At 44.0% G+C, this 288,358-nt stretch overlaps 6 protein-coding genes, 2 long non-coding RNA genes and 1 other non-coding gene across 12 annotated transcripts; 7 read left to right on the top strand and 2 right to left on the bottom strand.

Moving 5' to 3' along the window:
* The first annotated feature begins 14,624 nt into the window (after positions 1-14,624).
* Positions 14,625-28,641, top strand: RNF5 (ring finger protein 5). Of its 2 annotated transcripts, none has more exons than XM_032211183.1 (6): positions 14,625-14,821; positions 16,537-16,555; positions 20,630-20,742; positions 22,557-22,611; positions 22,735-22,846; positions 27,420-28,641. In XM_032211183.1, the coding sequence occupies exons 1-6, from the start codon at positions 14,673-14,675 to the stop codon at positions 27,506-27,508; spliced, it is 537 nt and encodes a 178-aa protein (XP_032067074.1). In that variant the 5' UTR covers positions 14,625-14,672; the 3' UTR covers positions 27,509-28,641. The 2 variants fall into 2 exon arrangements, with proteins under 2 accessions (XP_032067074.1, XP_032067073.1); XM_032211182.1 differs by having other exon boundaries at positions 14,626-14,821; positions 22,732-22,846.
* Positions 28,642-37,481: 8,840 nt separating this feature from the next.
* On the bottom strand, positions 37,482-75,352 carry PBX2 (PBX homeobox 2). Of its 3 annotated transcripts, none has more exons than XM_032211166.1 (9): positions 74,808-75,352; positions 72,113-72,198; positions 48,931-49,175; positions 46,598-46,788; positions 43,790-43,925; positions 43,399-43,543; positions 42,592-42,680; positions 39,285-39,371; positions 37,482-38,159 (listed from the first exon to the last, which is right to left on the bottom strand). In XM_032211166.1, exons 1-9 carry the CDS (start codon positions 75,011-75,013, stop codon positions 38,067-38,069), a joined length of 1,278 nt encoding a protein of 425 aa, XP_032067057.1. In that variant the 5' UTR covers positions 75,014-75,352; the 3' UTR covers positions 37,482-38,066. The 3 variants fall into 3 exon arrangements, with proteins under 3 accessions (XP_032067057.1, XP_032067059.1, XP_032067058.1); XM_032211168.1 differs by having other exon boundaries at positions 43,495-43,543; XM_032211167.1 differs by having other exon boundaries at positions 72,113-72,186.
* Positions 75,353-96,805: 21,453 nt separating this feature from the next.
* On the top strand, positions 96,806-186,919 carry LOC116504233 (complement C4-like). Its single transcript, XM_032211124.1, is given in 42 exon segments — positions 96,806-96,943; positions 106,517-106,715; positions 108,478-108,667; positions 110,685-110,708; positions 110,711-110,754; positions 110,930-111,018; positions 111,805-111,887; positions 113,696-113,792; positions 117,765-117,870; positions 120,251-120,374; positions 127,132-127,247; positions 129,076-129,246; positions 132,609-132,788; positions 135,000-135,182; positions 136,343-136,498; positions 137,724-137,850; positions 139,041-139,112; positions 142,493-142,684; positions 144,091-144,199; positions 145,479-145,549; positions 149,993-150,132; positions 150,478-150,687; positions 152,359-152,410; positions 153,902-153,991; positions 157,029-157,232; positions 158,293-158,368; positions 159,820-159,976; positions 160,120-160,260; positions 162,376-162,547; positions 163,651-163,838; positions 165,623-165,781; positions 166,126-166,185; positions 167,781-167,874; positions 170,569-170,740; positions 172,418-172,508; positions 174,718-174,792; positions 175,075-175,180; positions 176,843-176,932; positions 179,190-179,282; positions 181,908-181,991; positions 184,266-184,398; positions 186,608-186,919. Coding segments are annotated over 42 exon segments (5,103 nt in total). The 5' UTR covers positions 96,806-96,902; the 3' UTR covers positions 186,750-186,919.
* A 28,737-nt stretch (positions 186,920-215,656) lies between these two features.
* LOC116504239 lies at positions 215,657-237,201 on the top strand. Its single transcript, XM_032211143.1, has 5 exons — positions 215,657-215,868; positions 223,234-223,364; positions 226,995-227,120; positions 231,227-232,363; positions 236,098-237,201. Exons 3-5 carry the CDS (start codon positions 227,024-227,026, stop codon positions 236,811-236,813), a joined length of 1,950 nt encoding a protein of 649 aa, XP_032067034.1. The 5' UTR covers positions 215,657-215,868; positions 223,234-223,364; positions 226,995-227,023; the 3' UTR covers positions 236,814-237,201.
* LOC116505101 lies at positions 225,332-225,438 on the top strand. The gene has a single exon (XR_004254890.1). It is a non-coding gene; the product is annotated as a U6 spliceosomal RNA (small nuclear RNA).
* A 3,711-nt stretch (positions 237,202-240,912) lies between the features above and the next one.
* On the top strand, positions 240,913-272,600 carry LOC116502414 (zinc finger protein 585A-like). The gene is made up of 9 exons (XM_032208310.1): positions 240,913-241,325; positions 243,891-244,047; positions 246,031-246,135; positions 247,982-248,080; positions 249,121-249,222; positions 250,601-251,975; positions 263,798-264,032; positions 268,264-268,369; positions 269,442-272,600. The coding sequence occupies exons 2-9, from the start codon at positions 244,035-244,037 to the stop codon at positions 271,433-271,435; spliced, it is 4,029 nt and encodes a 1,342-aa protein (XP_032064201.1). The 5' UTR covers positions 240,913-241,325; positions 243,891-244,034; the 3' UTR covers positions 271,436-272,600.
* Positions 258,267-262,052, bottom strand: LOC116504267. Its single transcript, XR_004254790.1, has 3 exons — positions 261,934-262,052; positions 259,686-259,815; positions 258,267-258,821 (listed from the first exon to the last, which is right to left on the bottom strand). It is a non-coding gene; the product is annotated as an uncharacterized LOC116504267 (long non-coding RNA).
* Positions 272,601-275,847: 3,247 nt separating the features above from the next.
* On the top strand, positions 275,848-276,916 carry LOC116504265. Its single transcript, XR_004254788.1, has 2 exons — positions 275,848-275,913; positions 276,363-276,916. It is a non-coding gene; the product is annotated as an uncharacterized LOC116504265 (long non-coding RNA).
* Positions 276,917-277,982: 1,066 nt separating this feature from the next.
* On the top strand, positions 277,983-286,976 carry LOC116502413 (zinc finger protein 585A-like). The gene is made up of 3 exons (XM_032208309.1): positions 277,983-278,121; positions 278,908-280,460; positions 285,515-286,976. The coding sequence occupies exons 2-3, from the start codon at positions 279,171-279,173 to the stop codon at positions 286,700-286,702; spliced, it is 2,478 nt and encodes an 825-aa protein (XP_032064200.1). The 5' UTR covers positions 277,983-278,121; positions 278,908-279,170; the 3' UTR covers positions 286,703-286,976.
* Positions 286,977-288,358: the final 1,382 nt, after the last annotated feature.

The raw sequence follows: 288,358 nt of genomic DNA, 5'->3' as shown, positions 1-288,358 counted from the left end.
CAATACCGAGTGGCTTCTGATGTTCCCTCCCAAAGATTGGCCAATTATTCCATCTCTCAGGCTGGGGGGGGGGTGAAATTATACGCCCCTCAGAGAGGGTTCGCAATTTGGGAGTCCTCCTGGATCCCCAGCTGACTTTAGAACACCACCTGTCGGCTGTGACCAGGGGGACCTTTGCCCAGGTTCGCCTGGTGCACCAATTGCGACCCTACCTGGATCGGGAGGCCCCTTCAGACAGTCACTCACGCCCTTGTGACCTCAAGACTGGATTATTGTAATGCGCTGTACATGGGGCTGCCCTTGAAGAGTGTTCGAAGACTCCAGTTAGTCCAGAACGTAGCCGCGCGAGCGATTGTGGGTGCACCCAGGTACACCCACGTCACACCTATCCTCCGCGAGCTGCACTGGATACCCATTAGTCTCCAAATCCGCTTCAAGGTGCTGGTCGCTACCTATAAAGCCCTACATGGCATCGGACCTGGGTACCTGAGAGACCGCCTCCTGACGATTACCTCCCTCAGACCGATTAGATCTCACAGGTTAGGTCTCCTCCGGATTCCATCTGCCAGCCAATGTCAGCTCGCGACCCCCCGGGGGAGAGCCTTCTCTGTTGCAGCTCCAGCCCTCTGGAATGATCTCCCTGTCAAGATCCGGACCCTTACTACCCTCCCGGCCTTCCGCAAAGCCACCAAGTCCTGGCTGCTCCAGCTGGCCGGGGGAGCTGTGAAATATCCAGCCCCACGGAAATTGTGAATGTTGCAGTTTTGTTTTTAAAGTGTTGTCTTTGTCTAGTTTTCCCCCTTTCCCTTGTCTATTGTGAGCCGCCCGGAGTCCTTCGGGAGTGGGCGGCATACAAGACAAATAAAATCAAATCAAAATCAAATCAAACCTTGGAGATCTTCTAGTCCAACCCCCTGCTCAGGCAGGAAACCCTATACCATTTCAGACAAATGGGTATCCAATCTTTTCTTGAAAACATCCAGCGGATGGAACATTGCTATCATGTCTCACCTAGTCCTTCTTTTCATTAAATTAGACATACCCAATTCCAGCAACCATTCTTCATATGTTTTAGCCTCCAGTCCCCTAATCATCTTTGTTGCTCTTCTCTGCACTCTGTTCTAGAGTCTCCACACTTTTTTTACATCGTGGCGCCCAAAACTGAATGCAGTATTCCAAGTGTGGCCTTACCAAGGCATTATAAAGTGGTATTAACACTTCACAGGATCTTGATACTATCCCTTAGATTATGCTGCCTAGGACTGGGTTGGCTTTTTTGGCAGCTGCAGCACACCGCTGGCCAATTTTTAAGCAATTGTCCACTATTTCAAGATCCCTCTCACAGTTACTACTGCTGAGCCAAGGTGCCACCTACAATATACCTGTGGGCTTTTTCTTGCCTAAAAAGAGAAGTTTACTTTTTTCACCGTTGGATTTCATTTTGTTAGATAGGGTTTTTTGCTGGCTTGAGAATTCTGGGAGTTGAAGTCCAGATCTCTTCACGTTGTTGTGGTTGAGAAACACTAAATAATGTAAATTTCTTGCTTCTTCGTGTTTTATTTTCTTTCCCTGCTTTTATCTGCCTATTATCCTGTTTCTCCCAGACATCTATTTTGATGATTGCTTATTGCTTAATAAATACATCAAGTCTTATTATTCCTAGCTGAACTGAATGGGCTTGCTCAGATTGATTAAAAGTGTACTGGATGCAAAGTAAACTGAAAATTACCCGTAGTAATTTTCAACAGATGTTAGACCTGCCTTCTCTTTTCTATCCTTTTTTTTTTCATTTATAGCCATCGCCAGCTACTCTTTTGGTTTCCGTCCTGCGCTTGCATGCTGACCAGCTGATCTTCGTGCGCGCTGGAGTGCTGGAAACCCAAAGACCAGCTGGCCAGTGCGATGCGCATTGGAGCGCTGGAAATATGAAGGCCAGCTGGCCAGCATGCACATGGACACCGACCAGCTGGTGCTTGGGTTTCTTGTGCGCGTACATGTTCCATTTGGGGCATTTGGTGCTGAAAATGTTCGCCATCACTGGTATAGCCTTTATTGTAATTGTACATCTTGTATACAACGAAATTGGTTTTGGCCTCACTGGTGCAATCCATGACAAAAAATACAGACAAATAGTATAAAGAATAATCCCTATGCAAATAGTTAGGAAAAAAAGAAAAACAAAGAGAAACTAGTCATACGTTTCCACGTGTGCGTAGAGTGATTGTGGTTGTGTTTGAGAGTCTGACAGCCCAAGGATAGAAACTATTTTTAAACGTATTTGTTCGGCTGGCTATGCTTCAATGTCTTCTGCCCAATGGTAAATGTGCAAAGAGACACTGATCAGAAGTGAATTTTACTCCTGTTCCTACATTTTCACTGGGCGTTACTTAGAAATACACCTAACAAGAACTGCAAATAAAGATAACCATAAAACACTGCTGAATGGCTTAACCACAACCAGCTTCAGAGGACTTTGCCCACAGAACTCCTAACGCAAATAGTTAAAAAGGGAAACTTCCTATTTAAAAACAACAACGCACCACTAAATTAGGATTTTACCGGCAGCTACTATTTGTGTTGATAATAGAGTAGTGTAGGCTGGTTCCAGTTAATTGCATAACTATGGCTTTTCCTAGTAAGCTAGGGTTTAGCAATGTATGCATACCATGTTATCCCAAAAATAAGACTCTGTCTAAGCTTACTAGGAAAAGCCATAGTTATGCAACTATGGTTGTTGTGTGTTTTTAAATTTTGTATTGTTATGTCTCGTCTTTTTTATCCCCCTGTCTGTACCTCCTTCCCTGATTGAATTGTGAGCCGCCCTGAGTCCCCTTCGGGGGAAAAGGGCAGCATATAAATGTAATCAATCAATCAATCAATCAATCAATCAATGCAATTAACTGGAACAAGCCTACACTACTCTATTATCAACACAAATAGTAGACAGAGTCTTATTTTCTTTTGACCACTGAAATAAGCCCTTGGCCTTATTTTCGGGGAGGTCTTATTATTTTTAAGGTGCAGGAGATGGCAGACATAGTCACCTCAAGGCTGCTGTGTTGCAATATTTTCAGGGAGGGCTTATTTTCGGGGGAGGGCTTATTTCAGCACATGCGCTCAAAAGCCCAATTGGGCTTATTATCCAGGGAGGTCTTATTTTCAGAGAAACAGGGTAAGTAGTCCTTGACTTACAACCGTTTGTTTAGTGACCATCTGAAGTTATGATGGCACTGAAAAAAGCAACCTTGGGCTGTTTTTCACACTTACAATCATTGCAAAATCCTTGTGGTCATGTGGCCAAAATTCGGACACTTGGCAACTGGCCTGTATTTATGATGGTTTTACTGTCTTGGGGATCGTGTGATTCCCCCCCCCTTTTTTAACATTTTTTTTTATTTTTAAACAAACAAACGCAAGCAAATCGTGTGATCCCCTTTTGTGACCTTCCGACGAGCAAATTCCGTGGGAAGCCAGACCATGGCTTCCCATGGAATTCACTTAACGACCATGTTGCAAACATTAAACAACCACCATGATTCACTGAACAAATGCAGCGAGAAAAGTCATAAAAACGGGGCAAAACTCACTCGACAAAGGTCTCACTTAACAACAGAAATGTTTGGGCTCCGTTGCAGTCATAAAATGAGGATTCCCTGTGTTGCATTTTAACACATTGCTCCACCAGGGTTCTTTGTTGACCTGTGGTTTCCAGCAAGAAAAGCATTGCAGGCAACAGATTTGCTTAACAATCCTTGCAATAGGTTATAAAGCCAGGGACAGTCATATGCTGCTGGATGACTATTATAACTTATAGCTGTGATCCTCACCTCAGTTGCAGTTTTAAATGGAGGACTGATTGTACTTCCTCCTTCTTGAAATGCAGCCATGAGAGATGCATATCAGTTGAATATGTCAAGTGAGTCTTGTCATTTCTTTGGTTCTGGTACAGTGGTGGGTTCCGGATCCCGTCGCAACCAGTATGCTGCGAATGGGCCGAGTGTCCACCACGCCCCACTGCCCTGCGACGCTCCAGCTGCTCAGCGGAGCATCACACAGACGCTGTAGGCTGCATGTGCATGCGCAAATGGCCCGGTTAGGAGGTAAGGAGGGCAGGCGGTTAGGTCAAATACAGGTAAGGAGTGGGCCCTCTGCATATCAAAACAGTGCCTGCTGCACCGTCAGGCTCCCAGCAGGCACCGATATGCCCGTACCGGGGCGTACCAGCCTTAATCCACCACTGTTCTGGTATCTCACCACAGTCTTTCCCAGATCTGTTGAACCCAAATCTTATCAGCCAAATTATGAACTAGAGAATTGTACTTAAGCACATCTAGAAATAGAACAGAACAGAACAGAATAAAATGACAGATGATGATACACGCAGCCCATCTAGCACCAGTTCTTTATCTCTTCTATCTTCTTCATACAACCTCATGTTCAGGTCAGCTTTTGGTTTCTGAGTCCTTTTTTTTTTTAGCTTCCTTGGTTGTTTTCCCCCATAACACATTAAATTCCAAAAGAGTCAACCAGATTTTACCAAGGTGTTGGGTGAATTCTACCTTTATGGTTAATTTATGATTCAATGACTTAGACGAGTCCAAATAATTAAGTTAATGCATAAACATAACCAGGGTTAAGTTAGCTGTGGATAAGCAGGTAGATGGTACAAGCACTGCCATTATCTTATTTACCATTTTAAACAATTTGGGAGGAAAAAATTGAACAAACCATGACCCATTTCAGAAATATTTCCTTACCGAAATAGATAAACGGATTCATCACCAGCGAGCAATAGGACAATGGGAAAAGGAGAATGTCCAGCTTCCCAACGGTTTCCCCATCCATTTAGCTTTATAAAGAAGTTGGGTTGTGACTTTATTATGGTAATTCCTTGTGAAATGGATCCATTCAAATGTTGCCAAACCAGTTTAGTTGATTGGTGTCCAAGGTTTCATTTACTCTTGCAAAACAGAGGTTTTAAGCACAACCTTTTCCTGCATTGGATCGTTGCAGAGAATCATTTTCTACTGCCTAGTTTGCAAAAGTCAAATAGTTCACGTGAGAATAAATTTTACATTTAGTGGCCGCCTGAGTAATAATGCAGCCTTTTTTGGTCTAGAGCAGGGGTGTCAAACTCGATTTCATTGCGGGCCATGATAGGGCTGTGTTTGAGCTCTGGGAGTGGGAAGTATGTGGCCAGGTACGGCATGGCCAGCTTGACATCACTCATGTTGGAGGCGCCTATGGGGGCCCGAGCGCTTTGCTAGTGAGAACTGGCTCCCGAGTTCTGTTTTCTGCTGTGATAGCCTCCTGCAACCCCTCTACCAGCAAAAGTGGAATTCACACATCTCCCCCCTCCCCCCCCAGGTGAGGTCCAATTTCACTGACAGAGGCATGCGGGCCAGTCCTTCGCTGTTTCCAGGGCAGCACCACAGGCCAGATCTAAGCACCCCACAGGCCAGATCAGGCCCAAGGGCCTTGAGTTTGACACCCCTAGTCTAGAGTGTTAATATTTCTGTATATCTATTTAAAACAGGGGTAGTCAACCTTTTTATACCTACCGCCCACTTTTGTATCTCTGTTAGTAGTAAAATTTTCTAACTGCCCACCGGTTCCATAGTAATGGTGATTTATAAAGTAGGGAAGTAACTTTACTTTATAAAATTTATAAAGCAGAGTTACAGCAAACCTCTACCGCCCATCATGAAAGCTGGAATGCCCACTAGTGGGCGATTGGGACCAGGTTGACTACCACTGATTTAAAACATCTTTATACTTTCTATTGAAAAAGATCACAAAAGCGAATGCAATTGAAACAGTTGTTTAAAGCAGCATAAAATGTACATTTTCAATGTACATTGAAACACAGATGGTTAATCTTTTTGAGCCACGGACTGCCTTTGAAAGTTTGGTGAAATTTATAGACCTTTCCCAGAAAAATACAGTGAAATGTATCATACAAAATACATAAATGTAGACTGTGCTACACAGGAAAGCAACTATGCTCAAATATGGGCCGCTATATAAATGTTTTAAATAAAATAAACTAATAAATACAGTTACCGTATCACAATACTTTGTAATGAATAATATAAATACTTAGTAATCTATTAAATCAATTAAAAGACAATGTCCTTTTTAGGGAATAATGATTTTAAGCAGTGTGATTTCTTGAAGCCAACATTTTTGGATTCTGGTACTTGAATGAAAAACTGAACTTGAAGGATAATGAAATAATGAAAATAAAGTGGTATTATATTTATATTTAACGAACATAAAGTGGTATTTTATTTCTCTTCCATCTCTGTTATTCTACATTCTGTATTCATTAATTGTAATTGTAATTGTAATTGTAAGTTTATTTATAGGCCGCCCTTTTCCCTGAGGGGACTCAGGGCGGCTTCCAACTTGTGGGGAAGGGAATACAGACAGTGACATATAAAAACAGTACATAATTAAAAATAGAAACAACATTCATCATTCAGGTGGGGACGAATTACAATCTTTAACCCCAGGCCTGACGGGATAGCCAGATCTTGAGGGCTGTGCGGAAGGTCTGGAGGGTGGTGAGGGTACGAATCTCCACGGGGAGATCGTTCCAAAGGGTCGGAGCTACTACTGAAAAGGCTCTCCTCCGCGTGGTTGCCAGTCGACACTGACTGGAGGATGGAACTCGGAGGAGGCCTAATCTGTGTGATCTGATAGGTCGCGAGGAGGTAATTGGCAGGAGGCGGTCTCTCAAGTACCCAGATCCACTACCATTAAAGGCATGAACCCTCCTGAAATCTATGCACAGATGACTAAACGGGTTCATGATTTCTAGGTTAAAAACTACTGGATGAAAGCATTCTTCAAAATGAAAAAAAGTCTTTTGCAATCATGACATAAGCCTAAGATTGAAAATCAGGCTTGTCAGATGCTACATCTTTTCTATCCTGCTCTACGGAGCGGAGAGTTGGTTTCTGACAGACAACCATTTGAAAAGACTAGAAGCATTTAAAAGATTTACAGGTGGCTGTTACGTATAAGTTGGATTGACTAAATTGGAAATGAGGAGACGATAAGCTGCCTGGGAAGCTGAGGGAAATCATCGAAACCATAATAGTTAGAATATTTTGGACATGTGATCCGACAAAAAATACGGCATACTTCAATTAACAGCAATAGCAATAGGAGTTAGACTTATATACCGCTTCATAGGGCTTTCAGCCCTCTCTAAGCGGTTTACAGAGTCAGCATATTGCCCCCACAGTCTGGGTCCTCATTTCACCCACCTCGGAAGGATGGAAGGCTGAGTCAACCTTGAGCTGGTGAGATTTGAACAGCCGAACTGCAGAACTGTAGTCAGCTGAAGTAGCCTGCAGTGCTGCATTTAACCACCGCGCCACCTCTAAGGAAAGACTGAAGGCAAACGAGGTTCAGGAAGAAGAAGAACATCATGGCTTAAAAAAAAGGACTGGTTTGGACAGAACTCAACAGCACTTTTTCGTGGGGCTGTTGATAAAAATAGGGTCGCTGATGTGATGGCTAATGACGGATATGGCAGAAGAAGAAGAAGAAGAAGCTTTATTTGTCACATCTTACTTCCTATGACTTCCTATACTTTGATTAACTTCCAACAACATCTGCCTCTCCCAGATCCTTGGGAAAGGCTCAATGGGTGGATAAAAATGGTAAATCCAGTTTCAACATTTAGCTGCTGTGCAATGAAGCCTCATAACTTGCCTCAAAGTTGAGATTATAGGCATGCAAAGAATCCTAATACAGATTATTAGAAGACTAGAGATGAAAACATGAAGTACAGTTGCAGGGATTAGACAGGTTAAATTTAATTAAAAGGAGGATTAGGAATGTCACGATAGCAATAACCCAATATCTCAGAGGATGCTACAAAGAAGAGGGAGTCAACCTATTCTACAAAGCACCTGAGGACAGGTCAAGAAGCAATGGATGGAAACTAATCAAGGAAACTAGAAATAAGGATAAATTTCCTGAGAGTTAGAACAATTATTCAGTGGAACAATTTGCCTCCAGAAGTTGTGAACATTCTAACACTGGGAGTTTTAAAGAAGAGATTGGACAACCATTTGTGAACTGGTGGGACCACAAAATAGATAAAGTAATGGAATATGAAAAAGCTAAAGTGAGGTTTAGATATTGAGATGTTTATAACTTCCCCATTTTTTTCTGCAGTCTCAACTGCCTCTTATCTAACCATTGTCTAGACCAGGGGTGGGCAACTATGGTCCCTCTATGACCATGATGGCTCAGGAATTCTGGGCATTGAAGTCCACACGTCGCAAAGGGGCCATAGTTACCCACCCCTGATCCAGACTCTGACTCTTCCTCCTCTCTCTTAAACATCATTCCCACAAACCATTATAGTCGGGGTCATTGTTTGCCTGTGCAACTCAGCACCTGAGCAAGATCCTTTCATTCTTCAGGCCCATCAGCCAAATGGTGCTCATCCTGTACCCCAACTCCTAATTTCTGGGCTGCGGACGCAATGCAAGAGGAGAACTTGGGACATCAATCTGGGAGCTCGTCTGGGATTCCATGCCTGGATTCAATTGGAAGACACCAACAACGACCAGAGGAGGGCCCCTGGATGGGTAAGACTTAGTGGCTGAAAGATGTGTGATTGCTCTGAAATAAAACTCCTGGTCGGTGACCAAGACTGCATGTTTCTGCACTGCCAGCCGTACTAAGGGCTCAAGAGTCTTTTGACAGTGAATGAGTATTCCGAAACAGCCCCAAAATGGTCTGCTGGTGGCTATAACCATGTGATCAGAAGAAGAGTGAAGAGATGACTATCATTAAATGTTGTGCCTTATGATTTTTGATAAATGTATCCTATATTTTTATATACACTGAGAGCATATGCACCAAAGACAAATTCCTTGTGTGTCCAATCACACTTGGCCAATAAAGAATTCTATTCTATTCTATTCTATTTTGCTTTCTTTATACACAAATGGAAAGGCATTACAATGGAAGTTCTCACCCAGAAATTAGGCTCATGGCAAAGACCTGTGACATACTTCAGTAATCAGATAGATGGGGTGACATTGGGATGGTTTGTGAGCAGTGGCAGCAACAGCTAGTTGAAGAAGCTCCCAAGTTAACCTTAACACTTTTATTTCATAGTAAAATTCCCAAATGGGGGTTCAAGAGATTATGGAAGTAAAGAACGCTGTCAGGCTTGCCTCCATCAATAACCAAGAAAGAAAACTCCCAATTCCATTGTTCATGGAATTAAAATACTTTTACTGGTTATGAAAAGATAGCAACAGAAGTAAAGCAAGATCTGAGCCAAAAAGGCACGAACAAGTACATATCAAATGATAACCCAGCTCCCTCCCTCCAATGACCGCACCCAGAGTCCAATCTGCAACTCCCTTAGGTGTCATGTGGATTGCATCTCCAAAAGGCATCATCATGTTGGCCGGCGCGGCGCCGGGACTTTAAAGCCATGCCGCCGCGCCAGCCATAGAGGGCTTTCGGGACTGGGGCTTCAGGATTTCACCGGGACTTTCGGAACTTTAAAGCCATACCAGCGTGCCGCAACTTTAAAGCCATGCTGCCGTGCTGGCCATAGAGTGGGACGCGTCCCGTTCTATGGCCGGCATGGTGCCGGGACTTTAAAGGCATATTGCTGCGCCCGCCATAGGGGGCTTTCGGAGCCGGAGCTTCACTGGGGCTTTCGGAAAGCCCCGCCGGGCCTCCAAAGCCCTGGCATGGCTTTTGGAAAGCCCCGCCGAAGCCCTGCCGCTGGCAGACATAGAGCGGCTTTTGCCCACTTGCCTCACCAGCAATAAACCTCACCGCACGTCACTGATTAGTAGCTACCCACACTGGAATTAGGAGTGTTCCTCATTATCACTAGCAGATTGGGAGGTGAAGGTGATATTAAGATAAATTGATGTAGCAACAGTCAGGATTGTATAATTTGTTATGTAACTGTGCTCCTCCCACTTACCTATATTATATCCATTTTACCTGAAAGGAAGATTAGAAACCATAGGGACCTTGAACATTCCATAAAGTACCTGAAGAATTACCAACCTCTTACCTTGTTCGGTGGACTCCAGTCCCTCAATAATGTCATGTATTGTATACAGGCCGTGGTGGAAATCCTAGATAATGAGACTGGGAGTTTTTTTTAAAAATTGCAACAGAACATAAATCCATACAACAAATGACAGTTCAAAATAGTGTTGGAAATTAAAACCCACCCCTCTCCTAGAAAAATGAAATATTTTGGGATATACTAAAAAGGCAGCATATTTCCCCTAAAAGAGAAGTTGACACTCAGAGAAGCAGACACTCAGCCCCCACCTTTGTTAATGGGCCATTAAGGCCTGAGCCAGTTATTCCACATAGCAGAGGTGTACCCCATTCCATTGCCCTTCATTGCACTATCCACCAAGTTTCAACCAAACTTAGCACACAGACAACCTACAAAGCTAGCCATGACCTCTGACAGCAACCAATCAGGATACTCTTCCTGTGTCCCAGGAAGTTCAAAGCCCAGAGAGGGAATAAAACTCAGGGACTCTCAGCATCTTTTCCCTTTTCTGTTCAGGAACTCAAGCCATGTGATCCTGTCCACCATTAAACCAGTGTTTTTCAACCTTTTTTGTGCAAAGGCACACTTTTTTCATGAAAAAAATCACGAGGCACACCACCATTAGAAAATGTTAAAAAAATTTAACTCTGTGCCTATATTGACTATATATAAAGTAATTTTCCCACGGCACACCTTACACTATGTCACGGCACACTAGTGTGCCGCGGCACAGTGGTTGAAAAACACTGCATTAAACCATCTTTCCAAGCAGCCTCCATGTTTCCAGTGTCTTTTCCCCTACTTGGAACTGAACCCAGATGGACATTTCTTCCAACAATAGTATGGCTCTAGATATAGTATTGGCATCCCAAGGTGGTGTCTGTGCATTACTTGGATAACAGTGCTGTGGGAATATTCTGGACAAATCATAGGAATTCCACAGCCGAGCTACATAACATATATGGCAAAGATAACTGCAACCCCTCATAGGAGAAAATGGGAAGGCTGGTGGCATTGGCTGACAGGATGGTTACCTAATTTCAACTGGTTAAGAATCCTTAAAATGATCCTGGTATAGACATTGTTCTCTTAATCATCTGTTGTGGAACAGATGGCCTTCTGCTTTGCCTTTCTACCTGTAAGCAAATTACAGGGTCTCCCAGGACATGGATATTGATGTTGAATGAACCTTGGAAAATTAAATCATTTTCAGATACACAGAGTGGGGAATGATGGGCTGGCTGCTAAAACAAAGCAAGTTATGGCAAAAGGAGACTGTGAAGCCAGTAATTGTGGGATGTGTCTGGCAAGAACATCCTGCGTAAACATCCTGCATAGCTCAGCTAAAAGTTAGGCATAGAGATGGTCTGGAGCAAATAAAATGTGTATTCTGGAGCATTCATTAGTGAAGACATAGGAATAGGGATGGCTAGAGAGCAATGGAACAAATTGTTAGATTATTACTAAAATGTTTATCAGATGGTATTTCTTATTATCCCATCTTCTCCTTTAGGGAAAATGTATAAAACTTTCTTAATCCTTTGTTCCTGGTTCTTCGCATTTTGGCCAGGGCCCCCTTTTTCCTTGGAGCGTTCCAATAAAAAGGCAATCAAAACCTGCACCTCGTGTCTGGCATCCTTCATTGGCCTCAGCACCAGGCTCAGACCTGAACTGGGGACAACACAGTGAGGACAATTTTACCAGTGGAACAGTTTGACTTCAGAAGTTGTGGATGCTTCATCACTGGAGGTTTTTAAGAAAAGACTGGGCAACCACTTGTCTGAAATGGTATAGGGTCTCCTGCTTGAGCAGGGGGCTGGACTAGAAGACCACCCAGGTCCCTTCCAGCTCTATTCTGATTGATTGAAAGTTGGGGTAACAGGATAGGACTGGGCGGAAATGGAGAGGCTGTGTGAAAGAGTGATGTCTTGTCCAGGATGGTTTGCAGCAAAAAAGGCGATGGCTGCCCTCCTCAGGCTAGCTGGAGTAGATTAAAGGGATGCGTAATACCAAACAGCCTGAGATTAACAGAATTGGAAAGGACCTTGAAACTCAGTCCAGCACCCCCCCCCCCAGTTGAAGCAGGAAACCCTACACTAGTGATGGTGAACCTTTTCAACACCAAGTGCCCAAACTAGAACGCACATGCCTGTGCCAGAGTCCTGGAAATCAAAGGACCAGCTGGCCGGTAACGTGTCCAGACAAAGGTCTCTGTGTGCCACCTCTGGCATGCGTGCCATAGGTTCGCCATCATGGTCCTACACCATTTCTGACAGATGACAGTCCAGTCTCTTCTTGAAAGCTTCCTTTAATGACGCTCCCACAACTTCCAAAGGCAACTTCTATTCCACTGGTTGATTGCTCTGACTGTCAGAAAATTTCTCCTTATTTCCAGGTTAAATCTCTCCTTGATCAGTTTCCATCTATTATTCCTTATCTGCTGCCTTCAGGTGCTTTGGAAAATAGCTTGACCCCCTCTTCTCTATGGCAGCCCCCCAAATATTGGAAGGCTGCTATCATGTCTCCCCTGGTCCTTCTCTTCGCTAGACTAGCTGTGCCCAGTTCCTGTAAGCTTTTGTCGTATGTTTTAGTTTCCATTCCCCTAATCATCTTGGTTGCTCTTCTCTGCACTTTTTCTAGAGTCTCATCTCTTATGTAATGTAAGGACCAAAACTGGATGCAGTACTCTAGGTGTTGTCTTACTAAGGCTTTACAGAGTGGTATTAGTATCTCACTTGACCTTGTTAATGCGATTTAGCATTGCATTGGCTTTTTTGGCTGCTTTAATGTTGGTGGAGAAAAAGAGAAGGGAGCACAGAGATGCTGGGTCCCTGGTTTTAAGCCCTCTCTGGGCTTTGATCTTGAGCTTGTATTCTGATTGGTTGTCAGACTCCCATGGAGCCATGGAGGGCAACTCTCTAGGCTGCTTTTTGAATCCAGGTTTGGTTGAGTTCTCAGATGCCATGTGGGGAGTTGGATAAAGGGCCAATATTATCATGCCTTAATCCCATCTCCCTGAAGGGGAGAATTCTTTATTATGTAAAGGGACTGGCTTGGCCTTCTTAATGGCCCATTGACAAAGTGGGTGGAGGCAGGAAGCTAGAGGGAGCTATTCTGTCTTTTAAAACATGTTTCTTCCTTTTCACATCCAGGGAAATATAATATTCTGCCTTTTCAATATTTCCTAGGATATTTCATTTTTTGGGGAGAGGGCTGGGTGCTAACTTCCTACAAAAGAATGGGTCGCTCTCAGGAGCTCAGTGACTTCCAGCATGGAACTGTGATAGGATGCCACCTGTGCAACAAATCCAGTCGTGAAATTTCCTCCCTCCTAAATATGCCACAGTCGACTGTCAGCTGTGTTATAAGTACATGGAAGTGTTTGGGAACGACAGCAACTCAGCCACCAAGTGGTAGGACACGTAAACTCGTCCAACATCAGTGTGTGACCTCACAAATGGAAGAATGGTCAAAAATTCCCATAAACACACTCCTGAACCTTGTGGACAGCCTTCCCAGAAGAATTGAAGCTGTTATAGCTGCAAAGGGTGGACCGAAGTCATATTGAACCCTACGGATTAGGAATGGGGTGTCACTTACAGTAAATTCATATGCGAGTATAGGTAGGTGAGCAAATAAGTTTGGCAATATAGGCAATATAATTAATTGGGTTGTCCACTAAGACTCCAAGATCCCTCTCCCAGTTACTGCTATTAAGCCTGGTTTCGCCCAGTTTATAGGGGTACTTTTGGTTTTTCTTGCCTAAGTGTATGATTCATGGCTGTTTGGCCACTGTGGTAGCCACTTGCTTTGTGACCGAAGCCTGGATGAGGAGAATCTGAACCCAGAGGCCTATGGCGAGAAACCTAGATTGACCGCAGGTGGATAGGAATACAGTTGGACAGTTGCCATAGTAACAGAATAGCTGCATTCGATCTTGTTGCCTATTCTGCTTTCCGACCCGCGCTTACGAAGAAGCAAATTTGGTACAGCTCTGCACTTCATCAGGCTCCGCCCATTTGCCTCTCTTTTAAATCCAAGGTTTCTTGAATTGTTATTGGCTAATTTATGCGTCAATCAGGACTGATCCGACCTTAAGTCCAAAGCTATGTCCGGTCGCCACGCGCTAGGCGCTTTTTAGTGGGTGGGTTTCGAAGGAAAGCAAAGCCTCCCCCCCACCCTCCTCCCGTTCCACCACCTTTCGGTCATTTTGTTCTTTAAGAGGCTGGCGTTTCTGTCAATCATGACACGCCCCTTAATTCTCCCCTCCCCGGTCATATGATGTTATTTTGCTCGGGGAACGAAGGTGTATGTGTTTTTTTTTGTGGGGGGGGGGAAATCACGGTATGTCAACCAATAACATAGCCGCGTATTCGACCCCCAGGTATCACCAGCCAATCAAAAAAGTTTTAAGAGACTGCACAGAATTGAAGGCGGGACCAACTGGAACGTACATAATCAGCTTTGCCAGGTGCCCCGAATGATTATCGTGGCCACCAATGAAATGTCTACGGAGCGTGAAGGACGGCGAGAAAGACCAATGATTAAAGAGCGGGCGTTTACATCTCCTCCCCCCTCCCGTTAGTTTAAGTCAGGGCGGAAGATGGCGGCGGCGGCGGCGGCTGGGACAGGTCCAGGGGTCCCAGATGGGGAACCGGAGGGGTCAAACCGCGATCATAGTGCTTTTGAATGCAACATCTGCCTGGAGCCTGCCAGAGAAGCTGTCATCGGCCTGTGCGGCCACCTGTACTGGTGAGCGAGGGAAAAGATGCAGAGAGGTGTGGCACAGGAAAGGGGAGAACCAAGAGGCTGATTTAAAAGATAAATAAAAATAAAACTAAAAACTTGCAACAAAAGGAAGAAGGTGGGACTGGCCGAAATCCAACAGGTGAAGCGCTTCTTCTTTTTTGCTTTATTTCCACTCCAACGAAGCTCTGCCAGCTGCCTTTGGATTGCTTGGTTGGCCACGTTCGGTGTAAGCAAAGAGGGGCATATAGCAGTAGACTTATATACCGCTTCATAGGCCTTTCAGGCCTCTCTAAGCGGTTTACAGAGAGTCAGCATATTGCCCCCAACAATCTGGGTCCTCATTTTACCCACCTCGGAAGGATGGAAGGCTGAGTCAACCCTGAGCCGGTGAGATTTGAACCGCTGACCTGCTGATCTAGCAGTAGCCTGCAGTGATGCATTTAACCACTGCGCCACCTTGGCTCTTATGGCAGGCAGTGTGGCTTAGTGGTTAGAGCAGTTTAGGGGGGCTGCTAACCTCATCATCTCCGGCCACCAGCACCCTTTAGTTGTCCCATCAGTCTGGAAAGAGGGTCTAGAGAGGACCCAAAGGCCACCACCAACTCACAATATTGCTGGACTGGCTTCATGCAAGATATTACACTAAGCTAATTTGTGTAGTTGGTGGCCTTACAAGTGGGGTAACCCACCCCCCAATTGCCCCAGCCTATACTTTTTAAGGGACGTGGTGGCTCAGTGATTAAGACGCTAAGCTTGTCGTTCAGAAAGGTCGGCAGTTCAGCGGTTCGAATCTCCTAGCGCCACGTAACAGAGTGAGCTCCCATTACTTGTCCCAGCTTCTGCCAATGTAGCAGTTCGAAAACACGTAAAAAAGCAAGTAGAAAAAATAGGGACCACCTTTAGTGAGAAGGTAACAGCCTTCCGTGCGCCTTTGACGTTTAGTCAAGCCAGTCACATGACCACGGAGACTTCTTCAGACAGCACTGGCTCTTTGGCTTTGAAACAGAGATGAGCACTGTCCCCTAGAGTGAGGAACAACTAGCACATATGTGTGAGGGTTACCTTTATATTTTGATTTATATGCCGGTGTAAATACTCAAATGGAGAAACCCAGCAATTGTGTTTCATTCACTTAGATTTATGATTGACTTTACAGATAGTCCTCGACTTACAGTCATTTGTTTAGTGGTTGTTTGAAGCTACAACTGCACTGAAAAAAGTGACTTATGATCATTTTTCACACTTATGATCATTGCAACATCCCCATGGTTAGGGGCTCAAAATTTGGACGCTTGGCAACTGGTTCATATTGATGACGATTGCAGTGTCCTGAGGTCATGTGATTTCCCTTTTGAGACCTTCTAACAAGCAAAGTCAATGGGGAAGCCAGATTCACTTAACAACCATGTTGTTAACTTGACAACTGCAGTGATTCACTTAACAGTGGCAAGAAAAGATGTAAAATGGGGCAAAACTCTGTTAACAACTATTTCACCTAGCAACAGAAATTTTGGGCTCAGTTGTGATTGTAAGTTAGGACTATCTGTATTTATATCATTTATTGATTATTAAATTTGCATAGTCGCCTATCTCATAAGTGTCACTTGTTGATTTCTGTGTGCCCATCAAAATTCTGATTCAGTATGTAATTTCTCTTCATGTTGGCTTGATCCAGATTTCTTTTTAAAAGTCTCGTACTTTTTCTTCCCTTTTTCCAGCTGGCCTTGTCTTCACCAGGTGAGTCGCTCTGTTTATTTGGACACTGAACTGTAAGATTGGCTGGAGTTGAAATGTTTAATTAACTTTTCCTGTTGTATCTCTTCCAAATACACTAACATCTACAGTTTTCCAGAAATCTTAGACAGCATAGCGACTGGTTGGGACAGCATAGTTACTAGCTAAGGCAGCGATGGAGAACTTTTTTCTTATGGCGTGCCAAAATTGCATGCATGCATTCCCACATCAATTCAATCCTCCCTACCCAATTAAGCATGTGTGCGTGAACTACCCCGCCTCCGGTGCATGCGGGTGTGACCCCTCCCCAGGCTTCGGAGGCTTTCCTGAAGCCTGGAGCAGGCGAAAAACTCCTCCCTTGGCCCCCTGGAAGCTCTCCAGAAGCCAGAAATGGATCTTTCCAAACTTCCGCTTGGTCCATTGGAGCCATTTTTCGCCCTCCACAGCATCTGGAGGCTTTCCTGAAGCCTGGGGAGGGCGAAAAATGCCCTCCCGGCCCTCCAGAAAGGCGAAAAATCACCTAGCCTGCCTGTGCATGTGCACTGGGCCTGGCGGCTGGCATGCCAGCAAATGTGGTTCTGCGTGCCACCTGTGGCATGCATGCCATACATTCGCCATCATGGAGCTAGGGATTATGAATGTTAAGAGTCTGAAATTATTTTGATGACACCAAGTCAGTCAAGGCTGGCCTAATTTTGGACAAATATGGTAATCCTTGACAAAAGTAATCTGTGGAGGGAATACAAATAGTTGTCAATTTACAACCAGTATAAGATGCACCTTTTCCCCTCAAAATAGAGGCTGAACATCTGGGTGCGTCTTATACACTGAATACAGCAATTTTTTTCCCTCCTGAAATCCCATCCCCTTCACCAAAATGGCCGTGCAGAGCCTTTAGGAGGCTTCCAGAGTGCTCCTGGGGGCTGGGGAAGGCAGAAATGAGCGAAAAACGGCTAGTTTTTCGCTCAATTTTGTCCCCTGCCCCGGCCCCAGGAGTATTCTATAAGCCTCCTAAAGGCTATAAATGCAATTTGTTTGACAAAAAATGGACCATTTTTTGCTCGTTTTTTGGGGGGGGGGCACTCCCCCAGGAGCACTTTGCAAGCCCCCTAAAGGCTATTCATGCCTTTTGGGGAGGGGGGAGGGTCCATTTTCACAAAAAACGGGCCGTTTTTGGGCACCTTGGAGTGCACCCACGGTTATAAGTGTGAGTCAGTTTGCAAGCATCTGAATTTGGATCATATGATCTTGGGGGGGGGGTGTAAGTGTGAAAAACGGCCATCCGTCACTTTTTTCATTGCCTTGGTAACTTTGAACGGTTACTAAATGAACTGTTGGAAGTCGAGGACAGAGGTGGGTTGCTGCCGGTTCGGCCTGGTTAAGCCAAACTGGTAGAGGAATTCAGGCCTGGATCGCAGAACTGGCAGTGACCCAGGCCTGCCACGCCCCCGAACTGCTGCTGACCGCCTCCAGCCATTTTGTTTTTTTTTAGTGACTGCTCATGTGCCGTTCACTGTAAATTGTTCTGCGCAAAGAACAAAAAACAATTTACACTGAACAGTGTACGTGCGCAGGGGTTGCGAACCAGTAGTAAGACCGGCAGCAACCCACCCCTGGCCGAGGACCATTGGTTTAGTTGTTAGATTATAGGTTGCCTTCCATTTGGGAGGCTCAAGGTGTTTTCCTCCCACAATAAATCGGGCTAGAGATGCCTGGCCTGTAGAGCAGATTGTAACTGGCATTCGGCCGGTCCAGGGAAATATAATATTCTGCCTTTTTAATATTTCTCAAAATATTTCATTCTTCTAGGAGAGGGGTGGGTGCTAACTTTCTACAAAAGTAAGAGGGTTTGGGGGTAGAGCTATCTCAGAGGTATCTGGAGCTGGGATTGTGATTTTCATCTCCCGCACTCCTTTGCTGACTTGGGAATTCTGGGAGTTGAAGTCAGATCAGGGGTTTCCAACCTTGGATCAGCACCAGGTTGCGGCATGCCAAAAACCAGGCCACGCAAACAAGCGAAGCCCCATCCACGGGATGCAGGCAGCGCACGAAACCAGGCCCCTTCCAGTCCACGGAAAAACCTCTTTCCACGGAACTAGTCCCTGGTGCCCCAAAGCTTGGGGGCCCTTACAGTAAAACACTAGGGAGCTTCTGTGTCTGAACAGAGACCAGAATCTGAGTCTCTTCACTTCCAGTCTTAACACATTCATCTTTGTCCCATCCTGGCTCTTAAAGCTGAGAAGGAGAAGCTACCAGAAGTCTTCAATTTACTGCCATTTTTTTAATGACCGTTTGGTGTTACCACCCCTTTAAATAATTACTTAGCAACTGTTAAGGGTCCTGTGATTACTGTTTGTAACTTTCCCAGCTAGCTTCTGAAAAGCAAAATGTGTGTGTGTGTGTGTGTATGATTTGCTTAACAACCACCTGATCCCCTTAAGAACTGCTGTGATTCACTTCAATGTGGCACAATCGGCTGCGGCTCAATTTAACAACCATCTTAAATAGAAAGCCTTGTCCAAGTTGAGGATTACCTGTGCTACAGTCCGGACTGAACCAAGACTATAACCTTCACCTCCCTGCTATTAGTCCATTGTTTTAAAAAAGTATTTCTCGCATTCAATATTTTTACTTCGTTTATCTCAGACCTGGCATTGAAATGTGCCCAAGTTGTGAGCTGAGAGGGGATTATTTTGTGTGCGCACCCGGGTTGCGTATAAGCAATTCTTTTGGTCCATATGGCGTTTCAAAGCCTGTGGTGTATATAATTCTAAGAAACTATAGGTGCCGTTGCAAGTGTTAGTGTCAGACACCCACAACTCCTGGTAATCAGAAACAAAGTCCCCCTCCAAGATACTTTCTCCAATCTATGGAGATATTTGGAAAGCCCTCAAAAGTTGCTGCCACTTCGATCCCCACAATGGACAATTGGCTGCGAAAATGGATGGAGTTAAGCAGAGATTGACTGTTTTGATCAAAGAAAAAAAAACACGAAACACTTTCATTTCTACTTGGAAACCGCTTCTGGACTTTGTGCTCGAGGTGGAAAAGAAATGAAACTTTGATTTTGGCTTTTACTGACTAGATCAGGGGTGTCAAACTCGTGTTGTCATGGCAGCGTCAAGTGTCGTATCGTGACTTCCCCCCCCCTTTCACTAAACTGGGTGTGGGCGTGGCCAGCGTGTGACACATCCGGCCCATTGGCCGCGAGTTTGAAAACCCTGGATTAGATAGATTTGTTGTTATAGAAATGGCTAATTTATACTTTTATGGAAAAGCTGAAAGTTGAGGTTGGACATCAGTGCCTTATCCTACCGTGCCAAAGGGAGTGAGAAGTCAGTGCCTTTTTTTTTTTTTTTTCCCCTTTCCCCCCCCCTCACTTTTCCCTTCCCTTTCTCCTTCCTTATATTACCTAGTATATACTTTTGTATTTGCTAAGTCCTCGACTTGTGACCGGCCGCAAGTCTTCGACTTACGATTGACAGCATTTTCTTTGTATGCTGCATTATAAACTAATAAAAACTTTTTTTTTTAAAGTTGCTGCAAATAGATATATATCTCCAGTCGGTTGCTTTAGATCTCAGCTTGCCAGGTTCTCATTTCATCGACAGCAGTTTTTAAAATGAAAAGCCGGTTGGCCCAGGAAACATGGTAGATCCCAAAGATACCGAAATTGCCTTCTCACTAATGTAAATATGTACATATTTGGAAGTGGCCACAAAGCTTCTGACTGCAGGGGGTTGGACTAGAATAGGAGTCCCCAACCCCCGGGGCCACGGCCTACTACCAGGCCGCAGCCTGTTTGAAGCTAGGCCGTGTGAGTGAGGGTAACCGCACGTGTGAAGCTCCATGTGAATGGAAGGCTCTTGAGTGGAAGGCGCTTGTGCTTGCGTGCAAAACTCCCCTTGTGTGAGCAGAGGGCCATTCATAACCCTCCCTCCCACCCACACACATACTGGGCTGGGCCACCAATGTGGAAAGGTTGGAGACGGCTGGACTAGAGGACCTCTTGAGTTACCTTCCAGCTCTTATGATTCTGTGTTCTGTGTAACTTACAAATGCCCTTCTTCCCTTCAGTGGTTAGAAACTCGGCCGGAGCGTCAGGAATGTCCTGTGTGCAAGGCGGGCATCAGCCGGGACAAAGTCATTCCTCTCTATGGGCGTGGAAGCTCTGCTCAGCAGGATCCCAGGTAAAGGATTCTTTTCTTTCTCGGCGTTTGAGTTAAGTCAGGGGTCAGCAACCCGCACCTCTGGAGCCTCAAGTGGCTCTTTCATACCTCTGCTGCAGCTCCCTGTCGCCAGTCGGCTTTACAATTGATAGGGCTTTCGGTTAGGACAGGTAGAGGAAAAAGGACACTGCGCTAGGAGGAGACTCTATGGTGAGGGGCCGGACTTCCGGTTGGCTTCAGAATTGAATGGGGTGGCTTCCGGTTAGGACCTTTGTGGCTCTTTGAGTGTTTAAGGTTGCCGACCCCTGGAGTAGATAAATATAAAAAATCCCTTCTGATTTTACATCGCTAGCCAACAAGCGTCCGAATTGTGATAATGGAGATGTTGCGGTGGTCTTAAATACATCTTAAATACGTAAAATGTGACCATTTTTCAGTGGCGTCGTAACTTTGAACGGTTACTAAATGAATGGTTTTACGTCGTGGGCTACCTGTAATTGTTTTAATTCTTTTTATGGATTTTGTAACCCATCTGGGTGGGCAGCCTGGTTAAATTGAATAAATTAAACTAAAATTATGTTGCCAAAGAAGAAACGATCATTGGTGTCCCAAAGGTGCTTTTTATAAGAGGCAACTGGACTTTCTGGTTTTTCTTTGAAGATGTTTTGCTTCTTCCCCGAGAAGCTTCTTCAGCTCTGACTGGATAGTGGGGAATGGAAGGATTTATACTCCCTGCAGGTAGCTGGTCATTTGCATTCTTTTAGCGAGTCGTTGAGGCCACCTGGACGACACAGATAAACCTCCAGATTGAGTGTCCTGGAATCATGTGATTTCCTTTTGTGACCTTCTGACAAGCATAGCTAATGGGAAAGCCTAGATTCACTTAACAACCATGTTATTAATTTAAGAACTACAGAGATTCATTTCACAAATGTGCTGAGAAAAGTTGTAAAATGAAGCAAAATTCACTACAAATTTCTCACTTGGCAACATAAATTTCGGGCTCAATTGTGGTCCTAAGTTGAGGACTACCTGTACAAGTCTATGGAGATTTTCAGTCTCATGGTTGTCCCAAAGGTGCTTTTTCTTCCAGAGGCAACTGGGCTTTCTGATTTTTCTTTAAAGACATTTTGCTTCTCCTCCAAGAAGCTTCTTCAGCTCTCCATGTTGTGCCTTTATAAATTCTGTGACCGGCTCCGATACTTCTGCTGCTAGAAGTGATTTTCAGCTCTTGGAGTTTGTGTTCCACTCTCTTTTTCAAAAACCTCAATTGTGTCATTAATCTGTCTTATTCTTTCATTGAGAAGTTGGAACTGTGCTTTCTACAGGATGTTCAAGCTTCTTGGATGAGAAGTGAAACATCTTCAAAGAAAAAAACACAGTCACATTGCCTCTTGAAAAAGCACCTTTTGGGACTCCCTGTATACCATACAAACACAGCTGCCACTTAAAGAAACAAAAACAATCCTATTTCCTTTCTTCTTCTTCTGTGGTACATTTGCATCTGGTGGGATCCTTAGTGCTCTCTGAGTTTGGGGGTTGTTTTCTTGGAGACCAACGAAATAACATCCTCAGTGCTAGAAAGGACCAAGGGTGTGCTCTCTCTTTACGTGTGCAAGAAAACAAGCAAGCTCAGAGAGCGCCAAGAACCCCCGCGGCAGCCCTGAGCCTACAAAAAATTATCTTCTATTGGTTGCAATTTGTAAAACCCTTTGGGAGCAGGTACATATTCCTCTGCTGAATTGGACATACTGGACAGTGCAAAGACTGGAAGGTGTGAGAAGCAGCAGGACTGAGACCGGAGCGGATATAATCCTGCCTTTTTCTCCATGCAGATTGAAAACTCCCCCCCGACCTCGAGGGCAGCGCCCGGAGCCTGAGTCGCGAGGGGTGAGTGCAGCCCGTTTCTAACTTCCCTTCCCAAATCCATCCCGGACTAACTCTGCTCTTCCGCAACACACCTGTTACCCTACCCTCCTTTTTTTTTTCTTCTCTCCCTCCCCACTCCAGCAGGGCATTGGCAGTTTCCCTGAAGCGGCCACGGGCTTCCACATGGCATTTGGCATTGGCGCATTCCCTTTTGGCTTTTTTGCCACGGGCTACAGTGCTCCAGGAGAAAGAGCAGGTAAGGTCCTGCCGTAAAAGGGGGGTGGGGTGTCAGTGCTTACAGAATTTTGGGGTTCCTTATGACCGTATTTCCTCTTGTCTTTCTACTTGAGACCAAGACTAAACCGAGACTCAGAACCTGTCCCAACTTTGATATCCAGGAAAGAAAGACCCTCAACTCCATTTATAATGAAAAGTATTCTTTTACGGAAGGTCTATGGAGATTCTCAGTCATCCAGGCCATGGTTATCCCCAAGGTGCTTTTTCAAGAGGCAACTGGACTTTCTGGTTTTCCTTTGAAGACGTTTCAAAAGAATATCGGAAAAGCTCAGGAGGATCTTCAGCCAACGCAACATACGTGGACATTTCAAACCCAAGAATGCACAAAGACAGAAGCTTGTCCAGTCCAAGGATAAAACACCCGGACACAAACTGAGCAACGTGGTATATGCAGTACAGTGCAGTGAGCCATGTACAGATCTGTACATTGGGGAAACAAAACAACCACTTCATAAACGAATGACACAACATAAGAGAACAAACCCATCAGAACTAGATTCAGCAGTCCATCTGCATTTAAAAGACAAAGGCCACTCTTTTAAACATGGCAAAGTCTACATTTTGGACAGAAACGCCCGCTGGTTTGAAAGAAGGGTCAAAGAGGCCATCGATGTCAGAATTGAACATCTCTCTTTCAACAGAGGGGGAGGGATGCGACATAATCTACCAACAATTCCAAGAAGGTTCCACACCCATTTGCACCATTCAGGCAATCCTGATGACACAGATAAACCTCCAGATGGTCTTAACGACCTGCTAAAAGAATGCAAATGACCAGCTGTCTGCAAGGAGTATAAATCCTTGCATTCCCCACCCTCCAGTCAGAGCTGAAGAAGCTTCTTGGATGAGAAGTGAAACATTTTCAAAGACAAAACACAAAGTTCAGTTGTCTCTTGAAAAAGCACTTTTGGGACTTTTACTGAAGCCAGGTGGTTAAAGCCAGCTCTGAGGATCTCCCGTGTAACCCCAGTAATTTTATCTTCTCCCAACCCCCTCTTCCCTTTGGTCATCTTGGTGATGTCAAATAAGGTTCAAATTAGATGTTTTGGTAACAGTTCCACATTTTGGCTCCTCTTTGGATGGGCATTTCGCATTCCATTCCCAGGCTGCGTCCTTCGATCTTTCAATCGTTGTCTCTGGATAGCACCTCTGCTTCCTGTCATCCCCCCACCCCCCACTCCGTATCTTCCCATTCCTCCTCCCCATATTTTGTGGCAGGCTGCCATCCAAGCAAAGCGAAGCACGGTTGAAGTGGTTTGAGGGCAGATCTGATAGGCTTGTAATTGTTAGTTAGGGTGCTGATAGTTATTAACCTTAATTAACAACTAAAAGCTGCATAGAACCAGGCACCATATAAATACAATACATAGCCCAGGGCACCTATTCTGGAGAGAGACAAGTTCCCTAAGGATGGGCTCCAGCGCATGGACCGAAAGCTTGGAAGAATAAATGTTTTGTCTCAGTGACCGACTCAGATAGGATTCTGCAATAGTATACTGAGACACGTATATTTGTTTTCATTTGCAAGTGTCTTGTTGCCATGTGGTTAGATTCCCATGATGTTGGTTAGGTTACCAGATTTCTGAGCAGGCAAAGGAGGACAGATAACTGGGATGGGAGACACACAACCTCACATAGCATCCATGACGAAAATTAAAACGAAGTGCTGCCAAAATAAAGGTAGAGGTTCTTATGTATCAACCACTTGTTCAACGATCGTTGGAATTTACAACAGCACTGAAAAAGAGACTCGCCTCAAAGTTGCAGCCGTCGCAGCATCCCTATGGTCGCATGATCGTGATTTGGGTCCTTGCCAACCACCATTTACAGTGGGACAATTGTAGTCATGTTATTGCCATTGGCAACTTTCCCAGCCAACGTCCAACCAGCAAAGTCAATGGGGAAGTCAGCAGGAAATTGCAAGCTGCAGTCACGTTGACATCACATTTAACAACCTGTGACAATTTGCTGGACTATTTCAGCTAGAATAAGTTGGCGTGGTCACATGATACCACGAGGGCTTGGTTATCTCGGGGATTTAGGAGCCGTGGTGGCGTAGTGGTTAGAATGCAGTATTGCAGGTGAACTCACTGCTCAGTACTATGAGTTTGATTCTGAGTGGCTTGAGGTTGACTCAGCTTTCCATTCTTCTGAGGTCGGTAAAATAGGGACCCAGATTGTTGGGGGCAATAGACTGACTGTAAACCTCTTAGTGAGGGCTGGAAAGCACCGTGAAGCGGTATATGTGCTATTGTTATTACTATTTCCTATCTTATGTCATTTTCCCCCCAATCCCACATAGCCTGACAGACCTGGCTTACTCCAGGCCCAATTAATTAATCCTGTCACTTGGTGGAACCCAGGAAGCGGTCATTCCTTCTCAGTCTTGGCACCAGTTTTCGGGTAAAATTCATACAGCCCCCACCCTTCCCTTATTTAAGCAAACCCTTACGATTCAATCTAGCTCTGGAATAGCGTGGTGATAAATAGATTTAATACAATACAATAGCAGAGTTGGAAGGAATCTTGGAGGTCTTCTAGTCCAACCCCCTGCCTAGGCAGGAAACTTATACCGTTTCAGACAAATGGCTATCCAACATCTTAAAGATTTCCAGTGTTGGAGCATTCACAACTTCTGGAGGCAAGCTGTTCCACTGATTAATTGTTCTAACTGTCAGGAAATTTCTCCTCAGTTCTAAGTTGCTTCTCTCCTTGATTAGTTTCCACCCATTGCTTCTTGTTCTACATTCAGGTGCCTTGGAGAATAGTTTGACTCCCTCTTCTTTGTGGCAAACCCTGAGATATTGGAAGACTGCTATCATGTCTCCCCTAGTCCTTCTATTAAACGATTTAAACAATTGTGTTTTTTTTCCCTGGACTTTTGATGTTTTCTTTAAAGTTATTTATTTATTTATTTATTTATTTATTTATTTATTTATTTATTTATTTATTTATTTATTTATTTATTTATTTATAATGTTTATAGGCAGCACATATTACTTCAGGGTATTTTATTGTAACCGATTGAGGTAAGTCTATACATTTGATAAAACAAAGTGAGAAATCTGTTAATTTTATTGATGGATTGTCTAATTTATAGGGCCGCCCATCTCACTAAAAATTAACTCTCAACCATATAAAGTAACCTGTAAAAAAAATTGCAAGTAGTCCTCGACTTACAACAATTCTGGTGACTGGTCGAAGTTACAATGGCACTGACTTACGACCATTTTTCACACTTCTGACCATTGCAGCATCCCCATGGTCACGGGATTTACACTCAGATGCTTGACAACTGTCGTCATGATGGTTGCAGTGTCCCAGATTCACGTGATCCCGTTTTGTGACCTTCTGACAAGCAGCGTCATTGGGGAAACCAGATTCGCTTAACAGTCACGTGGCTACCATATGTTTCGGACTATAAGACGCACCGGAGTATGAGACGCACCAAGTTTTCGAAGGGGAAAACAAGAAAAAAAATAGGTTTTGGCCTCCACGTGTTTGGTTTTTGCCCTCCCCAGCCCCCAGGAGCACTCTGCAGGCCTCCCAAACCCTCTGCGCCCCCCCATTTTTGGCCTCCACACCATTTTTGGCAAAAACGGGATACGCAGGGAGGGGAGGCCAAAAATGGTCATATTTAGTATATAAGACACATTGATGTTTCAATCCGCTTTGGGAGGGGGAAGTGTGTCTTATACTCCGAAAAGTATGGCAATTTGACACTTGTGTTGATTCACTTAATAAATGCAAAGAGGAGAGGGAGCCAAACTCACTTAACACATTTCTCACTTAATGACCTAAATTTTGGGCTCAGTTGCAGTCGTAAGTCGAGGTCTCCCTGTATGAAATACAGGAAACATCAAAAATCTAGGGGGGAAAAATCCCTGAGCCAGGGGTGAAATGCTACTGGTTTGGATCGGTTCCCCCCGAACCAGTAGTAAAAAAAATGATGCTTGTTTGGGCGAACTGATATTTCTGACGATTAGCTGTGACGTGCGATTCAGATTAGCGAGATAAGAGACTGAGGAGGATTTCACCGCTGCCCTGAGCTACAAATATTCTCCTTTATTGGAGCCCTTGATGCAGCAAAACTTCATCAGTGGTGTTTGAAGTATCAACTCATGGAACCCCTGGCCGGAACAGAGGATTTGGGACACTCCAATGGACAGCCTTTGGTTATCAACTGACAGCAAAGAGCTACGACGGCGTTAGTGAGCAGTTCAGCATTTAAACCTGTTAGGTTAGGTTAAGGTTTATTGGATTTATATGCCGCCCTTCTCCCAAAGGACTCAGGGTGGCGTACAACGTAAAAACACATACTACAAAAGTTAAAAGAAAGATTAAATAGAATATCCAAAAAACCCAATAGACATTTACAATGGGATTTAGAAATTAGATTAGAATTTGCAATTAAAATTAATAATTAATTTTATTCAGGCCAGGCCGGCTTGCTGTTGTTCAAATGCGGCCAACTTGCTCTTAGATTTCATCTTGGCTAACTCTATTTTTTTTTCTCTCTTCCTTTTCTGTAGATACAGAGGCGGCCAGACCATCCAGCTGGCAAGATTCGTTATTTCTTTTCATTGCCATCTTCTTTTTCTTCTGGTTACTCAGTATATAACTGGCTGGACCCCGCTGAGCTTAACCTGTACTAAAAAAAAAATCTAAAGAACAGAACGAAAGGACTTTGATATTGGTGGGGATGACGGGGGGGTGGGGAGAGAGAGAAAGACTGATTTTGGGTGGGTGGCTTTGCTTGTTGAATGCGTAGGAGAGACGGAAAGGGGTTAAAATGCTATATGGTGGAGTGAAATTCTCTCTTTTTCATCCCCCCACCCCCATCCTGAGAATTAAAACCATAATAGGGCTGCTTGCTTCTTCAAGTGGTTTGCAAATGGTTGTCTGTATACAACCCCAAGATAATTACAGATTGAAATGGGGAGTATATATGCTAGAATGATTCCTTTCTATTCTTTAAGGAAAGATCTCAAATGTGAGGGCAATCTCGAATTACGGTAAAAGGTTGGAGAGAGCGCCAGAACAAGCCCACGCGGAAGACTCATTCTTGACACATTCTTTCCATCGGCTGTCAATTTGTCTTATTGAGCCAAAGTGGCTAGACCTGTCACTTTGCATAAAAGTGCACAGAGTTGAGGAAAGGGAATTTGGCAGGGCGAGCAGGGGTGGCACAGATTCTGCCTTTGATAGAGATTTGGTGGTGGGGAGCCTCCCTTGTTCAACCCGCAGCCCACAGGACGTGATTGTGGAAGGCGAAGATATTTGAAAGTGAGAGGCAGGGAAGGAGAAGACCTGTCGCTTCAGAATCCCACAGGAAGTAGCTGCACAATTCTTTTAATTTAATTTCCCCAAAGAGTTTCTCTTGGCTACCTTTTTGATAGGGCAAACTGCCTGAGTTTTGATAATGCATATGCTATGGTGGGTATCTTTCTCTCCCCCTCCTTTCTCTTTGAGGAAGGTTATTTAATCCCTTTTCTGTTGGAGTAACCTAACCCTTTGAGATGAGGGATGCTTGTTAATGCTTCATCCCTCCATCCGACTCTTCCAACAATGTGGGGGGGGGGGGGAAACGTTTGCGGGTTGGTGAGGGACGATAGATCATCAGACATTGTAGTCTTGACTAACAGTATTTTGTGGTCCAAAACTTCCTTGGATAATGATTTCCTTTGTGGGTGAGAAAGAAGGGATGCGATGTCGATTAACCAATGCTTTAATTAAATTCACTCATGATTCCTATCCAGTTGAAGGAACAGTCATTGAGAGCAAAATACGCCTGTTTAAAAGGAAAAAAGCACAGAATGCTGCAACATACAAGCAGTTGTCGGCTTACAGCGATCACTCAGTGGCCATTCTAAATTATGAGGACTTGAGGGAAAAAAGGGACTTAGGATCCAGACTTGAAGTTTTGAAGGTTGGTTCTCCTCTGGAAAAACTTAATTGTAATTCCGACAGCCGTATCACAGCTGCGTTTTTGGCCATTTGCAGCAAACAATGGTTTTGTCCAAAACTGCACTTTATTTTTTTGGCAAAATCACACCTCTAGCAAACCATTTGTCTGCTTAACAATGATGTTCACATAACGACCCTGGGTTCGCTTAATGACCGCAGTGGTTTGCTTAATGACTGCTACAAAAAGTTTATAAAATCAGGCTGGTCATTTGACCAACCTATTTTATGACCACTGCAACAAAAAACTAACAGGCAGGCTCCATTGCAGTTATAAGTTGAGGACTACCTATGGAATCAAAACTTATGTTGGCGTACCTGAAAAGAGTGGTACGTTATGGGGAGCATATTTAACTATTACAATATTTTTTTCCGGCTGCAGAAAGTATTGATCTCTTTGTTTTAAGATTATTTGCGATTGCACCCCAAAATCCAACATCTTAAGAAGTGTGGCACTTCAGCCCCAAGTAAATAGCTCACTTAAGATAAAATCCCGAATGGCATCTTTTCCTTCTGGCCAATTTTATTAAAAGGCAGAATCTTTCAAAAGCTACAGCTCAGGAAAATTTCGGCCTTGTGTTGAAATTAAGAGTTCGTGAAAGTTTCTGCCTTTTAACAAAATTTGTCACTCAAAAAAAAAGCACTACCATATTTTTTTCCCCCTAAAAAAGAGGGTGAAAATCTATACACTGAATACATCATTTTTGGCCTCCCGAAACCCCGCCCCCTTGACAAAAATGGAAGTGCATAGCCTTTAGGAGACTTGTAGAGTGCTCCTGGGGGTTGGGGAGGGCAAAAATGAGTGAAAAACGGACCATTTTTTGCTCATTTTTGCCCCCAATCCCCAGGAACACTTTGCAGGCCTCTCAAACTCTGCATGCCCCGTTTTTCACTTGTTTTTTAAATTTACCTCTTTAAAATCTTGGTGCATCTTATACTCCAAAAATACTGTATATATTAGATTCCTGGTATTTTGTTTATATATTTTGTCTGACATGGCTCTCTTCCTACAATACTTGATATAGAAACAGATTTGAACAGGATGTTGTTTTAAATTAATTTTTTTTTAACCTCTTCATGCCAGTCTTTTGGCTCAGACATCCCACCCTCTAATAACAAAATTGAACAAATCCACAAACGAGCCAAAGTGAACCAGGGGATAAAAACCTAGAATGAGCTGATGTTTTTCAGCTTGGCTTTGTGGCTGTTATTTACCAAGGCAGCCCTTTGTAGAGACGGTTATTTACCAAGGGAGTCCTATGCAGAAACATTTCCCCAGGCCACTTATTCACTCCTGTCTTATCCACTTTTAATTTTTTGTTTGTTTATGTTCTCTTGTGCACAAGTTGCTCAGCGCCCTGAGGAAATGCAAAACCAGGAAATGAAATTAGGAACACTACTCAGCTGCCTCTTCAATCCCGTCTTCCACAATATGCAGTCCCTTATGATGAGGAGAGGGAGATTATATCCCACCCCTAGATAAATGCTGTGTGAATTGGGTCATATCCCCTTTTGCGAACTTCTGACAAAGTCAACGAGGAAGTCAGATTCACTTAACTGTGCTACTAACTTAACAACTACAACTCACTTAAGTAACAAGAAAGGTTGTAAAATGGAGCAAAATTCACTTATCAAATGTCTCACTTAACAATATAAATGCTGGGTTCCAATGTCATAAGTCGAGGATTACCTGTACTGTGCAAATGTGGAATTTTAGTACTCTTGAGAACAAAATCCAAGAGGAATATATATATATATATATCGTCATAAATCAGATCATCCTTGTCACCAAACCTGATTTTATAATCATTTGTGTGGCAGTCGTTATGTGAATGCTGCAGTTGTTAAGTGAATTGTTCACTAGAGGCAGGTTTTCTCAGAAACTGGAAGTGAATACCTGTTTCCAATACAATGATTTATACCTTCCTAAATCACAGTCAAGTGACCAACAGGCCAGGTGAGGAGCACCCAAAGGGTGAAGAAGCTTCTTTGGATGAGAAGTGAAATGTCTTCCAGTGGGGAAAAAAAATCCAGTTGCCTTTTGAATAAGCATCTTTGGGACCGCTGTGGGTAAAGTGGCCGATTTGTGAAATTAGCCACCTCAGAGAAAGTAAACTCAGGATAGCAACTTGGTGCATGGTAATGTTTTCTGAATTAAAATACAAAGGACACATGGTTGTTGGTTTTTTTTTAATTTTAGAAAAACTGGGCATCACTGCACCTTAAAAAAACCCACAAACTTGGACATCTTAGTAACAGGCCTGTGCATTTAATTTACCCTAAAGCTGCTACTCTTATTATCTGTAACCATTTGAAGGCCCGTATGGCTAAGCGTGGGGCTTCCTCTTTTTCAACTGTTTCTTCCCCTCACAGTGACTCAGTGGCTAAGACGCTGAGGTTGTCGATCAGAAAGGTCGGCAGTTCGACAGTTTGAATCCCTAGTGTCACGTAACAGAGTGAGCTCCTGTTACTTCTCCCAGCTTCTGCCAACCTAGCAGTTCAAAAAAGCATGTAAAAATGCAAGTAGAAAAATAGGGACCACCTTTGGTGGGAAGGTAACAGATGCGCCTTTGGCATTTAGTCATGCCGACCACATGACCATGGAGATGTCCTTGGACAGTGCTGGCTTAGAAACGGAGATGAGCACTGCCCTCTAGAGTCAGGATCTTCCCCTCTGCTGTGTGGCATCAAACCAGCTTTGACCCTGGGATTACCATCATTCAAAATCAGAACCACCAATAGGCTATTAAAAATAAAAGCACAGCTGAGAAAGTATAAGTTAATATACCCCCACCCCCCTTTCCCAGTATAGAAAACAAAATAGATGTCATTAGGTCACAAACATTTAGATCGGGGTAGGTGGCATTTTCATGACTTGTGGACTTCAACTCCCAGATTTCCTGAGCTAGCCAGGCTGAACCATGCTGGCTCATGAATTCTGGGAGTTGATGTCCACCAGTAAGAAAAGGGCTGTGGTTTCCCACCCAATTTAGAGGAATTGTGTCTAAAGGAAACTGACACCAACCAGGTTTTCAATGCATCAAATATTTTCCCCTCTCAGTTGGCAGGAAGGCAGTGGAAAAATCAGAATTGCACAGTCACAGATAACTGGTAAATAGTCCTCTCTTGCCTGGATTCATTCATTTTTGGTCCCACCTCTTAATGGTCTATTTTAGATTTCAAATCACGTGACTCGGGCTTTGGGTAGACCAGTGTTTCTCAACCTAGGCAACTTTTAAAACGTGGAGTTCAACTCCCAGAATGCTCCAGCCAGCTACTTTCATCCTTGAAACCCCAATTCTTGAAACCATTGGTTAGGAGGGCCTGTGGGAATTGAAATCCGGAATTTCTGTCAGGCAACCTTAAAATCTTCAGTGCAGGTAATCCTCAACTTGTTTAGTGAGCATCCAAAGTTATGACACTGAAAAAAATGATTTATTATCCTTTTTCACACTTAACAACGACTGCAGTATCCCCATCGTCGCTGATTAAAATTTGGGTGCTTGGCAGCTGGCACGTATTTATGACAGTTGCACTGTCCAGGGTTCATGTGATCACCATTTGTTACTTTCCTTAACCAGCTTCTGACAAGCCAAGTCAATGGGGGAAGCCACAGTCACTTACCGACCACATGATTCACTTAACAACTGTGGCAAAAAGTCCATAAAATGACTGCCTTGCAGTGAAAATCCTGGGTTCAATTGTGGCTGTAACCTGAGGATTACCTGGATGCAGGCAGTCCTCAACTTACAGCAGTTCATTTAGTGACTGTTCGAAGTTATGATGACACTGAAAAAAGTGACTTGCAACCATTTTTCACACTTAAAGACTATTGCAGCATACCCGCGGTCACATAATCAAAATGGAGAGGTTTGGCAACTGACTCATATTTATGACGCTGAAGTGTCCTGGGGGTTATGTGATCTCCCTTTTGTGACCCCAATGTCGGTGGGGAAGCCAGATTCACTTAACAACCATCTTACTAACTTAACAACTGCAGCGATTCACTTTTAGCATGAACATTCATAAAATGGGGAAAATACTCAACTCTCTTGTTTAGCATGAGAAATTTGGGGCTCAATTGTGGTCGTATGTTAAGGACTACCTGTTCAAAGAGCAACACCCCACCCCTCGGTCTCTTCCCCTCCTCCCATTCACCCCCCATTCTCCCTCCAAATGAATCCCAGCACAAAACGTGTCTTCAATTTTATAGAAGAAAAAATAATAATGATCATAAAAGCAAAGGAAATCTAGAGCAAAACTCAGAACAAGTCACATGGCCAGTCGGGTAATGAGTCCCCCCACCCCCACATGGTCAAGGGGAAACAGGTCAGATGTGGGGGGGCATCTCCCAGCAGCCCCACCCCACCCCACAAGGTACACAGAGGTAGCAGGTTCAGAAGTTCTCTGTCCCAAGTCTCTATTGGTTTCTCTTGCCATGAGGTAATAAAGCTATTGGACTGACTAGCGTGGAAACACCCCCCCCCCCACCCCAGCCTGAGAGGGAGGGTGCAGGTTGGATGTCTCTGTGGATCGGAGGTGTCCCTTTGTTGTGTGGGTCGTCCTTGTGAAATAGTCGCAATCACCCTTCCTTGGTGTCCCTTTGGTGCTGGCACCGTTCAGGGGCAGATCTTTCTTCCGAGTGGTCCGTGCCTTTCTTTTGCCATCGATTGCCAATCGTCCGTGTCGTGTTTTGGCATCTTCTTCTCCTGCCCAACAATTTCTTCCTGTTGTGAAAAGCTGCCCTAGTACGTTTTTCCCCTCTTCCCTGCCCAACAATCTTTTCCTATGCTCTCTCAACCCATATTTCTCAACCTTGGCGGCTTTAAAGGATGTGGACTTCAACTCCCAGAATTCCACATCTCTTAAAGCCGCTAAAGTTTGAGAAACATTCTCTAAACATAGTTTTGGCCATTGGATTACTTGTTTCTCCCTTTCCAATATAACAATGTCAAGGTTTACTCGTCTAATCTGAATCTTCCTGCCCTCCGTTTCCTATTCAGTTTCCTTTCTGAGATTTTCAAAGGTTTACTTCCTTCCTTTTCCACTATTTTAACATCTAACCTCCTACGAGTCTGCCACTGTACACCTCTCCACACCTGCTCTTGCGTGTTTCGACACCAGCCGTGGTTTTCCGCCTCCTGCCTCACGGGATCATTCACGTTGAACACCAAACTATTTACACAATCACACTCCCCACCCCACCCCCAAATCCCGGTAAAGAAAACACTCCTCCCAACTAAGCCCTGTGCCGAGATGGAAATGTATTTTAACGTTTTCCAACTTGGCGTTCTTTAAATAGGAAGGACTATGGCTCCCATTGCTTACGGTCAGAAGGAGCCATGGGGCATGATGGGAGCTGTAGTCCTTCCTATTCAGACTTCAATGTTTCTCTGGAAGGTTTTACGTCCTGCCTTTGTGATGACACGCGTAAAAAGGGAAGAAGACCACAAAAAATGGTCGGAAGGTGGAATACAGGGTAGTCCTCGACTCACAACCATTCATTTTGTGACCGAAGTTACAGCAGTCAGGTGATCCTCTTTTGCGACCTTCTGGCAAGCAAAGTCAATAGGGCACTCAATTACCGACGTGTTGCTAACTTAATAACTGTAGCGATTCACTAACAACTGTGGCAAGAAAAGTCAGAAAATGGGGCAAAACTCAATTTAACTGTCTCACTTAACAACAAAAAGGTTGGGCTCTATTGTGGTCATAAGATGAGGATTACCAGAAAAGGATAACTTGTCTTCACTGGTTTTTTTTTTTAACCGGTAATCCTTACAAGGAACGCCAAGATTCCTAAAGTGAATTTGACATTGTAACTTACATAAATGTTAATGCAAGTTTGGTTAAAAACTAGCAGTGAGGGATGTGATCTTTCCTCCAGTTCCACTAGCTATCCCAAAACTTCTCCCTTTAAAATAAATTAATGGTTTTTTTTCCACCCAATGCAAGGTGATTTCTGTGATACTTTAAAGGGAAGAGATCTCCTCTTAGCCAATACAATCCTGCTTGGAGACTCCTTCCATTGTTTTTATTCCAATATTATTGAAAAAGTAATATTGCAAAAAATCTTGGCACTAGCACTTCCTCTACTGTCAGCTCTTAAGGATAAACAAATAAACAGCAATTGACATAACTAGGCCCAATCATTGACTGCACCATTTTGTACATTCTCATGTTCTTTCCTTTGGAAAGTCCTAGCTAGCTGCCACAAGTTATGATTTACACAATCACCAGAGTGAAAATGTATAATAGTTCAGGAATCTAGCTGATCGAGTTTTGTTTGTTCAAGCAGAAAAACTCTACTCTGGTAATATAGCAGGAATACTGAACTGAACCAAAGTTCAGACGTCAGAAAATAGTAAAAATGGAAAGCAAAAATAAATTGCAAAAGGAATATGGATATGTAAGAACCGATGGGACATTAGTTGAAGAAAAGAAAAAAGAAAAGTAGCAAAGATAATGAAAAGGAGGACCAGGGATGACATGATAGCAGTGTTGCAATATCTCAGGGGCTGCCACAAAGAAGAGGGAGTCAAGCTGTTCTCCAAAGCACTTGAGGACAAGATGCAATGGGTGGAAACTAATCAAGGAGAGAAGCAACCTAGAACTAAGAAGGAATTTCCTGACAGTGAAAACAAAGCAATGGAACGGCTTTGCCTGCAGAAGTTGTGAATACTCCAACAATGGAGGTTTTTAAGAAAAGATTTGATAACCATTTGTCTGAAATGGTACAGGGTTTCCTGCCTGGGGGTGGGGGTGTGTGGGTTGGACTAGAAGGCCTCCAAGATCCCTTCTAACACTGCTATTCTGTTAAGAACAGAAAATAAAATGCTTACAAAAGTTCAGTACTATATGCTAAAAAGGAGCACATTAGGCCTTCCTTTTTAAAGAATCACATCTTGGCATAGGGATGTATCTCAAATGTGCTTTTTCCCTGTTTTTTAACAGTCTAGTTGCCTTTTGAAAAAAACCACCATTGAGACAAATCATGACCTAATGACTGAGGATCTCCACAAATAACTAGGATTATATGGTACTCAGTCAATCGCAAGAAAACACAAGCTTTGAGTTAAAGCGACTCCGACAGGGTGTGACAAAGTGCTTCAGAGTGGGTGTGGGTTTGCGGTTGTCTCCTTAACTTAAATATCTCTTCTGATGCATGGGGCTAATGTGATTCCAGGAAAAGACACAGCTTCTTTAAGAGTGCTAACAGGTGTTGCATATGTGCCTGTATGCACTGGGGTACACTTTTCTACTCCAAAGTCCTGTACATCTCTATGGAATGCAAATTCCCACTACTAGCAGGGTGTAGCATTTATAGTAAGCTGAGACTCCAAGCTGATTTCCCCTAATTATTCCATTGCAGACTTTTTCCAGATACTTTCAGGCCACAAAATGGTGAGTTAAAAAAAATAATTCCTGGAAACCCTGATCAAAAGCCAAAGCTCCAGTGACAGCAAACTGTCAAACGTTTAACGGACAGCAGTGTTTCAATATCTGAGGGGATCAAGCTATTCTCCAAAGTGCCTGAAGGCAGGACAAGAAGGAATAGATGGGAATTAATCAAGGAGAGAACCAACATAAAGACAAGAAGAAATTTCTGGACAGAACAATTAATCAGTGGAACGGTTTGCCTTCAGAAGTTGTTGAGTGCTCCATCATTGGCCTTTTTAAAGAAGAGATTGGACAACCATTTGTCTGAAATGGTCTAGGATCTCCTGTTTGAGCCGGGGGTTGGACTAGAAGACCTCCAAGGTCTCTTCCAACTCTTGTCATTCTGTTATTCTCCCCCCCCACCTTTATGGAACCCCATCAAATTCTTGTGGTGTGTTAGGGTTCCACTCAAGTTTGAAAAACCCTGTTCTACAACATCCAGTCCCATCTAACGTTGTGCTTAATACAAGTTCTCCTTCCTAAAGACCTTTAATTGCTCTAATGCAGGGGTCCCCGACCTGCTGGTCGCGGCCTGCTAGGATAGCAGGCTGCGGCCTACTAGGGTAGCAGGCTGCAGCCTACTAGGGTAGCAGGCTGCAGCCTACTAGGGTAGCAGGCTGCGGCCTACTCCGGTATCAGGCTGCGCCCTACTCCGGTATCAGGCTGCGCCCTACTTCGGTACCAGACCACAGTCTGTTTGGAATCAGGCCACGTAAGTGGTTGGCTGGAGCACACGCATGTGTGCGCCATTTGACATGCACGAGCAGCGGGCTGGCTCTCCCCCACCCCCCCAGAGAGGGTGGGGACCGCTGCTCTAATGGAATCCTACCACTACCTTTGGATAAAGGTAAGTCCTGTCTCTAACTTCCTTACCAACATTACTCATCAACACCTTGGCTTCCCACATCTTTTCTTTAAGGAGATCTGCCAGAGAAACGCCTGCTGTCCGATACAGATGAACTTTAGGTCTTCAAACCATCGATACGGAAAGGCATGTTGGGTAGTTCGTTCCAAGAAGGGTGGCCTCCTGACTCCACACAACCCCGCTTGCAAGAACAGGAGCGAAAGAGCACTTCTTGTTTTTTTTTATAGAAATATCCCATAGGAGAAGCGACTATCCTTGATTACAACATATGAAGGAAGCGCCATCTTGGGTTTGGACAGGATCCGAATCGCCCATGGTTTCATCTGGTTAAACTGGACGGGAAGACACCAGTCTATCCCTTTGGAATCATCCCATCATGGAGAGATGCCAACACGAGCCCCAACCGGCAAGCTTCCTTTGCTCCTTCTCTTACAAGAGATCCGTCCACACGGCCATCGCAGATCTTTTGGAGGGCGGGTGTAACCTTATGAAACCGATCCATCAGACGATGATGATGTTGGTTGCAGGCACCACAGTAGCTTATCCCTTGACCCCTGCAAATTGATAAGCCGTTTGGGGCACCCCTCCCCACCTGTTCCCACCCACCCACCCCGATAATGCTGGGTCCCCTCCAGGATGCTAAGAGTCAGGTCTTGGTGATCAAAGATGTCACTCAGGATCACAGAAGGCTAACCGTCTTCTACCCAATAGGTGCGTCTCGAAGCGATCTGCCCCAAGGATCGCTGGGTCATCGGATCCCCTCCCCACCCTTCCCCGGCACGGTGATGCGGTGACCCCTAAGGCAATGAAAAGAGTCCTGTCTCTGCCCAGCCCATTCACAACTGGCATTTTTTCTCTTCCCTGGCATCAGGACGAACGTGAAAAGGGGGGGACGGCCAGCACAGCACGATCAGTTGGAGGTGTCAGAGTGGACGCTGCCGGGACCTTCTGTTGGGGAGGTGACAGAAGATGGGGTGGCTGCTTCCTGCCAGCCCCCATTGGCCTAGTGAAAGTGAAAACAAACAAGGATGGTAAATTTTCCTTCTCAAAAGAAGGGGTCTCTAACCTTGGCAACTTTAAGACTTGTGGTTTAGGTTTATTCGATTTATATGCCGCCCTTCTCCCAAGGACTCAGGGCGGCGTACAACATTAAAAGAAACACATAATACAAAAGTTAAAAAAAAAAATTAAATAGAATATCCCAAACCCAATTAAAATTGACAATAACATTTTTTTTAAAGAATTCAAATTAAATTAACAGTAATCAATAATTTGTTTTGTTTTGTTCTGGCCAGGCCTGAACTTTTTAGGGTGCGTCGGAAGGACTGGAGGTCGGGGATTATACAAAGCTCCGGGGGGCAGCTCATTCCAGAGGGAAGGCGCTCCCACAGAGAAGGCTCTCCCCCTGCGGGTCCCTAGCCGACACTGTCTGGCCAACGGCACCCTGAGCTTTGCTTTGCTGGCTGAGGAATTATGGGAGTTGAAGTCCACAAGTCTTAAAGTTGCCAAGGTTGGAGACCCCTGCTCTAAAGTGTGTACAGGTAAGTCCTCAATTTTCGTTTAGCGACCCAGGTTACAACAGTGCTGAAAAAAACCATTTATCACTCTTAGGACTGTTGCAGCCTCTCCATGGTCCTGTGATCAAAACTCAGGCAATTGGCAACTGGCTCACATTTATGACGGTTGCAGTGGCCCAGAATCATGTGATCCCCTTTTACGACCTCCTGATAAGCAAAGTCAATGGGGAAGACATTCGTTTTATAACCATGTTACTAACTTACAATAGCGTGCGAGTATAGCAGGCACTCTGGGCCTCACTCGCGCAAGCATCACAGGTGCCTTCAGCCCCACTCACGCAAGTGTTGCAGCGTAACTCTCATGAGCATCGTAGCCACTCTCGGCCCCACTCACACGAGTGTCGCTGGTGCTCTCAGCCTCACTCGTGCAAGTGATGGGTGCTCGTACACACCCACCCCTCCCAGAAAACCATCTTTCCCTCATCCATCCCCTCCGAGCCACCAACCTGGAAAGGTTAGAGAACTCTATATTACACAAGTACACCCAAGCAACCAGTATGAAATGGTGCTGCCTGAGGCCAGAAGTTATCCACCTCTTGACCTAAACTCACCCTCATTTCTCGCGGGCTGTACATCTGGTTGGCAGCCATACTGTCCCCATAGCCACCAGGCCCCATGGAGTGACGCATCGACTCCACCTAGGAGTTAAATAAAAATACCCAATAGGTAGAAAGAATACAAGCTTGGGAGGAAGATGCGAGACACTGATAAATATCCATTATGAATTCTGGGCACAATATATATTTTGCCATAGATTTTCCATTTTCTTTAACGCAACACAGTACTTCTGAAAGAAGAAAAAAAAGCGATGCGAGAGAAACAGTCGTTTAAACATCCTCCCCAGTTCCTTCAGTCCAGAAACCTAACATTAGACTCTTTTTTATCTTCTCAAAGAGCTGTAACTTGGCTTTTCTCCCATATGTTGGTGAGCTTGTTCTCTTGGGAGGATACGTCCTTTTGGCTTTGGACATTGTTATATTGTTTTATTTTTATATTGGCTTGGAACTGTGGCTACTTTTGGCTCAGTTGCTATTTGTTTATGCACAATATTCATTTGCTATCGAATTTATATCCTCCGGAATGCGAGGCCCCAGAGATCCAGATGCCACCCGCTCTGCTGTTGTTCAAAAATGCTGCGAAGGTCTGACATTTCACCAGGCCTTTGACAAGGGACAATGGGACCCCGGCTTCATTCCATCCAGTCTTGCCAACTGTTTATCAATTTTAATTCCTTTGTTTCATTGTTAACTGCCCAGACTGGTTAGGAATCGGACAGCCTACAAATTTAAAAAATTATTATGATTATGCAAGATCCAATCTGGGTCAGTTAGGATTATGCAGGATCCAATCAAGGTTGGTTAGGATAATTATGATAATTATGAATCAGCAGGATAACATATGTAAAAATGTGTGTGTGTGTGTCTGTGTGTATTGCAGCATAACTCTCCAGCAATTTCAACCACACTTGGTACACAGATGATTTACTCTCTGAAAACAAATTCTGTGGCAACACCTAACACCCCTCAGGGTGTGTGTTCTGTTACAATACAGCCCGTTGTGCATTCAAATGGCTTCTACTGTTCTGCCTTCAAATGGCTTCTACTGTACAACACAGTGGAGTTGCCATGGTAACGGCTTTACAGTACTCCACAAAGGGGCTCCCTCTGGTAAGGGGGAAAATCCAACATTAGAAATTACGTTTGGTCCGGACATGTTCCCCCTATAAATAAATACGTGGACAACACCCAGTTATCAGCTAGTTATGATATAAAAACCTCAGAGGCTCACAATAAAAAAGCAAACAAAAACAAAAACAAAACAATGAAAATACACAGAATAAAAGTGTATTATAAATACTGAAACACCCACAAACTGTGAGTGGGGTAGTCTTTGTTTGTTTGTTTCATGTAAATATAATCAATTTGAAAAGACAGGATATGTAAATGTTAAATTAACACGGTAAAGGACTTTTGTTAAACAGGATTTATTGGTGAAGAAGCTAACTTTTTTAATAGTTAATTTTTTTAAAGATTACAGCAATTAATTACATGGGTTTGCTGTGAGATAAGGGCATTGCATGGTATGAAATTTCCATTAGCAATCAGTCACCTAAAGCACTTTTTCTCAACTTTAACATTAAGATGTAAGGATTCTGGGAGTCAAAATTCACACATCTTACAGTTGCTGAATTTTTTAAAAAAAAAATTAAACACCCCCCCCCCTCCCAACCTAGAGGATAAAAAACAATCTGAAAGGCCTCATGTTCTCAAATGGCTTTGACTAAATGTCTCCTTGCACTGAATCAATGAAGCTATTTGCTCTGATAATGAGGAACAAAAGGATTTTGGTCCAAACTTTCTGAACAGCACCTCAGAAGGCCCTAATTAAATAAACAAATATAAATAAAGAAGGCTATTATTTTATTTATTTCCATTTTCACATTTCTTAATTGCCCATCTCCCTCAGCGATTATTATTGCTTGTCAGGGGAAAAAAATGCCACATTTGGTACCTTGCTCGTTTTTCCTGCAAACATCTCATTACCCTAACTAGGTAGCATCCTCAGTGCTAGTAAAGGAGTGCTGTTTGCTGTCAGTTTATATTCTGGTGATTTGCCTGTACTGTGTAGGTGGGTCTTAAGAGATTCTGTGGTTGGGCTGTTTACTGGTGGCTCTTTGGCAGTTTCTTGATTGGGGTATTGCTTACTTGAGTGTTGATCTGAAGTTAACGGAGTTGATTCTATGCTGATCTGGGTGCGGATTACTGATGGAGAGGTGCTTGGTTCTTTTCGTTCTCTTTTGGGCTGGTTGATTGTCTCTTTTGCACTGTTTGTAGATGTTGTTAGTGTCTATGTGTCTATTGATGGCTGATTCATCAGAGTGCCAGCCTTCTAGAAATTCCATGGCCTTTTTGGACTTGACCTGGTCTAGGATTTGGTACCTTCTTTTTCAGGTTCACCGACAAATGCACGCTCGACAAAACCGCAGCGACAAAAACCGCGAGTTTGAAATCATGCTGATGAATGAGCGCAGAAGCGCGCCGACAAAAGCGCGCCTTCAATGAACAAGTAATAACAACCGAATAACCCTAACCCTAACCCTAAACAGAACCTTGAGCCTAACCCTTACCTTAACTGAAATCGTGCTTTTGTGGGCGCAGTTTTGTCGGTGCGTTGTTGTGGGCGTGTGTATGACATCACGGTTTTTGTCGCCGCGGTTTCGTCGGCGCGCTTTTGACGTGCATGCATTTGTCGGGTCACGTCTTTTTCATCCCTTTTTCTACAATCGCATCCAGATTCTCAGAAAGAGTTTAAAACAACAACAACCCAGAAAGATAAAAGAGCCTATACTATAAATCAAGCCCTTCGAAACTTCGTGAACGCCTGAATGTAGTTTTCTCAAGTCATCAGAAACTGCGTTCCTGGAGGATATTTTTTCCTCTTCCTAGTCTAGTCTGAAGCCCTGATGAAATAGAATAGAATAACAAGAGTTGGGAGGGACCTTGGAGGTCTTCTAGTCCAACCCCCTGCTTAGGCAGGAAACCTTGCACCGCTTCAGACAAATGGTCTTCCAACATCTTCTTAAAAACTCCCAGTGTTGGAACATTCACAACTTTTGGAGGCAAGTTGTTTCACTGGTTAATTGTTCTAACTGCCAGGAAATTCCTCCTTAGTTCTAGGTTTGCTTCTCTTCATCATTATCAGGATCATAATCTTCCCAAACGGCCAAATGTCATCATGCCAAAGTAACAGTAACTTTTCTATCACTTCAGCAACGGCTGGGTTCGGTTGGGCAATGCTCTCTGCGGATGCAGCAAGTCCCAAGCGGGGGAAGGGAGGGGGTGGAAGAGGGGAACTAACCTGTGATGTAGAATAGGAGTCTCCATTTAGCCCTTGAAGGCCCATGAACATATCCCCCGAACTGGAGAGATTGAAGGAGCCCCCGGAGCCTGCGAGAAAATTGGGAGGAAAGACGGGAGAAAAAGAGCAACAGAGTGAACAGGTGGAAAACGCAGCTCTTTCGAGGAAAGAAAAGATTAAGGCTACTGAGAAGTTAACATAACTGGAGGTGCATGCCCAGAGCCCCAAGCGCACCTGGGAGTAACTAGCTCTATCTTTTGTGTAAGGTTATAGTAAAAGAAACCCTGTTACTATAGCGGAATCCCGAACTTACGCTGTGGTAAGATGGGTGGCCGATAAATTGAAAAATAAATAAATAAATAAATAAATCTTGCAAATCGAAACGTAGATCTCTCCCCCTTCATCTTTACCATCCAAGAAACCAGGAAGGGACCCCGCTGAGATGCTTTCCATGCCCACATTCCTGCTGTGGACTCAGCTGCCTCTTATCTGACTGGTGTCTACTCTGTGGCTTTTCTTCCTCCCGTCTCCCAAGGTCATTCCCGCAGACCGTTACATTGGCCTGGGGGCTGGGGAGAAGGAAGAAAGGAAGGAAGGAAAGAAAGAAAGAAACAAGCAAGCATCTAGGTCTGCACTCAGGAAGAATGACCGCTTGTCTGGAAGGGGACGGAAGAGCTGGGAATGGAGATTCTCCTCAGGAGCTCCACCGTTTGTTGGAGGGGGGCCAATTCCATGCTTCTCCAATCCCAGCAAGGACTCCTGCACCAACATGGGGTGTAGCGGAGTTTTGGGGAGGAGGGGAGTTACCCGCGGAGGAGGGGGTGTTGGGAGAGTCGCCCCCGCTCTGTGCGGCGCTGACCGCCGTTTTCACGGCGTAAATATTGGCTTCCTCTTGGAACTTGCCGATGTTCTTCTTATAACGGATGCGCTTGTTCCCGAACCAGTTTGAGACCTGGAAGGAGGGAGGGGAGGGAGAGGGCAGAGGTCAACACGGAGGGGCAGGAAGTGGGAGGGGAACAAAGGGGAGGGGGGGAAGAAGGGTGAGGAAGGAAGGGAATTATGGATCGATAGGTCAGCCAAATCTGGACCCTTTCCCCCGGCCGACTTTCTTTCCCGAAGTGACCCTACCGTCTCTTGCAGACATCTTGTAGCCTGCTTGGATCAGCTTCAGACCTGCCCCCCGCATAGGTCCTGGTACCTGCGAGACGGTGATGCCACATTTCTTGGCAAGCTCCTCCTTGGCCTCCTCGCTGGGATACGGGTTGCTCAGGTGCGAGTAGAAATATTCATTCAGGACCTCGGTGGCTTGCTTGCTGAAGTTACGTCGCTTCCGCCTATCCGTTGCATGGGACAAAGGGGGCGGGAGAGGTTGACAGTGAGAACCAAATGATTGCCATTTAGGTATCAATATCTGCCGAGGTTCGGCGGTTTGAATCCCTAGCGCCGCATAATGGAGTGAGCTCCCATTACTTGTCCCAGCTTCTGCCAGCCTAGCAGTTCGAAAGCATGTAAAAATGCAAGTAGCAAAATAGGAACCACCTTTGGTGGGAAGGTAACAGCATTCTGTGCGCCTTTGGCATTTAGTCATGCCGGCCACATGACCACGGAGACGTCTTCAGACAGCGCTGGCTCTTCGGCTTTGAAACAGAGATAAGCACCACCCCCTAGAGTCGGGAATGACTAGCACATATGTGCGAGGGGAACCTTTACCTTTATCCGCCGAAGAGGAAAATCCATACGGGATCAAAACAAGGAAGAGTAGGGATTTATTAGAAAAAAATACACAAGTAGTCCTCGACTTACGACCACAACTGAGCCCATAATTTATGTTGTTAAATGAGACACGGGTTAAGTGAGTTTTGCCCCATTTTACGATCTTTCCTGGCATAGTTGTTAAGTGAACTATTGCAGTTGTTAAGTTAGTAACTCGGTCGTTAAGTGTATCTGTCTCCCTTATTGTCTTTGCATGTCAGAAAGTCGCAAAAGGGGATCACATGCCCCTGGGACACGGCAACCGTAATAAATACAACTCATTTGCCCAGCATCCAAATTCTGATCACATGACTATGGGGATGCTGCAACGGTTGTTAACTATGAAAAACGGACTTAAGTGCCTTTTTTCAGTGCTGTTGTTAACTTTGAACAGTCACTAAACGAACAGTTGTTAAGTCAAGGACTACCTGCATAGGGCAACCCTCCTTGCAGTGTACTAGTTGACAGCAGACTGTAAAAATAATTGTTCAAATATAGGCAGTCCTATATTTGATTATAATGGCAATTGGGACTAGAATTAGAACTAGACTAGCAATGTCATGTGACTGCATTGCTAGGCAACGGCAACTCTTGTAGTCCCAGTCACTATCGTTAAGCAAGATATTGTGCAACTCATTAAATGAGGACCTCGTATGATGACAATTTCCTGCTGGCTTTCCCATTGATTTTGCTTCTGGGAATGCCAGAAATTGCAATCACATGATTACGGATTTCTGTGACATCCTAATTACAATCCAGATCCCAAGCACCCAGATTGCAATCATGTGACCAATGGCCAGAACTCCAAGACAAGTCCTAAGTCTAGTTCACCAGGTTGGAGTAGTCACTGAATGAGCGGTCATAATCTGAGAACCACGTATATTTTCACCACCAGCTCTATCTCTACCATCATCACAAAGTTGTTGTTTTTTAATAACTAACCCACAAAAAATTGCAGAATCCAATATGAGTCGGTCTCCAGCTGACTAGAGAAAAGTTCCCCGAGGACTTTAGCATGAGTCCAAAAGTTGGGGAGACCAAGGCTCTAGTCCTGGTGACGGAGCCAGATTGGATCTTGCAACATTATCCCAGGACACATATATTCACCTTCATTTGCCATACAAAATTACTTTTAAAAAACCAGCATGTTAGAAAAACAATTGGACTTGACATAAATTTCACAGGAGTGCTAAAATATTTGGAGATGCTTTTCAAAACTGCAGTTCTAACACTTTCTTTCAAGGTAGACTCCAGTGATTCTCCATGCCGGCCGTGTATACTGAGCCCCCAAATGAGATTTCCAAAAACATATTGCCACTATCTTCAGATCCATCCACTCTCCTTAGGGTAGATAAACACAGCAGACCTCATTTAGCAACTGTCTTGTACAACAACCATTCGCAGTTATGAGGAAAGTGATGAAAAACTTTGCAACCAATCCTCACATTTATGACCTTTGAGGATCTGTTAAACAAAGGAAAGCTAAAGATCATAAACAACATTCGTGGTTTCATCCAGTGACCCATTTGTTTAACAACTAAGTTGCTGGTTCCAATCATAGATGCTAAATGAGGAGTACTGCAAAGTAACACTTTCAATTGTTTGCTAGGTTTACATAACACAAATACTCTGCAGCTTTCAATTGTTCTTGACGCAGTTTTAAACAGCAGGAAGTATGCACAGTTCTACAGGAAGCCATGATATATTTGTATTTCCCACAGTTGGGGAATCTAAATCTATCTATCTATCTATCTATCTATCTATCTATCTATCTATCTATCTATCTATCTATCTATCTATCTATCTATCTATCTATCCATCCATCCATCCATCCATCCATCCATCCATCCATCCATACATACATACATACATACATACATACATACATACATATATTTACTTACTAATTTATTTCCCAATATTTACATGTTGCCAATACTTCCGAAGCTAGGTATTTCATACGGAAAGTACAGATACAACAATCAGCAGAATTGGTTCTTTTATGACTTGTGGGCTTCAACTCCCAGAATTGACTCAGGAATTCTGGGAGTTGAAGTCCACAAATCATAAAAGGGCCATAAGAGTTGGTCTACAAGTCATAAAGTTCAGGAATACTGGGAATTGAAGTCCACAAGTCATATGGCTCAAGAATTCCGGGAGTTGAAGTCCAAAAGTCATAAGGTTCAGGAATTCTGGGAGTTGAAGTCACAAGTCATAAAGGGGCCATATTTCACCTCTGAAATAAAATACCCACCTGGCATCCAGGAAGCGGGAACGCAGGATCATGACCGCTTCACACGTGCTCTGCTTCAGCTGCATCTGGATAGAGCTGAACTTCCGATGGATGATGCTGACCATGCGCTCAATCTCCTTAGGTGACACCGGGCGTGTGCGGCTTTGCTCTCGAAGCAAATTCATCACGTGGGTTGTGAACTCATTGCAGGCCTTGGTGGGTCAAGGAGTGGAAAGGAAGAAGGAAGAGGCAGGGCAGGTCAATCAGAAGTTATAACGGCAAGAGCTTGACATTTTCCCCATCCATTGCAATCTGTCCTCCATCCCAGAGATTCACTCTCTTTGGCCACTGAGTCTTAACTTGAATCTCCAACTAATCAACTTTGTCCAGGTAGACCTCGACATATAGCCATTTGTTTAGTGACCGTTCAAAGTTACGGCACTAAAAAAGTGACTTACAACCATTATTCACTCTTATGACTTTACAGTATAGTCATATGATCAAAATTCAGATGCTGAGCAACTGGTTCATATTTATAACGGTTGCAGAGTCCCGGGGTCATGTGATCCTCTTTTGCGACCTTCTGACAAGCAAACTCAATGGGGAAGTCGGATTCACTCAACAACCGTGTTATTAACTTAACAACTGCAGGGATTCACTTAACAACGGTGGCAAGAAAGGTCGTAAAATGGGGCAAAATTAACTTAACAGCTGTCTCACTTAGAAACATAAATTTGGGACTCAGTTGTGGTGGTCATAACTCAAGGAGTACCTGTTAACTTTTCTTCCCTCGAAAAGGTTGGTTTTTCAACCCATTCACCGTGTTGCCCACTGTAATCCTTCGAAAGCCCTAACAATGGCCACTAAAACACGGGCCTGGGTATTTCCCATTGTAAAATGGGAAGTATTTGCCACTTTAGAAGAAGGCCCCAAGCAGAATAAACCACTAAAAAGACATTTTTAAAGTAAAATCCCTAAAAAGACCCAAACACATATAAAAACAGTCCCCCAGACTCAACCCTCACCCAGGTAAGAGATAAGATAACCTTTATTGTCATTTTTTGTAACTGTGAGCACACATTAAAAATGAAACTGTTGCCTGCTTTCAAAAGAAAGTATTATCTATCCATACATAACCAAGGGTGGGATTCAGCCAGTTCGGACCAGTTCGGGCAAACCGGTAGCTCCGGCGATCAGCTGGGGAGAGAACCGGTTTGCTCCGACGATCAGGAGCCTGCCCACACGCTTTACTTACCTACACCCTCTCAGCTGAGTTGTGCGGCAGAGCGCATTGCCACACTCAGCTGTGTTATTCCCCAGAAGTAACGTGGAAGGGAAGTTTGGTTAAAACTGTGCGCGCGTGGGAAACAATCACCGAACCGATTGTTAAACCAGCAGGATCCCACCACTGTACACACACACATACACATACACACACACACAAACATATATATCTACATATAAATATTAATCACATAGTGGAAAAAGGAAACAAGAGTTCACAAGGTTGATACTATATGGAACAAAACTGTGACCGAATCTGGAAGCCCTTTCTCCCTGAAGTTCGGCCGGCATCCCACCCTCCTCCCAGCCTTCTGAAAAGATCTTAAGACCTCGCTTTTCCCTCAGTCCCTGGGACAGGAGGAGGTGGGCGAGGGGATTGAACGAGGAACTTGCACGCGTGGAAGATTAACTTGGGTGCCAGCTTTTAATATTCACTACTTAATGTGGCAAATAATATGTAGTTTATAGGATTATAAGTTAAACACTTAATACATTTAATGTTTGAATAGGTATATGCAACGATATGCATTAGGTCGCTTTATTATTGATGTTGTTTTAATTCTTGTTTGGAAGCTGCCCAGAGTCTGATATGGGTAGCCATATAAATGGAAAATAAAATAAAATGAAATAAAATAAAATATGTAGCATTTGATTTGTCTATGCGCCATTGAGCCAGTGTTGACTTATAAAAGCCATGGAAACTGATTTTCTCCATAATGATCGGATCCTGTTCTTTGTATGGGTTCTTAATCCCAGCACTGCCTCCTTCATCATTGTAATCAAATTCATCTCCTTTGCTGGCCTCTCCTTCCTTCCTTCCTGCTCCTATCTTTCCCAGCATTATAGATTTGCCCCACTTGTCCCCAAAATGTCACCATATGTGACTATTTCCATGTAATTTAAAAAGAAATATTTAAAAGAAATATGGGGAAAGCGCAGAATCAAAAGGTTTTACTGCCCCAAATATGTCCAAGCCAAACTGGTTGAGAGCGCCAAAATCAAGAACAAATCCCTTTAAATATATATATTGCACGCACACACACAAGGTGCCTGCTCTCAAGTCTTCTTACCTGCTCGTACTTCTCCAGCTCCGAGTGATAGATCTGGCGGATTTGCGAAAGCTTGTTGCGGTAATCCGAGTGTTCAATGGAGTTGTCGGGGGACACCCCTCCTGCTGCCGCTGCGGCCGCTGCTGCCGCTGCAGAACCACCCCCTTTTTCGGGTCCGGCCACCCCCTCAGCCAAGAGCATGTTATCCAGGCGCATCAGCTGTGGGTCTACTGGCTCTTCCTCTTGCGAACTCCGGATGCTCAGCCCTGCAAGCATCGGGAGAGGAAGGGTTAAACGGGCCCGCTTGTGCACACTTAGGCTTGTGTGCAAGCATTCAGCATTGTGTGTGTGTGTATGTGTGTGTAAATGTACACCCAATCCCCCCCCACACACACACTATATTTCGCTGGGCTCCCCCTCCCTCCCCTCCGGGTGCCTCTCTGTCACTTGGCAAGAGGCTGGGTTGCAGAGAGGTCGTTGCTATGGTAGCGGCAGGCCCGGAAAAGGGGTAGCAGTTTTTGGCAGGAGTCCTCCTGCAGAGTTGTGTGTGTGTGTGTGTGTGTGTGTGTTGGCCAGAAGGAGAGCAGGACAGAAAGCGGAGAAGGAGAAGGGGACAAGGAAAAGATCCTACAGAAGCAAGAATGAGGATCAGCCAGTTTGGGTCTCTAACCTTCACTGCCCCCCTCCCAAAAAAAAGGGTAGGGGGAGAAATTCGGCCCTCCCTCCCCCATGTCTTTTGCTTTTCGTAGCAGCCCAGGGGCCTCTCTGCACCCCACTCCAAGGGGGGGGCAACCTCCCCAAAAGATGGCATGCAGCCAAAAGAGAAGAAATAACTCACAAACCTGCTTGGCTTCATTCACTTCAACAAGATTTCTACCCGCCCCCCTCCACAAAATCACCCCACGTTCTCCCGCTACTTAAGGAATCCCGCTACTTAAGGAATCGTCTGGCAAGGCCGGGGGGTGCAACTCGATCTGTTGCTCATGTCTCCCGTTAGCAAATGCGCTGGGTGCGGAAGCCCCCCAAGCCGAGCTGGGGCAGCCCCACAACTGGCAAGGCAACTTGCTGGAAGTGAAAAGTGTGTGTGGGGTGGGGGATTGGGGAGAATAGAGAAATGAGACAAATGCATTAGATTTGTAACCAAGCAAGGTTGCACCAGCAGGGAGCAGCCGTGGGAGCAAATCTGTGCAACTCACTCTACCAGTTCTGGAAAAGTGATGTAAATGCAAAGAGGCTGGAGGCCCAAACAATGGCAGAGTTTCCTCCACTTTTGCTCACCTTGTGGGAGGAGAAATGCTGGTCTGTGGTGCAAAAAAACCCCACACCACAACCCAGAAACCTGGAAGTTTCTTTTCTGGTAAATGCAAATCACAAAAGCAAGCTGCCTTTTAATAAAATCAAAAGCTCCCAGGCTCTTAGTTTTTCCCTTGCCTAAAAGTCCCTTGCAATAGGCAGAAGCTGTGGGAAAAAGCCCTTTCCCATTAAGGCAATAGATATGCTGGTGGTTCAAACCAGAAATTCAACCGATGCAGGTTTTCTTTGTACATTGGGATTCCCTTAAGTCCGTGATGGTAAACCTATGGCACGTGTGCCACAGGGGGCACGCAAGAGCCCTTTCTGTGGGCACGACAGCCATCGACCCTGCTCAGCTCCAACAGGCATGCCCGTGTGCCTCCCACCGGACAGCTGGTTTTGGGGGTTCTGCCACGCATGTGCGGAGGGCAGGGCGCATGTGGAAAGGTCACATGTGCGTGTGCACAAGGGGATCAGTGCGCATGCGGGGGCACACAAATGTGTGAGGGGCACAAGGGGGTTGCACCGCATTCAAGGGGGCGGGGTGAATGCAGGAGGTGTATGTGCATGTGTGGGACGCATGTGGAAGGGTCCCGTGGGCATGCACATGAGGGGGGGTCAGTGTGCATGCAGGGGAACGCAAGAATGCACAAGGGGATCGCACCACATGGGTGGGGGGAGGGGTGCACATGGGGTCAAACATGCATGCACGGAGGGCGGGGTCCATTCACATTGCATTATGGGTATAAGTCCGCTTTCGGTACAGGCAACAAAAAGGTTAGCCATCACTTCTATAGCTAGAGAGAATTTAACCTCCCCCCCGTCTAATCTGAAATTGTAATCTTGAATATGATCCACCTGCTATTAATTTCAGCCAATAGGAAAATGAGAGATCCCTCAAGATGTGATAAATAAAAATTATACTTTGACTTCTTTATTGCTTATTGCACTGTCTTCAAATAATCGTAGGGCAAAACAGGATGAGATATTAGAACGTCTTCCATGATAGAACTAAAATTCTATGTATTGTTGGGCGAGCAAAATTAATAAAAAGAAAAAGACTGTAGACATGCAATTTACAGGCAAGTCCTAGACATGCAACCACAATGGGAGCCAGAATTTCTGTTGTTAAGCAAGGTGGTTGTTAAATGAGTCCTGCCCAATTTTACAATTGTTTTTGCCATGATTGTTAAGCGAATCAATGTAGCGAATCTTACAGGAATCAGGTTCAATTGCCAAAGAATTTCACTGTGATCTACATTTTGGGGGTGGGTGGGCGGGGTACAGAGAAAAAACAGAAAACACAATAGGCATTCAATGCTATTTTATCAAATAAGGTTTTGCGGGATGTATATTTTTTTCAGCGGGGGTGTGTGTTAACTTGGAAACCAGGAGCAAGACTATTTCTGGTTTTTCTGCTTCGGGATTAACTTCTAATTAATGTTTCAATTAAGCTCTCTAGAAATAACACGTACAACACTAAAAAAATGATAGCAATTTCAAATCTACTGTAGGTTTTTCTTCTGAGCATTTTTTGTTTTATAATTTAGTGTGTCTATAGGTTTGAGCAAGTAGATAGAATAAAACCTATGTATGGTTTGGTACACATCTGGAATTTCTCAAAGCTACTACTTTCATTGTTAAAAAAGAAAATTGGAAATGGATTATAATATTTCACGTTTATAAATTAAGACATTTCACATTTTTTTAATCTTATGCATTGCAATAAAGGTGCTGCTATTAACTTGGTCGGTATATTTTTCAGTTGCTGTTGCATGTGTAAAATACAAATTTAAATTAGTTCCAGTAGTGTTTTACTGCGATGTCTTTTATCAGAAGTCAAGGAAACCTATAACTCTCAGAATAAATCGTCTATCTGTAAAATAATCCAGAGAAGAGAACCCTGCAGTCTAGCAATCTAGACCCGTAACCAGAGGTGGTATTCAGCAGGTTCTGACCAGTTCTGGAGAACCAGTAGTCCCTATGTATTCTCTGCCTCCCAAGTCCCAACTGATCTGGAGGAAATGGGGATTTTGCAGAAACCTTCCCCAGGAGTGGGGAGGGAATGGAGATTTTACAGTATCCTTCTCCTGCCACGCCCACCAGGCCATGCCCACAGAACTGGTAGTAAAAAAAAAATTGAATTCCACTACTGCCTGTAACATAAAAGATATTTGCCAGGAATGAGTAGAGGAAGTGATTAAAAACTGTACAAATATTATCCAGGAAAAGTCATGTGGTTTAAATGTGGCAAGTTTTTATAAAATGGGTAAAAATATCAAGACCCGAGCCAAACTTTTCAGCTATCTAAACAAGCCAGTTTTGGTGCTACTGAGCATTCTGAATTCTACTCAATTGAATGGACACTTTAATTAGCAGCTTCCTAATCTTCTACCTCCATTCTGGCTGGGGAATTCTGGGATTTGAAGTCAACACACCTTTAGGTTGCTTAGCTTGAGAAACACTGCATTAAATGATGGAAAAAGCCTGGGAACAAGTCTCAAAACAGCACCCTCTACTGATCCAGATTGCACAATAAGTGTAATCAATAATAATGAACAATGAAACCTACAAATCTATAGTATCAGCTTCCATTTCAGCCATTTTTTCCCTTTATTTTAACTTGAGGGATGAGGGTGGCCCTCGCTTAACAGCTCCCCTATTCAGCAAATGTTAAAATTTGCAACAGCACTGAAAAAGTCATGTTACAATCAGTCCTCCACATTTACGACCGTTGCAGAGTCCTTCCAGTCGTGTGATTGCCACTTCACAGTCAGCTTCCAACAAGCAAAGTCAATGGAAAAGGCAGCATGAGCAGCTCAAGACATAATCACTTAACGACCATGGGCAATTCTGTTAGGAATATAATCTAACGGTTGGGCTGGCAATATATAAATCATGTAACAATGTTGTACCTGTTTCTTTAAATCATACTGTAAAATGTGATTGGTTGCTATTTTCCTCAATCGGCCATAAGAGGGAGCCAGAATGACTGTTAGCTCTCTGTTTGTTAGATGCTGGGCTGATATGATCTGAGTGTTTTGGAAGCTGGCTGCTAGAAAGTGCCGTGAGCTATTGTAAGTTTTGCAACTGCTAGCAAACCTTGAGCACTGGACTGATTATATGATACTGGACTATGTTATTTGGATTATCCCTTAACTGAAAGACATTGATGACTGACTGTCTTATCCGTGTATGACTTGGACTGTTTGATAGACTCTGATACCTCTATTTCCACGAAACTAAAAGCCTATTTAAACTGCAGTGTCTCTGTATGCTGGTTTGTGTGTTGTGTGGACGCAACTCTCACAACGCTTCGCTGAACGTACTCGCTCTCTCAACGGGGAGCTTACCTAACAAATTCGTTAAACAAGCAGAGTGGAAGTGACATCGTAAGTCCATTACAGTCGTGTGATATCTCACTTAATGACTATGTCACTTAATAATGGAGTTGCTGGTCACTAAGTAAGGACTACCTGTAATAGGCATTCGTGTCATTTATCGTATCTTTCCTCCCTTCTATTTTTCTAATTGTCATTTCTTCAAATGTTATTCCCGTCTTGCATATGGAAAGGAAGAGATGAAAGGTGGTGCCTTACTTAAAACTACTTCATGCACAATCGACTGGTTGCTTAGCAACTGTTTCGAATTACCCTCTACTTAGGGTGTACTTATGTCGTGGATTCGAAGTTCTAACAGTTCCCTTCTGTAGGAAAGACTGGATGAGCCAGGGGAGGAGTAAACAGGGACCTAGTCTAGAATTCCTACATGGGCACAAAAGGGCGAAGTCTGATCCTGCCCTTGAATGCTGTTGAACATCATCTAGATTCACCCAGGTGCAAACAGTTAGTCTGATAAGATTCCTTTGTGGAGCTTTGAGAAATAAAACAGCTAATTGAATTGTCCATGTGTGGGTCTGATTGTTTGTGCCTAATATACTCCCGAGGTCACATGATTGCACTTCACACACTCAACCAGGCTATATTTATGGTGGTTTGTAGAACCCCGTGGCCCATGACGAACCATAATGACTAGCGTAGTTGCTTAACAACTTCCACAGAAAAGTTTGTAACATTGGGTCAGTCATGTGGGTGACCCGATTTACAACTGTCATGGTTTAAAACTTTAATGGGCAGACTCCATTACGCCCATACTTTGAGGACTTCCTGCATTGTGGTTAGTGCCAAGTTCTAACTGCAACCCTCCTTGTTGTGTTACATCACAAGCTGTGGGCTTGTGTTGCAGAGCTCTTTTGCAGCCAACCAAGCAAATAAAAAGTTGTGATAGAGCAGGAGTGTCCAACTCAAAGCCCGGGGGCTGGATCTGGGCCGCAGGGAACTTAGATCTGGCCTGTGGGGCCACCTTGGAAACAGCAAGGGACTGGCTCACATTGCTTCTGCCAGTGAAAATGGAGCTCAGGATGGCTTGCCTGTGGCTGTCCAACCTTCATTTTCATTGACAGAGGATTGCAGGAAGTTGTTGCGGCTGAAAATGGAGTTCAGGAGCCCATTTTCGCTGGCAGAGCCCTCGGGCCTCCACAGGAACCTCCGACACGAATGATGTCAAACTGGCCACACCCACCTTGGCCCCCCCAAGGTCAAACACAACCCTGATGCGGCCCTTGATGAAATTGAGTTTGACACCCCTGTAATAGAGCGACTCCACATTTGCACTATTCTTTTTACATGCATACGCACACGGGTTTATACCTAAAGGGGCAAAGGAGCCGGTTTTTTTTTCAGATTTAGCTCCACAGATGTTTCCACTTAAGATCCGTGCCGCCAAATGCAATTCATTCCACGGTACTCTGACTTTGTCAAGTTCAATCCATCTAGTATTTCTGATTTTCATTGCATTGCGCACCTGGGATTTATTAAAACCCAGTCGCACTGAATGCCTCTTGTGTCCTTTGATAAAAGCTTTGCTAAACCGAACGTCAAACTAGAAGGAAACTCCCCCGCAGGTCCCTTTAGAAATTCTCAAAATGAAAGCATAGACGTTGTCGTGCCGTTTTATGTGCAGGAAAGGCACTCAGCACAGAAAACTGGGAATTGCTTCAAGTACTTAAAGTCATTTAGGGAGATGCAGATTTGCAAACTGCCAGTAAACATGGCTTAATCCCAACGAATTTAAGAGGCTGACTCCACTGCTTTCTCATGAACTCTGCTTTTAGTTGTTTAATCAAATGTCATCCAAAGTTGGGTCCCGAGAAACGAAAGAGGCAGAAATGTTTACAGTAACGCTCTTCTACAAACAGCTGGACAAAAGCTAGTGGAAAACATGATTCCTTTTTTTTTTTGCAGGGACGCTAAACCAGAATTCCTTGGTACACGGCTTATTGTTTGGAATATGCTGGTTCACAACACCAGGTCAATCACACTCCTTCTAAGCGGATAAGTCAAAAAGCCTTGCTTCTGAAATAAGTACAGGTCATCCTCAACTTATGACTGGTGTCCATTGGAAGTTATGACGACCCTGAAAAAAGTGACTCGAAAATGTTCCATGTCGCAGCATCGCAACTGTGACATGATCAAAATCTGAGCATTGAGCAACCAGCGTGAATTTTCGATGGTTTGCACATGATCACTATATGTAACTTCTTCCAACAAGCCATCAGTGAGGAAAGCCAGATTCGCTTAACAACTGGGGCAAAAAGACCATAAAATTGGACACGACTCACTTACCAACTTTGCTTAACAATAGAAATCCCGGTTCCAATTGTGCCAGTAAGTTGAGGGCTAGTGGTAAGCAATTTTTGCACCTTGGGAAATGCCTGCTTAATTAATCTGCTCCTGTTTCCAATTATATACAAGGCCTTGTGGGGGGGGAAAAGAGCCTGCCGCATTATTCCCACTTGCAGATCTTGTGCAAGAGATGTTGTAAATCGTTTTATGCAAATGAAAGCACACCTCTGCATCACAATCCTTATTTGAGGGCAAGAACGCTGAGAGCAAAATAATAGATATTTATCATCACAAGATGTCATGTTTCTTACTTTGAGTAGTTTTAAAATTATATTTACTGTATTTTTCCAAGTGTAAGACGCAGCTTTTTCCCTCAAAAAAGAGGCTGAAAATCTGGGTGCGTCTTATACACTGAATATAGCATTTTTTGCCTCCCGAAACCCCACCGCCTTCACCAAAATGGCCGTGTGTAGCCTTTAGGAGCCTTGCAGAGTGCTCCTGAGGGCTGGGAAGGGTAGAAATGAGCGGGAAATGGGCAGTTTTTTGCTCAATTTTGCCCCCCCCCCCCTCAGCCCCCAGGAGCACTCTATAAGACTCCTAAAGGCTATGCATGGCCTTTTTTGGACAAAAAATGGGCCTGTTTTGTGAAAAACGGGCCGTTTTTTGCTCCCCCCCCCCCCGCAGTACTCCGCAAGCCTCCTAATTGGCCATTTTTGGGAGGTCTGCAGAGTGCAAAAACTTTTTTAAAAAACTTGCTTCTTCAAAATCTTGGTGCGTCTTATACTACGGTGCACCTTATACTCTGAAAAATACGGTATTAGCCTTTAGAAATTGTTTTGCAAAAACATCTAGTCTACCAACAGGAGGGGCATTTGAAATAAAACAAGATGTGAAGGGTTGAGCCGGCAAAAGAATTTTGATCTCAGGCAGCAAAACAGCCACTACTGGCCTGTTTCACAACTTAAAATTATGGACGCAGTATTCCTGCCAGGAAAATGAGTGATTTAAGAATGTTTTTATAATAGATATGCATTACATAGGCATGCTGTGACTTTCCAGTTTCCATCTCCAATTCAAGGGATCAGATAATATGTGATAATGATAAATTTCTCCCGGTGTGCCTGCATTCTGGTCTACATCAAATTGAACATTCGAGGGGGGGGGGGTTTCCCCAATTTTGTGTGGTGTTTTAGGAGCTTTATTTAAGAAAGAAAATAGGGAAGAAAAGAAGAAAGAAAGAAAGAAAGAAAGAAAGAAGGAAGGAAGGAAGGAAGGAAGGAAGGAAAGAAAAAAAAAGAAAGGAGGGAAGGAGGGAAGGGGAGGAAGGAGTACTCCATAACTAGGTACTTCCATAAAAGTCCTAAAGACTGTATCAATAGTGCTTTTCAAAAGGAAAAAAAATGCAATTTAAAAGACCGGTGTCAAAATAGCACCAGAGTTAATCTTCACATAAAGTTCATCCATGCATTTTAATGATGCATGGCACCTTCTACCATTTTTCATTTGTCACCCTTTTAAAATTCTAGCCTTCGTGTGTTCAGGGCTTAGTGCAGAAATGGCTTTCACATAATTCTACCGCTGGTTCTCCATGCACCAAAAACGTGCGTGCGCGTGCACCTTCCATGCATGCGTGCAGCCTGCGCATGTGCTTTTCTCTCTCTCTCGTGGCTTGCATGCATGGTGTGCAGCTTAGAAAACGTGGCTAAATAGTATGGCATTGCGCCAGGGCGGCTGGTTGCCACTACCGGTTCGCCTGAACCGATCCAAACCGGCTGAATGCCATCACTGTGTTAGTGAATGCTTACTCTGGGTGGACATCAAAATCTAGCAGCATCCTGAGCTTCCATGCCAATGAGAAAGGAGTGGGATGTTTAGAATTTTTTTTTTAATAATAATGGAAAAATCTTGGCTGGCATTTAGAAAATCTGCACATTGGCAAAATTTCCGTCTGTCAATTGAAAAGGCATCAGTGCTTGGAGCCCCACATACATTACATTAGTTGGGGAGGACTCAATGTGTATGAAAGACAGCACTAGTTAAAGAATTGGCAGCTGTGACTCCATATAGTTGTGAATAGAGAACAACGTATCTAGACAAAGGCAGAGATGCAATTTGTTTAGATTTCAGATCTGCGTGCTGTGGTGTGTAAACCACCATGACTATTAGCTGGAGAGGCTACCTTGAACAAAGCCAACTCTGGTTGATTCATACAACCTGTTCAATGAAAGCAAAGAAGAGTTTTCGTTTAACAGGCTTAGTGGGTTGAGTCACTTGGGCTGAATTCTAAAGACAGATTAATTACCGAGTAAGTCAAGAGCAGTTTGAGCAACAACAATCCCCTTACTCCACCCTCCTGCTGAAGTTGTTTTTCAACTTTTTGTAAAGCAGGAGAGTTTGCTTGTCTCAAGTCGTATATTTTAAACGAGGGTTTAAGGTGGGGGGGGGGGGGGCGTCCAAGGCCGTAATAGAAATGCAGGCCATCCACCTTGTGCAAAGAGAAAGGTGGAAAAACGGATGACCGAGAACTGAAACACCAACCCCAGAAAAGAACATCTATCAAGTCCAGTGCCAAGTTGGGAGGAAGCCAAGCACATCCCACAGGAGAAAGGGGGAGGGGAGGGAAACAATACCACAGGAGTAAATTTTGTTTGCAATGCTGCTATTATTAAATACTAGACAACTCCTGACCGGTGGGGGTCGTCGTTTCAGAGATCATATTTCCTTTCCAGATCCCTCAATATTGGCCTTCAACAATGGCAGAGCTTAATGTATACTTGAAAATGTCTTAAAAATTCAGGGAGACATTCAGAACCTGCCTTGAAAATAGGCCACAATGAACTGCTAGCCCACTACCGAGCCATGGGCTAATCGCCACTGGGCCGTGAGGGGTGTGCGCCTCTGCACCTTGTTCCCCTCCTGGGAGTGCTGTCACAGGCGTTCGCAGCCCCACTCGCACAAGGATCGCCGTGAACATTGCAGGCACTTGTCCACACGTACTCACACGTGCTTGCCCCTCCCACAAAATCAACCCCTCTTGCCCCCTGTCCCCGCTCTGGGCCACCAAACCGGAAAAGGTTGGGGAGCTCTGGTATAGCACATGAAAACTTAGGAACCGACCACGGGAAATATTTTGCAACATTTTGTATTATGTTCAGAAACAGCTTCATGCAATTGGCCAAATTTCAAAGCCATGGGAGTCGCTGGTCCCATATTTTGGGCAAGTTTGGTAAGTTGGCCCACTCGAGATGTCCTAGCTCAAAAACTTTCGTCCTACGCTGCATTGTTTTGCCCAGTGAAAGGTTACACAATGAGAGTTTAAGTGCTTGGCTGGCTGAGGAATTCCGAAAACTGAAGTCCACAAGTTGCTAAGCTTGAAGTCTCCTAATCCAAGGGTCAGCAAACTGGGGCTCTGGAGCCCCACGTGGCTCTTTCCTCCCTCTGCTGCGGCTCCGTCACCAGTCGGCACCACAATTTTGAGAGGAGCTTCCGGTGGGGCGGGGGGAGGGGGAGAGAAGCACAGTGCGCCAGGAGAAGACTCTGTGGCAAGGGGAAGGTTTTCCAGTTGTCTCCACAATTGATAGGGCTTTCGGTTATGACAGGTAGAGGAAAAAGTACGCTGCGCTAGGAGGAGACTCTATGGTGGGGGAACTGAACTTCCGGTCAGCTCCAGAATTGAACAGGGGGCTTCCGGTTAGGACCTTTGTGGCTCCCGGTGTTTTCTTTTCTGTGGGAAACGGGCCCAAATGGCTCTTTGAGTGTTTAAGTTTGCCGACCCCTGTCCTAGTATATAGATACCTCAGTGTCACAAAATACTAAAACATAACTTGACAAGAATACCTACTGCTGTTTTCTTTACTTTTATACAGCAGTAGTATTCACTTACCTTCCCTCCCGGTTTGAAAATGTGAGCACAGGCACCATTTCCGCGCAGGCGCTCAACCTCCCGCACATGTGCTTTTGGTGAAAAAGGGGCCTAAATGAGATGCCATAGAGTTGGGGTGGGCGGGCATGGCCACCCGCAATTTCCACTACCAGTTTGGGCGAACCGGTCCAAATCGGTCAATTACCACCTCTGCTTTTATAGGAGAGTTCTGAAAACTCAAATTTGTTTAAGATACTTCAAATAAGAGAATACTAAAAATACCTTTAAGATTCTAGAAACTCCTGCCTGCTATTCAAATGTCCACAATCAAATTAATGTGGTATTTCTTGACACAATACAGGTCATCCTCGACTTACACAACACTTCATTTAGTGACCATTCTAAGTGACCAAAGCATTGGAAAAAGCGACCTATGACTGTTTTTGCCACTTTGTTCCGCATCCCCACAGTCACATCAAAACAAAATGGTTTGGTTGAGATCTGCATACGTAGGACTGATTGGGATAGATTGCAAGGGTGACACCGAAATAAAAGTTTGTCATTTTATTCTATTTTACATATTTATGTATTAAATTATATTGTATCTTATCCTATAACTATTGTATTGTATCACCCTACTCTTATTTTTAAATGGTTTATATAGGATTTTATTGGTGATATGTGTTTGAACCTTGTGCTTTGATATGGCCTATTGGCTAACCAATAAAGCTATAGTCTAATTAGGAAAAAGATCCCATGTGTCTTGGGGTTTTTAAAAGACCTTCTAGAAGCACATACTGAAATTTCAGGCTGCTAGACTAGTACTTCTTAGTGCTGTAGCAGGTAACAGAGAGAAGAAATTAAACAAAGCAGCACAAGGCATTGTCGTATGTTGAGTCAGCTTTTTTGTCTATCAAGTCTGGTTCCTCCACCTCAAAGAATCAGAGTTTCGGAATAGACGAAGGTACGGGTAGACCTCAACTTAGCAATCAATTTGTTTGGTGACAGTTCAAAGTTATGACGGCACTAAAAAAAAGGTCCGCTCCTCATACCGACTGCTTCCTTTAGAAGTACACCCACTTACTCAAAAAAAATGTTTTGAAACAGACACAGGCTTTAAGGTGTAGAGAATATTCTAGAGCAGTATTTTTTGGCAACTTGAAGTTGTTAGACTTCAACTCCCAGAATTCCTCAGCCAGCATGATGGTACCAAGTTGCCAAGGTTGAGCAACATTGTTCTAGAGCAGGGGTCTCCAACCTGGGCAACTTTAAGACTTGTGGACTTCAACTCCCAAAGCTGGCTGAGGATTCTGGGAGTTGAAGTCCACAAGTCTTAAAAGTTGCCACGGTTGGAGGTCCCTGTTCTAGAGGACATTAAGGTACATCCACACTTTTTGATGGCAGCCAGTTGATGAAAATCAAAAGCAGCTATTTCGTTAGAACATCCACCCACACTTTCCAAATTTAACACCCACAAAGTTCCTCAAGACTGCTTGCTCCTTGATCAAAATACAGCAACATTTCAATGACTACTCAACCAAGGGTCTTCCACTTGGGGACCTCTAAGTTTGAGAATGAGTCCTTTCCAGAACCCCAAGTGTCCCTCAGACAGATATTCCTAATATGATGGGTTACTAGTAGTCCTCAATCTACAACCATAATTCAGCCAGGAAATTATTGTCATACATCATGACGTTTGTAAAGCAGCCCATCACATGACCAAGCCAATATATGACCTATCTTTGTGGTGGCCGTTAAGCCAATGCTACGGTCATTAAACAAACCCATTGCGTGCTAAAGGTAAAGGTTCCCCTCACACATATGTGCTAGTCGTTCCTGACTCTTAGGGGGCGGTGCTCATCTCCGTTTCAAAGCCGAAGAGCCAGCACTGTCCAAAGGTGTCTCCGTGATCATGTGGCCGGCATGACTAAACGCTGAAGGCGCATGGAACGCTGTTACCTCCCAACCAAAGGTGGTTCCTATTTTTCTACTTGCATTTTTACATGCTTTCGAACTGCTAGGTTGGCAGAAGCTGGGACAAGTAATGGGAGCTCACTTTGTTATGGGGCGCTAGGGATTCCAACCGCTGAACTACCCACCTTTCTGATTGACAAGCTCAGTGCCTCAGCCACTGAGCCAGTGTGTCCCTCTCATTGCGTGATAAGAGCCAGTTTTTGGCAGAAACCAGAAATAAATGTTGGTTTCCCATAAAAATGTCAAAAATCACAATCATGTGCCACCAGGAGACTAGAAACCAGTGTAAACGTGGGCTGATTGCCAAGCACCCAAAATACAGTCACAGGTCTTTGGGGGTGGGCAAGGGTCGACCACTGTAAGTTTGAAACTGGGTCCTAGATAGCTTTTTGGGAGGTCCACTATAATTTTGAACCGTTGCTAAGCAACCGGTCATAAGTCAAGGATTTATCTGTATCTTCTCTTGGCAATCTCCCTTGTTTCTCTGCTGAAAAACAGAACAAAGACATACACCCTTCGCCAGCCAGCTCCCTTGCAATGTCAGATTGCCTATGGTTACCAGGCTACTGCTGCAACACAAGGCCACTCAGAGAATGCGGAGTAATAACTCAGAAAATACAGATACATGGAGAAAAAGATAGAATAGAGTAGTTGGAAGGGACCTTGGAGGTCTTCTAGTCCAACCCCCTGTGCAGGCAGGAAACCCTACACCACTTCAAACAAATGGTTATCCAACATCTTCTTAAAGACTTCCAGTGTTGGAGCATTTACAGCTTCTGGAGGCAAATTGTTCCACTGATTAATTGTTCTAATTTCCCTCTTAGTTCTAAGTTGCTTCCCTCCTTGATTAGTTTCCACCCATTGCTTCTTGTCCTGCCCTCAGGTGCTTTTGAGAATAGCTTGACTCCCTCTTCTTTGTGGCAGTTGAAACACTGCTATCGTGTCTCCCCTCGTTGTCTTGAGGAATCAAACCAGTGCAGTTATGCAAAACGACGAGCAATTTTTCCTACTTCTTGGCCCAGAAGGATAATTTCTGCCTGGGAGCCTTGGCGCAGAGTACACCCCGTCCCCTGGATTTGGCAAGGGTGGGGCCAGGCTCTAGTCTGCCTAGAGGGCACCCCAAGAGGGCAGGGCGGAAGATTCAAACCAATAAATAAAAGTATGTGCAATTAACGTCATAAAGCAAGAGGGGAGGAAATAATATACATCCTGACTTGGCACGTATGTGCTCAACAAGCCCAGATATATTATAGCTGATTTGTACACTTGATAATATGGTTTTAATTTGCATGCCATTACTTGACTTTGCGGTAGCCTACAGCAAAATAGAAATAGGCCCACATCTGCAACGACGCAGAGATCATGAAAACGTATAAAAGACAAGCAATAGAAGAGGACAATGTAATAAAACAGCAGCGGCCCCCAAAGCAGAAAAGACACAATTTAAAGATGACTTTTTTACTGCCCTTTCAGGGGCCAAACCAAACGTGACACCATTTCTCAAGGAAACCATCATTCTACTCCAGGTATCCCAAGTAGATACTATATCAGGATTTTAACAGAGAATCGGGGTGACTTTAAACCCTGTGTGCTTTTTGATCCAGAACAGGAATCACCCAAACTTGGCAACTTTTAAGTCTTGTGGACTTCAACTCCCAGAACTCCCTAGCCAGCAGAGGTGGGTTCCTACCAGTTCGCACCAGTTTGGTAGAACCGGTTCGTCAAATCTACCAAACCGGTTAGAAGAGGTTCCACCAGTGGACCCGAAAAGCAGGCCACACCTACAGAAGTTCCAAAAAATTTTGAAACCCACCACTCTCTCTCTCCCTCTCTCTCTCTCACACACACACAGAGAAAGAGAAAGAAAGAAAGGAAGAAAGAAAGGAAGAAAGAAAGAGATGAAAGAAAAAAAGGAAAAGGGACAGAGAGGCAAAAGGAAGGAAAGATAGATAGATAGATAGATAGATAGATAGATAGATAGATAGATAGATAGATAGATAGATAGATAGATAGATAGAACACATGGCTGGCAAGCCACTCCAACCAGGTCACATGGCCGGCAAGCCACTCCCACAAAGGAGGCCACACCCACAGAGTAGGTTCGAAAATTTTTTGAAACCCACCACTTCTAGCCAGCCACTGAAGTCCACAAGTTGAGTTGGAAGTCCACAAATTTTAACATTGCCAAGTTTGGAGACCCCATGATCTAGAACAGGGGTCGGCAACCTAAAAGACTCAAAAGAGCCATTTGGATCCGTTTCCCACAGAAAAGAAAACACCGGGACCCAAAAAACCTACTGGGGTTTGAAAAGCTCAATAAATTGTGCGCCAGCGGGTGTCACACATTGTGACAAATATTTTGAGTGGCAGGGAGCTACAGCAGAGACCACACGCAGTTCCAGAGTTGCGGGTTGCTGACCCGATCTAGAATGTCTTCCTTCTTCTCCCCTTTGACTTGGAAGAAAAAATGCTCTTCGATGCCAGGTTCCCAACCAAGCAATTTGACTTGAGGTCCAAGGACCTGGGTCAGAATCACCACATGTCATCTTCTCCCCCATTTTAAGGCCTCAACCCAGATTGAGAGGCAGAAGCGAAGAAGCAGGCCGTGTTCACAATCCCCCAATGGAGTTGTGAATGGGATACCTGACATTAAAATTAATCAATTCCATTCCATTTATTAAAGACCAGAGGCCAGGACAAACGAAAACACTCAGTAAATATGCCATTAAAAATTCTAAAATAAAACAATAAACAGATAAAATCTATGATGAAATCCCAGTCTGCCAATGTACACTTGGTCTACTACACAAAAATTACAATTCGTAAAACTGCGTAGTCAGTTTAATACTAAAAGGGAAAGGAATAAGCAGTGCAAAGGGTTTGCCACGCTTGTTGTATAAAATAGCTATGGTGAATTAGACAAGTGTTTCCGATGAATCCCCAGTGCTGCTGTGCAATTAATCTTAAAAATAAAAGGCGAACAAAAGGTCCAGGTGAGGAATGACCAGATAAGAAAACCATGATACTATTTACAGGTGAGATTAGGGGTGCTTGGTGCTCTCTGAACTTGCTTGTTTTCTTATAGACGTTTCTTTACACAAACTAGGGAACATCTAGTTAGTACAATAGCAGAGTTGGAAGGGACCTTGGAGGTCTTCTAGTCCAACCCCCTGCCTAGGCAGGAAACCCTATACCATTTCAGACAAACGGCTATCCAACATCTTCTTTAAAGCTTCCAGTGTTGGAGCATTCACAACTTCTGGAGGCAAGCTGTTCCACTGATTAATTGTTCTAACTGTCAGGAAATTTCTCCTCAGTTCTAAGTTGCTTCTCTCCTTGATTAGTTTCCACCCATTGCTTCTTGTTCTACCCTCAGGTGCCTTGGAGAATAGGGAGTCTGACTCCCTCTTCTTTGTGGCAACTCCTGAGATATTGGAACAACACTGCTATCATATCTCCCCTAGTCCTTCTTTCTATTAAACTCGACATACCCAGTTCCTGCAACCGTTCTTCATATGTTTTAGTCTCCAGTCCCCTAATCATTTTTTTTGGTCTTCTCTGCACTCTTTCTAGAGCCTCCACATCTTTTTTTACATTGTGGCGACCAAAACTGAATGCAGTATTCCAAGTGTGACCTTAGCAAAGCATTATATCTTGATTCTCAATCACTTTCAATACTTAATTTTCAAGACAGAACATTCCTACGTGAGACTCTCAAAGGCCCCAGCATCTCCAGAAATTTAAAAGTTAAGACATGTGCCATGACTTTGCCTAGAACTAGGAACCATAGGTAGTCCTCAACTTACAACAGTTCATTTAGCAACCGTTCAAAGTTATCAAAGCATTGAAAAAGTGACTTATGACCGTTTTTCACACTTGTGACCGTTTCAGCATCCCCATGGTCACGTCATCAAAACTTGGACATTGGCAAATATTTAGGAGAGTTGCCGTGTCCCGGGGTGACGTGATCCCATTTTGCGACCTTCTGACAAGCAAAGTCAATGAGGAAGCCAGATTCACTTAAGGATTAACTTAACAATTGCCATGATTCACTTAACCACTCTGGCAAGAAAAGTCGTAAAACGGGACAAAACTCACTTAATTAATGAGTCTCCCTTAGCAGCATAAATTTTGGGTTCAATTATGGTCATAAGTCGAGGACTACCTATAGTGGAACTCTTAAAAATATATAAATAATGCATTGTTTCTGCCATTGATGGTCTTCGAAAATGATAAAAAATGAACACATTCCAGCTGAGAGGAGACCTGGACTTTTTTCAAAGTTTTCCCCCAGCCAATACATCTTTTTTTTTTAACAACAAACATGTAAAATACACACACACAAAATTTAGACGTACACCACATTTACACAATACAATACGAACAGGAGCTTCCAGTTCTTTCTAATAGCAATTATCAATCAATACCACTCACCTTACGTTATTTCCCCTTCTATTGTATTTCGTTTGGATTTCACCATTCTTAACCCTCTTATTTTACTCATAACTATTATTTTTTGAGTTTTGTTATATTCCTTCATTGATTCTTGTTTCTTTCCTCCATCCACCTATACCATTTATCCCATATCTGGTAGAATTCTGATTCTTCTTTTCCCCCAGCCAACACATCTTTAAGAAACGCTATACAGGTAGACCTCAACTTATTCATTTAGTGACTGTTCAATTAGTGACCGTTCAAAGCTACAATGGCACTGAAAAAAGTGACATGATCATTTTTCACGCTTACGACCATTGCAGCTTCCCTTTCCAGCATCTCAAGTTATGACAGTGATGGAGTCGGTCCATCGCAATCATTAAGTCCTGATGTTTTTTAAGTGGGTTGGTCAAGTGATCGATAGATAGTCCTCGACTTAATGACAATTCAGCCCCAAGTTTTTGTTGCTAAGTGAGACATTGGTTGAGTGGATTTTGCCCCATTTTATGACCTTTCTTGCCAAAGGGAATCACTGCAGTTGTTGAATTAGTAACACGGGTGTTAAATGAATCTGGCTTCCCTATTGACTTTGCTTGTCAGGAGGTCGCAAAAGCGGATCACATGACCCTGGGATGTTGCAACTGTCACAAATATGAACCAGCTCGAGGTGCGTCTGAGATTTGATCACATGTTCATGGGGATGCTGCGATGGTCGTAAGTGTGAAAAGCCATCATAAATATTTTTTCACTCTTGTCTTGTCGTAACTTGAAACATCACCAAGTGGACGTTTGTAAGTTGAGGACTATCTGCATTTTGCAGATCATCATCATCATCATCTTGCAGCCTGACCCACTCACACTTCAACATGTCCTTGAGAAGTTCTCCTGTGGAGTCCTTCCAGACAAAGCAGGAGTCACTCTTTCCTTCAACTATGTCGTCTCCCACAAGCGGGGAAAAAACATCCAGAAAACATGGCAACAGCACTTCCTTGCTTGCTAATTGACAGTTCTGATTGTGGTTTGATTTCTGACAAACAGAACACATCTCTCTACAGAGCATTCCTCCAGAAGTCTTGAAGATTTTTTAGGGGAGAAACTTGACAAGCATCAATTTTCTTCTCAGTGAACGTGCCCTTCCCTTGAACTCATTCCTGCCATTTTTTTTCTTCAGGGTCTTTTTTTTTAATGGCAGTGTCATGAAACGTGACTTATTCGAGATAAAGAGAAACCAGCAGATCTCTGGATGTTGTTCTGGGTTTTCTGTACAGTTGTACATTGTGCTTGTGGAGTGGTTTTTAATAACTCATACAACTGGTCTTAGTTATCCAATTGAAATGAATCGGCTGAATTGGCGGAACTGGGGACAAGGTAATTAATGACTTTTTCACACTGGATCAATGCACCTAGAAAGATTTGGTTCATGAAATTTCATCAAAGGACTACAATTCAATGCTATTTGTTCAGGCGAACCAGAGCTTATTTTTTCAAAAGTTTGGAAAAATCCAAGAGGCAAAATACATGTTCCCCCAAATGTTATAATCCTTAGATCTTTTCCTTCTTGCAAATTTTGATCCAAACTAAACCGCTTAAAACCAGAGAGCTTATGTGCGGTTTTCGAAAGTCCTGATTACAGTGCCAAATTTCAATGTGTCATAAAGCCCAAAGTGAAAGCAATAAAATATACGGAGAATGATTACATTAAATTGCGCACATCCACATAACCACCCAGAGTTCAGCTTGATTTGAGAAAGGCACAACTTTTAAAATTAGTTTTTGACTTAAAAGTACTATTCATTTACATTTCTCTTAATTCCACTGTTTTTGGAGGCAATGCACACTGAAACAACAACCTGCCTGAAAGCACCCTTGTTCTAAATTTTATAGTTTATTTCTATAAAGCGGTCATCTCTAACTTAGCACTGTCCGGGATGAGTATTTCTCAAACTCTGTAACTTTAAGGTGTGCTGACTGGGGAATTCTGGGAGTTGAAGTCCATCCATCTTAAAGTTGCAGAGTTTGAGAGACTTGGCTGACAATGGAACAGCTTTTGCCTCCAGAAGTTGTGAATGTTCCAACACTGGAAGTTTTTAAGATGTTTGGATAACCATTTGTCTGAAATAAGGTAGGGCCATGATGGTGAGCCTGGGGCATGTATGTCAGAGTTGGCACACAGAGCCCTCTCTGTGGGCACATACGCCGTCGCCAGCTGATCTTTGAAAATAGACAAAAAATGGCCAAAAACGGCCCCCCAAAAAGCTTGTTTTGAGGCTATTTTCAGGTCATTTTAGGCCATTTGTGGCCCCAAAAATGGCTGAAAATGGCCCATGAACAGCTGGTAGAATGGCCAGAAAATGCCCAAAAAACAGGCACGCATGCACTGGCCAGTTGGTCTATGGGTTTCCGGTGCACACAAACATCAGCTGAGCGCTGTGCATGCACATGCTGGAAACTGTCCCAAAGGTGCTTTTTCAAAAGGCAGCTGGTCTTCGGGTTTCCAGCACTCCAGCATGCATGTGCACGCACACAAGTTGCGGTTTGGGCACTCGGTGCCGAAAAGGTTGGCCATTACTGGTGTAGGGTTTCCTGCCTAAGCAGGGGGTTGGACTAGAAGACCTCCAAGTCCCTTCCAACTCTTGTTATTCTATCCCCAATATGCTCAGGCAGACTTTTGCAGATGTGGGGAGAAAGGGGTGCCTTTAAATCAGTCATAACTCCTAGTGCCTGCAAATCCCTGCAGTTTTCTTGGCAACATTTTTAAAATGGCATTTCTTTGTCTTTTTCTTTGTAAGGCTGAGAAAGGGTGGGGAATAGAAGTGGGTGGGAGAAAGAGAGAGAGAGAGAGAGAAGAGAGAGAGGGGAGAGAGAGGGGAGAAAAAGAGAGAGAGAGAGAGGTGGGGAGAGATGGGGGAGAAAGAGAGAGAGAAAGACGGAGGGAGGGAGGGAGGGAGGGAGAGACTGACTGACTAGCCCAAAGCCACCCAGCTGGTTTTCTATCTAAGGCAAGAGTGGAATTTAAGAGTCACCCTAGCTTCTACTTCACTGACTTTAACCACTAAGTCAAACTGGCTTCTCCTTTAGAGGGTGGCCTGTTTTTAAGTGGTATGAGCTGTACTAGCAACTCAAGGTCACCTCGGTATTTTTATGCTGGATAAAAATACAACTGAAATACCACATGTACAATTGGGATATATAAGCAGCTACAGACACAGATAGAATGATATGCAGACATAAATGTAAAATTGCAATGCAAATGCAGTTTAGACAGCATAGTCCTTTTTCAACCCGAATCTTAATTTTAAGTTAATCTTCCATATTCCTGCCTTTATTATTTTTTACAAATAACTAAAGGCGGCAAACCTATCTAAGAACTTAAAACACCAATGTCACATGTGTGTTTACTGGAAAGAAAGTAAGGCCCCTTCAATTCAATGGCACCTTTTAGGTAATTGATTGATTATTCCCACGTAATTTTATCATCTGCATTAGAAGGGTATTTTAAGTAAATAGAGCTCTAGAAACATGTTAACAAGAAAAAATAGAAAGATGATAAAACTGTGCAGTACAAACTAAAAATCAAAGAACAACGGCAAGGAAATCAGATTTCAGTAGAAATATTGGTAATATATGGATCGAAATATTGGTAAAACCATCATAAGGGTAAAGGTAAAGGTTTCCCTCGCATATAAGTGCTAGTCATTCCCGATTCTAAGAGGTGATGCTCATCTCCATTTCAAAGCCAAAGAGCCAGCGCTGTCCAAAGACGTCTCCGTGATCATGTGGCTGGCATGACTAAATGCCGAAAGTGCACGGAATGCTGTTACCTTCCCACCAAAGGTGGTTCCTATTTTTCTACTTGCATTTTTGCATACTTTTGAACTGCTAGGTTGTCAGAAGCTGGGACAAGTAACAGGAGCTCACTCCGTTACGCGGCGCTAGGGATTCGGACCGCCGAACTGCCGACCTTTCTGATCGACAACCTCAGCGCCTTAGCCACTGAGCCCTTTCAAAACCACCACAGTATTTATTTATTTATAAAATTTATAGGCAGCCCATCTTACTTCAAGATAACTCTGGGCAGCTTACTATTATTAATAACAATACATATTTTTCCCCACTGGCTTCATATTTGGGCTGCAATAATCTGGATGAGTTGCCACTTTCTCTGGTCTGCCTTCCAGGGATCATCTAGAATTCTATAGCCCAGATACCTTGTCCCTTCTACTCTTTCTAACCAGGCTTAGTTTGCAAGAAGCTTCAGAGAGGGAATTATCACTTACACCAGTGATGGCCAACCTTTTAGACACTGAATGCCCAAACCGTGTGTGCGCGCACGCCCAAACTTAAAGGTGTACGCACATGTGAGTGAACATGCAGTCATGCACGAGTGCGTGGACATGCGCGCGTGCACAGCAGAGATCCGAAGACCAGCTGGCCAGCCCAATACCCGCAGCGCGGCAAGAGGTAAGATCTTTTTCTTTCGTGAGCTTGTGTTTCATCGTTTGCAGGGAAACTAAATACTGAAGGCGCACAGAACATTGTTACCTTCCCACCAAAGGTGGTCCCTATTTTTCTACTTGCATTTTTACATGCTTTTGAACTGCTAGGTTGGCAGAAGGTGGGACAAGTAACAGGAGCTCACTCCGTTACGTGGCGCTAGGGATTCGAACCGGCAAACTGCTAACCTTTCTGATCGACAAGCACAGCGTCTTAGTCACTGCATCACCTTTCGCAAAAGAAATGGCACGGAGACCTGACCTGGGGCAACGGTGCACGTTCCAGCAGAGAGGGCTCTGCGTGCCACTTCTGGCACCCGTGCCACAGGTTTGCCATCATGGGCTTACACAGAGCAATAACCCTAAAGTCTTTCGAACATTCTGACCCAGATCCCAGTTAAAAACAAGCTGCAGACTGAGATTCACTGCAACCTCTCTTTCTCTCCCACCTCCACTTACAAAACAACTTCCAGAAATAGCAATGTTTCCCCCACCTCCAAAAAAGTCAGGGCACTCAGCAATGAAGCCCTGGTGATATGAGCCTAATGAGAATGAGGTGAGAACCGCTTACAGATCCTGGATCACCCTCTGAAATAAAATCGTGTAGCAACACATATGTAATACCATTCATAGACTACACAGGACACATCTCAGAGACTTATTTTCCAATTTTGGCTGCCCGAGAGGCCCAGATCTCAGTGGCTTAGATGAACTTCTCGTGACAACTTGGAAAGATGATCCCTTCCCTTCCCTTAATCCCTTTCCCTAATCCCCCTGCTCCTTCGCTTTTTAATCTAGGGAAAGTGCAAACTCAAACAGCTGGAGAAAGACAGTTTTCCCTTCTCTCTCACTTGCACAATCCCTTGCACCACCCGGTATCCTTAAGCCAACTCACACCCGACTCTCCAACCAGTTGTGCAAATGTTCCCCAAATCAGGGTCAATGTTGACAATCGAGCAAGGGAGACAAACATTTCCAACCCACTCAGGAGAGAAGGAGGTTGGCAGTTCTTGCAGACAAAAGATCCAGGTGTTTTCAGAGGCCTCTCGCAGTTTTCCAAGCAAGAGTGACAAACACAAAGAGAGAGAGAGAGAGAGGCACCCCTTCCCCTCCAGAACGCAACCCCCCACCCTCAACGGGTTTAAGGAAGAAAGCAGAGGAGGAAGGCAGGAGGAGAAAGAAACGAGAAAGAAAACCAGGCAGACGGCGAAGAAATTCCAGGCACGCCAGCGTCAAGATGGCGTAGAAATAGCAGGCCTCTGGAGAGGAAAAACACCCACTCTTCTTTCTCTCTTGCGCACCCCATTCTCCGAACCCCAAACCGTTGAGTTCCCAAAGGACAAAAAAGAAGCAGCATTTTCCTAACAGGTCGAAAATACTGCTCTTGCGGGTGGCTTAGAAAAGCAGCCATCAACTCCCCCACCCCCTGATCAAGACCCCCCCCCCCCGACTCACAACAATACCTGTTTTTTCTTTGATTTCACAAAGGACGGTGAAGAGAGCCGGTTTCATGCGGTGACAATTCAGCGTGTGTTTCCTGCAGTTGAAACAGTGGAAGAAAGAGAGCAGATAAAGCCATTTGGTTCCTTTTCTGTCGGTTCAAGAAAAGGAGAGAATTTTTGTGTCCACCATCACTCGTAGGCCTCCCTCTCGGCTGAATTAATCCATTTCCACGTCTAGCAGAGTTTCTCCCCACCCCCCAAGCAATTCCCAATGTAATTCCAACATCCGGATTTCCCAGCAATGAAAAAAAAAAAAAACCACATGCATTTCCTTCCATTATGGAACGGTTTGTCTAAATGATGTGATACGTTCCATGGGCAGAGAAACCAGAAAAGTTTTTCTTCCAAGAACTTTTTCATAATAACCACAAAATAATAAACTCTATATTCATCGCCAGCACAGTCTATACAGAGGAGCAGTAAAATCCGAAGACTGTGTTGTAGCAGCTTTGATATTTTTATCCATTTTTCTTTCTGATTTAATTCAGAGTATGTATGTATGTATGTATGTGTGTGTGTGTGTGTGTGTGTATATATATATATATATATATATATATATATATATATATATATATATATATGTTTTCACACACACATATATACATATACATACATACATATATATATACATATATACATACATATATATACATACATACATACAAACCTCAGAAAACATACATACATATATATACATATATATACCTACATACATACACACACAAACATATACATACACACACACAGAGACACGTACTGAATTTAATTCAGTATACACACACACACTCCACAAAAGGGCCCTCCGGGTGAAATAAGATTCTCCATTTTGCACACACAATTCACCTTACTTCTGAAGAGTAACCCAATACACAAATTATTGTAATTGGGGTTTTCTTTTGTAAATTAAAACCATCTAGAAAGAGAATGAAGATCTGAATCTTAGATAACATTCATGCCCACAAATACATCCTTAAGCCAAACCACAAAGGACCAATTTCTTATTATCCCCAAAATGGAGTGCAACCACACTCGAAATTATGAACCTTCCACATTAAAAAAAACAACTTTTACAATCCAAACTAAAATCTTAAAACCGAAAGCCTCTTTTCTCTTTGGAGTCTTACAAGCTTCAGTGCCCAGCCATTCAACATTAAAAAAAACTCCTCGTGCAGAGCCTGCTATTCAATTTACTAGGACTCACATTCGATTTAATAGACACAAAGCCACAAGTCTTAGTAAAATACACCCTTGAGGAACCCTCCAAATAGACCATATTCCTTCTTTCTGGCTGCCACTTCACAAGGGTTAAGTAGCATAGCCAGAGCACCCTCCACTCACAGCAACAATCCTAATTGAAAAACAAATAACTTCCAGGAACTGAAATCCATCTTCTGAAGCAAACTAATGTACTACAAAGCTCTTCACACACAAAACAGAGCTTCAAAACACACCTCAGTAGTCATGCGTGGCAAAAAAAACAACAACGGCATCATTGCAAAACAATGGCTCTTTAAAGACTGCCAGGAAATAAACTAGTTTTTAAAGAAAACCGCAACTTGAATCCACCCAAAAGTTGCAACCTTAATACCAGGCCAGTGTTGCACTCCACATCAGAAGGTAACACATGCAAAAAAAATATATTACTGAGTCTAATCATCAATACTAAAATATAACGAGAGAAGCTCTCATTCTCCATCAGGAGAACAGGATAGGTAGAAGACACAAGATGTTTAGAAAGAAGATTGTGTGGAAAGTCAAGAAGCGTAAATGGTTAATTTGGGGACAGCATCCCATAATTTTTTTTTCTCATCAGCTCTTAGATCTTAAGCGCTAAGGGTTCAATCCCTATTTGTTTCTCTCGCTGTTTCAAACAGATCCACTGAATTTTTATATCTGTATCTAAATCCTACCTTACAGTTTCCTCAAGCCAACAGCTGTTTTTACTACTGCAAATATTTTCTCCTGAAAATCAGTTTGCCCATCTAGACTGCAGCTAAAGTATCTCAGGATTCAGTTCCCTCTTTGTATTTTAAAAGCCAGATCCAGAAGGCCCAATAACCCTGCATGCTTGCTTATCCGGTTATTTTTATGCCTCCTCCCACCAACCCCCTCACCTCTTCCCAACAATTAATAAAAATCAAAACTTGCTCTGTATTTCCAAGCCTCCGACGAAACTCCCCCCTCCTCAAGTTCCCCAAAAGCAAAGCCCACATTTCTCCCCCCCCCTTTTAAATATAAAGAATACCCCCTTCTTCTCCAGAACTTCCAGTTCTACTTTCATCCCCAAAGGCGGTAATTTGGTTTCCAGGAACCGATCCAAGGCCAGGTTGGTTCAGAGCACCCCCTAAAAGTCGGGAACCCCCGTCCCACTCCTGGATTTTCAAAGTCTGCACCCGGCGTTCTTTACTCAAGGCAAAACAAAACAAAACACCCCCCCCCCCCCAAAAAAAAACCTCGCGGGGAAGGCAAGCCGGCAAATCCACCGCAGGGCCTTCCAGATCCCCAGTTTCGACAACTCGGCGAGGCTTTGCCAAAAGTTTGCACCCCTCTCCCGCACGCACACACAAAGGGAGCCCTCCCGGGCCAACTTTCCAAGGCTGCCGCCCCCCTCTCTCTTTCGCCCCGGCCGTCCAAAGACTCGAGAAGGAGAACCAACTTTGCTTGCGCTTCGTCCAAGCTTTGATCGGTGATGGTCATGATCTGCTGGAGGATGTCGCCGATATCTTGCTTCCGGGGCTCTCCGTTATCCGACGGGGGCTCGTGGAGAGCGTGGGGGGTCATGGCTTGGACCCCCTGGACCGAGGGGTGCCCCGCGAGCCCCACCGCCCCCCGCGCTTGGATCAGCCTGCCTGGATCATCCATGCTCGGCGAAGGGATTCCCCCCCACACGCGCGCGCGCGCGTCCACGGCGAGCCGCGAGCGATCGAGGGAGCGATGGGGGCTGGCTGGCGGGCGAGCGAGCGAGCGAGCGAGCGGGTGAACGAGCCCCGGCGGCGGGAGGACGGGCGGTCGCTCGGGCTTTGGCCGCCCGAGACGGAAGGGCGACGCTGGAAGAAGAAAGGCTGGCGCGCTAGTCCATCTTGGCGGTGCGCTCCCACGGCCCCTTCCTTGGAGACTTTGGGACTGGAAAATGGAGTCCCGCACAAGGGCTGGAGGAGGAGGAGGAGGAGGAGAAGGGAGGGGGAGGGAGGAGGAGCTGAGAAGGGGGAGGGAAAAGAAGAGAAGGAAAAAGGAGGAGAGGAGCTCAGCTTCCCCCTTCCCCCCTTTCTCCTCCTCCTCCTCCTCCTCCTTCAGTGCCTCCTCCCCTTCTCTTGGTGCGCCCAGGCGGAGAGGCGCAAACTGTGCTATTTATCTATTTGCTGCCCTCCGCTGGCTTGGGAGAAGCAAAACGCCGGGAGCCGCCGAGCAGCCCCGCTCCTCCAGAGCAGCTCTTCCTCCAGAGCCGGCCGGAGGCGGATAAGCACCCAAACGAAAGGAAAGAAAACGGAGGAGCCGCGGGGCCCTTTGCGCCCTCGTGGAGCGCTTTGGACTGGAGGGCTTGAACGTGGACGCTTTTCCCCGCTTCCCGCCGGGACTGCGATCTAGGAAGGGAATCTCTAGGGATCGCCGGCTAGCCTTTCGCCTTCCCGCCGAAGATCCCCAACACACACAAGCACATACACAGGCGGCGGCGCCACCCCAAATTGAGATCTGCTGTTTGCTTAAAAGTGGCTTTGAGGGGACAGTTTTTCTTCATCAACCCAACCGGGGATTTGGTCCGCTATGGCTTCTTTATTTGCTTTTTTTGAAACCAAAGCCACCCTTGGCAGCGGGTAGGTGGAAGGGGAGCCTGCCCGATGCTTGTAGGGTACGCGGCAGAGGGATGCTCTTCCGCCACCGCTTCGCTTTTATTTATTTATTTTTAAGTCTTTTAATGTCATCACACTACTAAAAAAAAAGATGTGGAGCCTCTAGAAAGAGTGCAGAGAAGAGCAACAAAGATGATTAGGGGACTGGAGGCTAAAACCTATGAAGAATGGTTGCAGGAACTGGGCATGGCTGGTCTAGTGAAGAGAAGGACCAGGGGAGACATGATAGCGATCTTCCAATGTACTTGAGGGCAGAGGTAGGTTCCTACCGGTTGGGCCCAATTTGGCTGAACCAATAGTGGTATACCAGCCTGAGTTGCAGAACTGGCAGCGACTCAGGCTGGCCACGCCCCCGAACTGGTTCCCCATCTTTTTTTTTTAGTTCTGCCCATGCGCAGAACAATTTGCGTTGAACTGTGCATGCACGTGCAGTGTGCATCCAGCGTGCACATGCACAAGCAAACTGGCAGTAACGCCAGCTGAAACCCACCCCTGCTTGAGGGGCTGCCACAGAGAGGAGGGGGTCAAACTATTTTCCAAAGCACCTGAAGGCCAGACAAGGAATAATGGATGGAAACTGACCAAGGAGAGATTCAACCTAGAAACAAGGAGAAATTTTCTGACAGTGAGAACAATTAACCGATGGAACAGAAGTTGCCTTCAGAAGTTGTGCGAGCTTCATCACTGGAGGCTTTCAAGAAGAGACTGGACTCCCTTCTGTCAGAAATGGTGTAGGTAGGGTCTCCTGCTTGGGTGGGGTGTTGGACTAGATGGCCTAAAACAAGGGTGTTAAACTCTTATTTCATTGAGGGCCACATCACTTTTAAACTTTAAACTTTAATAGAATTTGTATGCCGCCCACTCCCTAGGGACTCTGGGCGGCTCACAACAAGTAAAAGCAATTTAAAACATTTAAAATTACAGAATTAAAATCAACACAACATCCATTCCATCAAATGGAGCTGGAATTTAATCAACAGCCCCAGGCCTGCCGGAACAGCCAGGTCTTGGTCGCTTTACGGAAGGCCCGGAGAGTGGTGAGGGTCCGGATCTCAGCAGGTAGCTCGTTCCACAAGGCCGGTGCAGCTACAGAGAAGGCCCTCCCTCGGGGAGCCGCCAACCGGCATTGTCCGGTCGACGGCACCCGGAGGAGGAGGCCCAACCTGTGTGATCTTATTGGTCGTTGGGAGGTAAATGGCAGGAGGCGGTCTCTCAGGTCGTGTTTGACCTCGGGGTTGTGGGAGGCATAGCCAGTTCAACATCACTTGTGTCTGCGGCGCCTGTGGTGACCCAAGTTCTCTGCCAGCGAAAACAGGCTCCCGAACTCCATTTTCAGCTTCAATGGCCTCCTGCAACCCTCTGCCAGTGAAAAGGGAGCTCGGGAGGGCCGCACTGTTTTGCTGGCAAATCCACCATGGGCCGATCAGTCCTGCGGTTCAGATCTAAGCACCTCATGGGCTGCATCCGGGCCCTAGGCCTTGAGTTTGACACCCCTGACCTGCAAGATAACTTCCAACTCTGATTTCTGTTAAATTTTCATTTAACCGCATTCAAAGCCGCATTCAGTGAGATGGGGGCCCGTATAGTCTTTTTTTAAAAAACTAAAATAAAATTAAAGTAAGCTGTAAACCATAGTTTACATCTATAGTCTCTGGGCTGAGAAACCTTTATCCCATCCATGCACACACTGAAATATGAACATTGTGGCTTCTTGGGATGTGTCAGTCCGGGGACTCTGAGGTTGTACATTGCACTGAACTGGAGTTGGCATAATCATAGTTTACTCAGTAAATTACAGTTTAGAGGGGCAAAATAGCACTAAGTGTGTTAATCATGGTTTACAGACCAGACGAAACCTAAGCAAACCAAAACTGCAAAGAATTCCACTGCTTAGCATCCTGATGCGATTATCTAGCTGGGTGATGGAAGGTTAGCTAGCAACCAACCTGGTTCAGAGAACACCAAAGACTCCACAGTTCAAGCCTCAGCTGCAAATATTATTTTCTATTCCCCCTTCCTCCCCCAAAAATCATATGCTTAGCATTTGCCCTAAATCCAGTTTGTAAGAGTGGTATAGCAGCTATAAAGATACATGTTTGCCAAAGCAATTTAAAAAAAAAAAAAAAACTCTCTGCATGAATGAAGTCCACTAAACTCATGTTTATAGTTTAAAACAAGTAATCACAATCCCATACAAGTATAAAAGAACCGCCACATTAAATACTGGATATTAAAGTTTAACAATTTTCTATATGATGGCTTTCATCGTCATAAAAAAAAAAATCAGGTTTCAAACCTTCATGTTTTTACAAGCAGATGTTAAATCCAAGTGGATAAATGCCAGCCTTCTGGAGGCCGAGAAACAAAACTGGTTGATGAGTCTAGGATAATTTTTGTATTAATGTATTTATTATGTATGCAAATCAGACCCTTTTTTTTTCTAGCACATTTAGCATTTGTACGATTCAAAAAACTTGTTAGGACAAAGGATTTGGATGTTAGGATTTGAAGTTTCCTGGCAGCTTACAACAGTAAAGCATACAAAATAATTGTCAGAACAATATGGGAGAGTTGTGTTGTGGCCCGCCAGTGGCCAGTGGAGCTGGTTGCAGATTCGGACAGTGGGGAGGTTGGGGAGGAACATGGGCCAGTCCTGGAGTCTGGGGAAGGCTCTGATGAGGGCTGTGTGTTGGGAGGGCAAAGATGGGGCCAGGGTTGTCTGACAGTTATTAGCTGCCTTCGGAATCAGATATCAGTGGGGCAGAAGAACAGCTGGAGCCTGTTCCCAATGTGCACATGTGCAGAGCTGCCAGGAGAAGGGAACAGCTAAGGAACAAGGGCCAACTCAGGAGTAAAACTACAGCTGGAGGGTGAATGGCCCCTCCCATAGGGAATAAAAGAGGAGCGAAAGGGGAGTGGAGTTTGCAGGAGACAATTAGTTCAATTCATGAGGGTGAAGGTCTGTTTCTGACGTCTTGCCAAGGAATAGCTGCTACAGCCTGGTGTTTGAAAGATATCGACCTGGCAGCTCTCCAAGCCTGATATAGGTCTGTGGGTGTGAAATCTCATGAAAGACTATTTGCCGGGACTTTGCTGGAGGGGAATTCCCTTTAACCTAAATAAAAGAGGCTTTATCGGGACAATGGGTCTGCTTCACGCTCTTGGGAAGCCTAGGTTAGAACAGGTTGATCAGAGCAGTAACGTTTATTGCTACTTGCCTATTTACAAGAAGTTGCGGGACTAACTCCATTCAATATAGAACAACTAGATAAGGACTGCAAGGGGTATTTTGGGGGGGTGTTTGTGTGTCTCTGTTTTGTGTAATTTCCTCCCTTTCACTTCAGCTGCAGATTGCACCACATCGTAAAAAAAATGCAGCTCAACCCAAGTAACTTAGTACAATTAAATAAGACGATGAACAATAATGTAAAAACAGTGTCGAAACAATATGTTGAAATAGTGGATACCAAAGATTTAATTTCTAAAATGTCTCCAGAAGAGAATATCTTTGGTTTAATTTTGGACAGCCATACCAAGGGAGCCAAATGCTCCTGCAAAGAACAGAACTGGACAGGATAGGACAGGACAGGACAGGACAGGAAAAGGATAAAAGATAGGACAGGACAGAAGATAGGGTAGGAATGGAATAGGATAGGATAAAATGGAATGAAATAGATTCATAGGAACAGAACAGAATAGAATAAAATAGAATAGAACAGAGCTAGAAGGGACCTTCGAGATCTTCTAGTCCAGCCCCCTGCTCAAGCAAGAGACCCTATACCATTTCCAGCACATGGCTGAAATATCTTAGTCCCAAGCCATGTTGGGCTTTATGAGTCAAACGTTGTGATGCCATATATAACTCAGAGATAGTAGGGGGGGAATATCGGCAACAGCACTGCAATTTCTCAGGGAGGTGGCAGTACATTCCAGAGAGGGGCCCAACACAAGAGGCTGCACTGTCCTGAACTGGCTGAAGGAGGGAGGAAAAGGTTCAGGGTAGAGATACAGCCTAAAATTTCCCAGGGTATATCTATTAGGCTGGAAGATTATAGGTTTAGTCAGGCTAGATTCTGTCTCTCGGACCTAAGCAGACTCGATTAGGCCTCACTGTGTCATCTTTGGGCTTAGGCCTGAAGTAGCCATTTCAATTTCCCCCAGAAACCTATTAGCAGCCAATGCACGATGGGCATATTGCAGCTTCCGGGTGGTCTTCAAAGGTAGCCCCTTGTAGAGTACATCGCAGACATCTAACCAAGCAGCAATAAGGGCACGAGTTTTTTTGTATCCAGACTCCTCCTGCTTTAAGAAGGACCACTCGGTGGCATCTAGCTTCTACCCTATGTGAATCCAAGAGAACCCCAATTCACAGACTTGCTACTTTACTGGAAGTGCATTGCGTTTGAGAGATGACGCTGGAACCAGCAGAGGACAGCAGAGCACAAAGAGCTTTTAGCATCTTTCATCCCATCCAGACCTCTACATCTGTTGAGCAAGAATTTGATGACCTCTGCAGCTGGTATCCAGAAGGCAATATAATGCTGCACTTCTAATGGCCTCTCCTGGAAGCTTCATATTAAACAGAAAGAGCCAACCCAGCGGTACCCCCACGACAAGAGCACCCCACAAGCTGGAACCATCTACTGAAGTAGGAAGTGTCTCTGAACCCCGACCCATAAAAGCAACTTCGAAGGATATTGTGGTACTGTGATAGCAAACATCAACAAGAGTTATCGTAGTGAGGTTCTCTATCCTATCCAGATCCCAAAACTGTAAAGCTCACCCAGCAGTGGTGAAATTCACTTTCTTTTTACTACTAGTTCTGTGGGCATAGCATGGTAGGGGAAGGATACTGCAAAATCTCCATTCCAACCCCACTCTGGGTCCAGCCAGAGGTGGCATTTGCTCATTCTCCAAACTACTCTAAATTTCCGCTACCGGTTCTCTGAACTACTCTAAATTTCCACTACTAGTTCTCCAGAACATGCTGGATTTCACCCCTGTGACCGAGTAGGCAGCCTTTCTGAATCTTAGCAACTCTAAGATGTGTGGACTTCAACACCCAGAATTCTCCTCTCCCCCCTCCCCGGCTGAGGAATTCTGGGAGTTGAAGTCCACGTATCTTAATAGTTGCCAAGGTTGAGAAACACTGCCTTACAGGAACCCAGACAGGTAGTCCTCAACTTACCACCACAATCAAGCCCAACATTTCTATCGCTAAGTGAGACATTTGTTAATTCTGCCCCCAAAATAAGACCTTTCTTGCCACAGTTGTTAAGTGAATCACTATAGTTGTTAATGACATGGTTGTTAAGTGAATCTGACTTCCCCATTCCAGAAACTGAGTTGGAGAAACCAATTTTTCATAGGTCATGTGATCCACTTTTGCGACCTTTCTTGTCAGAAGGTCGCAAAAGTGGATCACATGACCTGGGACACTGCAACCATTATAAATATGAGCCAGTTGCCAAGCACCTGGATTTGGATTGTGTGACCACGGGGATGCTGCAACGGTCATAAGTGTGAAAAACGCTCATGAGCAGTGGTGGGAATGCAAATAATTTAACAGCCGGTTCTCTGCCCTCATGATTTCTTCCAACAACCAGTTCACCAAACTGCTCAGAAAGTTAACAACCGGTTCTCCTGAAGTGGTGCGAACTGGCTGAATCTCACCACTGCTCATAAGTCACTTTTTTCAGTGCTGTTGTAACTTTGAGCAGTCGCCAAATGGACTGTTGTCAGTAATGGCTGCACTTGGCCATGAAAAATTGGTTTCTCCAACTCAGTTTCTGGAATTTCATGATGCAGCAATTATGTTCACGGAAGAGGCTACTTATTAAATTAATTCATTCTCTGGATTTGCACAGTCCTGTACATTAATTTAATTAATGTAATTAATTAAATTTTATAAATAAATAATAACTAAAAGGCTACTGGGTTTCCCTGAAAATAAAACAGGGTCTTATTTTCTTTTGACCCCTGAAATAAGCACTTGGCCTTATTTTCGAGGAGGTCTAAATATCTTTGAGGTTCAGGAGGCAGCATGTGTAGTCACCTAAGGGCTGCTGCTCAAAAGCCCAATTGGGCTTATTATCCAGGGAGGTCTTATTTTCAGGGAAACAGGGGATAGATAGGTAGGTAGGTAGGTAGGTAGGTGGGTGGGTGGGTGGGTGGATGGATGGATGGATGGACGGACGGACGGACAGACAGACAGACAGACAAGGTGGATGGATGGATGGAAGGAAGGATGGATGGATGGATGGATGGATGGATGGATGGACGGACCGACCGACAGACAGATTTGTTCTGCCTATGGATTTTTCAGCCTGCTAATATTGGAGAGCTTTTTCAGGAATAACAACAGAAACCTAATTAGACACCTTCTGGCTCTGCCCAGTTTTGGATCAGCTGAGTATCCGTCCCTTGTTTTAGAGGAAGTATGGTATTTGTATTCAGAGAAATAACAGATAAACAGGAAACTACCTTATACTAAGAAAAACCACTATATGAGTTCCGTATTGACTCTTCTGAATGTCAGTCGGGTTACAAAGCAGTTTGTTCAATTCTGGTTAAAGGGGTAGTGTGAATTCAGCTGTTGTGGTTTAAGTGGTTCGGCGGCTCATGCATTGTTCAGACGCAGCTGTTTATCATTGACTGTATGATTGTTAGTTTGACTAACAATGTATCATAGTTAGCCAAACCACAATTTGGCATGTTTGTTTTCTTTATTTACCAACATGTCTTTCGCTTATTCTTTTGATGTCTCGAGACAATGATGGTGTATTTAAATTCCTTCCCCCTGGGGCTCTTCAAATCTGTTGAATTTTTAAAATTCCCAGCTAACAGCACGGGAGAATGATCTTAATTCATCAACAAAAGAAGATTTCGTTTACTAGGCTCTTCTAAACATGTCCCAAAGGTGCTTTTTCAAAACTTCCTTTGTTTTTCCTTGAAGACGTTTTGTTTCTCCTCCAAGAAGCTTCTGCGGTTTGTTGAAGAACTGAAGATGTTTCTTGGTGAGAAGCAAAATGTCTTCAAGGAAAAACAAAGAAAGTTCAGTTGTGTTTTGAAAAAGCATCTTTGGGACAATCATGACCTGGATGACTGAGAATCTCCATAGATACTGTAGGAAGTTAGCACCCACCCCTCTCTTAGAAGAGTGAAATATTCTAGGAAATATTAAGAAGGCAGAATATTATATTTCCCTGGATGACAAATGGAGAAACGTGTCTTTTAGGCAGGAAGCAGACTCACTCTTAATAGCCCCCACCCTCCTCAATAGCCCATAGCAGATGTCAGCATTTAAGAGATAAAGAGATGGCTAGGTCTATTCATAGGCAAATGTCCTCACCCAAGACCCAACAAAGGTAGGATTAGCCCTCTACCCATCTAGCAACAGAACTCACCACGTGACATGACGTCTGGGGAGATTATATCACCCAGCAAGATTCAACCAAGCTTGGGACGCAAGACACTACAAAGTTACCCCTGCATAGCCCCATGGGAGTCTGACAACCAATCAGAATACATTTCTTACACAGGAACAGGAAGCTCCAAGGCAGGGCCCAAGCGAGGATATAAATCTCTCTCTCCCACCCACGTGCTTTTTTCTTTGCTCGGGACCAAAAAAACCCATGTGGTCCTGTCCACCATTAAACCATCTTTCCAAGCAGTCTCCAGGTTTCCAGAATCTTTCGTTCCACTTGGAACTGAACCCAGGTGGATATTTATTCCAACAAATCTCTTCAAAACATGTTTGACAAAAGATTGGTCCTTAGATATCTCATGCTGGTGTTTTAAGGTGTCATTTATGTGAGATGGGTGATGTACAAATGTGATAAACAAATGAACAAACAAAAGTAAACAAGACATTTGAGTGTTTTTTTGGATTCATATGATTCTGGCATGGCCAGAAACTTGCTTTCAAGTTACAACTGATGTTAATGCAGTCTTTTCTTTTTAATGTGTGTGCCTTCAAGTCAGTGTTGACCCTGGACAATTGCCTGGACAAGTTTTCTTGCAGTTTTCTTGACAAGATTTCAGAAGTGGCTTGTGTTGTCTGATTCCTAGGGCTGAGAGAGAGGGACTGGCCCAAGGTCACCCAGTTGGCTTTATGCTAAGGCAGGATTAGAACTCAGAGTATCACAGTTTCTAGCCTGGTGCCTTAATCACTACTCCAAACAAACTCTTTAATGACGTGGTGGGAAAAAATGTACTAGGCAAAGGTGCAACCAAGATCTTTAATTTTATTACCCTTATGTAGAATTGACATGTTACGAAACTTTGATCTCATCAGGTCCGAAGCTTGAAACAAAGAGAACTATTTTATATTGATGGAAAGAAAGTGACATGTTGATCTTAAGGAATGGGTGCAGACTACATGCTCTGTCAGGTTTTGAAATGTCTTCCTGTAGAAGTTAGCACCCACCCCTCTCCTAGAAAAGAATGAAATATCCTGGGAAATATTGAAAAGGCAGAATATTATATTTCCCTGGATAAGAAATTGAGGAACACGTATTTAGGTGGGAAACAGACTCACTCTTAATAGCCCCCATCTTTGTCAATGGGCCATTAAAATGCCCGAGTCAGTCTATTCTACATAACAAATACCTCCTCTTTCAGCTCCAGGGTGATGAGATTAAGGCATGATAGTATTACCCATCTCACCACACCTGGCACCTGGGAAGAAGCAATGCTCAACCAAGCTTGGGACTCAAAAGACACACAACCTACAAAATTAGCTAAGACAACCTACAGAGTTAGCTAAGCCCCTGGGAGTCAGACAACCAATCAGAATACATTTCTTACACAGGAACAGGAAACAGAGAGGTGGAGCCGAACAGAGAGTATAAAAAACCCAGGAACTCTCAGCAAGCCCCTTTTTCTCTTTTTTTCCTTCTTCACCCAACATCTGGAAGCATGTGATCCCCTTTTCTGTCCAGGAGCTCAAGCTATGTGATCCGCCCACCAGTAAAACATCTTTCCAAGCAGCCTCCATGTTTCCAGTGTCTTTTTCCCCACTTGGAACTGAACCCAGAGGGACATTTCTTTCAACATTTATATTTTAAACATGTGAAGAAGCATGTTTCTCCTCGTTTTTAGAATAACATGTTTCCACATTATTCCATGTTTCTGTATGCTCTGGATTTAAGAATTAAGTTTCAGGATTGATTGAATCAATTTTACATTAATATTGTGTGGATTTTTTTTCTTAGTGTCTCTCCCTCCTTTTACTTTAATTGCTGAAATGTTACTGTACTATCACTAACGTATCATTTTATTTTATCTTTGTTATACATCACTAATAATATTTTTGGTTCAAAATTTTAGCTTCCGAGCTGCTTTCAGTTTAATGTAGTCCTCCACACCCTGGCCCTTTTATTGGGTTTTTATTGTTGCTACTTTGCATAATTTTATTTTTTCCCCCATAAACCATAAACCATGTTTTAGTCTATATCCATATATCTTCTGTCAATCACCTTCCATTCAGGCAGCTGTCTTTGATAGCAACAAATGCAAGGTTTTAGTTTTTAAAAGCAGCAACAAAGAACAACCAGCATGAAATCATACCAGCAGGAGGAACTATGGCAGGAAAAAAACATAATACTGTGGTCGACAAAAATAATAATAAAAAAAAATCCCATCATTTCCTGGCAAAAAGAAGGGGAAGAAAATTTTAGAAGAAATAGAAGGGGAAGAAATACTGCTTTATAAAGCTTTAGTAAAACCACACTTGGAATAGTTCATCCAGTTTTGGACACCAAATTATAAAAATAAAAAAAAAATCTTGAGAATGCAGAGAAGAGCAACAAAGATGATTAAGGGACTGGAGATTAATAGCAATAGCAATAGCAGTTAGACTTATATACCGCTTCATGGGGCTTTCAGCCCTCTCTAAGCGGTTTACAGAGTCAGCATATTGCCCCCAACAACAATCCGGGTCCTCATTTTACCCACCTCGGAAGGATGGAAGGCTGAATCAACCTTGAGCCGGTGAGATTTGAACAGCCAAACTGCAGAACTGCAGTCAGCTGAAGTAGCTTGCAGTGCTGCATTTAACCACTGCGCCACCTCGGCTCTAAACATATAAAACATATAAAGAACAGTTGCAGGAAGAGGTGCCATGATAGCAGTGTTTCAATATTTGAGGGGCTGCCCCAAATAAGAAGGGACGGGGTGTCAACCTATTTTTCAAAGAACCAGAAGGCAAGGCAAGAAACAATGAATGGAAACTAAACAAGGAGAGAAGCAACCTAGAGCTAAGAAGAAATTTTACAACAGTGGAATGGCTTGTCTTCAGAGGTTATGGCTGCTTCATCACTGGAGGCTTTCAAGAAGAGGCTGGACAGCCATTTGTCTGAAATGATATACGTAGGCCCATGAATGGTGAACCTATGGCATGCAAGCTGTCAGCTCCAGCGCGCATACGCGCGCCAGCCAGCTGATTTTCAGCCTTTGGGAGGGCTGGGGGAGGCATTTTTGCCCTCCCCAACTCTAGGAAAGCCTCCGGAGTCTGGGGTGGGTGAAAAATGGGTCCAACAGCCAACTGGAAGTTCAGAAACTTTCCTGAAGCCTGGGGAGGGCAGAGCCGAGGTGGCGCAGTGGTTAGAGTGCAGTACTGCAGGCCACTTCAGCTGACTGCTATCTGCAGTTCGGCAGTTCAAATCTCACCGGCTCAAGGTTGACTCAGCCTTCCATCCTTCCAAGGTGGGTGAAATGAGGACCCAGACTGTGGGGGCAATATGCTGACTCTGTAAACCGCTTAGAGAGGGCTGAAAGCCCTATGAAGCGGTATATAAGTCTAACTGCTATTGCTATTGCTAAAAACAGCCTCCTCTGACACCTCCGGAAGCTGGAAACGGATTGCTTCCGAAGTTCTGATTGGCCCATTGGGCTCGTTTTTTGCCCTCCCCAAGCTTCCCGGGGAAGGAGGAGTCATGTGCGCATGCACAGGTGGGTGAGGTGTATTGCATTGTGGGTGTGGGGCACGCGTTTACAAAAAGGTTTGCCATCACTGATAAACACCTCCTGCTTGAGGGTTGGACTAGAAAACATTCAAGGTCCCTTCTAACTCTGTTATTCTATGCTCTATGTTCCAAATGGAATCAGGGACATATTTTATTTTCCTGGGCTCCAAGATCACCACAGAAGGTGACTGCAGCCATGAAATTAAAAGACGCTTGCCTCTTGCATTGTCCAAGCCCCAAATTCCAAGCTTGGTGGCATAAGGGATTCTATTGTGCGTAGAGGAGTGGAGTACTCTTCTCGTGAAATACTTCTGGACCCGCTCGATCGTATTAATGTCCGATGTAAAGCACGGATTCCAGGCAGACAAGCTATATTCGAGAATTGGTCTGGCAAAGGTTTTGTATGCCCCAGTTAGCAGTACAATGTTACCGGAGAAGAAGCTTTGCAAAGTTAGGTTTAACAACTCTTAATGTCTTTTTGGCAAGGCTGTTACAGTGAGCTCGGGGGCTTAGATCGTCTGAGAAGTGTACTCCTAGGTCCTTTACGCGGTCATTTATTCCCAACTTGTATTCGGTGCTCTGATTTTTATTGCCAATGTGTAGGACAGAGCATTCACAGGCAGGAGTCATTGGAGAAGACCCTGATGTCTGGAAAAATCAAAGGAATTTGAAAAAGAGGGAAACTGAGGCGAAGGTAGTGAGGTAGTGAGGACACCAGAAAGAGCACGCAAGAATTCAGGGATAGCAATAGCAATAGCAGTTAGACTTATATACTGCTTCATAGGGCTTTCAGCCCTCTCTAAGCGGTTTACAGAGTCAGCATATCGCCCCCACAGTCTGGGTCCTCATTTTACCCACCTCGGAAGGATGGAAGGCTGAGTCAACCCTGAGCCGGTGAGATTTGAACCGCTGAACTGCTGAACTAGCAGTCAGCTGAAGTGCCCTGCAGTACTGCACTCTAACCACTGCGCCACCTCGGCTCTTCCTAGCTAACAATCCTGGAAAAATGATACCCAACAGGTCACAAAGAGTTTCAAGAGACTGAGTGACAATCCATGTAAACCTACCCAATTAGGTTTTATTTCAGAAACCAGGGTTAACTCAACAAGGGCCTATCTGCAATGTGTGAACCCGTGGCAGCAATTCTAAGGGGATCGCTCGGTTGGATGGGAGCTGCTTCTGGTCGCTTCTTCCTTCACCAATGTTTAGATTCTCACTCCCTCATTCACGTCAGATTTACTAAGCATACTTAACCATCACTGAGAGGTTGAGGGCGCACCCTTCATTTTTTCTTTTTGAAAAAACGTACACAGCTGCTAACTGTGGGGCTTTCCCAGCTGGTTTAATATCTTCTTCCTGGTTACATGAGCCACAACACACTGAGAATTGAAATGGGTGATTTATATACAAAAAAAATATATCTATAGTCAGCCGCTATATCAAGGAAGTCAAGGAAGAATGCAGATTATAGAGAAGATTGAACACTTCCCCCCCCCCTTCCCCTCAATCCTGTTTGTTGAAATCTGGTGGCAAATTGCCAAGAATGGAGGTATGGGTGCTTATTTGAATGAATTGTGCTTCAGAACAGGCCTACCGTTTTAAAATTATGAACTGCTGATGGTTTTATAGCTTTCATGCAGTTTTCCAGGCAAAAGTAAAGAACTCGTTTGGAAGGAATAACAGAATAAGAGTTGGAAGGGACTCAAGAGGTCTTCTAGTCCAACCCCCTGCTCAAGCAGAAAATGCTATACTGTTTCAGACAAATTGTTGTCTGATCTCTTCCAAAAATCCTCCAGTGATGAAGCACCCACAACTTCTTGAGGCAAGACATTTCAATGATTAATTGTTCTCATTGTCAGGAAACTTCTTAATTCTAGAACTACCTGTTTTATATTTTGTTATATGATATGATGAATGCCAATATTGTTGTTTGTTTGGTGTTCTAGTCAACTGAGGTGATGAGCACATCTAGTAAATGTTATTGTTTTTAACAATTTAGTTGTGTCCAACTTTTGGTGACTTTATACTAAATGATCTAGTAAATAAGTGATATTAAATTTTTAAAAAGACAGAAGGTCCTAAATCTAGGAACTGTTGGGATCCATCCAAAGTTTGTTACAAGATGGACAGCTATATAAACATTTTCAATAAAATAAATAAAAATGTATCCACATGGGATGTACAGGTAGTCCTCGACTTACGACCACAATTGATCCAAAATTTCTGTTCTTAAATGAGACATTTGTTAAGTGAGTTTTGTTCCATTTTATGACCTTTCTGGCAGTTGTTAAGTGAATCCTTGCAGTTGATAAGTTATTAACCCAGCTGTTAAGTGAATCTAGCTTATTCATTGGTTTTACTTGTCAGAAGGTCATAGAGAATTATGTGACCCAGGACACTGCAACGTTCATAAGTATGAATCAATTGTCAAGTGTCTGAATTTTGATCCTATGATCACGTGGATGCTGCAAAGGTTGTAACTGTGAAAAAATGGTCATAAATCACTCTTTCAGTCCCATTGTAACTTTGGTCACTAGACAGTTGTAAGTCAAGGAGTCTTTTGGAAAAGCCACCCTTTGGGGTTCACCTCCCAGAATTCCCCCAGCCAGCAAAAATTGGAGGCTAAAACATACAAAGAACAGTTGCTGGAACTGTCTAGTTTAATGAAAAGAAAGACTAGGGGAGACATGATAGCAGTGTTCCAATATTTGAGGGGCTGCCACAAAGAAGAGGGAGCCAAGCTATTCTCCAAAGCACCTGAGGGCAAAACAAGAAGCAATGGGTGGAAACTAATCAAGGAGAGAAGCAACTTAGAACTAAGGAGAAATTTCCTGACAGTGAGAACAATTAATCAGTGGGACAGCTTCCCTCCAGAAGTTGTGAATGCTCCAACACTGGAAGTTTTAAAGAAGATGTTGGATAACCATTTGCCTGAAATGGTGTAGGGTTTCCTGCCTAAGCAGAGAGTTGGAGTAGAAGACCTCCAAGGTCCCTTCCAACTCTGTTATTCTGCTTGGACTGAGTCTAAGGAAGGTCTATTTGGCGCTTTCTCTCGATGTCTCTGCCAGGCTCAAAAGCTCCTTTTTTGTCTAAGTATCCCCAACTTTTTCAAAATAATGGATAACAACTTCCATCGCTCGCCATGCCTCTGAATTGTATTCTGATGTTTTCCTGGATGGCTCCAAAATTCCCAACTTCACAGACTGTTAAAAGTTGAAATTCGTATTCAAGTCCACCTTAGTTCTAGAATGTCACTAATTAATTAATTAATCACGATGCAGCCCATCTCTGATCCAAGTCCAACCTTACAGGGTTATTGTTGCAGGGACACCTGGAGGCAGTTTGACTGATTCTGCTTTAAACCCCTGGAGACAAAAAGAAGGGATATAAATTAAAAACCACCGGGAAAGTTTCTTGCATAACATCTATTTATACTCTTATTTCTTCCCTCTTATCTTGGCTCGGGTTTAAGTTCTTCATTTATTTTCCTTTTTTTGATTCTGCCTGTTTAGCTTTTTGTCCTGCTGTTTCCTTCACTCAGCCAAGCCAAGCCAAAAAAATAAAAATAAAAACACCATCCACAAATCAATCACACATTCAGATATATGCATCATTCTTAGCTGCTTTTTCTTGGCAATCTTACTCAGCACGGCTGGCCCTGACACAATTGATCAGGAAAATCTTCTTTTTAAAATTTTTTAATTTTAAACACTTAAACATAACTACAAAGGCAAACGCGTAACTTAAAAACACAGGAATTGAACGTTCCATCTTACAGCGGTTACATATCAGTTAATCTTTACAATTATTGTTTCCCCTCATGTATATTCCAATTTTACATTTATAGTCACCTTGTTTCTTAATCTTTTTTCGTGTACTAGTCCTTATTTGTTCATATTTGGTTGTTTGTCTCAGACAATCATATTACCTCTGTTATATTGTATAGACATTTCTTACATTAATCTATCCATTATATCTTAATTTTACATTTCCCAATTTCTCATTTCTTCTTTCTATCATCTAGCCCAGTGTTTCTCAACCTTGGCAACTTGAAGATATCCGGTCTTCAACTCCCAGAATTCCCCAGCCAGCATTCGCTGGCTGGGGAATTCTGGGAGTTGAAGTCCGGACATCTTCAAATTGCCAAGGTTGAGAAACACTGATTCTAGCCATTTGTACCATTTCCCCCAAATCTTTAATACAGGTAATCTTGATTTACAACCAGAGATGGGTTGCTACCAGTTCACACCGGTTTGGGCAAACGGGTAGTGGCAATTGCAACTGGATCGCCGAACCAGTAGGGACAGCAGGCTAGCCACGCCCGCGAACCTGTTCCCCGGTTGCCCATGCCATTGCCGGCATGTTTTTTTTGTTATTTTATAATGTTGTGCGGATGCAGAGAACAATTTGCATGCAACTGTGCATGTGCAAGGAACGTGCGGGGCGCACGCGTGAGCAAAGCATGCGCAAAGCGAACTGGCAGTCACGCCGGCAGCAACCCACTCCTATTTACGACCATTCATTTGATGACATTCAAAGTTATAAGGGTGGTCAAAAAAGTAACTTATGATCATTTTTCACACTTAAGACCATTGCAGCATCCCCGTGGTCACCTGATCAAAATTTGGCAATTTATGACAGTAACAGTGTCCTGAGGTCATGGGAGCATTTTTTATGACGTTCAGACAAGCAAAGTCAATGGGGCAACTGCAGCGATTCAATTAACAACCGTGGCAAGAAAGGTCATAAAGTCGGACAAAACTCATTTAATGAATGTCTCACTTAGCAACATAAATTTTGGGCTCAATTACGGTTGTAAGCTGAGGACTACTTGTATATTTTACTTTAAAGTTGCTGAAATTGAGAAATACTGGGTTAGGGGAACCATCTTCCTTTAGAAATGTTAGATCCAAATGAGTGGCCATGTTATTTGTGTATTTAATGCTGACTAGGGGATTTTGGGAGATGAAGTATTAAAATGGCCAAGTGTGAGGAACAGCAGTAAACATTTAAGAACAAGCAGAATGTTGATAATACCATTATTGCCACCATCTTGCCTTTCTGGACTGCAGCCTGTACAAATACCTACAAAAAGGAGAAACAGGAACAAACAAACAGTGTCTCTCACAATGCTTTAGAACAGCTATTCTTAACCAAGACAACTTTAAGATGTGTGGACTTCAACTCCCAGAACGCCCTAGCCAGCATGGCGAATATCGGCTGGGGAATTCTGGGAGTTGAAGTCCTCACATGGTATAAGGCCAAGAAACACTGCATTACAGTGTTTCAGGAGCCTATAAAGTCTTCACTTAGACCAGTGTTTCTCAACCTTGGCAACTTGAAGATGTCCGGACTTCAACTCCCAGAATTCCCCAGCCAGCATTCGCTGGCTGGGGAATTCTGGGAGTTGAAGTCCGGACATCTTCAAGTTGCCAAGGTTGAGAAACACTGACTTAGACACAAAGAATTACTAAATACATGCTGGCTGTCAGGTGTTCAAATTTTGATTGCATGACCATGCTGCATGGTTGGTAAATCAATGGTTGTAAGTCGAGGACTTCCTGTATAACAATATCTGGGGGGGGGGAAACACTCCCTCCTTATTGCACCTTGTTTTCTGCACCTTTTGAGTTTGTCTGAATCCTACAGTTCAGATCTGGGAGAGTAATAAATTATCCCGCCCACTTTATTCATGCTCAGAAACACCATTTGTTATATGAAACCAACTTTTAGGGCTAAAAGCCATAGAAAGCGTAAAATGACAGTGGGGGGGAAGGAGGGGGGGAATAGCTTGAATGACAGCGTGTCCAACAACAGCTTAGCAGTGAGAGTCTAAGACAAGCTGGCTCATTTTTCTTCCTCTAATTAGTCTCCTAATTACTAGGCTGTTTTGCTTAATTAAAACCAGAGAGAGGCAGGGAAGGGGGGGATTTATTAGGGGGTTCCACTCCTGTCTCCCAATCAGCGCTAATTAATATCATCTCCAACTGCAGGCTTAATGAGCTGCTAATTAACCATGGAAGGAGAAGGATTAATCCATCTTTTCCTCACCTGCTAGGCTATGCCACTGCGCCCCAAAGAGATGGGGGGGCTACCCATGTTCTCCTCCCTGCCCCCCCCCCGCCCATCCCTCCCGACTTCCCACACTCCACCCTACTAAATGCTTCCAGACCCTCTCCCTCCAGATCTATTTCCACACACCCTGCCAGACGCAAAACTTTCCCAACCAGGAGTAACTTTCGTTTTTTTTGCAAGGGAAGGGATTTCCGGATAATCATGTGGTCTGTTTCCCAGCAGAGGGAGGCTGTGTTGTGCAGACAGTCAATAAATTAGCAGGTCAATGTCCAATGCTGTGCTGGAGTGAGTGGGGAGAGGGGGGGGAGGCTTGGCTGGGGAGGGAGACCTTTTATCACAAGAGAGGAAGGGGAGGAAGGGTGGGTCTGCAGGTTTGCGGTGGTAAGACATATAAAGCACGGTTGCTGGAATTGGGTATGCCTGTTGTTGTTGTTGTTAGTTGTGAAGTCGTGTCCGACCCATCGCAACCCCATGGACAATGTTCCTCCAGGCCTTTCTGTCCTCTACCATCCTCTGGAGTCCATTTAAGCTGATACCTACTGCTTCAGTGACTCCATCCAGCCACCTCATTCTCTGTCGTCCCCTTCTTCTTTTGCCCTCAATCGTTCCCAGCATTAGGCTCTTCTCCAGTGAGTCCTTCCTTCTCATTAGGTGGCCAAGGTATTTGAGTTTCATCTTCAAGATCTGGCCTTCTAAAGAGCAGTCTCCTCTAGGACTGACCCGTTTGATTGCCTTGCAGCCCACGGGACTCACAGAAGTCTTCAAAGCAGAGGTGGGTTGCTGCCGATTCAGCCTGGATCGGCCGAACCGGTAGTAGCTGCGGCAGTAGGCTCTGCCCACCTCCCTGGATGCTGTGCGCGCGAGCACGCCTGAATCAGTAGCAAAAAAATTTAGCAACCCACCTCTGGTGCAAAGGCCTCAATTCTTTGGTGCTCAGCCTTTCTTATGGTCCAACTTTCTTATGGTCCAACTGGTTCTCAGAGGCCGTCTATTATTTCAGACAAATGATTATCTAATCTTAAAATCCTCCACTGTTGGAGCACCCACATCTTCTGGAAGCAAGCCGTTCCACTGATTTAATCGTTCTAATGCAGGAGTGTCAAACTCAATTTCATTGAGGGTTGCATCAGAGCTGTGGTTGACCTGGGGGGGGGGGAAGGGAGAGCAACTGGGTGGGCGTGGCCAGCTTGACATCACTTTCCAAATTGCTGGCATGTTTCCCCTTTGCATTGGGTAGACAGGGCCGAAGCGACGTGGACTGGTCCTTTACATTTTCCAGGACGGCCCTGTGCGCCAGATATGACTACATTGTGGGCCGGATTTGGCCCAAGGGCCTTAAGTTTGACACCTCTGTTCTAATGTCACCCAGGCGTATTTGCACTGTGCAGGGGTATCCATAGGGTATAATAAAAATAGTCAAGATAATGGCTGCAGCAATATGCTTAAAACTTTAATCTCATGGTTGCAACTGTCCTCTTGAGTTTTTGACCATCCCAGCAGACACGAAAACAAAGTATTTATAAGCAACTAAATGAAACCTTGTTTTGCTTATCAACTTGTATTTTACTCAACCATCAAGCTTAGTTTATTTTTCACAGCTGTCACAATAACAACCAGGCCTTGGCTGATCAGCTGGAATGACTCAAGTCTTCTTTTATTGCAGGGAATTTCCCTGTTCCTCTACCATCAATAAAGGTTATCTTGATTGTTGCTTGGATGTTATTGTCTCTCTACCCTGCGTACAGCTGAAGTCCTCATGACCCAGGCCGAACTCCTTGAAAGTTATAGTTCCAAGTTACTAATCCATATTGATACCAGGTGTAAATAAGAGAAAAGAGAGAAAGGGAAAGTAAAAGGTTTGGTTGATTTGATGGACTGGTCCTCACGTTTTTTTTTTCTTTTTCAAATTTGGCCACTTAAGATGTGTGAACTTCAATTCCCAGGATTTCTGTAGCCACTTTGCTGGCTGGGGGAATTCTGGGAGTTGAAGTCTACACATCTTAAAGCAGCCAAGTTTTAAAAAACACTGCTAAAAAAGGTTAAGAGTGCTTGAATTTACATAGCAACAGATCATTAACAAACCAAACTTTTGCTTCATCTGACCCACTGACTTGCAAACTAATGAACTTCATTGAAGGTAATTACTACCTGGTAGTACATTGTACCAAGCCAGCTTTTAAATAACTAAATAAATTTAAAGCCAGAACTGACTCTGTTCATATGTGACACTAAATCACAAGCCATCAACTGGAATAAGTCAAACTCTGGTTAGTTTGAATTAAACTTGAAGATAACTTGAAGAGCCAAGGTGGCGCAGTGGTTAAATGCAGCACTGCAGGCTACTGCTAGATCAGCAGGTCAGCGGTTCAAATCTCACCGGCTCAGGGTTGACTCAGCCTTCCATCCTTCCAAGGTGGGTAAAATGAGGACCCAGATTGTTGGGGGCAATATGCTGACTCTCTGTAAACCGCTTAGAGAGGCCTGAAAGGCCTATGAAGCGGTATATAAGTCTACTGCTATTGCTATTGCTATAACTCATTGGAAGGATTTTTGAAACTCTGGTTTATGGCTTCATGTGCTGAGCCAACCAATCCCATGATGGTTTGTTTGATGAATCACAATTAAACAAGCCATTGTTATTGTTGTTGTTGGTTGTGAAGTTGTGTCCAACCCATTGTGACCCCATGGACAACGTTCCTCCAGGCCTTCCTGTCCTCTACCATCTTCTGGAGTCCATTTAAGCTCACACCTACTGCTTCCGTGATTCCATCCAGCCACCTCATTCTCTGTTGTCTCCTTCTTCTTTTGCCCTCCATAGTTCCCAGAATTAGGCCATCCTTCTCCATCCTGCTCATTAAGTGGCCAAAGTACTAGAGTTTCCTCTTCAAACTCTGGCCTTCCAAAGAGCAGTCAGGGTTGATCTCCTCTAAGACTGGCCAGTTTGATCATCTTGTAGTCCAAAGAACTCGCCGGAGTCTTCTCCAGCACCATAGTTCAAAGGCCTCAATTCTTTGGCGCTCAGCCTTTCTTATTGTCCAACTTTCACAGCCATACATTGCAACTGGGGGAACCATAGCCTTGACTATACACACTTTTGTAGGCAGGGTGATGTCTCTGCTTTTTAGTATTCTGTCTAGATTTGCCATAGTTTTCCTCCCCAGGAGCAAGCGTCTTTAAATTTCTTGGCTGCAGTTTCCATCTATAGTGATCTTGGAGCCCAGGAAAATCTGTCACTACCTCCATTTCCCACCTTTGAGTTGAACTACAGCAGAGGTGGGTTGCTCCTGGGTTTAGCCGAACCGGTAGTAGTAATCTGGCCTGGGTCACAGAACCAGCAGTGACCCAAGCTGGCCACGGCCCCAAACGGGTTCCCCGGTCTGTTACCATTGCTGGCATCTTTTTTATTAGCTTTTAATGGTCTTTGCACATGTGCAGAACCATTTACAGCGAATTGTGCACGCATGAGCAAAGCACACACAAACGGGTACCGGTTAACGTAGGAATCTACCCCTGGACTACAGCTCCCATCGCCTGCAGCCAGCTGGGACAGAGGGAGCATTACTCAATTCCATCAAACCTGTGGTTCTTTGAGACAGCTCCACTGGAGAGCTCAGATAGAATGGAAAAAAAAACTCATTGGGTAACCAGGCTGAGTTTGGTAGCTCTTGCTAAGTTTTCTTTTCTTTTCAGCTGGAAATCTTCCAAGTTATCTGACTCATACACTGGCTCCCCTCCCCACGCTTGTCCTTGCAATTAATTGCAAAATCCTCTCGCAGTCTTGGCCAGAGCTGAAGAAAGCACCGGGCAGGGCAGACGTGGTCCAGAGATGTCCTTTCAAAGCCGGTTCCTTCTTTGGCTATCATGGAGGGAGTTTTGATAGCGATGAGCCATCAAGCACCAAGGTTGGTACAGTCCCACAAAAATATCAGCTTCTCTTCCTCAATTATAATTCTCATCAGCAAGCTGCTGTTTTAACACAGCAAAGACCATTCCCAGCACACGAAACCCCTCTTACAGCTTTGCCCAATCTTGCTAAATCATCTTTACCGATTTAAAAGTTTAGTTTGTACCTATTTAGGGGCGCAGCCGTAAGAGACTGCCGCTTTTATTTTGTTTAATCTACTGCATGCTGTGAGTTCGTAATCCAGCCTCTGTTTTCATGTAACTTAAATTGTCTTTGATTTTGCTCAAGGAGGGGAAAAAAGATTGCTAGAAAACATGTTCTGGCTAAATGAACTGCACATGCTTCGTTCTTCCTTAGGATAAGATTTCAAAATCGATCTGAACATGTTGCATTATTAGTATTATTATTATCATGCACCTTTTTCAAGGTTTCTGTCATTTTATTTATTTATTTATTTATCTATATCTATCTATCTATCTATCTATCTATCATCTATCATCTATCATCTATCATCTATCTATCATCTATCATCTATCATCTATCATCTATCTATCTATCTATCTATCTATCTATCATCTATCATCTATCATCTATCATCTATCATCTATCATCTATCATCTATCATCTATCATCTATCATATATCATCTATCTATCTATCTATCTATCTATCTATCTATCTATCTATCTATCTATCTATCTATCTATCTATCTTTATTATTATTTATTTATTTATTTATTTATTTATTTATTTATTTATTTAATGCATAGCCAGAAGTATGTGATGCGTTGTTAACCATAAGGGCACCAAAATAAGACTTTTAAAATGAAAAAAAGTATTAGAATATTACTGCCTATGCTTAGATATCATCGAATTTCCCCGAAAATAAGATAGGGTCCTTTTTTTTTCTTTTGACCACCAAAATAATAAGAGCTTGGCCTTATTTTCGGGGAGGTTTTATTATTTTGAGGTGCAGGAGGTGGCGAGCATGGTCACTTCATGGCTGCTGCTGTGTTGAAATATTTCAAGGGAGGGCTTATTTTTAGCGCAGGTGCCTCAAAAGCCCGACTGGGCTTATTATTCAGGGAAGTCTTATTTTGGGGGAAACAGGGTAATGAAAACAAAATAAACAATTTCTTTTTTAAAAACTTTGTTGGGACAAAGAATGTGTGTGGCTTTGGTTGGCAGGGAAGTTACCCCCCCCCCCCCCAATGGTTTTACAATTCCTCTGTCCCAACAGAACCTATTTGTGAAGGAAAGGAGAATTTCAGAATTGAAGAAGTAAAATGGCAGCTTTAAAAAAAACCTCTTTTTCTCCTTAAAAACCCCTCTGATTCTTGAGGGACTCAATCTATTGGTTTCTCTAGAGAGCAGCTGAGAGAAGTTTCATGCAGGGCTGTGTATTTTATTTTCCTATTTTGCAAGTAGTCCTCAACTTAAAACCATTTGTTTAGCGACAGTTCGAAGTTACAACTACTGGACAAAAGTGACCTGGGAACATTTTTCACACTTATGACCATTACAGTAATGCTGTGGTCACATGATCAAAATTCAGGTGCTTGGCGACTGGCATGTACTTATGACGGCTGCAGTGTCCCGCGTGGCTCATGTGATCAGCTGTTGCCAGCTCTCTGACGAGCAAAATCAATGGGGAAGCCAGTTTCACTTAACAACCGTGTTACTAACTTTAACAACGGCAGTGATCCATTTAATAACCGTGGCAAGAAAGATCATAAAATGGGGCAAAACTCATTAAAAACTGTCTTGCTTAGCAATGGAAATTTCCTGTCTCAGCTGGGTCATAAGTCGAGGACTTCCTATATTCTAGTAAGATGACATGGTCACCATCATATTGCACAAACCACCAGCATAAACTGGTACAGTATACATGAACCCAGCCAATGCATACCTTTTCAGTAAACGAAGTTTAAACAAACCGTACCTCATGTTATGCAAACGTTGTCAAGGACTGGTTCATACATTGCAATACATCATAAAGGCGGTGTTTTCACATGTGCCTTATGAATCAGACAGCCTGCTTTCACAAATTATGCCTCTCTGGCTGAAAACAGTAGTTCTTTAAACAATCTCTGGGTAGGGCCTGAGTTTTCCTGAAGCTAAGCAGCCAGGAAGCTCTGTTTGAATCCAGCATTTCTCAATTTAAGATATGTGGACTTCAACTCCCCAGAATTTGCCAGCCAACCATGTCCGCACATATTAAATAGCCTAGGTTAATAAAAGTGGGTTTAAGTGGCAGAGATGGCAACTCTAAACATAACTCTAACTAAAAAAAATTTTTTTTATCGAACTTTTCTTTTAGTTGGGAAACCACTTCTGGACTTTGTACACGAAACAAACAAACAAAGATGAAACTTTGACCTTTGGTTTTGATGATTAGATTAATTTGCTATGATAGAAATAGCTAAGCAACAAGCTGAGATTGTGACTGCACTTTGTATTCTACTGCACCAAAAAACAAGTTTCAAATAACAGAGTTGGAAGGGACCTTGTAGGTCATCTAGTCCAACCCTCCCCCCCGCCCAAGCAGGAGACTCTACACCATTTCTGCTAGGTGTCAGTCCAGTCTCTTCTTGAAAGCTTCCAATGGAAGTTGTAGCTATTTTTCCTTTTACCTTGCAACCTTTCCCCCTTTTCCTTTCTCCTTCTCCCTTTCGTCTTCTCTTTGTATTTTATAGGATGACAAACTTCAATTTTTAAAAAAAATAAGAGGAACACGGGTTTATAAAGCTATATAAATTCAATAAATAAATAAAATAATAAATAAATAGGACTGAATAAATAAAGCTCGTGATACATAAGGTTGCACTGGGGGAATTGTAAATTATTATCAAGTCATGAATGCAAATAGGAAAATACAGATAGTCCTCATTCAGCAACCAGTTGGAGTTACGGCGGCAGTGAAAAAAAGGGACTCACAACCGGTCCTAATACTTGCAACGGTCACTGCATCCCCACGATCACAATATCAAACTTGGCAGCATCCTGAGGTCATGTGATCACCATTAGCAATCTTCCCAGGTGGCTTTTGACAAATTCAATGGGGAAACCCACATTTGCTGAACAGCTGCAGGATTCTCTTTTAACAATTAGTATGTTGTGATGTGAAGAGTGCTGGACCATGGATGGGGAGACCTAGCTTCTCATCCCTCTTTAGCCACAGAAGATCCACAGGAGACTCTGGTTGAGTTCCACCCTGACAGCCCCCAAACCCGGTTGGGATAATGGAGGAGACCGCATTGTAACCAGGAGTAAGAAGATCCAAGGTCCAGTTTACTGTCATAAAAGATGAGAAAAAATGTAAATAAGGGTAGTCGTTGACTTACAACCACAACTGAGCCCAACATTTCTGTTGCTAAGTGAGACAGTTATGTGACTCATCGCCGTTGTTAAGTTAGCAACATGGTTGTTGAGTGAATCTGATGTCCCCATCGACTTTGCTAGTCAGGAGGTCTCAAAAGGTGATCAGATGGCCTCAGCGCACTGCAACCCTCATAAATACATTGCCAAGCATCCAAATTTTGATCATGTGACCATGGGGATGCTGCAACGGTGTCAGAAGACACTGTTTTCAGTGCCGTTTTAACTTTGAAGGGCCACTAAATGAACTATTGTAAGTCAAGGACTGCCTGTAAACCCACAGTAAGAAACATCAATATTGGTTAGTTTCTCCAGCCCATGATGTTGTCCATCTAAAGGAGGATAGGGTTTGTGAAAAGCAGAAGCCTTCGCTCCTTTTCAGCATTGCAACTAAGAAAACCTATTGTTTTGGGGGGGGTTTTTGTACAAAGTTATTTATTTATTTCTTGTTACATATTTCTTTTATGAACAAAGTGTTGTCCTGGTTCCCCCCTCTTTACATCTTCTATTATGCATATAACATTTTACATCATATTTCCATTTTACATTTCAGTCATCTTATTTTTATTCCGTTTTCTCCTGCTTAATTTAAATTTTTTCTTTAATATATAAACAATATCCTTTTTGCCTCTCAAAGTTGATCAAGCTTAACATATCATTTCCATCCATTCTTCTGTTTTACTCTTAATGATACATATTTTATACAGTAAACATTTCATTTAATTAGTTACCCACAAGTAGTAGTTTTAATCTATATCTTCACACATTTTATTGAATATAAACCGTTGACTATATTTACTAAGTTTCATTCTACTCTACTAGAAAATCCTTTTCTTTCTTTCCTCCTTTCAACCATTTTCTCTTAGTCTCTCAGGGACTTCATTTCTCTCATATTCTCTTCTAAGAAAACCTATTGTTGTAGGGCACACATTGAGAGGGAAGGTTCTACTTGGAGTAAACAGACCCCCAACCTAGCAAGAATCTCAGTTTTAATGTTCAGCAAGCTTCTAAAGCAATAAGCAAAGCCTTTAATTGGGCTATGGCGTGGAAGTTTCCTGGTTATATATACGTATATATACTTAATTCTCATCTAATCCAATGTGCAAATCAGTGTTTAAGCAATTTTGAAAAGTCCAGAATGGATTTTGGTATAAAGGACTTTGAAGTTAGGGGGGGGGGAAGGGGGGAAGCATCGGAATGTCTACAATTCAGCCAACATCAATATTGCAAAATTGTGGAAACCTCACTCTCTGGTCCTTGAAAGCCTCTTGTTTGTTTAGAATAGAAAGAACCATAAATCCAGTCCATAAACAGCATTTGATAGATTGCAACCGTACCATGGAAGGGAGAGAACCTGCCTGATTTTGCATATATGTATATGTATATATATATGCATATCTGTATACTTTGTGCCCTGGTAGGTCAGATTAAATGTCTAACTCAGCTCCCTCTAAACTGGATTCTACAGCTGTGTTAGATTACAATTTTTGGCTTTTCCTGCTGGACCGAGCACAGATCAATCAAATAAACAAAAAGATGTTTATCAGACATCCTGTCGGAATACAGTCCAACCTCATTCAAAATTGCCAAAAAAAATTATGCAAAAGCAACAAATTTAGTATGCACCACAAAACCTTTCTTATTGTGTAAAAATCACAGCCATATAGCTATAAAATCGTACCTGATAACTGCTCCATCCGCTGTACAGATAGTCCCCGACTTACAACAGTTCATTTAGTGACCGTTTAGGGTTACAACATCACTGGAAAAATGGCAACTGACTCATGTTTATGACGGTTACAGTGTTCCCAGAGTCATGCGATCCCCTTTTGCGACCTTCTGACAAGCAAAGTCAATGGGGAAGCCAGTTTCACTTAGCAACCATGTTACTAACTTACCAACTGCAGTGATTCACGTCACAACTGCGGCAAGAAAAATCGTAAAAGGAGGCAAAACTCACTTAATTTCAATTAGCAACAGAAATTTTGGGCTCAAATGTGGTCGCAAGTTGATGACTACCTGTCACAAAACAGCCCTACCAGTTCGCTTTACTAACTACCATGTTGCCGTGTACCTTTAAATTTAATGTGAGTTTTTAGATCAATATTTTTTTTCAAGCTTGGCAATGTTAGGAGACTTCAACTCCCAGAATTCCCCAGCCAGCATGCTTTTGATCTTCCTTAAAAGCAGCCAGTGATGTACTGAGCAGGAATGAGGTGAAGAAGCTTGTGTCATACCTGCAAGCCATCTTTTCTTTTGGACTTCAGGCCTGTCAGGCTTTCTACTGTCTACTTTCTATTGTGGGAAAAATGGAGGGGGGGATTATACGGAGTTGGGTGATATGTAGCCATAACAACATTCTTCTTACAAAGCCAAGGTCATCTTTGTCTCTGCACCTGGCTGGAACTGGATGGGTGGAATCTGTCGTCATGGCAGTGGAAGATTGGACCATGTGATGGACTTGTGGGTGACGGGGCAGGATCTTGAAATTTCAGCTGGGTAGGGAAACCTGGAAGTTTTCAGATTCGGGTTTTCCCAGATGTGCCAACATGGCTCTCTTAATAAATTGGAACTTTGAGGAATCCTTAGCCACAGACTTTGATATAATTTTGGATGCTATTTGGAACCCTGCCGGCTTGATAATTATGGCCAAGTCAAAAGGCTACCATAATGGGAGAAATAGTGGGAATATAGAAATAGAAGTCAGACAAATAATTCTAGGACTTTTTAGAGAGACTATGTTTTGAAGGCATCCACCCAAATGTTTTGCCAAATGTCGACTTGCTGACTTGCTAGCAAAATATGCATCTTGTTCCTCAAATCCAGTTCAAGCCAAGAGGATTGCAAAGGCTACCATATTTTTTTAAAAGAGAGATTTAGGGAAGGTTTTGGAAATGTCAGCCATGAATTATAGATAAAAATGGTAATCAAAGAAAAAAATTCTATGCTCTAGAAGAAAAACTTTAAAAACTTGATAAAATATTTTTTAAAGTACAATTTTATTAAGACTTTGCCTTATAATAATAGCAAAATCTAATACAAACTAAACTTTTAAAAAGTGAAGAGAAAGGAGAAAAAGAGAACAGGGAAGAAAGAAAAAAAATCAGAAATAAAAAGTTTATAAAGAAGTCACTTCCAAATTTTGTTGCAAGTAAAAAAACATTAACACCCCCGGTTACAATCAATTACTTAATCCCATATTCTATCTATCTTTTCAGTCCTGGTGTCCACAGAAAACCCAGAAGTAACAATGTAGTATCTTGTTCTAATCTTGATCAAATAAACCAGTTTATATCCCTTCCTTTTACTTCTCCAAATTTTCATTTCAATGTTGTCATAGGATTTGATTTCTCTTTTTTTCTTCTTAGCTCCTTATATGGAGTTCTTCGAAATAAACTCACCCAATGAAGACTTTCCAAACCTGTCTTTCTGAAGGTTTCTAATAGCTTTAGAATAGTTAATAGGCAATTTCAGAAAATCTCCGCAGCAATTGCAAGTGAGATGGCTAATCCCATTGTCTGTTGCTGCTCAAACACACAAAGGTCACCATTTTGTGGTCTCTTTGAGAGGACCAGCCGTCCGGAGCACATATGGGCAATCCCATCTTTTCCATTTCTGGAGAGATTCCAAGGATCTGGTCTTTTCACCAGTTTCTTGATCTTTGCCATGATTGTCAGCTCTGCAAAACAGGTTGCCATACCTCCCCACAAAGTCCCAAAAACTTACTTAAAATTCCTAAGCCTTAGTGGGGGGGGGGGGGGGAGAAACCCTTGCTAAAGGATATCACTATATATTTTATGACTTTTTGATTGGCTGTTTTATGATTATCTGTGTTTAATTATTGTTTACGGCTGTATAAAATTACTGCAGACATTTTATTATCGATATTGTAACACGTCAAGAATCTCTTGATTGTGGCAACTAAAAGAGGAAGAAGAAATATAAATAAATAAATAAGAGGACCTCCATGTACTCTGCAAAGTTGAAAGTTGTTGTTTCCTTATCAATCTCCTGAGCATTTCTGAGAGTGAATGGGGGTAGCTCTGTCAGCAGTGCGTACTTGGATTTTCAAAAAGCCTTAGACTAACTTCTTTATCAAAGGCTGTCAGTAAACAGAGCAGCCATGGAGATAAAAGGAACCATCTTTATACAAACTGCTTTCTTGTTAGCAAAGAAAACAATAAAGGTTAAGAATGAATGGACAGGTTTTCCAATGTAAGAAGTGAGACCTTTTGTTAAAGATCTGCGTTGCCTTGCAACTGGCACCTTAATAAATGTTCTTGACTTAACGAGAAGATTAGTTATACAATTATCCTCGACTTATGACCACAATTGAGCCCAACATTTCTGTTGTTAAGTAAGACAGTTGTTAAGTGAGTTTTAGTCCATTTTACGACCTTTCTGGCCACAGTTGTTAAGTGAATCACTGCAGCTGTTTTTAAATGAACCTGACTTTGTTTGTCAGAAGGTCGCAAATAGAAATCACATGACGCCATGGACACTGCAACCGTCATAAATAGGAACTAGTTACTAAGCGTCCAGGTCTAAGTATGAAAAACAGTCAGAATAAGTCACTTTTTTCAGTGCTGTGGTTAACCTTGACCAGTAAAAACCTGTTTTAAGTTGAGGACCACCTGTAATTATTCAGCATGATAAAACCCAAATACAATTGTCAGGAGTTCCCCAAGTTAAACTGGTGAATGTTGAAATGTGAATGTAAAAATTAAATTGGTCGATGGTGAATCAAATGCCAAAATGTGGTTCTGTTTAAGTAGGGAAATTGACTGAGCTGTTTTTTCCCCGTCCTTCCGAGTACACAAAAGCTGTTGTGTAAGAATTTGATGTCCTTTAAAAAGTAAAGGGACAAAAACATGCCAATGCCATCCCCAAGCCAGGAAACAGCTCAGCCGATCCTTGTCACAACAGTGTTGCCTCATTGCACTCAGCTGTTCTCCAGAAATGCTAAGGGTGGCCCTCACTGCCACTGAAAGTTTGCCTCACAAACTTTATCACAATGTCACATCTGCCCTAAGGGGATGTGGGGTTCTCAGCTTTCCCAGTGGCGGTGGCGGGAGGCTTCACCCACCCGGATTGACGCTTCTGCGCATGCACAGAAGCTTTGCACACATGAGCAAACCAGTAGTAAAAAAAAAAATGGAAACCCACCACTGTGCCAGATGCCTGCCCAGTGTGAATGCCAGCCAGTGGTGAAATTCAAAATTTTTTATGGCCAGTTCTGTCAGCATGGCAGAGGAAGGATACTGCAAAATCTCCATTCCCTTGCCACTCCTGGGGAAAGGATTTTGCAAAATCTCCATTCTCCAACCGGTATTTGCCGGTTCCACCACAAATCCGCAAAGCCCTTATCCGCGGAGACATAAGCGCGAAGACTAATTCGCGCTGTTCTAAGCGCTAAGGAAAAACACGACCCTACCGCGATGACATAAACGCGGAAGGCAAAATCGTGCATTCCCAAGCACTCAGTACCTAACCCTAACCCTAACCCTAACCCAACCCTAACCATAACCCTAACCATAACCCTAACCCTAACCCTAAACCTAACCCTAAACCTAACCCTAAACCTAACCCTAAACCTAAACCTAAACCTAACCCTAAACCTAACCCTAAACCTAACCCTAACCTTAAACTTAACGCTAAACCTAATGCTAAACCTAACCCTAACCCTAAACCTAACCCTAAACCTAACCCTAAAACAAACCCCTAAACCTAATCCTAACCCTTACCTTAATTGAAGTTAGCTTTCTGCCGCGGCGCCGTTTTAAAGCGCCCTTCTGTTGCTGCGCTGTTGTCGTGGCGGTGACGACGTGCGGTGATGACGTCGCGGCTTTAGCACCGCGGTTTTATCACCACGATTTTGACTAGCGCGGTTTTGTCGTGCCACGGTATTTGCCGGTTCTCCAAACTACTCAAAATTTCTGCTACTGGTTCTCCAGAACCTGTCAGAACCTGCTGAATTTCACTCCTGATGTCAGCTATGTGTTTGTGGGTCATGGTTATCCTCCACACTTTGTGTTAAAGCCATGTGGCTTCCTTAGTTTAGGCTTCTCTGGTTTTGTTTTCCAATTTCCATGTTTATTCTTTTCTTCTTTGACGAGCTGGCAAAAACTTAAACATTGAAGGAGGTTGATGGCCCTCACTAAGAAATATTCTTGCTTTTCCACCTGATGCTGCAGGTTGATGATGGTTGCCCCCAGCGTGGTAACAGTGGGGACAGAGGTGCGGATTGTGCTTCAGGTTGATGACGCTCCATCTGCGGTCTCAGGCAACGTCTATTTCCAAAATGAGTTGAATAACAAAAAATGTTCTGATCAAATGCCATTCCGCCTTCAATCGGATCCGCCTGGTCCGTCTGTGCAAGATGTGACCTTGAAGGTAAGAGTGGAAACTGGGAGGTTTGCATGTCCACCCCTGGGAGAGAAAAGAAATGGATTCACTCATAGAATAACAGAATTGGAAGGGACCTTGGAGGTCATCTAGTTCAACCCCCTGCTCGAGCTATCAAACCCAATATCATTTCAGACAAAGGGTTGTCCAGCCTTTTCTTAAAAGCCTCTAGTGGAACATCCAAAACATTTAGAAGGCAAACGATTCCACTGATTAATTGTTCTAACTGTCAGGAAATTTCTCCTTAGTTCTAAGTTGCTTCTCTCCTTCATTGGTTTCCATCCATTGCTTTTTGCGTTGCCTTTTGGTGCTTCTGAAAATAGTTTACCTCCCTCATCTTTGTGACAACTCTTCAAACACTGGAACACTGCTATCATGTCTCCCCTAGTCCTCCTTTTCATTAGACAACGTTGGATAGGCTTAGTGGTGGCTTGGTGTCACTTTCTACAAATGCAAATATCTCGATTTACTTTTGGGGAAAATTTAACAAAAGTGCTGCCACAAAGCAGAGGGCATCAATCTATTCTCCAAAGCCCCTGAAGGCACAACAAGAAGCAATGAATGGAGAAGCCAATTAAAGAGAGAGGCAACCTAGAACCTAAAGGAGAACTTTCCTGACAGTTAGAACAATTAATGAGTGGAACAACTTGCCTCCAGAAGTTGTGAATGCTCCAACAGTGGCAGTTTTTAAGAAGAGATTGGACAACCACTTGTCTGAAATGGTACAGGGTTTCCTGCTTGAGCAGGGGGTTGGACTAGACGACCACCAAGGTCCCTTCCAACTCTGTTACTCTGTTATAAAACCAGGATAATACAAGACTTGGCTTGCTTGAGATATGAAATCCTCAAGTTCAGATGCACCATTTCTTTCCTCTTCCCTGCCTGGTTTGGGCTAAACTAAAGCTTGCTGCCCACCGTTTTCTTCAAGCCAGAATTAAAAATTAGCAGCAGAGTTTCTGCAATATCTTCCAGGACTTCGGAAAACACCGGCTGGGAGTGATCAGCTGTTGCTCTTAAGATGGCCTGTGAAATAAGTTGCTGATGCCAACATCACAGATTGCCGAGGAACAGAACTGGAACTGTGATCTGTTACTATTTTCCGGATTGGATGCTGACAGTTCAAAATCGCTGTACCAGCCTGGAGTTGCCATGCAGAACTTGAAGGAGGAAGTTGATGGGGGGGAAAAAAGGATATATTGTGCATGTGGGGGAAAGGCTTGGAAACACGAAAAAGGGAAATACTGTCTTGAAATAGCCTGAAGTTCCAGTAAATGGGTAATAAAAATTGACATAATGATCCCAGTTCGGTGATCAAGGGGAAAGTTCTGCTTTTCACACAAATGCTAACAGTCATTTACAGAGATATCACCCGTCTTTCTGAATGCTTTTATTGTCCACCTTTATCTGTATTCAGTAGATGAGGATTATTACACTGGTATTTATCTCTCTTCCCAGGATGCTAAGATCCATAAAGGGATTTTTCCCACTGAATTCTGGCACAACACCTGTGAGGCTCTCTAGGGTAAACAAAACAAATATTGCTGCTAATCAGGAATTTAAAAAGTAAGGTTCCACATTTAGGCAAGAAAAGCAAAATGCACAAAGTACAGTATATGTGGTACTTTGCTCAATAGTAGTAACTGTGAGAGGGATCTTGGAATGCTAATATTCTATTCTATTCTATTCTATTCTATTCTATTCTGCAGAAGGCATTGTTCTCTCTCAGCTCTAATTGTTTTCATTCATGCAGGTGACACAGCAGCTTTTTGACTCTTGCGGTTTGAGCAGGCAAAAGCGAGACCGCTATGTCCAACTGGTGGCCTACAGTTCTCAGCTCAACACTCCCAGGAACATTCAAAGCCTCAACCTGCGTTGGAGTGCCCGAGAGGGATACCTGTTGCTACAGACTGACAAGCCCATTTACACCCCCCGCCAAAAGGGTGAGCCTACCTCACGCGCACCTTGCAATCGCCTTGCTCTGTTCTTTTCGTTTATCCTGTTTTTTTAAAAAAATACACCTTTGTTTAACAATGATACAGACAGAAATATATATATATGTGTGCTGATAAATAAATAAAGGGAAACTAGTATAGATCCATTTCAAGCTATTTAGCTCTCATCAGCTAGCCATACCCTTACTGGGATTCAAACCTGGGTTTATTACATATTAGGCAGTTGCATTAGCCACTAGGCCACAGGCTCCCCTCCTTTATCAGCTAAGCCAGGGAAATAGGTATGTATTGTCTGGATGGTCTCTTGTGATGAGCTGATAGACAGAGAAAGGAAGCGGTATGCTTCCTCCCATATTTGGGCATACCAGGGATTGTGACACACTATATACATACATACATACATACATACATACACACACACACACCACACACAATTTCCAATTACCGAGGTTGTGCAATTACAGGTAGTCCTTGACTTACAACTGTTCATTTAGTGACCATTCAAAGTTGCCACAGCACTAAAAAAAGTCACTTCTGGATGTTTTCACACAACCAGGACAGCATCTCCATGGTCACACGATCAAAATTCGGATGCTCGACAACTGACCCATATTTATGACAGTTGCTGTGTCCCTGAACCACACATTATTCCTCCTTTGCGACCTTCTAATAAGGAAAGTCAATGGGAAGACAGATTCACTTAACAAACAGGTTACTAATTTAACAACCGCAGCGATTAAGCCCTGTGGCAAGAAAAGTTCATAAAACGGGGCAGAATTCGCTTAACAACTGCCTTGCTTTGCAACAGAAATGTTGGGCTCAGTTGTGGTCATAAGTCGAGAACTACCTGGACATATTATTTATTTATGTAGCCATTTTATCCTGCCTTTATTAGTTTTTACCAGTTGAGGTGGCAAACACTCACAATCCTCCTCCTCTTATTTTCCTCACAACAACAACCCTGTGAGGTGGGTTGGGATGAGAGATTGTGACTGGGCTAAAGTCATCCATCCATCGTTCATGTCTGAAGCAGAACTAGAACTCACAATCTCCTGGCTTCTAACCTGGTGCCTTCACCACCAGTTGTCATTAATAAATCTCCAGGTCAACTCAGGATGATGTACATATAGTACAGTGGTGAGATTCAAATAATTTAAAACCGGTTCTCTGCCCTAATGACCAGCAGGGTAGGCGGGGCTTGGTGGTCATGTGACTGGGTGGGCATGGCCAACTCAACATCACTCACGATGGGCGCTTCACCTTAGCTGTTACAATGTCATAAGGGTTAACTGGAGAGGCAGTTTCTGTAAGCAGGTCAATAAAGATTAGGCTAGAAACAACACCAGAATGTTTCCTTCCTGCCTTCCTTACCGGATTAGCCCTGTAAAGTGGAAAAAAACAAAATGAGATTTCTTCCAACAACTGGTTCTCCAAACTGCTTAGAAAGTTACCAACCGGTTCTCCTGAATAGATGCAAACTGGCTGAATCCCACCATGATATAGTACTTAACGATCCCAACCTCCTAATTTCCCTCCACTACAACCACCGTGTAAAGTGGGTGCTGGATTTGCCTTAGTACCTCACTCCAGGGGTGGACTTCAAAATTTTAGCAAGGGGTTCTCTGCCGGTTGCTGGGTGGGCGTGCCCATGATGGGCATGGCCTAGTCAGTCTCCTGCACTATCGGGGGGGGGGGGAGATTTGCCCTCCCGGGCTCTGGAGGCTTTTTTGAGCCTCTGGGAGGGTGAAAATGGGCCGATTTCAGACTTCCCGAACTTCCGATAGGGCCGTTTTTGCCCTTCCCCAGCCTCCGCACACACCCTGCACTTACCTACATCCAAAATGGGCAGCATCGAGACTCCTGGGAGGGAGGGGGGGGTGGGCATGGCAGCTAGGAGTGGGATTTGGGGGTTCCCTGAACTACACAGAATCTTAGCTACAGGTTCTCCTGAACCCTGCCTCGCTCCCTTCTTTCTCTTACACCCCACTTCCTTCATTTATTCCAGTGAACTTCCGAGTCTTCCCTCTGGATCAAAGTTACGGCCCACCAATAATCCCGTTGTTATCACTGTGAAGGTAATGAGCAAGAGAATTCAATTAAAATGCAGTGAAGCAGAACCTGATAAAACAATTATTTTTTTTTTTTTTTTAAAGGATATACTAATGGGAGCATTATACCTGGGAAAGTTGCTACTTTTAACCCCTTTGCTTTATGGAATTCACTCACTGTGCTCCTGTTTCACTCCCTCAGAATCCACGGGGATTTCAGGTCAAGAAGACTGAACGCAGTGCACTTAAAACTGTCATAAATGACCATCTGACAATTCCCGATGTGGCTGAGTAAGTTTCACGAAAGATTGCGGCTTCCAGCTTTTCCCGAAACACAAATGCAGTGAAGTTGAAGGGTGAAATGTGGGATTTTCACTCTAGTCTGGCAGTTCTAAACTGTGCAATTATTTCAGATGTATTTAATCAAGTCTACTACTTAATTCGGCATTCTAGTTGTCCCATTCTAGTTATTATACCAGGAGACTTTTAGGACCTGGATGGGGAGACACAGATTCATTGTTGCGAGACTACCTGGATTGTGGAAATTTTCAATGTTTGGGTTATCTAAGGCAGGGGTCCCACCTGGGCCGTGGCTGTGTCGTATTTGGGATCGGGATACACAAGTGGCAGGCTGGTGGGCAAGTGCATGCACACACCTGCTCTGGCCCACACTTGCGCAAATTGATCTGTGCACACATGCCTGTAATGTGCCAGTTCGCGTTCGCACGGCTTGATTCCCCTCTCCCTCCCAGCCGGGCCACCAAGCCACCAAAGTTGGGAACCGCTGATCTAAAGGACTTTGGATAAAATGGTCCCAACTTACGACTGGTGACTTGGTGACTATTCAAAGTTACGACTGACCTCAAAAAAGGTATTTACATTTCTATACCCTATGACCATCATTAAGTGTTATACCTTATGATTTTTCACAAATGTATCTTGTCTTTTTATGTACACTGAGAGCATACGCACCAAAGACAAATTCCTTGGCCAATAAAGAATTCTATTCTATTCTATTCTATTCTATTCTATACACCGACTAAGGTTTCCTTTTGTTCTCGTTTCTCTCCTATTCAGGCCTGGCATTTGGACCATCACGGCGCACTTTCTCCGTACACAGGGTTACAACACAACCACAGAGTTTGAGGTGAAAAAATATGGTAAGTTTTCAGATAGCTTCACCCTGGTTCTGTTCCCAAATACACCCAGAGGACTCTCCTGGCCACATTAAAGTGCTCTGCTAACCCGCAGTCCCTGAGCCGGAAGAAAATTATATCCATCTATTGCATCCACTGGCAAGCTCTATCCTGCCTCAGGTATAATGTCACCTGTAAAGGACCTTGGAGGTCTTCTACTCCAACCCTCTGCTCAGGCAGGAATCCCTATAACATTTCAGACAAATGGCTATCCAACATCTTCTTAAAGACTTCCAGTGTTGGAGCATTCACAACTTCTGGAGGGAAGCTGTTTCACTGATTAATTGTTCTGTCAGGAAATTTCTCCTCAGTTCTAAGTGCTTCTCTCCTTGATTAGTTTCCACCCTTTGCTTCTTGTTCTGCCCTCAGGTGCTTTGGAATAGTTTGACTCCTTCTGCTTGTGGCAGCCCCTGATGTGGAAGACTGCTATCATGTTACCCCTGTCTCTGTGAATGTCATTAACCTTTTCGTTAAAGAAGAGAATATTTGTAGCCCATTGAATTGTGGAGTCCTCAGTGGTCTCTGTGTCAACATCCAAGATGGCGACACCCTGAATTTATTTATGTATTTATTTATTATTTGTCAAACATGTACAGGATAGCAGGTATAGTATAACATGCCATGGACATGAACAAAGGAAAGAATACAAGTAAATGGGGACTGTTAGGTAAGCTCCCCGTTGGGAGAGTGAGTACATTCAGCAAAGCATTGTGAGAGTTGTGTTGGGGAACACACAAACCAGCATATAGAGACACTGCAGTTTAAATAGCCTTTTACTTTCGTGAAATAGAGGTATCAGAGTCCATCAAACAGTCCAAGTCATACACTAAGACAGTCATCATCAATGTCTTTCAATTAAGGGATAGTCCAAATAATATCCAGTAACATATAATCAGTCCAATAATCAAGGTTTGCTAACAGTTGCAAAACTTACAATAGCTCACGGCACTCAGATCAGATCAGCCCAGCATCTAACAAACAGAGAGAGCTAAGAGTCATTCTGGCTCCCTCTTATGGCCAATTGAGGAAAACAGCACCCAATCACATTTTACAGTATGCTTTAAAAAACAGGTATAGCATTGTTACATGATTTATATATTGCCAACCCAACCGTTAGAATTATATGCTGAACAGGGACGGTAGGACAGGGATGGTAGGCATGCTGGTGCTCTTATGCACACCTCCTTTACGGACCTTTTAGGAAAGGGGTGAGGTCCCCAGTAGACAGTTTGAGGTTGAAGCTGTGGAAGTTTGAGGATGTAACAACAGAGTCAGGTAGAGCATTCCAGGCGTTGACCACTCTGTTGCTGAAGTCGTATTTTCTGCAATCGAGTTTGGAGCGGTTCACCTTGAGTTTGTATCTATTGTTTGCCCGTGTATTGTTGTGGTTGAAGCTCAAGTAGTCGTTGACAGGTAGGATGTTGTAGCGGACAATTTTGTGTACTATGCTTAGGTCGGACCTTAGGCGGCGTAGTTTCAGATTGTCCAAGCCCAAAATTTCGAGCCTGGTGACATAATTTGATTGTTTGCTTGCAGACTTTTCATTACCTGACTAGGTAACATCATCAGTGCTAGTAAGTGTGACGCTTGCTCCCTACTTATATACAGTAGCTTGCTCTGCTAGTGTTTTTTCGGGTGTGTAGTGTTCTCTGTGATTAGGTATTGTTTTTGGCTTGAACAGAAACAGGGGCAAAGTATCGTTTTCATGCAGATCAAAATGATGGAGGATGGTGGTGAAACTCAAATTTCTATCTCTTCCTTTTTCTCATCAGTCCTGCCTCATTTCGAGGTGAAGATTGTCCCAGAACAGAAATACATCCTGGTCACTGGACAGCAAACATCTAACTTGCAAATTAACATTCAGGCTAAGTAAGCAACTCCTTCTTATTCAATGGATTCATTAATCGTGATATGCTCAGACTACTAAAGTTTTCAAAGACAGCTGCAATCCAAAGTAAGACAGGGGACAACTGCAAGCATGAAATGAAGGCAGCTTTCCTTTGGGGGAACTGAGCTGCCATTCCCATCATAAGCCTAGAACAAATAGAAACAAAATAGGTCAGAACTTCTCAAATTTTAACATAAAACATATTTTTATTTCATTTTCATTTTCATTTTATACAATCACTTATATACTGTGCATAAAAAAAGAAAAAAGGAAGAAAAAAAACCCAACATAACACTTCATTCCCCCATACACCCTCTCTTCTCCCCCTCCAACTTTCCTTTCACCCCTCCAGCATTCCCCCTTCTACTTCCCTACCCCCTCGACGTCTCCCCTCCCTCCATTTCACCCTCCTTACATTCCCTCTCACTCCCTCTTTACTTCTCCCTTCTCTTTCCCTCTTCTCCTCACTTTGGTGTATCCATACAATTCAATTTGTTTTTTACAATAAAAGTAGAAAAAGAAAAAGAAAAAAAAAGAAAAACGAGCCACAGTACACAAGTGAATTCTTATGTTCTAAGGATTGAAACTGTAATTCCACCCTCCCCCCTCCCCCCTATAATCCCCCCTCCCCAACCCCCTTACGGCTTCGCAGGTCCCATACCCGGCATAATTCTTTAACAAGCATTTGAGTATAATAAGGCCAGCTAACTTTAAAATTAAAAAATAAGATAAAAGTAAAGCCAAAAGAAAAAGGAAAATAGTAGAAAATAAGAAATAAACAAAAAAAAAACCACCCACACTCACACACAAAAAGAAGAAAGAAACAAAAAGGGTCAATAAACCCACTACGTTAACACAGCTTCCCATTATCTGTAAATCTTAAACAATGTGACTCATTCCAAATTTCGATTATTTGCTACTTGCAGGGTTTCAAACTGTATTAGAGCCAGGTAAGTTGATCAATTAGAATTCCCCAACTAAAAGTCTCCTTGCTTTGTCTATCTATTCAAACCTTTAATTTATCTCTTTTTTATCCAAATATCCAAACCTTTCTATAACACCATTAAACTCAAATACTTCTTTCATTTTTCATTTCCAACACCTCCCTTTCTATCCTTACCCACCTCCACATGTAAATTTTTTACCTTCCACCCTGCCTTTATCCATATCCACATATATATTTATCCACATTCATTGCTCCTCCCATGTTTACTCCACTTTCCTGAAGATTCTCCGACCAATCTTTCTTAACCTTATATTGATATAGCAACTCAAACAAACAGCTTGCGTTCTAGCCCCAGGTAATCTAATTAACTTTCGCTGCCCTTCCTCTCCCACGCACCTCCCAACTCCGTTCGTCCCAACCGCAACTCAAAAAGATCACAATTTCCGCTCTCCTCGCCTAAGAAATAGTTCATGCCCAATTTAGTTAGAGTTCAGACAAAACTTCTGTACATATGTGTCCACAATCAGCAACGCTTCTTTCAGTCTCCATGTCTCATCATCGAATGCCACTTTTCCATTTTATCCCAGACGGAAATCATAAAACTTTACAAACAATCGCTTAGGTCGTTATTCCTTAGTCTTCTGCCCTTCCGGAAGAGAAAAAACACACCCTCCACCTTGTAGCCACGTGTCTCGCTGTTTGTCTTCTCCTTCTCCTTGCCTCTCCCAGATCCGATGAATCAGGAAGTCCCGCCTTCAAGGGTCTCGTAGTAAAATTTTCGGGGCTTCACCGACGGAGTTATGCGTGTTTTTGGTTGCCAAATGTACTGTAATACCAGCTGGGACTTCCCATTTGTATGGAATCTGAGAATTTCTGAGTTCTTCGGTTAAGAAAGCGTACTGTCTTCTTGTTCTTAATATTTGAAATGGTATCTCTTTAAAAACAATCAAGTCCTCCCCATCAATTATCAACCTCTTTCCGTAGAGCCTCTGTATTATCTCATTTCTAGATTCCCTTGTAGTAAAGTATATTATATGTCCCTCGGAAGCTGTCGCTGTTTTGCTACCCAGGAATTCTGGCGGTAAATTCTTTGAATCTGCCAATCAAAGTTAAGTCCCGGACTTCCCACCAAGCGACTGAAAGCCTCAAAGAATGTCTGTTTCAAATTCTCCTGTTGGTTTTCACGCAGTCCTCTAACTCGTATCGCAAAGGCAGTCTTGTTATAATTTATCATGACAAGTTCTTTTTGGGCAGATTCAATTTCCTGTTCTAACGTTTGAATTTTTGATATCAGATTAAGGTTAGTTTCTTCCAAAAGTTCCAATTTGTCCTCTGTTTCAGCAATATAATCTGTCATGACTGTCATTACACCGATCATATCCTGCTTTGCCTGAGCAATTTTAGCATCAAATTGATCACATAAATCCGATATCAGTTGATTAATCTCCTGTCTGAAATCATTAAGCGTTTTGAGAAGGAATTCTTGTGTTAGCAAATCTCCCGTGGAGGGTGTAGGAGACAAGGGTAGCGCCTTCATAGCAGTTTTTGGAGATATGTTATTAAGGAAGCGCTTCTGTTTAGATTTGGGAGCCATTCCAGAATAAAAATAAAAGACAAGCAATCAAGCGAGCCAAAAATCAAAGTCTGTGCTCCCCTCAGTTAATCTTTTAGCAATTAGTACGGAGAAGCCTTCAGGAGGGTAGGGTCAACTAGCTCCGTCAGATCAAACACAAAGCTACGAGATCGCCATCTTGTGACGCAGCTAAAAAAGAAAGGGAGCCTTTTGCGAAATTGAAGCTGGTATTTTAATAGTAATAGAAGAAATTCCTCGGGAATGGTCCCCGCCCGGATTGGCTTTTAAATAGCTTAGCTTTGTCCTGGGGGGGAGGCAATCTGCCTAGGCTGCAAAAAAGGCAGCGCGGAAAACTGGCCGGAGTAAAGGCTCAGCTAATGTTGAATCTCTTCTCCATTCACAGCAAAAAAAAAGCTATGAATTACAAAGAGATCCTAACGACTGACCTCCTCCCTGCCCCTTTCTGCCAGAAAGGGGATATCTATAGATCTTATAAGATATACGAACCAGAGTCCTGGCAGGAGCTTTTTTTTGGCTCCCGACGGCGGCAGCTCCTCCCCTCGAAGCCCCAGAAACTTCTCAAAATTTTAGATGACAATATGTGGGTGTTTAGTGGAGCATGAGGAGAGGAGGGGAAGGGAAGGGAGGAAGGGATGAATATGTGGATTGAGGAAGGAAAGGAAGGGAAGGGGAAGGTGTGTGTGATTGATGGAAGGAAAAAGGAAAGGAGGAAGGTGTGGATTGATGTAAGGGAAGGAAAAAGGAAAGGAAAGGAAAGGAAGGAAAGGAAAGGAGGAAGATGTATGGATTGATGGAAGGAATGGGAAGGGAAGATGGGATGTGTGTGGATTGATGGAAGGAAAGGAAAGGTGGAAGGTGTGTGGATTGATGGAAGGGAAGGGAATGGGGAAGGTGTGTGGATTGATGGAAGGAAAGGAAAGGAAAGGAAAGGAAAGGAGGAAGATTATGGATTGATGGAAGGAAAGGGAAGGATAATATTTTTTAGTGTCTTGTTCTTGGGTATCTTAAAGATTATACTGCAAAAAAGGAGTGTGTTATACATTGTTTGATTAAAGAAAATCACCAGCAGCCAGATGGCTAATGCTAACCATCCAGCAGGAAGTTCCTAATGCTGGAAGAGGTTGGAAGAAAGAAGAAGAAACAACCAAATGAGCAGACCAGTTATAGTGGTGATGGGAAACCCAACTGGAAAACCTGAAGGACCAGGTTAGGGACAGATCCTCATGGAGAAAACTCTAACTGTGGGATTGCTAAGATATACATCAACGTGATGACACATCATTAATCAGAAAGGTCACTTCAGGGTGTGGATTAGATGAAGGCAACTACATGAGGGGGTAAACTTTTTTTCCCCTGGTCATCCACAGCTTTTATTCCAAAGTTAATCTTTTTTTTTCTTGGCTTCTCCAACAGTTTTTTCTATGGGAAAGGGGTCACCGGCACAGCATACGTGCGGTTTGGTGTGATTGGTGAGAATAAAGAAAAGGTCTATATCTCAGGACTGAAATATCAAATCACGGTAAGGGAACAGAGATTTTATTTTATTTTATTATTTTATTATTATTTTATGATTTTATTTATTATTTATTATTATTTTATATTTTATTTATTATTTTATTATTTTTTTTATTTATTATTTATTTATTATTTTATTTTATGTTATATTTTATTATTAGTTTATTAGTTTTTTATTATGTTTATTATTTTATTATTTTATTATTTATTATTTATTATTTTATTATTTATTATTTTAATTATTTATTATTTAATTTTATTATTTTATTATTTTATTATTTTTATTATTATTTATTATTTTTTTTTATTATTTTATTATTTATTATTTTATTATTTTATTATTTTAATTATTTTATTATTTTATTATTTATTATTTTATGATTTTAATATTTTATTATTTTATTATTTTATTATTTAGTTTATTTCATTATTTTATTTATTTTATTTTATTTCATTATTTTATTTCATTATTTATTTTATTTTATTTAATTATTTTATTTTTTTATTTTATTTTATTTATTATTATTTTATTTTATTTTTTATTTTATTATTTTTATTTATTTTTTTTATTATTTTATTTTATTTTATTTTTTTATTTTATTTTATTTATTTATTTTAGTTTTATTTATTTTATTTTATTTTATGTTTATTTTATTTTATTTTATTTTATTTATTTTATTTTATTTTATTTTATTATTTTATTTTATTTTATTTTATTTATTTTATTATTATTTTTGCCTGCACACAACAGAAAGACTCTCAACAGGTTTATTTCTTAATATTAGTTACAAGCAATTTATATGACCAATCCAAACTTACAAACAGGGACTCCAGGTTACAAAATCAGAAACGAAAAATGTCCACAATACAATTACAATCAATAAACATTCAGCAGCTTCCCTCCTAAACTTCCCAAAAATTAATCCACAACTAAAATCATAAAACCATCAACCAAACAGCAATAAAAATAGATGGGCAACATCTATCAATCAGAGCCTTCTTAAACAATTCCGTTTTAATGATTTTCTGAAGCCAAACAAGATAGGAGCTGATCAGATTTCATTTTACAACGCCAACATTTGATATATCCTTCTCTGCAGGAATGCATTTTTGTGGACCGTAATGTGACGAATATAATAGTTTTTTAAGTTTATTTAATTATTTGATTTAAATAGTGTACACTTAGCACATGATTCAATAGCTACTATTCGACAGTGAGAGTAATGTATTTGCAGGTGCTCGTCTTTATTTTTCCCTTCTCTCACGGTACATATACTGTACCCCAGTGATGGCTAACGTTTTTGTCCTCATGTGCCGAAATCGCGTGTGCACATGTGACAGCAATGCAATGCTCCCAGTTCCCCTGCACATGCACGCGTGATCCCCCCTGTCCACCCACACATGACGTGATCCCCCCATACCCTGTTTTGGGCCTAGCAGGCCTCATAAAAGCCTCCTGGGACCAAAAAGAGGGTGCGGGGGGCTGCACTCCCCCCCCCGCTCCCCCCACCCCCCGCACATGCTCCTGTGCCCCTGCCCCCATACATGGCCGTCAGAACCTGAAAATCAAATGGCCGGTGGGTGGCACGCTTGTGTGGTAGAGCTGAGCTGGCCAATGGCTTGCATGCCTGCAGAGAGAGACGCATAGCATAAGTTCGCCATCATGACCGTATCCACTAGGCATGGTAGCACTACGGTTAAGATGCTGGACTTGTTGATAGTTTGAGACACAAGCATCGCGATGGTGGGTTGACCTCCTGTTCTTGTCCCAGTTCCTGCCAATCTAGCAATTCTCAAAAGCATGAAAGTGCAAGTAGATAAATAGGTACCAACTTCATGGAAGGTAACAGTGTTTCATGCCGCTCGGTGTATAAACATACCAGCCAATTCACCATGAAAGTTTCTTCGTACAATGCGGTCTCCCTCGGCTTAAGAAACAAAGACGACCAACCAGCACTCCTTAGAATCAGACACGACTGGACAGAGGGAATTTTTTTCTTTTACCTTTATATGCCCCATGTCTGAAACCTGAATGTGAAAACAGATTCAGGCTAAATTTAGACTTATAATAACTTTATTCTTGCTTTGAAGTATACATTTAATCGACATACATTAAAATGAAAATTTCATTGCATACAGGCATCCCTGAAATAAACAAATAGATGAATGTTTGGCCTTTGTCACTACCTTAACTCGCCAGCAATCAGACCAAACAGGCTGTGCATGTGCCCACAAAACGTGGATGCTTCCTATTCTGTCTTCCCCTTCCCTCCCAAACCTCATATTTCCGGATCTCAGAATGGCCGAATGAAATCTGTGGTAATATGCATACACCCGATGTTGATTCTTAGACTTTAACACCCTCCTAATTTGCCCCGTTTCAGATCGAGGATGGCGAGGGCTCGCTGATCTTGCAGCGCAGCGATCTCGTAGAGAAAGTGGGGCGCCCCCTGCAGGATCTTGTTGGTACATCCCTTTACATCGCAGCCTCCGTCATAGAGACAGCAAGTAAGTGTAAAAATCCAGTGACCCCTTGGTACTCAACGGCTTTGAAGTCATCAAATTTGGTATTCAATTGCATTCTGACGTGAACATTTGTCCTCATTGTTTGTTTGGTACTCAAAGCACAAGCTAGAACTTGTTTGTGTCGGCTGCCTTGTGATTCACTAATATATCCCTTATGGGGAAAAATTGTTTGGTATTCATTTGTTTTTGGTATCATCACAGCTCCTGGAACCATGAGTAGCAAAGTTAGTTAGTTAGTTAGTTAGTTAGGTAGGTAGTTAGTTAGATAGATAGATAGATAGATAGATAGATAGATAGATAGATAGATAGATAGATAGATAGATAGATAGATAGATAGATAGTTCGATAGTTCGATAGTTCGATAGTTCGATAGTTCGATAGTTCGATAGTTTGATAGTTCAATAGTTCGATAGTTCGATAGTTTTCTTTATTGTCATTGCACCTCGTACAACAAAATTAAATGCCATCTTCAGTGTACATTGTACATAAAACAAAACATACATCCTTCACGTTCTATACAGTTGAATCGAAAAGCCCTGATATTGCATTAATATTGCGCTATTCAGTAGCATTCAGTATAGTTACTGATCTGGGATAGAAGCTGTTTTTCAGCCTATTCGTCCTTGTTTTTATTCTCCTTTACCGTCTGCCAGATGCTAATAGTTCAAAAAAAGAGGTGCTAGGGGTGAAATTCAACAGGTTCTGACAGGTTCTGGAGAACCGGTAGCGGAAATTTAGAGTAGTTCAGAGAACCGAAAAAATGCCACCTCTGGCTGGCCCCAGAGTGGGGAGGGAATGGGGATTTTGCAGTATCCTTCCCCTGCCATGCCCACTCCCACAGAACCGGTAGTAAAAAAAATTGAATTTCACCACTGAGAGGTTCCAGGATGAGATGGATCTATAAGAATGTTTTGAATTTTTTAAGGCAGAGGGAGCTATAAAGCTCTTCCAAAGAGGGCAACCAATGATTCTCTGAGCAGCCTTCTGGAGTGCTGTCCTATCTGCCACTGTGCATTTGGCAAACCATAAACAGGTGCAGTAAGTTAAAATACTCTCTATGGTGCAGCGGTAGAAGGTCAACAGCAGTTTTTCATTCAGTTGCTGTTTCCTGAGAAGTCTCAGGTCGTATAATCTCTGCTGGGCTCCTTTGACCAGTGTTGACATGCGAGTGCCTCAGGTCAGGTCCTCTGTTATGATAACACCCAGAAACTTAAAACTGGCCACTTGCTCCACTCGGTCTCCCTTGATAAGCAAGGGCTGGATGTCTGATCTATTTCTTCTATAGACCACTGAACAAAATACTTTCTCCAGTTCGGTCCCTCCCAAATGTGTTAGGTTTGCCCCGGGTATCTTGAGCACATCAGATAGCAGAAGGGTACCAATAAAGGAGAAATAAAAGTGAAAGGGTGTTTTGCACTCCACGCAAGCAGGAATCGTTCACGCTTTTCAAGGCTTTGATGGTGGCAAGGGAGAAGATGCCTTCGCTTATGCGAAATTTATATTACTTTCCAGCCAACACATGTGGGAAAGAATGCTGTCAGGTGGCATTACGTGAATTCATTCTTTGGGGCTTTGTAGAGGTGTATTGCCAGGGTTTACTTGATTTACTTGCGCTGTCAGAGAGGGAATAGAAAGGAAATTATTCCATCCCCACTTCCTTGTTTAATGAAAGGAGAGCGGTGTACCAAAAATGAAACATGATGGCTTCATAAGCTACTGACAAGAAGTGATCTATAAACAGGCCAGAGACTCATTTCTCAATTGTTAAACCTTATTACTTAGGACTCGTAGCCTTACTGTCGATGGAAGCCTGGGCTTAGAGCTCAGCCTTAGATCTCGAGGCCTGGCTGCTCTTAAACAATTCAGCCGGTTCGGACCGGTTTGAGTGAAATCTGTAGTGGTGACCTGCAGGTGGGCCTGGTCCACCTGTCTTATTTAGCCACGTTTTCTAAGCCATGCATATTAGGGGCGGGTTGCTGCCGGCATTACTGCTGGTTCGGTGCGCGTGCAATTTTGCACTCTGCGCACATGCGCATTTGACCATAAATGCAATAAAAATTGCTCTGCAGATGCACAGAAGCAAAAAACTAGATGAGAACTGGGAGAACCATTTCGGGGGCATGGCAGGCCTGGATTGCTGCAGGTTCCAGTGACCCAGGCCGCCAAACTATTACCAGTTCAGCCAAACCGGGCCAAACCAGTAGTAAACCACCACTGATGTGCATGCGTGCGGAAGAGCAAAGCGCATGCATGGGAGGCCACGTGCATGCATGGAAGGCACTCTCTCACACATATTTTCAGTGCACTGCAAACTGGTGGTAAAAGTATATGAAACCCCTAAACTTAAAAAAAAAACAGGAACATCTCCTTTGAATTGTAAATTTCATGGACACATCCCTGGAATTTTCGTGGCTACAGTGCTGAATTGGCCACAGCTTACATCTAACATGTGTTTTGACTCCCAATCTAATCTTGGAGAACAGGGGTGGGTTGCTAATCCCGTTCCAACCGGTTCGGTTGAAACGGGGCCGGCGGCATCCTCATGCACGCGCTCAGTTCACGCATGCGTCTTAGCGCCTGCGCAATGCTCCAGCTGCTCGTGGAGAGTCGCGCAGGTGCTGTATGTGCCATCCAGCTGCTCGCGGAGAATCGTGCAGGCGCTGTATGTTCCATCCAGCTGCTCGCGGAGAATCGCGCAGGCGCTGTATGTGCTATCCAGCTGCTCGCGGAGAATCGCGCAGGCGCTGTATGTGCCATGCGCCTGCATGGAAGCGCAGAAGTCTTCAAAGACCGGTAAGGAGCGCGGGCGGGCGGGTGGGCCCTTCGCCGTTCCTGGAAGTTACTTACTTCTGGGTTCGCCGACCAACCGGTTCGCGGGGACCGCCGTGAACCGGTTGAAACCCACCCCTGTTGGAGAACCTCTGTAGAGATAAGGGAGATGACTTTGAGGTAAATATTCAGGCTCTCTTGCCAATAGAAGAAAGGTTAAAACATTTTAACTCCTGAATCAGAAGTGGGTTGCTCCCAGTTCAGTCTGGTTCGGCTGAACTGGTAGTGGCGATGGTGGGAGCCTCCACCCACCCGCCCGGATGCTTTTGCACATGCGCAGAAGCATCATGCAAGAGAGAGAGAGAGCGTGCGTGCACACGAGAGAACCTGTATTAAAAAAAAATAGAAACCCACCACTGTCCTGAATGTCCAGATAACATTGGGAAATGGCTCAGGCAGAAACCTCCCTAATTCACTGGAATATAAAAAGGGGGAGGACAAGTAGACTTGCAAGATTCGGTTCTTATAGACAAGCTCAAGAAGACTACAGTTAGCATTCGACTTATAACAGTTCATTTAGCGACTGTTCAATGTTACAATGGCACTCTGAAAAGTGACATGGCCGTTTTTCGCACGACTGTTGCAGCCTCCCCATGGTTATGTGATCAAAATTCAGATGTTGGCAATTAGCATGTCTATGACAGTTGCCGTGTCCACGGGGTGTGTGTTTGTGTGTCACTTGATCCCCTTTTGCAACCTTCGGGCAAGCAAAGTCAATGGGGAAGCCGGATTCATTTAACAACTGTGTTACTAACTTAACCGCTGCAGTGATTCACTTAACAACAGTAGCAAGACGGATTGTAAAATGGGGCAAAATTCTCTTAACAGATGTCTCATTTAGCAACAGACATTTTGGGCTCCATTATGGTCGCACATTGAGGACTACCGTATTTTTCAGAGTATAAGACGCACCTTTTTTCCCTCAAAAAAGAGGGTGAAAATCTGGGTGTGTCTTATACACTGAATACAGCATTTTTGGCCTCCTGAAACCCCGCCCCCTTCACCAAAATGGCCGTGCAGAGCCTTTAGAAGGCTTGTAGAGTGCTCCTGGGGGCTGGAGGGGGCAAAAATGAGTGATAAACAGGCCGTTTTTCGCTTGTTCCCCCCCCCCAGCCCCCAGGAGCACTCTACAAGTCTCCTAAAGGCTATGCATGTCCTTTTTTTGACAAAAAATGGACCCATTTTCCGGAGGTCTGCATAGTGCAAAAACTTTTTTTTTTAATTTGCCTCTTCAAAATCTTGGTGCATCTTATACTCCGGAGCGTCTTATACTCCGAAAAATACGGTGCCTGTACTTTTAGCGTCGTTGATTCCTGGTCCGATCTACTGACAAGGGCTGACAACTTCCACCTCAGGGTTATTCAGAGCCAAACAAGGTCAACCGGATGTTTTACTTAGCTATGAAGTCCCCAGTCAGAATCTGAAGTATTTGGCCTGCTAGTGCCTAGAATGCACTCTCCCTTCAATGTTACAACCTCTTCCACACCAGGGTTTATTTTTCACACCGCTTTTCACACTTACGATGGTTGCAGCATCCCCACAGTCTTGTCATCAAAATTCAGACGTCTGGCAACTGACTCACATTTATGACAGGGTGATGTGATCCCCCTTTGCGACCTTCTGAAAAGCAAAGTCAGGGGGAAAACCAGATTCACTTAACAACTGTGTTAATAATTTAATAACAGCAGTCTTTCACTTAATAAATGTGGCAAGAATGGTCGTAAAATGGGGCAAAAGCTCACTTATAACAAAATAAATTTTCGGCTCTTAGGTGGTCCTACAGGTGATACTACTTGTATCAGCCTTTCCTTTCTTAACCATTTTCCAGGGATAAGAAAAACTATTCTCCAAAGCACCTGAGGGCAGGACAAGAAGCAATGGGTGGAAACTAATCAAGGAGAGAAGCAACTTAGAACTAAGGAGAAACGGATAGAACAATTAATCAGTGGAACAACTTGCCTGCAGAAGTTGTAAATGCTCCAACACTGGACGTTTTTAAGAAGATGTTGAATATCTCTTTTGTCTGAAGTGGTGTAGGGTTTTACTGCCTACACAGGGGGTTGACTACAAGACCTTCAAGGTCCCCTCAACTCTGCTATTCTATAAAAAGGCAGGGGAAGGTATAGGAAATCCTATAGACAGGAGACAATGCAGTCTCTGGACTCTTTATGAAATCTGTCAATGGGGCAAAGCCACTGCACAATTAAAAGCCTGATTTGAAAGCCCTCCTGTTAAAGCTGCGTCACCTCTTTCATACAATGGGATTGACCCACTGACTGCCCCATCTCACTTTATCCCTAGCAGATTCAAACCCTCTGCTAAATGTATTTATTTGGTTGAGAGTTGAGAGTATGGAATGAGTCTAGCCGTTGTGATTTATAAACCAGAGCTTGTAGCTGAGCCTGATATATAAACTCAATCAATTTGGGCTTGTTTAACAAACTTTAAGGGACGCGGTGGCTCAGTGGCTAAGATGCTGAGCTTGTTGATCAGAAAGGTTGGCAGTTCAGCGGTTTGAATCCCTAGCACCGCATAACAAAGTGAACTCCCATTACTCCCATTGCCGAGGTACACCCACGTTACACCTATCCTCCGTGAGCTGCACTGGCTACCAATTGGTCTCCGGACTCAATTCAAGGTGTTGGTTATTACCTTTAAAGCCCTACATGGCTTAGGACCAGGATACCTTTGAGACCGCCTGCTGCCACATACCTCCCAGCGGCCAGTAAGATCCCATAGATTGGGCCTCCTTCAGATGCCGTCGGCCAAACAATGTCGGCTGGCGGGCCCTCGGAGGAGAGCCTTCTCTGTGGCTGCTCCGACTCTTTGGAACCAGCTCCCCCCGGAAATCTGGACCATACCCACTCTGATGGCCTTCAGGAAAGCCGTAAAAACTTGGCTGTTCCAGCAGGCCTGGGGCTGTTGACCTCACTTTTGAGGTCCGGCCCCGACTAGAATGAATGTATGAGGGATGACTGTTGTTTTAAATTGTATTGTTGTTATGTGTTTTTTTATGTTTTCCTGTAAGCCGCCCGGAGTCCTTTGGAATTGGGCGGCATATAAAAGCTTCAAATAAAATAAATAATAATAATAAATAAAACTTGTCCCAGCTTCTGCCAGCCTAGCAGTTTGAAAGCATGCAGAAATGCGAGTAGAAAAATAGGAACCACCTTTGGTGGGAAGCTAACAGTGTTCCGTGCGCCTTTGGCACTTTGTCATGCTGGCCACATGACCATGGAGACGTCTTTGGACAGCGCTGGTTCTTCAGCTTTGAAATGAAGATGAGCACCACCCCCTAGAGTCAGGAATGACTAACACATATGTGCGAGGGGAACCTTTACCTTCACCTTAAGAAACTTTAAGCTCCCACTGTGTGAAATGAGTCAGCCTGAACACTGATGAGAGAAACAAAGCAAATACAGGCAATCTTTGGCTTACGGCCACAATTGAGCCCAAAATTTCTGTTGCTAAGCGAGATGGTTGTTCAGTGAGTTTTGCACGATTTCTTGCCATAGCTGTGAAGTGAATCGCTGCGGTTGTTAATTTAGTAACATGGTGGGGAAATGAATAAATATTTCACCAGGGAATTTATTTGTCAAAGGGTCACAAGAGGGGATCGCACAACACGACCCCAGGACACTGCAACTGTCATAAATGAGAACTAGTTGCCAAACATCCGAATTTTGATCACGTGACCATGGGGAAATGCTACAACGGTCGTAAGTGTGAAAAAACAGTCATAAGTCACTTTTTTCCAATGCCACTGTAGCTTTTGAATGGTTGCTAAAAGAAGGCCGACCTGTATATGTTACTGATTTGTTAACCTTCTTTTCATCTAACCTGGGCAGCATCTCTGTAAAACGTGGTTCAATTCAAGGGTGGCTTGTTGACCTTTTCTTCCTTCTCCTAGGTGGAGAGCTGGAGGAACAAGAACTCACCTCGGTTAAATTTATATCATCGCCTTACTCAGTGGACTTGTCGAAAACCAAGCGTTACTTTGTGCCCAATGCTCCCTACGAAGTGCTGGTATGTGCTGTGGTTTTTTTTTTTGCCCTGTTCATCATCCATCTTGGGTAGGGCGGTTGTGAGAATGGGCGCATGTTGATTCTGGTTGTCCTTCACATTTCTGAATTCCAAACACAGGGTTTGGCACACACTTCAGCAGCTTGACACTGGTTTGTAAAGCAGCTGGAAACGAAGGTGGCTTAAGAAATCTTTGTTTGGTCAGGGGAAAAGTCTAACCTTAACCGTAACCCTAACCTTACATTTTTTACAATTTTCCAACCGCTTAGTCTAGATCAGAGTTTCCCAACATGTCAACTTGAAGGTGTGTCAACTTGAAGGTATGTGGACTTCTACTCCCAGAATTCCCCAGCCAGTTAGACTGGCTGGGGAATTCTGGGAGTTGAAGTCCACACACCTTCAAGTTGCTAGGTTGAGGAACACTGGCCTAAAGAAGGAGAAAATGGCAGAACTCTGACCAATACCAATATTACCTTGACAAACTTGAACATTGGGCACTATCTAACAAAATGAAATTCAATGGTGAAAAGCGTAAGGTTCTACATTTAGGCAACAAAAACGAAATGCACAGGTACAGTATAGGTGGTACCTTGCGCAACAGTAGTAACTGTGAGAGGGATCTTGGAGTCCTAGTGGAAAACCATTTAAATATGAGCCAGCAGTGTGTAGCAGCTGCCAAAAAAGCCAACAGTTCTAGGCTACATAAAGAGAGGGATAGAATCAAGATCACGTGAAGTGTTAATACCACTTTACAATGCCTTGGTAAGGCCACACTTGGAATACTGCATTCAATTTTAGTCACCACGATGTAGAAAAGATGTGGAGACTCTAGAAAGAGTGCAGAGAAGAGCAACAAAGATGATTAGGGGACTGGAGGCTAAAACATATGAAGAATGGTTGCAGGAACTGGGTATGTCTAGTTTAATAGAAAGAAGGACTACGGGAGACATGATAACAGTGTTACAATATCTCAGGGGTTGCCACAAAGAAGGGGGAGTCAAACTATTTTCCAAGGCACCTGAGGGCAGAGCAAGAAGCAATGGGTGGAAACTAATCAAGGAGAGAAGCAACTTAGAACTGAGGAGAAATTTCCTGACAGTTAGAACAATTAATCAGTGGAACAGCTTGCCTCCAGAAGTTGTGAATGCCCCAACACTATAAGTCTTTAAGAAGATGTTGGATAGCCGTTTGTCTGAAACGGTATAGGGTTTCCTGCCTAGGCAGGAGGTTGGACTAGAAGACCTCCAAGGTTCCTTCCAACTCTGCTATTGTATTACCATTGACTTTTTTTTAAAAAAAGCAAGCCCAATATTTCACTTTTGCAACAGTAAACTTATAAAAATCAAGTTTAAAGACGGCATTTCAGTGATAATTTTGTTTAGAAAGAATGGGTAGATGTCAACTTTTTAAAAGCCGTTCGGAGTCACTGACTCTAAGTCTAAATAAATAAATAAACTTAATAAATAAAGAGGCTGGGGGAAAAATGAGGATATGTGCATTTTCCCACCTCAAGAACGGGTCAGGGGACTAAATTTGCATCCTGGGTGTGGATCCATCAGCTGTTTTGGGTTTTAGAGATATAACTTTTAACCACCAGAGGTCATTCTTTTGATGAAACATATCCTTAAATTGCAATGGATCATCTGAAACGCAGTTGGAAAGTTTTAGAAATGCTTCAGGCTTCGGGATTTTAAGGAGAAGCCATTGGTTACCGACACTTGTTAAGTCTAGACTGCTTGTATGGTTGGTGTTTGTCTGTTTGAATTCTGAAAGGCCCAGAGCACTTATCATTGTTAAGAAAACATTCTGGATTTTCTTCCACGTTCTCCAGGCTCGAATCACACTGCCGGATGGCTCGCCAGCCCCCAACCTCCCAGTCCGCTTCAGAACCAGCATAACCGGAGCGCAATCTCCCATGGATGAAGAGCAGAACACCGATGAGCAGGGAAATGTGAACTACAGAATCAATGTTGCTCAAGGCTCTTCTTCAGTCACTGTCATGGTATGGGTTCACCCATCAAAAGGGAGGGGACAGGAGGGGAGGGAGAAAGACAATTACAGCAAAATCTGTGTGTAATGTCTATTCGTTCACAGTAAATGGGAATACAGGGCGGGGCATAACCTTTTCCTAGGGGGTCACAGCAACACTTGTAATAACAACACAAATAATTCATACACCATTCGAAAGCCCATCAAAAACTGAGTTTATTGACACGATTTAATAGTCAGTATGACCACCATTAGCCCTTCGAACAGCATTCAAACGAGGTGGATAAGAACACAACAAATCTTCAAACAGTTCCGTTCGATTTTCCAGATTTTTCAACACAGTTTCCAAATTCATTCTCAAAGTTTCAACCGAATATCGATTTTGACCTTGCTCCTGAATCATCAGAGCTTCCACTTCATCCTTAATTATGGCCCCAATGTTCTCTGCCGGATTGAGATCTGGCGAATTTCCCGGCCAGACGTCATTGCCCCAAAATTCGACATTGTTGTCCTTTAACAATTGCTGAGTCGCATTTGCACGCATGCAAGGAGCTTTGTCATGAAGAAAGACAGCCTCACCAACCACCAAGACATTGTCTGGATCACTGAGAAATAATAATTCTCCAATAAAATTTTCTCACGGAAATAACTGCCATCCCAGGATTCCCCTTTATCCTTCAAAACCCAATGCAGTTTCTTGGCTGTGAAAATGACGAAAATCCCGATGCAAGTCGGATTGCGAACGATTTGTCGATATCGTTCATGTTTGGCGATGTCGTCGACGTCTTTAGCCCAAATTCGATCGTTCTGGAAATTCGGTTTTCGAATGGCATAAACGAAGAATTCGTCAGATGGCGCCAAATGAAGAAAATCTTCCTCGGTCCATTCAGACAACCAATCGCACAACCAAAGCCGATCTTGAACGTGTGTTTGAGTTTTCAATGGTTTGCAAATGACGTGGAATGGCTTCAAATCTTCTCGTTCTCGATATCGGCCGATTGTCCTTTGATCAACTTGTTTTCCACGAATTTGAAGGATTTCTTGGGCCACTTTTCGGTTTCCTTTTCGTTGTTTGCGACTGCCAGTTGCAATGATGGCTTTGCTTTCTTGGGACAGTTGCAGAGGACGCCCTTCTCCAAATTTTGTGAAACATTCTTGGGCTGTTTTGTTCCAATTATCAGTAACCCAATCCGGATGACGTTTCAATTTGTTTGCAATCCATTTTCGATTGATAAACGTCGCTCCAGCATCGCGAGCCTCTCGAAAGGCAATGCATTTTATTCTGTCAATGATCCTTTGTTCTTCCGAATCGAATTTTCCAGCCATTCTTAAAGCAAATTTAACATTTAATAGCTCATTCAATTCAGTTTTTTATGGGCTTTAAAATGAGGTGTCGCGGAAGTTGTAAACTGCTGTCGATCTTGCTGTGACCCCTTAGGAAAAGGTTATGCCCCGCCCTGTACACATCAGGAGTGGGTTCCTGCCAGTTCTAACCTCTTCTAGAGAAGAGGTTCCACAAATCTACAGTGCCGTTTAGAACCGGTTCCATCTCCCTCCCCCCACCCGTCCGCACATCATCAAGATGAAGAACGAGAGGAGGAATTCTGGGAGTTGAAGTCCACAAGTCTTAAAGCTATCAAGTTTGAACACCCCTGGGGGTTTTTTCCTAAAGGGTTAGGGGTGCAAGGGTCTTGTAACTTGACAGCTTTAAGACTTCCATGCTTCAAATGCCAGAGTTTTGGTTGCTAAGCAAGAGCGTTGTTAAGTGAGTTTCACCACATTTTACAAGTTGGCCACACCCACCCAGTCGCCTGACTGCCAAGCCACTCCTACCCAGTCACATGGCTGGCAAGCCACTCCTACTAAGTCTCCTGACTGCCAAGCCACTCCCACCCGGTCACATGGTCGGCAGGCCACACCTATAGAAGAGGTTCTAAAAAATTTTGAAACCCACCACTGGTACACATGTATATGTGTATGTGTACGTGTACATGTACATGTACGTGTACGTATATGTATATGTATATGTATGCATATTGTACAGATAGCCTTTGATTTACAACAGTTCATTTAATGATCGTTTGAAGTTACAACGGCACTGTAAAAAGTGAGTTATGACCACTATTCACACTTACAAAACCTCTGATAAGCAGAATCAATAGGGAAGCCACTTAACAACTGCAGTGATTCTCTTAAGATCTGTGGCAAGAAAGGTCATAAAATGGGGCAAAAGTCATTTAACAACTTGATTAGCAGTAGAAATTTGAGGCTCAATTGTGGCCATAAGTCGAGGACTACCTGTACATAAAACTTTCCCAACCCAGAAATAGATAGATAGATAGATAGATAGATAGATAGATAGATAGATAGATAGATAGATAGATAGATGATAGATAGATAGATAGATAGATAGATAGATAGATAGATAGATGATAATAGATGATAGAAGAGGTAGATAAATAGAGAGAGGGAGAGAGTTAGGTAGAGGATGGATGGATGGATGGATGGATGGATGGATGGATGGATGGATGGATGGATATAGACAGACAGACAGACAGACAGACAGACACCATAGATACCATAGATGGATGGATGGATAATAATAGATGATAGAAGAGGTAGATAAATAGAGAGAGGGAGAGAGTTAGGTAGAGGATGGATGGATGGATGGATGGATGGACGGACGGACAGAGAGAGAGAGAGAGAGACAGACAGACAGACAGACAGACAGACAGAAACATAGATAGACAGATAGGCAGACAGATACATAGATACATCACAGGTGGGTTCCTACCTATTTGGTCCAGTTCGGCCGAATAGGTAGTAACTCCAGGGGACACATGACCATACCAGTTCTATCCTCGGTGGCGCCATCTTGATTTTCTGTTCTGCACATGTGCAGAACAATCTTCATTGAAAAAAATGTACTTTTTATTCCTTTTTAAATGTTGTGCGCATGCAGGGAAGGGAAGCACGCCCACCCACATTTTTTTTTACTACCCAACCGGTAATAATGGCGGCCGGAACCCATCCCTGAGATACATATATAGATGATAGATAGAAATCTTTCATTGGAACTGTCTCTCCATATGAGCAATAGTACTTAGACTTATATACTGCTTCACATAGCTTCACAGCCCTCTCTAAGCAGTTTATAGAGTCGGCCTACTGCCCTCAACAGTCTGGCTCCTCATTTTATCAACCTTGAAAGGATAGAAGGCTGAGTCAACCTTGAGCCAGTGAGAATCGGACTGCCGAACTGCTGGTAGGCGGCAGCCAGCAGAATTAGCCTGCAATGTTGGCTGTGCCACCACAGGTCATCCCCTCTGTCCAGTATGTCTATAAAGACCCTGACTATCTTTGTTTTTCCCACAGCTAACAGCGGGAACAGAGAGTCCAGCAGAAGCAACCCTGACCGCCAAGGCCACCAAGTCTTCCAGAGGCAACTATTTGATCATTGAAAATCGCAAAAGTTATGGCTTGAATATTGGAGACACCCACACAATTGACTTGACACCCATTGGATCAATTGCCTTCACCCGCATCTATTACATGGTGAGTCCCTTCAGGAGGTTTGGTGGGAGATATTCATGAGAATCTTGTGGTTCTCTCTCTTTATACACAAGTGGCTTTTCCTGTCAGTCTTGGTGGGCGTCTGCTCGAAGAACTGTGAAGAAAATTAGCAGTGTGCACCCATGAACTCCAACTAGCAGTCTGGAGACATTATGAAAACTCCTTAATTGCGCAACACATGGACACACATAACCAAAGCTTCAATTGGGAAACTGTGAGAACCCTAGACCAAAAACGCCAGAGAATTCCTGGAAGCCTGTTATTCCGACAGATCAGCCATCAATAGGTACATAGAGATAAACAACAGCTAAATACCATTCAACAGAGACAATCGAAAAGCTAAAGGGGAAATAAAGGGACCACAACAGCTCCTCCCTAAAAATCAACACCCAGATAAACAGAGATGAACACCTAGATCAGGGGTGTCAAAATCAATGCCGGCAGGCCAGATCCGGCCCGAGAGAGGGGGGGGAGAGGGGGGAGGGAGAGAGAGATACCATAGATAGATAGATGGATGGATGATAATAGATGATAGAAGAGGTAGATAAATAGAGAGAGGTAGGCAGATGATGGATGGATGGATGGGTGGATGGATGGATGGATGGATGGATGGATGGATGGATAGATAGATAGATAGATAGATAGATAGATAGATAGATAGATAGATAGATAGATAGATGATAGAAGACATAGAGAGAGAGAGAGAGAGGTAGATGATGGATGGATGGATAGATAGACAGACAAACAGACAGGCAGGCAGGCAGACAGACACATAAACAGATACATAGATACATATATAGATGATAGATAGATAGATAGATAGATAGATAGATAGATAGATAGATAGATAGATAGATAGATAGATGATAGATAGATACCATAGATGGATGAATGATAATAGATGATAGAAGACATAGATAAATAGAGGGAGAGTTAGGTAGATGATAGATGGATAGATGGGTAGATGGATGGATGGATGGATGGATGGATGGATGGATGGATGGATAGATAGATAGATAGATAGATAGATAGATAGATAGATAGATAGATTAGATCGATAGAGTAGATTGATAGAGTAGATTGATAGATTAGATAGATAAATAAATAGATGATAAATCTTTCATTGGAATTATCCCTCCATAATAGCAATAGACTTGCCCGTATTTTTCGGAGTACAAGACGCACCTTTTCCCTCAAAAAAGAGGCTGAAAATCTGGGTGTGTCTTACACACTGAATACAGCATTTTTTGCCTCCCGAAACCCTGCCACCTTCACCAAAATAGCCGTGCCTAGCCTTTAGGAGGCTTTCAGAGTGCTCCTTCGGGCTGGGGAGGGCAGAAATGTGTGAAAAACGGGCTGTTTCTTTGCTCAATTTTGCTCTCCCAGGCCCCGGGAGCACTCTATAAGCATCCTAAAGGCTATGCATGCCCTTTTTTGACAAACAACTGGCCTGTTTTCGTGAAAAATGGGCCATCTTTTGCTCGTTTTACCCCCCCCTCCCCTGGGAGCACTCTACAAGCCTCCTACAGGCTATTCATGCCCTTTGGGGGGGGGAACAGGCCATTTTTGAGAGGTCTGCAGAGTGCAAAAACCTTTTTTTTTATTTGCCTCTTCAAAATCTTAGTGCGTCTTATACTCCGAAAAATACAGTATATAGTGCTTTGCAGAGCTTTACAGCCCTCTCAAAGCAGTTTAGAGAGTCAGCTATTGTGCCCCCTCCCCAACAATCTGGCTCCTCATTTTACCTACCTAGGAAGGATGGAAGGCTGAGTCAACCTTGAGCCAGTGAGAATCCAACTGCCGAACTACTGGCAGCTGGCAGTCAGCAGAAGTAGCCTGCAATTCTAACCCCTTCACTTGGCAACTAGCCTCTATTTATGACGGGTTCCAGTGTCCTTGGGCCATGTACCTTTGACGACCTACTGACCAGCAATAGGGAAGGCAGATTCACCGAACCAACCGCGTTACTAATTTAATAACGGCAGTGATTCACTTCAAAACTGCGCCTGGAAAAGTTGCCAAATGGGGCAAAACTCTACAAATGTCTCACTCAGTCACGGAAATTTGGGGCTCGGTTGTGGCCGTAAGTTGAGGACTACCTGTACTGGATTATGGGATTATTATTTGATTTGATTTTTAATTTCTAGAAGATGTGCCTCTGTGTTAAGTACTTTTTTGACTGTCTCCTTGCAGGTTTTGAGCAAAGGGGACATCATCTCTGTAAGCAGCATTCCGCGTGGCTCTCACTTAGCAGCCACTATTCACATTACACCCAATCTGATGCCAACGTTTCGTGTCGTGGCCTTTTACCGCCTTGGGGATGAAATTGTCTCTAACTCCATATGGTTGGAGGTGATCGCCCGCTGCGAGGGGAAGGTATGTTGCATTTAGGAGGGGTCTGCGTTTCCGAATCCACTCCAGAGTTTTGTGCCAGTGATTTGTTTCTAAGACAGTCAGTTGTTTCACTCACTGCCACATACCCGCATTCCGTTCCGGCCTTGGCTTGGTTTTTGGTGTAGTGCAGGGCAGTGGTGGGTCCCGGATCCCGTCGCAACTGGTACGCTGCGACGGGGCCAGGCGTCCACCTCAGGCACGTGCGCTGCAGACGCATGTGCCACACCACCACCCTGCAACGCTCCAGCTGCTTGGCGGAGGTCACCGAAGCGCTGTACGCTGTGCGCACATGTGCAATTGGCCCATTTCCCTCAAAAAGCAGTAAGGAGAATGGGCAGGCAGGTGCGCCCAACGAGCCACTGTTCCGGTACAGTGGCCGCTGCTCCCAGCTGCCACGGGTACGCCCCTACCGGGCTGTACTGCCCGGAACCCACCCCTGGTGCAGGGGTGTCAAACTCAAGGCCCACTGGCTGGAATCCGGTCTACAGACTGCTTAGATCTGGCCCATGGGGCCAGCCTGGAAACAGCAAAGGACCGGCCCACAGTGCCTCTGCCAGCAAAAATGGACCACGTGGGGGATGCACACAGCCCCCCGCACTCCATTTTCAATGGCAGATGGTTGCAGGGGGCCGTTGCGGCCGAAAATGGGATGCAGTGACCCCCTGAGCTTCATTTTCATTGGCAGAGGGCTATCAAAACAAACTGAAGTAACAGATTGTAACAGAGTTGGAAGGGAACTTGCAGGTCATCTAGTCCAAACTCTGCCCAGCAGGAGACCCTACACCTGCCTCTACCTAGGATCGAACTCACAACCTCCTGTTTGTGAGGCAAGAGCTCCACCTTTAGGCCACCGAAAACAGAACAAAAGGGGAAATGTTTCCCCTTTTGCATTTGAGCTTGCAAGAAGGGACAGGAAAGGAGAAAGGGAAAGAGGAAAGCCAAAGCCAAAGAAGGAACGAGGGGAAGAGAGCAAGGAAGGAAAAATAAGGAAAGACCAACCCATTACTTTCCAAATATTTCGGAGAGCGCTTCTGGAATTCCCAGGTCATTCATGAAGTTGTCACTTCTCCCACCTAGAGATCAAGGAAGTAGTTGTGGTTGGCTGTCCTCCTTCTCCCTCACTCTGTCTTTCTAACCTTCAGCTGGAGATTCGCTCCTCGTCCAACATAGACCGTCTAAAGCCACAGTCCCGCGTGTCACTCACCCTAAACACGGATGACAAATCCTTCGTCTCTCTCTCTGCCACGGATGCTGCCGTTTATGCTCTCAATGGGAAGAATCGACTCTCACAAGGCAAGGTATGGTGCCTTCTGCTTCAGCCACTCTTCTGACTCACTTGGGGACACAACTCCTTGTTTCAACTCCTGGTGTAAGATAGCTATGATGATTGGGAATTTGATGGGCACGTTTGGGCCCCTGAGGGTAGGACGAGAAATAAAATAATTTTTATAGACTAGAATGGAATGGAATGGAATGGAATGGAATAGAATAGAATAGAATAGAATAGAATAGAATAGAATAGAATAGAATAGAATTCTTTATTGGCCAAGTGTGATTGGGCACACAAGGAATTTGTCTTTGGTGCATCTGTTCTCAGCGTACATAAAAAGACAAGATACATTCGTCAAGAATCATACGGTACAACACTTAATGATAGTCATAGGGTACAAATAAGCAATCAAATCATACTAGGAAACAATCAATATAAATCGTAAGGATACAAGCAACAAAGTTACAGTCATACAGTCATAAGTGGGAGGGGATGGGTGAGCGGAAGGATGAGAAGATTAATAGTAGTGCACACTTAGTAAATAGTTTGACAGTGTTGAGGGAATTATTTGTTAGCAGTATTTATTTATTCATATTTTATTTTTTTTATTTTATTTTATTTTTATTCATTCATTTATATTTATTGACTGCCCATCTTAGGCCATGCTCCTGAGGGCTGGGGAGGGCAAAAATGAGTGAAAATGGGTGTGTTTTTGCCCTCCCAAGCCCCCGGGAGCACTCTGTAGGCTTTCCAAGTGCTTGGCATGCCCTGTTTTTTTGCAAAAAAATGGACCTGTTTTTGTGAAAAGCGGGCCCATTTTTTGCTCGTTTTTGCCCTCCCGGCCTCAGGAGCACTTTGTAGGCCTCTCAAACTCTCTGCATGCCCTGTTTTTCACAAAAGAATTGGGGTGCAGAGGGTTTGGGAGGCATGCATAGTGCTCCTGGGGGACAGGGAAGGCAATTTTTTTTCTTTTTAATTTATTTTTTCAAAATCTTGGTGCGTCTTATATTCCAGTGCGTCTTATAGTCCGAAAAATATGGTATGTTTGCACCTGTTCTTGTTCTAGTTAAACTAGCTGGGGAATTCTGGGAATTATGGTCCACACATCTTAAAGTTGCCAAGGCTGAGAGACACTGGTCCAGTGAAACATCACACACCGATAATAGAAGCAGTCTCTCTTTTTCTCTGATCCCTCTCCCTTCCTGGCCGTATCATCTTTCCACACGCGTATTTATTTTCCCTCTTGAAATCAGGTTTTTGAGGCCATGAAAAGTTATGATCTCGGCTGCACTGCTGGCGGTGGGGAGGATTCCCTGGGTGTCTTCGCCGATGCTGGTCTCTCAATTCGTGCCGGCGGGCAGCAAAGCCCCCTCCGGAAGGGTGAGTAACCAGTCCTGAACAGTGGTGGGATTCAAACATTTTTACTGGTATTCAGCAAGTTCTGTGGGCGCAGCTTGGTGGGCGTGGCATGGCTTGGTGGGCATGGCAGGGGAAAGATACTGTAAAATCTCCATTTCCTCCCCACTCCAGGGGAAGGTTACTACAAAATCCCCATTTCCTCCTCATCAGTTGAGGCAGAGAATAGATGGGACGGGGCCAGTCAGAGGAGGCATTTGCCGGTTCTTCGAACTACTCAAAATTTCCACTTCTGGTTCTCCATAACTGGTCAGAACCTGCTGAATACCACCTCTGGTCCTGAAGGAAAAGAAAGGGGCAATTATCAGCAGTTTCAATCCTCATAGTCATAAAGAAAATAAATCATAGAAATTGCAAAGCTGTGAGGGGAAGAAATGAAATAACCCTCTTGGCTGGCTCAGAGAGATGTAAGGTTAAAACTGTCAAAATCTCACAAGGAGAATGCCCTTTTCTTCTTCTTAAATTTGTGCCCTCTTGTCTGAAATTTCAACCAAATCTCACAGGTTTTTGACAACTTTCTAGTAGCCTGGGCATTCATTGGCGCCCATTCACTTGCTTTACTGTCTGACAAGTATTTATTTTCTTCTTCCGTTTCTGAGAAACCGCAGCTCTCCTTGTCCATCAGGAATCCTTGTCCTTTTAATACTGTTAGTGGGATTTTATGTATGTATTTATTTATTTATTGAGTTTCATGTTGTGAGAATGGCTGATGGTCGGATTCCGAAAGATCTCCTGTATGGAGAATTCGTGCAGGGAAAGTGCCTCAGAGGGAGGCCACAGCTACGATATAAGGATATCTGCAAGAGGGATCTGAAGGCCTTGGGAATGGACGTTAACAGCTGGGAAAACTTGACCTATGATCGTTCAGCTTGGAGGCTAAAGACACAGCATGGCCTCCTCCAATTCGAAGAGACAATTGTTCAGCAGGCTGAGGGAAAGAGACAGTCCCGGAATCAGCGAAATCTGGGAGCTGGGCAGGGGACAGAATGTAACTGCCCTCAGTGTGGAAGGGATTGCCATTCTCGAATTAGCCTTTTTAGCCACACCAGATGCTGTTTTAAGACCTCTTTCCAGAACACAACACCATAGTCTTTGGAGACTGAAGGATGCCACGTATTGAGTTTCTGTTCATCTTTTCCTTTTCATTTCCACAGCACATGGATGTGAAGAAAACGCTTCCCGAAAAAAGCGCTCCCTGTCATTTCAACAGGAGATAGACAAGAAAGGTAAATGCTGGGAGATGAGGTTCTCCGTTGTGATTCTAGGAACACAGTTGCTCCAATTTAAGCAAAGAACTTTACTGGGGAGAGCCAGAATTAATAATAGACCGGGGAGGACCCAGAGCAGGATGGAGCCCATTAAGTGGTTTGTATGAATGTGTGTTGTTGCTGGGGGGGGGGTGGGTGTTATTATTTTACTAATTTATTGTTTTATTATTTTTATTCTTATTATTTCTTTTATATAGTTTTTGTATCCATGTAAGCTGCCTTGAGTCTCCATGTGCGAGTTGGCGGCAATATAAAATTTCAAAACAAAACAAAAATAAAAAATAAAATAATACAAATAGGAATGCAAAAGCAAATGCAAATACAAATACAAATACAATGCAATGCAATACAATACAATACAATACAATACAATACAATACAATAGCAGAGTTGGAAGGGACCTTGGAGGTCTTCTAGTCCAACCCCCTGCCTACACACGAAACCCTATACCGTTTCAGACAACATCTTAAAGACTACCAGTGTTGGAGCACTTCTCTGCACTCTTTCTAGAGTCTCCACATCTTTTCTACATCGTGGTGACCAAAATTGAATGCAGTATTCCAAGTGTGGCCTTACCAAGGCATTGTAAAGTGGTATTAACACTTCATGTGATCTTGATTCTATCCCTCTGTTTATGTAGCCTAGAACTGTGTTGGCTTTTTTGGCAGCTGCTACACACTGCTGGCTCATATTTAAATAGTTGTCCACTAGGACTCCAAGACCCCTTTCACAGTTATTACTATTGAGGAAGGTACCACCTATACTGTACCTGTGCATTTCGTTTTTGTTGCCTAAATGTAGAACCTTACTCTTTTCACCATTGAATTTCATTCAAATGCAAATGCAAATACAAATACAAATACAAGCTAGAATTTAGGCTTATATACTGCCCCATAGTGCTTTACAGCACTATCTGGAGTGCTGTAATATAGAACAGGGGTCCCCCACGCCCCCGGGCCACAGCCCACTAGCAGGCTGCAGCCTGTTTGAAATAGGGCTGCTGGAAAAATGGGCAAGCATGTGCGCGAAGTGGAAGGTGCTTTCACATGCACACGAAGCTCCACTCGTACAAATGGAGCTTTCCGCTGTCAGCACCTTCCACTCACCTGAGTGGATCTTCGCACACAAGCACAAATGCCTGCAGTGAACACGAGTGGAGCTTTGCGCCAGAGTGGAAGCATCCTCCACTTGCGCATAAAACTCCATTCGTGTGAGTGGAGAGCACAATGCCGCCTGCAGAAATGACCCCACCGCGCCGGTCCAAGCTGTCAACTTAGAAAGGTTGGAGACTGCTGCAATTGTTAAGTGAATCACAGGGTTGTTAAGTGAATCTGGCTTTCCCCCGTTTGATTTTGCTTGGCATAAACTGGCTGGGAAGGTTACAAATAGCGATCACATGACCCATGTATCGTAAATACATGCCAGCCGTCAAGCATCTGGATTTTGATCATGTGACCATGGGGATGCCCCAGCAGTTGTAAGTGTGAAAACTGGCCGTAAGTCATTTTTTTCAGTGTCATTGTAACTTCCAATGCCCACTAAATGAATAGGTGTAAATCAAGGAGTATCTGTATTTAGTAATAGCTAGAGGGACAAAGTAACAGTGGATTCTTCGTATCTTCAGAGTTGTTCCCAAGCTGTAGGATTTGTATTTCAAATCTCCTGAATTTTGCGTCTTCTAAATCTCATGGGCATTCAGCTTTTTCATCTCACATCTTGACTACTGAAATCTCACGAGATTTGATCATCTCACAAAATGTCGGCCATTTTGAGCTGATTTAATGCCGTACATACATACAATTGATTGACTGAATATAGGAATGGATGAATGACTTGGTGGGGGGGGCAGAGGTGGGTTGCCAATTTTTCTACTACTGGTTCAAGGGTGGGTGGACAGAGCCTCCCACCACCACTACTACCAGTTTGCCCGATCCAGGCCAAACCAGGAGCAACCCACCTCTGTTGGGGGTACTGCAAGGTAAGGGTGTGTCTAAATATCGGAAAGCATTGTGTTGCCAACCTTCGGGTTATGTAGTCCTCCTCAAAAGCTGCATAATGATCTGATATAGTGTGTTTCTCAGCCTTTGCAATCTTAAGATGAGTGGACTTCAACTCCCAGAATTCCCTAGCCAGCTAGGGGAATTCTGGGAGTTGAAGTTCACATATCTTCAAGTCAGTGGTGGGATTCAGCCAGTCCGCACCTATTCGGGAGAACCGGTTCTTAACTTTCTAAGAGGTTCAGAGAACCGGTTGTTGGAAGAAATCTTCTTTTGGTTTTTTTCCACTTTACAGGGCTAATCCTGTAAGGAAGGCAGGAAGGAAACATTCTGGTGTTGTTTCTAGCCTAATCTTTATTGCCCTGTTTACAGAAACTGCCTCTCCCGTTAATCCTTATTACAATGTAACAGCTAAGGCAAAGTGCCCATCGACATGAGTAATGTTGAGTTGGCCACGCCCACATGGTCACATGACCACTAAGCCCCACCTACCCACCTGGTCACTAGGACAGAGAACTGGTTGTTAAATTATTTGAATCCCACCACTACTTCAAGTTGCCGGGTTGAGAAACACTGGTGTAGACTAAGTGGTGGGAAAATTGTAAAAAAAAAAAAAAAAAAGTAAAGTTATTTTGTTTGTTTTCTTGTTTGCCTGAATTGCTTCTGGAGAGGCAGAGAAACTGTGAAGTCTAATTGGGAGTCAAGGAACTCAGAACCTTTCCCCTGACCAAACCAAAAAAGTGGATTTTTTAAAAGCCAGCTTCAATTCTAGCTGAGTGTCAAGCTGCTGATTTCTGGGAGTTAAAGTCCATCTATCTTAAAGTTGCAAAAAGTTGCAAAATGCAGGCCTGGTCTATCAGAAAGAAAAATTTGGAAACTGCTGGGCTAGACCAGGGGTCGGCAACCTTAAACTCTCAAAGAGCCATTTGGACCTGTTTCCCACAGAAAAGAAAACACAGGGAGTCACAAAACCCTTCCCGTGCCTGACTATTTCCTGACAGGCCATGAAACTATCATATCCGGTTGAATTCAACATTCTGTTTTCTTCTGAAACTTTTCCTTTCTTGGATTTAACCATAGTTGTCCTAGCAGGGATTGAAAAGCTCAATAAGTCATGTACATGTGTGTTTGTGTGTGTCGCACATTGACAGTTGTGACACATATTTTGAGCCGCAGCAGAGGGATGAAAGAGCCACATGCGGCTCCAGAGCCATGGATTGCTGACGCCTGGGCTAGACTAATCAGAATTCTAAGAAGGGGATATGAAATCAGTATCTCTTTTGTTTCTGCATTTGACATCCACCAATATTTTATCTTCTTCTCCCCCTCTCTCGTCTGCAGTTGGCAAATACCAGACACCTAATCAGGTTAAATGCTGCAAGGGTGGCATTATACTGCTTCGCAATGCCCGGCCCTGTGAAGAGCGTGCCAAAAGGATCCAGAACACTGAGTGCCGTGAAGTCTTCCTTGACTGTTGCCGCTATGCTGCCAAACTACGTCGCCAGTCCTGGGGATCGCATGGTCTTGCAAGAGGCAAGTATGGTAACCCTGAGCCGGCTGAATAGGAAAAGGGAAAGGTTAGGTGAGGAAAGGCAACCCAGATGTTTGAACATCAATTCCTGTCAGCTCCCAAAGCACATTTGAGAACAAAGAGTCCCAGCTTCACCGTTCTTCCTCACAACAGGTGTAATATCTTTCTGTCAGCCTCCAAACCCAAGAAAGAAACGTCATCATTCTGAAAAGCAGATTTATTCATTGTTCCTCACCCACAGACAGAATGTTCCCAAACTAAATTAGGCTAATACGTCCCTTTGAAGCATATAGAGGCAGTCCTCGAATTGCAACCTTGACTTAGGTTGCGTGTAAGTAATTATTTTGGTCCATAAGGAGTTTCAAGAGACTGTAGTGCAGTGCTTCTCAACCTTGGCCCACCTGAAGATGCGTGGACTTCTACTCCCAGAATTCCCCAGCCAAATGGCTGGGGGATTCTGGGAGTTGAAGTCCACGCATCTTCAGGTGACCAAGGTTGAGAAACACTGCCGTAGTGTATACAGGTAGTTCTCAACTTATGATCCCAATTTTAGTTGCTAAAATGTCACAGTTTTAAGTGGGTTTGGCCCAATTGAACCCCTTTCTTGACACCATTGTTAAGTGAATCACTGAAGCTGCTAGATTGGTAACACAGTTACCCCATTAACGTTGCTTGTCAGAAAGTCACAAAAGGGGGTCACAGCCAGGTTGAAATGCTTTGAAGTCTGCTACTGATTTGTTTTGCACGGGCATGCGCACTTTGTGCATAAGTGCTACCATGTAGTGCTGAAAAAGGAGGATTAAGGTAAGTAGAACAGCGAGGGGGGGACAGCTGAGCCGCGTGGTTTAGATTCTCTAGGAAGCAGGATTTCCTGCTTTCTAGCGAATATAAATCACGCGGCACAGCTGATTGTCGCACAGCTGATTGTCAGAACATTTAAAAATGTTACCGGTTCGGCCGAACCGGTAGTTCCAATGATCAGCTGTGTGACAATCAGTTTTGCCGCATGATCACACTGCGACAGCTGATTGCCACACAGCTGATCATCAGAGCTACCAGTTCACCCGAACTGGTAGCATTTGTTTTTACTATCGGCTCTGGTGAACCGGTCCGACTCGATAGCATTTCACCCCTGAATCATAGTGAAATTCCAGAGACACCGCAGCAACTGTTAAGACATCTGAAGTTAAGAGGCCTAACTATCATTCCTTCTTAGGCAGGCGTCTCCAACCTCGGCAACATTAAGACTTGGGGACTTCAACTCCCAGAATTCCATGACTGGCTAAGGAATTATGGGAGTTGGAGTCCGCAAGTCTTAAACCTCTCAAGGTTGGAGAACCTTGCTGTAAGGTTTTTCGGAAAAGAGCAAACTGCCATCTTTAGCTGGTGACTATCTCTTTCTACATAGTTGACGATGAAGATGAAGAAGATTATTTTGATGATGACTTTATCACACTGCGAAGATTTTTCCCTGAGAGCTGGCTATGGAAAACCTTCGTTGTGGATAAAACCCTCACGTAAGTAGAACAGAAACTCATTTACAAGTCATGTTTCATTTCTTGGGAACGCCTCATCCATGTCACATATTGGGCTCCAGACAGTGGTGGGATCCAAATAATTTAACAACCGGTTCTCTGCCCTAATGACCAGCTGGGCAGGCGTGGCTTGGTGGTCATGTGACCGTGTGGGCATGGCCAACTCAACATTGCTCACGTCAATGGGCGCTACGCCTTAGCTGTTACAATGTAATAAGGGTTAACTGGAGAGGCAGTTTCTGTAAGCAGGGCAGTACAGATTAGGCTAGAAACAGCACCAGAATGTTTCCTTCCTGCCTTCCTTACAGGATTAGCCCTGTAAAGTGGGAAAAACCACAAAATGAGATTTCTCCCAATGCTTATAAAGTTAACAACCGGTTCTCCTGAATAGGTGCGAACTGGCTGAATCCCACCACTTGCTCCAGGGAACCTGGAACCAGATGCTGAGTCCAAATATTTGCCTGTATACAGATAGTCCGCGACTTGCAGAAGTTCATTTAGTGGCCATTCAAAGTTAGAACGGCACTGAAAAAAAAGGATTTAGAACTGTTTTTCACACTTACCACCGTTGTGATCAAAATTCAGACGCTTAGCAACTGACTCATATTTATGACGGTTGCAGTGTCCCAGGGTCACATGATCACCTTTTGCCCCCTTCTGACAAGAAGAGTCAATGGGGAACCCACATTCACTTAACAACGGTGTTGCTAACTTAACAACTGCTGCGATTCGTTTAACAACTGTGGCAAGAAAGGTCCTAAGATGGGGCAAAACTCACCTAGCACCTCACGTGTCTCGCTTAACCAGAGAAATTTTGGGCTCAATTGTGCTTGTAAGTCGTGGACTATCTATCTGTCAATGGGTCTTGGAGGGCTGGGATGAGGGCTTAATGTAAGAGTGAAAAGTCTAATGATAGCAATAGTAATAGCAGTTAGACTTATATACTGCTTCATAGGGCTTTCAGCCCTCTCTAAGCGGTTTACAGAGTCAGCATATTGCCCCCACAGTCTGGGTCCTCATTTCACCCACCTCAGAAGGATGGAAGGCTGAGTCAACCTTGAGCCGGTGAGATTAGAACCCCTGAACTGCAGATAACAGTCAGCTGAAGTGGCCTGCAGTACTGCACCCTAACCACTGCGCCACCTCGGCTCTTCCTATGATGACTAGTCGCTGTATTAAAGATTTTGAAGAGTTTTATGGCCTTGGTGGAAATGTCCGTGATATAGAAAGATGAGGAAAGCTTCTTCTTGGTGTTTTTCAGGGAACTATTTCATCTTCCCGATTCCATCACCACGTGGGAGATCCAAGCGGTTAGCGTGTCTTTGGCAAAAGGTAAATATCGATGATTTCTGCTTGTTCAGGAACCAGATACCCACACACTCTGCCTCTCAAAGATGTAGCCCAGGCATCTCCAAACTTGGCAACTTCAGGAGTTGTGGACTTCAACTCCCAGAATTCGTCAGCCAGCCAGGGATTCTGGGAGTTGAAGTCCACTAGTCATAAAGTCGCCATGTTTCGAGACCCTTGATCCAGCCTCTAAATTCTGAAAAACTCGTTAGTCCAACGCATCAGAAGGAAATCAGGTTTCTCCCCTCCGGAAGGAAGTTTCGAAAGTATATATAGCAGGGCTACCCAATTCTATAACAGCGTTGTTCCAGTGGTGGGTTTCCACATTTTTTTTATTACAGTTTGTTTGCATATGCGCGCATGAGCAGAAGCGTCCGGGCAGGTGGGAAGAACGACCCTCCTCTGCTGATCTGGTCCAAACTGGAATCAACCCACCTCTGTTTTGTTCCCTATGCCTGGGAGGGCGAACCTATGGCATGCGTGCCATAGGTGGCACGTGGAGCCATGTTTGCCAGCACAGCGCCCCTCACACATGCATGTGCCACACATGCTCTGGCACACATGCATGTGCCAGGCAGCTGATTTTCAGCCTTCTGGGGGGCTGCGGGAAGCCTTTTTCACCCTCCCCAGGCTTTAGGAAAGTCTCTGGAGCCTGGGAAGGATGAAAACTCTCTCTCACACACATGGGGGGTGGGAAAGCGCACGTGCATGGGGTGAGGCGTACACGCATGTACAGGTGGGTGAGCACACGTGCATGCGCGATAACGCGTGTGCGCACAATTTTGGCACACCTGTAGAAAAATATTAGCCATCACTTACCTATGCTATCCTTCTGGTGAACTTGCAAGATTCATGGCAAATCAAAGTGGCTTCCACAGATGTAAAAACAATATAAAAGAAATAAAAATGATAAAATAATAATAATAAAATAATAAATTATGGTAGTAAAATAATAAACATCAACCTACCACTCTGGTATGTGGCTATATGCATATTTCTCTCCCTCTCTCTCTTCTCCCTCCCTCCCTCTCTCTTCTCTATCTCTTCTTTTTCTATTTCTCTCCCTCCCTCTTTCTCTTCTTTAACTCTCTTTCTTTCTCTCTCACTCCCTTCTCTCTCTCTTCTTCCTCCCCCTCTTCTCTCTCTCTGTCTCTCTCTCTATTCTCTCCCTCTCTTTCTTCTCTATCTCCTCTTTCTCTCTTTTTCTTACTCCCTCTCTCTTTCTCCTCTATCTCTTTCTCTCTCCCTCTCTCCCCCTCTTCTCTCTCTCCCTCTCTCTCTCGTCTCTTTCTCTCTCCTCTCTCCCTCTCTCTTCTCTATCTCCTCTTTCTCTCCTTTTCTCTTTCTCTCCTTCCCTCTCTCTCCTCTTTCCCTCCCTCTCTCTTCTTTATCTCCTCTTTCTTTCTCGCTTTTTCTCTTTCTCTCCCTCCCTCTCTCTTCTCTCTCTCCTCTTTCCCTCCCTCCCTCTCTCTTCTCTATCTCCTCTTTCTCTCTTTCTCTCTTTCTCTCTTTCTCTCTTTCTCTCTCTCTTCTCTTTCTCTCTCCTCTCCCCCCTCTTGTCTATTTCCTCTTTCTCTCTTTTTCTCTTTCTACCCCTCCCTCCCTCTCCTCTTTCTCTCTCTTTCTCTCTCCCTCACCCCCCTCTCTTTCTCTGCCATGTTAGTGTATATTAGAGGTGATGACCCTTTGAGAGCTGTAGGCAACAAAATTTCATTTTAATGTATGCCGATCCGTGTACTTTCAAAGCGACCATAAAGTTTTTTTAAGTTTAAGTTGTGAAATAATCAGACAAAAAAGGGGGGGAGCCCCCAATTGCTTAACAGTCAGAAAAAGAAACTTAGGAAAAAATAACAAAATCACTGGGCTGGAAGAGACCTTGGAGGTCTTCCAGTCCAACCTTCAGCTCAAGGCAAGTCTTTATAGAAATCCAGACAATTAAAAAAACAAAACACTTTATTGATGGAGCACCTACACCCCAGTGGCTTTTGAGCTGAGTTGGGAAGGTTCTTTAGGATGAATCAAATGCAGTTAGTGCTTGACTTATGACCACTTAGCAACCATTTGATCTGGACATGCATCTGAAGCTCTGACCGTCAACACACTCACCCCACCCACTCCCGCTGTCATGCGCACTTCAGCCGTTTGGAAAACTCGGTCATATTTATGGCTGTTGGTAGCGTCCTTCAGGCACATAACTGCGTTTTAAGATTTACAATGAAACTGTTTGTGTTATTTCCGATTTTCAGCACAACCATGCCATAGCAAACATAGGCTTGCTTAACAACCGTGCAATTTGTTTTACGACTGATGCGTTTGCGTGAAAAATATTGTAAAAACAGATCAGCTGAGTGTACGACTATTATAACTTACAACCGCAATGGGCAGGCTCCATGACGGGTGTAGCTCAAGGGCTACCTGCGCTGGGTTTAGATGAGGGGTGTCAAACTCGATGTAAAGTACCCTAACGATGCCCCTGCTTTATACTAAGCGACCCAATATTATAATACAAAAGGCAGTGATTTATTAACAGCTTCATTAGGCATTTCTTATTCGCAGCCATCTTTTTTGCTTTCTTTACCTGCTTCTGAACTTTGCCCGTGTTACTTTCCCCCCTTCAGTCTGTGTCATAAATCACGTTACCCAATAGCTTCATCCATCTCAACCCAGCTACTGTAATCTGAGATCCGGCTCCGCCGATGCTCTGCATGGAATGTCAACACAGAGGGTTGACACTCGATTTCATTGACGATCACATCAGGAGTGTGTTTGAACTCAGGGGGCTGGGTTGGGTGTGGCCAGCTTGACAACACTTGTGTCAGGGCACTAGTGGTGGCCCAAATGCTCTGCCAGTGAAAACGGGCTCCCTGTTTATGGCTGCAATGGCTTCTTGCAAGCCTCTGGCAGCTAAAATGGAGCTCAGGAAGGCTGTGTATGCAGGGGTGGGCTTCAAAAATTTCAGCAATGGGTTCTCTGCTTGGTTGCTCTGTGAGCATGGCCATGGTGGGCGTGGCCTAGTTGACCTTCTGTACCTCCAGCGGGGGCGGGGGGGAAGAAACTTCCTCCCCCGGGCTTCAGAGGCCTTCCAGGGGGCCCGTATTTTCCCCTCCCCAAACCTCCGCACAGGCCTTGCATTTACCTCGCATCCAAAATGGGCCTCATGGAGACTCCTGGGAGGGGCGTGGTGGGGTGGCAGGGCGGAGTGTATTGGGTGGGGTCATCCAGGGCGGGATTTTTCCAAACCGGTCATAACGCTAGCTACGGGTTCTCCCGAACCCGGGCTAACCCATAGCAGCCCATCCCTGTGCATATGACATCATGGGCCGGTCCTTTGCTGTTCCATAGGCAGTGCCATCTTGTTTTTTGCTTCTGCACATGCCTGAGCAAACTGGAACCCACCCCTGGTCCTGTGGGCCAGATCTAAGCACCTCGCAGGCCAGATGTGGGCCGTGGGCCATGAGTTTGACATCCCTGATTTAGATGAACTAATAGTCTTGTTAGGTAAGCTCCCTGTTGGGAGAGCGAGTGTGTTCAGTGAAGTGTTGTGAGAGTTGTGTTGGAGAACACACAAACCAGCATACAGAGACTGCAGTTTAAATAGGCTTTTACTTTCATGGAAATAGAGGTATCAGAGTCCATCAAACAGTCCAAGTCATACACGGATAAGACAGTCAGTCATCAATGTCTTTCAGTTAAGGGATAATCCAAATAACATAGTCCATAATCATACAAGCAGTCTGATACTCGTTTTCATTTTCGTTTTCCCTTTATTTGTATGCCGCCCTTTTCCCTGGGGGGACTCAGGGCGGCTCACAGTTCAAAAAAGTGGGGGGGAAGACAAACAATACTCCAACATGGAGACAATACAACATATTAAAAAGAGAGCACAACAGTCACACAATTCGGGTGGGGTTAGAATCTTAACCCCAGGCCAGCCAAACTCAAAGTTTGCTAGCAGTTGCAAAACTTACAATAGCTCACGGCACTTTCTAACAGCCAGCTTCCAAAACACTCAGATCAGATCAGCCCAGCATCTAACAAACAGAGAGCTAACAGTCATTCTGGCTCCCTCTTATGGCCGATTGAGGAAAACAGCAACCAATCACATTTTACAGTATGAATTAAAGAAACAGGTATAGCATTGTTACATGATTTATATATTGCCAACCCAACCGTTAGATTATATTCCTAACAAGTCTGATCCACCTTCAGGGCCTTTGTAGATTCCCCACCCCCATTTCTACCTGTATCAGGATCTCCCCTGTCAAACGGAGGCTTTTCAGTTCAATATTTAAACTTCCCGTACCATACTTGTGTTTCTTAGCTCCATGCCTTGCTTATTTCTTTTTTTATTTGTTTGTTTAGTAATGGAGTTCCATTATTATCCAGCTGCTTCTCTTTGCTAATGTTGAGTTCTCCCTGTGTTTTTAGGGATTTGCGTTTCAGAACCTTTCAAAATTACAGTCTTCCAAGACTTCCACATTTCTCTCCGGCTGCCCTACTCCGTGAAACAGTTTGAACAGATAGAGCTTCGTCCAGTCTTATATAACTACCTGCCTGATCCACTCAACGTAAGTGATGTGCAAATCCATACAACGATGCGAAAAAAATATTGCAGATTAATATTAATAGGATGGAACCAGATCGGTTTCTAGAGTATTGGGTTTTGTAGGCATTGAATTAGAAAAGGAATGTAGATTCTATTCTATATTGGAATATAGAATGGCGGAAGAACAAGTGGTCATAAATCTAGGAAAAACACCCACACCCCGTAATTTAGAAAAATAAGGACAAGCAGAAATGTACGAGTCACTATCTCAGTTTCAGTATCAGAGCCGCTGCTTGGTTGTTCTTGGAAGAGATATTTAATATTTGAACAGATCTTGTTTATCTTTTCTTTTCTTTTTTTGACATAGGTCTTGGTATATCTGGAGCCGGTGGAAGGCATCTGTTCCCCAGCAACATTTGGACCAGCACGGAAACGGAAGGTGGAGGTGCCAGGGAACTCCGCAATTCCTGTGCCCTTCGTTCTGGTGCCCACAGGGGCGAATGACATACCCATCACTATTATTGCTGCTGGCGAATGGGGAATAGGGGACAAGGTTTCCAAGAAGTTACGGGTCGAGGTAAGAAGCTTCACTTACAGCACGCAGGGTAACAAGTGCCCCATAATCTTGCTCCACGTGAGAAAGGGTGTTAAGTCAGGATAAGGAATCTTCCAAAAATCACAAAACTGCGCCTCATTTATTTTGGCCATGTCACATTTTACTGGAGGAAGCAAGTATGTTAGGAAAAGTTAGCCGGGGTAGGCGGGGAGGAAACCAGGCCGCCAAAGAACAAGGTGGCTGGACACCATTAAAGCTGACACCAGCCAGAGTGTAAAACATTTCTTTAAATACAGCAAGATTGGAAGATGTGGAGAGACCTGGCTCATAGAATTGCCAAGAGACAGACATAATTGAATTGATAACTACTACTACTTCTCCTTCACCTTCTCCTTCTCTCCTGCCCCCTCCTTCTACTACTCCCCCTCCTCTTCTTTTTCTTCTTCTTCCTCCTCTTCTTCCTCCTCTTCTTCTTCCTCTTCCTCTTCCTCCCCTTTTTCTTCTTCCTCTTCCTCTTCTTCCTCCTCCTCTTCTTCTTCTTCCTCCTCCTCTTCCTCTACATCCTCCTCTTCTTCTTCCTCCCCCTTTTCTTCTTCCTGTTCCTCTTCTTCCTCCTCCCCCTCTTCCTCCCCCTCCCCCTCTTCCTTCTCCCCTCCCCTCCTTTTCTTCTTCTTCCTCCTCCTTCTCCTCCTTCTCCTCCTCTTCCTCCACTTCCTCCTCCTCTTCCTCCTCCTCCCCCTTTTCTTCTTCCTGTTCCTCTTCTTCCTCCTCCCCCTCTTCCTCCTCCTCCCCCTCCCCTCCTTTTCTTCTTCTTCCTCCTCCTCCCCCTTCTCCTCCTCCTCTACTTCTTCCTCCTCCCCTCCTCCTCCTTCTTCTTCTCCTTCTCCTTCTTCATGATCATCATCATCAAGTCTTCTCCAAGCCAAGGATTAAATTTGCCTTTTGAAAGGGATGCTGCCTGGTATACTGCCAAAGTCAGAGGAAGGAGGAGGATCAGAAATGGCCAGGAAATCCTGGCTGATTCCACTCTTAATCATAGCTAAACATAGCAATTTCAGGTGACAAAGGCTTCGTAAATCCTGCTAAAGTGCAAAAAGAAAAAAGAAAAGAAAAAAACCCATCACCAAATTCACACAGCAACTTTTATAGAGTTTTTCTGGATTAGAGACGAGGAGATGCAAATATCCGCAGCTTTTATGCAAAATCCTCCAGATGGATGACCACATTTGCTAGTTGTGCCTAGATTTACTGTGCCCACTTGCTTCACAAATACCGTTCATCTTTTATCACTTGATAATAATAATAATAATAATAATAATAATAATAATAATAATAATAATAGCTACGTAATCCTGCCACAGAAAAATTGGAACTGGAAGGGAACTAGAAGGAACTAAAGATTGAAATTAAAGGAGAAGAAGTTTCAAACTCGAGTTTGCTTCTTTATAGATTCAATTCTTCATAAAGTTCTTTTCTTTTTTCTCTATTATTTTTTCTTTCTTTTCTCTTTTTCCATTTCCTTTATTTCTTTCCTTTCTGCACCTTCTACTTCGTCTTTTTATCCTTTTAGGGTTTTTTTAGTTTGATAGATTTGCTTTTATTGTTGTAATTATAATTCTTAATAAAATATGATTACAAAAAAAAAGAACATGATGCTTAGCCACACCTGTTTCATTTCTTCTCCCTTTTCAGAAAGAGGGTGCCATCAGCGTAGAAGAATATACCATTCCTCTTGATAACCAAGGTAAGACATTGTGTCAGTGGTAAAAAATTTATTTACTACTTCAGCGAATAGATGCGCAAAAATTGGGATTCACTACTCCAGAATAACACTTAAGTCCTTTCCAATACAGTCCTTGACTTACGACCACAGTTGAACCCCAAATTTGCAATGCTAAGTGAAATGGTTGTTAAGTGAGCTAAATCGAGTTTGACACCCCCGATCTAGTGACCTGTTGGCTCATCCTTATAAAAAAATATTTCCTTATCAGATTTCTGAACGCCTTCAACAGTGACAGAACTTGTAATGTAATTTAAATGTGCTTAAAAGTTCAGATATTCATTCAGAAATGCATCTGCCTTAGAAATGCGTCATGTTTAGCGCAGTCAAACATCAGCCCAAGAAATCTTTTAGGTTATTTTTTATCATGTCCTAAAACTCTTTCATAAAATGTTTTATAAAACTAGCCAATTTTCAATCCCATGAGATTCATGGTTCCCAGATTTGGGAAGCATTTTGTAAATTAGACCATTTGAAGTACTTTGATTCAAAACGTTTTACCGTGTGGTGCACCATTTCACCCAATTAAAGATGGGATGGCATGGCATGGCATAGAATTCTTTATTGGCCAGATATGATTGGAGACTCTAGAAATGACAGGAATCAGAGTTTTCATAGTATATAACAGGGGTAGTCAACCTTTTTATACCTACCGCCCACTTTTGTATCTCTGTTAGTAGTAAAATTTTCTAACCGCCCACCGGTTCCACAGTAATGGTAATTTATAAAGTAGGGAAGTAACTTTACGTTATAAAATTTATAAAGCAGAGTTACAGCAAACCCCTACCGCCCACCATGAAAGTTGGAACGCCCACTAGTGGGCGGTAGGGACCAGGTTGACTACCACTGGTATATAGCCATGATGGCAAACCTATGGCAAGCATGCCTAAAGTGGCACGCAAAGCCATTCCTCTTCTGGGTTTCTGGTGTGTGGATGTGTGCAACGATCAGCTGTTTTTTTGCGCATGGACCAGTGACGGAAATTGGAAGAGCTAGTCTTCCAGTTTCCGTTGTACATATGCGCGGAGGCAGCTGATCATCGCCCGCGCATGCTTGCCAGTAACTGGAAGACAAGCTGGCTGGTGCACATGCCAGAAACTGGAAGTTCATTTCCCAGCCTGTGCATGCCCATTCTTCTGGGGCGCGTCCCTGATGAGCGCGCAGACTCCCTTCCCAGTGAAGTTCACCATCCCTGGTATATAGTTTCCACTGGCATGAAAACGAAAAGTTAGACAGCTATTACCCTTAGCCACTAAAAAATTCTTCGGGGGGGGGAGGGCTCCTTCTACACCTGTTCCAACATCTGGCATGTCTGGTTGAAGGATGTTATTTCTGATGGGGAAGGAAGCTATCAGAAGCACAATTTCTAAATGGTTTGCCAGGGCTTTAGGAGATGCTGCATTGGGGCAATATAGTGAGTTAATTTTTTTTTTAACCATCCTTTGTTTGGATTAGGTGATCTCATCAGATCTGTGACGATTTCAGGCGACTTGCCATCCAACGCCATTCCTGATGGAGACTTCAAGATGAGTGTCCGTCTAACAGGTGAAGAGCAAATTTGAGGGTTTTTATGCCAAGCCAGCTTAGCTTTCTATTCACTACCAGGTCTGCAGTGGTGTCATTTCAGATAAGCTTCCGCAACTGGGCCCTCTTAATAGAATAATAGCATAATACAGTTGGAAGGGACCTTGGAGGTCTTCTAGTCCAACTCCCTCCTCAAACAGTATACCAGTGGTTCTCAACCTGTGGGTTGGGACCCCTTTGGGGGGTCAAACGACCCTTTCACAGGGGTCGCCTAAGACCATCGGGAAACAGATACTTTCGATGGTCTTAGGAACCGAGACACCAATTTAATGGTTGGGGGTCACCACAACATGTGGAACTGTATTAAAGGGTCGCGGCATTGGGAAGGTTGAGAACCACTGCACTATACCATTTCAGACAAATGGTTGTCCACTTTCTTCTTCCAACTCCAGTGTTGGAGCATTCACAACTTCTGGAGGCAAGTCGTTCCACTGATTAATTGTTCTAAATCACAGGAAATTTCTCCTTAGTTCTAGGTTGCCTCTCTCCTTGATTAGTGTCCGCGATCCAAGTAAGGGCACCCATTGAAAGCAGAAGTCCGAGGCAGGTAGATTCCTCAAAGAACCATTTATTGGGTACAACATATGGGCACAACTGGTGAAAACCGACTCTGAAAGTTCCCACAGTTTTCACCTAATTAAAAAGTGAAAGTTCCCCCTTCCCCCCCCCCCACTCTTCAGTCCCATTGTCCAATAGAGGTGCAGGTCGGTTGCTTGGTTACTGCTCCATTTCTTCCCCACCACCTGTTGAAATGTCAAGGAAAACTTTTTTGTTTTGACTACAAAACCCAGCTAACTGTTACACACACACACACACACACACACACACACACACAGAGAGAGAGAGAGAGAGAGAGAGAGAGAGAGAGAGAGAGAGAGAGAGAGAAACACACACACACCTGTCTTGTGGCAACCCTGAAGCCGTAAAGATGGGTTCACTTCAGGGTTGACAATTAGTTTCTATCCATTGTTTCTTGTCCTGCCTTCAGGTGCTTTGGATAATAATTTTGTCCCCTCTTCTTTGTGGCGACCCCTTAGATATTGGAACACTGCTATCTTGTCACCCCTTGCTTCTTCTTTTCACTAGATTAGACACACCCAACTCCTGCAACCATTCTTCATATATTTTTAGCCTCCGGTGGTGCCCTAATCGTCTTTATTGCTCTTCAAAAATATTGGCCTATGATTTCCATTTTGTTGCTGACCTTGGGAATACTTCCTTGGGAATAGTTGGAGGAATCATTCCACCCTGCTGCAGGACATGAGATTGGAGAAAGCTGATTTAGCTTTTGATGGGTTTTTTTTTAGATATTCTTTAGATGCTAACTGTATATTGTTCTGCTGCAGTGATGGGATTCAAATAATTTACCAACCAGTTCTCTGCCCTAATCACCAGCTGGGCAGGGCTCAACACTATCCCCTGGCCATTCAATCCTTTTTTTTTTCAATTTGGGGTACTTATAGCCCAGCCCTTCTACTGTTCAAAAGTTTTATTTCTTTTAAGGCAAACATTTCATCATTCCTCAATCAGTAAGACATCGAAGTACAATTTTTTTTTGTATGTCAAAATAATTCTAGTCATTCAATCCTATTTTAAAAGTGAAGCTTCTAAGAAGAAGCTTCCATTGGACTTGTCAGGATTTCCTTTACGGCTAGTCCTTGACCTACGACCACAATTAGCCCATTGCGAAGTGGTACGGTCATAAAGTAAGTCACCGCATGACCATGCCCTACGAAGCCCCATTCTGTGCTACCATCGTTTTAGTGAATCCAGATTCCTCCATGGACTTTGCTTGTTGGACTGGCAAGCTTGCAAATGGCAATCACATGACCCCAGAGTCAATGCAGCCGTCATAAGTACAGGCCAGTTGCCAAGTGTCTGATTTGCAGTTGGGTAACCATTAAGAGGGACGTGGTGGCTCAGTGGCTAAGGCACTGAGCTTGTTGATCAGAAAGGTTCGAATCCCTAGCGCCATGTAACAGAGTGAGCTCCCGTTACTTGTCCCAGCTTCTGCCAACCGAGCAGTTGGAAAGCACATAAAAATGCAAGTAGAAAAATAAGTACCACCTTTGGTGGGAAGGTAACAGCGTTCCATGCGCCTTCAGCATTTAGTCATGCCGGCTACATGACCACGGAGGCGTCTTCAGACAGCGCTGGCTCTTCGGCTTTGAAATGGGGATGAACACCGCCCTCTAGGGTCAGGAACGACTAGCATATATGTGGGAGGGGAACCTTTACCTTACCTCATTTGTCGGCTGTGACCAGGGGGGCATTTGCCCAGGTTCACCTGGTGCACCAGTTGCGTCCCTACCTGAACCGGGAGGCACTCGCAACAGTCACTCACGCCCTTGTGACCTCAAGACTGGACTACTGCAATGCGCTCTACATGGGGCAGCCCTTGAAGAGCATTCGGAGACTTCAACTGGTCCACAATGCGGCCGCGCGAGCGATTGTGGGTGTACCTCGATACACCCATGTTACACCTATCCTCCGCGAGCTGCACTGGCTTCCAATCGGTCTCCGGATACGCTTCAAGGTGCTAGTTATTACTTATAAAGCCCTTCATGGTATTGGACCTGGGTACTTGAGAGACCGCCTGCTGCCAATTACCTCCCAAAGACCCATTAGATTGCACAGGGTCGGCCTCCTCCGGGTTCCATCCACCAGCCAATGCCATCTGGCTACGACCCGGGGGAGGGCCTTGTCTGTTGCAGCTCCGGCCCTTTGGAACGAACTCCCCGCGGAGATTCGGACCCTCACCTCTCTCCCTGCTTTCCGAAAAGCCGTTAAAACCTGGCTGTGTCGGCAGGCCTGGGGTTGATGAGCTCCCTTCCCCTCTCGACAGGTGTGGTTGTTGGTCATTTTAAATGTCTATTTTGTACTTGTATGTTTCCCCTTCCCGTTTAAGTTGTTCGCCGCCCTGAGTTCCTTTTAGGGAATAGGGCGGCATATAAATAAAATAAAACTTAAACTTAACCCTTTCTTCATCTTCACACAGGATCAATCCCTGCTGACACCCTTCAGAGTTCTTTGGATCCCGACGGCATCTCCTCCCTGCTGCGGGTGCCACACGGATGTGCGGAACAGACCATGGTGTTGATGGCCCCTGCGGTCTCCGCCATGCAATACTTGGACCAGACAGAGCAGTGGCTCCTCCTGAAAGCAGAAAGCAAAGAAGTGGCCCTGGCAAACCTCCGCACAGGTAGCTATGACACACATAGGGAAGATGGGCTGCCTGATCCTTAGGAATAACGTGAACATCGTAGGGGATACCCCTTGGGCCGTATCAGCTAACAAATTGAAAAGGAGCACCAGCAGTAATTGATTAACATCTGTATCATCACCTTACTGGCTTTTCGTGGAGCCGAACTTGGCAACTTTAAGGCTTGTGGACTTCAGCTCCCAGAATCCGTCAGCTAGCCATGTTAACCGGGGAATTCTTGGAGTTGGAACAGTGGTGGGATCCAAATAATTTAACAACCGGTTCTCTGCCCTAATGACCAGCTGGGTAGGCATGGCTTGGTGGTCATGTGACTGAATGAGCATGGCCAACTTGACGTCACTCATGTCGATGGGTGCTTTGCCTTAGCTGTTACAGAAAGAGGCAGTTTCTGTACGCTGGGCAATAAAGATTAGGCTAGAAACAACACCAGAATGTTTCCTTCCTGCCTTCCTTACAGGATTAGCCCTGTAAAGCGGAAAAAAAACAAAATGAGATTTCTTCCAACAACAGGTTCTCTGAATTGCTTAGAAAGTTAACCGCCAGTTCTTAGGTGCGAACTGGTTGAATCCCATCACTGTTGAAGTCCACACGTCTTAGTGTTATCAAGTTTGGAGACCCCTGTCTTGGAGCAATGACCAACTGATAATGTTCTATTTAATCAACAATTCTCTATTAAATGAGCCTGGTCAAATCCTTCCTCTAGCCCAGGGATCCCCAACCTGTGAACCGCAGCCATGAGGGGTTTGCAACTGGACTGCGGAAACATCCGGCAAACGCACACCCTCCAAGTGAGCGGCAGGCATGCATACATGCCGCTTGTGCAAATGGAGCTGCACACATACATGTTTTCCAGATGCTCCATCCTCTCCCCCCACCCACCGGTCCACAAAGTCAGAAACATTGGGGAAGTCTGGTCTAGCCTGTGCAACAGGAAATGGTGTAAGCCCTCAATTGAAAGTGTATGCAAATAGCAAACCAGTCTTTCTCCTTCTCAAAAAGCACCATTAATTTCTTCTCTCTTTCATTGTTTGTGTTGCAGGCTATACTAGAATCCTCACTTATCGGAAAAATGATGGGTCTTATGGAGCTTGGACCCACACCCCCAGCAGCACCTGGTAAGAGCAGTGCAAAAGAGCTTGGGTGTCAGCCACAGGGAAGAGTCATAGAGTTGGGAGATGCCATAGAGATCTAACCCTATCTATGCTCAGGGTGGAGAAAGTCACCATGTCATATGGCTGCCTGTTCCACTGACTGATAGCTCTGTTTGCCAAGTGTGAGGAGAGTGTTTCCTTCCTGCCTTCCTTACAGCCCTGTAAAGTGGGAAAAAAAACAAAATGAGATTTCTTCAGGACAACTGGTTCTTTTGGACCAGTGAACAGTCCAGCAAATACAGAATAACAGAGTTGGAAGGGATTTTAAGCTTTATTACTCCCAAGTCGACCTTTGTTCCTTAGCTATTCCCTTGGTCTGGCAACTCTGCGCATGCGCACACTGGAAACAGGCTCCAGCTCACTGATGTCTGATTCCGAAGGCAGCTGATAACTGTCAGACGGCCCTGGCCCCCTCTCTGCCTCCGATGCAGAGCACTCATCAGAGCCTTCCCCAGACTCCAGGACTGGCCCATGTTCCTCCCGAACCTCCTCACTATCTGAATCGGCTGCTGGTGGGCCGCAACACTTTCAAGATGATGATGATGATGATGTTATCCATTCAGTCGTGTCTGACTCTTGGTGACTCTATGGGCCACGTCTATCCACATCTTCCGTTCTTTCAATTCTTGGAGCTGTTTTATGCTGTGGCTGGTGTCCAGCTACCATGTTCTTTGGTGGCCTGGTTTCTTTTTACTGCTAATCCTTCCAAACACACATTCATTTGCTTTCTCCAGTGAGTAACAGCTCACATCACCCCCTAGTAATCTTAGCATGACCTCGTTAATGACCAATTGAATATTTAGGAGGTGCAATTTGTATGTTATAATGACTTGACAAGATATTAAAGTTCTACCTTCTAGGTCAAGGGTGTCAAAATCAAGGATCCTGCCTGCAGGGTGCTTCGATCTAGCCCACGGGGCCACCCTGGAAACAGTGAAGGACTGGCCTGTAGTGCCTCTGGAAGCGAAAACAGGCTCCCGGGCTCCATTTTCACTGGCAGTGGGTTGCAGGAGGCCGTTGCAGCCAAAAATAGAGATCGGGAGCCCATTTTTGCTGGCAGAGTGCTTGGGCCACCGACACGAATGACATTGAGCAGGCCACGGTCCCCCTGAGGTCAAGCACAACCCAGATGCGGCCCTCAAAGGAATTAAGTTTGAGACCCCTGTTCTAGGTGGTTCTCCTCTTTGGTCCATCTGAGCCGAGTCTTCTCAGAATTTCACGTTCTTGGCTGTTACTTCAAGGGAGCTAGAAGCAGTAATCCAAGGTGCTCCTTGTTACCGAAAACAGTTATTCAAAAGGTCCTCTTCTCCTGCTCCCATCACATCAGCCTCCCTTTTAAACTGGGTTGCCTGCTGGTGTCCCCATCCACACTTCCAGGAGTCATGAGAGTTTACTCCTTTCGCTTTTTGCTTTAGGCTCACAGCTTTTGTGGTGAAGATTTTGTCCCTGGCTCGGATCTACCAGGACGTGGAAAGTGCGGGGATCCGGGGATCGGTGCAGTGGATTCTGGAACAGCAACAGAGCGATGGTTCTTTCACGGACTCTCACCCTGTCTACCACCGAGAGATGCAGGTGAGGTCTTAGCCCCCTCCAGTTTGACTCATTTCTCCACTTCTTTTTGCACACGTACAAAGGCGACCTCTCGTGCCTCAAAATTCATCCTGATGTTCTGGTCCTCGTCCTTGAGCTTTTCTTTTTTTTCCCCTTCTCTCCAGGGCGGTTTGGGTGGCCTCCGTGGCGGAGTCTCGTTGACAGCCTTTGTCACCATCGCCCTGAAGGAAGCTTTGCCTTTGTATGAAATCAAAGAGGAGGACGATGAGGCAGAAAGGCAGAAACAGGAGCAGCTGAGCCGACTGGTACCCACCACTGCACTTTGCCATGTGAAAACGTTGCTATATAGGGCATGGAATCCGGGAGCCTGAAAAGCTCCACATTTTTCTTTAAAAGGGAAAGAAAGTTACTAGTCCCCATGAAGGTTGCAGCCAGTGGGCAGTTTGCATGTGCTAAAGCCCGAGTAGAATTATGTACTATGAGTTGTTTTGACCTGGGCTTCCCCAAACCACGAGCCGACTCCTTGTCCTGACAAAAAAACCCTTTTCATTAAGTTACTGTGAATTCCTCTCATTCACATCCAGCAAAGTCTTTCAAGGGAGGATTTACAGTCACAGACCTTATCTGGCTTGGAGAGCTGACAGGCCGATATCTTCAAAACTTGGCAAGGAGCCTCGGAGAGTCACGAACCAATTAAGTGAACTAATTGGCTCTTGCAAACTCCACTCCCCTTTTGTTCCCCTTTTATTTCCTCTGGGAGGGGCCATTCATCGTACCATTGTTTGGTAGCCTTACTCCCAAATCGACCCCTGTTCTTTAGCTGTTCCCTTCATCTGGCAACTCTGCACATGCGCACACTGGGAACAGGCTCCAGCTGTTCATCTGCCTCACTGATGCCTGACTCTGAAGGCAGCTGATAACTGTCAGACGGCCCTGGCCCCCTCTCTGCCTCCAACACAGAGCCCTCATCAGAGCCTTCCCCAGACTCCAGGACTGGCCCATGTTCCTCCCCAGCCTCCTCTCTGTCTGATTCTGCTGCCAGCTCCACAGGCCACTGACGGACCACTACAGCTCAGTAGCTGTTTCCCAAATTTCACCAAGTCAGGGAAGGATCCAGGGTTTTATGTGAAGCAGCTGACCCAGCAATCCCAGAGAAACTGGGATTGGAGACTCAGTTCTCAAGTAAAACTCCTTTCTCAAGTTTGTTTCTCTGGTTGGGTCACTCCAATCCTTTTATACACACTTTGGAAGCAACTGCCTGCCTCATGTTACCCTTTGTCTACTACACCAATGTTTCTGAACCTCAGCAATTTTAAGATGCGTGGACTTCAACTTCTAGAATTCCTCAGTGAACATTCTGGATTCATCAGTCATTAGTCGTGCTGCCTGGGGAACTCTGGGAGTTGAAGTCCACGTATCTTAATGCTGCCGAGGTTCCAAAAAAACTGCTCTATAGTTTAATAGCAAAAATTAACAACAACAACAAACGAGTCTGCGCATCTGTCTGATTATGTGATGATGCAACTGTGGTGGGACTAATCTCTTGGGTGGGGGAATGAATCTGCCTATCGAGATGAGGTGGAACAGTTGCTTGTGTGGTGTAGAGACAATAACTTGATCCTTAACACAAATAAGACCAAGGAGTTTATAGTGGACTATAGAAGGAATAGATCAGACATCCAGCCGGTGCTCATCAATGGAGACCAAGTGGAGCTAGTGGCCAGCTTTAAGCATCTGGGTGTTATCTTAAAACCTGACCTGGAGCACTCACGGTGCAGCACTAGTTAAAAGGGCCCAGCCGAAAATATACTACCTGAGACTTCTCAGGAAACAACAACTGAATGAAAAACTGCTGTTGACCTTCTACCGCTGCACCATAGAGAGTATTTTAACTTACTGCACCTGTGTATGGTTTTCCAATTGCACAGTGGCAGATAGGACAGCACTCCAGAGGGTCAACGCCATTGCCCAGAGGATCATTGGTTGCCTTCTCCCCTCTTTGGAAGAGCTTTACAGCTCCCGCGGCCTTAAGAAAGTCCAAAACATTCTTAAAGATCCATCTCATCCTGGGCACTTTATTTTTTTTTTAACTATTACCATCTGGCAGACGGTACAGGACAATAAAAACAATGGCAAATAGGCTGAAAAACAGCTTCTAACCCTGGGCAATAACTATATTGAATTCTTCAGAGTAGTGCAATATCGGGTTTTCAGTTTCCATTATAGAGGATGTGAAGGATGTATGTTTGTGTTTTTATTTTTATAACTGTAATGTACACTGAGGATGGCGTTTAATTTCATTGTACCATGTGCAGTGACAATAAAGTAAACTTAAGTTTTTACCAGTCCCATTAATTATTATTATTATTATCATTATTGAGGTCCCAAATTAGTCCCAATGTCATTTCCTTCTCTTCCAGAAAAGTAGCTTGGAACGTGCAACGGCGTATCTTGCCACATCCCTGAGCGGTCAGTCCCTGGGGCCCTATCCCATGGCCATCAGCAGCTACGCCCTCGCATTAGCTTCTCAGGACAAATCCGCCATTGCTCTCGCTGGCAGCCGCCTGATGGAACTTTCCTTGGAAGACACAAGTATTTTACCTCTTTCTCCAACTTCATGAAACACTGTTTAGAAATACCTGTTCTGGGAGTGTGTCTGTGTGTGTGTGTGTGTATGTGTGTGTGTGTGTGTTTGTGTGTGTACAACTTACAATCACAATTGAGCCCAACATTTCTATTGCTAGGTGAGACCTTTGTTCAGTGAGTTTTGCCCCATTTTACAGCCTTTCTTGCCACATTTGTTAAGTGAATCATTGCCGTTGCTAAGTTAGTAACATGGTTGTTCAGTGACGGTGGTTAAGTGTGTTACTGACGTAACAGCTGTAGCAAGAAAGATCATAAAATGGGGCACAACTCACTTAACAAATGTCTCATTTCTTAGCGACATAAATTTGGGGCTCACTTGTGGTTGGAAGCTGAGGCCTACCTGTCATTTGAGCCTGGTTAGTGGTTACAGTATTTGTGTTTCGTGGGAGAGCATAAATGTGAGTTTAATTTGTTCTATGAATCATTGAGTTGTTTAATAGCTGGATGGGATGGGATGGATGGAGGGATGGATGGGATGAAGGGAGGGATGGAGGGAGGGAAGAAGGAAAGTGGTGGGATAGGAGGGAGGAATGGGATGGGATGGAGGGAGGGATGGAGGGAAAGAGGAAAGAAGGGATGGGATGGGATCACTGGTGGGTTCCAGCTGATACAGCCCAATACTGCTGTACCAGTAGTAGCTGGGAGCAGCTGACAGTGTAGTGGTACGGTGGCCAGTTTGGCCCACCTGCCCGCCCGGGTTCTATACCTGTTTTTATAGCAACCGGCTAATTGCGCATGTGTGCACCTGCGCAACCTTCGACAAGCAGCTGGGTGTCTCAGGGGCAGTGGAGTGCACATGCATGAACAGGATGCCCGGCCCCATGAGCAGCGTACCAGTAGCAATGGGGAGAGGAGCTCACCACTGGATGGGATGGGATGGATGAATGGATGGGTGGATGGATGGATGGAGAATGGAATGGAATGAAGTGAGTAAGTGAGTCAGTGAGTCAGTCAGTGAGTCAGTCAGTCAGTCAATCAATCAAAAACACACATTTAAGCATCACTTCTGCTTTGGCCTTAAACTCGGTTCTCTCTTTCTTGCCCTCCAGACAGCACTATGATATTCTGGTTAGCCGGTGAGGACCAGCGTACAAAGGTGCCTTCAGCTATCTCAGTGGAGGCCACAAGCTATGCCCTTCTCTACTTACTGAAGCAAAATAATGCTGCAGTAGCTGCCAAGGTGTCTCGGTGGCTGACCGAGCAGAGGAACTACGGAGGAGGATTCAGATCAACACAGGTACTGGCTGAACCTAGGAGGAATTTCCTGACAGTTAGAACAATTAACCAGTGGAACAACTTGCCTCCAGAAGTTGTGGGTGCTCCAACATTGGAAGTTTTTAAGAATAGGTTGGACAACCATTTGTCTGAAGTGGTGTAGGGTTTCCTGCCTGAGCAGGGGGTTGGACTAGAAGACTTCCAAGGTCCCTTCCAACTCTGTTATTCTGTAATCCTTATCAGAAAAGGAATGAAAGCATGGTTGAATACCGAGTGGGAATGAGAGTTGGCATTTTTTGTAAGAGGAAATTAAGGTCTGGAGGGGGTAAGAAGGATGGTTGTATGTGAGGCAAAAAGATGCTGGCTAAGGCAGGGGTCTCCCACTTTGGCCACTTTAAGCCTGGTGGACTTCAGCTTCCAGAATTCCCCAGCCAGCTTTGATTAAAGTAGCCAAGGTTGTAGACCCCTGGCCTAAGGAATGGTCAAATAAGAGACAGCTGAGCCCACAACTACATAGTGGGCGGAGTAACTACCAGTAGGCTCAGAAGGGACTTTCCTCAGCTTCGTGGGCTGTAAAGATGGTGGGAGAGTTGTACTTTCAGATTGCAAGATTAGGTTAATGTAGTGATGAAAGAAATGTCCTTCTGGGTTCAGCTCCAAGTGTGGAAAAAGACACTGGAGACATGGAGGCTGCTTGGAAAGATAGTTTATTGTTGGACAGGGCCACATGGCTTGAGCCCTGAACAGAAAAGGTGATCACATGCGTCAATGTTGGTGAAGAAAAAGAGAAGGGCTGAAGGAGGGGCTTGCTAGGCTTTTTATAACCTGTTTAGTCCCACCTCTCTGTTTCCTGTTCCTGTGTAAGAAATGTATTCTGATTGGTTGTCAGACTCCCATAGGGCCATGCAGGGGTAACTCTCTGGGCTGTGTTTTGAATCCAGGTTTAGTTGAGTTCTCAGATGCCATGTGGTCAGTTGAGTAAAGGGCCAATATTATCATGCCTTTACTCCCATCCCCTCCTGGGGCTGCAGTGGAGAAGTCTTTATTATGTAAAAGGGACTAGCTTGGCCTTCTTAATGGCCCATTAACAGTGGGGATGGGCAGGAAGATGCAGGCAACTATTCTGTCTTTTAAAACATGTTTCTTTCTTTTCATATCCAGAGAAATATTCTGCCTTTTCAATATTTCCTAGGATATTTCATTTTTCTGAGAGAGGGCTGGATGATAACTTCCTACAGTAGCCTTGCCATGAAGTAGAATTAGCTCATCTGGTTGCGTTTCCTGTCTAGCCCACTGGTATGGCTGACAATGGTCAGTTAAGATGATGGGACTGTTCCTGAGAAGAAGGACTGAACTTTAAAATGCCCCCCCTCCCTGTCGCGGTACAGGAGGCTGAGTAGGCCACGCCCACCCAGCAACCAGGCAGAGAACCGGTTGCTAAAATTTTGAATCCCACCCTTGATTGTAAGTCACTTTTTCTGTGCTCTTATAACTTTGAACAGTCACTTAGTGGATGGTTGTACATTGAGGACTATCTGTGCAAGAACATTACGAGAGAAAATGTTTACAAAATAAAGCGAAAACAGCACCTAAAAGAGAAATGAATTCTGAGTGTTTAAACGAGCTGTGGATTTTGGTGGGTCAACAAATCTTCAGAAATTTGCAGAAGGATTCAGTGCGATGAGCGTGAGCCTCACAAAATACGGGTGACCTAGAAAGTGAATGATAGCCGCTATGTGTTTTTTTTATGTGGGTTTTCCAAAATCGTGTCAGGGTTCTGATTTCTATGGTGGCTTCTCTTCCCAGGACACAGTGGTGGCTTTGGAAGCTCTTTCCTCCTACTGGATCAGCACTTTCAAAGAGGAAGGAAATGAGCTCACCGTCTCTCTTACGGTCCCGGGAAAACACTTGCCTACTCAGATTTCCTTTGGAAGATCCAACGACCCGATCCAGGAAGAGCTTCAGGTACCCACGCTGACTTGGGTGTACGTGATGAGGAATGGAGTAATATGGAGATGGGTATAAACCCATCCAGACCTTTCTACCTTCCAAGGTCCCTTCCAACTCTTATTCTGTGGCCAACTTCCAAAAACACTGATTTAAATGATATTTATAGCAACGTTCAAATGGCAGATCTCCCAATTGGTTGTGAGGAACAAAAAGGGGAACAAGTCTGGGAATTAAGTTTCAAACTGTCTTTTGAGTTTATGTGTTTGCAAGGAAAATTATACTGTATATACAGTAGAATTTTGACAATGCTATTTTTGGTGTTATTCTACAATGTAATTCTGTGGGGTTTTTTTCTTCAGTTTTCTTTGGGAAAAGACATTGACGTAAAAGTGGAAGGGAAAGGGAAAGGAACTCTGACTGTAAGTAATTTCATACTACTATTATGACAAATATTGAATGACAACTGCTACGATTTTTACTATGATTAGAGACGGATACATATGTAATCCTAGACTTACAACCACAATTGAGCCCAACATTTCTGTTGTTAAGAGAGATTTGCCCCATTTTACGACCTTTCTTGCCACTGTTGTTAAATGAATCACTCCAGATGATAAATTATTAGCACGGCTGTTAAGTGAATCTGGCTTCCTCAGTGACGATGCTTGTGAGAAGGTCACAAAAGGAGATCACATGACCTTGGGGCACAGCAACAGTCATAAATATGAACCAGTTGCCAAGCATCTGAGTTTTGATCATGTGACCATGGGGGTTGCTGCAATGGTCATAAGTGTGAAAAACGGTCATAGGTCACATTTTTCAATGCTGTAGTAACATTGAACGGTCACTAAAGGAACTGTTATAACTTGAGGACTACCTGTAGTGGGCTTTTTCTCTTAGCCTCACAAAATAGGAAGAGGTAGTCACGGACTTAAAACCATTCATTAAATTTGCAGATGACACCAAGCTGGCAGGAATAGCCAACACTCCAGAAGATAGGATTAAGATACAGAAGGATCTTGACAGACTTGAACATTGGGCACTATCTAATAAAATGAAATTCAATGGTGAAAAAAGTAAGGTTCTACATTTAGGCAAGAAAAACGAAATGCACAGGTACAGTATAGGTGGTACCTTGCTCAACAGTAGTAACTGTGAGAGGGATCTTGGAGTCCTAGTGGACAACCCTTTAAATATGAGCCATCTGTGTGCAGCAGCTGCCAAAAAAGCCAACACAGTTCTAGGCTACATAAACAGAGAAATAGAATCAAGATCACGTGAAGTGTTGATACCACTTTATAATGCCTTGGTAAGGCCACACTTGGAATACTGCATCCAGTTTTGGTCACCACGATGTAGAAAAGATGTGGAGACTCTGAAAAGAGTGCAGAGAAGAGCAACTAAGATGATTAGGGGACTGGAGACTAAAACATATGAAGAACGGTTGCAGGAACTGGGTATGTCTAGTTTAATAGAAAGAAGGACTAGGGGAGACATGATAGCAGTGTTCCAATATCTCAGGGGTTGCCACAAAGAAGAGGGAGTCAAACTATTATCCAAAGCACCTGAGGGTAGAACAAGAAGCAATGGATGGAAACTAATCAAGGGGAGAAGCAACTTAGAAGTGAGGAGACATTTCCTGACAGAACAATTAATTAGTGGAACAGCTTGCCTCCAGAAGTTGTGAATGCCCCAACACTGGAAGTTTTAAGGAAGATGTTGGATAGCCGTTTGTCTGAAATGGTATAGGGTTTCCTGCCTAGGCAGAGGGTTGGACTATAAGACCTCCAAGGTCCCTTCCAACTCTGCTATTGTATTGCATTGTATTTAGTGACCATTTGAAGTTGAACAGTGAACTGCACTGAAAAAAGTGACTTAGGATCGATCCCCACAATTCTGTAGAGATTCTCAGTCATCCAGAAGTTGCCAAGGTTGAAAAACATTATTCTAGCACAACTCAGCATCACCACTGAGGAAAGCGGGAAAGCTTATCTTCTCTTCTTTATCCTTCCAGGTTCTCAAGCAGTTTCATGTTTTGGCTGTCCAGAACACCAGTTGTCAAACTCTTGGGCTAGAAGTGACCGTGAGTGGCTCTATTCGCCGAAATGGTACGTCAGGGATTGGGGATTTTGAATTATTTTTTTAAATAATTGATTGGTCTTTTTCCCCTAAACAACATAGCTGGGCCAGACTGTTTCTTAACGTGAACTGCTTTGTAGAGAGAAATAGATGGCTTATAAATGTAATAAACAAATAAAAATACATAAAGTCCATGAATGGGAGGGAACTGATGCAAATTTGAGAGCTTAGTTACTCCTTTCCTCTCTCTTAGTTTGGGGTTAGCCTACATCTGTTGTGCTTGTTACAATACACAATGATTGCTGTTTGGGAAGAATCATGTAGAACATGATTTGTTTATGGATGACTATCGTGTTTCCTCAAAAATAAGACATATTTTTATTTTATTTATAAGATACATTCTTATTTTCTTTTAACCCCCCAAATAAGTGCTAGACCTTATTTTCGGGGAGGTCTTATTATTTTTGAGGTGCAGGAGGCGGCGAGCGTGGTCGCCTCACGACTGCTGCTGTGTTGCAATATTTTCGAGGAGGGCTTATTTCAGGGGAGAGCTTATTTTAGCACATGCACTCAAAAGCCCGATTGGGCTTATTATCCGGGGAGGCCTTATTTTCAGAGAAATGAGGTAGTTTTACACAAAGGGCTAGACCATGGTTTAAATGTTGGGTTGTTTAGGCAAAACCAAGTGAGCCACCTTATGTTTTTAGCCATGTCAGAGAAATGGATGTCTAGTGTCTTCTCCAATGTTGGAGCACCCGTAACTTCTGAGGGCAAGCCGTACCACTGGTTGATTGTTCTGTCAGGAAATTCCTCTTTACTTGTAGGTTGCTTTTCTCCTTGATTATTTTCCATCTGTTGCTTCTTCTCCTTCGGGGACTTTGGAGAATAGTTTGCCCCTTTCTTCTTTGTGGCAGCCCCTTAGATATTGGAACACTTCAGTGGTGGGATTCAGCCAGTTTGCGCCTATCCGGGAGAACCGGTTGTTTACTTTCTAAGCAGTTTGGAGAACGGGTTGTTGGAAGAAATCTCATTTTGATTTTCCCACTTTACAGGGCTAATCCTGTAAGGAAGGCAGGAAGGAAACATTCTGGTGTTGTTTCTAGCCTAATCTTTATTGCCCTGCTTCCAGAAACCACCTTTCTGCTTAACCCTTATTAACTCTTATTACATTGTAACAGCGAAGGCGAAGTGCCCATTGACCTGAGTGATGTTGATTTTGTCACGCCCACCCAGTCACATGACCACCGAGTCCCGCCTACCCACCTGCTCATGATGGCAGAGAACCGGTTGTTAACGTATTTGAATCTCACCACTGGAACACTCCTATGGAGGCTGTGCGAATCTGGATGGGGAGGAACAGGCTCAAGCTCAATCCCTCCAAGACAGAGTGGCTGTGATTTCCGTCATCCTGATTTGTGCATCTTGTTCCATCTTTGATGATAGGGGGAGAAATTTTAGCCCCCTCAGAGAGGGCCCGCAATCTGGGCATCCTTCTGGATACGCGGCTTAGTTTAGAAGAACACCTGACAGCCGTGACCAGGGGGGCCTTTTACCAGGTTCGCCTGGTACGTCAGTTGCACCCCTTTCTGGATCGGGATGCTCTGTGCACAGTCACTCATCCCCTCATCCTTTTCTCACCTGGACTACTGTAACGCTCTCTACATGGGGCTGCCCTTGAAGAGCACCCAGAAGCTTCAACTGGTCCAGAATGCGGCTGCACTGGTTGTCATGGGGGCACCCAGGTACTCCCATGTTACACCCCTTTTAGGCAGCCTGCACTGGTTGCCAGTTGTCTTCCGGGTGCGATTCAAGGTACTAATTATAACCTTTAAAGCGCTCCATGGCTTAGGCCCAGGGTACCTGCGAGACCACCTACTGCCACCGGTAGCCTCCCATCGTCCAGTGCGATCCCACAGAGTTGGCCTCCTCAGGGGCCGTCGGCCAGACAGTGTCAGCTAGTGAGAGCGCCTTCTGTGGGAGCGCCTTCCCTCTGGAATGAGCTACCCTCGGAGCTTCGTATAATCCTCGACCTCCAGTCCTTCCAACGCACCCTAAAAAGTTGGCTTTTCCAGCAAGCCAGCCTGGCCTGAACAAAACAAATCAAATTATTGATTCCTGTTAATTTTAATTTTAATTATTTTTTTAAAAAGTGTCATTGTCAATTTTAATTGGGTTTGGGATATCCTGTTTAATTTCTTCTTAACTTTTGTATTATATGTTTCTTTTAATGTTTGTACGCCGCCCTGAGTCCTTGGGAGAAGGGCGGCATATAAATCGAATAAACCTAAACCTAAACCTATCATATCACCCCTAGTCCTTGTCTACAGAGATTCTGAATCATCCAGGTCAAGGTAGTCCCAGAGGTGTTTTATTTCAAGAGACAACAGGACTTCCTTGTTTTTCTTTGAAGACATTTCGTTTCCCAACCAAGAAGCTGCTTCTTCACTGATTCATTCTTCAGAGCTGAAGAAGCTTCTTGGATGAGAAGTGAAACGTCTTCAGAAAGTCCAGTTGCCTCTTGAAAAAAACACCTTTGGGACACCCCTAGTCCTTCTTTTCGTTGAACTAGACATACCCAATTCCTGCAGCCGTTCTTCCTATGAAGCACACTCCATATTCAGTGTGCCCGTGGGAAAAGCAAATATATCCCACACCTCACAATGCCAACGGTCTCAGCTCTGCGTAGACCCTTGTTAAAATTTGTCTCTGTTTTCTTACCGCAGCTGAAGTGGAAGATTACTATTATGAATATGAAGACGATCTTCCGCCCACGTCACCACCTGCTAACAAGCCATTGTCACGGATTGAGTTATTTGATGCCCGTCAGCGCCGAAAGAGGGAGACCAAAGACACCGAACAGACAAGACACGACGTCACCTACGAAGTCTGCTTCTGGTAACTTGGGGGGGGGGGGAATAGGACCATTTTGGCAGAATTGTTAAGGGTGGGCTGGGAATAAGCAGTTGGCTACTTGACAGATTTATTTATGTTTATATTTTATTTATTTATTTTGACTGGTTTATTTTTCATTTCATTTATTTATTTAGATTTTATTTTTATCTATTTATCTATCTATCTATCTATCTATCTATCTATCTATCATCTATCTATCTCTATCTATCTATCTATCTATCTATCTATCTATCTATCTATCTATCTAGTATGGTTTATTTTTTATTATTTATTTAGACTGGTTTGTTTTTATTTAGTTAGACTTGTTTATTTTATTTTATTTATTTATTTTGACTGGTTTATTTTTTATATTTATTTTGACAGATTTGTTTTTATTTATCTTGACTGGTGTTTTTTTCATATTTATTTATTTATTTATTTTGACTGGTTTATTTTTCATTTCATTAATTTATTTAGATTTTATTTTTTATCTATCTATCTATCTATCTATCTATCTATCTATCTATCTATCTATCTATCTATCTAGTATAGTTTATTTTTTATTATTTATTTAGACTGGTTTGTTTTTATTTAGTTAGACTTCTTTATTTTATTTTATTTATTTATTTATTTTGACTGGTTTATTTTTTATATTTATTTTGACAGATTTGTTTTTATTTATCTTGACTGGTTTTTTTCCCCATATTTATTTATTTGTTTATTTTGACTGGTTTGTTTTTATTTTCTTACATTGATTTATTTAGACTGGTTTGTTTTTATTTTTTTTAGACTGCTTTATTTTATTTTGTTTGTTTGTTTCTTTTGACTGGTTTATTTTATTTATATTTATTGATTTATTTTGACTGGTTTGTATTTATTTATTTTGACCGGTTTATTATTTTATTTTATTGATTGATTTATCTTGACTGGTTGATTTTTTTATTTTTTTTATATTTATTTACTTAGACTGTTTTTATTTATTTATATAGCTTGACAGGTTCATTATTATTTTTTCATTTATTTATTTTGACTGGTTTTTTTTATTTCCACAGGTTTACTTTTTATTTATTGTTTATTTGTTTTGTTTATTTATTTTCACAGGTTTCTTTCTTTCTTTCTTTCTTTTTATTTACTTATTTCTTTATTTCTGTCAAACTGGTGGCCTGTGGGCTGAATGCGTCACACGCAGGCCATAGCCACCCCAGCTCCGGAAAGGCAAAAAACATCACTATATGTAACTTGACACAATTGGGTTTGACACCCGTGGTTGTGGTTGTTGTTATGTCCTCGACCTGCGACCAGTCCTAAGTCCTCAACATATGAATGACAGCCAGCAACTGCTGTGGCGTGCCTATTGGCTAAGGCGCGCCTGGCTGAGCGCAGGATGTTTCTGTTGTTCCTATTGGCTGCCCTGCTTGACAGCTCCGGTATAAATAGCTGTCAAGCAGGGCAAGGTGCTGAATTTGTGTATAGTATATATGTAACATGCCGCGATTGGGTTTGACACCCGTGGTTGTGGTTGTAACTCAAGGACTACCTGTATCAACATTATGTGGTCCAATTCATTCAACATCATTGTCTGATGTTTCTATTAAATCACAGAGGGCAACTCAATCAAACTAAAGGCATTAAACAATCTCTCCCACCTCCCAACCTTTCTCTCTTTATCTTTCTCTACAGGAGACAACGTGGGGCCCGTGTTTCTGGCATGGTCATTGTGGACATCAGCCTATTGAGTGGCTTTCAGCCTGACGAGGTGGACCTTGTTCAGGTACTTCTTGACAAAGGGTTATACTTCCCTTTAATAGCAATAACACTTAGACTTATACACCGCTTCACAGTGCTTTGCAGCCTTCTCTAAGCGGGTTTATAGAATATTGGCCCCAACAATCTGGGTCCTCATTTTACTAACTTTGGAAAGATGGAAGGCTGAGTCAACCTTGAGCCAGTCAGGATCGAACTTCTGGCAGTCAGCAGAATTAGCTTGCAATACTGCATTCTAACCACTGCACCACCTCGGCTCTTAATAGCAATAGCACTTAGACTTATATACTGCTTCATGGTGTGAGGTTCCCATAAGATGCCCTAATTAATTTACGAGCCTCGAGACAAAGTTCAAAAGAAATCCAGTCATTTATTAGGAGCAACATTTTGGCAACGCCTGCCATGGAGTCAGATCTGATTTCCGTTTAATGGTGGCTGAACTTTACCCCTGTGTCTCCCCTCCCCTCAAGTGTGTCATAAATCACATCCACCAATGAAGTGCTGCAGCAGGTTGTAAAATTATGAAGAACAGTTGCAGGAACTGGATCTGTCTAGTTTAATGAAAAGAAGGACTAGGGGAGACATGATAGCAGTGTTCCAATATCTCAGGGGTTGCCACAAAGAAGAGGGAGTCAAACTATTCTCCAAGGCACCTGAGGGTAGAACAAGAAGCAATGGGTGGAAACTAATTAAGGAGAGAAGCAACTTAGAACTAAGGAGAAATTTCCTGACAGTCAAAACAATTAATCAGTGGAACACCTTGCCTCCAGAACTTGTAAATGCTCTAACACCGAAGGTTTTTAAGAAGAGATTGGACAACCATTTGTCTGAAGTGCTACCCTGTTTTCCTGAAAATAAGACCTCTCCAGATAATTATTGAGTGTATGTGCTAAAATAAGCCCTCCCTGAAAACAAGCCCTCCCCAAAAACATTCCAACATAGCAGTAGCCATGAGGTGACCACACTCTCCACTTCCTGCACCTCAAAAATTATAAGACCTCCCCAAAAATAAGGCCAAGTTCTTATTTCGGTGGTCAAAAGAAAATAAGACCCTGTCTTATTTTCGGGAAAACATGGTATAGGTTTCCTGTGAGCTGGAGGGCGAGGATGGGCAGGTTGGGGTTGGGGTTGGGTAGAAGACCTCCAAGGTCCCTTCCAACTCTGTTACTCTATTCTATTCTAAAGTCAATGGGGAAGCTTAACAACCATGTTACTAACATGGTGGCTGAACTTTACCCCTGTGTCTCCCCTCCCCTCAATCTGTGTCATAAATCACAACCACCAGTGAAGTGCTGCAGCAGGTTATAAAATTTCGCGCCTCACATGCCTGCTGTAGAAATCTGAGATCCGACCCTGGTTGAAGCTTTGCGTGGAATTCTCCCTCCCTTCTCTCCCAATGTCAACTTGATAATAGGCATGGAAATGCTTTACAAAGTGACACATGGTACTTTACAGCTCTTTCTAAGAAGTTTACAGAATCAGCATATTGTCCTGCAACAATCTATGTCCTCACTGTACTCACCTCAGAAGGCCAAGTAATCTTCAGCCCGTCAGGATTGTGGGAATCGAACTCCTGGCAATGTGAGCAGAGTTAGCCTGCAATACTGCATTCTAACCACTGCACAACCACAGCCGTTAATACTGGGGAAGTGTAGTTACTCTTATCTACCTCCATGGCAGAAACTCTTGGATGTCCCCAACTTGTCCCCATTTAAATGGGTGAAACAGAGACTGGAGGCTGAAACACTGAGAAGTCGGGATTTCTCCGTGTCTTGGCAGAAAATTAAACCAGGGGTCTCCGGACTTGGCAACTTTTAAGACTTGTGGACTTCAAGTCCCAGAATTCCTCAGCCGGATATGTTGGCTGGGGAATTCTGGGAGTTGAAGTCCACAAGTCTTAAAGATGCCAAGTTGGGACACCCCTGAGTTAAACTGATGGTACATCTTTGCCTACCCTCTTGCTGTTGGAATAAGGGGGAAAATGTAATCATCCTGCTTCAGTCAACTCTCTTCTGGTTCTCTGTTGGGGAGCGATGCCTGGATTTCATGCTTCCGGAGTCTGTTATATGAACCTAATGGTTACACCATCTGCTCTTGGCACCCTCCTGCTTTCCCAGTGTTGATAGCTGGCAGGAAAACATTCATCAACCGCAATTTGGGAGATCTGCTTGCTTGATCTATTCCTTATGGCTTTTCCATCCCTCCCTTCTCTGCAGTTGCAAGAGGTCCCTGACCAATACATCAACCACTGGGAGACTCAAGGACAACGGCTGCTCCTGTATTTTGACCAGGTGGGAGGATTTTCTACAAATCAATATATTCAGAGGGGCGGTTGGAGAAGGCAAGGCAGAATGGTGTTGTGGCCTAGAGGTGGCACTCTCGCCTCGCAATCAGGAAGACTGGAAGGCTGAGTCAACCTTGAACCTGGTGGGAATCGAACTGCCAAATTGCAGGCAGCCGGCAGGCAGCAGAAGTAGCCTGTTGTACTGCACTCTAACCACTGCGCCACCTCGGCTCTGTACAGAAAGGTAGAATATAATATTTGAAGTTTAAATATCTATTTGTGTTTCCAGGCACCACAAACCGGCCGTGAGTGTATCGCTTTCAGGGCTAAACAGGTAGTATCTGTAGGAAAACTACAACCAGCCAGCGCCACCGTCTATGACTTCTACGAACCCCGTAAGTCAAAGCAAACAACAGATGAGGAGAGGGAGGGGAGCTGGTGGGATTCCTTTAAAAAACAAATCAGTCTCTGGTGGGGCACAATTGGTGTGTCAGACATGTTGTGATGTCTCCAGAACAAGCATGACTGATTATTTGTAAAGACTGTTTCAAAAAGTACGCTAATTTTATAGTACAGGCAGTTCTCAACGTACGACCACAATTGGGAGCAGAATTTCAGTCATAAATCGTGGCAGTCGTCAGTCAAGTCAGATCTGATTTTACAAGAGTTTTTACAACAGTTGTTAAGTGAATCACTGCTGTCCTTAAGTGTGTTACACAGTGTATTAGTTTATTATTAGTCAATATTAGTTTATTAAAACCAACACAGTTCTAGGCTGCATAAACAGAGGGATAGAATCAAGATCATGTGAAGTGTTAATACCACTTTATAATCCCTTGGTAAGGCCACACTTGGAATACTGCATCCAGTTTTGGTCGCCACGATGTAGAAAAGATGTGGAGACTCTAGAAAGAGTGTTGAAAGATCAACAAAGATGATTAGGGGACTGGAGACTAAAACATAGGAAGAATGGTTGCAGGAACTGGGTATGTCTAGTCTGATGAAAAGAAGGACTAGGGGAGACATGATAGCAGTCTTCCAATATCTCAGGGGCTGCCACAAAGAAGAGGGAGTCAAACTATTCTCCAAGGCACCTGAGGGCAGGACAAGAAGCAATGGGTGGAAACTAATCAATGAGAGAAGCAACTTAGAACTAAGGAGAAATTTCCTGACAGTCAAAACAATTAATCAGTGGAACACCTTGCCTCCAGAAGTTGTAAATGCTCTAACACTGGAAGTTTTTAAGAAGAGATTGGACAACCATTTGTCTGAAGTGCTACCCTGTTTTCCTGAAAATAAGACCTCTCCAGATAATTATTGAGTGCATGTGCTAAAATAAGCCCTCCCTGAAAATAAACCCTCCCCGAAAATATTTCAGAACAGCAGTAGCCATGAAGTGACCACACTCTCCACTTCCTGCACCTCAAAAATTATAAGACCTCCCCAAAAGTAGGGTAGAGGGGAATGATGGAGGGAAGATGGAAAGTTGGAGGGGGGGGCGAAAGAAAGGGTGTATGGAGGGTTGAAGAGGTACATTGGGTTTTTATTTTGGGGGGTACTGCTGATAAGAGGAATGGCTGTGTTTATTGTTTAATGTTATATGGCCCCGGTTATGCACAGTATATATGTGACTGTACGAAAATGAAAATGGAAAATAAAAACACATTTACATTTTAAAAAATTATAAGACCTCCCCAAAAATAAGGCCAAGTGCTTATTTCGGTGGTCACAAAAAATAAGACCCTGTCTTATTTTCGGGGAAACATGGTATAGGTTTCCTGTGAGCTGGGGGGGGGAGGGAGGCAGGTTGGGGTTGGGTAGAAGACGTCCAAGGTCCCTTCCAACTCTGTTACTCTATTCTATTCTAAAGTCAATGGGGAAGCTTAACAACCATGTTACTAACTTAACAACTGCAGTGATTCACACTTATCGAATGTGGCAAGAAAAGTCATAAAATGGGGCAAAACTCACTTAACAAATTTTGGGCTCAATTGTGGTTGTAAGTTGCGTACTACATGCATTATGTCCCTCTGACCTTTCCACTCTCCCTCTTGTAGATCAACGTTGCAGCATCTTCTACGGTGCTCCCAATAAGCCACAATATGTGTCCGCATTGTGCTCAGAGGATGTCTGTCAGTGTGCTGAAGGTAAAATTATCTGGATTTTAGATCAATGATTTTAAGCTCTCTAAATTCAGATGAACACTTGGTCCCATGGACTGCCCTCCTCCCTCCAAAGCACAAATACAACCCAAGTTTACTTCCACATGATTAACTGGAAAGGTAGATTTTGCAAGGGTTATTTAAAATAATGCAGCTGATCTGCTGTCACTTGGAAGTGGGTCTGTGACAATTCGTTGCAGCCAACTCACTACAGCCAACTTGCTGCGGGACACGAGTTACACTGATATCAAAGAAACGGTGGAACAGAATCATTAAAGAAAGGTTGCAAAAGGAGGGACAGAATGAAATCTGAATGGCAAAAATTAAAACAAATAATTGAATTGATAAATTGTCCTGCAGTCAATTGTCCCGCAGAGTTGCCCCATGGCGAGTTGTCCTACCGCAAGTTGGCCGTGTTGAGTTGGCCGCAGTGAATTAGCCATGGAGAGTTGGCCACAGCAAGGTGACTGTGGCAAGTTGGCCCCATTCCGCTTGGAGCCACCTGATAGCTGGACAAAGGAAACGCTCTATCCAAGGTCTGGTAGATGTCCATATCACAACTGCCACCCCAGTCTTTAAATATATGTTTGCTCATGTACCCATACCTAATAGTCAGTACAGCACAGTGATGGCTAACCTTTTTGGGATCGCGTGCCAAAAGCGGGGGGAGGGTAGGGGGGTCGTGCGCGGGCATGCCATACCCATAATGCTATGTGTACAACTCAGTGTGCATGCACGCGATTAGCGTTCCCCCCCTGCTTTTGGCATGCTTTTTTCACCCTCCCAGACTTTCTAGGAGCCTGGGGAGGGCAAAAACAGCCTCCCTTGCCCCCCCCCCCCCCGAGACCCTCCGGAGGCTTCAGGAACTTCCCTGAAGCCTTCGGAGGGGGTTAAACAGCCCTTTGGGCAACCCGGAAGTTAGGGAACAGTGACTTCTGGTTTACTCGTAGAGCCGTTTTTCACCCTCCAGAGCCTTCAGGGAAGTCTCCTGAAGGCTCTGGAGGGCGAAAAACAGCAATACGGACAAACCGGAAGTCTCCTGAAGGCTCCAGAGGGTGAAAAACAGCACTACGGACAAACCAGAAGGCTCCTGAAGGCTCCTGAAGGCTCCCAAGGGCAAAAAACAGCCCTACAAGCAAACCGGAAGTCTGTTTGCGAACTTCCGGTTTGCCTGTAGGTTCAAGGAGGGTGGGAAATGGTCTCAAAAGAAGGCCGAAGTCAGCTGGCCAGCATGCATATGCCCGCTGGAGCTGACAGGGCAACGCCTCGCGTGCCCTAACAAATGGCTCCGCATGCCACCTGTGGCACGCGTGCCATAGGTTCGCCATCACGGGTATAGCATTTCTGATGGTTGATGCCAAAATAGCTACTATGCAGGAGTGGGTTGCTGCCGGTTTTGCTATTGCTTTGTAACCCGCACGCTGCATGCACATGCCCTGTTCAATGTAAATTGTTCTGCGCACATCAGGGGTGGGTTGCCCCCAGCATTAATGCTGAGTTCAGTGCGCGCAAATATTTCCAGCGACCCAGGCCCCCAAACCACTACTGGTTCAGCCGAACCGGTCCAAACCAGTCAGAATCCACCTCTGGTGCACATACACAGAACAATTCATAGCAAACTGCGCACGCGCAGTCACTAAAATCCAACATGGCGGCAACCTCGGCGGCGGCAAGGGAATCAGTTCAGGGGCGTGTCAGGCCTGGGTTGCTGCCGGTTCTGCGGCCCAGGCCTGAATTCCACTACCGGTTCAGCTGAGCTGGAAGCAACCCACTTCTGCTACCACGTTTGAAAAGGCTCTTTAAGGGTGTAAAAACAATGCAAATGTTCCGTTGTTTTGTCCACTTTCTCCATTCTCTCATTAAAGCAACAGCCTAAATTCCCATGTTCCTCTCTAAAGAAATCAGATGGTTTTCTCAGCCTTCTTGAAGTGAGATCCTGGATTCCTTCCCCTTTAATCAAAGGAGTATCCAGGAATCGGACCATAAGAGCCGAGGTGGCGCAGTGGTTAGGGTGCAATACTGCAGGCCACTTCAGCTGACTGTTATCTGCAGTTCAGCGGTTCTAATCTCACCGGCTCAAGGTTGACTCAGCCTTCCATCCTTCCGAGGTGGGTGAAATGAGGACCCAGACAGTGGGGGCGATATGCTGACTCTGTAAAACCGCTTAGAGAGGGCTGAAAGCCCTATGAAGCGGTATATAAGTCTAACTGCTATTGCTATTGCTATTTCTTCTGCCAAACAGGTGCCTGCCCACGCTTGAAGCGAACGCTGGAGGATGCCATCACAGAAGAGAACCGGATGAATTTTGCCTGTTACAGTCCCCGTGTGCATTACGGTAAGAGATGGGATTGGTCCTGGCAGCCTCACCCTCTGCAGCCTGTATATCTTGAACTGATTTCAATTTTCTCCCCTGGAAACCTGCAAATGTTGCTTATGCTCACACCTGTGAAGACCTAGTACATATACTGTATATACTCAAGTATAAGCCTAGTTTTTCAGCCCACTTTTTGGGCTGAAAAAAGCCGACTCGGCTTATACTCGAGTCAGTGAAAAATTTGCCCGAAATGGAGGAGAAAAAGGGGCGGGGCCATGCCGCTGGGTGAGGCTCGTGAATGGCCCGGCGCCCCTGTGAGTTTCCCCTCCCTCTGTGTCAGTTTGCCGCGCAGCGCGCACCGCACCATCCCCCCTCCTCACGTTCTAATGTAATGCAGGGCTGTCTTATGATTCCCCTTCCTCCCCCTCCTGCCACTCTGTCCCACCTCCTCCTTGTTATGGCAAGCAGCCACATAGCTATGTCCCACCTCCTCTGGTACAGTGATCCAATGATAGGAATCACTGTGCCGTGTGTCATAGGAGGCGGGACATCGCTCCCGCGGCTGCACGGGACATCATCATCACAGCGGGACATCAGCATCATGAGGTGAGTGAAGTATTTCATTGAATACACCGCTAGTTTACTGTTTTTCTTTGAAATAAATATTCAAAAACATTATTGGTATCTATTTTTATTTTTGAAATTTACCGGTAGCTGCTACATTTCCCATCCTAGGCTTATACTCGAGTCAATAACTTTTCCAGTTTTTTGTGGTAAAATTAGGTGCCTCGGCTTATATTCGGGTCGGCCTATACTCGAGTATATACGGTATATCTCATAATTCAGTTCCTTGTGTCTTTTCCCTTCCTTCACCTGGCCTCATTTCATTTCTAAAAATGTTTTGGTCAATATTGGCATGAGGGGAGCTGCCTAGTGATCAGACTGAGACTGGCAGTTTTGCAAAATCTTTTCTCTCCCCCCCCCAATCTTCTCTCTCTCTCTTCCTCCTCCCTCTCTCTTCTCTTTCTGTCTCCTCTCTCCCTCCCTCTCTCTTCTCTCTCCTCTTTCTTTCTCTTTCTCTCTCTCTCTCACACTCCCTCCTCTCTCTCTCTTCACTTTCCCTCCCTATCTCTCCTCTTTCTCTCTCTTTCTCTCCCTCACACTCTCTTCTATCTCTCCTCCCCATTCTTCTGTCTCTCTTCTTTCTCTCTCTCCCTCCCTCTCTCTTCTCTCTCTTTTCTCTTTCTTCCCCCTCCTTTCTTCTCTCTCTCTCCTCTTTCTCTCTCTCTCTTCCCACTCTCACCTTTCTCTCTCTTTCTCTCCCTCACACTCTTCTCTCTCTCCTCCCCCTCTTCTCTTTCTCCTCTTTCTCTCTTTTCCTCCCTCTCTCCCCTCTTTCTCTCTCCCTCTCTTTTCTCTTTCTTCATCCTCTCTTTCCTTCTCTCTTCTCTTTCTCTCTCTCTTCCCTCTCTCCTCTTTCTCTTTCTCTATCCCTCTCTCTTCTCTCTCCCTCCCCCTTTTCTCTTTCTCCCTCAGTCTCTCTTCTCTCTCTCTTTTCTCTCCCCCCTCTTTTTTCTTCCCTTTCTCTTCTCTTCTCTTCCCTCCCCCTCTTTTCTTCTCTCTCTCCTCTTTCTCTCTCTCTCTCTTCTCTTTCTCCCCCTCTCTTCTCTCTCTCTTTTCTCTCTCTTTTCTCTTTTTCTCTCTCCCTCCCTCTCTCTTACCCCTCCCTCCCTGTCTCCTCTATTGTTTCCATGGAGGAGAGCTTGTGAACTTAAAAAGCTGCCAGTAAAGCAAATGAACCAAGGGAATTTTAATGAAGAAGAGCCCTTGCTCAGAAATAGCCTCCATGATAGTTTGTAGGTGGAGGTTGACCAGTTTCATCAAGAATGAGGTCTTGTAGCACCTATCACCTATTAGCTGGGAAATTTGGCAGGTGGGCCAACCCCTTCTTCTAAGATTCCATCCAAATTTGACCCGTCCCCTCCAAATTAAAAGAAGTGGTTAGTAGTGTTTCTCCCCCTTGCTGCTCAGTGATGTTTAACTGGGACAGAAAACAAAGCCAGAAGAATCCGTCACTCCCTTTGGTTAACTTGACCTCAAAAAAAATAAATCAGCACCGTTTGCTGGACTTGTTACTTTAGCCCAGGGTTGTCAAACTCGATTTCATTGAGGGCCGCATCAGGACTGTGTTTGACCTCAGGGGGCCGGGGTGGGTGTGGCCAGCTCGACATCACTCCTGTCGGGGGCGCCTATGTCAGCCTGAGCACTCTGCCAGCAAAAACAGGCTCCTGATCCAGCTCCCCCTTCAGCTGCGACGGCCTCCTGCAACCCTCTACCAGCAAAAACGGAGTTTGGGAGGGTTGTGCGTGGCCCTCCTGAGCTCTGTTTTTGCTGACAGAGGCACCGCGGGCAGGTCTTTTGCTGTTTTCAGGGCAGCCCCGCAGGCAAAATCTAAGCACCCCGTGGGCCGAATGTGGCCCGCGGGCCTTGAGTTTGACAGCCCTGCTTTAGAAGGATTGGTAATGTGGGTGTCACCTTCTGGGCTGCTGCCTGAGGGGACAACACTTGAACTTGATGATCTGGAAAAATTCCTCATTCTGACCGTCAGCAGGGCAAAAGATGACGGCTTTTGTCTCCTCTTCACAGCGTTCCTGGTTCGAGTGGAGCGCGAGAGCCGAGAAAGCGCCTTCCGGGTCTATGACGTTAAAATCAAGGAGCCCCTGCAATTCAGTGAGTAGCCTCCTTTTTTGTTGCCTCAGCTTCATTACTGTAGGACAGTGATGGCTAATCTTTTTGGTGCCCACAGCGCACACGTACAACTCCAAAATGCAATGCGAGCGCCCTTCACTCATGCATCCCGCCCCCCCCCCCACATGTGCATCCCCCATACATGCGCCCCACCTTCCCTTTGTACCATTTTGGCTTCTAGGTTGATGCAGCAGGCTTTCCAAGGTCAAAATGGAGTGCGAGGGAGCGCCACGCACGGCACCCCTGTGCCCTGTTTTGGCTTCCAGGTTGGTGAAGGAGGCCTCCCAGGCCCAAAACAGGGTGCGGGGGTAGCACACACATCAGTGGTGGGTTCCGGATCCCATTCCAACCAATACGGTTGGAATGGGCCCGGCAGCGTCCACATGGACGCACACAGTGTGCGCGCATGCACCTTAGCGCCTCCGCAACATTCCAGCTGCTCAGCAGAGTGTCACGCAGGTGCTGTATGTGCCATGCATATGCACGGAGGCCTTAAAAGACCAGTAAGGAGCTCAGGCAGGCGGGTGGGCCTTCCGGAGCACCGTATCGGAATGGTATCCGGTACTCCGGGCAGGCTCTGGTATGCCTGTACCGGGGCATACCTCCTGCAACCCACCACTGGCACACATGCACACAAACCACCAAAATGCAATGCGAACACCCCCGCACATGCACTCCACCTCCCCATGTACTGTATCTGTGCATGTGTTCCCCACATGCGCCCCACCCCCTGCACATGCACTGCAGAATCCCGAAAACCAGCTGGCCAGCAGGAGGTGTGTGTGCATGTGCGCTGGAGCTAGGCTAGGGCAATGGCTGGTGTGCCCGCAGAGAGGCCTCTGTGTGCCACCTGTGGCACGCATGCCAGAGGTTCGCCATGACGGCTGTAGGAGATTACCAGGTTGAACCGAAGAGTGGGGTCAAATGTGTCATCAGTTTTGAATCCCTTCACGCTCACAAGAGATCTAAGCCCAGCCCACTGTCAGACTGGCCCCCAGCTTAATCCCTAGGAAAGAGAGACCCTCGACTACATAAGATTTAGAGAAGAGATACTTTTACTAGAGAAGCTGAGTGCAGCAAGGATGAAGCAAGCATTGAAGAAAAACCACATGGAAATCATATAAAGGTCGTCCTTGACTTACAACAGTCCCTTTAGTGAACGTTCAAAGTTACAGTATCACTGAAAAAAGCGACTCATGATCATTTTTCACACTTATGACCATTGCAGCATTCCATGGTCACATGATCAAAATTCAGACTTTTGGCAAGTGACTCATATTTATGATGGTTGCAGTGTCCCGGGGTCATGCGATCCCCCTTTGCGACCATCTGACCAACAAAGTCAATAGGGAAACTGGTTTCACTTAGCAACCATGTTCAACGACTCCAGTGATTGACTTAACAACAGTGGCAAGAAAAGTTGTAAAATGGGGCAAATGTCTCGTTTAACAAACGTCTCCTTTAGCAAGCATAAATCTTGGGCTCCATCGTGGCCGTATGTTGAGGGGTTCCACCACAAAACCATGTTCGACTAAAGCGCGCTCGACGAAACCGCGTAGCTGACGTCATCACAGCGCGACGAAAAAAGCACACTGTAAACGCTAAAGCTAAAATTAACCCCTAAACCTAAACCTAACCCCCCTAAACCTAATCCTAAACCTAACCCTAAACCTAACCCTTAACCTAACCCTAAACCTAATCCTAACCTTTAACCTAACCCTAAACCTAACCCTAACCCTAACCCTAACCCTTAACCTAACCCTAAACCTAACCCTAACCCTTAACCTAACCCTAAACCTAACCCTAACCCTAACCCTAAACCTAACCCTTACCTTAACTTGAATCGGCTTGCTTTCAAAGCGCTATTTAAAGCACCCTTTTTTCTCCGCGGTTGCTGTTGTCGCCCTGCTGATGATGTCAGCGATGCGGTTTAATCGGGCGCGCTTTAGTGGAGCGCGGTTTTGTCGTGCCACGATGTTGAGGACTATCTATATTGAAAACAATCCCCAATGTCCAAAACCCTCCCCCCCCCCGCGATTGACTTAACAACTGTGGCAAGAAAGGTCGTAAAATGGGGAAAACTCACTTAACAACTGTCTCGCTTCGCAACAGAAATTTTGGGCTCAATTGCAGTCATAAGTCAAGGACCATCTGTAGAAACAGAGCCGGTGAAAAAGCACACCACCTTGTTAGATGCCTTCATCCCCCGCCTCCCCCTCCCAGATTTTTCAGCCTTAGATTTCTTTCTCTCTGTAGCTACGGACTCCAGAATTGAAGTTGGCCAGATCCGTCGCTTTGTAGTTCGGGAAGCTTGCAAGACCCGCTTGGCTGCAGGCAAAGAATATTTGTTGATGGGACGTGACGGGGAAACTCGTGATTCAGATAACCGGTAAGTTGGAAAACAAGAAAGGGAAATTCTGTGTGTAGTGTGTTGTTAGAAAGACAGGAGGAGCAAATGCAGAAGTGTGCAGTTAGAGCAGTGGTGGGTTCCAGATTCCATTCCAGCTGCTCAGTGGAGCGTCGCGCAGGTGCTGTACGCGCCGTGCGTGTCCGCCGAAGCGCCGAAGCCTTAAAAGACCAGTAAGGAGCTCGGGCAGGCGGGCGGGCCCTCCGCAGCACCGTACCAGAACGGTATCTGGTGCTCCGGACAGGCTCCAGTACGCCCGTACCGGGGCATACCGCCTTCAACCCACCACTGAGTTAGAGGGCCTTGACATCAGAGGTGGTATGCTGGCGGTTTGCACTGGTTCGAGAAAACTGGTAGTGGCGACGGCACGAGACTCCGCCCACCCACGCAGACATCATTACGGACCTTTTGCGTGTGCGTTCCCACTCCCGAACCGTTAGTGAAGATAATAGGATACCATTACTGCTATACATGTCTGCTCATGGTACTTAAATACAGTTAAGTATAACAAGAAGGTAGAACAAGAAGCAATGGGTGGAAACTAACCAAGGAGAGAAGCAACTTAGAACTGAGGAGAAATTTCCTGACAGTTAGAACAATTAATCAGTGGGACAGCTTCCCTCCAGAAGTTGTGAATGCCCCAGCACTGGAAGTCTTTAAGAAGATGTTGGATAGCCATTTGTCTGGAACGGTATAGGGTTTCCTGCCTAGGCAGGGGGTTGGACTAGAAGACCTCCAAGGTCCCTTCCAACTCTGCTATTGTACTGTATTGTAAGAACAATAAAACTTCAAATCAAAGAATTGTTACATAATAATAGTGACAGTCTTGAACCGATGACATAATATTAAGATCGTTGTTGTGCTCTTACTCTTGTGTGGTTATGTTTATATATTGAGGAAATGAGACAAAGCAAATTTACCAAAAATTAAAACACCTTAAAAATAGAAAAGGAAAAAGGCAGTAATAATAAGGAAAACTACACTGATTTCTGATACCCCACTTCTGTAGATTAACTAGATAGAGGAATGCTAGAATGATGGATGGATGGATGGAGAGAGAGATGATAGATTATTTAGATGTTTAGAGAGAGATTGGTGATAGATAGATAGATGATAGATAGATAGATAGATAGATAGATAGATAGATAGATAGATAGATAGATAGATAGATAGATGATAGATAGATAGATAGATAGATAGATAGATAGATAGATAGATAGATAGATAGATAGATAGATACAGATGGATGGAGGGATGGGCGGACGGACCGACAGACAGACAGACAAGCAGACAGACAGACATAAATAGCTTTGAAGACGAATAATGTTATGCAGTTCATTTGTGGACACAAAAGTGGCTCTGCACAGAATCTAGCCAATGGGGGGCACTTGAAGACCATTGTAGTAACGGTGGGTGTTATTCTATGATGCCACTCACAGTTTTCTATCAGTTTAGGTAGCCCCTGACCTCAAAGTGTGTGGAAGCTTCATAGCGTACAACTCGCCAGTGGGTTCTCATTCCCTTGGCTGGATATCTCAGTAGCAAAGGGTTTCTTTCACACGTCTTCCGAGCGCTCGTTGTGCTCCACCTGAAGGTCACTTCCCTAGACTCCAGAACACTGTAGAGCAGGGGTGTCAAACTCAATGTCATTGAGGGCTGCATCGGGGCTGTGGTTGACCTCGGGGGCAGTGGTGAGATTCAAAAAAATGTTTACTACCGGTTCTCTAGAACTGGTCAGAACCTGCTGAATACCATCGCTGCTCGGAGGCCCGGCCAGGCGTGGCCGACTGAGTGGATGTGGCCAATGGGGTGGGCGTGGCCAGCTTGATGCCACTCACTGGGTGTGGCCAACTGGGTGGGCATGGCCAGCTTGATGCCACTCTCCAAACTGTTTCCTCTTTTCATTGGGTAGACCGGGTCGAAGTGATGCGGGCTGGCCCCTTACATTTTCCAGGATGGCCCCATGGACCAGATCTGACCACATTGTGGGCCGAATTTGGCCCACGGGCCTTGTATTTGATGCCTCTGCTGTAGAGCAACTGGCAAGGCATATGGTGGTCATCCGTTCTGATGACATGTCCCACCCATTTTATCTGGGGTCTGATAATCAGGGACTCAATGCTGCTTCTCTGGCCTTTTGGGGATGGAGTGTCATGCCAGACCTGTAACTCAATGTTCTTTCTTTCTGTAGCCCCCAGTACCTGCTGGATAAGAATTCCTGGATAGAAGAGCTACCGGATGTTCGGCGTTGTAAAGCCACCCAGTATCGCAACACTTGCAGTCACCTTGAGTCTTTCACCACCTCCTTTGTCATAAATGGCTGCCGCATCTGAGCCAAATAACCCCCTTGGGCCTTTGACTAACCTGATGCACCAGGAACTGCAGCTTTTTTATGGAATACCCCCTGGCTGAAAACCTCCTCTTGAACGCTGTGTTGTGATGTCACTTAACACTTTGTGATTAGAGGATCTGAAGACACAAGAAGAGTCTATCAGCATCAAACCAGAATAATAGAATTGGGAGGGACCTTGGAGGTCTTCTAGTCCAACCCCCTGCTCAAGCAGGAGATCCTGTAGCATTTCACACCAATGGCTGTCCAGTCTTTTCTTTAAAACCTCCAGTGATGGAGCACCCACAATTTCTGGAGGCAAGTTTTTCCACTGTTTAATTGTTCCAATTGTCAGGAAATGTCTCCTTATTTCTAGGTTGGTTCATTCCTTGGTTATGCCTTCAGTTGCTTTGAAGAGTAGGGTGAACGCCATCTTCGTTATGGCGGCCTCTTAGATATTGGAAGACTGCTATCATGCCACCCCTAGTCTTTCTTTTCATCAGACTAGACATTTCCAATTCCTGCAACCGTTCTTCATATCTTTTAACCTCCGGGCCCCCCTAATTATCTCTCTTCTCCGCATTGTCTCTGCATCTTTTTTTAAAATATTGTAGCAACCAAAACTGGCCACGTGTGCCTTACCAAGACAATCAATTTTTGTTCTGATGTGGGTCAATTTCAGTGTTATTTTTTTCCCTAGCCAAAGCCCTCCACTGAATTGATTATTTATAATCCAAAGTGCTTTCCATCCGAGAATGAATTCTTTTCTGAACTCACTTTTTCTTGGCGGAAAAAATTAACCAAATAAAACAAGGATATGTCATTGCTAAAAATAAGGAGCCCTCCCTCCCCCTTTCCACTCTCCTAATTTTGGGTTTCCCGGGGATTTATCACTATGTATTCAACTTTCTGTTTGGCTGGACAGACCTCTCGATTCCGCATTCTCTCACATTCAAAAGACTTTTTGTTGGTTTCTGGAGAAGCTGAATTTTGATAAGTCCTAATAAAAAAATACTGTACAAAAATTCTCAGGGTTTGCAAGTTCATAAACCAAAGTTTTCAGTCATCTCCCAAGGCAGCAACTGTCTCGGTGCTGTGTAACACCACCAACCCCCATCCAAAACTCAGCTATCTTTTCAAGTAATCTGCTTAGCCATGCTGGTTAGGACTTAGGAATTCATAATCCAATGTATCTAGACTACGTTTGACCAAATAGGTGAGTCTTACAATGAGTTGGCACTGTTTTGCACTACTTTTTCATGCAATAAAATAGTTTACTTTCATTTTGTTTCCTCTTGCCATTTGTTAATTCTTGATTCTGCAAGGATTCTGCCACTCTGATACTCCTGTAGTGGCAGCTTTCTTGTATCCCAAGAAGTGGTGGGATTCAAAGTTTTTTTTACTACTGGTTCTGTGGGCATGTCATGGCTGGGTGGGTGTGGCTTGGTGGTTGTGGCAGGGGAAGGATATTGTAACCTCCCCATTTTCACCCAACTTCTGGAGGAAGGATATTGTAACCTCCTCATTTCCACCCAACTCCTGGGGAAAGGATACTGTAACCTCCCCATTTCCACCCAACTCCTGGGGGAAGGATACTGTAAAATTCCCATTCCCTCCTCACCCCACTAACCTGCTTTCCAGCTCCATTCTGGAAGGGCAACAGAAGACGACCCAGCCGATCAGGTGGGACGCCAATCAGCTGGGACTCAGGAGACAGAGAATAGATGGGGGCGGGGCCAGCCAGAGGTGGTATTTGCCGGTTCTCCAGACTACTCAAAATTTCTGGCTGAATACCACCTCTGTTCCCAAGGCTGAAAAGGTAGAGATGGAAGGGAAATTTTATCCAAGACTGTCTCCAGATGTGTATTTCCTGAATCATCTATAAGTTAGCCCTACAAACTTCCTTGTCATTTAATCCAACCCCTTGCTCAAGCAAGATAATGTTAAGCCAGATAAATGTTTGGAATGTTTGGAATGTTTATTATAATTTATAGGCCGCCCTTTTCCCTGAGGGGACTCAGGGCGGCTTACAAAACACGGGGAAGGGGGTACAAAGACAAAAAACATAAGACAATACATAATATTAAAAATAGAGCACAACATTCATTCATCATTCGGGAAGGGACGAACTAAGATTTTTTATCCCCAGGCCTGACGGGATAGCCAGATCTTAAGGGCCGTGCGGAAGGCCTGGGCGGTGGTGAGGGTGCGGATCTCCACGGGGAGATTGTTCCATAGCGTCGGAGCTGCAACTGAGAAGGCTCTCCTCCGCGTAGTCGCCAGTCGGCACTGACTGGCGGATGGAATTCGGAGGAGGCCTACCCTGTGCGATCTGATGGGACGCAGGGAGGTAATTGGCAGAAGGCGGTCTCTCAAATAGCCAGATCCACTACCATGGAGCGCTTTGTGAGTGGTAAGTAGGACCTTGAAGTGCACCCGGAGATCAACAGGTAGCCAGCGCAGCTCACGGAGGATCGGTGTTATGTGGGCGAACCGTGGTGCGCCCACGATCACTCGCGCGGCCGCATTCTGGACTAGCTGAAGTCGCCGGATGCTCTTCAAGGGCAGCCCCATGTAGAGCACGTTGCAGTATTCCAGCCTGGAGATCACAAGGGCTCAAGTGACTGTTGTGAGTGCCTCCCGGTTCAGGTAGGGCCGCAACTGGTGCATCAGGCGAACCTGAGCAAATGCCCCCCTGGTCACAGCTGACAAATGATGGTCAAAACTCAGCTGTGGGTCCAGGAGGACTCCCAAGTTGCGGACCCTGTCTGAGGGGTATAAATTTTGTCCCCCCAGCCTGATTGATGGAACATTAGCCAAATTATTGGGAGGAAAACAGAACAGCCACTCGGTCTTTTCCGGGTTGAGCACCAGTTTGTTAGCTCTCATCCAGTCTTTGACAGCCTCAAGGCCCCGGTTCATCACTTCCACCGCTTCATTGAGTTGGCACGGGGCGGACAGATACAACTGTGTATCGTCCGCATACTGATGGTATTTTATCCCGTGCCTCCGAATGATCTCGCCCAGCGGTTTCATGTATATGTTAAATGTTAAGTTAATGAGTTCTTCCCCACTTTACCACCTTTCTTGCCCCGTTGCTAAGTGAATCACTGCGGTTGCTAAGTTAGTAACCTGGTTGTTAAGTAAATCTGGCTTCCCCATTGACGTTGCTTGTCAGGAGGTCGCAAAATGGAAATCGTGTGACCCAAGGGCACTGCAACCGTCATGAATACCAGCCAGTTGCCAAATGTCTGAATTTTGATCACGTGACCACGAGGATGCTGCAACAGTCATAAGAGTGAAAAATATGCATTAGCCCATTTTTTCAGTGCTGTTGTAACTTTGAACGGTTGTTAAGCAAACTGTTGTAAGTCGAGGACTACCTGTACTAGTATCACAATTCCTGTTGTGGTCTATTTATCCCACCTAGAAGGCCACCATTGGGAGAAGCTCCCGTATTTTTCGGAGTATAAGATGCACCTCCCCCCCCAAAAAAAGAAAATCTGGGTGCATCTTATAAAATGAATAGAGCATTTTTGGTCTCCCAAAACCCCTCCCCCCCCTTCACCAAAATGGCCATGCAGAGCCTTTAGGAGGCTTTCAGAGTTCTCTTGGGTGCTGGGGAGGGCAGAAATGAGCAAAAAATGGGTCGGTTTTTGCTCGTCCCCCACCCCCAGCCCACAGGAGCACTCTACAAGCCTCCTAAAGGCTATGCATGCCTTCTTTTTGGCAGAAAACGGGACCATTCTCACGAAAAATGGGCCATTGTTTTGCTCTTCTCCCCCCTCCAGCCCCCAGGAGCACTTTGCAGGCCTCTCAAACTCTCGGCATGCCCCATTTTTTTCACCAAAAATGAGGCATGCAGAGGGTTTAGGAGATCTGCAGAGTTGAAAAACATTTTTTTTTAAATTTACCTCTTCAGAATCCTGGTGCATCTTATACTCCGGTGCGTCTTATACCTTGAAAAAGTACGAATCTGCAGGTCAGCTAGAATGTCCCTTTGAGCTAAAAGCAACATTTTCACTTTGGTGGTGGTGATGTCCACAAGAGACTTGGAAATATCTCCAGCCACCAATTCCAAAGTCGTGGGACGAACCAAGTTGATGTTCCAACCCGAGAGGGTGGGTTTGGGGAACGGGAGAGGGTCTCGGGGAAAACAGCTTTACAAACCATATTTAGGCCCACAAACCAGAATCAGTCCGACTCCGCCCTAGAACGTTGCTTGCCAAGAAAAACAACTTCATATTTGGGAAGGGGGGAAAAACACAGGTCTGGAAAGATATGATCCTTCATGGTTCATATAGGAGTTGTTTTTTTTTACACAGTTTAACATTCCTGCAAAAAGAAACGATATCGAGGCATAAAATTCACTGTGGTTGGGACAGCGTCCTCTGCGCTCTTTGTGGCTGGCAAAATAAACATGAAGTACAGCTATACCATAAGCACTATTGCACTAAACAATTTAAACAAAATATTAGTTTAAAAAATACAAATGAGAAAAAAATGTGTGTCTAAGCATGTACCTGTGCTTTTTAACATGAATATATTATCACTCTCATTGATGTCTTCATAAAGATAGAATAGAATAACAGAGTTGGAAGGGACCTTGTAGGTCTTCTAGTCCAACACCCTGCTTAGGCAGGATCTGTACCATTTCAGACAAATGGTTATCCAATCTCTTCTTAAAAACTTAGTGTTGTAGCATTCATAACTGCTGGAGGCAAGTTGTTCCACTGATTAATTGTTCTAACTGTCAGAAAATTTCTCCTTTAGTTCTAAGTTGCTTCTCTCCTTGATTAGTTTCCACCCATTGCTTCTTGTCCTACCCTCAGGTGCTTTGGAGAATAGCTTGACTCCCTCTTCTTTGTGGCAACCCCTGAGATATTGGAAGACTGCTATCATGTCTCCCCTAGTCCTTTTTTTCATTAAACTAGACATATCCAGTTCCTGCAACCGTTCTTCATGGGTTTTAGCCTCCAGTCCCCTAATCATCTTTGTTGCTCTTCTCTGCACTCTTTCTTGAGTCGCCACATCTTTTCTACATTATGGTGAACAAAATTGAATGCAGTATTCCAAGTGTGGCCTTACCAAAGCATAACAATTTTCCCCCCAAGGGAAGATTTTCCCACAAGGGACAGGAATTTTGGCTGTAAGTTGTTGGAGTCACAAATCAAGCCAGCTCCATTCTCCTGAATAGGATTTGGTGGGTGGGGGGGAGGTGATGGCCAAAAGCAGAAAAATAGCCACAAATTTTGATCAAGTGATGGGATGTAGCAACTGGTCATAAATGCAAGTAAGTTGCCAAGCATCCGAAACATGGTCATGTGACCATGGGAGGGGACAGCATAAAGCACCCTTTCCAAGGCCATAGTAGCTTCAAACGGCCATTGAACAATTGGCCGTAATTCAAGGATTACCTGTGCTATGCATTCATCCTATGCGTCTCTGTTATTTCTGATCCACATTAGTGCACATTATCACTTCAACAATAATCCTGATAATTTAAAAATAGGGAGGGGAAGCTCCTATATGGCCCCCAGCAACCCATGTGTACCCCAAAATCACGCTGACAATTCAGATGGTGCAATAATTCTGCTTTTCAAAGGTCTGGGTTAACAGAGTGATCAACGCCTGGAATGCTGTACCTGACTCTGTTGTTATATTTTCTAACCCCCACAGCTTCAACCATAAACTGCCACCCCATTCCCAAGAAGTCTGTAAAGGCAGCATGCATATGCGCCTCAGTGTGCCTTCCACCCCTGTCCTACTGTCCCCATTTATTTGTACTCATTTCCCTTGTTCATGTCCATGTTTATACTTACACATGTTATTTTGTACATGTTTGACAAACTAAATAAAATAATAAATAAATAAAATGAAGAGCAGAATAGAAACAGCTATCCTAGCGGTGAAATTCAGCAGGTTCGGACAGGTTCTATAAAATTGGTGGCGGCAATTATCCACAGTTCGGAGAACCGGTAAATCGCACCACTGACTGGCCACTCCCCTTCCTGCCCCTCCCCCTCACGCCTTTTCGCGTCTCGCCTGCCAAGAGTCACGCTCGAGGCATAGTTGCTGTTGCTCCCTAGTTCCTTCGCTTGCTGCGACCAGGCGGCCCAGCTGATCTCTGCCTTGTGAGCCTTCCTTCACTTCTCACCTAGCTACGTCCCCCGTGGTTTTTCTCCTCCTCAGCAGTGGAATCATTCCTGAATCTTGCCCTGGCGCAGCGAATTTCAGCAGGCTGGATGAGGGTATGAAGGGCCTGGCTCTGCAGTGCTTCCTTGATGGCCAACTCACTCCATCACATGATCCCACCACCATGCCATGCCACGCCCACCAAGCCACGCCCACAGAACTGGTAGGGGAAAATTTTGAATTTCACCCTTGAGTTATCCCTCTAAAGCCTCCTTCTTCCATTCCTTTTCTTTAAAAAAAAGAGGGGCTTTTAAAATCTGAGCACTTATTCAAGGATGTTAAATGACCTCCAATTCTCCAAAAGATTGAAAAGAGACTAATATTTGTAACTCAGGATTAAAATGAGGAATCCCTGATGCTCTCTGGCTTGCTTGTTTTCTTGCAGATGTTTCATTATCCAAACTAGGCAATATCATCGGTGGTAGTAAGAAGTGGGATTTGCTTTCAGTTTATATAAAAACAGATTGCTTTAAACTAAAAAGAGCTTTCACTTATCCGGATCCTTATTCTGCAATTATTTTCATTCCTTCTTTAAACATTCTGCCCCTGTTACACTTGCCTGTAAACCGTAGGTTTAATATCTATGCCACATTGGCAGCTGAGAATGAACAGGGCTGATTGGGTTAATCGGCTTCAAAATGGTCATTATCGTGCTTTATCAGTTAAGGGCTGTAGCAAAAAAAAACAAACATTTTCCGGTACTTTCAGAATGCAGCCAAATACAAATTTTGGAACTAATTAAAAGATGTTGGCTTAAGAATATGGAGGAAACAGTCCTTCTCTTCCAGGAAGATAATAGTCTGATGATAGAGTTCCTTGCCAATGTTACTGCAGACATGTCAAAAACCACATCTCTAGCAAAACAACAGAGACATATTCCTAAAGTAATTGCGCTAATCTATTCTGTGGGTTTTTTTTAAATATGGAATTTTTAACAGAAAAACAAGATGAAAGACATAAGAAAGCAACCATATCTAAAAGATTAACACATGGCAACTGGACCAAAATTTATTAATTTAAGGCAGTGGTTCTCAACCTTCCCAATGCCACAACCCTTTAATACAGTTCCACATGTTGTGGTGACCCATAACCATAAAATTAGTGTCTTGGTTCCTAAAACCACCGAAAATATGTGTTTTCCGATGGTCTTAGGCAACCCTTGTGAAAGGGTCATTCGACCCCCAAAGGGATCCCGACCCACAGGTTGAGAACCAATGATTTAAGGCGTTTTGTTGCTCATCCAAACAACTTCATCAGTCAAAATTAAATTTAAAAAAAGATGGGCAGAGAGTTAGAGAGTTGTTGGAATGTACCAATTCTCGCCATACCAACTGCAGGGGTTTTTCCTCAAAATGTATTGCAATATGTCAATGAAGACTCACATCATCCAGGTGAAAAGTATCTAAAAAGTTAAATCATGGCGACTGGAACATAATTTGTTAATCTGAGATGTTTCACTGCTCATCCAAGCAACTTCATCTGTCTAAATAAAAAAAATCATTTAGGCAGAGAGTTAGAGAGTTGTTGAAATGTACCAACTGCAGGGGTTTCTCCCCAAAATGTATTGCAATATATTAATGAAGACTCAATCATCCAGGCCAGAAGTATTTAAAAGTTTAAATAATGGCAACTGGACCATAATTTGTTAATCTGAGATGTTTCATTGCTCATTGCGTAACTTCATCTGCCTAAAATATAAATAAAATAAAATAAAATGATAAAATAAAATGATAAAATGATAAAATGATAAAATGATAAAATGATAAAATGATAAAATGATAAAATGATAAAATGATAAAATGATAAAATGATGATAAAATGATGATAAAATGATGATAAAATGATGATAAAATGATAAAATGATGATAAAATGATGATAAAATGATGATAAAATGATGATAAAATGATGATAAAATGATAAAATGATAAAATGATGATAAAATGATGAAATGATGAAATGATAAAATGATAAAATGATAAAATGATAAAATGATAAAATGATAAAATGATAAAAAATGATAAAATGATAAAATGATGAAATAATGAAATAAAATAGAATAAAATAATAAAATAAAATAATAAAATAAATAAAATAAAATATAATAAAATAAATAACAATAATAAAATAAATAATAAAATAAATAAAATAAATAAAATAAATAAAATAAATAAAATAAATAAAATAAATAAAATAAATAAAATAAAATAAGTAAAATAAATAAAATAAATAAAATAAATAAAATAAATAAAATAAATAAAATAAATAAAATAAATAAAATAAATAAAATACACACATACATAAATACATACATAAATACATAAATATGATTACAGATCATCTCACTCTGGATGAAGAATGTGTAGAGAGAAAAAGACTTGTAAGAAAGTATTCTTGAGGCTGGTGCTTGTAGAAAAAAAACTAAGATCCATCTTAGTTAGGAAAAAGCCTAACTCAAGTCTATTGACAGATAAGATCTTTCACAAGCTCTCTCCATCAATCAGATAGGTAGCTTAGATGAGCGGTGAAAGTTAGCAGAGAAAGGAGACTGGATCAAAAGAGGAAGGAAGTACTAAACACCCAAGATTTTCAATCTAACCAACCTTCAAACACGCCAAATCGGTCTTTGAGACAAAGAAGCTAAAAGCACAGAATCCCTCTGCTGCCTGGCTCTGCATCTGTTGCTCCTAGGGGCTTATTGTCACTCGCTCCGATCCCTGCTAATCTTTCCTGCATCGTTCCAATTTTAATATGTGTGCCGTTGAGCAAGCAAAGTCAATAGGCTTATAGGTGCAGAAAGCTGGTGTGGACAAAAGATGAAGGCTGACCCCGGAGGAGGAGGAGGAGGAGGAGGAGGAGGAAGAGGAGAAAGGGAAGGAAGGAAGGAAGGAAGGAAGGAAGGAAGGAAGGAAGGAAGGAAGGAAGAAAGAAAGAAAGAAAGAAAGAAAGAAAGAAAGAAAGAAAGAAAGAAAGAAAGAAAGAAAGAAAGAAAGAAAGCCCAAGTTAAGGGTTGGGACCAAGAAGCACTCTGAAGGCCACTAATGTGGGTTTCTCCTCAAATGGCTGCTATGTGCTATCTGAAAGCACTCTGGTGCCTTCTCATACTTCACAGCATTTGTTTAAGACCAGCGGGGATCCAAATCTACCACAAGAACCCCATGACACAAGGTTGTGATATCTGGCTAGGAAGCTTGTCTCTGGAGAAGAGTATTGAGGGATGGACATCAGGATTCATCCCTTGAACATCTAAATACTATGGTGACTTCAAAGAATGGATCCCATTTTGGACAGTACAGAGTGAGACTCAAAAGGCCCAGAGCCTGGGAGAAGAAAATCTTCTCTCTCAAAGGGTTGGAGAAATGTTGTTTATATGAGCGAGACTGAGTTGTGAGACCCGACTTCAGAGGACGCTAAAAGAGAAACCCTTTTGTCACAATGCAAATGTCAAACTTCCAATTTCACATTGTGTCTTGCAAAGAAAAGTTTTCGCTGAAGAAACAGCCCAGCCCCCCCCCCCCCCGCCCTCTCTTTTCCTTTTTTAAAAATCTTTCTTTGCCTTCCCTCCCCCTTTTAGCTGAAACCCACTAAAAACTGCTTTGTGCAATCTGGCTTTACCACAGTCATCTCTTGTGGGAAGAGAAATAGTTCCGAACAAGTTCTGGAAAATACAGCAAACGAACAGAGACGCCATTGCCGGGCACAGAAGAGAGGATTCCTCAATTCGACTTAGATAAAAATAATATTGCTTACTCCGAGCCGCTTTTGCCTTTCAACGCTTTTTAACTTTCTCCCCACAGATCCCCGGGTTACCAGCTCCATCACCACTTGTTTCCTTGGCTGCAATGTTCATAAGCTTTTCTGAAACCTAGTTTGTGCCCCCAAACTCTCATTGCAGTCAGGTGAGACTTCCAAAAGGGCCCCGATCCTTTGATAGCTATCTGCAGCCTCTATCCACAAAGTATATGTGATAGGTAGGCAGCTAGAAAGACAGAGAGAGAACGTAATTCAAATCTGTTGTTCAAGAGGCTATCTCCTTCCCATGTTGATGACCGCTTTCCAGTGGTGGGATTCAATTTTTTTTACTACTGGTTCTGTGGGCGTGGCTTGGTGGGTGGGTGGCTTGGTGGGTGTGACAGGGGAAGGATACTGCAAAATTTCCATTTCCTCCCAATCAGCTGGGACTCGGGAGGCAAATAATAGAAGAGGGCGGGGCCAGCCAGAGGTGGTGTTTACCGGTTCTCCAAACTACTCAAAATTTCCACTACGGGTTCTCCAGAACTGGTCAGAACCTGCTGAATACCACTTCTGCCTCTTTCTATCAGTCCAAGATAGAAAGTGTCCTCACCTATAGTATAACAGTATGGCACGCTGGTTTAACCGCTGCGGACAGGAAGGCGCTACACAGAGTGATCAATTTGGCACAAGAAACCGATGGTTGCCACTGTATGACATCACCAGGTCTCGCTGCTTTAGCAGAGTAAGGAAGATACTCAGAGATGATTCACACCCTGGTCAGTGTCCCTTTGTACATCTACCATCGGGCAGAAGACATTGAAGCATAGCCAGCCGAACAAATCGGTTTAAAAATAGTTTCTATCACTGGGCTGTCAGATTCTTAAACACAACCACAATCACTACACACAAACACGCAGAAAGGTATGACTACTTTTTCTTTCTCTCTCTCTCTCTCTCTCTCTCTCTCTCTTCTTTCTTTCTTTCTTTCTTTTTTTCTTTCTTTCTTTCTTTCTTTTCCCTTAATTACTTGTATAGGGATTTACTATTTATAGTAAATGTTTATACAAACAATATACTATTTATGTTGTTTGTATTTTTTGTCATGGATTGCACCAACGAGGCTAAAACCAATTTCATTGTATACTTAATCTACAATGACAATAAGGGCTATACCCGTGATGGTGAACGTTTTTCTGCTTGGGTGCCAAAAGGGCGTGAGCACATGCCCACACCCATAATGCAATGCTCTCCCCCCCCCCTGTGCATGCACGCACAACCCTCTCCCCGTGCTGCGGGTAGGCCCTACTGAAGCCTCCGGACTTGCGGTAGGCCCATTGGCCAGTTTTTCACCCTCCCCAGGCTTCAAAAGAGCCTGGGTGGCGCAGTGGTTAAATGCAGCACTGCAGGCTACTGCTAGATCAGCAGTTCAGCGGTTCAAATCTCACCGGCTCAGGGTTGACTCAGCCTTCCATCCTTCCGAGGTGGGTAAAATGAGGACCCGGATTGTTGGGGGCAATATGCTGACTCTCTGTAAACCGCTTAGAGAGGGCTGAAAGCCCTATGAAGCGGTATATAAGTCTACTGCTATTGCTATTGCTATTGCTATTCATTCAGTGTCTGTTCGAAGTTCCAACAGCATTGAAAAAAGTGACTTATGACCGTTTTCCACACTTACAACCGTTGCAGAAAGCCCATGGGCCCTTGATCGACATTTGGACACTTGGCAAGTGGCTCATATTTATGATAGTTGCAGTGTCCCGGGTAGGGGTAGGATTCAACCGGTTCGCCCACTATGGCTATGCCCACCCAGCAACGGGGAAGAGAACCGGTTGCTAAAATTTTTGAATGCCACCCCTGGTCCGGGGTCACGTGATCACTCTTTGGGACCTTCTGACGAGCAAATTCAATGGGGAAGCAGGATTCACTTAACAACCCCGTCACTAACTTAACAACTGCAGTGAATCACTTGACAGCCGTGGCAAGAAAGGTTATAAAATGGGACAAAACTCACTTGACGGTCTCACTTAGCAACAGAAGCATTGGGCTCAATTGTGATATTGTAAGTTGAGGACCACCGACCTCTATGCAGGTTCCCACTTGCTTGAGTCCTTGAACAATTTGGGTCCCACCAGGCTCAAGGTTGACTCCGCCTTCCATCCTTCCGAGGCGGGTAAAATGAGGACCCAGATTGTTGGGGGCAATAGGTTGACTCTTTAAACCGCTTAGAGAGGGCTGTAGAGCACTGAGAAGCGGTATATACAGTAAGTCTAAATGCTATTGCTACTTGGGTTGTGATTTTTAGTTCTGATTTACAGGGTATCTTTAAAATCCTTGTGCGATTTTCACTGTTAACAATATCACTCCCATACAAAAAGTAACGGGTTAAACATGTTTATTTGTAGGAATGTTAGCTTTCAACATATTCACACCATCATCTGAGATACAAAACATAGCAGAAGTCTCCAAAGGAGCTCTGATATACTTTTTATCCAGAGGTGGTGTTAGGTAAGCTCCCTGTTGGGAGAGTGAGTACATTCAGAGAAGCATTGTGAGAGTGTTGTTGGAGAACACACAAACCAGCATACAGAGACACTGCAGTTTAAGTAGGGTTTTACTTTCATGGAAATAGAGGTATCAGAGTCCATCAAACAGTCCAAGTCATACATGGATAAGACAGTCAGTCATCAATGTCTTTCAGTTAAGGGACAATCCAAATAACATAGTCTCGTATCATATAATCAGTTCAGTACTCAAAGTTTGCTAGCAGTTGCAAAACTTACAATAGCTCACAGCACTTTCTAACAGCCAGCTTCCAAAACACTCAGATCAGATCAGCCCAGCATCTAACAAACAGGGAGCTAACAGTCATTCTGGCTCCCTCTTATGGCCGATTGAGGAAACCAGCAACCAATCACATTTTACAGTATGTTTAAAGAAACAGGTATAGCATTGTTACATGATTTATATATTGCCAACCCAACTGTTAGATTATATTCCTAACAGGTGGTATTCAGCAGGTTCTGATCAGTTCTGGAGAACAGGTAGCAGCAATTTTGAGTAGTTCAGAGAACCGGTAAATACCACCTCTGACTGGCCCCGCCCTCTTCTATTCTCTGCCTCCCGAGTTCCAGCTGATTGGGAGGAAATGGAGATTTTGCAGTATCTTTCCCCTGGAGTGGGGAGGGAATGGAGGTTTTGCAGTATCCTTCCCCTGCCACGCCCACCAAGCCACGCCCACCAAGCCATACCCACCAAGCCATGCCGCACCCCCCAAGCCACACCCACCGAACCAATAGTAAAAAAAATTGAATCTGTTCTTGAAACTGTTCTTACCCTAGAATTTTATCTAGTAGAATTTTATTTCGATCTTGAATTTATTCCCTCTCTATTGCAATTTATAGATGGTTTAAATCTTCTTGAAAATTAAAACTGCACAAGAATATTATACCGTATTTATCTTGTCCATTTTGAACCCAGGTGATGGATTTGGGAATTATATGCCAGAGTCAACTTGCTGGAGCAGATCATAAACTCTGCAAATGAATCAATGTCAATGCATCAATGTCTTCTGTAACCTCCAAAATTTCCTGCCTGGGGCAACGTGTCTCATTTTGTCTTATATTAGGATTTGCCTAACAGGGTGGAGCTAGTTGGCTAAGTATGTGATCAGCCCAGACTGTACTCCACATCATTGCTTCATTTATCTAGATACAATTAGCAATAGCACTTAGACACCACTTCACAGTGTTTATCATCCCTCTCTGAGCAGTTTACAGAGTCGGCCTATTGCCCTCAACAGTCTGGGTCCTCATTTTACAGACTTCAGAAGGATGGGAAGCTGAATCAATCTTGAGCTGGTGAGAATTGAACTGCTGGCAGTCAGCAGAATTAGCCTACAATACTGCATTCTAACCACTGCACCACCACTGGTTCTTAATTGACCTTGTATGGGCTTTGATTCCCAGAATTCCCCAGCAGAGCAGCCATCATTACAGTGGATTTTGGGAGCTCAAGTTCACTGGACAAGAAGATCACTTGGAGAAGGTTGCTGTATCACACCCACTTTTTTCCCTGCAGAGAAAAATTATATATTCCTTTTCCACAGGAATTCTGGGAGCTGAAGTCCACACATCTTAAAGTTACCAGGTTTGAAAAATACTGCTGTAAGGAATAAGAGATCCTCACAAATTTTTATGATATGGAACAATGTTTCTCAACCTTGATAACAGTACGTGTGTGGGCTTCAACTCCCAGAATTCCCCAGCAAGCATGCCGGTTAGAGAATTCTAGGAATTGGAAGTCCACACATATTAATAAGTTGCTAAGTTTGAAATGCACCGTACTGCACTAGAGGGATTTTGCTGGCTTGGGAACTCTGGGAGTTGAAGTCCACGCATCTTAAAGTTGCCAAGGTTAGGAAACATCATTCTAAAGCTAATTCCAGTCTCATATGACCATTGACCATACTGGTTTGGGCAGGGGTAAACTCCAATTACTTTTGCTACCAGTTCGGTAGCAATGTGAGCATGTTCTTTGCCCACACAGGGTGCCTTAGACTGGGGGGGGGGAATGCTACCAGTTCGGGCCGGTTTTCCCAAACTGGTAGAAAAAAATGTTCCGACAATCAGCTGTGCAACAATCAGCTGTGCTGCGCGATCGTCAGAACTTTTAAAAAACTTTTAAAAGTGTTTTTAACTACTGGTTCTCCCAAACCAGTAGTTAAAAAAGGTTTTTAAAGTTTTTTTTAAAAGTTCCGATGATCAGCTGTGTGACAATTAGCTGTGCCATGTGATCGTCGGAAGTTTTTTTTTTTTTTTACTTTTTAAAACATTTTTAAACTACTGGTTCCGGTGAACCAGCCCAAATTGGTAGGATTTCACCCCTGGGTTTGGAGTTGATGAATATGGCAGGCTAATACTTGGAAGGCCACTTCAAGCATCCCTTCTATTCTTCACATCCAAGATGAGCAAGTTTTTCTAGACTGGGATGCACAAGGGGTGGCTGAGTATCATTCTGAGGACAACTCTCCAAAGTTATAGCCAGAACTACAACAGACACTCATAGCTGATTCATCACAAGACCCTCACTTGACACACCCACACCTGAAGCCCTTATAAGCAGAACACTGACACTGACATCCCCTAAACACCGCTGATAATGTTACCTAGCCTGGTAACAAGAGGTTCAGAAACCAACCCACCAGCTCAAAGAATGAACCTTTACCTTAATACTACATTTCTTAATTTGTCTATATTTAAATGGATTTCACACTAAATTTTGCTGACAAAATTACACCTTATCAGAGGTGGATTGCTGCCAGTTCGGCATGGATTGGGCAAACCAGTAATAGTGGCGGCAGGAGTCTCTGCCCACCCACCCAGAGACTTCTGCGCATGCGTGGGAGCGTGTCTAAACTGGTAGTGGAAAAATTGGCAACCCATCACTGTACCTTATCATGCTACTAAGAAATATCTCCTTCTAGGAATATCTGGGGCTTTGCAAAGCAACGATTTTGCAACTTAATTTAAATCACTGCTTTTCAGTGGTGGGTTTAAAATTTTTTTAGAACCTCTTCTGTAGGTGTGGCCTGCTTTGTGGGAGTGGCTTGCCAGACATGTGACTGAATGGGAGTGGCTTGTCAGTCATGTGACTGGGTGGACGTGGCCAACTTGTAAAATGTGGTGAAACTCACTTAACAACGCTCTTGCTTAGCAACCAAAATGTTGGCTCAGAAACTCTGGCATTTGAAGCACGCAAGTCTTAAAGCTGTCAAGTTACAAGACCCTTGCACCCCTAACCCTTTAGAAAAAACCTCCAGCAGTGTTCAAACTTGACAGCTTTAAGTCTTGTGGACTTCAACTCCCAGAATTCCTCCTCCAGTCATGTTGGTTCAAAAACTCTGGCATTTGAAGCACACAAGTCTTAAAGCTGTCAAGTTACAAGACCCTTGCACCCCTAACCCTTTAGAAAAAACCTCCAGGGGTGTTCAAACTTGGCAGCTTTAAGACTTGTGGACTTCAACTCCCAGAATTCCTCCTCTCATTCTTCATCTTGATGATGTGCGGACGGGCGGGGGGAGGGAGCTGGAACCGGTTCTAAACAGCACTGTAGATTTGTGGAACCTCTTCTATAGAAGAGGTTAAAACTGGCAGGAACCCACCCCTGGTGCTTTTCAAACTTGGCGGGGGAATTGACTTGAAAAACACTGATTTAGCTGGTCTCCTTTGCTTCCTAAGAGTATAACAGCATTCACCTTTTGACAGTTAATATAATTTCCGACAAGGAATTAGCTCTTTCTTCTGCCCCATCTCCAGCTCGTTGATAATGTCAAAACATTGCCTCAGCAGACTTTGCAACATATATTAAACCCTAATGGGAATAATGTGTTTTTGCCTTCACACGTTGTTCTAACCCAGCCAAGTGCAGTTTATTGAATAATCTGTGATTATGGAAACAAAGACTTAGTTCAAAGCCCTGAATCAACCATGGGGAATGTTTTTAAACATGCCGTGACCTCAAAGCAACTTTTTATATCTATGCTGGTCAGGTTCTTTCAATACATTGCATCAAAACATGATTTGTTTGCCTGTGACTTGTCCCGATGGGCTCAACCATTCGTCATGATTTCTAAGGTCTGGATTATGTCTTTGGGTAAAAATAACCCTTTTATTTTATTCCATAAACCACGGTCCAACAAGCAATGGCTTAAAACAATATTTGAAAAGCAGACAGAATGTTTGCATTTCATTGTCTCAAAACAGTTATGTCTGAATTTATATACTAAAAACAGTCGTTAATTGTAGTTCCTGATAGTTTTCATCTTAACTTTTCCTGCAAATAATCCGATCGGCTTTTCCTTGCAAACTTATCAGATCAATGGAGCTGTCAGGAAACAGCTCGTAGCAGACAGCAGACCTGAGATCTTCCTGATTTTGTTAAAAAGCCATAAATTTCAAAAGGTGTCATAATTCTCAGGAGATGGAATGGATCATTCCATCTTGGAAGGGAGGCAGGATGTACCATCTTTAATGTTCCCTTTGGTAAAACATTCCTATCCTCAGGCAGAATGGGGAAGGCTAGCCGGTTGCAATTTTTTTTTCTAACATTTTTTCTCCCTTATTCCCTATAAACTGCCTTTCACAAATACAACACCTCCTCCATCTGTGCTCTGAAATATTCTACTCACTTCTGGATTTCCGTCACATAAATCCTTGCTGAATTTGTTTCCCAACCTGCAGGGGAAATGACTACAGTGTTTTACGAGAGCTCTTAAAAAATACGATCCCCGATTGCAGTGACATTTGATCCTCTGTTTGCTCCCAATTTTGCTGCAGGAGAAAATATATATCTTAGAGGAACTGAGAGGCTATATCGCATTCTGGAACAGCTTCTATCCCAGTGTTTCTCAACTTTAAGATACGAGGACTTCAACTCCCAGAATTCCTCTGCCAGCCTTGCTAGGTGAAGATTTCTGGAAGTTGAAGTCCATGTATCTTAAGTTTGGAGGAGAGGAGAGTGGGAGGGGGAGGGAAAGAGAGAGGGAGAGAGAGTCAACCGGTCAATTTGGATTTACAGGTAGTCCTCAACGTATGATGAAAATTGACCCCCAAAATTTATGCTGCTATGCGAGGCATTTGTTAATTGACTTTTGACCCATTTTACAACCTTTCTTGCCCCAGTTGTTAAGTGAATCACTGCAGTTGTTAAATTAGTAACTTGTTTGTTATGTGAATCTTGTTGACCCATTGACTTTTCTTGTCAGAAGGTTGCAAAAGGTGATCACATCATCTCGGGATACTGCAGCCGTCATAAATACAAGACAGTGGCCAACAGTCTGAATTTCGATCACCTGACATGACCATGGGGATGCTGCAACAGTTGTAAGGGTGACCAATGATCATAGGCCACTTCAAAGGTGGGTTCCTGTTGTGGCCCAGCAGGAGCCTTTGGAGCTGCCGACGGACTCCGATAGCGAGGGACCCTATGAGTCAGCTCTGGAAGATGTGGAGGACCCTGGGCAGGTTTCAGACTCTGAGCAGGGACCAGAGAGGCTGGTTGGCCATCAGGAGGAGCCTGAGGCATGTAGCAGTAGTGAAAGTCAAAGGGAGTTTGTCCCTGACGTCAGGCACTGGAGCAGTGGCGAAGATCAAAGGGAGTTTGTCCCTGATGCCCGACAGAGAAAGGCGGAGAAGCGAAGGCAGCAATTACGGAGACAGACTCATAAGAGATAATCAGGCCCAGGTGGTTGTGATTTGGCTCCTCTCAAAAGAGTATATAAGAAGAGACTTTGGGAGGAGACCTTTTGCAGGACACAACCATTATACTAAACTGGAGAAGCTCTTGTGTATATCTCTTATCTGTGGGAGTCTGGGTTGCTGCCAAAGTCTTGTCTGTGAGTAATTACTGTGAATAAAACATGGCTAACAGTAAGCTTGTGTCGGCATGATTCACCGGACGGAGGGGGGTCAGAACAGGTTCCTATCAGTTCGGATCGGTTCGGACGAATAGGTAGTAACTAGGCCTGCCATGTCCTCGAACTGGTTCTGTTGGTGGCGCCTATGGTGCCACCATCTTGTTTTTTGCTTCTCCACATGCACAGCTTTTTTTTAGTACTGTGCATGCGCACATGTGCAGTACTAAAAAACACATCAAACGTGCACGCAGCACGTCCCTGAGCGAACCGGCAGTGGCAGCAGCCAGAACCCTTCTTTCCATGACGTTGTAACTTTGAACGGTCACTAAATGAACTGTTGTAAGTCAAGGACTACCTGGTTAGAGACACCAGGAGATGTTGAGTTTTAAAGCCAGTCCCTCTCTCTCAGCCCGAGGAAGCAAACAGCAAGGGCAAAGCATTTCTGAAAATCTTGCCAAGAAAATTGCAGGGAAGTCCAGAAGTCAAAACAGGGAAACACATAACGAACACCAGTGATGGGATATAACCAGTACGCCCCAGTTCCAATACAGTGCTCCGGAGGGCCCACCTGCCCGCCCACTGTCCTTACCTATATTTGAGGTGATCAGGGCTTCTGCGCATGAAGCATACAACATCTGCGCAACGCTCCACCGAGCAGCTGGAGCGTTGCGGGCGGTAAGTACGCATGCGCATGTGCCTGTGGTGGATGCCCGGCCCCGTTGCACCGTACCAGTTGCACCGGGATCCGGAAACCACCACCACACACACACACATGCATGCACAGCTTTTTGGTATCTTCCTTAGGGGTATTTTGGGACAGATTTTAGGCTATGGGTTTGTGCAGGTATGTTAATGGTTCAGCAATTGTTTTTTTTTTTTGAAGAACAAAAAATACTTTATTGAGGATTTAAAACGCCAAACACGAATACCTTTAAAAATAGTTTTGCATATATAAAAATGTATTTGCATAGTAAATGGTTATGTTAGTACTTTCAAAAAGGATTGTGACATACAATGGTTCAGGAGTTTTAAGAGAGGGCAAAAAGGCACACCTCCTGTGGAATCCCTTTGGAACTGAATCCAAAACGTATCCCACGTATTCCATTGTAAAAATCTAATTTAATAGCAGAACGACAGAGTTGGAAGAAAATTTGGAGGTCTTCTAGTCCAACCGCTTGCTTAGGCAGAAAGCCCTATACCAGTGAGTCAGGAGTGGGATTCTACCGGTTTGGACCACTTCGGGCAAACCTTTAGCTCCGAAGATCAGCTTGGAGCGAACTGGTTCTCTTCCTTGAGCAAGTGGGCCCACCTGCCCACCCCTGCGCTTCCCCTACTTTTATCTCCTCAGCTGAGTGGCGCAGCAGAGTGGATTGCTTCCTTCCCAAGCAGCAATCTGGAAGGTAACTATTATCTAAACTTTGTGTGCATACTCAGCGAATCGGTTGTTAAACCGGTAGGATCCCACCCCTGCAGTGACGGCTAACCTTTTCCAGACCAAGGGCATGTGCGCGAATACATGTGTGCGTGCCCAAACCCCCAAAATACAATGCGTGCATGGCCCCCGTGCATGCACGTATGGATTCCTGCATGCACACACCCCCCCTCACATTTGCACGCTGTCCCCTGCATGCCCCCTGTGCATGTGCGTGCAAGCCCCTGCACATGTGCGGCAGAGAGCCGATGTTCCGCTGGCTGGCAGGGCGTGCCTGCGCATGCGCAATGGAGCTGAACTGGGATGATGGCTCGTGTGTCCACAAAGAGGGCGCTGCGGGCCACCTGTGGCATATGTGCCATTGGTTCCCCATCACAGCCCTATACCGTTTCAGACACATGGCTGTCCAATCTCTTCTTAAAAAACCTCCAGTGTTGGAGCAGCCACAACTTCTGGAGGCAAGCTGTTCCGCTAATGAATTTTGCATTTTAATGTTAAAATCCCTGCTCACCACACTTCAGGTGTGAGAACTTCTTTTTAAAGTGCATTACATAATTAGAAAGTGACAGTGCCACACCCATCTATTTTTGGAGGAAATGGGTTATGTGACTTAAAGACAAAACAGGAAGTAAGAAAAGGGAGTAAGTTGCAATTTTGTTAGCACCTCTCTGAGTATCAGCACAGAGTGTGTGAGTCTGAGTTTAAGCTAATGTGAACAATTATAAATACAATTCCAAAGTCTTTATTGTATTATATTTTTAAAAGCATTTAAAGAGTTTATATAAAAGTCTTTTTTCTCCAAAAGGATGAGAATTGGAAACATCTTTTGATTCTTGAATTTTTTTTTAAAGGAACAATAAGGACAATTATAGGTAGTCCTCAACTTACAACAGTTCATTTAGTGACTGTTTGAAATTACAACAGCACTGGAAAAAAAGACTTATGACTAGTGGTGGGATTCAAAATTTTACCACATATTTGTACCCCAAAAGCCTTCCCTTTGATGGTTAATCAGGGTCCAAATTATGGACATGGTTCAGTGGTGGGATTCAAAATTTTTCACTACCAGTTCTGTGGGTGTGGCTTAGCTTGGTGGGTGTGGCTTGGTGGGCATGTCAGGGGAAGGATACTGCAAAATCTCCATTCCCTCCTGATCAGCTGGGACTCGGGAGGTGGAGAATAGATGGGGGCGGGGCCAGCCAGAGGTGGTATTTACCGGTTCTCTGAACTACTCAAAATTTCCGCTACCGGTTCTCCAGAACTGGTCAGAACCTGCTGAATACCACCTTTGCTTATGACCTTTTTTCACACTTATCACCATTGCAGCATCCCCATGGTCACAGGATCCAAATTCAGATGCTTACAAACTGATTCATATTTTTTTCAGGAGGCAACTGGACTTTCTCGTTTTGTCTTTTGAAGACGTTTCGCTTCTCATCCAAGAAGCTTCTTCAGCTCCGACAGGATGGTGGGGGATGGAAGGATTTATATTCCTTGAAGACAGCTGGTCATTTGCATCCTTTGTGAGGGTCATTGAAGCACTTGGATGTTTATCTGTGTTTATCTCAGGGGTGGTTTCCAGGCGGTTCGGCCTGGTAGTGGTGTTATGGTGGCCGCTGACAGCAGCAGCCACTGTACCAGAACAGTGCGTTCTACCTCTTTTTGAGGGAAACGGGCCAATTGTGCACACACGCACAGCGTACGGTGCCTGCACGACCTCTGCCAAGCAGCTGGGGTATCGCAGGGCAGTGGAGTGTGCAGGCATGCACAGTGTGCGTGCCCGAGGTAGATGCTTGGCCCCGTCACAGCATACTGGTTGCAACGGGATCCGGAACCCACCGCTGGTTTATCTGAAGCTGAACAAGCTTCTTGGATGAGAAACGAAAGGTCTTCAAAGAAAGAACAAAAAAATCCTCCTGAAAAAGCACCTTTGGAATATACAAACAGGACTCTCAGATGGTTAACTTACCTTTGCTCCTGCCAGGATCCTAAAGGAGATCTAGTGCTTTCTTTCCATTTTCTGGAGCATCTTCTCACATCTGGATTACGTTTTTCTCCCCCAAACCATGACAGAGGTGGTATTCAACAGGTTCTCACCAGTTCTGGAGAACCTGTAGAAGAAATTTTGAGTAGTTCAGATAAGCAGTAAATACCACCTCTAATTGACCCCGCCCCATCTATTTTCTGCCTACCAAGTTCCAGCTGATCTGGAGGAAATGGGGATTTTGCAGTAACCTTCCCCTGGAGTGAGGAGGGAATGAAGATTTTACAGTATCCTTTCCCTGGAGTGGGGAGGGAATGGAGATTTCACAGTATGCTTCCCCTGGAGTGGGAAGGGAATGGAGATTTTGCAGTATCCTTCCCCTGGAGTGGGGAGGAAATGGGGATTTTGCAGTAACCTTCCCCTGGAGTGAGGAGGGAATGAAGATTTTACAGTATCCTTTCCCTGGAGTGGGGAGGGAATGGAGATTTCACAGTATGCTTCCCCTGGAGTGGGAAGGGAATGGAGATTTTGCAGTATCCTTCCCCCTGAGTGGGGAGAGAATGGAGATTTTGCAGTATCCTTCCCCTGGAGTGAGGAGGGAATGGAGATTTTGCAGTATCCTTCCCCTGGAGTGAGGAGGGAATGGAGATTTTGCAGCATCCTTCCCCTGGAGTGGGGAGGAAATGGAGATTTTGCAGTATCCTTCCCCTGGAGTGAGGAGGGAATGGAGATTTTGCAGTATCCTTCCCCTGGAGTGGGGAGGAAATGGAGATTTTGCAGTATCCTTCCCCTGGAGTGAGGAGAGAATGGAGATTTTGCAGCATCCTTCCCCTGGAGTAGGGAGGGAATAGAGATTTTGCAGTATCCTTCCCCCTGAGTGGGGAGGAAATGGAGATTTTGCAGTATCCTTCCCTTGGAGCGGGGCAGGAATGGAGATTTTGCAGTATCCTTCCCCTGCCATGCCCACCAAGACACACCAGGCCCATCAGGCCACACCCACAGGACCGGTAGTAAAACATTTTGAATCCCACCACTGAAGCATGTCCAGTAATTTGGACCCCGATGAACCATCAAGGGGAAGGCTTTTGGGGTAGAAATAGGTGGGAGATCAAAATAATCAAGGCAGCCACTGGCATATATTTTTTTTTACTTTTGAGCAGTCTATCAATGTTCTCAACAGGACTCACCAGATTTTGAAGTAATTATGTTACTGCCCCAAAAAATGGCAGTAACATAATTACTGCTACATAGAAACAGCTTTCTGATCTCAATTGCTGGCTTCTGCTTAAACTCCAGGTCTGAAAAAGTAGTAACATCTTCGCCATCTTTGGCCCTCAACTTGTCACTTTTCCAATAAGTAGAGATAGACATAGTGGCTGTGGAAATTATCCACGGCTAACAAACTTGTGTTAATTTATGCTAAGTAATACGGAAGGGCAGCAATTCTCCTGTCTCAGATCTGCTTTTCTGAAGAAGAATGAAGAATATAGAATTTGCACAGGGCTTTGGTTAACCATTTTTGGCACTTATGACTGTTGCAACATTCCCATGGTCACGTGATCAAAATTCAAATGCTTGGCAACTGACTCATATTTATGATATTTGCAGTGTTCCGGGATCAGTTGATCACCTTTTGTAACCTTCTGACAAGCAAAGTCAATGGGGAAAAATAGGTTCACTTAATAATCATGCGACTTAACTTTACTGCTGCAGCTATTCACATAACTGTGGCAAGAAAGCCATACCATGGGGCAAAACTCATTGAAACAAATGTCTCACTTAGCAACAGAAAATATGTGTGTAGTTGTGGTCATGCATTGAGGACCACCTGTAAAACTTCCCTGGTCCATCTATGTGTACACAGTAGCAGGCCAGAACACCATGGCACAAAGTCCAGGGATGGACATATTCCTTCTTCCAACAATTTTGTGAGGTGGCATATAACAATGATCTCCAACATTTCTGGCTCTGTAGACCAGTGGCAGCGGGGGTGGGGGTGGGGGAGGAGAGGGGATGGTTTCATGCATGCACACGCTTGTGCAAATGAAGCTTGGCACGCTCGCCTGCCACTTGTGGGGCCCGGTCTCAAGAGGCCACAGTCTGATACTCAGTGATTGGAAACCCCTGGCATGCTGTATAGCACATTCTTAAATTTTACCATGTTCCTATGAGCTTATCCATAATTCAATCGTGATTTATTTCACTGTTCCGAGTTTAGATTTGAATAGTGATCTTAACTAACACACCCACTGGCTGGGTGTGACTAACCACAGTTTATTGCATCAACAACTCAGTCACAGGCTTTTGAAGACAACCAAATAGGACAATCGTTTTTTAAACCACTTCCTCCATCCATGGCCTTGTACTACAACTCCCATCACCACAGGCCAGAAGGCAATTTTTTTTGTCTCCCCCCCCCCCCAAAAAAAAGAAGCAGGGTGAAGATTGGCAGGCGAAACAGTTTGGCCTGCAAGGCCTCGCCATGCCCAAATGGGACAGATTCCAGTCCACAAAGAGGCTGGGCCACCCACAGAATAAGCTTACATTTTGAAAGGTTTTGGTGCTGCATAAATATGCAGGAACAGGAGGAGCAGCCACACATTGGAACAAATAGAAAAGCCAATGTAAATATGTGTCTTAGGAAAGAGATTAAATGTCTGTAATTTAAGAGAGAGAGAGAGAGAGAGAGAGAGAGAGAGAGAGAGAGAGAGGGAGGGAGGGAGGGAGGGAGGGAGGGAGGGAGGGAGAACAAGAACAAGAAAGGAAAAAGGAAAGAGAAAGAGACAGAAAGAAAGAAAAAGAAAAGGAAAAGGAAAAAGGAAAGAGAGAAAGACAGACAGACAGATTGACTGACTTGACTGACTGACTGACTGACTGACTGAATGAATGAATGAATGAATGAATGAATGAATGAATGAATGAATGAATGAATGAATTTTGGCAATAGTACTGTATTCTGCTTTGCTTTTAATTCCAACTAAACTGCATGAGTCTCTGTCTCCTCTTTGTACATATAATTTTCTACCAAAAAGGCTGTAGGCCAGAGTTTCTCAAGGTTTGCAACTTTAAAATGTGTGGACTTCAACTCCCAGAATTCCTCAACCAGCATATGAAGTTGAAGTCCACACATCTAAAAGATATAAGTGTGAGAAACACTGCTCCAGGCAAAACCAGCAAGTTGGCAGTCCTGTCAGAAATACACAATGAAGGTGTTTGGGGGGGGGGGGATGTAAAACTACATCCACAGAGATAAAGACCAGAATTATGACAACCTTCAATTCTGCTTGGATGGGAATAGAATAACAGAGCTGGAAGGGATCTTGGAGGTCTTCTAGTCCAACCCCCTGCTCAAGCAGGAGATCCTATACCGGGGGTGTCAAACTAAAGGCCAAGGGCCCATATCCATCTCAGGAGGTGTTTAGATCCAGCCTGTAGGGCTGCCTTGAAAACAGCAATGGACTAGCCTGTGGTTTCAGGACATCGCAGCTGAAAATGGAGTTTGTGAGGCTGCGTATGGCCATCCTGAGCTCCATTTTCACTTGCAGGCAGTTGCAGAAGACTGTCCTAGCTGAAAACGAAGCTCTGGGGCCCATTTTCGCTGGCAGAATATTGGGGCCACCACAGGCGCCCACGACACAAGTCACGTTGAGTTGGCCACACCCACCCAAGCCACACTGACTCTGCCCCCCCCCAGGTCAAACACAAACCTGATGCGGCCCTCAATAAAATCAAGTTTGACACCCCTGTCCTGTACCATTCCAGACAAGTGTCTATCCAGTCTCCTCTTAAAAGCCCCCAGTGATGGAGCACCCACAACTTCTGAAGGCAAAGCCGTTCCACTGGTTAATCGTTAAAAAAATTCTCCTTAGTTCTAGGTTGCTTCTCTCCTTGATTAGTGTCCACCCATTGCTTCTTGCTCTGCCTTCAGGTGCCTTGGAGAATAGCTTGACTCCCTCTTCTTTGGGGCAGCCCCTCCAATTCTGGAACAATGCTATCATGTCACCCCTAGTCCTTCTTTTCATTAAACTACTAGACATATCCAATTCCTCCTCATGTGTTTTAACCTACAAAGTACTCTAAGCATCTTCATTGCTCTTGTCTGCACTCTTTCCAGAGTCTCAACATCTTTTCTCTAACATGGTGACCAAAACTGGATGTAATACAGGTACTCGATTTACGGCAGAGGTGGGTTGCTTCCAGTTCGGCCTGGAGTGGGCAAACTGGGAGTTTCCACCCACCCATCTGGACGCTTCTGTACATGTGCAAAAGCATTGTGCGTGTGCACCAGCGCATGTGCACGCAGGAGCGAACCGGTAGTAAAAAAAAAGGAACTTTTTTGACTTATGGCCACTATTGAGCCCCAAATTCCTGTGGTTAAACGAGTTTTGCCCCATTTTACAACTTTTCTTGCCACCGTTGTTAATTGAATCACTGCAGTTGATAAGTCAGTAACCTGATTGCTAAGTGAATGTGGCTTCCCCATTGACTTTGCGAGTCAGGAAGGTCACAAAAGTGGATCACACATGGTCCTGGGACCCAGCAGAGGTCATGAATATGAGCCCATTGCCAAGCTTCTTCAGCCCTGAATATTCCCCACCATCCAGTCAGAGCCGAAGAAGCTTCTTGGATGAGAAGCGAAACGTCTTCAAAAAAAACCCAGAAAGTCCAGTTGGCCTCTTAAAAAAAAGCACCTTTGGAACAACTGTGAGCTGGATGGCTGAGTATCTCCATAGACTAGTACTTCACCTGATCTTCATTCTATCCCACACATTAAACACGGGGCTGGAACACACCGGCAGCCTAGAGGAGCCCCCTGCCTGGGCAGAAGTCTACCCTGCCCCTGCTTTGGTGCTTCCTTCCCTGCCCCAACGCTGGCGGGGTTGCTTTGCGAACCGCAGGTGTCACAAGCGCTCCTCCTCCGAGTTTTTCCGCTCCTCTTGGAGGCACCTGCGCGCATAGAGTTAGGAAAACTCAAGAGGGGTGTGTGGCTTTCGCATCACGTTAGGCCCGTTACGTTGGGTAAAAGGGGAGGAAATAGGAAAATGCAGCGCGTTTGCAAGCATATCCTTAGGAGGGTGGGTGCCGCTACTTTTTTCCCACCGTTTCCCGGAATGCTCCCGTAAACTCGATGATTCCCACGTGCAAGCGATCCCACGCACGTTTCATAACTTCGACTGAAATATTAAAGGGGAGCAGCTCCCATAAATGCCCATCCAAGCGGGCCTGGAGGACATGCATCTAATGTCAAAAGTACAATTCTCTTGATAGATTGGATGCTGAAGTTACACCGAAAGTAAATTTTAGACTTGATAACCGCGAGGGAAGGGCGCATCTTCCTCGGGCATTTTGATTTTGGAGGGAAATAGCGCTTTTGGCCATTTAACAGCATGAAACCGGCTGGAGAAGAAGAGGATTTAACTTAAAAGGCGAAGTTCCCCCCCCCCCCCATAAAGAGCCAACGTCCACATTTGCGATCTATTCCCGCAGCCCATCTTAAAATTCAGAGGCCGAAGTGGATTTTTAATCCATTGTCCCCCCCCCCCCCCCCAAATTGGAATTAGAGGGAGAAAAAAAATTCATTGAACAATTCTTGAGACTCGAAAATAATTGAGGACAGGGCTCCCAGAGACTCCTTAAAGTTGCCAATTTTTTTCCTTCTTGCCGCCCACCTATCCCACCAATCTCAGCATTTTTCCGGGTGGGGAACTTTCCTCAAGATGTATGACACTGTAGGGAGCAAATAAATGGGAATTGGCATTGCACTGGAGGACAAATCCCTTAGAGAAAACAGAGAAACATCCAATTCTCTTCTCTTTTTTTGCTTTAAAAAAAGATCCCCCACCATATTGACATTGAGTCTTTATTGATTAGCCCTTGGGCCATATGGAAATGCAAAGTTCCAGAAACAAATTATTACTAAAATTTGATAAAAGCAATATAAAATGGAATTTGATAACATACAATTTAAAATGGAATTGGAATAAAATACGATTTAAAATGGAATTGGAATAGAATACAATAATTTAAGATAAAATATGATAGAATTATATTTCAGGGTCACCCCTGCAATCTACCCCAACCACGTATGCAGATCTCAAATGAACCATTTTGTTTAAGTACTGTATTGTATTAAATAGAATAGAATTCTTTATTGGCCAAGTGTGATTGGACACACAAGGAATTTGTCTTTGGTGCAGATGCTCTCGGTGTACATCAAAAGACAAGATACATTCGTCAAGAATCATAAGGTACAGCACTTAATGATAGTCATAGGGTACAAATAAGCAAGAAGGAAGCAGTATCAATATAGATAAGGATACAAGCAACAAAGTTACGGTCCTGCAATCATAAGTGGGAGGAGATGGGTGATGGGAACAATGAGAAGACTAATAGTAATAGTAATGCAGCCTTAGTGAATAGTTTGACAGTAGTGAGGGAATTATTTGTTTAGCAGAGTGATGGCGTTGGGGAAATAATTGCCCTTGTGTCTAGTTGTCTTGGTGTGCAGCGCCATATAGTTTTGAGGGTAGGAGTCGAAACAATTTATGTCCAGGATGCGAGGAGTCTGTAAATATTTTCACCGCCCTCTTTTTTGACTCGTGCAGTGTACAGGTCCTCAGTGGAAGGCAGGTTGGTCATCATTGTTTTTTCTCCAGTTCTAATTCTCCAGTTATAGAGGTGCAGATGACAGACTCACTAATTCCTCTGTAGAACTGAATCAGCAGCTTAAATGTTATTTTCATGTTCTGGCCGCACATAAGGGAAGTTGAAAAAAATAATAAAATAAAATAAATCTCTCTCTCTCTCTCTCCCTCTCCCTCTCTCTGTTATGTGTGTTTGTGTGTGTGTGTGTGTGTGTGTTTTCAGGGAACACATTCGCGCCTTCACACTCGACCCCGAGGTCTTTAGGGTGCTGTAGTTTTTTTTTTCTTTTAATCCCCCTGACCCAGAAAAAAACTACACTTCCCGCTCCCCTGCGTGCCCCATTCATCGCCTGGCCAATCAGCGAGGCGCCTCTCCTCCGCTCTTATTGGCCCGCGCCGAGCGGGGGGTGGGGGAGGAGCAGGAAGAAGAGTCCTCAACCTTCTCGCGAGTTGCACTTTGAGGCCTTTGCTCCCTTGTGCCGCGAGCGGGAGACCCGGCGGCGGCGGCGGCGGACTTGGCGGGCGGAAGGCGGACGGGGAGGAAGCCGAGGCTCGGGCTCCGGCCCCAGCTGCATTTGCAGGAGGAGGAGTGGGGAGCTCCGAGGCGGCAGCTTCCCGACCGAGGGAGGAGACGGGCAGGCGCTGAGACCAGCTTTCGCCGCCCGGAGCAGCTCTGGATTCCGTAGCCGCCACCGGCTTTTCTCCCCCCGCCCCGACGCTTCGTAAGGGTGTTTTTCTTTGTCCAGCTTTCTCCAACGCCGGGTCTTCCCGGAAGGGCCGGACTCCAGCTCCCATCGTTCCCGCCCCCAGCTCCGGCTAGGGATGATGAGAGCTGGAGTCCGATTATTAAGACTCTCCTCTCTTTTCTTCCCACCCAACCCCTCCTTGCAAACCCGGCGTTGCTTTGCTTCTTTAAAAAAAAAAGGGGGGGGGAGGAAAAAAAATCCCAGCTGTGCTTTGGTGTGTCTTTTACTCCGGAGTACATGCAGACGATCACTGGAACCCGCCAGGATTTGGGGAGGGGGGGAGATCCTCCTTTTGAGTGATCGGCGGTCCCAACTTTACTCTTGGAAGAGAAACTTTTCCGGGGTGGTGGGGTTGGAGCGGGGGGGGGGAAGAGGAGAGGAAGGTCGCCTCCTTTGTCGTCTCTCTCGGCTTGGGCCACCCACACCGGCTGCTGCTCCTTGGGAGGACATCTAACGCGTATATATATTTGAAAAAGAAAAGCCGCCGTGAGGATCGGTTCTCGCGGGGAACCCGAGTCGGAGAGAGGCTTTGCAAGCGTGTTTGGGGTGGTGAAAAAAGCTTTTTTTTCCCCTTTCTCAAAGGCATCTGGTTGGCTACATTGGCAAACAGGATGCTGCATAAGGTAGGCCTTTGTCTGATCCGGAAGAGGTCTTTTTGCTTTTTTTATTTATTTCTTGGGTTGGGGATCTTACCTTGACTTTTAGCAGCATGGAATCATGCTTTTACTTTAGAAAGAAAAGCAACTGCACAGCTGGTAATTTTACTAGAGTGCTGTCCCTCCCGATTCTATTTTATTTTTTTGCACCAGCAGCCATCCTTCCTTGCCTCCTTGCATGGCAGGGAGCCTCTCTGCTGGAAAAGAAATAAATTCCTGGGGCTTCATTCAGTGTGTAAACAGTGTACCTTTGGGCAGCCTGTTCCAACAATGGCTACTTAAAAGCACCCTGCTCTGCTGTCCTTAAAGACAGTCTCTGGAACAAGTAGGTTGTTTCACTATCGCTCTGCTCCCTGGCAAACTTGACCCTGTCCTGAGTATTGATTTTCCCTGGAATGGTGCAATTTGTGATCATTGGAAGGGTGTTTACCTACTCTAGGGGGCATGGAAATGCTTTTAAACCAAACAAAAAAAAAAGTTGAAAGGCAACTTTTTCCTGCATGGGGTAGATATGGGTTTTAGCAGTTGTTAGGATTTGTGTCTAAAGTCAAGGCCCTTCCATTGAATTCAATGGGTTTTAGTTGGCTGCAGTCTGTTTTAAAAGCCAGCAATACTGAGCTGAGCAGGATTTCTTTGAACACCATGGTTTTCCAGCCAGCGCTGTTTTGTTTTTGTTCACACAGAATGGTAGCTCTTCCATAAACAATGTAGGGCACTAGTTCAAAAGGGGTGTGTGCTGAGGTCATAGATAACACTGTGTAAAGAAAGATGGGTGTGTGGTGGAAGAGCCACACATGGAGGTAAACCCCGGTTTTGACACGTGCTTTGTGTGTGGCACCAGTGGCAATGTCACTGAATGGCGGTGATTGGGTTTTGACTGTGCTCTTGCTTGTAACTCTGAACTGGATTGCAGATTGTCCTTGACTTACGGCCACAGTGGAAACCCAGCATTTCTGTTGCGCTTTGCCCCGTTTTACAACTTTCCTTGCCACAGCTGATAAATGAATCTCTGCAGTTGTTCAATTAGTAACAAGGCTGTTAAGCGAATCTAGCTTCCCCCATTGGCTTTGCTTGTCAGAAGATCACAGGGACATTGCAACCATCAGAAATATGACCTGGTGGCCAAGTGTTTGGATTTTGATCACGTGACCATGGCCACTGTCATAAGTGAGAAAAAACTATCATAAGTCACTGTTTTACTGTTGTTGTAACTTTGGTCACTAAATGAATGATTGTAAATTGAAGATTACCGGTGTTTCGCATGACTATTTAAAAAGTCCTTCTCCAACTTCACTGGTTCCAAACACAATGAGACTACAACTCCCAGCCTCCCTTTCTGTATAGTTGATTGATTAGATCAGGAGTCCCTAACCAGTGGGCCATGAGCTATTGCTGGCCCATGGCCTGTTAGGAACAGGGCCAGGCAATTGAGGGAAAACCAGATCCATCCCCTTTCTCCATCAGTGGAAAAATTGTCTTCCACAAAACCGGTCCCTGGTGCTGAAGTTGGGAACCGCTGGATTAGTTGCTTTACACTCAGTGGATAAATCTATTTTTGTCAGAGATGATATTGACACTGGGGAAGAATGGGAAAAGATACAGTTTTGTTCCATCTTTTTGTTTTTTCACAGCTGCCTCTTGCTATAGGGAGAAGTACATTTAGATATCCCACCTAGCTATAGCTGTGAAATTCTCCCAGGTCCATGTACACCAATAGTAGCTGGGCCCAGCCCTACTTAGTTCTGAGCCCAGACAAGGTCAGCTGGGTGTAATCAGGAAATAAACTGCTTTCTCTGTTTACAGGGTGACTTGTAATTACCAATACACTTAGGAACTATTAAGAGTATGGAGCTACACAACCACCCACGTTAAATTACAGCACTGATCCTTAACAATCTTGTCCAATGTGACAATCTCGTGGATTCTAAGAAAGGCTTGAGGGATTCTTCTAATCACCCATAGGGAGCTTAGCACATCATCCTGGGTATCAAATTCCAAAGTCATGGGGTGCTAGCGTAAGAGATACCTTCCTTTGGGTATTCACTGATCTATATAGCACTCACAGCCATTCCTTTGTAAGGGAAATTGCTAGTTAATAGCCCTGGATGCTTAGTGAATGTTCCCTCTATAGAACCTGCAAAAGGCAGAAGACCTTTCTTCTGTTTCTGAATTAAGCCCCCCCTCCCTCAAAGCCCAGAGAAAGTGATCTTGCTCTAAATAAAGGGAGGGGAGGGACCTAGAGAGACAGCAAGAGGAGGGGGGGAAGTCTGGAGTTTTCCAGTGGGAAACCCCAAAGATTGAAATTGCTATTTTTTTTTTCCTTTAGCGATTTGAGTTGTTGAAACAAGCGCCTTATGGATGCACGTTGATTTCTACTTATGTCCTGCTTGTGTTGACTGGTGGAAAAAACTCGAGTGTGGAGTCCTTAGTACTCTCTCACCTGTATGTTTGCTGGCAGATGTTTCATTACCCAACTAGGTAACATCATCAGTGCTAGTGAGTGCGGGATTTCCTCCTTGTTTATATACAGTAGCTTGCCCTGTGTGTTTGAGGGGCCATGGTGTTTTCTCCTTGGTAGTTCTTTGGCTAGAGTTCTCTGCATGAAACAGTAAATTGGAGCAGAAATTAAAAAAAAATCAGGTTCCTAATCAAGTGGTCCTATGGTTTTCCCAGTTGCAAAGTATGGCTGTGAAAGTTGGACCGTAAGGAAGGCCGAGCGCCAAAGAATTGAGCCCTTTGAACTCTGGTGCTGGAGAAGACTCCTGCGAGTCCTTTGGACTGCAAGGCGATCCAACCGGTCAGTCCTAGGGGAGATCAACCCTGACTGCTCTTTAGAAAGACAGATCCTGAAGATGAAACTCAAATACTTTGGCCACCTAATGAGAAGGAAGGACTCACTGGAGAAGAGCCGGATGCTGGGAAAGATTGAAAGCAAAAGAAGAATGGGACGACAGAGAATGAGGTGGCTGGATGGAGTCACCGAAGCAGTAGGCCTGAGCTTTAATGGACTCCAGAGGATGGTAAAAGACAGGAAGGCCTGGAGGAACGTTGTCCATGGGGTCGCGATGGGTTGGACATGACTTCGCAACTAACAACAACAACAGATCAAGGAACTACCAAGGAGAAAACTACGCCCCCATTAATTTAGAAAGTGTTCAACTTGTGATCAATTGGTTGGTGACCATTTGAAGTTATGGTGGGGTACTGCAGTTCCGTACTGAAGTTCCAACCTCCATCCTCACAAGGTGATGTAACCACAGTTCAGGTGCTTAGCAAGTGACCTGCATTTTCGGCTGTCTGCAGCATCCTGTGGCCATGTGACCACATTTTATGAGGGTTTAGGGGACATGACTGGCCCATAGCAGACCCTTGGTTCACTTAGCAACTGCCATAAAAAAAAGCCATAAAATTACGTGGGTCACGTCGGTGACCCAGGGTGCTACCATTATAACTGTGATGTCCATAGTTCCATTATGGTTGTAAGTCGAAACCTGCCTGTGTTGGAAGAGCAAGCTACTGTACACAGTTAGTCCTCAACTTACAGCAGTTTATTTAACGACTGTTGAAAGTTAAAAGTGACGTATAACCCTTTTTCACACTTACGACCATTTGTAGTCACGTGATCAAAATTCAAACACTTGGCAACTGGCTCATATTTATGACTGTTACAGTGTCCCGGGCTCATGTCCTATCCCCTTTTTCCAATCTTTTGACAAGCAAAGTCAAAGGGGAAGTCAGATTTGCTTAGCAGCCGGGTTGCTAACTTACCAACTGCAGTGCTTCACTTAGCCACTGCGGCAAAAAAGTCGTAAAGTGGAGTAAAACCTAAACGTCTCCCTTAGTAACAGAAATTCTGGGCTCAATTGTGGTCGTAAGTCGAGGGCTTACCTGTCTAAATGGAGTTGCAAGCCCCACACGCTCTTTGCAATGATGATGTTGCCTAGTGAGGAGCCGAGGTGGCGCAGTGGTTAGGGTGCAATACTGCAGCCACTTCAGCTGACTGCTAGTTCTGCAGCTCGGCGGTTCAAATCTCACCGGCTCAGGGTTGACTCAGCCTTCCATCCTTCCGAGGTGGGTAAAATGAGGACTCAGATTGTGGGGGCAATATGCTGACTCTCTGTAAACTGCTTAGAGAGGGCTGAAAGCCCTATTAAGCGGTATATAAGTCTAACTGCTATTGCTATTGCCAGTTGAGCAGTGCTTTCTCCTCAGCGCAGCCCTATGCTGCACAGATTGTTTTCTACTGAAATAAACCTGTGTGTGTAGTTTTAATTGACAGAAATGGGTTGTATGGGATTTTGAGAAGTGTCTTAGCAGGCCCATTTGGTTTACCTGAGATGCTTTGCTCAGTATAGTTTGCCTCATGGCTGCTATGCAAAGGACAGACTTTGGCCCGTGACGGCGAAGTGGCATGCCGAGCCATCTCTCTGGGCACGCCAGCCATCGCCCGTTGCCGTTGTGGGTCCCAACATGTGCAGCTGGTCTTTGCACGCACATACATGCCAGAAACCGGAAGAACTCGGTGGCATGTGCAAGTCGTAAACCGGAAGCTCAGCTTCCCGGCGCGCCTGGGAACTGCTCTGCTGGTTTCTGGCACTTCCGCACATGTGCCTGCACTCCCATTTCAATAGCAATAGCAGTTAGACTTATATACCGCTTCATGGGGCTTTCAGCCCTCTCTAAGCGGTTTACAGAGTCAGCATATCACCCCCACAGTCTGGGTCCTCATTTCACCCACCTCGGAAGGATGGAAGGCTGAGTCAACCCTGAACCGGTGGGATTTGAACAGCCGAACTGCAGTCAGCTGAAGTAGCCTGCAGTGCTGCACTCTAACCACTGCGCCACCTCGGCTCTTCACTTGGTGCTGAAATGGTTCGCCACCCCCTGGACTAGGCCTATGTATCTCCACCTTAGTGACTTCTTGATAGGTGGACTTCAACTCCCAGAGTTCCTCTGCCAGCGTGCTGAGAATTCTTAAGCATTGAAGTCCACACCTTTTAAAGTCGCCAAGGCTCAGAAGCACTGAAATCAACTCTCCTGTCTGTGATTAGCTTAGCAGATTTAATTTTGGAGATGATACATAGTGATTAAACTGTCTCATAGGCCAAGGGGGTAATTTGTCTTTTTGGTCCGTTCTCAAGAAACTCCTGAATATTACAAGTTGTGATTCCAAAGAACTGGTTGAAAAGGATAAAGAAAAGATTATCACCCTCTCCCTGGAAAGTTCCTTTTCTTTAAAACAGCTCTCCCTTAATCTGGGGCTCTCCATATGTATTGGACCACAACTCCCATCGGCCAGAGCTATGGGATGTTTTCCCCTGTTAGTTTCCACATTTTTTCCCACATCGTGGGGAAAGCCAGAAATCTGGTAAAGGGTTTGCATCTAGAAATGGAAGGGGAGGGTGATATTTGGAAGGGAACGCTCTTATACATTATTGTACCCTTTTAAGAGGGACACAGTGACTCAGTGGCTAAGACGCTGAGCTTGTTGATCAGAAAGGTCGGCGTTCGAATCCCTAGCGCCGCATAACAGAGTGAGCTCCCGTTACTTGTCCCAGCTTCTGCCAACCTAGTAGTTCGATCTAAGCACCCTATGGGCCAGATCTGACCCGTGGGCCTTGAGTTTGATACACCACTGGCTTAGGCCAAGAGCCAATAGACTCTGGAATTCCAGTGCTCCTCATGCAAGATTTTATATTTTTAAATAGGCTGTTGGGTGACTACTTTTTTCCCGACACTTCATTGGTTTTTACTTGGGACAGAAATGAACAGAATTGTGCTCCTTTGCCTGCTTGCAAAGTCTTGTTGATTTTAATCAAAACCTGAACCAGTAGATGAACGGGCTACATTTTTTTTGTCTGCTGACGCTTGAGAGAAATTGGAGCTATTCCATTTATTTCTGCAGAATGCAAACAAAAAAAAGAAATCCAAACATGCATAATAAATATTTGTGGCTCTAGATTTCTAGGGATGGCCAAATGATCGGACAGCCAGTCTGATTTAGTATTCAAAGCACCAACTGGGAGATTGTAAGTTCTAGTCCTTAGACATGAAAACCCAGCTGGGTGACTTTGGGCCAATCACCAGGAGCTGATGAGTTCTAGTCCCAATTTAGGCATGAAAGCTGGCTGGGTGACTTTGGGACAGTCCTATTCCCAACGCACCTCACAGGATTGTTGTTGAGAGGAAAATAAGAGGAAGAAGGCATATTAGGCATATCTGTCCCATTGAGTTACTAAATAAACATGAGATTACAAAATCTAAATAAACCGGAGAAGTAGTGCATTGAAAAGCAGAAATATGCAAAGGTGTGGAGAAAAGGAGACCAAAGAGACTTATGTCCCAAAGGTGCTTTTTCAACTGGACTTTCTTTCTTTTTCCTTGAAGCCATTTCACTTCTCATCCAAGAAGCTTCTTCAGTTCAGAACTGAAGCAAAACTTTTTCAAGGAAAAACAAAGAAAGCCCAGTTGCCTTTTGAAAAAAAGCACCTTTAAGACAACCATGTCCTGGATGACTGAGAATCTCCGTAGACAGAGAGACTATGGCTTGCTAAGGACAAAGGTGAAAGAAAATTAGAATAGAGGTGTTTTTATATGCTGGGGGAAAAAGGGTCTTTTTGTGTGCAGAATTCTATTGCGTTCAGATAAACAATCCTAACTTTTTGTTCACTTCTTTTAATTTTAGGGATATCGGCAGGTTTACAGGATCTGTGCAGCCGATTCCTGAAAGTGTTTCCTTGGACCTAAATCCTGGTGTGAGCCTACTTCCATATCAGCACTTCCATCATTGTGTCCCTTAAAAGGGCAAATTTCTAAGTAAGCTTGCATTAAAATAACACTTGATGTGGCTTGATTGCTTAAACCTTTGCTACTTTTTTAATGAAAGTGATGAAAAAAAAATACCCAGCCCATTGGATTACCTGTATTTTTCGGAGTATAAGATGCACCTCCCCCCCCCCCCCCAAAAAAAAAAGAGGGTGAAAATCTGGGCGTGTTTTATACACTGAATACAGCATTTTTGGCCTCCCGAAACCCTACTCTGCGCATCCTGGTTTTTGCAAAAATGGACATACAGAGGGTTTGGGAGGCTTGCAGAGAGGGGCTGGGGAGGGCAAACCCTTTTTTAAAAAAAATTATCTCTTCAAAATCTTGGTGCATCTTATACTCCTTATAGTCATACAGTCTGAAAAATACGGTACCTTTATCTGTAGTGGCCCTCAGATCTTCCCACCATTAGAGGGTCCAATGGGGGTTGTCTTCCCCTCTCCCCCATTTATGCAAATGTGAGATCCTTAAGGGGCAGAATGGGTCACCCATGGTGTTTAAGACACCTAATATCATCCCTTAAAACTCCTGGACTATCATTGTACACCAGATCCTTGCTTGCTTTGGGATACCCCGTAAAACATAATTCATTGTTCAGACTGATTCGTCCTAGGATTACAGCAATAGCAATAGCAGTTAGACTTATATACCGCTTCATAGGGCTTTCAGCTCTCTCTAAGCAGTTTACAGAGTCAGCCTATTGCCCCCAACAACAATCCGGGTCCTCATTTTACCCACCTCGGAAGGATGGAAGGCTGAATCAACCCTGAGCCGGTGAGATTTGAACAGCCGAACTGCAGAACTGCAGTCAGCTGAAGTAGCCTGCAGTGCTGCATTTAACCACTGCGCCACCTCGGCTCGGGTTAAATCCCCACTGTTTTTAGGGAAATGTTGCACCTTCTCTTGTTTCTTCTCATCCTGTATTAATGAGGGTAAAATGGAGGGGAAAATTTTTTATCTCTGCAATGAATGTGTGGAGTGGGCTAAAGCCAATTCATTTTCCCACCTCTCTTCTAAAACAGATTAGATTGTAATTAGATTGACAGATTGTACTCTGCTGGAATTATATTTGAATTTTATCCAAATGTAACTTTTGTTTGTGCAATGGGTTATTACTTTGAATAGTGTTACTCAACCCCAAAAATGGTTAAGATATGCGGACTTCAACTCCCAGAATTCCTCAGCCAGCATGGCTGTTTGGGGAATTCTGGGAGTTGAAGTCCACATATCTTAAAAGTGACCAAGCCAAGGAATACTGTTATAGATGATATAGTCAAAGCTCTTGACATGTTCTTCCTGTTGATAGCAAAAAAAAAAAAAAAAAAGCCTTCATGCTCACAGCAGAAGCTGTTGCTTTGTGGCACTTCCTGGAATGTCTGTATGACCACACAATGTTGAAAGGTCACATGGCCAGTCCAGGAAGTTTTTAAAGGAGAAATGCTCTTGAAGGACCCTATGAGAACTCCTGACCTACTGTGATGATTTGGATGGTGTTTCACGCTTTTGGAAAAAAAGATAGGATATAAACTAGACTTTGCTTCTCTTAAGTGTTTATCCTACCGTGGTTTTCTGGAAGTGAGAAACATTTATTTGTTTGTTCATTGGTGTAGTGATTCAGCGGTCAATTTCTTTACAGCCCAATTTCACATCTATTATATGCACCTTTGATTTGCTGAATGGCCAATTTAAAGCTGATACTTCCAGATAAATAAATGTTAGCCGATCAATTCATGGGTGAAAATAGAATCTTTCAGTTCTTTCTACATCTTAAATAACAAAGGCTGGGAATTCAAAATGGTTTTGTTTGTTTTTCTAGTTGATAGTTTTGGAACAGTGTTGTATGGACTTGGGCTCAAAAGCCTTGGGTGTGTGACCCCCCAGAAACTTCCCAATGTTGTTATATCAAAGTGACATTAAAAAAAAAATAACATCAGAGGAAAACGGTGGATAATGATTTTGTGCTCGCTTCGGCAGCACATATACTAAAATTGGAATGATACAGAGAAGATTAGCATGGCCCCTGCACAAGGATGACAGGCAAATTCATGAAGCGTTCCATATTTTTTTAAAAAAGTCAATGCTTTTTTTTAAAAAAAAATCAGATTTTAAAAAATTCAAATCGGATTTTTTTTATTTTTATCAAATTTATTTTAATAAAATGATTCTGGGGTAAAAAAAATCTATCTAAAGATAGTTTTCTATTTAAGACATTAATAATTTAGTTTATTCGGCATGAAATGAAGCTTAGTTATATGGCATATTCTGCATATTCTTCAATATTGGGACTGTCGGTGAGACAGCAGCAGCTCAGAGGAGGAACTGCTGTGGGACAGAGATGACAGCTGCTCTTTAAAAATTACGATTTAAATCAAGTTCATTCAAATCAATCCTTTTTACTAATGATTTAAATCGAGATTTTAAATTGACTTGATTTAAATTGAATCAACCGTGGAGGAAAATGAGTAAGATGGAATAAAGCAATTATATTAATAATACTGTGTTTCCCCAAAAATACAACACAGGCTTACCGTATATACTCGAGTATAGGCCGACCCGAATATAAGCCGAGGCACCTAATTTTACCACAAAAAAACTGGAAAAGTTATTGACTCGAGTATAAGCCTAGGGTGGGAAATGCAGCAGCTACCGATAAATTTCAAAAATAAAAATAGATACCAATAATGCCATTGCCCATTGAATAACATATACAGCCTGCCTGTGCCCATTAAATATACAGTAGCCATTGTAAAAATTTGCTCTGCATAACAAATTATTATCACACAATACCGGTGTATTCAATGAAATACTTCACTCACCTCATGATGCTGATGTCCCGCTGTGATGATGATGTCCCGCCTCCTATGACACACGGCACAGTGATTCCTATCATTGGATCACTGTACCAGAGGAGGTGGGACATCGCTATGTGGCTGCTTGCCATAACATGGAGGAGGTGGGACATCGTTGCAGAGCGGCAGGAGGGGGAGGAAGGGGAATCGTAAGACAGCCCTGCATTACATTAGAACGTGAGGAGGGGGGATGGTGCGGTGCACGCTGCGCGGCAAACTGACACAGAGGGAGGGGAAACTCAGGGGCGCTGGGCCATTCACGACGTCACCCAGAGGCATGGCCCCGCCCCTTTTTCTCCTCCATTTCAGGCAAATTTTTCACTGACTCGAGTATAAGCCGAGGCGGCTTTTTTCAGCTCAAAAAGTGGGCTGAAAAACTAGGCTTATACTTGAGTATATACAGTAATTTCTTTTGACACCCCCCCCCCAAATAAGCATTTGGCCTTATTTTCAGGGAGGTTATTATTGTTGAGGTGCAGGAGGTGGTCACCTCAGGGCTGTGTTGCAATATTTTCAGGGAGGGCTTATTCTAGCACATGCACTCAAATGCCCAATTGGGCTTATTATCCAGGGAGGTCTTAGTTTTGGGGAAATGGGGGTATATTTTCTGTGTGAGGTATATGGGCAATTACTAGATACGATGAATAAATAAAGATGGAATAGGAATAACATTGATGATAGTTCGACCGTCATCCATCCTGCATTGAGTTAGATCCTTAAATTGTTCTTATTCCCTCCCTCCCCTCCCTCTTACCCTGCTCCTAATTTCCAGGGCTTTGTGTCGTCCCATGATGCGGTCATATGTTTCTCAGAAGCAAAGTGAATTTTGTTGAACGGGTGCAAAGACCCCTCCCAAAAGAAGCCATGCAGGACAGCTATCAGAATGTCATGGCACTGGGTAAGGATCCATAGTCGCCCCATACAATGTTCTCTCCTGGCATGAGAATTGCCCTCTGTTGCCACCCACTATTTTATACACGTAGTCCTCGACTTACGATTACAATGGAGCCCCAGGTTTCTGTCGTTCAGTGAAACGTGTGTGAAGTGAGTTTTGCCCCCATTTTACCACCTTTCCTGCCATAGTGGTTAAGATAAATCGCTGCAGTTGATCAGTTAGCACCTCGGTTGTTAAGTGAATCTGGCTTCCCCATGGATTGGCTTGTGGGAAGGTCGCAAAAGGGGATCACATGACATAAATATGAACCAGTTGCCAAGCATCTGAATTTTGATCACACACGATCCTGGGGAAGCTGCAAAGATCGTTCAGTGTGGAAAACGGTCATAAGTCACCTTTTTTCAGTGCTGTTGTAACTTTGAACGGTCACTAAATGGACTGTTGTAAGTCGAGGGCTACCTGTACCTCCCTATCTGTGTGCATAATCTTAGGGGATACTCTGCACAATATGATTGGCACCGAAAGCTGGGTATAGCATTCCCTGAGGTGTTGTCAGTGTTGGGTTACGGATCCCGTTGCAACCGGTATGGTGCAACGGGGCCGGGCGTCCACCACATGCACACGTGCATGCGTACTTACCGCCCGCGACGCTCCAGCTGCTTGGCGGAGCGTTGCACAGGCACCGTACGCTCAGTGTGCGTAAGCCCCGATTGGCTCAAATACAGGTAAGGAGGGCAGGCGGGTGGGTGGGCCCTCCGGAGCATCATACCAGAATGGTACCTGGTGCTTCCAGCAGGTACCAGTACGCCCATACCGGTCGTATCCCACCACTGGATGTTGTACTCCTAGGAGTACAAATAGGGCTCTATTAAGATAAGACTCAACAGTGATTAACTCCTCCTAGTGTGGTGTTTCTCAACTGTGGCAATATTAAGAGTCCCCTACAGATTTTACTCCACTACTGTGTTTCCCCAAAAATACGACATGTCCTGATAATAAGGCCTTACCACATTTTTCAGGTGGGCAAAAATATAAGCCCTCCCCCGCAAATAAGCCCCCTGGACAACCACCCACCTCTGGCTAGGCAGAGTGTCACTCACCAACCTAGCGGTATCCCGAAGGTGCCAAGCGGTGGGAACCGGGGGGGGGGGGGGGCAAAGGGGATTGCGTTGCTTGGTGCCTTCGGGATACCACTAGGTTGCTGAGCAGCACTGCCCAGCTGAAGAGCCATGAAGTGACCACGCTCACAAGCAGCCACCCGGCAAACCCCCTTTCCAGCCGGGCGCAGTGCTATTCACTGACCTAGGGGTATCGCCAAGCCACGTGAGCACCTGTTTGCCAGCTCCCGTGGCTTGGCGCCTTCGAAAGCATGGCTTTTTCGATGGCTTCCAAACCGAGTCTTCCAGCAGTGGCTGCTCTGGGCGTATGCTCTATGGTTGTGGGCCAGCTGCCAGAAGAGTGTACAACCATAGAGCGTACACCCAGAGTGGCCACTGCTGGAAAACCCAGTTTGGAAGCCGTCGAAAAAGCTATGCTGGGATGGCAGTGGCAGCTGCGGAGGTGCCCTGGCTCTGCAGGGAGAGCTGGGCCAGGGCTTAGTGAGGCTGGGAGACGCGTGAGCGAGAGCAGAACAGCCGCTCGCGCAACCCCCTCTCCAGCCGTGCAGAGTGCCATTCACTGGTATTTCGAAGGCGCCAAGCCGCGGGAGCCTGGAGCCAGTGAACAGGTGCTCACGCGGCTTGGTGATACCCCTAGTTCAGTGAATAGCGCTGTGCCCGGCTGGAAAAGGGCTTTGCTGGGTGGCTGCTCATGAGCGTGGTCACTTCATGGCTGCTGTGTTGCGCTGCTGCAACAGCACAACACAGCCATTCGCCCATGAGGCTGTGTCCGGCTCTTTGGGAGCCTGCTCGGAAGGGAGCAGCCGCCCGGCAACCCAAAAACAATAAACCCTCCCCTCATAATAAGGCCCAAGCCATATTTTGTGGGTAAAAAGAAAATAAGAACCTGTCTTATTTTTGGGGAAATGCTAGTTGTTGTCGACTAGAGGGGTCAGTGCTCATCTCCATTTCAAGGTCGTTCAGCCAGGACGGTCATGTAGTCAGCATGACCATCACAGAGCACTGTTGTCTTCCCACCGAAATGGTACCTATTTATCTACTCACATTTGCATAGTTTCGAACGGCTGGGTTGGAGCTTGGGCGAGGAAAGGAGCTCACCCCATCGTGTGGCGCTCAGGTCTTGAACCTGGACTGCTGGCTTTCCAGCTGACAAAGCCAAGAGTCTTAACTCCTGAGCCACAGCAGCGCTCCAATATTAAAATGGGTGGACTTCAACTCCCAGAATTCTTCAGCCAGCACATTGGCTCTGGAGAACGCTGGGAGCTGAAGTCCATCCATCTTAATGTTGCCGAGGTTGAGAAACTGCCTTAGAACATTCTGGTTTCTACCAGAATGCTTTTCAGGAATGAGCCTCCACCTTCTGGAGGACCATAGCTTCTTTTAACTCTAGATCAGAATCCCTGACACGCAAACTGCATTTAGGTCTTTACCCCAAAGGACGACTCATCTGCAAGGTCTATTTTCTTCATTTTTGGCCTTCTCTCTTTCCATACAAGCCTCCCCAAGCATTTGAGATAATAGTATGGGACCTACCTTGCATTAGGTTCTTCTCCTGGTGATAGAAGACAGGATCTTCTGTGATTATTTAATGGCATTCCTGTATTTTGTAATTTATATGTTGTGTTCAATTTGTTCAACCAGGTTTTGGAATTGGCTTTTAAATCTTGACTGGCATCAATTATGAATTGGTGCGATTTTTTTTCTAATAAATTGGCTTAATCTGAGCTTCCATTTTGGAAGCTAGCAACTCTCTAGACTTCTCTCCTCTTTTTCTTGTTTCTTCAGCACTGGTTCCCCATCCCGAATTTTCTAAAGTACACTATAGTTCTGGATTTTTGGGGAGGTCTTCCATCCATGTACTAACCAGGTCAGATCCTGCTCAGCTTCTGAATTCAGACATGGTCAGCCTAGTGCTGCCATCTGTTGAGAGCTGCCAGAAGAAACCAAATACTTTATGGGACAAGAAACTGTACCTGTAGGGAGTTTTCAGAACTTCTCATTTTGATTGTCAGTAGAGTTTCCTTCCGGGCTTTTTGGTCCTCATTCATCCATCAGTTTCCTGGGAGACAATTAGAAAATTTTCTCACAGTGTATAGCAATGTTTTTCAATTTTAGCAATGTTTAAGATGTGTGCACTTCAACTCTCGCAATTCCCTTGGTAGCATGCTGGCTGTGGAATTCTGGGAATTTAAAAAAATAATAATTTTCCTCTTTCAAGTTCATTCACAAATATATACTCTTATAATGACTATTAACATTTATCTATTTCTCATTAATCTTTATTGTTATTTTCTTACAAATATATAGAATACAATTTGGGCCATTTTCTTGTCACCCCATGCCTCTTATTTTGCAACAACTTTGCTTCCTCTATCTTCTCAACCTCCCTTCTCTGCCTTCTTCTTTCCTCCTCTCCTCCCTCCCTTCTTCTTCCCCTCTCTTTCCCCCCCTTCCTCCTCTCTTCTCCTCCTTCTTACCCTCTCTGGAATGCTGGGAATTGAAGTCCATGCATCTTAATATAGCTAAAATTGAGAAACACTGATGTACAGGCATTTGGGGGAACAGAAAATTGGGGTCCTTGAGGGCCTTGGAGGAAAGGTAGCCTTTAGACGTGATAGGAAAAAGAAAAAACAACTTTGTTCTAGACTAGGGGTGTCCTAGACAATTTAACCCAAATGAGAAAGTATTTCATATACAGCAAAAGATTGATTTAACAGACTCTGGGTAGTTGGGGGGGATGCTGTTCATTAAACCCAAATGCCCATTAACTCCAAATGTTTGTCATTTAGATCATTTATAAATTGTATCGTTTATAATATGAAGGAAAATCTCATTGTAACCAAAGAGCTTTTGGTTAAATGCGAGTTGGCATCCAAACTAAATAAAATGGGTTGGATGCGTTCAGAGTCTTCTTAACACTTCTGAAGCTTTACAATAATAATAATAACAATAACAACAACAACAACATTTGCATTTGTGTTCCTGTGGCAGGCCGGACGCCCCTGTTGCCGAATTACCCTGCTGTTGCAAAAGACACTCAGGAGTCCCAGAGGCAAAGGGCCAAGTTTTGGAGCAAGGAAGAGATTGGTCTTTTTGTCGACCTCTGGATCAGCCCGGAAGTCCAGAACGAACTCCAGAACACTTACCACAACGAGGTGGTCTTCAACTGGCTCTCCAACGAAATGGGTTTGCGGGGTTTCAACCGCTCGGCTCGGCAGTGCCGTGAGAAGATGAACGCTCTGAAGAAGAAATTTAAGGAGGTCACCACTCACAACAAATGCCCCGGCGCTGGCGAAGTGCGGACCATGCCGTTCTACGACAAGCTCGCCACCATCCTCCTCAGCCGGAGAGATGCCAAGCACTCTTCGAACAGTGGCGACAAGGGCCAGTGGTCGAGGCAAGCTTCCTCGCCAGCTCCAGGAACGTCCGGGCAGGCGTCTTTACTTGCGAGGCAATCTTTAATTAGTCCGCCAGGGCTGAGGTCTTCTGGGACAGCCAGCCAAAGCAAATCCCACCTGCAGCAGCCCCCTCATAAGCAACCACGCCTTCTCCAGGCTGGGACGGTGTCTCCCACTCACTGCCACCGGCCTCTTTTGCAACCCAACCGGAGCTTGGCGATGCAAAAGCACCGGGGACATTCCTCTCCCTGGCCTACCGCCAACCAACTGGCGGTGGTCACTCCCAAAATTGAGGAACAGTCGCCGGAGGGAGAAAACCCGCCCAACTCGATGTGCTCGGTGCTCCAAGGAAGCCACCTCCCCATGGAGGTGCGGGTGATCGACGAGAATGGCATCACGGTCACCTCCTCCATGTGCGAGGACGTCAAGCAGGAGCAGGACGAGGACGACGCGGCTCACGATCCCGAGTTGGAGTTCGATGGCAAGTTCGAAAGAGAAATTGTGGATGATAGCGACCCTCCAGAGGCCACCGGCACCCGTCTTGACCCGGACGTGCTTTCGGAGTATTCGGAAGAACAGTATGACGAGACCGAAGGGGTTGACGATTTGCCTGTGGATTTGCTACAATGTTTTGGAGACCGATTCTCCTCCTTTGGTGGGGTGGAAGAGAGCAACCATGAGCAGGAAAGACCAAAACACGAACATCCGTTATCCAGGGCTTTATCTACAGGTAAGAACACTTTGACTTGGCCATCAATGCTGGGATTATTGTGTTCTGCCTTAACCTATCTCTTCCAGGCATATACAGGTAGTCCTGCAACAGTGACCGTTCAAAGTTACAACGGCACTGGGGGCAAAAAAAAGTGACACGATCGTTTTTCACACTTACCACCGTTGCGGCATCCTCTTGGTCACCTGATTTATATTCATCCGTTTGGCAACGGACTCACATTTATGACGGTTGCAGTGTCCCAGTGTCCTTTTTGCAACCTTCTGACAAGCAAAGTCAATCAGGAAGCCAGATTCACTTAACAACCGGGCGAATAATTTAACAACTGCAGCGATTCAGTTAACAAACGTGGTAAGAAAAGTCATAAATTGGGGCAAAACTCACCTGATTAATTTCTCACCTAGCAACATATATTTTGTGCTCAAACTTACCAGTATTCTCTGAAGTGAGTGCCCTTTTATAAAGCACTAGATAACACTCCGGATTTGGCTTTTGGAGTTTGTAATTATTTTCTACTAGACTTATCAGTCTTTTCTCTGTTTTTTTTTTCCCCAGCTGTAAAAAAAATCTGTGCCTCATTAAGGATTGCATTTCTAAATTTTAACATCTGAGCTTTCTCCTTCCAAAAGCAAGAAAATTTGTGTCCTGTTGCTAATTCTCAGGACTTTCAGGAAAATTCTAGACGCAAAGCTAACATTCCTAAGATTGCTTCCATTCTGTAAGGCTGGGCGGTGATAGTTGTTTCTTTGTTTTGAAGGCCTTTGAAATAGCCTTTGTCTAATCAGTCTTGGCAATAGCAATGCCACTTATATACCACTTTACAGTGCTTTCCAGCCCTCTCTCAGCGGTTTGTAGAGTCAGCATATTGCATATTGCCCCCATTTTGCGGAAGGATGGAAGGCTGAGTCAACTTTGAGCCGGTCAAGATTGAACTGCTGGCAGTGGGCAGAGTTATCTTACAAATACTGCATTCGAACCATTGCGCCATCACAACTCTTCTCTGCCTACACAAATCTCTTCAGCTCTCTTGGCAACAGTTTCATAAATGGCTTGCCATTGTCACCTTCTTCCTAGGGCTGAGAGAAAAGGATTGGCCAAAAAGTGCCTTAAGGCAGGACTAGAACTCCTGGTAGCTAGTTGTATCCTGGTATCTCATCCTCTAGTGCAGAGGTCAGCAATTTGCGGTTCTGGAGCCTCATGTGGCTCTTTCATCCCTCTGCTGTGGCTCCCTGTTGCTGGTCAGTGCCACAATTTTGAGAGGAGCTTCTGGTTTTTTGGGGAGGAAGCACAGTGTGCCAGGAAGAGATTCTATGGTAAGGGGCGGGTTTTCCAGTTGGCTCCACAGTCGATAGGGCTTTCTGTTACAACAGGTAGAGGAAAAAGGATGCCGCACTAGGAGGAGACTCTATAGTGGGGGACCTGAACTTCGGGTCAGCTCCAGAATTGAACGGGGGGCTTCCAGTTAGGACCTTTGTGGCTCCCTGGGTTTTCTTTTCTGTGGGAAACGGGTCCAAATGGCTCTTTGAGTGTTTAAGTTTGCCCCTGTCCTAGTGCAGCAGCCTTTGGGACACCAGGCGCTGGTTCCATGGAGAGAAGTTTTTCTGCGGACTGAAGGGGGTGTAGTTTTGCATGTTGCCTGCATCCTCTGCGGGTGAAGCTTTTCTTGTTTGCGTGGATTGGTTTCTGTTATGCCGCAGCCCAGTGCCAGTCCACGGACCAGGGGTTGGGGACCCTGCTCTAGTGCAAACATGGCTTCAATGCCAGCCACCCAGATTCATTGTGATGACCCGGGGTGTGGCACAGAAGCAACACAGCCAGAGAACAGATCTAGCTCCCCTTCATTGCTCCAACTTCGCCCCCAAACGTCCTCATGTTTGCTACAAGTCCTGGAGCAAAGCTCTCACAAGCCGCCTCTGGCTGCGAGTAGTCCAGTAAGCCAAGTTAGCCAAACAGTAACCAGAGCAAGAAGTTCAGCAAAGCAGGCAAACCGGGCAAGCCCCCCACAAGACAGAGCACAGTAATCTCCATTCGTCGGCAAATGCACATGAGGCTCCACAGTTTCAATGTTTGTTCCCCACAAATGCCCCTCCCACTGGTGCCTTTTTGCATCTTAGCCCCCCGTGTGCCTTATGAAATGGGGCGGACATTCTCCTCCTTTGCAGCATGTTCAGTCTGCGTTGTTCTCACCTTCTCTCTTCTCTCCATGCTCTTGGATCAGGAGAGGGTGGTCCTTGCTCTTCGCCTGAGCTCTGTCTCTCCTGCTACTCCTTGTCTGCAAGCCTTTCTAAATCCTGAAAAGCTCTGCCCGGACTGACTCTGCCCTTCCCCAGTTTCCTACAACGCCAACAGAGCCGCCCTCTTAATCTCTGTCGGCTCTTGTTCCAGCTCATCTTCCACCGCAGATTCAGACTCTGACCCGGGGGGGGGGGGGGCATGACATTCATATTGGTACTGGATGTTCGGCCATCTTTTCTGGTTGAAGAGCCTAAGAATTCCAAGCATTGCACACACTGGTCTTTGTGCAAAACTGTGGTGGCGCAGTGGTTAGAATACAGTATTGAAGGATAATTCTGCCCGCTGACAGCAGTTCGATCCTCACTGACTCAAGGTTGACTCAGCCTCCCAAGGTTGGTAAAATGAGGATCCAGATTGTTGGGGGGCAATGTGATGACTAAACTGCTTAGAGAGGGCTGTATAGCACTGTGAAACAGTATATAAGTCTTTAAGTGCTAAGTGCTAAATGCCAGTTTTGGGAAAACTATTGTAAAATGCACTCAAGAGATCGTAGGACACTGTAAACGGCCATAAATGTGTGCCAGTTACTGAGCACTCTCACTTCTGTTCAGGGGTGAAATTCAGCAGGTTCTGACAGGTTCTGGAGAACCGGTAGCAGAAATGTTGAGTACTTTGGAGAACTGGCTGGCCCCAGAGTGGGGTGGGAATGGAGATTTTACAGTATCCTTTCCCTGCCATGCCCACCAAGCCACGCCACAGTACCAGTAGTTTGAAAGTTTGAATTTTACCACTGCTTCTGTTTCTTTTTAAAAGCCGCAATGGCAGCAGTGGCCAGAATGCAGTACTGCAGGCTTGCTCACTGCCCAAAAGCCAGGAGTTCGATCCTGACTGGCTCAAGGTTGACTCAGCCTTCCATCCTTCTGAAGTCGGTAAAATGAGGACCCAGATTGTTGGGGGCAATAGGCTGACTCTGTAAACCGCTTACAGAGGGCTGGAAAGAACTATGAAGTGGTATGTAGGTAATCCCCGACTTACAACAATTCTTTTTGTGACCATTCAAAATTATAATGGCACTACCAAAAGTGATTTAATGACCGTATTTCCCAGTTACGACCTTTCCAGCATCCCCATAATCATGTGATCAAAATTCAGTTGTTTGGCAACTAGTTCATACTTATGACCATTGCTGTATCCCAGGGTCATGGAACAAGCAAAGTCAATGGAGAAGCCAGATTCACTGAACAACCAGGTTACTAACTTATCAATGACTGTGATTCGCTTAACAACCACAGCAAGAAAGGTCGTAACGTGGGGCAAAATTCACTTAACAAATGTATCATTTAACAACAGAAATGTTGGGCTCAATTGTGGCCATAAGTTGAGGACTACCTGTATAAGGACCGTTGTTATTGCTAAGTGCTATCGTGCTAAAGGATGCCTTATGTTGCCGTGGGCCTCCTTTCTGACTCCTGATGTCTCTTCTCTCTCCTCTTCCTCAGCTGAAAGTCTCATTCAGGAGCAGGAGGGAGAAGTTCTCGAGAACTCCGACATCATCTGTGCTCCTTTGGGCAACCTTGGACGGAAGGATCTGAACGCCAGCTTTGAGGGTGCCGTAGGGCCGCCAATCGACCGTGTTCCGCCTGCTAGGGGCTTGGGGGACGACGCTCCGCTGACCAGCGCGCAGAGGACCGCCCGGTTCAGGAACAAGAGAAAAATTGAGAGAGTCCAGCTGGCGAAGGAGCTAATTAACGCCACTCGAGAAACTGGCGAGAACATCCGCGAGGCTCTTTACGAGCTCGACAGCAAGGAGTCACAGAGGCGGGTTGACGATCGCAAGGTTGCCGTGTGGTGCGCCAAGCACATCGCGAAAAGCATCCGGGTTTCGAGCCAAACCATGGCCGCCGCCATGCGCGACTCGGACGCCGCCTTCCAGAGGTGCATGGAGAGCTACACGGTGGCCCTGGAGAGGCAGACGACTCTGTTGGAGAACATTGCCGATTCGCTAAACGCCCGCGTCTCGGCTCCCCAGCCTTCCCTCCCCACTTCCACTCCCGCCGACAGGACACGCGACACCTCCGTGTGCGCGAGTCCTGTACCAGCACCTTCTCCTCCCATCCCCATGGAGTCGGAGAAGACTCCCCCCTCGTTGAGAAGCCAGCCTGGAAACGAGGAAGTCTCTCCTGGGGGGGCAGACTCTAATAGCAGTAGCCGATAATAGTCCGAAGCACCCTTCCCCAATTTGGTGCTCCCTCCCCATGGTGTTGGGACCACAGTTCCCACAATTCTCAGCCGGAGGGCACCACGCTGAAGAAGGTTGGTCTTCACAGAACACTTGAGTTGCTGCATTGTTCCTCTTGTCAACACAACAGATCACCAAGCCTTCTCGACCGTTGACAAGGTTACCTCAGTACTTCCATTTACTCCTATACAATCGTTCTTCTGTTACGTTACTTGAGAGAGAAAAACCGGTGCTATTTTCTGCACCTTATTCTTGTTTACAAAGCTCTGTTAAACCTGCTTTTTTTTTCTAGCACTGTATACAATGCCCAATATTTACTAGACGGCACAGCCAGCTTATGCCATAATAAATTTGTTAGTTTTTAAGATGCCACAAGACTTCTCGTCGTTTTTGCTGCCGAGAGACTCACCCACTGCTATCCCTGTACAGCACCGGGTGTCGAACTCGATCGCGTCACATGACGTATCAGGACCTATTGCAACGGTTTTTTGCCTTTGTAGAGCCGGGCTGGGTGTGGCCTCCACATGACGCATCCAGCCCACAGTTTGCCAGTTTGGCAGGCCTGCTGTAGAGAATGTCGGTATAGGCGGTCCTTGACCTACAATCAGTCGCTTAGAAGCCATTTAAAGCAGGGGTGTCAAACTCAAGAACCACTCAAACTCAAAGTTCAAGGTGTTTTAATCCGGTCCGAGGGGCTGGCCTGGAAATATCAAAGGACTGGCCCACGGTATCTCTGGTGGCCAAAATGGCCCCCATGCAGCCCATTTTTGGCCTCCAGCAGCACTCTCCTGGCCAAAAACAGGCCTCGCAAACCCGTTGTTGGCTGGCAGAGTGCTGCAAGAGGCCATGGGGGAGCGAAAATGAGGTGTGGGAGGCTCTTTAAGCCAAAAACTGGGCAGAGAGGGCTCTGTGTATGGTATAACATACACAGACTTGCAATGTATATTAACATTTCACCTAAATTAAGACTCAGTGGCTATGATGCTGAGTTTGTCGAACAGAAAGGTCGGCAGTTCGAATCCCTAGTGCCACGTAACGGAGTGAGCTCTCGTTACTTGTCCCAGCTTCTGTCAACCTAGCTGTTCAAAAGCATATAAAAAATGCAAGTAGAAAAATAGGAACCACCTTTGGTTGGAAGGTAACAGTGTTCCGTGCGCCTTTGGCATTTAGTCATGCCGGCCACATGACCACAGAGACGTCTTCGGACAGCGCTGGCTCTTCGGCTTTGAAATGGGGATGAGCACTCCCCCCTAGAGTAAGGAACCACTAGCACATATGTGCGAGGGGAACCTTTACCTTTAAAATAAGAACATTAAAAAGTTATATTTAAATAAAGATGTTTATTCTAGGCCATCTAACCATTAGGAGTCTTGGATGCTCTCTGAGCTTTCTTGCTTTCTTGCAAATGTTTCATTACCAAATTAGGTTACTTAGTTTGGTTAATGAAATGTCTATAAGAAAACCAGCAAATTCAAAGACCACCAAGGATCCCTTATATCAACCCTGAGCTACCAATATTCTCCTTTATTAGTACCATCTAACCATAGAAGCCCAGAATTGTTTATCTGAAAAAAATCAGAAACTGGACCAATAAATGCCTTCAGCTTACAGCCGGTCACGATGTGATCTACAGTATGACGTTGGATCCCACAGTCACACTGAGCAGAGGATGTTATATCCCAGGAGTCTCCAACCTCGGCAACTTTTAAAACTTGGGAGCTTCAACTCCCAGAATTCCTCAGCCAGCCATGTCTAATTAAAATGCTGGCTGAGGAATTCTGGGAGTTGAAGTCCCCAAGTCTTAAAAGTTGCCAAGGTTGGAGACTCCTGTTATATCCCATTTATGCAGTGGATCCGGGCAGACACCATGTGAGGTGCAAATTCTATTCAACTAAAATGTCACATCTATATCTACCTACCTACACACATACACAAACACGTATAAAAATGAGCAGCAGCCTAGGATTTTTAGATTGTGTTTTTTGTTGGGTGAGAAGTGACCAGTTGTCTGGTCAACATTCACTGGAAGGCTGGGTTTTATCTGTTTTCTATAAGTGACTATCTTCAGCCTCGGGTGAGAAAGTGGCTGACCAGTTATGACACACTAAGAAGTGGGTAGAATAGCTTTTGGCTTGGCGTGTTGTAGGAAATCCATCCCATTTGTGTGAGTTACGGGAATCCAGAAAATTGAGTTAATAGAAGGCTCTATAGAAAAGTTGGATGCATCTGAAATATGTGAAAACAGCCAATATATATATAAAAGGTAAAGGTTCCCCTCGCATATATGTTCTAGTCGTTCCCGACTCTAGGTGGCGGTGCTCATCTCTGTTTCAAAGCCGAAGAGCTTGCGTTGTCCGAAGACGTCTCCGTGGTCATGTGGCCGGCATGACTAAATGCCGAAGGAGCACGGAACACTGTTACCTTCCCACCAAAGGTGGTCCCTATTTTTCTACTTGTATTTTTACATGCTTTAGAACTGTTAGGTTGGCAGAAGCTGGGACAAGTAACGGAAGCTCACTCCGTTAAGTGGTGCTAGGGATTCGAACTGCCTAACTACCGACCTTTCTCATCGATAAGCTCAGCATCGTAGCCACTGAGCCACCGTGTCCCTATATATAAAATCAAATTCTGACTCTTGGATTCATTTGATTGGCCTTTATCATAGTATTCCATGATGTGAATGACTAGCGGCAAAATAAATGATAAAATGTTGATGTTGAGCTCAGCTTTTTGACTTTGAGACACTTCCATGTTCTTTTTGTAACCACGACAGAAAATTGATTTGCCATTTCTTTTTTCTAGTATTGTATGGTTTCTTTTGGCTTACCAGTCTAACCGACAGCCCGGGTATTTCTTTCTCTCTCAGAGCTAAATGTTTTCTGAAATCAGCCATGGGCAATTGTGGCTTGTCACCAACTTGGGTCATTGCAAAATACAGAGTATTATTTCTGTAAATTGGTTCTGTCAGCTTAGCCTATGGTTTTATTGTCTTTGCCATTCCTACAACCACTGAACACTCTGGCTTTTAGTCAACTGTGTAGTTAACCAAAGTCAGGTATTTGAATATTAAATTGGATCAATTTAGGAATCAAAAATTGAACTGGACCAAATCAGGAATTATAAAGTGACTTCTACTAAATTTGTTTGCTTTCAAATTGAGATACTGTCCATTTTACTCACAGAATGACTGGAGAGTTTACAAGTAAAAATATAAAACACTATATAAAAATACAATATATCAGTTACATGATATATGGCATTACATAAATCAGGTATTATAAATTGAACTGGACAAAATCGGATACAGGTAGTCCTCGACTTATGACAGTTCATTTAGTGACCATTCAAAGTTACAACGGCACTGAAAATTGACGTGATTATTTTACACATGGCAGCATTATGATCAAAATTCAGATACTGTTGGCAACTGACTCATATTTACGACGGTTGCAGTGTCCCAGGGTATATGATCCCCTTTTTGTGACCTGACAAGCAAAGTCAATGGGAAAAACAGATTCACTTAACAACCGGGTTACTAACTTAACAAGTGCAGTGATTCACTTAAAAACTGTAGCAAGAAAGGTCGTAAAATGGGACAAAAACTCACTTAACAAATGTTTCACTGGGCAACATTAATTTTGGGCTCAAGTGCGGTCTCAAATCGAGGACTGCCTGTGCAATAGGTTGACCAGATAAGGTGGGTTTTTTTAACGAAAGTGGACCAAATATAAGGTACGAGTTGAATTGAGCCAAACCAGGCATTGCCCCTTCGGCGGAAGCCTTCGTGCATCGCTCTGCTTAGGCAGCAGAAGAATCTTGTTTCTGGCGCCCGCCCGCTTTAAAAGAACTCCGCATCCTCCGCCTTTATCCAATCGGGCTATCTAGAGAGAGACGGGCTGGCTGTGGGCGGAGCTTGTCCCTGCCTTCCTCGATGGATCGAACCCACCGGGCGCCCTGCCCTCTACGCCTTTCCAGGCCTTTGGCTTGACTTCGGTCACGTGGCGGGAAGCGGAAACCCCGAGGGAAAACCCGTCCGCAAAAACAGCCGGCAGAGTCCAGGGGACGCGCCCCGTAGTTCCCCCCACCACCCCCTCCCTCCGCCTGTTCCCTGCCCTTCCTTTCATCCGGAGATCCTGACCCGGATCTTTTCTGCCAGTCTCTCCCCCTCCCCCCGAAGCAGCCCTCGGAGCCCTGGGATGGGGGGCCGGGCTTCCTCCCGGCTGATCTTGGCGCCGAGGCAATTGCAGCCTTCGTCCCCAAGGAGCGTGGCGGTGGGGAGGGAAGCGAGGCGTCTCGGGGTCTTCGTGCCCGGATGCCCGACGCTGAGCTGGACGGGGGTGCGGCGGGTATTCTGCACCGGGACGACAAGCTTTGCAAGGCTTTGAGCCTGGAAGCTCCGTTGGGAAGGAAGCGGGAGAAGAGAAATCATTGCTGCTGCAGCAGCGGCAGCGGATCTTCCGAGCGGGCAGCGATCCGGTGGCTAAACGGGTGAGAGTAACACGCACACAAAACACACGCACGCACCTCTACACCTGTTTCTGAAGTCAGCACCCCGATCCATCTCGCCTCCCCATTGCTACAGCCTCTGCTAACCCTATCTTTTATTTGCTTGTCCTGGGTGGCAGGAGGTGGGGACTAAACGGGTGAGAGTAAAACAAACACAAACACACACCCACGCACCTGTTTCTGAATCCAGCAAACTGTTTCTGACTCCATCTCCCTTCTCCATTGTTACAGCCTCTGCTAACACCTATCCTTTATTTGCTTGTCCGGGAGGCGTTCACCAGATTTTACATCTCTGTTTGGGTTCTCACGTGATGCTGCCTAGAGTTGTGTTCATTTAACCGGGATGTGCAGTTTTGGGCTGAGCGTGTCAGTCCTGTCTTAAGCCATTTAGCTAGTACAGAAAAATCATAGTTTTCATGAGTTCATGCGTTGTGTGTATCCAGCCGCAAGTGGTGTCTTCCAAAATTGATAGTACTGTCAGAGCTATCATAGGATGCCCGGGGCTCTGCTAAGGTGGATCCTTACAATTCTGTGATCCAGTGGTTCCCAGTGCTTATTGATATGTATACCGCCACCATGTCATCAAAACTTTTGAGGATCGCCATAACAAGCAAGAGTCACTAGTGAAGTGGATACAGTACAAATACTGTGATACATATTACTGTCGTGAATGGTTCAGCCGAAATCCAAAGCTAAACAAAAATGACTTTACATTCTTCTTTTTACAATTTAAAAAGGCTGAGATTTTGTGAAGGCAACAGCTCTCGTGATTTGCTAGTTGTTGCCTGAAGCCATGAAAGATTCCGCATGAGTCAGTAAGAATCATGTGAAATGTAATGATTCTTGAATTTGATGCCATTTTCTAGTAATTGTATTTATAGACAATCCCAAGTGGAAACTCCCTCCTGTATCCATATGGAGGATCAGGGGCACCTGGGTCACAGTATTGGAAATACTGTAATCTAGTGTGTTCAAAGTTGAGACAACTAGAAGCTCAAAGTTGAGAGAACTAGAAACTGCTAGAGCGCTGCTTGGCTAGTGCAAGATCTCTTGATCATTCCAGTTTAGAAAAAGATCAAATAATGAATGTGGGGTGGTGGTGGTATTTAAAGGTCATTAGTGGACCAACGCTTCCCTTAACCTCTCTTGTTCCTTTCATATCAAAAGATATGTTATTTTTGGCATTTGTTGCGAGTCTTATCTCATTCTCAGCTTAGCTTTCTCTATCTTTGCAGATTTGGGCTACTTGCTGTTTATTCTGCTCTAGTTACAAGCTGCTCTGTCCATTTTTTTTATACTTCTCCTTTTTTGTTCCTCAACTAGTCAGAACATTTTGTGCAATAAAGCATGGCTTATTTTTTTTTTAAAAAAGGCTGGATTCATTGCTCAAGCCAAAACACATAAATTTGCTTCTAATATAGAACTAACCTGCTGCCCCAATGTGAAAAGTTCCATGTGATGAACTTTATTTTTTATTTTTATTTTGAATGGGCACAGCTCCTCATCTTTTCATTCTGATGCTCTTCTCTCGCTCATTTCTGTGTGGAAAAAATATAACGGGCATACCATGTTTTCCCAAAAATAAGACAGGATCCTATTTTCTTTTGACCCCCAAAATAAGTGCCTTATTGGCCTTATTTTCAGCAAGGTCTAATTATTTTTGAGGAGGAGGAGGCAGCTAGCGTGGTGACCTCATGGCTGCTGTTGTGTTGCAATATTTTTGGGGCATGGCTTATTTCAGTGCATGCGCTCAAAAGCCTGATTGGGCTTATTATCTGGGGAGATCTTATTTTCAGGGAAACAAGGTCTTAGATTTAAAAAGGTACACTGGTTTTATACAGAGTTCATAGCATCCTTGGTGCGCTCTGATCTTGGTTGCTTGCTTGAAGGTGTTTCATTACCCAACTAGGTAACATCATCAGGGTCAGTGTGTTCGTTAGAAACTCGGGCACACGAAGTTTGCACGGAGCTAAAGAAGTGTTCCCTGAATTTGGAAGAGAAACACACATTTATCTGTGATTACATAGTTTTTTTTGCTATAGATTATGAATTATAACTGGAGACAGGTGGAGATAGCAGCTATTGGTCCCTGCCATCATGATAATCAGGCCCAATTTGATAGCACCTACTGAAAACATCATCCTAATTCTCATCCTATTTGATAGAAACTCGAATCCAGAAGTGGAATAGATTTTCCCAATGTGGGTGCCTTCCAGATAGCTGACTTCAACTTCTACAATGGTCAATAAGGGCCACAATGTGCAAGGGATTCTGGGAAACGTGGTCCATGCATCTTGGGACACCCAGGTTGAAGAAGGCCACTCTGGGTATTCATTAGCTTTTCCTCTATGATCATCAGTAATGGTCACAGTATGGTTGTTGGCAGCTTAGTAGACGTTCTGAACTGACTTACATGCCTGGATCCAACGTCTCAATCTCTGGAATGGCAGCTACTGGCCCGAGTACACATTATTGGATTGCCATGGGGTGGGATATATAATAGAAAGCCTTTTGCAAATTCTGAAAATATCTTTATGCTAAAAACAGGTGCTCTATTCACACACACCCCAAGGACATCAGACAACTTCTGAAGATGCAGTCCTGTGCATCTGTTGAAGGAGGAACCACAGACCTCTGAACCCCTATCCATGAAACTGATTCCGGACGCATAACCAAGAGAATTCCAGGGAAATGTCTTCGTTGGGTAAGGATTTCATTCTCCTTTTACGGATTTGAAGGGTATTGTTTATGTTGTTTTGTGGGGCCGTACTGATCAAGGGGCATCCCTCCCTGAAATCACATTTTCGAGTTAAACACTCTCGGAGTAAAATGAACTGATTCTAATCAAGGAGAGAAGCAACTTAGAATTAAGGAGAAATTTCCTGACAGTGAGAGCAATTAATCGGGGGAACAACTTGCCTCCAGAAGTTGTGAATGCCCCAACACTGGAAGTTTTTAAGAAGATGTTGGAGAACCATTTGTCTGAAGTGGTATAGGACAGGGACAACTAACCTTTTTCTCCTTGCCTGCCAAAATCATCCGTGTGCAAGCGACAGTGCACGCTCGCGTGCCCACACCCATAATGCGATGCGTTCCTCCCCATTGTGCATGCTTGTACGACCCCTCCCGCGTTCCCCCAGCTCCCCTGTGCATGCACGCATGACCCCTCCTGTGCTCCCCCTGCCCCTCGCACATGCAGGTGACCCCCCCACCCCTTCCCCCCGTATGTGTGTGACTCCCTCTCCTGTTTTGTGCCTAGCAGGCTTCCCTGAAGCCTCCTGGGACCAAAAATGCATGTGTGGCAGAGACCTGAAAATCAGCTGGCCGACGGGAGGCACACATGCATGTGCAGTGAAGCTGAGCTGGGCAATAGCTCGTGTGCCCACAGAGAGGGCTGTGGGCCAGAGGTTCGCCATCTCGGGTATAGTGTTTCCTGCCTAAGGAGGGGGTTGGACTAGAAGACCTCCAAGATCCCTATACCTGAGATCCCTATACCAAGAAGAACTCTGTTATTCTATTCTATTCTATTCTATTCTATTCTATTCTAATTGAGTGCACGCTTCCTGGAAAAAGATGGATTGTTTTTCCCCCTAAAAATGACTTATGGTTGGAGCTACTTCAAATAGAAGTCTCTGCAAGTCAGTGGCAGCACGTTTGTGCTTCTGAAAAAGGACAGAGAAACCTTCTGGACAAAGATTTGGAATACAGGTTGTCCTCGACTTATAACCATTCATTTAGTGACCGTTTGAAATGACAGTGGCACTGAAAAAAAGTGACTTATGACCGTTTTTCAAACTGAGGACCATTGCGTGATCAGAACTCAAACGCTTGACAGGCGGGCAGGTATTGATGATGTTTGCAGTGTCCTGGGGTCAAGTGATTCCCCTTTTGTGACCTTCCGACAAGCAAACTCAATAGGGAAGCCAGATTCACTTAACAGCCACGTTACTAACTTAACAACTGCAGTGTGTCAACTTGTAAAGCATTTCCACGCCTATTATCAAGTTGACATTGGAGAAGGGGGAGAGAATTCCATGCGTACCTTCGATTAGGGTCGGATCTCAGATTTCTACAGCAGGCGTGTGAGGTGCAAAACCTGCTGCAGCACTTCGCTGGTGGTTGTGATTTATGACACAGACTGAGGGGAGATATGGAGATAAAGTTCAGCCACCATTAAACAGAAATCAGATCTGACTCCATGGCAAAATGTTGCTCCTGATAAATGACTGGATTTCGTTTGAACTTTGTCTTGAGGCTCGTAAATTAATTAGGACATCTTTTGGAAACCTCACACAGTGACTGCGGGAAGTAAAGTTGTACAATGGGGCATAACTCACTTAACAACTGTCTAAGTTAGCCACAGAAAGTTTGGGCTCAATTGTGGGTTGTAAGTCGAGGACTATCCGTACTTTGTACAGTTGACGAAAGTCTGAAAAGACATTTGCCATGCCTCCATTGCTTCTACAAGCTAAGTTCCTTCTTTATCAGACCATTGTCTAGTCTGCAGTTCTTCCGGTCTCCCAGATGGGGATATTTGAAACTCTTTTATTGGCCTCCAAGGGTTTTAGGATGTTATTTTTAAATGGTAGATGTGAACAATAACATACACTGTACCGTACCTCCCCCCTCCCCAACATAAGAGTCAGCAATATCTTATTTTTCAATATCTTTTCTTTCTTTTAATTAGAATTCCCTAACGTGACAATTAAGTTAGAAGACAAAGAAGATGTTTCATGGCTTCCAAACAACCAGGTGGCCGAAGGAAGTCGGAGTTTCTCAGTTGATCATTCAGGTACAGAAAGAATAAATCTAGATTTGTGCCCAATGCTTTTTAAGGTCCACAGGATGGAGCTATACATATTAAGGAACTACTGTATTTTTCGCTCTATAAGACCCACTCCTGTTTTCAGCCTCCACGTGTCCCTTTTCGGCCTTCGCACATCCCATTTTTGGCCTCCACATCCCCTCCCTCCATTTTTTGCCTTTTTGCGTCCCGTTTTTGGCCTCAGCACTCTGCGCCCCCCATTTTTTGCCTCTGCACATCCCATTTTCGGCCTCCAAAACGGGACACATAGAGGCAAAAAACAGCCAAAGGGTGGGGGCCTACGGGTGAGCGGAGCTTCGGCAATATTTGCGCCGTAAGACACCCAGACATTTCCATCCACTTGGGGTAGACAAAAAAATGCATATTATGGAGTGAAAAATACAGTAAATTCCTTAAATTCCTTAAAAGAGCCAAGGTGGCGCAGTGGTTAAATGCAGCACTGCAGGCTACTGCTAGATCAGCAGTTCAGCGGTTCAAATCTCACCGGCTCAGGGTTGACTCAGCCTTCCATCCTTCCGAGGTGGGTAAAATGAGGACCCAGATTGTTGGGGGCAATATGCTGACTCTCTGTAAACCGCTTAGAGAGGGCTGAAAGCCCTATGAAGCGGTATATAAGTCTACTGCTATTAAATGAAATGTAGTGGAGCATAACGTGAACATTGAGCACTATCTAATAAAGTGAAATTCAATGGTGAAAAGAGTAAGGTTCTACATTTAGACAAAAAAACCAAAATGCACAGGTACAGTATAGGTGGTACCTTCCTCAATTGTAGTAACTGTGAGAGGGATCTTGGAATCCTAGTGGACAACTATTTAAATATGAGCCAGCAGTGTGCAGCAGCTGCCAAAAAAGCCAACACAGTTCTAGGCTGCATAAACAGAGGGATAGAATCAAGATCATGTGAAGTGCTAATACCACTTTATAATCCCTTGGTAAGGCCACACTTGGAATACTGCATTCAGTTTTGGTCGCCACGATGTAGAAAAGATGTGGAGACTCTAGAACAGAGTGCAGAGAAGAGCAACCAAGATGATTAGGGGACTGGAGACTAAAACATATGAAGGAACTGGCTATGTCTAGTTTAATGAAAAGAAGGACTAGGGGAGACATGATAGCAGTCTTCCAATATCTCAGGGGTTGCCACAAAGAAGAGGTGGATCAACCTATTCTCCAAAGCACCTGAGGGGAGAACAAGAAGCAATGGGTGGAAACTAATCAAAGAGAGAAGCAACTTAAAACTGAGGAGAAATTTCCTGACAGTTAGAACAATTAATCAGTGGAACAGCTTGTCTCCAGAAGTTGTGAATGCCCCAACACTGGAAGTCTTTAAGAAGATGTTGGATAGCCATTTGTCTGAAACGGTATAGGGTTTCCTGCCTAGGCAGGGGGTTGGACTAGAAGACCTCCAAGGTCCCTTCCAACTCTGCTATTGTATTGTATAATGATTAAAGGATTGAACCATGAGCTAGGTTGTGTACACCTTATATTTATTAACTTAGCTCTGGCAATTTACCGGATTCCAGCTTCAATGCTCTTCTCTGATATTTGGGATAAATTTTACTTCTAGAATGATCACTGTAAGTTTCACTGCACCAAGAACACTCCCACCAACACTTGCAGGGCAAACTACTAATATACAAAGAGGAACCAAACCCCATTCCCTTCCAGCATTGATATTACTACCTAGTTGGGTAATGAAACATCTGTAAGAAAATAAGCACAGGGAGATCGAGAACCTCACAGATCAACCATGAGCTACAAATAATTCTCTTCTATTTGTACAATGCACCTGTTTGTTTTCTTCCTACATAGGATTTCCTGTTCCCAAGTCTGAAATGATCCATGGGGGAGATCCATGGATTCCAGAGCCTGCTTCACAAGAAAAAGAAATTCCAGTAGATTATGGTTCTGGTAAGATTAACTATTGAGTGAATTATTGCAATTAATCTAGATTTCCTAAATCAGGAGTTCTCTCATTGGTGCACTGTTAAAAAACTAGGTTATGGAGAAAGTTTTTCCATGTGGTTACTAAGAGTTGATAGTAACTTGATGGCACATAATCAGTTAATCAATTTAATCTAGGTTTCCTACATTAGAAGTTCTCTAATTCTGCTCCAAGATGCTGAGCTCGTCGATCAGAAAGTTTGGCAGTTCGAATCCCTAGCGCCACGTAACGGAGTGAGCTCCCGTTACTTGTCCCAGCTTCTGCCAGAAGAAGTTCGAAAGCATATAAAATGCAAGTAGAAAAATAGGAACCAACTTTGGTGGAAAGGTAACAGCGTTCCATGCGCCTTCAGCATTTAGTCATGCTGGCCACATCACCACGGAGACATCTTCAGACAGCGCTGGCTCTTCGGCTTTGAATCGGAGATGAGATATGCCCCCTAGAATCAGGAACAACTAGCAAATATGTGCGCAGGGAATCTTTGCCTTTTAATTCTGCTCTATTATACCTTTAAAAAACTACTACACTGTAGCATTGATCTAGAGTTTGGGAAACCAAGATCAGTTTTTAATTCAGCCACTGGATCATCTTGATTTGAAGATAAAACAATTGGAGAAATGTTACAATTGTACTTTGAAGTACATTAAGACAAAATCACTCTTCCTTCCCTTCATACATGCCCTTAATTTTGTGCTTGATGAAATGTGTCCATTCTGAAATTATTGTGTATTGGGGGAGGGGAAGGTTGCTGGTATTCACAGTCTTGCTCTAAGGCAGCTTATTGTCCTCCAGAACTGTGGGCATTGCAGTTCTCAGCATTCCAAGGGATCAGGGCAAAGGGAGTTCTGGGAGTTGAAGTCCCAATACACCTGGAAAATGCCAGGTTTGAAAACAGTTGTTCTGAATTACTGCATAAAGTTCTGGGATTTGCCCAGAAAATTGTACATATCTTCCGCTGCCAGTTATCAAAATAGCATTTCTGTCGTATCTCATTTCTTCTGGTCAGAGCTTCCAGATGTAATAATAAAGCTGGAACAGGAAGAAATCCCGTATGTTCCCTGCCCCCAGGTTTCAGAAACAAGTGTGACATTCAAAACAGTCCAATCAGGTAAGTGTGATTAATTTGCTCCATTAAGTTTTATCACTAAGAAGAAAGGTCTGTTACGGCAAATTCCTTCTAAGAGTCAGTTTGGTCTAGTGTTGCAGGCTAGAAATCAGGTGGTAGTGAATTTTAGTCCTATCATAGGAATGAAAGCTATTTGGGTGACTTTGGATTAATCACCAGGAAAAAAGTGAGTTCTAGTCTCTTCTTAGGCATGAAAGCTGACTGGGTAACTTTGGGTCAGACACGGGGGTGGGATTCAACTGGTTGGCACCGGTTCAGGCGAACTGGATGCTAATTTTACATCTGGTTCGCAGAACCGGTAGTTGCAAGGACTGGCTCTCCCCGGCCACTCTGGCCCTCCCAGGAGTCTCCACTCATGCTCTGGGAGGGCAAAAAACAGGCCTCCTGGAAGTTCCAGAGCCCGGGGAGCCGCTTTCGCCCTCCCGGAGCCTCAAGGAAACTCTCCGGAGCCTGAGGAGAGTGAAAAATGGGCCTCCCAGAAGTCTGGAAGCGGGCATGTTTCTGGCCTCCAGAGCCCAGAGGAGGCTGTTTTCACCCTCCCGGAGGCTCGACAAAAATGCTCCCCTCCCCCATGGTTCAGGAGGCTGACTAGGCCACACCCACCATGGCCACACCCACGCAGCAACTGGGCAGAGAACCGGTTGCTAAAATCTTTGAATCCAAACCCTGATTAGTCTCCCTCTCTGAGCCCAATCTACCTCCTAGTGTTATTGTTATTGTGAGGAAATGAGAAGGAGGAAGGAGTATTGGGTATCTTTGCTACCTTTAATTATTGATAAAAATAATAAAGGTAGGTTAAACAAATAAAGAAGAAATGTCATGTCCCCTCTCAATCCACTTGCTTTCCTACTTAATCTCTTTCCAGCATGCATTAAGCAAGATGTTGCTTCTGAGCAGAGATTCTCAATCTGGATACAATAACATGGCGCAAAGTGTGTGGTGTGTGTGTGTGTGAGAGAGAGAGAGGGGGGGGGAGGGAGGGAGGGAGAGAAGGAGGGAGGGAGAGGGGGGGGAGGGAAAGAGATCCAGCAGGTTCTATGTTCCTTCTGCTTTTAGAGGATCTGAGATGCCAGGCTGGAGAAAGACGGTCTGGGCCACAAACTACATTATGGCTTAACACAATCTACGTAAACTGGGACCTCCTGGGAAGATCATAACAATCTTCTTTCCACAAAATTACTCCAGATATAGACTGAGGTGGTCCTCCAAGAGATGTCCGAGGACAATCAAAAGATCAAAATCCTGTCACAACTCCCCCAAACGTTTTGATTCTCCTTTCCCCACTCCCCGGTAGATGTCCCTGTTGAAAACCTAATCCTGGCTTGATTAAAAATGAGCATTTATTTGTTTATCCCAATAGGTGTCCATGACAAAATGTTGCAGAGAGAAATACCATTTTACTCCGGCTGTGTGAGACGTTTCCCTGACAAAGCCGACCGTGTCAAACAAGAAAACCAAAACACGGCGGAGAAGCCCCACAAGTGCTCGTGCTGCACCAAAAGCTTCATGAAGCGGTCCAACCTTCGTACCCACGAGAGAATCCACACGGGGGAGAAGCCATTCCGTTGCTCTGAATGCGGCAACAGCTTCAGCGATGGTTCCAGTCTCATCAGGCACAAGCGGAAGCACACCGGGGAGAAGCCGTACAGCTGCTCGGCGTGTGGGAAGCGGTTCAACCAGAGCTCCAGCCTCATCAGGCACGAGCGGAGTCACACGGAGTATAGACCCTACAAGTGCTTGGAATGTGGGAAAAGGTTCAACCAGAGCTCCACCCTCGTGCGGCACGAAAGGATCCACCGAGAACAGAGACTGTACAAATGCTCGGGCTGCGAGAAGAGATTTATTCAGAGCTCCAGTCTCCTGGCTCACGAGAGGATCCACCGGGGAGAGAAACCTTACAGCTGCACAACTTGCGGGAAAGGCTTCGTCCAGAAATCTAACCTTCTGATTCACGAGATGAAACACACCGGTTTGAAGCCCTTCAAGTGTCTGGACTGCGGGAAAGGCTTCAATCAGAATTCAAGCCTCGTCATACACCGGAGAATCCACACGGGGGAAAAACCGTACAGTTGCTCGCACTGCCGGAGACCTTTCAGCGACAAGTCGAGCCTTAACAAACATGAGCGAGCCCACCGAGGGGACAAACCGTACAAGTGTTCCAGCTGCGGGAAAAGCTTCGTGCGGCGATCTCACCTTTTGACTCACGAAAGGATCCATACGGGGGTGAAGCCGTTCAAGTGCTCGGACTGCGGGAAAAGCTTCAGCAGCCGGTCACACTTGATCAGGCACGAGGGGACGCACACGGGGGAGAAGCCCTACGATTGCTCGTTCTGCGGGAAAAGCTTCAACCGGAAGTCCAACCTGACGAACCACGAGAGGACGCACACGGGGGAGAAGCCTTACAAGTGCTCCGATTGCGGGAAAAGCTTCAGTGACAGGTCCAGCCTGATTAAACATGAGCGGATCCACACCGGGGAGAAGCCGTACAGCTGTACATCCTGTGAGAAGAGCTTCAGCGACAAATCGAGCCTTATCAGGCACGAGCGGATCCATACGGAGGAGAAGCCATACAAATGCTCCGATTGCGGGAAAGGATTCAACCAGAGTTCGAGTCTCATTGTGCACGAGAGGACCCACACGGGCGAGAAACCCTTCAAATGCTCCGATTGCGGGAAAGGCTTCATTCGCAGGACGATTCTTAATAAACACGAGAGAACCCATGCTGGGGAGAAACAATAAAAAACATCAACCCTGGGTTAGTGGACAAGGCCCAGTTTCCGGGATGAACTCCTAGGTCTTCTGATTTCACAGTACACTTGCTTGAAGGAAGCTGTTGGAATAAATGTAGGCTAGTCATAGAGCTGTGCACTGAGAAATTCTTCTATTTCTGTGGTTTTAGGTAGCCTTAGAGCAGAGAGGACAATTATGACAACTTTAGGACCTGTGGACTTCAACTCCCAGAATCCCTGAGACAGCCATTTTATGCTGGCTCAAGAATTCTGGGAGTTGAAGTCCACAGGTGGATTTCACCTGTTCCCATAATTGCCCATCCCAGCCTTAGAGAGATGTTTCTCCTTGCCTTCCAATCCCTTTTTCATCATCATGTGACATGGAGATTGACGCATAGGCCACAGGTCAACGCAGAATTCCCTGTTTTAAAGGCATTATATTGAGTGAATTGCAAACACATTAGATTCTCCTGCTGGAATGTGATTGTGATGTTATTCCTCCATGGAGATCTGCCAGTGTATGGCATAGAGAGGGGATGTGCAAAACAGTCTATAACAGTTAAGGATAGAGTGGAGGATTGTGGGGTTGATACGTCAACTGTATGAAATTGTTCTTTCCCCAGAAAATAAAACGAGAGTGTGTGATGGGAAAAATAAAACATGGATTGTAAAGAATTATGAACCTAAACTTAGAAAAGAAATGGCTGCATTAATAACCATAAAAAGTACTTTTTAAAAACATTTAAGTGTTGTTTTCTATGTCATCATGGATAATAGTCCCTATTGGAAGGACAGATATCCCTGTTTGATAGCAATAGCACTTAGACTTATATACCGTTTCATAGTGCTTTTATAGCCCTCTCTAAGGAGTTTACAGAGTCAGTCTATTGCCCCTAATAATCTGGGTCCTCATTTTACCGACCTCAGAAGGATGGGAAGCTGAGTCAACCTTGAGCCTGCTGAGATTTGATCTGCCAAATTGCAGGTAGCCGGTAGTTAGCAGAAGTAGCCTGCAGTATTGCACTCTAACCACTGCACCACAGTGGCTTAAATGGATGACTGAGTCATTCTGGCTTTCCAAAATTAGATTAGAAGGGTATATGAAGTTTCACATATGTAATTAGATTTCTTTTTCCCTCTCCTCTCTTGCACTCCCATGTCCTTGCTGCAAGTCTTCCTTAAGACTAAGGGGAAATATGGTAACGCAGGGCTGTCAAAATCGATTTCATTGAGAGCTGCATCAGGGTTGTGTTTGATCTTGGCGGGGGGGGGCAGAGGGCATGGACAGTTCGACATCACTCATGTCGGGAGCAACTGTGGTAGCCTGAGTACTCTGCCAGTGAAAATGGGCTCCCAAGCTCTGTTTTCGGCTGCGACAGCATCCTGCAACCCTCTTCCAGCAAAAATGGAGCACGGGACAGCCAGCCGCGGCCCTCCCAAGCTCTGTTTTCATGGGCAGAGGCACCGCAGGGTGGTCCTTGGCTGTTTCCAGGGCAGTCCCGTGGGCCAGATGTAAGCACCTGGGGTGCTAGATTCAGCCCCTGGGCCTTGAGTATGACACAGGGGTGAAATGCTACCAGTTTGGACCGGTTCGCCCAAACCGGTAGTAAAAATGTTACTGGTTCACCCAAACTGGTAGTAAAAAAAAATCCTATTGGTTCGGGCGAACCCGTTTTTTTGATGATTAGCTGTGGCAACATGATTTATATTAGCTAGAAAGCAGGATTTCCTGCTTTCTAGCTAATCTAAATCGCGTGGCACAACGGATTCCCCCCCTCCTTGCTATTTGCTTACCTTTTCAGGGGTGCTCTGTAGCAGGCTGCGCCTACCCACCCAGATGTCATCACGTCTGTTTTTGACACTCTGCGCATGCGCGGAAGGTTCTGCGCGCTCTCACATTGCTACCGAACCGGATTTCACCCCTGGTTTGACACCCTGGTCAACAGACATAGATAATGCTTGTCTTACACTACAATTAGGATCAGAATTACCATTGCTAAGCAAAGTGATTGTTAATGAGGGATGCCTGATTTTACGACCCCTTTGCCATTGTTGTTAAGCGAATCACTGCTGTTGTTAAGCGAGTCACACAGTCGTGAAGCGAATTCAGCTTTCTCCGATGATTTTGCTTGTCGGAAACCAACTGGGTAAGTGGTGGTCACATGACCCCAGGACATTGCAACTCTTGTAAATGTGTGCCAGTTACCAGCCTTCCGAATTTTGATCACGTAACCGTGAGGATACTGCAGTGGTCGTAAACGTGAGGACTTCCCTCAATGCCATTGTAAGTATGGTTGCTAAACATAGGGTTGTAAGTCGAGGACTATCCATATCTAAAAGGCATGGGTGGAGAATCAAGTTGAGCATGGACCAAGAGAATGAGCTGAAATTAAGAAAAAGGAAATTCAGAGTGACTATGCAACTAGTCCTCGACATATGACACCAACGGAGCTCCAAATTTGTTGTTAAGTGAGACATTTGTTAAGTGAGGTTTGCCTCATTTTATGATCTGGCTGCCTTTAAGTGAATCACTGCGTTTGATAAGTTTGTCCCATGGTTTATTAAGTGAATCTGGCTACCCCATTGATTTTATTTGTCAAACGGTGGTCACATGACCCCGGGACGTGGCAACGGTCATAAGTATGAACCAGTTACCAAGCAGCTGAATTTGGATCACATGATTAGGGAGCTGCTACAAACTGAAAAACAGTTATAAGTCTTTTTTTTTCCAGTGCCGTCGTAACTGAACGGTCACTAAATGAACTTGTACGTCGAAGATTACCTGTGTTACATTCTTCTGCCATTGTTGTGTTGTCGACACGCTGTCGAATTTGAGATTTTAATTGTCGTATTTAGAATTGTGCCAGGTGAAATAGGCTCCAACACAATTTCCTAGTAGGCTTGGAATAGTATAATTCTAAGACTGGTGTATTCTGGGAGTTGAACACCACACATCTTAAAATTGCTGAGGTTGAGAAACACTCTTCCAAGAACTGGAATTAAACGATTATCGTGGAATCCGATAATGCTTAATTTTTCCAAAAGTGTCACTGCTCCCTCTCCTAAATTGCAACCATTCACTTAAAAATATTGTTTGACAGCTGGAAATTTTGGAGTAATATACCTGAAATATATCTGAAGGTACAGGAGAAAACTGGAGTGGTTCGGTGGTCTAAAGGTAGAACTCTTGCCTTACAATCTGGAGGCTGTGAGTTTGATCCTAGATAGAGGCAGATATTTCTTTCTCTGGGCACAATGAGAATATATCTGCTGAACAAAACTCTGCTTTGGTGACAAGAAGGGCATCCGGTCATTAAAACACTGCTAGCAATCCCTTATGGGGTTGTTAAAAGAAGATGATGTATGTGGGAAAACTATCCTTCAGAACTCGCAAGCTATAAAACCCAGAAATATGTTCTTTTAATGATGTTAAATATGTTACATTTATTCATCAACAATATTTATGACTCCCAATAATAAGAGCCTTGGTGCGGCTTACAGGGACAAAAAATAAAAATAACCTATTAATTTTAGAATAAACTCATCACCTTAACAACAAAGGTTTTAGCAACCCATCAAACATGAGAGCTGAAAGTATGGAATGAACAGGCTAGATATATTCCACTTCTACTTCATTCCTGAAATGGTGCCATTGACTGATCTCTAAATATGGGATTAAAGCAATGTTTCTCACTCTCAGTGGCTTTAAGATGTGTGGACTTCAACTCCCAGAATTCCCCCAGCCAACTGGCTGGGAGAATTCTGGGAGTTGGAAGTCCATATATGTTAAAGTTGCCACGGTTAGATTAAAGGTCAAGTTGAGATATTGTGTAACCTTAAGGCAAAGCTGCTCTAGATCAAGAAAAGGAAAAATTGGTTCAGTATCTCAAAGGTGGCTTTGTCCATTCCGACCTTTTTCTCAATATGGATTAGATTCTCTTCAACAAAAGGATTTGGAGGATGAATTCAATCAGGCTGTTTTTTTACAGGTTCCCCACTGTCCTGCAAGTAAAATACTGAATGTGGCATTGTACAGTAAGCAGTATCTGAAAATGGCTAATAATTTTATTTAGTTAATTTAATAGTTGTAACCCGATTACAAATGACAGGAATCCCTCCATTACCAAAATTTCTCTTTGCTCCGTTCCTTCTTCCTCCATCAGCTGTCTCAATATCTGGAGTCCACCAAAACAAAATGTTATCATTTGCAAATTTTCTCTAACATCCCATGTGGGTAACTGAACTTCTAGCATCCCTTTTGTTTTCTTTCTGAGAAATTAAATAAATAAAAGGTGTAGCCAAAACAAAAGTAACTGATGCAGGTGTTAAAACCGTGCCCCAAATTCAGAATGAAGGATAAGCTCTGTGATGGATCCAGAAATTGCAAAAATAACGCATTAGTACCAGGGTTGAAATGCTACCAGTTCGGGCTGGTTCACCCAAACCAGTAGTAAAAAATGCTACTAGTTCGCAGAACTGGTAGTAAAAAAATGCTAAACAAAGTTTTTTTAAAAAAGTTCTGATGATCGCACGTCACACAGCTGGTCTTTGGAACTTTTCCTTTTTGCGCATTTTTTTAAAATTACAGATTTTCCGGAAACGTGGGGTTGGGGTGGGAGTCCATTTTTGCTCCAAGTGGGCTTTCCTGAAGCCTGCTATGACAAAAATGGGGGTGGGAGGGTGCTGAGAAAGGAAGGAAGGAAGGAAGGAAGGAAGGAAGGAAGGAAGGAAGGAAGGAAGGAAGAAAAATAAAGAAAAAGGAAGGGAGGGAAAAAGGAGAGGAAGGAAGGACTACAACCCTGGCATTAGACGCAGCTTCAAAGGATAATCCAGGGCTGGAAGGGACCTGGAGGTCATTTAATCCAACCCTGCTCCTGCAGGACATTGTTAAAGGGGGGGAAAAACGACTCACATTTGACATGCCTGATCTAGGCCATTCCTATGTTATCTAGTGCAGGAGTCACCAATCTGTGGGTCATGGCCCACTACCAAACATGGCCTGTTGGCCATCGGGCCGCATGAGTTGCTGGCTAATGCGCCCATATCCCACTCACGCAAGTGTAGCTACATGAGTCCTCACACAGGTGCTAGCATCATTGCGAGCAGGCTATGCACGTCCATTTTTGCAAGGGGGGGGGGGTTCGGTAGGCCAAAATGCTGTATTCAATGTATAAGACGCACTCACATTGTCACTCTCTTTTTTGAGGGAAAAAGGTGCGTCTTTTACTCCAAAAAATACAATATTATTATTTTTGTTATTATTATAATTGATGAGAAGATGCAATCTTCGAAGGAACTGTTTCCCACAGCCTGCACATTGATAGGGTTTCTCGCCGGTATGGAGCCTCTCACAAATGGTGGTCACGTGACACTCCCCCACACACGACATGGCCGCCATTTTAAGTACATGCCAGTTGCCAAGCACCTGAGTGTTGATCACATGATGCTAATATGGTTGTTCGTGCGATGACCAATTAGTCGCTTTTTTCAGTGCTGTTGTTAACCTTGAACAGTCATTAAATGAACTGTTGTAAGTTGAGGACTACCTGCACATTTTTTTCATGGTCTACAGTCGGGTGTTTCTATTTCCCAAGTTCACATCACTGAGTCGAAAACTTCAGCCATCCTCCTCAAGTATGAAGTATGCCTATGTATTTATTTAATTAAACAAATTTAATGTGACTCCGGCAGTGTACAACATTAAAAATCTACCCTGTGATAGCGACAAATAGAATTATGTTTCTCTACTAATTGCAGAAGTTGAAAATTAGGCTGCTCAGTCTTATAGTTCTTCTCTCGAGGTGAAACGTCTAATACCAACATGTAATAATATCACCTCTACAGTTGACAAATAATGAGTTTGGGTACAAAAATCAAATTAAGAATGTAGCCAAATTAGAAACTTGCTAGGAAGCAAATAGAAAACAATACAATTTGTGAATATCTGGGATCCAAATAGATAGAATAATAATTTTAGAATAACTCATTATAAAGCTTGTCTAAACATGTATTATTTGCTAGTTCCAACAGCCATTACAGGCAGCCATTGCTAGAAAGTATTCCTTCAATCTTTGTTTTTAATAGAATTTTTATTTTTTAGACAAACAAACACAAACGAAACATAAAACCATCTTCCAGTTACATGCAGTGTGTCGGTTGGTTACAAAACTTTTGTGCATCCTCTCCATAGTCCTCACTTACAATTTATATAAAATCTCATATTATCAATCTAGTATATATGTAGACATTATTATCATTATTAATCATTTATTTGACTATATTATTACTTCATTTTATGCGAGATATTCTGAATTTTGAATTAATTTATATTATGGCATTTCATTACATCATCCTAAATCCATCTGATGGTAGTACATCTTTATATCTGTATCATTCCATTATCCTTGTATTGTAAGATTCTCTAGCATATTTCATTTCCATATTTTATTTAATCTAACCATTGATAAAATAAATCCCATTATTTTACAAAATTGTTTATCTTTTTGTTCTCTGATTTCAAATGTCAATTTGAATCTTCAATCTTGATCTCAATTCACAGTGACAATAAGGCAGGCAGTAATAAAAGCAATTTTTACCCCAAGCACTGGAAGGGAAATCCAGTAAAAACTGTTGGATTGCTTCTCTATTATAATTTTTGCTACTGCAATCTTGGAAGGTGATATTTCTTTACCTGAGGTCATAATGATGTGTTAGTTCAATATCTAGTGGTCTTGTGAAATAAAAATTCTTACCTGAGTGAACATATGGGAAGGCCCCGTTTCCTTCAGAAACCTGGCAATACAGCATCCAACAACCTTCCTGTTCCTCCTTCTTTATTATCACAGCAGGAAACTGCTCCGAGAAATGAGACAATTGCAGTGATCAGACATTGGCCAAAGTCAAAAGTGGCTCTCCTTTGATTGCCTTATTGCCAACCTTGTAACATTTCCCCCCCTGACATCTTGTTATGCGCAGGTAGTCCTTGACCTATGACCATTCATTCAGCGGCTGTTTGAAGTTATGATGGTGCTGAAGGAATAGGGGTAGGGACCAGTCCTTGGAGTTGTAGACATCCAAGCACCTCCACAGTCAACATGACCACAATCTGGGTGCTTACCAACTGAACAAATACAATGACAAAATCATAAAACGGGGCAAAACTTACTTAACAAACGTTTCACTTAGCCACATAAATGTTGGGCTCAATTGTGGTCGTAACTCAAGGACTACTACCTGTTTGTGTTCGGCAGCAAACTACTTTGTACATATCACACAAGAGTTTTATCTTCCTCCTGTTCTGATTTGTTTATAGGCTTCCTTGGAACTGGGGAAAAATATTCTGGCCATTCAACTGGCAACCCCATGGAGTTTTGCAGTGCTTATATAGAGTCAGATCTTCCAAAAAATCCTTGATGGCGCAGTGGGTGGAGTGCAGTATTGCAGGTTAACTCATTGCCAGGCGTTCGATTCTGACCAGTTCAAGGTTGACTCAGCCTTCCATCCTTCCGAGGTGGGTAAAATGAGGACCCAGATTGTAGGGGGCAAATATACTGACTCTGTAAACCGCTTAGAGCATTGTGAAGCAGTATAGAAATATAAGTGCAATGGCTGTTGCTATCTTCTTGCCTCTTTGTTTATTTCTTCAAGAGACTGTTGCCTTTGCAATGAGGGAGAAGATTTGTAATGATTTGAGACTTTCTGGACTTTCCTTCTTACCTGGAGTGTTATCCACTGTAGTTTCCCTTTCTTGGCGAGGTGAGAGCAATGCTACCCTTTCTTGTTCCGCGTTTCCTGACAGCCACTGCTCCTCTCCTTGTTCCACTTTTATTATTACATCCAGGGAATTCTGGTCAAAAGAAAATATATGGCTCAATGAGTCAACAGCATGATATTCTTTGGGAGAGGAGAATCAGGAAGTTCTTGATTGTTCTCTGTGATAGTTTCTAGTTTCTTCCACAAGAAAAAAAGGATTAAACCAGGGGTGTCAAACTCAAGGCCCACCGGCCGGATCCAGCCCATGGGGTGCTTAAATCTGGCCCGCGGGACTACCATGGAAATATCAAATCCTGCAGTGCTGCTGCTGGCCAAAACATTTCTATTTACTAACCTGGAATTTTACCTCGGCTGCTAGATCTTATATTATCATGTTATTTATGCTATTGTATTTTTATTATTAGTTGAATAATAAAAATATAATGGTATAAATAAGTTTTCTGCCCGGAAAAGCAATTTACTATTAAACAATGGGGTACAAATTTAGAAATAAAAAGTTTAGTGGAGTATGAAAAATAAGTTAATAAATGTTCGCCAGTAATATCTGGAAAAAGAGATAGGAAAATGGTTATAGTAAAGAACTGTGGAAAGAAAGAAGGGGAAAAAATGCATCTTGAGCCTGTGTCAAATGCCCACCATAGCCACGCCCACCCCAGCCACGCCCACTATGACCACGCCCACCTCAGCCATACATCTCCCCTCCGAGGTAAAACACAACCTTAATGCAGCCCTCAATGAAATCAAGTTTGACACCCCTGTATTAAACTGATACAAAAATGTACTAAGTTTTACAACGTCTTAAATATTTAATTCAAACACTTTGCAAGGCAAAATATTTCTGAAGGGAATGGTTTCATCAGCTCTCTCACGTAAGCCATTCTCCAATGGAATCCTGATATTGAGACAGAAAACCTGTGCAATGGATAACTTTTAAAAACTCGCATTAAAAGCACCCCTACCAACCTCCACCCAAATCCTGGGAAAATAAAAGTCTTGCAATCATAGATGGCATGGCTCCACCCACTTTGCCTCATTGCCCTGCCCACTTCATTCTCCCCACCCCAGGAATGTTACCAGGTAATTTCAGGCCTTTGCCTGCTCTGAATAACAGCTGTGCCAAAAAGGTATTTAGAGGTAAGGAATGCGTAGTTGCAAGGGGGTGAAGAGATTGTTGCAAAATGCTTTTGCTTGGAATAACAGAATTGGGAGGGACTTTGGAGGTCTTCTAGTCCAACCCTCTGCTCAAGCAGGAGCCCCTATACCATTTCAGTCAAGTGAATGTGTTTTGTCTATAGTACAGTGGATGGGGGCCCTCTGAAAATGGTAATAATAGAAGATCTGGATGACAGTGAGACTAATAATAATAATGATAATGGTAATGATAACGATAATGACAACAACAATAATAATAATTCAGAACATTGTATATTTTAAGAAGTTACTTGGTTGATACCTAGGACACTGGCAGTAACCCTTATCAACCATTAACACCAGTCAATGGTATTTATTGAATGTTCAGTTGACTGAGTTTCAATAATAATAATAACAACAACAATAATAATAGCAGATATTTTTTTAATCCTCGGGTTTCTAGAGTCAGTAGTCTGACCTGCGTTCAACAATGCAATTCTTCAGCAGTGAATGCCAACTTAACATCGGAAAACTGACCGAGGAAAAATCTTCCCCCGCACCCAACATCTATCAATCAATCAATCAATCAATCCGTGCATATGAAAGAAAATTGTGGATTAGGCAAACTCGAGCCCTTTTTAAGCCAAGGTGGCGCAGTGGTTAAATGCAGCACTGCAGGCTACTGCTAGATCAGCAGGTCAGCGGTTCAAATCTCACCGGCTCAGGGTTGACTCAGCCTTCCATCCTTCCGAGGTGGGTAAAATGAGGACCCAGATTGTTGGGGGCAATATGCTGACTCTCTGTAAACCGCTTAGAGAGGCCTGAAAGGCCTATGAAGCGGTATATAAGTCTAAGTCTACTGCTATTTAATGCATTAATTTTTCTGCATTCATTCAGCATCGCTGGGGCCGCGCTGCAAAGGAAGACCCCCGGATTCCGCCGAGAGATTTACGCCTCTTAATATTTATTTACACATTTTTTGCGACCTCGCTCGCTTCTTTCCTCGTTCCTCCCATGTATTTTACTCTCTTTCACCCCTTTCCTTTTCCCTCCAACTCACCCGCTGCTTGCAACCTCGCCATGGCCGGATCTGCAAAGCCCAGGATTCTGCAAGATCGCGCAAGCCAGATCCAAAACTTCAAGCAGTGTGGATGCAACACAGGAAAAAGCGCGCGCTCTCTCTCGTCCCCCCCTTCTCTCTCTCTTGGCACTTTTCTCCACCTCTCAGATCTTTGCCCGTCTGGTCCTGTCTAGGATTGGCCGCTCGCTCTGTTTAACCCCTTCGGCGTTTACGAAAGCGAGGGATGGGGCGAGACGGGGCTTCTTGCGGGGGAAGACTAGAACGGCAAGGAGTGAGGAAGAGAGCCTGTATAACTCAATATCACCGCAGTCTCCAGCACCGCACAGGTGCTTACAGTTTGGAAGGGACATTATGGGTCATCTAGTCCAACCCCCAACCCAAGCAGGAGACCCTGCACCATTTTTGACAGATGGCAGTTCAGTCTCTTCTTGAAAGCTGCCAGTGGTGAAGCTCAATTCGGTGGAAATTTATTTACTGAATTTGTTTGCTATCTTGCTTTGTGTGTTTTTAGTATTTCATTGGTTTTACTTGTTTGGCAATGGCTCGAGATAGTTCCTTAGTCCTAATCTCGTAAGGCATCTCTAATGGATTTTACCCTCTTATCTATTTTGCTTCTAGCCTGCCTTTCTTAATGGACCAGTATTGTTCCCACTTTTCTTAATGGAGTCAAGATCCTGTCCTGTCCTTTCTTAATCCCATCTTAATTCCTGAAGGTGTTTGTGAATAGATTGGCTCAGTCTTTCTGAATGGATTATCAAATCTGCATTTCTAAAAGCTGCCTTCCTCAGTTTCTGCTTGCGGAAGAGAGATTAAGGCTGGTTTCTGTCTCCCTTAAGTTTTTTTTTCCATTCCTCATTTAGGGAAAATTTTCTATCCTGCCTTTTTAAAATTTCCCAAAATATTTCATTCTTTTGGTGAGAGGGGTGTTCCTAAAATAGATAGATAGATAGAGAGGGGTGGGTGGGTGGATGGATGGATGGATGGATGGATGGTGTTGGAAGAAATGCCCATCTGGGTTCAGTTTCAAGTGGGGAGAAAGATACTAGAGACATGGAGGCTGTTTGGAAAGATGCTTTAATGGTGGACAGGATCACATGCCTGGGTAAAAAAGGGAAAAGATGCTGAGAGTCCCTGGGTTTTATGCCTTCTCTGGACTTTGAACTTCCTGTGGCACAGGAAGAGTATGCTGGCTGGTTGCCTTCAGAGGTCATGGCTAGCTTTGTAGGTTGTCTGTGTGCTAAGTTAGGTTAAAACTTGGTTGGTGGTGCAATGAAGGGCAATGAAATGGCTCTGCCTGAAGGGGGTAGATCTTTGTTATGTAGAATAGGCTGACTCAGGCCTTAATGGTCCATTGACAAAGATGGTGGTGGTGGTGGTGGTGGGGCTACTAAGAGTGAGTCCTGCCTAAAACATGTTTTGTCCATTTCTCATCCAGGAAATATAATATTCTGCCTTTTTAAATATTTTCTAGGATATTTCATTTTTCTAGTAAAGGGGTGCGTGCTAACTTCCTTCAGTGGAGAGATAATGGATGGATGGATGGGGAGAGGGGAAATGGATAGATGGATGGATGGATGGAGAGAGAGATTCAAGCATTGGGTAACCTGTTAAAAGAAAACACACTTGGTAAAAGCAACGAAGGAGTTATCCGTAGTAAGAATGATCCTAAAAGGAATGCGCGATCGAAGGATGTATTTGTTTCCCATTCATTCTCCCCCCCTCCCCTCCCGCGAATGCAAATACACTGGCGGGGGGGGGGGGAAACGACCCGGGAAGAGGAGGCGGGGGAGGGGGAGGAAAACACGTGATCAAAACAACACCAAAGGGCCAACTGTGGGCAAAGAAAAAGCGCGCGAGCTTCGGCGGCGGCGCGCGAGCATGCCCGGGGCCGAAGAGGCGGCGCCCGCCCGCCCTATCATAATAAGAGCTTCCCCCTCCTTTATTCCCTCCCCCTCCGCTTCCCTTTCTTCTTCTTCTTCTTCCCCCGCTCTGTTTATTCGCCCAGCCCTGCCCGGGCCCGTCTCCTGCCGCCGAATCGCCTGGCGGAGCGCTGCGAAGTGGGAATCCCCGCGTGCGAGGTATGGACTTTCACCCTTTCCACTCTCCCCCCCCCTCAAAAAAAAGTCACTTTGCAAGAGGTTGGAATGCCTGGAAGCGAAGCGGGGGAGGGGTGTCCTCCGCACGAAGCCCCTGCGCCTTCATGGGGGGGGGGGATAAGAGAGTCAATCCCCCCTCTTCCAATTTTAAAAATTGTAATGCAACAAGCCGATTTTGCAAAAAAGTAGTTTGCGTTCCTAGGCGAACGATGGCGAATCGGGGTTTGGTTCTGGATTTGGTTGTTGTTGTGTCCCGGGATTCGATCCTGTTCCCCGCGTGGATTTGGGCCAGGGGAAACAAAGCCAATCCTCCCACCCCCGAATATTCACCCCTGGCAGGGCGCTTTCTCCTCCTTTTTTCCTCCCCTATCCTCTGCAGCCCTTTTGGAGAATGGGCATTGTAGTCTCTGGGCAGGTGTCTTGGTTCTAAAACGAGGACAGGACTTTATAGCCCATCAGCCTCCTCCTTCGCTTGCAATGCCTTCTCCGCCTCCTTTGCCCTCTTGAGGATTTGGATTCAGAAGCGCAAATTCGCTTTTATTAAAGTTTTTTTTTTAATCGCAAAGACCCGTGTCAGCTTTGTTCTGGAATTTGGCAGCCTCTTGTGAAATCCCAGGATGGTTGCATGTCTGCAACGACGCGGCATTATAAATCATGCAGATGTTGGCCAGTTGGGTGGATTAATCTTCGATGCCGAATTAATTAGGGTAGTAGTTGCATGGTTTGCTGTGGGCTGCTCTTATTCAGGGGTTACCAATCTTTCAGGCCTCAGGGACCATTAAATTCATAATTTTAAATCCTGCAGACCACTAATATGAATTTTTAAAATGATAAATAGTATTTAGTGCAATAAAAAATGCAAATAATTTTTCTGCAGACTACCAAAATTTTCTCACCAGTGGTCCAGGGACCCCCAGTTGGTGGCAGCTGCTTTTATTTATAGAAACTTCTCTCCCCCCCCCAAAAAAAAACATGGGCCTAATTTTCTCATGCAAAAAATGCAGGTAATGTTAACAATTTACAACCACAATCTGAACCAGACCCAAATGATTGTTTTTTTTTTCAAGAAACAACTGGGCTTTCTAGTTGCCTCTTTAAAAAGCACTCTTTAAAAACTCTTAAAGTTGCCTCTTTAAAAAGCACTTTTGTGGCAACTGTGACCTGGATGACTGAGAATCTCCATGGACAAATCTGAACCAGAATTTCCATCATAACTTAAGATGATCGTAAGCTGAGTATCCCATGACTGGTGGATCTGACTTTATGACTATTTTACCATGGTTGTAAAGTGGATCGCTGCGGTTAGGCAATTTATTTGGTCGTTAAGTGAATCCAGTGTTGGGTGACAATAGCTAGAAAGTTGCAAATTGCGATATCTGGACCGCAGCAGGTTGCAGCAAGTCATAAATGCAAGCTTTGATGCCAGATGCTTGAATTGTGATCACACATGAACAGTGGGGGTATTACAATGGTCGTAAGTGTGAGTGCGAGATTTGTTTTGTAGTTTTGAAAAACTAGTACAAGGAAGTGTGAGTTTTGTCAGTCAAAGTGTGTTACCAGGCCTCATTTTTAGGCAAATGGTCAGAAACCTCCCTCATATGTTCGATTTTTTTCTTGGTGAACTTCTGAGCAGGTGAAATACTAAATACAGGTGGCCCTTGACTTACAACCACAATTAAGACCAAAATTTCTGTTGTTAAAACAGTTGTGAAGTGAGTTTTGCCTTGTTTTTTACAACTTTGATTGCCCCAGATGTTAAGTGAATTACTATAAACATAGTTGTTAAGTGAATCAGGTTTCCCTCATTGACTTTGCTTGTCAGAAGGTCGCCAAAGGGGATCCCACGTGACCCCAGGACACTGAAATCATCATAAATATGAGCTAGTTGCCAAATGTCTGAATTTTGATCATGTAACCACAGGAATGCTGCAACTGCTGTAAATGTTAAAAAAAATGGTCATAAGTCATTTTTTTAGAGCTGTCGTAACTTCGAGCAGTCGCTAAATGACGCAAAAGTACTTTTTCAAGAGGCAACTGGACTTTCTTGTTTTCTTTGAAGAAGTTTCGCTTTTTATTCAGCCCTACCTTCAGTCAGAGCTGAAGAAGCTGCTTGGATAAGAAGTGAAACGTCTTCAAAGAAAAAAAACAAGAAAGTCCACTTGCCTCTTGAAAAAAAGCACCTTTGGGACATCTATGACCTGGATGACTGAGAATCTCCATAGACGGTCACTAAGTGAACTGCCGTAAGTCAAGGACTACCTGTATTCCATAGCTATTTTGGGAACTGACACAATTGCACACAGACTTTAAATGAATGAAGATGGAATGTTTACAGCATAGCTACAGGGATGTCATCCTTGCTGAAATAGGAGGTTTCCTTCTCTTATTTTTGTTTATTTTGGTAGATTGTTATCTATAGCACTAATCCCAAATACCAGGACTGTTGCATTGGTCATTCAAGCTCTAAATGTAGATATTTATGCATTCAAAATGACATCATCTGCGTACACAAAGGAGCATCACTGAGTTCTGAAAAAAAACAAAAATCAGAGGGATGAGAAAAAACGCAACAGTGTGAGCTACATTTAATAAATTAAAAGTTTGTGTTTGTTCTCTATTAGAAATACACAGGGGTTTTCCTTTTACATTCCTTTTAATAACTTTATACTGTAGTTACATTTTATTGTATTATGATTACTGTATTGTTATTTCAATTGACTACATTTCACTGAAATAATTAGAAGAAAAAATGTACAGTGGAGTTGCTAGGGTACTTCTGTGAGGGATGATGACGATGATTATTTATTCACATTTCACCTTTATTATTTTGATAAATAACTGAAAGTGGCAAACACGGCACTAGAATTCACTGTCTCCTAGTGGTTGGCCCAAACCCAGCCTGCCTTAATGCCTAAGGCGGGACCTGAATTCACAATCTCCTGACTTCTGGCTCACTAGTGACTAGCAGTGCTTCCCACATGTGAGTAAATTACTCAAAATAAGGTAAATGTGGTTTTTTCTTGGGTAATGACTCAAACCATTTCCCCATCATGATAGGGATATTGAAATTGACTTAAAGTGTAGTAAATGGAAGCCATCTTTTACATTCACACCTGCCACATTTAATGCTGGGGGAATATATGGAGTGGGATAGATATAGTCATAGTAACATTCCTTCCTCAGAGAGTGAAGGACATCTTGCCCTGCACCTGGAGTGGCATGACTGATTGATTGGACCATGTGATGGACATGTGGATGCTGGGCAGGGGCTTGGACTTTCCTTTGGGTGGGGAAAACCTGGAAGCTTTCAGATTCGGGTTTTCCCAGATGTGCCAATATGACATCTCTAATAAAAGTGGAACTTTGAGGAACCTCAGGCCTTGGAGTCTTCTTTCGTTATGGGTGTTACTTGGAACCCTGACATTAAACAACATTCAAAAATTTCCCAGAATATTCCTATTGGGATGAACATTCATGAAATTGCCAGGGGTAATCCCCAAGGTGCTTTTCCCAAACATGGCAATCTATTGAAATGACATTTATTTATTTGTTTGTTTATTTATTTATTTATTTATTTATTAGACTTATATACCACTTCATAGGGCTTTCAGCCCTCTCTAAGCGGTTTACAGATTTTTTAGCAAATTGAGTCAGCAACTTGCCCCACAGTCTGGGTCCTCATTTCACCCACCTCGGAAGGATGGAAGGCTGACTTGAGCCAGTGAGATTTGAACCGCTGAACTGCAGATCCCAGTCAGCTGAAGTGGCCTGCATTATTGCACCTTAACCACTGTGCCACCTCGGCTCTATAAAGATCATTCAATGATACCTTTTTTTATTACACAGTTAGTCCTTGAGTGATGACCATTCATTCAATGACCATTGAAAGTTATGGCGGTGCTGAAGGAAGGATCTTACAATTAGGCCTCAAAATTTGATAAGACTGATAAAAAGATTTTGGGGAATGGAGGCAAAGTTTGGGAATCACTGGTTTTCATCTGCTCCTCTTCAAGAAATGTTGGTGATTTGCAAAATCCAAAATACAGTTGAATGCCAGACCTGAGAACAGATTCAGGTTTTTCAAAGACTTATGAAGCAACTACAGCTTCTGAAATTTCATGCTTCTGTAACCATGGCCGTAATCTTTTAGAGGCAGGTGGATCTTAACATGAGACATGGTGCAAAGATTGAATGGACTTGATTTGTCTTTCAGATGCCAGTGAATTTCAAAGAAGTTGCTATGTATTTTCCAGAGGATCAAGACCTGATGTCGGATATAAATCAAAGGAGTCTCTACGAAAGTGGCATGCAGGAGAATGGTAGGTGGTACTAACTAGAAATACTTTAGAACAGTCTTTTTCAGCCGTGGCCACTTTAAGATGCGTGGACCTCAGTTCCCAGAATTCCCCAGCTAGCTCATGCTGGCTGGAGAATTCTGGGAATTGAAGTCCACATATCTTAACATAGCAGAACTTGAGAAACATTGAACTACCGAATTGCTCATTATCTGCTCCTTATTTAAACTTTTGACAGATCTATTATGGGACCAACATGCCAGATTTTTGGGGAACTGAAAAACAGGATGAAAGTTACTACTGGCAATACCTATAAAAGGTGGAATGAAAAACACTAATGTTACGTAGTTTTAGTAATGAATAGGATGGAATAGAAATAGAATAGAATAGAGTTCTTTAGTGGCCAAGTGTGATTGGACACAAAAGAAATTTGTCTTTGGTGCATATTCTCTCAGTGTACATATAATATAAGATACATTTGTCAAGAATCATAAGGTACAACATAATGACAGTCATAGGGTCCAAATAAGCAATCAAATCATATTAGGAAACAATTCAAATCATAAGGTTACAAGCAACAAAGTTACAGTCCTGCAGTCATAAGTGGGAGGAGATAGGTGAGAGGAACAATGAGAAGACTAATAGTAATGCAGACTTAGTAAATAGTTTGACAGTGTTGAGGGAATTATTTGTTTAGCAGAGTGATGGCATTCGGGAAAAAGCTGTTGTGTCTAGTCGTTCTGGTGTGCAGTGCTCTATAGCGTCGTTTTGAGGATAGGAGTTGAAACAATTTATGACCAGGATGTGAGGGGTCTGTAACTATTTTCACATGTGCAAAAAAACAAAAACCACCAACCTCAAGAGAGCACCACCGCCCCCCTCAGTGAAAAAACTAGAATATCCAATCTTAGAAAATCAGTGTGACTGTTCTAAGAAATCTAACCCACATGGTAAATGCTTTGGGGACCAAGGACATATCCTGAAATATAACATTTGTAGAAACAGGTTAGCTAAAATTAACTCCTCTTGAAGGATTTTCTTTTCCAGCCTGCTGAGACTATATTCTTATACCAATTGTTTGTTTCTTTTTATTTAGCAGGTGGTGGGCAGATCCATGAGAAGAAGGAAGATGTGTTAGGGCAAAACTATAACCAAAATCAACAAACTGGAACATCCCCGGGCGCGGCGGGCAAAGTGGTTTCCTTGTTTTTTGAGGAAGGAGAGCCAACAGTGAAGCATCTCAACCCAGAGAGGCAGCGGCAATACCATTTAGCAAAGAGAAGAGATAGCTCTGCAGCTTACACCCAGGTCCCCCAGCCTCCGGGCCAGGGTGCATCTGGAAAGACAAGGCGCAGATCCAAGATCCCAAGAACCTGTAATGAATGTGGGAAGACGTTCGCTCAGGCGTCCAACCTCCTGGCCCATAAGCGGATCCACACGGGCGAGAAGCCCTATAAGTGCGTCCACTGCGGGAAAAGCTTCACCGAAAGGTCGAATCGCAACCGTCATCAGAGGACCCACTCGGGACAAAAGCCCTACAATTGTCTTGACTGTGGAAAGAGCTTCAGTTTCAGGTCCGACCTCATCCGACATGGGATCACCCACACCGGAGAGAGGCCGTACAAATGCTCGGATTGTGGGAAAAGCTTCAGCCATGCCTCAACCCTCATTCGGCATGAGAACATCCACACGGGGGAGAAACCTTACTCCTGCGCGGACTGCGGAAAATGCTTCACCCAAAGCTCATCCCTTCTGGCGCACAAACGGCTGCACACCGGAGAGACGCCGTTCATCTGCCCCATTTGTGGGGAAAGCTTCAATTGGAAGTCGCATCTGGTGACGCACAAGCGGACCCACACTGGGGAACGCCCGTATAAGTGCGGCAAGTGCGAGAAAAGCTTCATCGAGAAATCCAAACTCAACCGGCATCAGAGGACCCACGCGGAGAAGGAACTCTATGGATGTGGGGAGTGCGGGAGAATCTTTAGCCTCCGATCCAACCTGATCCGGCACGAGACCGCTCACCAAGCAGCGAAATCCCACAACTGTTTGAGCTGTGGGAAAAGTTTCAACCAGGCGGCGAAACTGATGCGGCATGAAAGGGTCCACACGGGAGAGAAGCCCTACTCCTGCTCGGGCTGTGGGAAAAGTTTCAGCCAGACTTCCGAACTCCTGCGGCACGAAAGGATCCACACCGGAGAGAAACCGTACAAATGCTCGGCCTGCGGGAAGTGCTTCAATCGCAAATCACACCTCAGCACTCACGAAGCAACCCACTTAGCTGACCTGCCACGTGGAGGGCTACAAATCAGGAGAGTCTATGACAGCAGCTCACTCTTTATTGCAGGGCTGAGTCCCCACCAGCAGACCCACGCAGAGGGACAGGCGTATTCGGGCTCAGAAAGTGAAAAAGACTACAGCCACAGTTCGATCTTCATTGCGGGGCTGAACCCCAGCAGGCCCACCCACGTAGGTGACCAGCTGCATGAATGGCCCAACAGCGAGACCAGTTACGGCCATTGTTCACTCCTAATCACTGGAGTCAATCCACAAGAAGGCACTCAGGCAGAGGAGCCCCTGTTTCAATGTCTGGACAGAGAGACCAGCTACACTCGTAGCCCGTTGTTTAAAAGCATAATGAACCCACACCAGGTGGCCCTTTCGGGAGGCCAATCAATTTCCTGCGTGGACCGCGAGAAAAATTGCAGTGACCCCTCGCTTTTCCAGAAGGAGGACAAACTGTTTAAATGTTCCGAATGTGGAAAGAGCTTCAACTGGCAGTCTCATTTCACTCGGCACAAAAGAATTCACACAGGAGAAAAGCCGTACTGTTGCACGGACTGTGGGAAAAGTTTCAACCGCAGATCACACCTTGTTCGACACAGCAGGACCCACAACGGACTGAGCCTGTACTCTCAGACTGTTGAAGAATCCTCAGTTCAGGACCTGGTTTTCTTAAACCCAAGCGAACCAATGCAGGAGCGAACAGTGATTAACACACAGAGTGCGGGGGCTTCCTCCTTCCTTCCTTGCACGAGGTTACCACCTGGAAACCTCACAGTCCTGCCTGCTGAACCCACTCAGGAATAAATCTTGTGAAGGTTCAGTGCAGGATGAAGTATTAAAGAGCTCATCCCAGGGAAAAGCTGTGTATTGGGCAATACACAGTAGTACAATATCCGTTCTCACTAGGCCCAAATGCCTGTGGCAAGGGAACAGTGGCCTTAACTCTTAGGAATAATAGATGTGGTAAAACTGTTCCTAGCAGGAGAGTTTTTCCATAAAACAATTCCAAATCTCCATGCTCACTGAAAAGTAGCCTGTCAGGGAGCTAAATTAGCAGTCTCCCTGAGGTGCTGCTTCTGTACCAGAGGTGTCAAACTCAGTTTCGTTGAGGGCCACATCAGGATTGTGTTTGACCTTGAGGGGCCGGGGGGGGCGTGGCTGGGGTGGGTATGGCCAGATCAATGTCACTCGTGGGGGCACCTGTGGTGGCTGAGTGCCCTGCCAGACAAAACAAGGTCCTGAGCTCTATTTTAGGCTGCAATGGCCTCCTGCAGCCCTCTGCCAGGGCGCAATAACCCTCCGGAGTTCCATTTTGGCTGACATAGGATTGCAGGAGGCTGTCGCAGCCAAAAACGGAGCTCAGGAGCCCCTTTTGGCTGGCAGAGACACCGGAGGGGGGTGCGGTTTTTCACTGTCTCCAGGGCAGCCCCACAGGCCAGATATAAGTACACTGCGTGCCGCATTCAGCCCACGGGCCTTGAGTTTGACACCCCTCTTCTATACCCCTTTTTTAAATACAATCCCCGGCTTCTGATCTCTCGTTCATGTTCAAAAGAAGGCTATTAAAAGTTTTCAATCTGAAGCCAAACCATGTGGAAGAATTTCACGCCAAGGATGTTTTCTCTTTTCCTGCCTTTGCAAATTCTTCCCGGAGAGCTGAAGTGGGGAAACTTGGCCTCTCCAGTTGTTGCTGTATTTTCACTATCATTCACCTCAGGCAGTGAATATCAAGGATGATGGGGATTAGAATCCAGCAGGGTCTGGAGTGGTATAGGTGCTCAGTCTCAACTGTTAGGGAAAATGGTTGGACCACTCAAGATAATAATGGGATTGTAGAGCTGAATAGCTCTTAATATTGGAAAACTCCTTCCATTAAATTAAATTGAAGTATTCCAGTATTATTCCAGGCTGCCGCAAAGAAGAGAGGGTCAATTTATTTTCCAAAGTACCAGAGGGCAGGACAAGAAACGATGGAAACTAATAAAAGAAAAACGCAATTTGGAATTGAGGAGGAACTTCCTAACAGGGAGGACAATTAACCAGTGGAACAGCTTGCCTGCTTCATCCCTGGAGATTTTTAAAAAGACTAGACAGTCACCTGCCTGAAACAGTAGAGAGTCTCCTGCTTGAACAGGGCGCTGGACTAGAAGACCTCCAAGGTCCCTTCCAGCTCTATTCTGATTGATTGAAATTAAATTCCTGCCTAGGCTCCTCCACCCTCTGTGTTTTGAGAGGCAAGTCCCACTTTAGGCGAGTAACAGTGTTTTCCTGCTTTCTAAAAATTAGATTTTAAAACCATTTCCACATGTCTATATAGATATTAAAGGTAGCCTAAAGGAAATTGCATGAATTGGTAAGTTTAGATGATGACGTATTAGAATGGCGGTACAAACAGTCTTTGACTTACGACTGTAATTGAGCCCAGAATTACAGTTGTAAATCAGCCTGGTCTTTAAGCAGGACACCCTGTAAACACACCTGACTTTACAACCTTTTTTTGCTGCCGTTGTTAAAACAAAAGCTGCAGTAATAAAGCAAATCTGTTGTCTGCAATGTGTGTGAGGTTTTTTTTCTTGCTGGAAACCAGAAGTAAAACCTGGTCTCTAGTAAATATATAAATTGTAGTCATGCGGCCTGTGGAATACTGCAAACAGTCATAAATGTCAGCTGGTTACCAAGTGTCCCAAATGGGATCATGTTAATCGGGGTGACTTGTTAGAACTTTGAATCTGGATCATAAATGGTCATGTGGAGGTCCATCCGAACTTGATTGGTTGCTAAGCATCCAGTCATAAATTCAGGACCACCCATAGTTACAGTACTGGTAGTCCTTAACTTATGATCACAATTGAGTTCAGATTGAATGTTACTAAGTGAGAAATTTGCTAAGGGAGTTTTGCCCCATTTTTCGACTTAATTACTGCAGTTGTTAAATTAGTAGTACAGTCACAAAAGGGGATTACATGACACCACCACCCCCGGGATACTGCAACCCTCATAAATAAATATGAACCAGTTGCCAAACATCTGAATGTTGGTCAGATGACCATAGGGATACTGCAACGGTCATAAGCGGGGAAAATTGTCACAACTTTTTTCACTGCCGTTGTAACTTCAACCGGTGATTAAATGAACTGCTGTAAATTGAGGGCTACCTATATATGCCAGGAAAACATGGGCTCTCCTCCTGTAGGAAAACGTTTTTATATTAGACCGTATGAAAAATGGAAAGGAGGGAGCTGGATAGAAAATTGGGACTGGATTTGAGGAAGGATGAACAACCTTGTCAATAGTTTGCAATGGCTTCTTGAATTAAAATAAAGATATTTAATGAATTCTCCTTGACCCAAGACCTTTTTTCCCTGGGTCCATGTCACAGCTCTTGAAGAAGATCAAGATTTACTGTTGTATTTCTTTCTTACATACTACTACATCTTTTGGTGTTTAACTTTCCACCCTAATCTTCTTTCAAATATAACTCAAAACATGGCACCTCCCAAGATGCCAAGAGTAATTTAGGCACACCCAATGTTGTGTAGATTTTGTGGGCTGGTCAGTAATAGAAGACACGGATTTTTAGTTTGTTGAGTTTTCCCCTCTCATTGATGATTTTATACTCTTTTAAATCCATTGCACTAAAAATTGGTTCTGTGGGTCATTCCAATAATTCTAAAATGGTGCTGGCTGTGGGTGATGGGAGTTGCACTTCTGCAAATTCAAAAAAAAATCTTGACATTTGCAGTGCACTTTGCATATATTATTTATTTATTTTATTCATATATTTGATTTCTGCACCCACCCATTTTAGCAAACGATTCTTAAGTTAGGTTCGTATATCAAACTAGAAAAGGTTTAGCAGCAGATTGTCCTGGAGAAAAATCTATCAATGTGATTGGTGGGGATCAAAATCAATTGGCTGGCACATAATAATAATAATAATAATAATCCGGCGAAACAACTGGCCGCTGTGATACAATTGTATAATAATAATAATAATAATAATAATAATAATAATCACCACCAGTCAGTGGTATTTGTGATGCATTTTTGAATGTTCAGCTGACTGAGTTTCATGTTTAATGAATAATAATTTTAAAAAAAACAGTGAAACCCATTGTCATCGGGGCACTTGGCACCATGTCCAAGAATTTTATAAAACAAATCAAGAAATTGCAGCTTCCTGCAATAACACCAGCGGACCTTCAAAAAACTGCATTACTTGGAACATTGTATATTTTAAGAAGGTACTTGGTTGATGCCTAGGACACTGGCATCAACTCAATCAACCATTAGCTCCAGTCAATGGTATTTGTGATGTGTTTTTGAATATTCTGTTGACTGAGTTTCATGTTTAATAATATATGTATAATAATAATGATGATAATAATAAGTTCCTATGTCCTTGGTTAGGACTCGAGCTGTTGAGCTACCAACCAGCCCCAAAGGCTGTGAATCTCACCATAGATTAACCAATAATAATAATACAAAATAAAATAATAAAAATGAGAAGGTGAAGATCTTGTGGGACTTTTGAATGCAGACGGATGGTCATTTGGAACACAACATGCCAGATATGATTGTAGAGGGTCAAAACATACAATTTATTGACATCGCGGTACCAGGAGATGTCAGGATCGAAGAAAAAGAACTGGAAAAAAAATCACAAAATACCGTGACCTGGCCATTGAAACTACCCGATTACGGATGAAATATGTAATAGTGATACCCATTGTCATCGGGGCACTTGGTACCATGTCCAAGAATTTTATAAGATACATCAACAAATTGCAGCTTCCTGCAATAACACCAGTGGAACAGCAAAAAACTGCTACTTGGAACATCCTATATTTTAAGAAGGTACTTGGTTGATACCTAGGACGCTGGCAGCAACCCGTATGAACCATTCGCACCAGTCAATGGTATTTGTGATGCATTTTTGAATGCTCAGTTGACTGAGTTTCATGTTTAATGAATAAAGTATAATAATAATACCTCTCAAATTCAAACGTCTTGGGGGAAAGAGATCGGACGAACGCGTTTTTCAGCCACTAGATGGCGCTGTACAAATGATCAACGCACGCGCCCAGATAGCTGTCAATACCATGTAGTAGCCCATCGGTAACGAGTTAAAACGCATTGAAACCATCAAGTATTAAATTACTAGAGAGGATGCCGGAGTGGAGAAGACCAGAGGAACTTCCTCTTCCTGTTCATCCCTGGGAGGATGATGGCATGCAGGGTGGGACTCTTGTTCTTCCCAGGGTCGCAACAGCAGCTGGAAGGTGAGTTGAAGACAGATAGGAGGAAAGGGCTGGGACCAAGCCGGGCTGCCTGGTTTGCTCCTTGGTGTAAAAGCAGAGAAGCGGCTACCTATTCCTTCCCACCCCAGATTTAATTCCACTGGTTTTGCAGGCTTTAAAACTGCTGCCTGCAATTTTCTGTGGGTTGGGAGATTTAAAAAATCTCCTTCAAGGTAGAATTGACTTCTTGTTATTTTATTGACATGTTGTTTTCTTGGCAACAATCTGGGACTGATCTGCCACTGCTGGCTTCTGGGATTATTATTCTTTTTAGTTTCCCCGTCCAAATAGGATTTCCTGGTGGTGTCCCCTCCATGCATTAACCAGATTCGGCTCTGCTTAGCCCTTAACCTGTTTTTAAAAATAAGAATTGTTTGAGATGTTCAGTTGTATAGGAAATACCTCATTTACCACTTGTTTAACGACTTTAGGACTCTGAAAAAAAGGAGACTTCTACCTGGTCCTTGAAGGTGTGATTGCCACAGTGATTTGGGTGCAACAACTGGCACACAATGATAATGGTCACAGCATTCTTGGTGTGGAGGAGACAGGAAATGCTCCGGGTCCCATCCCTCCTAGGGAGATACACCTGGTGGGAGCCAGAAGAAGGGCCTTCTCCATGGTGGCCCCTTCTCTCTGGAACATCATCCCACCCAGAGATTAGAATGGCTCCCATTCTAGCACTCTTCCGGAAAGCGCTGAAGACCTGGTTCTGCCAGCAGGCCTGGGAAACCCAGAGCAGGATGGAGCCCATTAAATGGCTCGTGTAATCTGCTGTCGCCTGGATGGGGAGGTGGGGGGTGATTTTGTTATATTGTACTGTATTAATTGATTTGATTCCTTTTGTTAGTTTTTGTTGTTTTAAATGTAGTTTTATATTCTGTAATCCATCTTTGAGTTGCTATGGGCGAATAGGCAGCAATATAAATTCAATAAAATAAATAAATAAAATTCTGCAGTCAGCGATCACCGTTGACAAACCTCAGGCACTCCCAAGTTTGGTGTGGACAATGGATGCCTGAATTTGAGAGAGACACTTTTACCTTTGCAAAGAGGCTTCTGAAAATACAAATCACCAAGTAATTCAGGCAAAGCAAAAGCATTTAAGTGGGGGAAGGGTGTGTTTTTATAGGGTGCAGAAACATGATACATTTATTTGGCATATGCGACGCATCATTAAAGTAAATGATCAAATTAAAAGATACCATTTACATGTAACACGTGAACAACAAGAATCTTTGATTCTAAATAAAATTCCACAAATGGCAAATTTGTGGCTTAAAATATTTCCTTTTCCTGGCCTAGCTTGTACTTTTTAGACTTGCAAGTGTAGAGGTAATCCTTGACTTCATTCATTCAGCAACCCAGCTCTTCCCTCTCCCTTGGCACCTCCTTATAGTGACTGCAATGGGGAGAACCGAGATTGCATGGGTGCCTTGCTGAATGACAGAAACAATTTAAGGACCATAATCCTGGACTCAATTGTTATTTAGGCCATCGTTTAGGAGCTTTGTACAAAAACAAAACTTTCACCAAACGTTTTAGCACCCAGCACCTGGCTAATCTTTTGCAGCTGGCTAATCTTTTGCAAAGGTACGTTTTGGGGAGTTATCCTGCACCCCCAAGAACAGTCTTCCCTGATTCCCCAAGGGAAGTGAGGTTTGTTGTTCCCTTTTTGCACAACGTTTCCCCCCCCCTCAATAATGCTTTCCCTTGGTTCAGTTCTCGCTTCTTGCATACCAAGTTTCTAGCTCAGATTTAACAGAACAGAATAACAGAGTTGGAAGGGACCTTGGAGGTCTTGATTTATTTATTTATGGATATTTATTTATTTATTTATTTATTTATTTATGGATGGATGGATGGATGGATGGATGGATGGATGGATGGATGGATGGATGGAACATCCCCGCTTAGAAAGCCGTCAACGCAGCAGCGACGTCGCTGGCGGTTCAACAGAGGGAGCGACTGAATTGAAAGGTGGTGAAACCATTGAGTATCGAATTGCTAGAGAGTACATAGAGGAGGCGAGAAGGTTAGAGGAAGTAGCTTCCTCTTCCGGCTCACCGGATGGGGAGGGGTGTAGGCATAGTGGCGGCTGTCCAGACGTTCTTCCCAGGATCCAAGCAGCAGCATCGGCAACATCTGGACGGCAAGCTCAGGACAGGTCGGAGGAGAGGCCGAGAGCAAGTAGGTTTCCTCCACGGTGTAAAAGCAGAGAAACAACCACTAGGCTGAAATACATCGGCTGCTGCTTATTCCTTCCCAAGTTTTATTCCATTTGACTTTGATCTGCTGCTGGTTGGGAGATCTAAAAAGATTTTAAAAGTCTCATTCAATTTAGGGCTGTTGCTATTTATTTATTTATTCCTTCCCTCCTCAAATTTTATTCCACTCTTCCTGCATGATTTGAAACGGGTCCCTTCATTTTCCTTCTGATTTAAATGTCTCCTTCAGGTTCCACTGGTGCTGCACGCTTTAAAAATGTAGCCTGCAATTTTCTGTTGGTTGGAAGACATTTTTCAGGCTGAAATATAAATGTATTTTCTACATGCATGCATTATATATACAATATATTATGTATTTCCTGTGTGTCAGATTATTTGAAAATAACAATTTGTTAGGCTTAGAAGTTATTCAAGAGAATGTCACGATTGTGTGGATATTTAAAATTAGATTTAGCTAGCCTTTTTAAAATTAAAAAATTTTTTTAATGCAAACAATACAAACATAGACATATTCATCTGAATATAAAGGGGGAAAAACTGAGTCTCTGTGGGTGGAGGTGCACTGTAATATTAGTTTTTTTTTTTCCTTTTCCTTTTTCGGTCTAACCAGCCTTCTATGTGACAAATAAATCATAATTGATGTTTATGGTTAATCTAGCATTTTCACATGTTTCTTTTTTCATGCTCCTTGTTGTTTTCCCATTTTATAGCCAATCATTAAACCAAGCCTTTTATGTGATTGTTATAGACAAATGAGGATGCCAAGAAGATGCCAAGTGAGATCAAAAGCAGAACTAAAAAGGGAAATGAATCCATCCTGCAATTAAAATCCTTCCAATTCCTCCAGAAAACAACAAAACACTTCTCCTTCCCCAGCACCTGATGGATAAGAGAAATAGTAGCTGAAGAGACTGTAAACCTGGGAAAAAAATTGAGTATGTGGAGCTCATACTCAATGATACACTCTACAAAAAGGTCAAGGGAAAAGGTTATTTGCAAATTCAGAAAAAGATGGAAGTACCTGGAAATCAATGGAGAGGACAGTTGGATAACCAGGTGTGGCAAGCAGTCATGCAAGACTCGCTCTGTGAAGAAGGAAAGAGTAGCTTGAATGAAAACATCATCCAAGAAGGGATCCAACATATTTTTGACCTCCCCAATAAACCAAGAATATCAGTGGTGGAAAAGCCCCACGGAGCTACAGGTGGTGAGGATAGTATGGATTGCAAATCGCAACTGATGGTGCATGAAAGTATCCACGTTAGAGAAAAGCGAAATATATGTTCTACATGTGGGAAATTGTTTTGCTACAGCCCACGCCATTTTGAGGATAAAATGACACTCACCGAAGGGAATACGTACCAATGCTCGGAATGTGACAAGAACTTTTGCAAGGACGCCACCCTAGCAATACACCGGAGGACTAACACAGAGGAGAAACAGTATGTATGTCTGGATTGTGGGAAAACTTTCAATCGTAATTCCCACCTGGTGATACACCAAAGGACTCACACAGGAGAGAAACCTTATGAGTGTCCAGATTGCGGGAAAAGTTTCAGTCGGAAGTCCAACTTGTTGATACATAAGAGAATTCACACAGGGGAGAAACCATATAGCTGTCAGGATTGTGGGAAAAGTTTCAGCCGGAATTCTAACCTGGTGACACACGAGCGGACTCACACAGGAGAGAAACCATATGAATGTCAATATTGTGGTAAATGTTTCAGCCAAAATTCCCACCTTGTGATACACCAGAAGATTCACACTGGAGAGAAACCATATGAGTGTCTGGAATGTGGGAAAAGTTTCAGTTGGAATTCCCATCTGGTAATACACCAAAGAACACATACTGGTGAGAAACCATATGGGTGTCCTGTTTGTGGGAAAACTTTCAGCCAGAAATCTGATCTGATGATGCACCAGAGGACTCACACGGGGGAGAAACCATATAAATGTCCTCTTTGTGGGAAAACTTTCAATCGGAATTCCCACCTGCTGATACACCAGAATACACACACCGGAGTGAAACCATATGAATGTCTAGAATGTGGGAAAACATTCAGTCAGAGTTCCCACCTGTTGATACACCAGAGGTCTCACACAGGAGAGAAACCATATGAGTGTCAGGAATGTGGGAAAGGTTTCAGTACTAGGTCTAACCTTATAAATCATTTAGGTTTGCACACAGGGGAGAAACCTTTCAAATGCCTAGAGTGTGGACGGTGCTTTACACAATATTCCTGCCTTGCTGCACACAAAAAAATCCACATGAGGCAGAAAGCGATGACCGTAGAGAAGTCTTGAATATAATTTCTAATTTTCCATTGGAAAAGCAATTGAGAAATTAAGTATTAAATGTCTAGCATCCTTCACTGTAGTCAAATGTATCTCAGTAGTAGGCATAATGGAGGAGAGAATTTGAAAAATATTGGTTTGGTAAAAGGTAACACTTCGTATCTGGATATAAGAAAACTTACTGGATATTCCCTTGTGCAGAGGTCATGCAATTCTACAAAAAGGCTTTGGGAGTCATTTTTTGCACACTGATCATCGTAAGCCATAGAAATGCTACATAGGGAATTTCAGATTTCTTCAACATAGGTGACAACCCTGAAGTTGGCTGAACTGTGGCCATTTTCTTTTTGTTAGTCTCTAGGGAGGTTTCATTTCTCACTGCTTCAGAGCTGACACAGTCTGGAGTGATGGGGGTGGGGGGGTTGTAGAGATTAGCTGGGGTGTTGTAGTTATAATAAATTCCCCCTCCCCCTGGGAATCAAGGACGTTCCTGCAGGTGTCTGCAGGGTGGAGGCTGAGGTCACATAGCAATGGGGCTGTATGCTGATTGGACCATGTGACTGAGATTGGGGATGGGATAATTTTTTACTTTTAATTGGGGGGGGGGACTGGCGCCAACTTAGAGCCGGTTTTCCACCAGGAAAATGGCAATTTGATATGTCCTAATAAAAATTTTCTTTGAGGAAATTACCTGCCTCGGAGTTCTTATTGAACTGGGATGTAATTCTTGGAACCCTGACAATAGGTGTGCTGTAGATTTCAAGCCCCAGAAACCGTTAGCCAGCAGATCTGTTGATAAAGTGTCTTGAAGTTGTAGTCAATCTTTGTGGTAGGTCTCATAACTGGCTACAGCTCCTAAAAATACAGTTGCATACTCAGAGGGACTTACGTACTGTTGGTGGCTTCTCCACTATGACAAAAATGAGAGGAGATAAAGGAGGATTCAAAGTTCATCTTTTCCAAATACTTCCACCAAATCAGTGCCATGAGAATCTGTTATTCCAGACTGTGGCCTCGGATAAGCACAAATATGAAAGAAAACCATCAGTGTGGAGACTACAGGCAAGCCTCGAGTTACGACCATAATTGTGCCCTGAAATTTATCTTGCTAAGTGAAAAATTTGTTGAGTTTGCCCCGTTTTACGACTTTTGTAGCCACAGATTGACACAAGCGAATCATTGTATTTGTTAAGTTGGTAGCATGGTTGTTAAGTGATCTGGATGCTCCATTGACTTTTTTCACTGCCATGGTAGCTTCAAATGGTCACTTAATGAACTGTGATAAGTCAAGGACTACTGTACATCTTATCATTTTATTTTTTTTAGGAGCTGAAAACACTTGAAATAATTCCAGAGGCTCTCAGTCTTTGAGAGAACAAATCCATAATGTAAAATTTTAGTGGGTACATCTTTGAGGAATAGAATACAATAGCAGAGTTGGAAGGGACCTTGGAGGTCTTCTAGTCCAACCCCCTGCTTAGGCAGGAAATCCTACACCACTTCAGACAAATAGTTCTCCAACATCTTAAAAACTTCCAGTGTTGGAGCATTCACAACTTCTGGAGGCAAGTTGTTCCACTGATTAATTGTTCTAACTGTCAGGAAATATCTCCTCAGTTCTAAGTTGCTTCTCTCTTTGACCAGTTTCCATCCATTGTTTTTTGTCCTACTCTCAAGTGCTTTGGAGAATAGCTTGACTCCCTCTTCTTTGTGGCGTCCCCTGAGATATTGGAAGACTGCTGTCATCTCTCCCCTAGTCCTTCTTTTCATTAAACTAGGCATACCCAGTTCCAGCAACCGTTCTTTATGTTTTATCCTTGAGTCCCCTAATCATAAAGAATAAATGAAGAATAAAATGGGACATTAGCACAGAGGGAATGCAAGGGAAGAACTTGGAAGAATTTGTGGCTATCTGGCTACAGTCTATGTATAGTATACAGATGTGTATCTAACAGTACTATGTCCTTCCATAAAGCAGACAAGTGTCTCAAATGTTGCTCTTTTTTCACGAGGCAATTGGCCTTTCTGGGTTTTCCTTTGAAGGCGTTTTGCTTCTCATCCAAGAAGCTTCTTCAGCTCTAGTCCAGTTGCCTCTTGAAAAAGCACCTTCGGGACAACCATGACCTGGATGACTGAGAATCTCCATAGATATCGGAGACAAGTGTGTTTTTCAGCCTTGTGTCGCTAGATGGCGCTGTAAAAATCAACACTATCGCCTAGAAAACCACCGAAGTCGCAGCGGCTTCTGAGGAAGAGCGTCGAAGTATTGGATTGCTAGAAAGGCTTTGGGGCGGGGGAGGGGCACAGGAACTTCCGCTCCCCCCTCCCCTAAGAAGATGGTGTCGTGGACGGCTGCTTTTGTGCTCTTCCCGGGGTCGAAGCAGCAGCTGGCAGGTGAGTTGAAGGAAGGTCGGAGGAAAGGCGGGGGGGCGGCGGGGCTCTTTGGTTTGCTCCAGTCCAGGGTGCAGATGCAGAAGCAGAGCAAGCAACGTAGCTGAAACATTCTCCCCTGCTACCTATTCATGCCCTCCCAAAATTTCGTCCCAGGGCTGCTGCATGGTTTAAAATAGGTTGCTCTTCAGTTGGTAAGTCGTGTCTGACTCTTCGCGACCCCATGGACCATACATAGCATGACACACACACACACACACACACACACACACACACACACACACACACACACACACAGAGGGAGAGAGACCTCTGTCTCCGGGAGTCTGCCCAAATTCATGTTCATTGTGTATGACACTATAGCAATAGTACTTCTATACCACTTCACAGTGCTTTACAGCCCTATCTAAGTAGTCAGTCGGTCTATCTATATTTCTATCATCTATTCTATCTCTCATCTATTTATTTCTATGTATCATCTATTTCTATCTCTCATCTATTGCTATCTCACATCTATTTATTTCTATGTATCATCTATCTATATTTCTATCATCTATTTCTATCTCTATCATCTCTCACTATTTATTTATTTCTATCATCTATTTCTATCTATCATCTATATCTATCAATCAATCTATATCTATCTATCTATATCTATATTTCTATTCTATTTCCATCATCTGTTTATCATCTATTTCTATCTATATATTTCTATATATTTTTTTGTAAAAAAATATTTTTAAACAAACATTTCTATATTTCTATCATCTATTTTTATCATCTATTTCTATCAATCATCTATTTCTATCACCTATCATCTAATCTATTTCTTTCTATCATCTATTTCTATCATCTATTTGTATCTATTTTCTATTTCTATCTATCTAATATATTTCTATCTTCTATTTCTATCATCTATTTTTTTCTATCATCTATCATCTATTACTCTAACTTTCTGTATATTTCTATCATCCATCCATCCATCCATCCATCTATTTAGCTACCTCATCATCTCACCATCTCATTCTCTGCTGTCTGCCTCCGTCTCCTTTTGCCTTCCGAACTTTCCCTAACATCAGGCTCTTTTCCAGCGAGTCCCCTCTTCTCATTATGTAACCAAGGTATTTGAGCTTCAGAAGCATTCTGCTTTTTTGTGTGTTTTAACAGAATGAGAATAACAGAGTCAGAAGGGACTTTGGAGGTCATCTAGTCCAACCCCCTGCTCAAGCAGGAGACTCTACACCAGGGGTGTCAAACTCAATTTTATTGAGGGCCACATCAGGATTGGGTTTGACTTTGGAGGGCCGGGTGGGGGTGGCCATGGTGGGCATGACAGAACCACACCTCCGCAGACATAGATTTATAAACTTGTAAAAATAGGGAGGCGTACATTTCTGTAATTTTGTTTTTTTAATACTTACTTGATCATCTTATGAGAGAGAGAGAGACCAGATCAAGAAACTGACTCCATAGGAAGACTAGAACTAAAAATTATTAGGCTAGTAGCAGAATCCTGCAAGCCTGAGAGCTAAAATATTTTACTTTTCCTCCCTTTTATAACTTTCTGAGTCAAGGACGGCTTCCTGCAATACTCCGGAGGCCCTGTTTTGGGCCTGGAAGGCTTCCTGGGCCACTCCGGAGGCCAAAAGCTGTTGCGGGGGTGGGGTGCCATGCCCATGCCCCATTTTTGCTGGCAGAGGTATTGGAACACTGCTATCATGTCTCCCCAGTGTTATTTTCAGGGCAAATGAGGAGTTTCATGCATAGAACTGGGGCTTTAAATCTCTCATAGGCTTTGGGCACTATTTCATCAATTAAAAGCCCCCTCTCCCCCCCTCCACATCAGACCAAAAAGTTTCAATGTACTCACATTTGGGACGTTTATTAGATTGAAATACACATAGACTTTTGACATGCATCTATACATACATTCATAGGTTTATCTACATTTCTCCTTGTGTGAATATATCTGTATAACAGTGGTGGGTTCCGGATCCCGTTCCAACTGGTATGGCGCCTCCACGAGCCTCCGTGACGCTCCAGTTGTTCAGCGGATGCGCTGTACGCGGAAGCACAGAAGACTTAAAAGACCGGTAAGGACTTGGGTGGGCCCTCCGGAGCACCGTACCGGAACAGTATCTGGTGCTCCGGGCTGGCTCTGGTATGCCTGTACCGGGGCATACCGTCTGCAACCCACCACTGCTGTATAACTATAACTATATTCAGCCTTTCCAGGTTTATTTCATAACAATTTTTTAATGCTAAACGTTTGTGATTTACTCAGGTCCAAAAGAGAATTTCGGGATTGAGTGAATATTTGAATTTAGTCTTCTATGTGTCAAATGAATCACAATGTTAGAGATTAGATTGGTATGTTTGGTTTTTTTCAATGTAATATATTTTTTCTTGTTTTCATATGTTGTGCACCCATTTTATATGCAGCCATTAAACTAAGTCTTTCATGTGAATTACAGGCAAAGAAGATGCCAAGGAGTCCATTCTGAACAAATGAGAATCACAAGCAGCATTAAAAAAAACAAAGCAAATCTGTCCAGCAATCAAAATGCATCCCATTTCCTCCAGAAAACCTTTCTGCTTCCACAACAGATGACAGATGAGAGAGAATAACAAGAAGACGGATTTTGGGCTGGAAATAATTGAGTATGTGAACCTCAGACTCTTCACAAAAAAGATCAGAGTGGGTCGTTTCTAAATTCAGAAAAAGAGGGAAACTTCTAGAAATCAGTGGGGGTGGAAGGAGTCCCTTGTTTAGCCACATAGGCCAAATAATCATGCAAGCCACCTCGCCCTGTGAAGAAAGAAAGAGCAGCTTGATTCAAAACAGCATCGAAGAAGGGATCCAAAATATTTTCGACCTCCAGAATCCAGGAATATCATTGGTGGAAAAGCACCTCAGATGCGGATATTGTGGGGAAAGGACAGATTGCAGATCAGAGTTGATGATGCATGGGAAGACCCATACCGGAGAAAATCTCTCCCAGTGTCCCCAATGTGGCAAGTGCTTTATCAAGCACGCTACTCTAGGGATACACAAGAGAAGTCAAATGGCAGACAAGCCGTACGAGTGTCTGGATTGTGAGAAAACTTACAGCAGTAATTCAAGCCTGTTGATAAACCAGAGGACTCACGCAGGAGAGAAGCTGTATTTTTGTCCAGATTGTGGGAAAAGTTTCACTCGGAATTCCCACCTGGTGATACACCAAAGGACTCACACAGGAGAAAAACCATATGAGTGTCCTGACTGTGGGAAAAGTTTCAGTCAGTATTGCCACTTGGTGATACACCAGAGGACTCACACGGGAGAGAAACCATACGAATGTCTTGATTGTGGAAAAGCTTTCATTCAGAATTCTGACCTGGTGATACATAAGAGGACTCACACAGGAGAGAAACCATATGTGTGTTTGGATTGTGGGAAAAGTTTCAGTCGGAATTCCTACTTGGTGGTACACCATCGGACTCACACAGGGGAGAAACCGTACGAGTGCCTGGAATGTGGAAAGGCTTTTGGTCGAAATTCCGAGCTGATGATACATAAGAGGACTCACACAGGAGAAAAACCATATGAATGTCCAGATTGTGGGAAAAGTTTCAGTCAGAATTCCCACCTGGTGGTACATCACAGGACTCACACAGGGGAGAAACCATATGAGTGTCCGGATTGTGGGAAAGGTTTCACTACTAGGTGTAAACTTATAAATCATGTAGGTTTACACACAGGGGAGAAACCTTTTAAATGCCCAGAGTGTGGACGGTGCTTCACACATCATTCTTGTCTTACTGCCCACAAAAAAATTCACATGAGACAAAAGGTGATTCGTGTAGAGAAGGCTTGAATTTAATTTCTGATCTTCTATTGGAAATGCAGCTGAGAAGTTAACTGTTTGATTTCTTTCCTGATTCACTTTAGTCAAAAGATGCCTCAGTATTAGATAAGAGTGAGGAGAGAAAACAAATGGAAAATATTAGTTTGATTAAGACTAGCTAACTGTATATGGCTATCAATAGATGTTACTACCAGTAGATACTTACTTTTCAAGAAATATTTTTTTAAGAAATATTTGCTTTCAAGAAATAGTGCAATCGCTGCAATAAATATTTTGTGTGTTGTTTTTTTTTAACATTTCTATAAATCAGGGCTGTCAAACTTCCGACCCACGGGCTGGATGTGTCACGTACTGGCCATGCCGCCGCCCGGTTTAGCGAAGGGGGAAAAAGTCCCGATATGTCGCATGACCCTGCCGTGGCATGAGTTTGGCACCCCTGCTGTAGATCATAGAAATGCCACATGCAACGTTTCATCTTTCTACCTCATTGTCTTCCAGATTTCAAGCCCCAGAATTATCCAGCCAGGATTACCTCTCGAATAAAATAACTTAAAATGACAGTCGGCGTTTCTGGATGGTCTCTGAAATCTGGGCTAAAAATACTTTACAGAAAAGACGGCAGTACTCATGTTTACTTAAGAGAGTATGAACCCTTAAATATGACAAAATGGGATAGGAGAGAGAAAAGTGAATCCAAAGAAACTCAGAGGAAGGAGAATCCCTGCTCAGACTGTGGGTAGGATGAAATGAGGAATATAGAAGATCTGAGGAAAGTATCCAGCAATGACAAAAGCACTGTAAAATTCAACATGCCATGGCTGTTAAATAGGATGGGTAAGAGCTGTAGGTACATTGAGTTGTGGAGAAAAGCGTGGCACGACAAAACCGCGCTCGACTAAAGCGCGCCCGATTAAACCGTGTCGCTGACGTCATCAACAGGGCGACAACAGCGAGCGCGGAGAAAGAAGGGCGCTTTAAATAGCGCTTTGAAAGCAAACCGATTCAAGTTAAGGTAAGGGTTAGGTTTAGGGTTAGGTTAAGGGTTAGGGTTAGGTTAAGGGTTAGGATTAGGTTTAGGGTTAGGTTAGGATTAGGTTTAGGGGGGTTAGGATTAGGTTTAGGGGTTAATTTTAGGTTTAGCGTTTACAGCGTGCTTCTGTCCTGTACAGTGTGCTTCGCCCTGTAATGACATCAGCTACGCGGTTTCGTTGAGCGCCCTTTAGTCGAACGCGGTTTTGTGGTGGAACCGAGAAAAGGGGTTGTGGTTTGGAGCATAGGATCTTCAGGTTTATTAGCAACTCCTGCTGTAATATAGTTTGCTTGGAGGCGCTTGCCTGTTAGCCTTTGGTGTGTGATACAATGCCAATTTGCTGACATTTTTGCTGCCTCCCCCTTTGGAGGTCAAAATTTTGAGGAAAAAAGTTGTAGAGCGGTAAATGTTTCAGGTCTAAAACACATACCCAGGAATAGATATTCATAAGGGGAAACAATGGGTAGTATCAGTGTTGCTGTGCACATTGGGGCAAGATAATGCAAAAGTCTATTCCCAACATATGGGAGATTTTTCCATTTCTTTCACTGCACTGTATATGCTCCATATTCTACCTTCTTAACTTTTGTCAATACTTTCTCCCACTGTTAACAAAAAATCAATGACAGTTGTGG

Source organism: Thamnophis elegans, chromosome 2, assembly GCF_009769535.1.
Source record: "Thamnophis elegans isolate rThaEle1 chromosome 2, rThaEle1.pri, whole genome shotgun sequence".
In the NCBI taxonomy this organism is placed as follows: Eukaryota; Metazoa; Chordata; class Lepidosauria; order Squamata; family Colubridae; genus Thamnophis; species Thamnophis elegans.
Note: the sequence above shows the minus strand (reverse complement) of the source record. Positions and strands in the feature narration are given on the sequence as shown.

Bases quoted from the DNA above. Each gene is read 5' to 3' on its own strand.
- RNF5 (XM_032211182.1), top strand. From the start codon at position 14,673: ATGGCGGCGGCGGCGGCGGCTGGGACAGGTCCAGGGGTCCCAGATGGG. The intron at 20,743-22,556 runs GTAAAGGATTCT...TTCTCCATGCAG, and splicing joins TCTGCTCAGCAGGATCCCAG to ATTGAAAACTCCCCCCCGAC. The intron at 22,612-22,731 runs GTGAGTGCAGCC...TCCCCACTCCAG, and splicing joins CGGAGCCTGAGTCGCGAGGG to CAGGGCATTGGCAGTTTCCC.
- PBX2 (XM_032211166.1), bottom strand. From the start codon at position 75,013: ATGGATGATCCAGGCAGGCTGATCCAAGCGCGGGGGGCGGTGGGGCTC. The intron at 49,176-72,112 runs GTATTGTTGTGA...CGATGCTTGCAG, and splicing joins TGAAATCAAAGAAAAAACAG to GGCTGAGCATCCGGAGTTCG. The intron at 38,160-39,284 runs GTGAGTTTAGGT...CACTTTCACTAG, and splicing joins ACAGCCCGCGAGAAATGAGG to GCCAATGGGGGCTGGCAGGA.
- LOC116504239 (XM_032211143.1), top strand. From the start codon at position 227,024: ATGTTTCTCAGAAGCAAAGTGAATTTTGTTGAACGGGTGCAAAGACCC. The intron at 227,121-231,226 runs GTAAGGATCCAT...TTCCTGTGGCAG, and splicing joins TCAGAATGTCATGGCACTGG to GCCGGACGCCCCTGTTGCCG. The intron at 232,364-236,097 runs GTAAGAACACTT...CCTCTTCCTCAG, and splicing joins ATCCAGGGCTTTATCTACAG to CTGAAAGTCTCATTCAGGAG.
- LOC116502414 (XM_032208310.1), top strand. The intron at 246,136-247,981 runs GTACAGAAAGAA...CTTCCTACATAG, and splicing joins TTTCTCAGTTGATCATTCAG to GATTTCCTGTTCCCAAGTCT. The intron at 264,033-268,263 runs GTATGGACTTTC...TTTGTCTTTCAG, and splicing joins TGGGAATCCCCGCGTGCGAG to ATGCCAGTGAATTTCAAAGA.
- LOC116502413 (XM_032208309.1), top strand. From the start codon at position 279,171: ATGGAAGTACCTGGAAATCAATGGAGAGGACAGTTGGATAACCAGGTG. The intron at 280,461-285,514 runs TGAATATAATTT...TTGAGTATGTGA, and splicing joins CGATGACCGTAGAGAAGTCT to ACCTCAGACTCTTCACAAAA.